General features: G+C 36.3%; 1 protein-coding gene and 1 pseudogene across 2 annotated transcripts; one reads left to right on the top strand and one right to left on the bottom strand.

Moving 5' to 3' along the window:
• Window positions 1–58,425: 58,425 nt before the first annotated feature.
• Window positions 58,426–256,219, bottom strand: LOC149792503 (calcineurin-binding protein cabin-1-like). 2 transcript variants are annotated; one of them, XM_089971114.1, is made up of 41 exons: window positions 256,071–256,219; window positions 245,830–245,916; window positions 242,169–242,282; window positions 238,824–238,958; window positions 231,633–231,734; window positions 228,475–228,553; window positions 226,051–226,180; window positions 215,710–215,758; window positions 214,583–214,680; window positions 213,914–213,980; window positions 211,540–213,015; window positions 209,038–209,120; window positions 208,319–208,398; window positions 200,347–200,515; window positions 195,572–195,649; window positions 187,090–187,129; window positions 186,027–186,112; window positions 183,818–183,951; window positions 181,702–181,772; window positions 169,652–169,745; window positions 168,908–169,050; window positions 160,838–160,924; window positions 160,249–160,373; window positions 157,282–157,455; window positions 153,918–154,034; window positions 146,181–146,472; window positions 140,639–140,693; window positions 131,308–131,395; window positions 124,997–125,062; window positions 121,872–121,983; window positions 116,398–116,559; window positions 115,173–115,382; window positions 114,743–114,835; window positions 111,073–111,221; window positions 106,494–107,776; window positions 97,827–98,074; window positions 77,091–77,201; window positions 75,116–75,279; window positions 71,517–71,754; window positions 64,272–64,358; window positions 58,426–60,435 (listed from the first exon to the last, which is right to left on the bottom strand). In XM_089971114.1, exons 1-41 carry the CDS (start codon window positions 256,071–256,073, stop codon window positions 58,996–58,998), a joined length of 8,619 nt encoding a protein of 2,872 aa, XP_089827240.1. In that variant the 5' UTR covers window positions 256,074–256,219; the 3' UTR covers window positions 58,426–58,995. The 2 variants fall into 2 exon arrangements, with proteins under 2 accessions (XP_089827240.1, XP_089827241.1); XM_089971115.1 differs by having other exon boundaries at window positions 97,827–98,041.
• Window positions 137,826–138,658, top strand: LOC149792504 (uncharacterized; annotated as a pseudogene).
• Window positions 256,220–256,694: the final 475 nt, after the last annotated feature.

Here is a 256,694-nt window from a genome sequence, read left to right as displayed (position 1 = left end):
TGGTCGCACCCTCCCTGCTGCTGTAATGTGTGAGCAATTAAACCATTATTATATCAATAACGGAATATCGCACAGTAGATTAGCTCGAGAGCGATTAGAGACGATTAAAAATATATTCCAGTCCGTGATTCTGTCAGACGAAAATTACAAGTGCGTCAGGAGTCTCAGGTGGAATTTGCAGAAGGTACAGAACAATTATTTAAACCTGTTACGAAGGCTACCGAAGGAGTGACAGAGGCTACCAAGGGTATACTCCCTACGTTGGAGCAAACTGCTAAAGCAACTGGAAAAATATAGAAAGAATTTAAAAAAAAAAAAGATTCTACAAGAACCTCCAGCTGAAATAGCTGCGGCTCAACCATAATTACAAGAAGAAATACAACAAGTAATTGAGAATATTGACAAAGTCCACGAGGAGGTCGGTGAAATAAAGGATCTTGTTACGCCAAAACCAAAATCAGGATCAAAACCACCAGCCCGATTGACCGAAGGTCTTAGACAACTTCATGAAAACGCTGTACAGGTTGCCTCACAGTATGCAGATCCTGTTAAATTATTAGATCCAAACACTGCCAGTGTTCCAGAAAAATTGGATTCCTTTTGTACTTTGAAAGTCCCGTAATATACCTAAAATCACTTTAAAAAAAATAAGGCTAATTTTGCATAATTTCAGAAACAAGTTGAACAATTTAAAAGAAAGTCCTTCTTCGGAGTTTTGCCATTCAGCCCACCTCGTATTGAGGAAGAAGAAGCAATTGGAAGTGGTACTGGTTCAGGTACCAGGGGGAGTGGCCTTGTTACTCCATGTTCAAGGAACGTTCTTGACAATGTTGAAAGACTTGAAATCATCACTGGAGGAAAGCTGAGCTGGTAATAATTCCCCAGAAATCATTAATGAAGCAGCTGATATTTGTCAACGATTATTTACAGGCGGTATCATGGACATTAATGTTTTTCGGTCTCTTATCGATGAAATCGTTGAAGATTATCACAGTGATTGAGGGTAATTAGATAAGTGACAATAAAATAAGATGATTATACATAATGCTCAACGTGGACCTGTAATGGTCAGGGTGATAAATTCGCAATTACCAACGTACAAAGCAATCTACAGTGATGGATTCGGTGATGTTTTTCAGGGTCTATTCAGAAGGGTAACTCCAGAAGTGTTAAAACGGGGGAGAACTGTCCCTCCGAAATTTGGTTTTCGTTATCTAGGGGTTGACCGCCCTCGATGTTATTGCCCGGTTCGAGTAATTGTAAATATAAGTGGTGAAACTTATAGGTGAAATAGATAGAGATCTGAGCAGGTATATAGAACAAACCAACACGAGCCCCGTACATGTAAACAAACAATTTAATCAATTACATACAAACACTGTGAAAATTCATTACATCAGGAACGTACTCTGCTTTTAGGAATTTAAACTTTCACCGAAATACAAAGAAAATGCAAATAGATTTAAATAAAATAGTCCATCTGTTTACTGATAGATTAAGTTCATCATAGGATCGAGTGGACAATCGAAGTCAACGTCTTGTACGATTTCATAACCTGCTCGTCCTCAGTTTGGCTTGCTCCCTCTGTAGCTGTTCAGACTCTTGGATCTCAGGATGATACTTTCTACCATCCGTCTCAGGATATTCTCAGAATACGTCTTCAGGAATTAATACGTCGCAGGATTGCGTCACAGGATAATACGTCTCATACGTCTCAGAATAACATCACATCATACGTCCCAGCATATTGCGTCTCAGGATAATACGTCTCATACGTCTCAGGAGCTATTTTCTCCCTCTGCTTTCAACGTTCCTCCCTCTAATCGGCAAATTAGTTCGTCGGTTCCTTTCGACAATAGTCCCCTTTTGGACAAGTTCCTTTTTTACGAGAATTTCTTGCAAATCCTCGGAGTCCTAGTTTTTTGGTCTCCTCTTGCAGGGAAAGCTTAGACTGATTAAAATTCGATGCGGGCGATATTAAAACCTATGAAATTTTGTGTTGGAACACGCCACCTCATTTAACGTAACCAATCAGAATCAAATATCTCTGCCGCCTTTTTCCAGAGGCGCCAAAGTCAGCGTCAGCTTGACCTGGTAGTTTGAGTAACAGAGTTTCTGCGTTCTCTCAATTTGTGACAACTTTACCATGAAAATGAAGTTTTCCTTGTCCTAAATTGTCCGCCTGGCTGCTGTGTAAACAAATGTTTAATTAGGAACAGAATTCTCCCTCTAAAGGACATTACCGTACGCGGTAGTATGGCGATATGATACGCGCTTGTCTCCATAAATCTAATTAATGGTTCTCTGGTCTCAGCTAATGTATTGATGTTAGATCGACATAAAATTTGCCACTTCACAAGAAGCAATACCGATTGCAAAGCGACTGGGAATGAAAGCTATTGACGTTGTTCGTGATAAAGGTATTGGTGCTGTTGGTGATGCTGCTAGTAAAGCATTCTCGGCAATCAAAGAAAGACTAGCACGATTTGCTAAAACTTGTAATACCAGTACAATCCACTGACGAACTAAAAAAATCAGTTAACGATCTTAATATTGAAAACTTTCTAAAAATTGTTGAGTCATGGAGAAAAATAGCCCCATCAGCAGGTATTCTCAAGCATAACAATGATCCTTACGGTGGCGGCCGACATATTTCACCGGGAATTGTTAAAATAATTTCAATAACTGCAGTCACTCTTGTATGTGATGCAATTGATGGCAGCTATCAAATCGATCTCGAAAAATCCAATCCAGCACAACAAGGATATATTTTATATACATTTACACCTCGTGTACCTCCTGGATATTTGATCGTACAAGAACCGATTAATCCGGTCTATTTGCGATGTCATAATCCGCTAATATCAAGGATACCTTTCAAACTTACTGACCAATCTTGATATTTACTTGATTTACAAAATCAAACCCTGAATATAAATCTGTATGTAAGATCATAGATCTTCATTCGTGATTGATTTGCAATCCTAATTCATAATCAGGGGAAATAAAATATATAAAACAAAATTTATTTTTTACTGATTCTCGTTCAAGGTATATAATATTCAAACTAAGAAAAATCAGGGGGTAAAATGATACTCAAAAAAAACAAAAATGTTACATTTTGTAATTTGACGGGTAAATTACCCGATTAAATCAGATTATCAAACAATTTCATCAAATCGATGGGTATATTACCCACAATTTGTCAGATTAGTCAATTTCATCAAAATTTTCAGATTAATAGTCAATTTCATTAACAAGTTTATCTTCAATAATTTTATTAATGATTTTATCGTTATTAATATTATTTTAGATTATCAAACAATTTCATCAAATTGATGGTACATTACCCATAATTGTTCAGAGTATTGAACAATTTCGTCAAATTGATGGGGATATTACCCGATTAGATCAGATTATCAAGCAATTTCATCAAATTAATGAGATAAATAATATTTAAAAAATCTCATCGAAAACAGATTTTTCAATTACATAATAATAATAATAATAATAATAATAATAATAATAATAATAATTTCATCCTTGAATTTGTAAAGGAACAAATAAAAATATATAACAGATTTTTTAAAAACTGTTTATCGTCCAGATTTGAGGCAATTGTTATTTAAAGTCATGAAAATCAATCAGATTCTATCATTTGATGTAGTGAATGTACTTAAAAAAATAAAAATCTCATCGAAAACAGAGCATTACATAAAATATTACTTTCAGAATAAATATTATTATCAGGATAAATATTATTATCAGAATAAATATTATAATCTTGTTCTTCACTGATTCTCAAATTTGACAGGGTGAATAGTACTTAAAATCATAAAAATCAGTCAGATTATAATTTGTAGGGTGAATGTTACTTGTCATTGTTTCAATCCTAATAAACCATAAAAGTACATCATATATATATATATATATATATATATATATATATATATATATATATATATATATATATATATATATATATATATATATATATATATTATCAGTATAAATATTATATCATATTATTATTATTATTATTATTATTATTATTATTATAGAATAGTCTTTGCAAATCCACTAAATTACCGATTGTCGAAGGGTCAAACCTAAAACACTTTTCTAATTGATATTGATGATTTTTTAAAATAAACTGTCATGAAACACAGTCTGAAGTAGCGTTTTTTCAATAAAAAAAATCTGATTCTAATTAAATTTATACTAAAAAAAGTGAACAAAATTATTAAGATTATCAACAAACCATAAAATCACTTAGAGAACTGTGTTAGGTTTGACCATTTGTGAATCAGTAATTTGACGGATTTTCTACTAACAAATCGACATAAAGTAATGGAAAGAAAGAGAGAAATATTTACTGAACTTCATCATAAACTCAGATTTTATAAGAAAATCAGCCTCATTAATAAATATTATTATCAGAATTAAAAAAATATTATTTTCAGAATCAGAATAAATATTATAATACGAATAAATATTATTGTCAGAATAAAAATCAAAATCTTATTCTTCACCGATTTTATAATTTGATTGGGTTATATGGTACTTAAAGTAATAATTATAGGACTGATTTTATAATTTGTTAGGATAAATGATACGTAAAGATTTTATAACTAAGGGGTTAATAATTATAGGGCTCAATGAGAATAAAGATTGTTATCATAAATAAATCTGAATAAGAATAAATATTAATATCAAAAATAAATCCGAATGAGAAGAAATATTATTATCAGAAATAAATCTGAATGTCATTTCACAATCCATTACACCAAAGTTGAAACGCTCGTTGCCATAACTTTCATTTTAAAAATTAGTGGCACTGCTTTCATTTTCAGGATCACACATAATCTTTCTCAATTGCTTCACACGTGTGTTAATAATTTTTGTTTCGTATTCGTCAGCTAATTCTGATCTAATTTTTTAAATTGCTCATGAAAGTGAGACGAATCGTTCAACTTCTTATCTTTGACCGTAGGCAAGGATTGGAACATAGCTTGTTGGATGAGCTTAATGAACCTATGTTTTGCTGGTAGTGTACATCTTGAAATTTTCGCTGTTGTAATGATTCAAAATCGCAAACAATTTTTTCCGGATTTAGTTCATCAGATATTTGTGTATTTTCACGCTTTAATTTTTTAATTGCAGAAATAATAGCATTATTATTTTCTTACTTCATTATATTATAAATATATACATTTAAAATAAAAGATTATTATATTTTACTATATTATTATCTATTGCTATTATATATTATCATTACATTTACAGAATTATCTTAACTACTCAAATAGTAGCATATTATTATAATCTTAGGACGGTACAACATATATCAAGCTATTTACAACATTATATTATATACATTCTTAGTTCTAAGAGCGGCATAACTTTCATATGAACCCTAGATTGCCAAACGACATTCTATAATCAGAGGATACATATACAATCCTAGTTCTAAGGACGGCACAACAATTACTTAATTAACTCAATTCTATGGACGGCACAAACATTAACTTAATTCTAAGGACGGTACAATACATATACGGGGGCCTTCTCTACGTTCAACTGATTTCTGCACACCCTTCCCCATAATCAACTTCGGGAGAGTGCAAATGATCATTCACCACGTGGTGACATGGTGGGAAGGTCTACTTTTTTGTTGAATTTCGAGCAATTAAGGGTGGACCCAATGGCAAAACGGGTCCTGTGCCATAAAAGTTAACCAATACTTTTGAAATCCAAAAGTAGCTCACGCAATGGGCTGGCTTTTTTGCCGTTTGTTTTTCTTCATTATTATCGATGACAAAATGCAGAGGAAGCAAGCATGAAACCTGACAGATTCAGAAAAATAAGGATAATGTTTGTTTAAAAAAAACCCAATAAACATTATTCAACAATAAATAAGTTATTTATAAGATTACAGGCCCTACCTTTATCTGTCAGAGTTATATCCCCTGAATTTACCAAGACGTTGTCAAGGACCGTATCAGACCTTTTGTCATCGACGAAGTTATAAAAGGTTAAATTACAGTGTACTCTGTCTTACGATACGAGTGTTTCCCATTTTACTTCAGGACTGAAATACTGAAATATTCGTTGTTTATAATGCCGATTTGGTTTGTTGTACAGAAGAAGAGAAAACCAACCAATCCCCCCAAAAATATTATTAAGAGATTATTGTAAAATACGGGCAAGGTTACTCTTTAACCGCTCTATCTTTTACCTGACATAGTTATCTCGCTTCACAATACTGATTTTTTTTAATACGCCGATTTATATATTTCATTCGTGACGCGCAGAACCGAAGGCAAATACTAAAATGTCTGCCAGCAGCATTTATCGATTTAAATATTACTTCTCACCCAGTCTCTGTATTTACAGATTTAACCGCCCTTTTTGCATTTGTTTTACCTCTTCTAGTATTTCCAAATTTGCCAATCTGACTTTGTGTAATAGCTCTTAAATTAATTAAATAATTATTTTTTCGGATTTGAATCAATATGATCGATCAGAAGACCGTCTTTGATGACTCAGTGATAACACTAGTAAATAAATTTATGAGAGTAATACGTTTTCTTCCATCAACGCCAAAGATTAGATAACCCGAAGTACTATTAACAAAACCAACTGGTCATTTTATTCGACAGTTTCTGATAATACGATCACGAGATGCTTTATAACTCTTGATGAAAGGGTGTTTTTACAAATTCATTTTCGCTCCATTTGGTTTTTACAATATTATTTGTCTAAATAGTTATTTTGATAATCTGCGAGATAATCTTCAGCAATTTTTATGACCTTTTCATTATTGTCTGTATTATTTTTTATCATAATATCTTTTCAACTCTCTGTATTTTTTTACCACCACTTTACACATACAACTGCGTTTTTCCTCTAACCCCCAACACCATACTTCAAACACGGTTTTGGTCCTACACGTCTTTTTCGTACACTTTGTGTGTGTGTATATATATATATATATATATATATATATATATATATATATATATATATATATATATATATATATAGAGAGAGAGAGAGAGAGAGAGAGAGAGATAGATAGATAGATAGATAGATAGTCTTAATTATAATAAGGAAGAACGTGAGAGATTATCTGTAACTGAACCTTCTAAATTTAGATTAGATCTTGAAAGAAGAACCCCTGACATGCGGAGGCGAGCTCTGATTGATCGGACGGAAACTCTGATCAAAAGTATTCGTGACGTTAAGAAAGAATTTAGCAAAGATGGCGCATCTCATGTGTGGTCAACATTCAGAATTATTGACAAGAACGAAGTCATCGATGCTACAACGAACGACCAACGCGCGGTGACGATTATTAATTATCTCGACAATCAAAGATATTTTTCAGAGAGAAGTTTATTAAGGAAGTAGACGATACTTTGTTTATCAGTGACAAAGATGACCCTGTTCGATTACACCACGGCGTTAGAGATACTGTAGAATTAAATAAAAATTCCAAACCAGGAATGTTGACTGGAATTATCAGACCGTATTATGAAAGAGCGTATCCTGTAACCACGATTATTTATGCAATATATCCGCTGAATGATAAACCCAGCGTTCATGATCTCAATCCAGTGAAATAATCGAAAATAAATTGTGTAGCAGAACTAGTAATGGAACATTTTACAAACGCGATAAGTGGAAATGGTTTAACGAATCTACAACGTAAAAAAAAAAAAAATTGGCTGAATCAGTCAAGGATAAAGGAGCTATAATAAATGATGTTGCTGAATTTGGAAAGAAATTAAAATTCCCAATAACAGTAAAAACAATAACAGGATAGATTTTGTATTAATCGACATATAAATCGAAAGGAGCTCCGATAAATATTATTTATTATAATGAGCATACTTTGACATCGCCTATAGCAATATTTCCACGAGATCGAACGGTTCAATTTTACCAAGGAGATATATTTAGTTTTATTAACGAAATAAGTAAACGTGATTCTGTATCAGCGTGGATATTTCTGAGTTCTGAAGAAAATCAGACCGAATTAATAAAACCTGATGGAAGTATCTGTATCGAAGAAAATAAGTTTGATCATTTTATAAGACCTAATGGTGAGATTTATCGAACAGAATCTCTCCATGGAAAAAATGAAAAATCTTGCGCTGAAATATACCAACGATTATGAAAAGTTGCTCAGTAATTGTTTTACGATTCCATCAATCGCGGATCGTCTTGCTAGAGAGTAAAATTCGTGGAAGCCTACGAGGTTTGATTTTCTCGATGATATAATAACAAGTGGTGTCGAATTCGGACACGATGGATTATGGAATATTAGATACGATTATAAAGATGTTATCTCGGTTGATATGGTTGCGTGTTATCCAGGAAGTTTTCTTGGAATGGGAGAGTGTTCTAAGTATTTTGATAAACGGACCATTACAAGATTTTGACCTGACTGGATTTGCTTGTATCGAGCCATTTAAGCTTGCCAAAGATCTTCATCCAATTTGTTATGCCTGGTTTGGCAAACAATTTTAGAAAAAATGTGGGCACCAACAATGTTATTACGATATATGCTCGATGTAAAAATATTAATATCGTTGGTTGTAAGTTAAGCAATTATATCATATGTTCGCAGAAACATGTTTAGTTGCCACAACAAAATAAATATTCTGATGATCAAAATCCTGATATATCTGATTTTGAGAATAAAAGCACAAAAGATCTTGGCAGAAAAATAATTGGTAAATTTACCCAAGGAGAATCATATGATCATAAACGACGTTGTGCAAGATTAGTCATCGATGACGCTGAACTAGATTTTATAATTGCTGATGCAACGAAGAGAAACATATTTATAAGTCGAGAAACCGTTTTGTTGTCAAATGGAACTAAATTAGGTACAATTGTGAGTTATATTGATGGTGAGTCACTGCAGTTTACTCATTTAAGATCTTCAATGCTTGCGTATGTTTCGATAGATTTATTATCGATGATAAACAGTTTTCCTGATACTGAGGTTAGAATTGCTACGGATTCATTGTATATCAATAACAAAACATGCAGTATTGTTAGAACAATTACATATAGGTGCTTATACATCATGGGGAGAATGGAGAATAAAACAAGAAAAGATACTTAGTTACTCCGCATCTGCCGGCTGTGACGTTCTGTCGTATTGGGTTGGGGTTCTCCCAATATAATTTAATTAAATTAAATTGAAAGTTCCACCCTGGCTCGTTAGGTTAGAAAGTTAAATTAGTGATGATGTAGATTTACAGCTCTGAGCCCCCAGTCAGCAATGCCGACGGATAAATTATAGAGAACACGAAGATGAAATTCAATCAATAACAATTTAATAAATGTGATAATTTAAAACGATAACTTCCAATCACTCGTCTTTCCCTCGACCAAGTGACAGCCTAATTCATCCCGTGATTTACAGTGTGAGTTCGATTTTCCCCCTGTCCTTGCATCTACTCATCTATTTCTTCCCGCTGATTCTTCCTTCTTTCCGTTCCTCTAACTCCTTCTTTGTCTCTGGTTCCTCTCTACTATCTCCTCCAGCTTCGCTCCAGACTTCAACTTCTCCTTTCCCTCTCTATTATCTTCTCCTCCAATTCCGCTCCCAGACTTCAACTCCAACCTCTTCTCCTTCCCTCCTTTCCTCCGTCTCTCTATCCGAGACAACGGGACCAAACTTTAACTGGTCTGTCCCTCAAAGCTTTCCTGTGAAAAACCACAAGGCGTTAACAAATGTTTTATCGAACCTCACCTCACACTATAACGACAATTAACCATCAGATAGCTGTCACTGTTTCGGCCACGCATGCATACACATCGAAATTCCCACACACATCTTGCAGGGTAAACAATGGCGTAATAACACAGTATCAGCGAATTGTTATACAGACATCAATACATTGCGTCACGTCAGTATATACACATATATATTTAATCTCATCGTACTACAATCTGACAAAATCAGACGCATGTCTGTACATTACAAATATTCAACAATGGCAAAATCTATAATCATATGAACATATGTGTTAGTCTACTATAAAATACCCACATAGTAAAGTACAATATTAACTCTTACGACGGCTAGCAAGTTATATAATTCTTTACAAATATCAACTCATTTCTTCAAAATATGCAAACATATTAACAAAACAAAGTAATTCTTCGTACTATGATTCTAGTACTAATAAAGTATACATACGACCTACAATTAAAATGCAGTCGCATTCCACAAAGACCGAACAAATATCTACTGACCTTTAGAAGCTTTCTACTTAGAATTTCCCGCTCTAAGATTTTCCCGCCAATAACGAATGGCTATTCGGAGTTACGCTAACCTCTTCTCTGGGTAATTTCTCTCAGCGAACTAAAGTTTGCCGGAAAACGCAGGGATATCATTCTACCCAAATCAAGGTCTCCCCCTATCTCGATTCTGATTGGGTGGCGCTGTGCCCCTGTCCAATCGTCTTAGCGGCCAGTTCAACCTGTCTGTCTGTTTGCTGGGGAAAGAAGTTAGGATAATCCCACTTCTTCATGCAATTTCTTTTGATCTTGGAAACATTTCGACACCTATGTGATAACTGGCTATCGGGCGCCTCGCAACTCCGATGTCCGGTTTTTCGATTCTAGCCACAACAGTCTTACGTAACGGATTAGTGATAGCCTTCGGCAATGTTCGACATCAAACAATGACCCGTCAGAATTACCTTGATTATACATGTTTCAAACTGGGCTACTCTGGGTCGGGGTAAACATGACACCCCCCCCACGCTTGAGAATAAAATCGGGATTTTATTCCCTCAAAAGTACTTCAAATGCAATGGCATTAATACACGAAATAAAGAACAAAATTATCGCGACACTACACACTGAGTGCGAACATATATATATATATATATATATATATATATATATATATATATATATATATATATATATATATATATATATATATATATATATATATAGAGCGATCTATACCATTCCAGCGCTCCTGCTCATGAAATCGGCGCCTACGTTCTCAGTTCCTTTCACGGACCTGACCTGCATCTGGTATTGCTGTAAGAACAGCGACCATCGCATCAATCGTCCATTCGACAATTTCGCCTGCGCGAGATACGCGAGTGGTTGGTGGTCAGTCTCCAAGATGAACTTCCGCCCGTATAAGTACCGCTCGAACCGTGATATACCGAACACGATTCCGAGGCATTCTCTCTCCGATACGGAGTAGTTCAGCAGCAGAGGGGGCGAATCGGACAACTTTTTCGACAAAATTTGATTGAGGTCTTAAAACGACAAATAGAGCCTTCCTTCGAAATCTCACTTTTCAAACAAAAAAAAATAAAGTCTCCGTTTGGCAAATGGAGCCTTAGTGTTTTTTGCTCGAAAACGCTATATTTCGCGACAACATCCCGTTGGTGTTTTCCCGTGGTAATCATCGGGCGTCCCGCGTCGATGTCATCGCCCCCCCCTGCTGCTATGATCTTACAAACAGAGTGATCACTAACTCCTCCTCTTGCAGATCAATTAGGTTATTTGACTGATCGGTAAGTCTGAAATTAATTCTCGTTAAAAACCGATCATGGCATCGCATATAGACCGGATTAATCGGACTCTCAATGATCAAAAATCCCGGAGGGGCTGTTGGTGAAAACGAATAAAGGATATACCCCTGTTGAGCTTGATTTGATTGCTTGGTATCCACCTGATAACTCCCTTCGATAACATCACACACTAGATTGATCGCTATCACTGATGCGATATTTACGTTGTACGGGGCAATATGCCTACCACCATCTCCGTTATCGTGTCTGAGGATAGTTGATGGGGGGGTGTCCGCGGGTGGATTCTTAGGCCATCCTAGTATGGTTCTTATTGAACTGTTATAAATATCAACCATATACCCCGGTGTGCTTATTTCAATCGTCGACGATAACGTCGGTTCATGAACCGTAATAGCGATTTTTGATTCTTTTCCTGTGATCGATTTTATCCTGCGTTGAAATTCTTTATTGATTTGCTCTATTTGGTATGACCCAGTTGGTATTGTAACCTCCTCCCAGTTTGGGGTCCCATCGGGTTTATTTGTCCGTGCAAAAACCAGCGAGTTATTAGGTTGTTGTCCGTTAAATGCGTCCGCTCGGATATTAGGCCAACTGTGATATATTCGCAATTTTGCCAGCGCTATTTCCTTTACTGGAACCGGTGATGGGAAGTTCACACTGAATTCGGGTTTCGTTGACGTTATCGATATCATATTTGTTTGTACCGGAGTGGTATTCTCCGCGATCCGCTGAAGTAATTGAGACCCTTCGGGGTTCAGCGACATTATTATTATTCGTTGTTTTTAGTGTCTAATTTTAACAACCAGGTGGTTTCGGCTTCCAGTTGAAAATCCTCGATTTTTGACATCGCGGAGCTATATAACTGGACCATCGTGGAGAATTCAACATCGGATACGAACAAATTATCAATCGATAACGAGATCAAGCCGGATAATTTCGAGTATGCGTCGGATACTATTTGATGTTTTACTGTATACTCGTTGAGTTTTTTCTGAAAACACGATGATATCTTCCTAGTGATTGCGTTGGCAACTCCAGCAACTGTTGTCATCGCGGAGATAGCGATTGGAACAGCGATCGGGGTTATCGTGGTCACCGTGGATAAAATAACACCGGCGCCAGCTACTATACCCGATACCGAGTACACGATCGCGTCGATGGCGGTTATTTTTCGGCGGTATTTTTTTATTTTTGCACGGTATTGTTCGGAAAGCGTTTTCAAATTCGCGGAAAATTCTTTTGCGGTATCGAATCGATATTGATGTGACGTCGGTGATACCTCTGATTCAATTTCCTTGGTGGTCATTTTTATTTTAAAAGAGCTAGTGTTTTTAATTACTTAGATTCGCTACAAATTCCACATACCATGTGATGTTTGCCCGGGCTAAATTTCCATCAACGGCATAAATTGTAAATTGTTCAGTTGCGTTCTTGTCTATAATTGTTGATATTGTATTGTTAAACCCGGATGAACTCGACGATAATATATTAAACTGCATCATTGAAACCAGTGTCAGTCGATAAATACCCTTAACAGTTGCGGTGATATTTACTGTATTCTGTGTAGGAGTCCAATCGAATGATCCATGCCGAATTGTGTATACTGTGTTGATGATGTTCTCATGAGGGGTTTTTATTTTTTCGAATTGCTCTGCTACTCTCGGTAGCCCGTCTTTAATCGCTTCAACATCAGTTCTGATTATTTCTACTTCCTGCCAATGCGCGTCTATATTATTCTTGTTCGCTGCAACATTAGTTTTGATTGTTTCTATTTCCCGTGTATTCTCGGTCATACTTTTTTTGTTCGCTGCAACATCAAGTTTGATTGTTCCTATTTCATATGTATGTACGTCTATGCCTTTTTTGTTCGCTGCAACATCAGTTTTGATTATTCCTATTCCCCGCCAATACGCGTCTACATTTTTTTTGTTCGCTTCAACATCAGTTTTGATTGTTCCTATTTCCTGTGTATGCGCGTCCACACTCTTTTTGCTCGCTTCAATATCAGTTTTGATTGTTCCTATTTCTTGTGTATGCGTGTCCATATTATTTATGATCGTTGTAACATCAGTTTTGATTGTTTCTATTTTCCGTCCATGCGAGTCTACATTATTTATGATCGTTGCAACATTAGCGCCGATTATTTCTATTTCCCGTTCATGCGCGTCTACACTCCTTTTGTTTGTTGCAACATCAGTTTTGATTGTTTTTATTTCCTGTCCATACGCAGTGATATCATTTATAGTTATTGTAATCTCATCCGGCTTGGTATTTTTTTTACCAAAGAATTTATCAAAGTTGTCATCGATCCTGTTAACATTTTTTCGCAACGGTTGTAAATTGGCCGACAGTGCCATAAGTTCCGAAATAGTATTTGTTATTGTTGCAAGATTTGGTTCGGTTGCCGTCGGGGGTCCCCGAAAAAAACTATCGACAATGTGTTTCACATCGTCGAAATGCGTTCTTATCGACATTAACTGTTCTCTATGAAAGTTAAATTCACCACGTAAACCCTTTAACGAATTCGACATGGTTATATAACTGTTGCCAAGTATACTTATTCTTCCATCTATCATCGATATATCTTCACCCGGTTTGAGTCGTCCGTCGCTGGTATACAGCGCGATAGCGTTCTCGGCGGCATCACGCTGTCGTATTAAAACGTCATTCAGTGACACATTACCGGATTTCAATTTACCCTGGCGGTCTTGAAATACAACTATTTCGCCCGGGTCAACACTGGTTAAATTCAACGTATCAGCGATTTCATCCTCAATTAGTTTTTTTATGTCATCGGTGGCGGTCGTTTCCGTGGGTTTTTTCAGCGCCGAAACCGATCGTCCCCAAATATCAATCATTATTATTGTAAATGTTATTCTCTAAAATCCGTTGAGCTTCTACGACCCCACTAGTGTATTCGTTTACAACCACATGAGGTGGTTTTCGCGATGATGAAATCGCCGCGAGTACGTTCAATACCTCACGGCCACATATCGGTGGGTCGCTTAATCGCTGTGTTGGCAGCGTGGAATAAAAAACCCGGGCTGAACACGCTCGGGCTGAACACTCCCGGATATACCGCATGAACTCTTTCGGCGGGGCTAACCCGTATGAATCAAAATAGACGATCGCACGCGGATCAATCGCGTACGCAACCCAATGAGTTCCCGCTCCGGAGGACCCATCGAGGTTAATTATGCCGGTTTCAATATTTCCTGGTGCCGCCGGTAATTGATCCCTCATAAAAACACCTCTGAAGTTTTTTATCGCTAACGCGTTTGCGGCGTCTATTAAATCAAAATTAGACATAGGAGTCATAGACTCAGGAGTCATTGACTCCCGAGTCAATAAACGGTTCCTGGTAGTCTTAGACCCTTTCCCGAGTACCATGAATACGGGGTTCCCGGTAGTCTTAGACCCTTTCCGGCCACGGGTCGTTTTTTTTTGTAGCCTTTCCCGGTTGCCTTCTTCAATGCCATCCCCGCCGCGGTACCAACGGCTCCTAACGCCGCCGCCTTAGCCACTGCTGGTGCGGCCGCGGCAATCAATGCCGGAATCGCAGCTAACAGCGGAAATATCCCACCGGTCTTTTCCATGTTTTTAATTGCTGCGGCTGAAAAATCTATTTGAACACCCTTTTTATTCTTCATCGCATCATTGAAATGTTTTATTTGACGCGCCGTCAACGATATCTTATGATTACCACCTGCCATCTGTGACGGCTTCAGCGTTATTGTGGTCCCGCATTGTTTAGCCGACTTTGATCGTAATTTCTTGACTTGACCATCAGTCAACTCTACACTGACGACACTATACGACATTTTATTGTAAACGCGTTTTGTGCTTTCAATTACATGTTTTCCACTGGCGCATCAACGATTCTCATTCGTCCACCAACGCCTTCTAGCAGCATTGATTTATCGCTGAGAATGACAGCAACCGCTCTATAATTAACACCACCCGGGGCTATACGAGCTCGAAAGTGTATATCAACGACGGATTGTCTCGTTAAATCAAGATGTTCCAACGAAAAGTAATAAATCGGATACAGGTTTTTAAAATCAAGTTGTGATATTTGCAAACCGGTGTCGACGTTTTGATCACGGCTCATATACGACAGCAATCGATGGTATACACGTGCAATATGGTTATCACCGTAATTAAGCTGTATATCCTCGGATGGTTCCTGTTGTCCGTTTATTCTCAGCGAAACATCCCTGACTCCTAATTGATCAAATATCATATGGCTGCGTTCTTGACTACCCAATCGTTCCCTATTCTGTAGCGCTATGAATATATGACGCGGGGCTGAAACACCCTGTTTTGATGCTAGGTGCCATGTAAACGTATCGGCGACGTTATCCTCTTTAGCATCAGTTGTTACCGCTAGCCAACTCAACAACGATTTCCCTCCCTGTTCCATAAATGCTAACAATCGTGCTTCCGTGGTAACTGATGGAGTCAGCACCGGCATCCACAATGCCATTTTAGTTAAAACGACTTTACCGGCAGCGACGCCAGCAGCATGCCATATTGCATTGTTATCATCGCCCCTTCGCGTCAGCGCGATTGTATGCTTAGCCCCATAGACAACTTTTCTGACATTTCTGCAGAATCCAAATATGTGATGGAGTGGAATCGCGCATGAAAACTGTCGGCGTGGTCCTTGCAACATTCCTACTCGTGCTGCGAATCCTAGATTGTAATCATTGTTGGTGCTTTTTATAATATTGAAATTAGCGCCTGGTCTTGCTCTGCGGTCTGGATTGGCTGCTTCAGCCTGTGGGTCAACTGCGGTATCTCTTTCCGCCAGCACGTTAACGTACTGAAGATGGTCAGCGTTATTGGTGGTGTCCTTCGAAAACATCATAGATGGGCCCGCCGATCTTGTATAATCATCCGAGTATCTCGCCAACCCAATTATCGTTGTTGCAACATCAACCTCGCGTTCTATTGATTCAATTTCTCGCCCGTCAATAAGATATCTGGCGCTCTCAAATAACGCCATGATACCGTTGTTGACGAAGCCAACTCGAACACGATGGTCATCTGCGTATGGTGCATTATCGGCGGCATTTGTCACGAGTTCTCCCTCGATTTCGATAAACGCTTCACACGGCAAAAAATATTTACTGGTATCTTGGACTTGAAGTTCAATTCGCGATCGTAGGTCGGGTTGCGCTGCATAATAAGAATAAAATTGATAATCACGGACAGAATCATCCCTGCGCACTGGGGCATCCATATCAAACGCGGGATCAGCGGTTCGCGCAAACATTCTATTATTTATCATGTTGATGTTTTCAATTGAAATCCATCAACGTCGTTTTCGTCGTAAATTCAAAAAATTTAAACCACTCCCCGCTATCGCGTTCATGAGCGCGTTGGTTGCCGCATCGGCGGATGGCGAAGTCGCCAACGACGGAGTCGTCGCCAACGACTGAGTCGTCGCCAACGACTCTAGTTTTTCTTCCACGGCGTTATTTATTACTTTACTGACATTTGCAGGCATCACTGTCGTTGATGGCATTACCGGTGGTTTCTGTTTTCTTTTTGAAAATCTCTTGGATTTCACCAACGACATTAGTTTGTCCCGCGCGGCTGAAAGCGCCTTTCCGGCAACATCTCCAATGGCACTAATACCCTTATCACGAATAACATCAATAGCCTTCATTCCTAATTGTTTGGCTAACGGCGCTACTTTTGGAGCCATTCTTGTAAATAACCCCGCAATGGTGCTACCGAGACCATCTCCATAGTACGCGCGGTAAACAGGCAATCGCGAGTTTACCACGTAGACGAGTACTGGTTTATCATGGTTGTAGTGTATGATCATCCTTATTAAAACACCAGTTTTCCAATTAATCATCCACGAGCTCGTCTATGAGCGTTCGATATGCATTAATGTCCATAATACCGCCTGCAAATAACCGCTTGCAAATATCAGCGGCCTCATTGATTATTTCCGGAGAGTTATTTCCGGCTCGTTTTCCTCCGATTAGTACTTCCAGCCGTGATATATCACTGAGAACACTACCAGGACAGGTAACGCCGTAGGATTCTTTACCAACAGAGTATCCTTTTCCTTTTTTTGGTGTTATACTCTTAACTTCCTTGTGGAATTCATCGTAATCGGGATCACCACGATGTGGTAATGCTTCTTTATGTTTACTCGCTAAATACACTATTCTTGCCCAGTCCTTTAACGACTTTATATTTTTCTCGTAACCGCTATTGATATGCTTCTTATCTCGTATGCTCTTAGCAAAATTGTTGGCAGCAAAATTAATTAATTCTTCCCTGTTGCTGAAGCCTCTAATTTCATCTATTGTGCTCTTCTTGAGTACAATACGGGGTATATTCCCCTCTTTTTCTTCCGGTATTTCTTCTTCTGGTGTTTCTTCGGGTATTTCTTCTTCTGGTTCTCTTGCGGTGGCGCCTAGTTCTTCCTCGTCGGCCATTGTAACATAAGGTTCTTGTGGTTCGGTTATAGCGAGTGGTGGTGGCCTCCGTGTTGTAGCAGCCGCTATTTTTGCAGGGAGTGTTTCTAAAGACCTTTTTGTTTGTTTTGTCTCTGCCGCTATCTTTTCAAGCGCACCAAGAACGGGTACAGTTACCGCCGTAACATCCTTAGTCGCTTTGGTTACCGGGGCAAATAACTGTTCACTTCCAACAGCAAAATCAGTTTGCATTTGTTGTCGCGTTTGAAGTTTCTCTCTCACCCTGTCTCGTAACGGTATGAACTTTCTAAGCGCTGCTAGCCGCTCTCTGGCTAGCCGAGTAGTAAGTGATTCACCTACCATTATTGTAAATTGATCCGCAATTTTCTAATTTTCCGCCGAGTGTACCATCGGGGGCTCCACGGAGTTTTCGTCTATAATCCTTCTAATGTTTTTGATCTTACTAGAAATCTCCCGGCGTCGTTCATAAACACGCCCGAGTTTTTTTCGTATTATTTCAACGGCAGTGAATAGTCCAATGAATGCATTTGCGTCATTGTGGTACAGGTTCTCATTAATCGTATGTTGTAATCGTTTTATAAAAAAATACTCGCGGGCCAGGGTAAAACGCCCCCGTTTCGACTGTTCGTTAATAATCTCATAATCGGATAATATTTTTTCACTGTCAAGACCATCAGATAATTCAATTCCTTGATTTTTTAATTTTGAAATCTCGGCTAATATATTATTGATGTCTTCGATATTCATTATTCTTATAAAACATCTTGTTTTTAAATAAAAAAAAAATGAAAACCCGTGTATCAATTCCGAAGGTGTGTTAAGTATTAAACAGACAATTTGTCACGGTGACCTTGTCAGCGCCATAGGCGCTGGTGACCTTGTCACTCATTGATTTCTGTTATATATGAAAATCGAATTCTGTGATCCGTCTTTTTTGAAATCGCTGAATTCTGTATTCCTTCTGCTACTCTTCGTATTGAGGCCTTACAAATGTCAAAGTATTTTCCTGCCGCATACATGGAGTGAAATGTTTTTTCCTCGTGCGTTGATGTATTAAACGATTTGACACCTTTTGCTTTCTTTGGGTATTTACCGGTTTGGCCTTTTTTAATATTTTCGCTCTGAGAGATGGCTTGCAAGTTTATAAGAGAATTATCAGTCTTATTATTATTAATATGATCAATCACAAGTCCATTTTCGATTAATCCGTTGAATACCTCAAATACCGCCCTATGAACATAATACTTCTTCTTTCCGGCACCAAACATTAAATACCCCCGATTATTCACGGTACCAACCGGCTTCTTCAGTTTGCGGTTTCTAACAATACCGTCGCGAGATGCCTCGTAATTAACGAGCACGGGATGCGGCTGAAATTCTTGGTCCATTTGTATAATAATACTACTTGTCTAATTTATTATTTGGTTTAATTATGAATCTTTCAACGTAGTCTTGGGGGGTTTTGATGACGAAGTCTGCGGTGGGATCAATGACGGCGTTTTTAATTCGCTTGTCATAATAGCGTTTTAGTTCCCTGTATCGCTTTCCGCCACAATTAATACACAACTGCGATTTTCCTCTTACACCGACGTGACAAACCAAGCACGGGAGGGGGCCAAGAGAACCATTACGAACGCTTTGTAAATGATATCCGCAGAATTCACCTCTACATGATTTATTGCACGGGGTTATCGACCCAATCATCAACCATTTGCAGTGATTCATTATACTATATTCTTTCATTTAAATACTTGTTTTAATTATATGGATGAGTTTGAGAGATTGGCAGCAATTAAGCCCCGGAAAAATATTAAATTCAATCTCGATAGAGTCCTCAAGGACACACCAAAAGCGTTAATAAACGATAAAACCCTGTTGAATAAAATACGCGATTGTATCAATGAATTCAAGCGTGATGGCGCATCTCACAGTTGGTCAACATTTCGAATTGATGGTGTTGTTGATGCTATCATGAACGACAACCGCGCAGCAACGATAATATCACAACTTGACGGTAAAAGATATTTCTTCAGAGTAAAATTCATTGTCCGGGTGAAATCAGGCGATTGGATCATACGTGATAAATTTGAACCGGTTCTCAGCGACAAGAAAACAGTCATTGTCAGCCGCGACTCCAAGCCGGGGTTGTTAACCGGAATTGACAGACCATACTATGAACGAGCGTATCCTGAAACAGCAGTTGTTTATGGAATATACCCGTTAAATAAGAAACCTGATATCGGAAAACTGAAACCGATGAAACAGTCAACCGGGATAAATTGTGTAGCAGAACGAATAATAGAGCATTTTACAAATGCGTGTCGAGGAAACAAATTGACTGATTTACGACGCAGCAAAATCAACCAGTGGGAACTAACCGTAAAAGAGCGTGGAGCAACCATCAGCGACATAGCGAGATTAGAAACATCGCTGAGATTTCCAATAACCGTTACAACGATAACCGGTGAAGTATTATACGAATCGAAGTACAAATCGAAGGGAGCCCCAATCAAAATTATTGATCATAACGAACACGCGTGGACGCCCGCGATCACAATATTTCCACGGGATAGAACAGTAAAGTATATCCCGGGGGAATTCCTGGGAGAACAATTCTCCAAGGACGGTTTTCTCGCGGAGAGGAAACTATTTGATGCTATTGCCTACTTGTGTAAAAACGACCCTGTATCAATGTGGTTACTTTGCAGCGCTGAAAACGATGCGGATACCTTTGATCAGTTTGTAAGACCAAACGGTGAATTATATCGCACTGAAGCATTTCACAACAGGATGAAAAAAACCGCCATAGAATTTGAGGAGCATGATGAACAACTGCTAACAAATTGTTTTACGATTCCATCGGTTGTAGCTCATGTTGCAGCAAGGAAAAATGCGTGGAGACCAACGCGCAGGGAATTTCTACCGGATGTACAATCCAGTTGTTTGGAATACTATCACGGTGGACTATGGAACACTGAATACAACCGCGACGCTATGATCTCGGTTGATATGGTTGCCTGTTATCCAGCGAGTTTTCTCGGGTATGGATCCGCCGCTGAGTACTTTAGACGATTTGGACACCCCAGTCATGAAATGACTCGTGTTGCTATTAATGGACCACTGCCTGATTTTGATTTAACCGGATTCGCTCGCATAGTATCATTTGAATTCGCGGCAGGACTCCATCGCTGTTGCTATATTTGGATCGGTAGACACATGGCTGAAAAGAGATGGCTGCCAATAGCGCTGCTACGGTATATGATTGATTGTAGCATGCTAGTTTCGTTGATTGTCAGTGACGCGATTATATCATACCGGGCGCAGACTGAAGTCTGGTTACCAGAACCGGAGCGTCTAGACAGTATAATTGACGAGTCCAGAAAAAACATTGATGCCGACGAGGAATATATCATCGAATGGTCCAAAAAGATATTCAACCAACGAAACCACGAGGCAAAAGATCTCGGTAGAAGAATAATTGGTAAGTTTACACAAGGTGGAAAAAACTGCGATTACAAACGATATTGCTCACGGCTGATTATAGATGACGCAGAATATGATTTCGTAATCAAGGACGCAGTGGCAAAAAATAGATACGTGAACTGCAAAACAGCTTTCTTGTCCAATGGAACAAAGTTGGGTACAGTTGTTTCCTACAGCGATGGAGACAGCCCCGCGTATCCGCATTTGAGGGCGTCTATGCTGGGTTACGCCGCTATCAATTTATTCTCGATGATAAATAGATTTCCTGACACCGCGGTTAGAGTAGCCGTTGATTCATTTTATATTGACGTAAAGTACAAGAAAAACATAGCCGAGTTTACTAGTCCGGACGAGAGTTGGGGTACATGGAGAATTAAAAATGAAATACGACGCGATTATTCCCCGTCAGCAGATGTCACCGTTGATAACAATTACCTACGCGGTGATAAATTGTCAGAATGGTCTAATGCACCACCGTGTTCTGATCCAATTTGTAGACACAAGACGGTTTATTTAAGCGGCTGTGGCGGGTCAGGAAAGACGACTCGGGCAATTGAATTATTTCGAACGCGGGCAAGTATAATCGTGCTTACACCGACTCATAGACTAGCGCGAGAGATAAAACAACGAAATGTTGACGCCGTTACTTATCACAGCTTCTTTCGATACAGCGGCGGTGAGTGGACTCCTGATCGAATGGGTGAAAAATTTATTCCCGACATTATCATCTGGGATGAGATATGTACTGTTTCGTTAGATACTTTACAAATGTTTCTTGAGTGGTTGCTGCGCGCGAATACAGCGGTAATCATGTGTGGGGACCATGGCCAACCACCACCATTTGTCGGCGAGGGTCCACATGATTGGTTAAGGGGTTTTGTGGACTATTATGAAGAAACCGATACTGATTACCGAGCACTTGATGAACAACTGCGCGAGGTTAAAAAACTAATCAGATTACAGCCGGATAGAGTTCAGTGTGAAATAATCCGCGAGGTGATTCCGGAAACGCCGTTAAATGAATTCTGGGAAACATGGAGACCAAACGATTTGATTGTAGCGAGTAGAAAGATAGTCAGAGACACACTTCAGCGGAAGTTGTTTACGTTGCATAAGGAAAAGTTTCCAACGCGCCCAGTGCCGTTGTGTTATAGACCCGCGGACACACGGCGGCAGAACATTGAAGTTGAAATTCCAGCCCCGACAGCGTCGGGGACAAAAAAACAAATTCTCGTGCTGAATGATATCGTGCTCGTTGATATCAGCGTCGTCGAGGACGCGCTACGTGCTGATAAATCCCCGTGGACGCTAGGATACGCAACAACAATACATTCCTCGCAGGGACTAACCATCACGGACACAATTGTTTGGATAGTTGATAATCGCATCGAATGGTCGAATCTAGTCTATCTTGCAGTGTCCCGAGTACGGAGGATAAATCAGCTTCGAAGAATTGTTATTGACGGAGCCGGTGACGGAGTCACTGACGAAGCCGGCGACAAAGTCACCATCGATGCAAGCGTCATTGATAGAAAACTCTCGGGTTACCGCCAACAGGATAAAAAAAAACAGCGGCGTTTTGATATTGATGCCGAATTAATAATTGCGTTACGACAACAACAGAATAATCACTGCGCGAGTTGTAATTGTGTAATGCGCTGGCGTTATTCGGATAAAGACGCTCGCCAATTTACCGTGGACAGGATCGATAACAGTCTCGGTCATGTCAAAAACAATGTGAGGTTGACCTGTCTTGAGTGCAATAGACGCAACGGCGCTAGTTAAGACCACGCGGGGGTAATTGAGTATCGTCAGGTATCACTTGTAGTTGCTCGCGTGTAAATCCGCGCTGAGGAGCAGTTGAATCCAGTCTATAGATCGGTGGTCTACCAGTTGATCGTGTTATCGTTGATATGTTATGTGTGGTAACACTCCAAATAGGATCAGTAGCTCTTTTTTTACCGCCTTCAAGCTCTCCTGGTTCATACAGATATCTAACAGTGACATCGCCAAGAATCGGCTTGGAAACGCTATCTATTTTTGATCTTCCGGGTATATACTCGTATTTAATCGCGTCGCTGGGCTTCATGTTGATTGCTCGGGTAATCTCGTTATTTAACGCGGCAATTACGCCTGGCAACCTTTTGACCCATTCACGAGATCGTTTTTCTTGGATGAATTCCTTCGCGTATTGATATCCAAATAACCGTTCAGCGAGAGTCCGATTGAATCGTTCAACAATTGCCTGATCACGATGTAGCGCAGTATGACCTCGTCGTATCGCGACGCTATGATGTTTCAGCGTTGATAAAACAGCGCCGCGAAATTCACTACCAGGATCAACTTGTAATAGATTTGGCCAGCGCAGAGGGCCTCTTCGATAAATTCTTTCAAACGCACCGGCTACTTCAGTTGCTGACTTTGTTTTTAACGGCTCCGCTTGTTTGTATCGACTCGCAACATCAACTACGGTTAGCGCGTATTTGTAACCGTTGTCATGCGGCAGAAATAGTATATCAGCCTGATGAACTTCATTAGGCACGCCGACATCAAAGCGCGAGAAGTTGATTTGTTTAGGCGGTGGTAGATAGATTTGCCATATAGCCTGTTTGGATAACCAATTAGCCGCAGTGGTCTTTGTTACCTTTGCAGCGCTTGCAAGCTTACCAATTGCGGCCTTCCCCTTCCAGTATCCTCTCGGAGAATAATAGATGGATTCCATGTTGTTATTATAAACGCTATCGTTTTCAATTACCAGCGCCAGAAGCTCCGCTTCCAATCATTAATTTACCTTTCATAGCCGATTTTACCAACCATGAGGCCAATTTTTCTTTGACGGATTTATCAGGAATAGCATTTAGCGCGTGAATTAATTTTACATCCGCGATATGACGCTGTTGCAGATCGCTACTTTTGTAAGCAACATCATGAGCATGACACGCTTTATCGATAGCGTTTATTGGATACTCACCGGGTTTGGGCTGATTTTGATCATCGAGTCTAATATCTAATCGTGTTCCGGGGCCACAGTAGTTATATCCTGGGAGGTGTTTTTCTCCTGGATACTTTGCCCACGGTGTTCCGGGGAGTTTTGCCAATTTGGCTGCGATGTCACCTCCTCGCTTTTTTTTAAAACATCTCCGGGTCTAATAGAAATAAATCTAAATTTCTTTGTACCGCATTGTACACACTTGCCAGTAAGGGCCGATCTGTTATTTCTTGTTGTAGCGGTTGTCATATCATTTGTGCCAGTACGCACTCTACACTTCACACAATATAGATCCATAATTTATGTATAGAGATATGAATATAATTGATTTTTCGGCGACTAAAACAAGAGAACCAGTTAAGCATGTTGCAGCGTTACCAAACTCGATCCGGATGATTATCATCGGACCATCTGGATCCGGCAAGACGCAATTGTTACTCAATTTAATAATGAGATGGATGAAGTGGGATAAGTTGTATTTGGTTGCTCCTAGCGTAGATGATCAACGATGCTACGAGGTGTTGAAAGATTTCAACGAGAATGCATCAGCGATCGCTAAAAAAAATGTTATTGAGTTTATTACAGATATCAATGATGCACCAGGTATTGATGATATTGATGGCGACGTTAACAATCTAATCGTGTACGATGATGTTATGTTAGACAATCAAAAAAACCCAGCTAGGATATTTTCCAGAGGCAGGCATAAAAACACTGACGTGATATATGTCACTCAACGATACACTCAGATTCCAAAAGTAATTAGAGACAACTGTAATATTCTTGCTGTGTTCAACGGCGTTGATACACACACGCTACGAAATATTTGGCAGACATGGTGCGGCGGTGACATGGACTTTAATGTTTTTCGAAACTTTTTTAGTCATGCTCAGTCGACCCCACATGGATTCGTAACGATAAATTTACATGATCCTCGGACACGATATCGTATCGGACTTGACCAAATATTCGGTTAGTTGTAAATAACCACTTAGCAGCAGAGGGGGCGATGACATCGACGCGGGACGCCCGATGATTACCACGGGAAAACACCAACGGGATGTTGTCGCGAAATATAGCGTTTTCGAGCAAAAAACACTAAGGCTCCATTTGCCAAACGGAGACTTTATTTTTTTTTGTTTGAAAAGTGAGATTTCGAAGGAAGGCTCTATTTGTCGTTTTAAGACCTCAATCAAATTTTGTCGAAAAAGTTGTCCGATTCGCCCCCTCTGCTGCTAGTTCTTCTCGGCAGCTGACAACTTCCGACTGCCGTACGCGACATATAACGATTCCCGTGCGACGACGCGGGTTTTATCGGTCCGATTAAATCCATCCCGACGCATCGAAATGGTTCATCGATAACGGGTTTACTCCCCAAGGGGACGGGTCGATGAGCCGTTTCCGGTGCCATTCTCTGGCACTTGTCACAGGCGAGACAGAACGTCTCCCTGGACCCCTGGCCAGTAGAATCCTTTGACAAGACGGTCACGCGTCTTGGCAATTCCCATGTGTCCACCCATGAGACTCTCGTGCGCGAGTTTCAACACTTCCCCTCGCTTCTCTTTTGATACGATGACTTGCTTAAAGTGTTCGTTACCATTCCTGGCGTAGCGATACAAGATCCCCTTCTTGTATGCGATCTTCACCCCGCCATTCGGAGTTTCTCTCTCCGTCCCTGCTGCAGCGTGTTGGTGCAACTGCGCCAGAGTTGCGTCTTCCTGTTGCAGCTTCCTCAGCTCGGCCTGAAGAACGTTACTCACCGGTGTCGATGTAACTTTCATCGGCTTCGCTTCCGTCTGTCGACTCTTGGACCTGGTTTCCACAGCACTCACCGGCATCGGTGTGCAGGTTTCGGGGTTCGGTTGTGGCAACACATAACGACATCCCAGTATGACGTCATGCGACAAACCATCCAAGCATGCAGCTTCAATTTTCCCCTTCACGTACGGTGAATCGAGGTCAATGACAGCCACTGGCAATGAGTCACGCGCGCTGTTCGCGTACTGAACTTCGATTACCTCCCCTGTGTAATCCTCAGGCTTAACGTACTTCTTGTCGACAAGGGCTGGGACGCTACACCCAGTGTCATATAAGATGGTGGCACCTTCTCCGTTGACAGTAGCAGACGCGAGGTTGGCTGGGTTACAGCTTGCCTCCGGCTCGCGCTCCTTCCTAGCGACGGCATTCACCTGGGTCTGCCTGCCCTTGGGACAGTCCCTGGCAATATGCCCCGGGCGCTTGCAGTTGTAACACGTCGGCGGCCCTCGCCGACCTGCAAGTCCCGCTTTCGTGGGTGAGGCCTGTCCAGGTCTATGGTTGGCATCCTTACCTGTAGATCCCCCTCCGACCCTCCCCTCGCCCTGACGGTTACGGACAGCCGGCTCTACCTCAACCACACGGCGCGACTCAGTGGGTCGGGGACGGTCCGCACCCCCGGAACCTCCACTTTTCGAGTGTGCCTGCTTGTATCGCTCCGCCATGCTAGCGATCTCTTCGAGCGTCCGGTGCTCTCTCTCTGCTAGAAAGACTGTCAACTCGCGACGGTAAGTACTCAGGACATGTTCCTTGAGTATAACCTCGCGTAGCCCGTCGTACGATCGTTCGACTTCGGCCATCTTCATCCACTTCTCAAATAACCCTCGAACACGGGTGTGGAATTGAGAGTGGGTCTCCGTTGCCTTTTTCGCCGAGTCCCGAAAAAGTTTGCGATATGTTTCGGCGGTCAGCCGATAATGGCAGAGAAGGGCCTTTTTGAGCGCATTGTAGTCGTCAGCTTCGTCTGCAGCTAAGCCGTGGTAGACTTCACGAGCTGCACCTTGCAAAAAAGCTGAGACATTAATCGCCCAATGTTGTTCAGGAATTTTATGAGCGTGAGCGAGTTTCTCAAACTGAACAAGAAAATCGTCGATAGATTCCTCCTTATCGCTGAACCGCGGCATACTTATCTGGACCATTCGGTGGTCGATGAAAGGTCGTCCAGTCCCTCCAGAACTTGTGCTGGTGTCGTCCCGATCGGTGTCCCTAGCCGCTAACCTGACCTTCTCCATTTAGAGAGTGTGAGCCAGTCTGGCCAGCTCTAGCTCTTTCTGTGTTTCTCTTTCGCCGGTTATCCTGGCCAGCTCCAGCTCTTTCTGGGTTTCTCTGTCCGCGGATATCTTGGCCAACTCCAGCTCTCTGTCCGCTGCTATCTTGGCCAGCTCTCGGTCCGCTGCTATCTTGGCCAGCTCCTTCTCCGCTGCTTTTTCTGCCTTCCATTCCTTGATTCTTTCTTCAATAAATGCTGCCAGGCGATCTCCCTCGTAGCCGAGATCTTCCAAACCCATGGCACGGTACTCCCTGATCATTTGCCTTTCTGTAGTCATATTGTTATACTAATAGGAAGTGATACCTTGTCTCGACCTTACTAACAATGGACAGATATTACAAGTTCCCAGCCAAATACTTACCTGTCGACAACAACTAATTTCGTTCAGGTAAGATATTTGCTCGATATTTGCTTCACAATTACTGCAAGTAATTAAAGATCTACCAAACATGCAAATATCAAATATAACAAACACAAGATAAGAAAATCATAAAAATTCAAAATACATAGGATGGAAAATATCTCACACTGTTCACTAATACTTCCTAACAAATAAACTTTTAGGTCGTAAAATAATATTTATGTCTAATTCAAATCCCGGACGAAGCGCCCACTGTTGCGTTCTGTCGTATTGGGGTGGGGTTCTCCCAATATAATTTAATTAAATTAAATTGAAAGTTCCACCCTGGCTCGTTAGGTTAGAAAGTTAAATTAGTGATGATGTAGATTTACAGCTCTGAGCCCCCAGTCAGCAATGCCGACGGTTAAATTATAGAGAACACGAAGATGAAATTCAATCAATAACAATTTAATAAATGTGATAATTTAAAATGATAACTTCCAATCACTCGTCTTTCCCTCGACCAAGTGACAGCCAATTCATCCCGTGATTTACAGTGTGAGTTCGATTTTCCCCCTGTCCTTGCATCTACTCATCTATTTCTTCCCGCTGATTCTTCCTTCTTTCCGTTCCTCTAACTCCTTCTTTGTCTCTGGTTCCTCTCTACTATCTCCTCCAGCTTCGCTCCAGACTTCAACTTCTCCTTTCTTCTCCTTTCCCTCTCTATTATCTCCTCCTCCAATTCCGCTCCCAGACTTCAACTCCACCCTCTTCTCCTTCCCTCCTTTCCTCCGTCTCTCTATCCGAGACAACGGGACCAAACTTTAACTGGTCTGTCCCTCAAAGCTTCCTGTGAAAAACCACAAGGCGTTAACAAATGTTTTATCGAACCTCACCTCACACTATAACGACAATTAACCATCAGATAGCTGTCACTGTTTCGGCCACGCATGCATACACATCGAAATTCCCACACACATCTTGCAGGGTAAACAATGGCGTAATAACACAGTATCAGCGAATTGTTATACAGACATCAATACATTGCGTCACGTCAGTATATACACATATATATTTAATCTCATCGTACTACAATCTGACAAAATCAGACGCATGTCTGTACATTACAAATATTCAACAATGGCAAAATCTATAATCATATGAACATATGTGTTAGTCTACTATAAAATACCCACATAGTAAAGTACAATATTAACTCTTACGACGGCTAGCAAGTTATATAATTCTTTACAAATATCAACTCATTTCTTCAAAATATGCAAACATATTAACAAAACAAAGTAATTCTTCGTACTACGATTCTAGTACTAATAAAGTATACATACGACCTACAATTAAAATGCAGTCGCATTCCACAAAGACCGAACAAATATCTACTGACCTTTAGAAGCTTTCTACTTAGAATTTCCCGCTCTAAGATTTTCCCGCCAATAACGAATGGCTATTTGGAGTTACGCTAACCTCTTCTCTGGGTAATTTCTCTCAGCGAACTAACTTTTGCCGGAAAACGCAGGGATATCATTCTACCCAAATCAAGGTCTCCCCCTATCTCGATTCTGATTGGGTGGCGCTGTGCCCCTGTCCAATCGTCTTAGCGGCCAGTTCAACCTGTCTGTCTGTTTGCAGGGGAAAGAAGTTAGAACACTCCCACTTCTTCATGCAATTTCTTTTGATCTTGGAAACATTTCGACACCCATGTGATAACTGGCTATCGGGCGCCTCGCAACTCCGATGTCCGGTTTTTCGATTCTAGCCACAATAGTCTTACGTAACGGATTAGTGATAGCCTTCGGCAATGTTCGACATCAAACAATGACCCGTCAGAATTACCTTGATTATACATGTTTCAAACTGGGCTACTCTGGGTCGGGGTAAACATGACACCGACGTTGAAATCAAAAATATTTATTACAACAATAATAAAATATCAAAATTATCGTCAGCTCCATCGGTATATGTTCCTGTCGCCAGACATAAGACTGTCAATCTTAATGGACCGGGAGATTCTGGTAAAACAACACGTGTGATCGAATTATTTCGTAAGAGTTCTTCAAACTATGTTGATATGGTTGTTTTAACACCTACACATAGACTCGCCAGATAAATGAACGAACGAGGAGTTAAATCTCAGAATTATCACAGCTTCTTTCGGTGGAAGGGTGATACATGGACTCCTGAACGAATGGGTGAAAAATATTTTCGAAAGATTATTAACCGGGATGAAATATGTACAGTGCCGCTAAAAACACTAACAATATTTCTTTATTTGGTTGTTGGCACAAAATACTGTAGTAATAATGTGCGGCGATCATGGTCAACCGCCATCTTTTGCTGGATTGTCTCCACATAAATGGCTGAGGAATTTTGTACATTATTATGAGAAAATAAATGATGATAATAGAGGACTTGATTAACAATTTTTGGAATTTATGGAGACCAGATGACTTGATAGTTGCAAGTAGAAAGATAGTTTGTGATACACTTCAACAACAATTATTTATGTTACATAAAGAAATTTTTTCAAATCTACCCGTACCATTGTTATCGACCAGCAGATACGCGATGTCAGAATGTTGAAGATGACAGACCAGGATCATCAGAGAAACAAAATCTTGTAGTAAATGATACAGTTTTAGTTCCTGTCAGTGCTGTTGAGAGCGCGTTAACGATGGATAAAACTCCATGGACTCTGGGATATGCAAGAACGATTCATTCATCTCAAGGATTAGCTATTTTTGATAATAATGTTTGGATTGTTGATGATTGTACCGAAAGGTCAAATTTAGTTTATCTCGCAGTGTCTCGAATCAGAAGAATATATCAGCTGCGGAGGTTTATTATTGAGTTTACAGAAACTGCCGCTAATAGCAATAATTTTATTGATAATGATGTACTAAGAAAAAAATTAGTTTTAACAATGTCACAAAAAAGTGCGACTTTGATCTCGACGCTGAAACAACAGCAAAATAATCATTGTGCAAGCTGCAACACAGCAATTTTGTGGCAATATTCAAATAATAATCCAAGACAGTTTACCGTAGACAGAATTAATAGTAATTTTGGTCACACACGCGACCTGTCTTGAGTGTAATCGTAATGCTGAAGATTATAGTAAGCCTTTCACCCTCAGAGACTTAAATACTCTCTTAATCCAGCCCATGACACATTAGTACTACATGTAAGACTTCGACGCTGTTAATTATGTTTTGTGCGTCTTCTGTCTTGCAGCCTAACTAACGGCGCTGTGTAGCGTGTTTTTTTTTTTTATGTCGACTAACATCGTAACGAAAGTGAAATTTTCAGGAATATCTGACACAACTGGCAACCAATAACGAAGTAAAGTCATAATGTCTTAGTCAGGCTTACTTACTCTGACGTCTTTTCTCTAATAAATTTAAATTCTCACAAAAGAAATGGACCTGTTTTCAAGTTTCGTAGGCCTACATTTCAGCTGGCTGGAAGGCCGGGAATGGCGAAATCTAGTTAAGTGGAAAGATTATTCTTTCACGAAACGAATCAAAATGAATTATGCCTATTGGAACTGTAAGAAAAGTTTCGTTTCGTTCAAGAAACATATCCCTCACATGAACCTACTTGAACATACTTCGGCATACCTCGACTACCGTCGCATTTCAACATTCTGATGTGTGTCAATGGAACATGAAAATGCGTCCATTTGCTAGTGTCAGATTTTGATTCCGCCAGGATAAAACAGGACAGCAAGTATATTAATTACATATCAGTTTGTGAACATATGGCTACCAAGTGTGTGAGATATTCCTGAAACTTTGACAACTCGTTCCGATGTCAACCGACATCGGGATACGCTATACAAGGCCGATATTTAGATAGTAGGACGTAGCACTAAAACATAAATAGCATGTGATACGTCTTACATTGTAGAACTATAGTGTCTAAAGCTGGTTCAGTCGGAACGTTCAAAGTTTTTATGTTGAAAGTTCCATTTTATGTGTTGAGGATTTAGATTTCATCTGTTGAATTGCACAGCGCTGGTTGAAAATTCTATGTCCAATGTCGAGTTTTAAGATTGTATCTTCCGAATTACACGGCGGTTGTTGAAATTGTAATGTCATATGTCGAGAGTTTCAATTTAACATGTTGAATCACATTGATTATGCTGAAAGTTCCATTTCGTATGCTGAGTATTTAGATTGTATCGGTTGCATCACAGCAGTGGTTGGACATTTTACTGTGCTCGTCAGATTCGTTATTTTTGTATGGTGAAATGATGTGTTAGTGTTAAAAGTAACATTACACAATGTCCACTTTAACAATTCAAAATAATATCGAGTATTAAGATACATCATTCGTGGATTCAATTATGAGGAGCCATTACATTTCGTGCATTTACAGTTTAAAAGTTACCATTCACAGGTCGAGATTTACTATGAATTTCTTTGCTAGAGGTCGCTCTCGTGAACGGACCGCGTTATTTTTAAACAAGGAGGCTGCTTCTCTTTGCTGTGAAATTCAACAGATGAAATCTAAATACTCGCCATATGAAATGGAACTTTCATCAAACACAGTTGCATACAACGTGTGAAATGGGGATTCTCGACATATAATATTGAAATTTCAACCACCGCTGTGTAATTCAGAATATACACTATAAAACGTCGACATAGGAAATAGAACTTTAAACCACTACTGTATAATTCAACATATAAAATCTAAAATCACGATCTAGAAAATGGAACTTTAAGGACAGGCAGTTTGATCCAACACGTGATATTAAATTTCTCGACATACGATATCGAAATTTCCACTGCAACTTTCTCATTGGACCAGCTTTTGTCCGCTACGGCGCCTCATAACTTTCTAATCGGACAAGCTTTCGACCGCTACGGCGCCTCATAGCAGACGACTGAACTACGGATAAGCATAAACAAGTTCAGAAACGGGCAAAAGAAAATGGGTACAAATTATCCAATTCAAACACTCGATGAATTTCAATCGTATAATGCTTTCAATGAGCTATGGTAAATAGTTGTAGAATTATACCCCAAAAATAAGTATGTTAAGATTTGATGTGTGGAATGGACAGACGGATATCAAAGGTATATCACAAACACACATCAAGCATCACAGGGATATCATGTGCGGTTGTGAAGTTTGACTTGAGAAACAAAATTTGAATAGTGGGTTTATATACAGACATATAGTTTAGAAAGCCAAAAATAGTGGAATTGAAGAACTAGTAAGGTTAGAAGGCATTTTTTCTTCTTTTTTCTAACTGTTCATCTAATATGTCTAGAGAGTTTTAACATTATATCGTAGACCATCTTTAAGCTATTTGCCGGGAAAAAAATCTCGTGCATGACTGACGAAAGAATAAAAACATCGACGGAAACAATGTGATGTGATTTGGATTTTTAACGTAGCTTTAACAATTTTTCAGTCATATCGCTACGATGTCTGCAATGTGGCAGTTTATAGTGATGTCTAGCGCTGGGGCATCATGCCGCAGACATGTAGTATGATGTCCCACCAAGTCACATTATCCTGACACCGGGCCGATCAGTCCTAACACTAACCTCTTAATGCTGAGCGCCAAGCGAGGCAGCTGTTAGTACCATATTTTGTAAGTCTTTGGTATGACTCGGACGGGGATCGAACCCACGACCTCCCGCATCCGAGGAAGACGCTCTAACCACTAGGCCACCGGAGCGGTACGAAAACAATGACGTTAAGAACTGTGAATAGTAATAGCGGCACGTGTGCCATTATTTTAATATGTAAGCCAGGTTTTACAGAGATATCTTGAACGGTATTTGGAGTTATGCTCCAAAAATGAAATTGTTTATGATGAATGAATGGATGGATGGATGGATGGATGGATGGCTATACAAATATAAGAAAACGTAAAAATAAATGAAATTTTTTTTACCTGTATTGAAAATGATGAAACGTGACTAGCAAAATTGACATGTGAACAGTCGTATGTATACCAATTTTCATTTTGGCGATTTGAACAGTTTTGTATAAAAAGCAGGCTAACGGACATAACCCCTGTAAATGGCATCATTACTCTTTCAACATTATTTTTAATTGGAATGGAGTGCAAATTTAAAAGTTTAATTTCGTTCATTAAAATTACGCAAACAAAAAAGGAGAGAAGAATTCATTTCCATGTTCAGCTTCTATATCACGATCATCGTCATGTTTTTCCAGAAGCGAGACATAATAGTCACTTTTCCGTCGTCGTCGTCGTCAATATTTTGACTAAAATGTGTCAGCAATAAATTTTCATCGTGGGATTCGCATGCAGGTTATGACCTTTCATTTTTGTTCATATCAGTGACCTCCTGTAGACATTTAGGTTCAAAATTATAAACTGATGAAAGCAATAACAATGTTTTGTGCATTTCATTTATATCCTTGAAGATTTTCGCTTTTGAAATTGGTGTATGTGTATGGGGTGGTAGGGGTTTACAAACAAACGGGAGGGTGCGCGAATATTGAAGTTCAAGTTTGCTGCTATTTAAAGGCGTAAATGTCTTGGGCGGTAAGTGGTGGTGTTCGACAACTGATCGAGTCTAGATGCGGCAAAAGTCATAAATCTGTCTCTGGCGTAACATTAAATATTCATATTATTTGCAAGTATTAATGCATGACGTATTGGAAATGTTTTTCATAGCGGTACGTTTACATACATTCCCAGTGAAGTGTTTTTAAGTTGAATATTACATATTTTGGGATGATTTTTTTTAACATGCAGTGGCGGATATAGAATTATGGTTTGGGGTTAGGTGGGTGCTCAACAAGTTGACGAGGGGTCTAAAAATCAGAACCGCCGTGGGGACCTGGGGTCGAAGCCCCTATAAGCTCCTTATTTTTAAGCGTTTCTCTAGTATACATGTACCATCCAGCTGTAAAGAAAACGTACTGAGAAACATTCCAGTTGTTTCACGCTTTCGCCAGCTTACCACCTCAACCCAACCCGTTCCATTCTTAACTTAACAGTGAATAAGTCTCATGACAAAAATTATTCATTACAAACGTTACCAACATTTTACTCGTCTTTCTTCGTTCTTTCTCGTAATGAACATGCGCAAATCACTGGAAGAGTCTCCCGAAAAGCTATAGGCACTTCCGGTGCCATTGTTGTTAAAATTGCAAATGGTATATAGTTCACACATTTTTTATTTACATAAACACATCATTTTAAGAGCTCGCCATCCAGACTACATTCGCTATTAAAGCTGGATGAACGAGAAGACCTCATTAACCAAACATTTTCATTAACCACAAACAAGGGTCTACAATCTATGTAAAAATAAATATCGAAAAGGGGCACCTATGCACAGAGGCAAGAATGAACAGAATGCAGACAAAGGCGAGTAGACAATATTCCACCACCTGCCTTCCCGTCTCTGCACCCAAGCGGAATATCAGTATTATGAACATAAAGCTGATGTCAACATGACGAAAATAACATTGTTGAATGCGAGGGAAAAAATAATTCCTCATTCATGTTGATTTGATATGCAAGTCATCATCCAGAAATGTTGATATAGTTTCCGCCTACGCCCCCCCCCCCTCCGGCAGCTTGTACATCCGATTTTAAAATTTTTAAAAAAAATCAAGATTACAAAAAATGCACAGACTTAGTGATTTAATTCAATAATCTATCATTTCTAACCCGACTGTCACCAAAGCGGTCAATAACACTGTCATCTTCTTGGTTTTTCAAACCAAAGGGAGGTTTTCCCTTTTCAAACCAAAGGGAGGTTTTCCCTTTTCAAACCAAAGGGAGGTTTTCCATGTAAACGAAGAGCCTACTCACTGTCATTTTCATGTTGCTGCTGTATAGTAGATTTCTTATTGGAGGTAAAGACTGCGTATTCTGCATTTAATATATAAAATGCCTAATTCTAATATTCCCCAAAACAAAAACTGAAAAACGATTTTTTTTTTAACGTTATCGAAATTGACTACATCATCTCGAAGATCAGGGAAGATTATGAACTTGACTATGTTGTGTGAAAAAGATACTCGCCCACGCAACTATAGACGTCGTGTTAGTGAGCAGCAGGGGGGGCGAATCCGACATTTTGTCCAAACGTCATTTGGCTTAATTAGTACTTTCTGCACTCAGCGGATCCGGTGTAGTCAGCGCTGGTAAAAAAAAAACGACGTCGTCGTCGTTGTCATCGTCGAGGGGCCAAATCGACAATTGTCCGGAACGTCATTTGGTTTAATTAATACCTTCTGCGCGCCGATCCCAGCGTCGTCAGCGTCCGGTAAGCACATCGACGACCGCGTCGATGTCATCGCCCCCCTGCTGCTAAGTGGTTATTTACAATGAAAATTATTTACAACTAACCGAATATTTGGTCAAGTCCGATACGATATCGTGTCCGAGGATCATGTAAATTTATCGTTACAAATCCATGTGGGGTCGACTGAGCATGACTAAAAAAGTTTCGAAAAACATTAAAGTCCATGTCACCGCCGCACCATGTCTGCCAAATATTTCGTAGCGTGTGTGTATCAACGCCGTTGAATACAGCAAGAATATTACAGTTGTCTCTGATTACTTTTGGAATCTGAGTGTATCGTTGAGTGACATATATCACGTCAGTGTTTTTATGCCTGCCTCTGGAAAATATCCTAGCTGGGTTTTTTTGATTGTCTAACATAACATCATCGTACACGACTAGATTGTTAACATCGCCATCAATATCATCGATACCTGGTGCATCATTGATATCTGTAATAAACTCGATGACATTTTTTTTAGCGATCGCTGATGCATTCTCGTTGAAATCTTTCAACACCTCGTAGCATCGTTGATCATCTACGCTAGGGGCGATTAAATACAACGTATCCCACTTCATCCATCTCATTATTAAATTGAGTAACAATTGCGTCTTGCCGGATCCAGATGGTCCGATGATAATCATCCGGATCGAGTTTGGTAACGCTGCAACATGCTTAACTGGTTCTCTTGTTTTAGTCGCTGAAAAGTCAATTATATTCATGTCTCTATACATAAATTATGGATCTATATTGTGTAAAATGTAGAGTGCGTACTGGCACAAATGATATGACAACCGTTACAACAAGAAATAACAGATCGGCGCTTACTGGCAAGTGTGTACAATGCGGTACAAAGAAATTTAGATTTATTTCTATTAAACCCGGGGGTGTTTTAAAAAAAAGCGAGGAGGTGATATTGCAGCTGGGTTATCAAAACTCCCCGGAACACCGTGGGCAAAGTATCCAGGAGAAAAGCACCTCCCAGGATATAGCTACTGTGGCCCCGGAACACGATTAGATATCAGACTCGATGATCAAAATCAGCCCAAACCCGGTGAGTATCCAATAAATGCTATCGATAAGGCGTGTCATGCTCATGATGTTGCTTACAAAAGTAGCGATCTGCAACAGCGTCATATCGCGGACGTAAAATTAATTCACGCGTTAAATGCTATTCCCGATAAATCCGTCAAAGAAAAATTGGCCTCATGGTTGGTAAAATCGGCTATGAAAGGTAAATTAATGGTGGGCGCTGGTAATTAATAACAACATGGAATCCATCTATTATTCTCCGAGAGGATACTGGAAGGGGAAGGCCGCAATTGGTAAGCTTGCAAGCGCTGCAAAAGTAACAAAGGCCACTGCGGCTAATTGGTTATCCAAACAGGCTATATGGCAAAATCTATCTACCACCGCCTAAACAAATCAACTTCTCGCGCTTTGATGTCAGCGTACCTAATGAAGTTCATTAGGCTGATATACTATTTTTGCCGCATGACAACGGTTACAAATACGCGCTAACCGTAGTTGATGTTGCGAGTCGATACAAACAAGCGGAGCCGTTAAAAACAAAGTCAGCAACTGAAGTAGCCGCTGCGTTTGAAAGAATTTATCAAAGAGGCCCTCTGCGCTGGCCAAATCTATTACAAGTTGATCCCGGTAGTGAATTTCGCGGCGCTGTTCTATCAACGCTGAAACATCATAGCGTTGCGATACGACGAGGTCATACTGCGCTACATCGTGATCAGGCAATTGTTGAACGATTCAATCGGACTCTTGCTGAACGGTTATTTGGATATCAATACGCGAAGGAATTCATCCAAGAAAAACAATCTCGTGAATGGGTCAAATGTTGCCAGGTGTAATTGCAGCGTTAAATAACGAGATTACCCGAGCAATCAACATGAAGCCCAGCGACGCGATTAAATACGAGTATATACCCGGAAAATCAAAAATAAATAGCGTTTCCGAGCCGATTCTCGGCAATGTCACCGTGAGATATCTATATGAACCAGGAGAGCTTGAAGGCGGTAAAAAAAGAGCTACTGATCCTATCTGGAGTGTTACCACACATAACATATCAACGATAACACGATCAACTGGTAGACCACCGATCTACAGACTGGATTCAACTGCTCCTCAGCGCGGATTTACACGCGAGCAACTACAAGTGATACCTGACGATACTCAATTACCCCCGCGTGGTCTTAACTAGCGCCGTTGCGTCTATTGCACTCAAGACAGGTCAACCTCACATTGTTTTTAACATGACCGAGACTGTTATCGATTCTGTCCACGGTAAATTGGCGAGCGTCTTTATCCAAATAACGCCAGCGCATTACACAATTACAACTTGCGCAGTGATTATTCTGTTGTTGTCGTAACGCAATTATTAATTCGGCATCAATATCAAAACGCCGCTGTTTTTTTTATCCTGTTGGCGGTAACCCGAGAGTTTTCTATCAATGACGCTTGCATCGATGGTGACTCCGTCACTGACTCCGTCACTGGCTTCGTCAATAACAATTCTTCGAAGCTGATTTATCCTTCGTACTCTGGACACTGCAAGATAGACTAGATTTGACCATTCGATGCGATTATCAACCATCCAAACAATTGTGTCCGTGATGGTTAGTCCCTGCGAGGAATGTATTGTTGTTGCGTATCCTAGCGTCCACGGGGATTTATCAGCACGTAGCGCGTCCTCGACGACGCTGATATCAACGAGCACAATATCATTCAGCACGAGAATTTGTTTTTTTGTCCCCGACGCTGTCAGGCCTGGAATTTCAACTTCAATGTTCTGTCGCCGTGTATCCGCGGGTCTATAACATAACGGCACTGGACGCGTTGGAAACTTTTCCTTATGCAACGCAAACAACTTCCGCTGAAGTGTGTCCCTGACTATCTTTCTACTCGCTACAATCAAATCGTTTGGTCTCCATGTTTCCCAGAATTCATTTAACGGCGTTTCCGGAATCACCTCGCGGATTATTTCACATTGAATTCTATCCGGCTGTAATCTGATTAATTTTTTAACCCCGCGCAGTTGTTCATCAAGTGCCCGGTAATCAGTATCGGTTTCTTCATAATAGTCCACGAACCCGCTCAACCAATCATGTGGACCCTCGCCGACAAATGGTGGTGGTTGGCCATGGTCGCCACACATGATCACCGCTGTATTCGCGCGCAGCAACCAATCAAGAAACATTTGTAAAACGTCTAACGAAACAGTACATATCTCATCCCAGATGATAACTTCAGGAATAAATTTTTCACCCATTCGATCAGGAGTCCACTCGCCACCGCTGTATCGAAAAAAGCTGTGATAAGTAACGGCGTCAACATTTCGTTGTTTTATCTCTCGCGCTAGTCTATGGGTCGGTGTAAGCACGATTATACTTGCCCGCGTTCGAAATAATTCAATTGCCCGAGTCGTCTTTCCTGACCCGCCACAGCCGCTTAAATAAACCGTCTTGTGTCTACAAATTGGATCAGAACACGATGGTGCATTAGACCATTCTGACAATTTATCACCGCGTAGGTAATTGTTCTCAACGGTGACATCTGCTGACGGGGAATAATCGCGTCGTATTTCATTTTTAATTCTCCATGTACCCCAACTCTCGTCCGGACTAGTAAACTCGGCTACGTTTTCCTTATACGCTACGTCAACATAAAACGAATCAACGGCTACTCTAACCGCGGTGTCGGGGAATCTATTTATCATCGAGAATAAATTGATAGCGGCGTAACCCAGCATAGACGCCCTCAAATGCGGGTATGCCGGGCTGTCTCCGTCGCTGTAGGTAACAACTGTACCCAACCTTGTTTCATTGGACAAGAAAGCTGTTTCGCAGTTCACGTATCTATTTTTCGCCACTGCGTCCTTGATTACGAAATCATATTCTGCGTCATCTATAATCAGCCGTGAGCAATATCGTTTGTAATCGCAGTTTTTTCCACCTTGTGTGAACTTACCGATTATTCTTCTACCGAGATCTTTTGCCTCGCGGTTTCGTTGGTTGAATATCCTCCTGGACCATTCGATGATATATTCCTCGTCGGCATCGATGTGTTTTTTGGACTCGTCAATTATGCTATCTAGACGCTCCGGTTCTGGTAACCAGACTTCAGTCTGCGCTCGGTATGATATAATCGCGTCACTGACAATCAACGATACAAGCATGCTACAATCAATCATGTACCGTAGCAGCGCTATTGGCAACCACTTCTTTTCAGCCATGTGTCTACCGATCCAAATATAGCAACAGCGATGAAGTCCTGCCGCGAACTCAAATGATACTATGCGAGCGAATCCGGTTAAATCAAAATCAGGCAGTGGTCCATTAATAGCAACACGAGTCATTTCATGTCTGGGGTGTCCAAATCGTTTGAAATACTCAGCGGCGGATCCATACCCGAGAAAACTCGCTGGATAACAGGCAACCATATCAACGGAAATCATAGCGTCGCGGTTGTATTCAGTGTTCCATAGTCCACCGTGATAGTATTCCAAACAACTGGATTGTACATCCGGTAGAAATTCCTTGCGTGTTGGACTCCACGCATTTTTCCTCGCTGCAACATGAGCCGCAACCGATGGAATCGTAAAACAATTTGTTAGCAGTTGTTCATCATGCTCTTCAAATTCTATGGCGGTTTTTTTCATCCTGTTGTGAAACGCTTCAGTGCGATATAATTCGCCGTTTGGTCTTACAAACTGATCAAAGGTATCAGCGCTGCGAAGTAACCACACTGATACAGGGTCGTTTTTACACAAATAAGCGATAGCATCAAATAGTTTCCTCTCCGCGAGAAACCCGTTCTCTTCCAGGAATTCCCCCGGGATATACTTTACCGTTCTATCCCGTGGAAACACTGTGATCGCGGGCGTCCACGCGTGTTCGTTATGATCAATAATTTTGATTGGGGATCCATTTGATTGGTACTTCGATTCGTATAATACTTCACCGGTTATCGTTGTAACGGTTATTGGAAATCTCAACGACGTTTCTAATCTCGCTATGTCGCTGATGGTTGCTCCACGCTCGCGCACTGTCTCCTCCCACCGGTTGATTTTGCTACGTCGTAAATCAGTCAATTTGTTTCCTCGACATGCATTTGTAAAATGCTCTGTTACTCGTTCTGCTACACAATTTATCCCCGTTGACTGTTTCATCGGCGCTAGTTTTCCGATATCAGGTTTCTTATTTAACGGGTATATTCCATAAACAACTGCTGTTTCAGGATACGCTCGTTCATAGTATGGTCTGTCAATTCCGGTTAACAACCCCGGCTTGGAGTCGCGGCTAACAATGACTGTTTTCTTTTCGCTGAGAACTGGTTCAAATTTATCACGTATGATCCAATCACCTGATTCCACCCGGACAATGAATTTTACTCTGAAGAAATACCTTTTACCGTCAAGTTGTGATATTATCGTTGCTGCGCGGTTGTCGTTCATGGTAGCATCAACAATGTCATCAATTCGAAATGTTGACCAACTATGAGATGCACCATCACGCTTGAATTCATCGATACAATCGCGTATTTTACTCAACAGGGTTCTATCGTTTATTAACGCTTTTGGTGTGTCCTTGAGGACTCTATCGAAATTGAACTTAATATTTTTCCGGGGCTTAATTGCTGCTAATCTCTCGAACTCATCCATATAATTAAAACAAGTATTTAAATGAAAGAATATAGTATAATGAATCACTGCAAATGGTTGATGATTGGGTCGACAACCCCGTGCAATAAATCATGTAGAGGTGAATTCTGCGGGTACCATTTACAAAGCGTTCGTAATGGTTCTCTTGGTCCCCTCCCGTGCTTGGTTTGCCACGTCGGTGTACGAGGAAAATCGCAGTTGTGTATCAATTGTGGCGGAAAGCGATACAGGGAACTAAAACGCTATTATGACAAGCGAATTAAAAACGCCGTCATTGACCCCACCGCCGACTTCGTCATCAAAACCCCCCAAGACTACGTTGAAAGATTTATAATTAAACCAAATAATAAATTAGACAAATAGTATTATTATACAAATGGACCAAGAATTTCAGCCGCATCCTGTGCTCGTCAATTACGAGGCATCTCGCGACGGCATTGTTAGAAACCGCAAACTGAAGAAGCCGGTTGGTACCGTAAGTAATCAGGGGTATCTGGTGTTTGGTGCCGGAAAGAAGAAGTACCATGTTCATAGGGCGGTATTTGAGGTATTCAACGGATTAATCGAAAATGGACTTGTGATTGATCATATTAATAATAATAAGACTGATAATTCTCTTATAAACTTGCAAGCTGTCTCGCAGAGTCAAAATACCAAAAAAGGCCAAACCGGTAAATACCCAAAGAAAGCAAAACCCGTAAAGTCATTTGATACAACAACTCACGAGGAAAAAATATTTCAGTCGATGAATGAAGCCAGTAGATACTTTGACATTTGTATCGCCTCAATACGAAAAGTAGCAGAACGAGTATATCAAACAGCAATCTCAAAAAAGACCGGGCATAGAATTCGATTTTCATATGTAGATACGAAGTCACCGGCGCCTATGGCGCTGACGAAGTCGCCATGACAATAAATTGTCCATTCCGGAAGAAAACGAATTATTAAACACCTTCGAATTGATACGCGGGGTTTTCATTTTTTTTAATTTAAAAACAAGATGTTTTATAGGAATAATGAATATCGAAGACATCAATAATATATTAGCCGAGATTTCAAAATTAAAAAATCAAGGAATTGAATTATCTGATGGTCTCGACAGTGAAAAAATATTATCCGATTATGAAATTATTAACGAGCAATCAAAACGGGGACGTTTTACCCTGGCCCGCGAGTACTTTTTTGTAAAACGATTACAACATACGATTAATGAAAACTTGTACCACAATGACGCAAATGCATTCATTGGACTATTTACTGCCGTTGAAATAATACGAAAAAAACTCGGACGTGTTTATGAACGACGCCGGGAGATTTCTAGCAAGATCAAAAACATTAGAAGGATTATAGACGAAAACTCCGGCGTGAAATTAGAAATTGCTTCGCAATTGCAATAATGGTAGGCGAATCACTTACTACTCGGCTAGCCAGAGAGCGGCTAGCGGCGCTTAAAAAGTTCATACCGTTACGAGACAGGGTCCGAGAGCAACTTCAAACGCGGCAGCAACTACAAACCGATTTTACTGTTGGAAGCGAACAACTCTTTGCCCCGGTAACTAAAGCGACCAAAGATGTTACGGCGGCAACTGTACCCGTCCTCGATGCGCTTGAAAAGATAGCGGCTCAGACCGAACAAACAAAAAGGTCTTTAGAAACACTCCCTGCAACACGGAGGCCACCACCACTCGCTATAACCGAACCACAAGAACCTTATGTTACAATGGCCGACGAGGAAGAACTAGGCGCCACCGCAAGAGAACCAGAAGAAGAAATACCAGAAGAAGAAATACCGGAAGAAGAAATACCAGAAGAAGAAAAAGAGAAGAGTATACCCCGTAATGTACTTAAGAAGAGCACAAGGGATCAAATTAGAGGCTTCAGCAAGGGGGAGGAAGAATTAATTGATTTTACTGCCTCCAATTTTGCTAAGAGCATACGAGATAAGGAGCATATCAATGACGGTTACGAGAAAAATATAAAGTCGTTAAAGGATTGGACAAGAATGGTGCATTTAGCGAGGATACACAGGGACGAAATACCACGTGGTGGTGGTCCCGATTACGACGCATTCCACAAGAAAGTTGAAAAAAGGGTAAAACAAAAAAAAGGAAAAGGATACTCTGTTGGCAAAGAATCCTACGGCGTTACCTGTCCTAACAGTGTTCTCAGTGATATATCACGGCTAGAGGTACTAATCGGAGGAAAACGAGCCGGAAATAACTCTCCGGAAATAATCAATGAGGCCGCTGATATTTGCAAGCGGTTATTTACGGGCGGTATCATGGACGTTAGTGCGTATCGAACGCTCATAGACGAACTCGTGGATGATTAAAAAAATTATCGTTTTTGTTAATTCTGACCGTTTTTGGTCGTTTTTGGTCGTTTTTTGCCATTTTTGGTTGGTTTTTGAGGGCAAAAACCCCAGGAAATCATTTAGAGAAAATCGATGTTTTTGCTGAAAAATCGAAAAAAAAAACGACTATAGGCAACAAAAAATGACTAAAAATCAAGAAAAAACCGGAAAAAAACCGGATTTTTATCGAGGGCAAAAACCCCAGGAAATTTTGATAAAATTTATTCCGGTTTTCCACACGGCGGTGGGGAAGGGGGGGATCAATCACTGGTGATCACAATCACTAATTGAAAAACCGGTGTTTTTATAATAAAGATGATCATACACTACAACCACGATAAACCAGTACTCGTCTACGTGGTAAACTCGCGATTGCCTGTTTACCGCGCGTACTATGGAGATGGTCTCGGTAGCACCATTGCGGGGTTATTTACAAGAATGGCCCCAAAAGTAGCGCCGTTAGCCAAACAATTAGGAATGAAGGCTATTGATGTTATTCGTGAGAAGGGTATTAGTGCTATTGGAGATGTTGCCGGAAAGGCGCTTTCAGCCGCGCGGGATAAACTAATGTCATTGGTGAGAAAAAGAAAACAGAAACCACCGGTGATGCCATCAACGACAGTGATGCCTGCAAATGTCAGTAAAGTAATAAATAACGCCGTGGAAGAAAAACTAGAGTCGTTGGCGACGACTTCGCCAATGGCGACTTCGCCATCCGCCGATGCGGCAACCAACGCGCTCATGAACGCGATAGCGGGAAGTGGTCTACGACGAAAACGACGTTGATGGATTTCAATTGAAAACATCAACATGAATAATAATAGAATGTTTGCGCGAACCGCTGATCCCGCGTTTGATATGGATGCCCCAGTGCGCAGGGATGATTCTGTCCGTGATTATCAATATTATTCTTATTATGCAGCGCAACCTGACCTACGATCGCGAATTGAACTTCAAGTCCAAGATACCAGTAAATACTTTCTGCCGTGTGAAGCGTTTATCGAAATTGAGGGAGAACTCGTGACAAATGCCGCCGATAATGCACCATACGCAGATGACCATCGTGTTCGAGTTGGCTTCGTTAACAACGGTATCATGGCGTTATTTGAGAGCGCCAGATATCTTATTGACGGGCGAGAAATTGAATCAATAGAACGCGAGGTTGATGTTGCAACGACGATAATTGGGTTAGCGAGATACTCGGATGATTATACAAGATCGGCGGGCCCATCTATGATGTTTGCGAAGGACACCGCTAATAGCGCTGATCATCTTCAGTACATCAACGTGCTGGCGAAAAAAGATATCGCAGGTGATCAGGCTGAAGCAGCCAATCCAGACCGCAGAGCAAAACCGGACGCTGATTTCACTGTTACAAAAAGTCTTAACGATAATTACAATATGGGATTCGCAGCACGAGTAGGAATGTTGCAAGGACCACGCCGAAAGTTTTCATGCGCGATTCCACTCCATCACATATTTGGATTCTGCAGAAATGTTAGAAAAGTCATCTATGGGGCTAAGCATACAATTGCCCTGACGCGAAGGGGCGATGATAACAATGCAATATGGCATGCTGCTGACGTCGCTGCCGGTAAAGTCATTTTAACTAAAATGGCATTGTGGATGCCGGTGCTGACTCCATCAGTTACCACGGAAGCACGATTGTTAGCATTTATGGAACAGGGAGGAAAATCGTTGTTGAGTTGGCTAGCGGTAACAACTGATGCTAAAGAGGATAACGTCGCCGATACGTTTACATGGCACCTAGCATCAAAACAGGGTGTTTCAGCCCCGCGTCATATATTCATAGCGCTACAGAATAGGGAACGATTGGGCAGTCAAGAACGCAGCCATATGATATTTGATCAATTAGGAGTCAGGGATGTTTCGCTGAGAATAAACGGACAACAGGAACCATCCGAGGATATACAGCTTAATTACGGCGACAACCATATCGCACGTGTGTATCATCGATTGCTGTCGTATATGGGTCGTGATCAAAACGTCGACACTGGTTTGCAAATATCACAACTTGATTTTAAAAACCTGTATCCGATTTATTATTTTTCGCTGGAACATCTTGATTTAACGAGACAATCCATCGTTGATATACACTTCCGAGCTCATATAGCCCCGGGTAATGTTAATTATAGAGCGGTTGCTGTCATTCTCAGCGATAAATCAATGCTGCTAGAAGGTGTTGGTGGACGAATGAGAATCGTTGATGCGCCAGTGGAAAACATGTAATTGAAAACACAAACGCGTTTACAATAAAATGTCGTATAGTGTCGTCAGTGTAGAGTTGACTGATGGTCAAGTCAAGAAATTACGATCAAAGTCGGCTAAACAATGCGGAACCACAATAACGCTGAAGCCGTCGCAGATGGCGGGTGGTAATCATAAGATATCGTTGACGGCGCGTCAAATAAAACATTTCAATGATGCGATGAAGAATAAAAAGGGTGTTCAAATAGATTTTTCAGCCGCAGCAATTAAAAACATGGAAAAGACCGGTGGGATATTTCCGCTGTTAGCTGCGATTCCAGCGTTGATTGCCGCGGCCGCACCAGCAGTGGCTAAGGCGGCGGCGTTGGGGGCCGTTGGTACCGCGGCGGGAATGGCATTAAAGAAGGCAACCGGGAAAGGCTACAAAAAAAAAAAGACCCGTGGCCGGAAAGGGTCTAAGACTACCGGGAACCCCGTATTCATGGTATTCGGGAAAGGGTCTAAGACTACCGGGGACCGTTTAATGACCCCCATGTCTAATTTTGATTTAATAGACGCCGCAAACGCGCTAGCGATAAAAAACTTCAGAGGTGTTTTTATGAGGGATCAATTACCGGCGGCACCAAGGAATATTGAAACAGGCATAATTAACCTCGATGGGTCCTCCGGAGCGGGAACTCATTGGGTTGCATACGCGATTGATCCGCGTGCAATCGTCTATTTTGATTCATACGGGTTAGCCCCGCCAAACGAGTTCATGCGGTATATCCGGGCGTGTTCAGCCCGGGCGTTTTATTCCACGTTGCCAACACAGCGATTAAGTGACCCACCGATATGTGGCCGTGAGGCATTGAACGTACTCGCGGCGATTTCATCATCGCGAAAATCACCTCATGTAGTTGTAAACGAATACACTAGTGGGGTCGTAGAGGCCCGGCGGGTTAATTAGAAACGCCGTTTTTTTTTACAATAACGATGATTGATATTTGGGGACGACCGGTTTCGGCGCTGAAGGAATCCACGGAAACGCTCGCCACCGATGACATAAAAAAACTAATCGAGGATGAAATCGCCGATACGTTGAATTTAACCAGTGTTGACCCAGGTGAAATAGTCGTATTTCAAGACCGCCAGGGTAAATTGAAATCCAGTAATGTGTCGCTGGATGATGTTTTAACACGACAGCGTGATGCCGCCGAGGACACTATCGCGTTGTATACCGGCGACGGACGACTCAAACCGGGTGAACATATATCGGCGGTAACATTAGTCAAAGACGGTTTTATAAGGTTGGATAGATCGGTGACCGAACTCGACGCGCAGGTGAAAAAATCTGCCACCGAGGTGAAAAAATCTATCACCGATATACAGCTCACTACCGCTAGTTTTTTCGGGACCCCGACGGTAACCGAACCGAATATTACAACAATAAGGAATACTATTTTGGATTTTGCAACGCTGTCGGGCCAATTTTACACGTTGCGAAAAAATGTTAACAGGATCGATGACAACTTTGATAAATTCTTTGGTAAAAAAAATACCAAGCTGGATGAGATTACAACAACTATAAATGATATCACTGCGTATGGACAGGAAATAAAAACAATCAAAACTGATGTTGCAACAAACAAAAGGAGTGTAGACGCGCATGAACGGGAAATAGAAATAATCGGCGCTAATGTTGCAACGATCATAAATAATGTAGACTCGCATGGACGGAAAATAGAAACAATCAAAACTGATGTTACAATGATCATAAATAATATGAGCGCGCATACACAGGAAATAGGAACAATCAAAACTGATATTGAAGCGAACAAAAAGGGTGTAGACGCGCATACACAGGAAATAGGAACAATCAAAACTGATATTGAAGCGAACAAAAAAAATGTAGACGCGTATTGGCGGGGAATAGGATTAATTAAAACTGATGTTGCAGCGAATAAAAAAGGTATAGACGTGCATACATATGAAATAGGAACAATCAAACTTGATGTTGCAGCGAACAAAAAAAGTATGACCGAGACTACACGGGAAATAGAAACAATCAAAACTAATGTTGCAGCAAACAAAAAAAATGTAGACGCGTATGGAGGGGAAATAAAAACAATCAAAACTGATGTTGAAGCGATTAAGGACAGACTACCTAGAATGACAGAGCAACTCGAAAAAATGAAAACACCTCATGGGATCATCGGCAGTGGCGTATACACGGTTCAATACGGATCATTCGATTGGACTCCTACGCGTAATGCAATAGATGTCACCGCAATTGTTAAGGGTATTTATCGATTGACATTGATTTCGGCGATGCAGTTCAGTATATCATCGCCGAGTTCATCTGGGTTTAACAATACAATATCAACAATCATCGACAAGGATACAATCGAACGGTTTATAATTAAAGCCGTTGATAGCAGTCTATTTAGGGCAAACATCACATGGTATGCGGAATTTGTAGTGGATCTAAGTAATTAAAAACACTAGCTCTTTTAAAATAAAAATGACCACCGGGGTAATTAAATCAGAGGTATCACCGACTTCACATCAATATCGATTCGATACCGCAAAAGAATTCTCCGCGAACTTAAAAACACTTTCCGAACAATACCGTGCAAAAATAAAAAAATACCGTCGTAAAATAACCGCCATCGACGCGGTCGTGTACTCGGTGTCGGGTATAGTAGCTGGCACCGGTGTTATTTTATCCACGGTGACCACGATAGCCCCGATCGCTGTTCCAATCGCTGTCTCCGCGATGACAACAGTTGCTGAAGTCGCCAACGCAATCACTAGAAAGATATCATCGTGTTTTCAGAAAAAACTCAACGAGTATACAGTAAAACATCAAATAGTATCCGACGCATACTCGAAATTATCCGGGTTGATCTCATTATCGATTGATAATTTGTTCGTATCCGATGTTGAATTCTCCACGATGGTCCAGTTGTATAGCTCCGCGATGTCAAAAATCGAGGATTTTTAACTGGAAGCCGGAACCACCTGGTTGCTGAAATTAGACACTAAAGACAACGAATAATAATAATGTCGCTGAACCCCGAAGGGTTTCAGTTGCTTCAACGGATCGCGGAGAACACCACTCCGGTACAAACAAATATGATATCGATAACGTCAACGAAACCCGAATTCATTGTGAACTTCCCGTCGCCGGTTCCAGTGAAGGAAATAGCGCTGGCAAAATTGCGAATATATCACAGTTGGCCTAATATTCGAGCGAACGCATTTAACGGACAACAACCTAATAACTCGCTGGTTTTTGCACGGACAAATAAACCCGATGGGACCCCAAACTGGGAGGAGGTTACAATACCAACTGGGTCATACCAAATAGAGCAAATCAATAAAGAATTTCAACGCAGGATAAAATCGATCACAGGAAAAGAATCAAAAATCGCTATTACGGTTCATGAACCGACGTTATCGTCGACGATTGAAATAAGCACACCGGGGTATATGGTTGATATTTATAACAGTTCAATAAGAACCATACTAGGATGGCCTAAGAATCCACCCGCGGACGCCCCCCCATCAACTTATATCCTCAGACACGATAACGGAGATGATGGTAGGCATATTGCCCCGTACAACGTAAATATCGCATCGGTGATAGCAATCAATCTAGTATGTGATGTTATCGAAGGGAGTTACCAGGTGGATACCAAGCAATCAAATCAGGCTCAACAGGGATATATCCTTTATTCATTTTCACCAACAGCCCCTCCGGGATTTTTAATCGTTGAGAGTCCGATTAATCCGGTCTATATGCGATGCCATGATCGGTTTTTAACGAGAATTAATTTTAGAATTACCGATCAGTTAAATAACCTAATTGATCTACAAGAGGAGGAGTTAGTGATCACTCTGTTTGTAAGATCATAAAGATTTTCATTGTAAATAACCACTTAGCAGCAGGGGGGCGATGACATCGACGCGGTCGTCGATGTGCTTACCGGACGCTGACGACGCTGGGATCGGCGCGCAGAAGGTATTAATTAAACCAAATGACGTTCCGGACAATTGTCGATTTGGCCCCTCGACGATGACAACGACGACGACGTCGTTTTTTTTTTACCAGCGCTGACTACACCGGATCCGCTGAGTGCAGAAAGTACTAATTAAGCCAAATGACGTTTGGACAAAATGTCGGATTCGCCCCCCCTGCTGCTTAGTGTTCAAGTTCCGTTTAGGTTTGAACCACAACGAAGATGCACATAACTACAGCATATATACATTTTCCAAATACTTTTATACCTGACATATGGCCACAGAGAGAGAGAGAGAGAGAGAGAGAGAGAGAGAGAAAGATAAATGCGAATATATATATATATATATATATATATATATATATATATATATATATATATATATATATATATATATCCGTGATTTCTCAAGGTTTTGAGATCTGCGGGTTGTAAAGAATCTACTCGTAATGACCAGATGACCTCCGGTCAAGCGTGTAACAGACCAATGAAAGGAGAAACAGCACAACAATCACAAGGGAAGCTGCTGTCTGTATCCGGGCGACAAACAAAAAACTGGCGCGTACTTGCTAAACGTACTGATCAGGCTTCCATTTCCGACGGTTGGCTAAAGCATTACCATTTAGGCATACAGGTAAACGGATGCATGAATAAGTGCGGTGTTGGTATATTAATTAAAACCCCCCAGCTGAAACAAAGATTGTTGAATCTTTGGTCTGAATGAAAGAATAGATAGATAAATGGATGGACGTATAGAAAAGTATAATCTGTTGTAGATTGACACAGGAAGAAAAAGACTTTATAATACTCCGTCTTGTTCCTCACAGGATTCCAAATATTTCACTTGGAGACACCTACAAAATCAAAAATATTTTCTCTCTCATCCAGACATGAATATCTATATTATATCTGCATTTATTTTGAGGACGCAATTACGGTTGTCTTTTCGTGGCCGAGTGGTCTAAAGCGCTCTCCGTTACGGGTCACTGCCATCTCACCTCTGTCTGCGCGGGTTCGAGTCGAGGATTCGGCCAATGTGGGTATGTGAGAAAGTTTGCCAGTAGCTTCTCGTGGGTCGATGGTTCTTCCCGGGGTTTTTCCAGGGTTTTTCCTCCACCATTAATACTGGCCGCCATGCATAGCCTATCGTGTGCTGAAAAATGGCGTTAAACCCAACAACAACACCAACGTTTGTCTTTTCAATAGATTTCTTTTTCTGGTTTTCGAGTAGCATATACGGCTCATATTAGGTTATATACAATATAGCAAGTCACGTGGTTTTCAGTATTTGTAGATGTTTCGTGTATGTCCTGATCAACAGTACCAAATACTTAATTTTTGAAATATACAAGTATTTGTGGATATTTTGTTTATTGTTTTACTGAATTTTCAAAACAGGCAACAAAAGAGTGAAATTACTTGAAATTAATTTTTGGCATTGGAATATAACACATTTAGAAAACAAGGCAGCCAGGACTTGCATATCGAGCCCATGATCACTCTTTTAAAATACGTGACCTTTCTTCATAATGATTCATCCAAAGTGTGAATACAATCCAAGAAAGGGTTTAGAAAATATAAGCAAATGAAAAAAGAAACAAAAACAAAACAAAACAAAACAAACAAAACCAACCAAACGAACGAAAACCCCTAAACACACAAACAAAAAAACAAATCAACAACCCCCCCAAAAAAACAAACACCATACAAAAAAACCAACAAAACAAAACAAAAATAAAAACAACGAAAAGCCTAACACTAAAACCATAACAATATTTATATGTGACCCTTGCCCCAATACTAAAGCGCACGTAACAATTATTTTGGCTTCATTACGAGTTATCCCGTGGGTAAAGAAAATAGATAATGGGTTAGACAAATTAACTGTATTAGCCACATATGCAGAAAACCCATAGAGAGAATCAGAAAATAAAAACAAATGAAAATAATGATGTGAACCAAAGCATTTTCTGAATGGGACCTTGACTCTGAACCCAAGGTAAACGAGGCGAGTGAGCATGCTGCAGAATGAATTCGTTCAACTCCATAATGATTCATATCAAGCTTAAATAATGATTCATGTCAAGCATAATTAATTATTCATGTCAAAGCTAATTAATGATTCATGTCAAGCATAATTAATGATTCATATCAAGCATAATTAATGATCTGTTAAGCATAATTAATGATTCATGTCAAAGCTAATTAATGATTCATGTCAAGAATAATTAATGATTCATGTCTAAGCTAATTAATGATTCATGCCAAGCATAATTAATTATTCATGTCTAAGCTAATTATTGATTCATGTCAAGAATAATTAATGATCTATGTTAAGCATAATTAATGATTCATGTCAATCATAACGTGATTTCTACTGAGATTATGAAATTAATGCTAACGAAACACTTTTAAAAAAACTTTAAACTGTTGACACAGACACTAAAACGGTCTCTCCAGTAAATGACATTTAATTATGCAGAAATATGACATTACAACATGAAAAATATCTATTCAAACTAATAATGCTTTTATTGACTTGCATCTAATTTTGCACACTATTAACTTGTGTTATAATTACCACCGAGTTAATCCACTGAATACCGAGTTAGTGATGAATCAGTCTGTTAATGGGATTGAGCTTGAATTCATTTTAAGCTAAACCACTGAAGACTGATTTAGTGTTGAATCTGTCATTGGGATTGCTCTTGGAGTCCATTTAAGTAGCTATATATGTCTATCTGCAACCCGCAGATATAATGTATTCTCGGGGAAAGAAAAAAAAAAAACCAACCATCTCGTTAACCACGCCCTTTGCTTTCAGCAATAAAAATGCAGAACGTCATTTGCTTACCGAGACGGATATCAGACGAATTATCTTCCACTGGATAGAGGAACTGATGCCAAATCCCATCATTCGTCGGTACTGATGCCAAATCCCATCATTCGTCGGTTACTACAGGAGCAGAAGCGCTCATATTATGAAGAAACATTATTTACTCCAAATATTCGGTCACTGTCAAATACATTACACAATACTTTTGTAGAATCAATAAAAGATGCAATGAGTTACGTTCCTTACCTTGGAGTTGGTTTCGACCGTTATCCTAACGTATACGAAGCACCTATGAGTCTCGTGTGAGATACCGACAAAGGATAAAATAGATAAATGATGAAAAAGTGTCTTCAAGAAACAATTTTTCTCCTGTAAATCCTGAAGTAGATTAACGAGGCCTGCAGAGTGACATGGGAATCTGTTGATACAAGGCCTACAGGTGTAACTGAGCTTTTCGAGATGAACGATCTCTCAGGCAGAAGCTTAAGATTGTCCGACATATTCCAAATCTTTTGGATAATGCCAGAGAGCATCCAAATACTTGACCTCTATCATCTAATTAGCTGATTTGTGTAAGTGCTGAAGTGATTGAATCAAGTCATTTACATATAAATATAACCAAACTTATCAAGGATGAAGAGGACTAAGTAGAAATATGATTCTTTGCTTCACTGAGTTGTAAGACAAGACATGGGCGCGGTACGTTTCAGGATTCATTTCTGAAAATATCTTTTGGAAAAATGGTTCTTTATAAACCAAGGTTTCGCAACAAAGTGTCGATTTCTAATCAATAGAATCCTGATCTTGGCATCGAAAGCCGGGACTATCATGAGAGAAACGAAACTATCGTTTCGGGAGTATAAGTAGTTTGGAATGACGAGGCACGAATTTAAATGACTGTGTCTAACAGGGTTAGGATCACTTGGGGACAAATAAGAGACGCGAGTCAGCGAATCTTTAAACAGTGGTTCCACATTTAACCATGGCAAAACACAAGAGATGTACCAAGATCTTTTGTTGAGACAAGCCTGTTCTGCTTTGTGTCTTCCATGGAAAATTACCTCAAATATGACCTAGAGGAGGACTGCTCAACTAAAGTTCCTAACTGGGGTTATTCCTATTTATATGGCATCTGCTGGGAAATGAATGAGTGACTGGGTTTTCTGGCCCTGTACAAGGGTTGCCTTCTTGGAATAATGTTTCGTGAGTTTGTTTACGTGACCAAGTAAGAGAGCGAGTTTGAGTCCTAATGGCTGCCTTTGATATTTCATAATCAACGTGGACATTGAAGTGTATCTTTCTTCTATAGCTGGAGGTTAACGGAAGCAGCTAAGGAATTGTAAAGTGGGTGTTGAGCAACCACGATTAGTACAAACACCATGCGCTAGATAGACTTTCAGGAGTGTCTTTGGGAGGTTTCAATGGTGGGATCAAGGCGATGTTCGCCATGCCAATAGATAATATGAAGACCAGATCGTTGTTGTAGGGTTTAACGCCATTTTTCAGCACAAGATAGGCTATACATGGCGGCCAGTATAACTGGTGGAGGAAGAACCCTGGAAAACCCAGGAAAGAACCACCGACCCACGAGAAGCTACTGGCAGGCTTTCCCACGTACCCATGTTAGCCGAGCCTTGGACTCGAACCCACGCAGACAGAGGTGAGATGGCAGTGATCCGGAACGGTGAGCGCTTTAGACCACTCAGCCACTCGGGGCCCCTAAAGACCAGATCGAACTTATAACCAATTGTTATAACACTATGAAGCAGCTGATTAACACTATGAACAAGTTGTTCCAACCCATACATATGCAAGACAGTTTCGACATTTCTAGATCTGCAATGTTTCATCAAGGGTGGGTACATCAGTAGGAAAAACACGTGTGTAAGCTTCGTAGAAAGCTGACATGAAGTTGGATGAGAGTCATCATTGTGACAAGAAAAGTCTGTTGGTACAAGGGTCTTGTTGTTTCTTCTGAAAGCAATACAGCATAACAGCAACTAGACTTTGGTAACTATTTCAAGGAAGAATGGTGTTTCTTCGTTCAAATCTTCCCAGATGCAGGATCCAGTAGGTGGCCATTGAATGAGCATGACATATCTTCAAGTACTGTAGTGAGGTGACTTCTTCTGTGAGAAGCATGGAATCAGTGGACAGTGTCCGACTGGGTCAAGAAGTGGCTGGGATTGTCTACTTTCGAATGTTAAGAGTTGTAGGGTGACCCAAAAACCTCCGGCGATGGTAGCAAGGACTGATTGTGGGAAGCATGTTATTGGTGCTGGTAAATGAGGATGGAACGGTTCTCTCAATGTGTTAACTTTCAGCATTGCTGAAATCTGGGACAGGTACTAGGCATTATGGAAATGAAATTCAACATACACGTACTGTGCACGAGTTGTGATGGAGACAGGACCAGTGATGGAACAGTTCAGTGCCAGTTCACATTACCTTCAGTGGTCTAATAAAGAGCTTTGTGCGAGATTCAATCCAGTGTCAAGGAGACTATGCATCCATAAAAAGCTGGATGGTTCAATGTTGTATGCCACCGACTTCATTATACTAGAATTGGCCATATAGGAAAAGCTGATAACCAGAGCTAGTTATAATGAATGTGCCAAGATGGTGCTGGAACCTAAGTGGATGAGGTACAAGGCCAATTTACATTAGGTCCCAAGGTCAGATGCCAAGGAACCAATAACCAAAACCTGTATTAAGATTTATGTTGGATATAGGGGTCTCCAGGGCTGGTCCATTCAGGTCGTTGTACTGTGGAAGACAGGTGGAAACGTGGGTAACGGTGACGCTGGAGTTGTGTTGGGGACAAAGAATGCCTGGTCTTTTTCATCTTTTCCTTTTGATTTTGAGGAATGTCAACAAAAAGAAACTTACTAGCGGCAAGGCTCATGGCTTCCCATGTCTTCAATGACCATTTCAGGTTCTTTTGCCAGCCTGTGACAGTTGTTTGGATGAAATCAGAGCCCATTTAACCACACTGCAGATGCCACAGGTATGGTCTCGAATATATGCACGATTATTTTCAAACAGCTTAAACCTTTCACATATCTCACTTATAATCCGGTCCTTTGTAACCGCAATCACAGTGACACAATGGAACGAAGTGGGAAAATTAATCAAGCATTGCACCAAGCTTACAGTAGAGTAAACACTAATACATATATGCAAGAGAAATTTACAAAAGTGATCAAATCAGTGAGAATAAATCAAGTTTTATGATGATTTACTTTCGATATAATGGATCAAATACTGGCATAAAGATCATTAAGATCGTGTCATTATTGAATGTTGAAATAGACAATTGAAATACAAAATATTTGTCTACTCTCAATTGTAACAAGAATACTAAGATTTTAGAAAAAGCACAAAATGGAAGGTATCTCCGAGCGCTCTTGACTGCTGACTATACAGAATGATGGGATTAAGCACGAATCTTCCCATCCACGTGGAGACCAATTTTATCTAACTTCTTTCAAAGTAAACAGACGTTTTAGCACTTTTATTGTTGAAACAAGCCAAAAACATGGTGAGAGTCTTTGTTTCTCACTTGGGAGGACCAGATATGTAAGGTAGTGGAAGGTTGTTCTTGTTGTAGGGTTTAACGCCATTTTTCAGCACACGATAGGCTATACATGGCGGCCAGTATCAATGGTGGAGGAAGAACCTGGGAAAATCCTTGAAAGAACCACCAACCCACAAGAAGCTACTGGCAAGCTTCTGCACGTATCCACATTGGCTGATCCCAAGACTCGAAACCACGCAGACAGATGCGATGGCAGTAATCCGTAGCGGTGAGCAATTTGGGCCCCAGTAGTGGAAGGAATCCTACATAGTGGGTATGTAACTAAAAAATAAATGTATATGCAGCATTATCATATGCTTGCATGCAGTTTCAAACTCATGCAATTCATCAGGATTCTTACTGCATTTGGCCTTGTTCTTTTAATAGTGACTAGTTGTTCTTTAGTATATAGTGTACAGTTATTGACTGCTAAGTTGCAAGTGTGTATCACTGTAATGAGTGTACAAGTAAAAGCCCAGAAATTCGCTGGGAAAAAACTAGTTGAGTGGCTGTGAAAGGCCTATTTCAGAAACAGGAATTGTAAATGTGTGCAAGATCATATTTGTGATGGACACTGGCTAAGATATGACCTGGTATCAGTGGCTGTCATAAATGTTGACACTATGGCCATTGGACCGGTGCAAGTGGGACTTTTTCCAGTTTAGTCCCTGAAACTTCACTGGGGATGAATATCCTTGGCAAGAGTGGCTGATGTGATGAAGAAGAAACGAATGACATTGTCAAAAACTGCATAAAAATAGCAGATATGTCTTTTTATTTGAAATTGTTTCTATTAGTTTGTTTTTAGTTTTTCTTTATTTTATTATTTCATGACATGCTATGGATAATTTTATTTTGTACCTGACCTTGTCCAAAATCAAGTTCATTTTCTACCTGATTTTGGTTTGTAAACATGTTTTTCTCAGAGTCAAGAACATTGGAAATTCCCCATGAAATGATGCATATACATGTACCTGTTGTTTCCATATTCTATTTTTAGTAACAGACCTTCTAATTATAACTAAGATTTTATCTTGTAAACATTTAAAACCTTCCATAATGAAATTTTCCAGTAGGTGTTTATTATAGAAAATACTAATTGTGACCTGATGTCAAGCAGAGGACTATATCATCTTGTTTACAATGAAAATATTCATTTGTGCTGTAAGATTTGAGCAGAATCAGAAGTTCTTTGCAGGCAGAGCATAGTTGTCCTGTCATTACAACATTCTAATGCTGATACAAAGAAGCCATCTCCATTCTTTGCAAAATAGTGATCCAGGGCAGAATCTGGAGAACTATTGAGAGCCTATTAAGAGTGGTTTAATAACCATTGTGAATGTTATCAGTGGTCACCAGACAGCAATATTGTGGAAGAAACTAAAAATGTGATTGGATGCTGCTTAAAAAATCCTTGCAGAAAATAGCTCTTCTTTTTTAATTAACCTAAAATATACTGACTTATATTAATTATTTATTATTGTAACATCAGAATTGAAATCCAATTTATGTTCGAAACCTGCTGTTTTATTATGCTATGTAGAGAATACATATTATGGCAACAAAATGCACTTATTTTTGTTTTCAATCCCCTTCATGAACAAAAATTTATACCAATAGCAAATCTACAGATCCAATTTTTTATTAGATGGTTCTGCCACATGTATGACTTTGTACTAACCATGAACTTGTATCTGTGTTGTTATCAGATGTGCTTCACCATCATACATCTGCTGGAAAATGAATGATACTTATCACTGAAAATATACAGTAAAGTCAACCCTAGCTGTCTGTCAGCTACTTTAGAACTCATTTTCAAGAATAATTTCTAAAGAAAGAATTTTCCCAAAACTTGGTAGATGTAACAAACAATGCCAAATAAAGAAATTTTCATGCTCCTAACTTTTGTTTCCATTTTCATTACCCATTTTGAAGCACAAGACACGGTACACATTTCAAGCTGCTTTTAAGAATTAGCAAGACATTTTGCCAGCTTCAAGTGAAGTATGATCCATTTCTGTGCCTGCAGATGGATGCACCTCAGGCAAATGGCCATCATAATTATGTCATATGTATTACTTTTTATATTTATCCATTTGCTTAGACAGTTCCAGAACCTTACTGACAGCAGTTCCAGTAACATTGATGCCTTGCCTGACTTGTGCACCTGCTTCAGGTGATGAGCTTATCATAATCACATCATCATCATCATCATCGTCTCCTGACTCTGCACTCATACCCTGTTCCACCACAGGCAAAGACGGCACATTCTTTGATTCACCTTGCGAGTCAGGAGAGTTGATTAGCTCATGAGTCACTTGAGTTTTACTGGACAGGTCAGCGCCAGCAATTGACATCCCAGCACCCATCTGAAATCTGGAAGTGTCTGCTTGCACAGACTTAATAAACTGAGATTGATACGACTGGGAGATGATGGCCTTTAAGAACTGGTCTTGAAAGCTCTTTGGTTGTAGCTGTGGTCGAGGCAGTGTTGCCATTGTATTTTTCACTAAATGTACAGGAAATGCACTGGTTACAGCTGTCCTGGGACCAGTTTGTGGTGTACTTCGAACCAATTGTGAATTTTCAAGATCACTGAAGGACGAGTCTGAGCTTGACTCAGTGTCCATGTCATCTGATACTGCATAATCTTCATCCGAAGAGTTGTCTGGTGTTCCACTTGATGATTCAGAGCTTAGGTCATCTTGTTCCTCATTAGATTCAGAAGGTTCATCACCTGCTGTGCTTGACTGGGAACTATCATCATCATCATCCATACTGGACTGAGATGCGTCATCTGCTACACTGGACTGGTTCATGCTTTCCCCAACATTTGACTGGGACACATCCTCTTCATCATCAGACTGGGACAGGTCATCTGACATGCTAGACCGTGACACATCATCTGCAGTACTATTCAAGTCCCCTGCTACACTGGATTGGGAGACCTCTTTTGAGGAGTCATCCATGACACTAGATTGTGACATATCAATTGATTCCTGGTGCTGTTTTCCAGCTGATGGAATTTTCCTAGGTGATGTGGTTGGTTCAGATGAGTCTGACAAATAGATCACACTTTTTTCAGGTTCAACTCCAGATGTCTGAGTGGAGATTACTGGTTCTGTCTTGATAGTGTTGTTTTCAGAATTAATGTTCTTATTGTTACTCTCTGCTCCAGAAGCTTGTGATGCTAAAACTGACCTTTGTATATGCTCAGACTCCTTTACAATATTTCCATCATCGTGAGGTTCCTCCGTTTTATCAGTCTTGGATTCTGACTGAATAGTAGTCATGTTGGTTGTTGATGGAGCACCTGCCTCTATACTAACAGTCTGTGTAGGAAAGTCAGTAGCTGCTATGGGGTCAGAAGAGAATTTGTTTGCAATTTGTGGATCAGATGCCATTTTGGCAGCACATGTTTCTGCAGGTGAAGTGGATAAAGGCATGTCATTCTTCTCTACAGAAACTGGTGTGGGTGATTTTACATCCTCAGAATTTGCGCCATCCGAAGAGCTCTGAAAAAGAAATTTAAATATAGTCCACTCCTGTCCATCTAAAAATAATCTGTTTTGTCCTATCAGCAAAAAACATACATGACAGGTGGTTGTTGTTGTTGTTGTTGTGGGGTTTAATGCCATTTTTCAGCACATGATAGGCTATACATGGTGGCCAGTATTAATGGTGGAGGAAGAACCCAGGAAATCCCCAGAAAGAACCACCGACCCTCGAGAAACAACTGGCAAGCTTTCTCACATACCCACATTGGCCGAATCCGAGACTCGCACCCACGCAGAGGTGAGATGGCAGTGATTCATAACGGAGAGTACATGACAGGTAGAAGAGCAAGTATAAACCATTATCATACAATTTCAACACTAATAGTTAGCTCACTTACCATTAATAAGGCATCACAGAAGCCCTATAAGTTATGAAATAAAATGTATGTCTCTTTAAACCAAAAGTGTCATTCATTTTATAATGTAATAACTTAGCAAGTCCCATAACCTGGGCTGGCAAAAGCACTAGGAGATAATAAATGCACAGTGCATGTAGTTCATATCAAGAAAAGAACCAATCCTGTGGCCATTTAATGTATTTTTCAGTGTTACTCTTGTGTACATGTACTCCTCTAATGCTGTGATACCAAAATTACTTCTCTAACTTTTTCCTAACTTAGTGTCATGAATTTTGAAACATTACACATATTAGCATATTCTTTTGAGAGGTATGTTTCCATGATGAGAATGCACTGAAAAGGTCATGTAAAAATCTGTTTTTTAATCATCTGTCAACCACTTTCAGGTAGTTTCCAAAGTCTTACAGCCAATCAAATCACAATAATAAAAGTGTTTTCCAAACAAATTCTGATGGGAGAAAAGAGGAGACTCCCTCCCTTAAATGGGACTTGGCATTAAATCTCTACCTCATTATAATGCAGTAGTTGAAGTCCATTCCCACATTATAACATCTAAGTTGAGGTCCATTTCTTCATTAAAACATCAGAGCTGAGGTCCATTCCCTCATTATAATGTGGTAGTTGAGGTCCATTCCCTCATTACAGTGTGGTAGTTGAGGTCCATTCCCTCATTATAATGTGGTAGTTGATGTCCATTCCCTAACTGTGTGGTAGTTGAGGACCATAATCACTTACTGTATTATGTATCAAATGGCATTATAGTAAGAACAGATGCACGATATTCGTAAGAACGGCTTTAGATACTGAACTGCAGTACAGCTGAAATGATCAAAGATCTTCAAACAATAGCGTTTTAAAGAGGCAAAAAAGATACATGATTACAACTCATCTTCTTTCAACCGTAATTATTATTCATTGGTATAACTCGGTCATGGGGTTGATAACGGTACAGCCTTATAGGTGGTACAGTATAATATCAAAGAATCCTACTTCAGACAATTGTCTACACTACATTAAAAAGATAAATCTTTGGAATAAATTAAAAACATTCAGCAATAAATTTCAATATAATAATGCCACAACTGAGGATAGTCATCGTCCAATGAAAAACACCTCACAACAAATACAAGGATCTTATTTTTTGAAGAAAAATATCAGAATAAAACTAGTAAGCACATGTCAGTTTCAACAAAAATACATTAATACTTAAAGAGATAGGGAATATTTCTTCTAATGTTTCTCTTACATGTTTATGTATACAATACAGTACATAACAAAACATATCACTACAGACCTGCTAACCTTGACGAGTCTGTCTCAATAAGGCAGTTTATTTTTTCCCTGTAAGATTGACCAGTTCTCAGTAATGTGTAACAAAATATCAATAACTGCTATTGTAAAGCTGGAAAACGTAATTAAAAGTTCAAGCATAATTGTGTCCTTTCCAGCTCACAAGAATCTGAATACTACTCTTTATTCTTCTGTGTTGATTATTAACACTTTTCTAGAAGCTTATTTTCCCTTTAACATGCACTGCTTTCTGGACACCATTTTTAAAAATTCTACAATCAATGGTTCGATCACAAAGATGCTTTGCATGAACAAATAGGTGCAGTTTAAAGTATCTAGGTGCTGCTGTAAAGTTAGTCTTGTTCCCTGACTAAGTTCACTAATTCTAAGATGAAACCTGTATCCAAATAAAACATGGATGAACCTATTATCTGGATTTTTTGGCAACGATCATTTTTCTGTAGTTTTTGCTAGTATGTCATAAGTCCGTATTTTAAGGGTAATTTTCGTTAAGACTTACGGCAAAATTGTAAGAGCTGGCAGGTCTGTCACTAATGTATGGAACACTAATGTAAATCATTGTCTGTTTTCAGCTATATATGACATCATTATCTTGCATTAAAACATAGCAAGGACTAATACATATTTTGAAACTGTTCTATGAAATACTGATATAATTTATTTATTATAGGGCCAATTTTAGCCAAAAGTGATAGCAGTTTTAGAATAGGGCCGATTTTCGTAAAAAGTGATAGCAGATTTAGAACAGGGCTGATTTTAGCCAAAAGTGATAGCAGATTTAGAACAGGGCTGATTTTAGTCAAAAGTGAGAGCAGATTTAGAACAGGGCTGATTTTAGTCAGAAGTGATAGCAGATTTAGAATAGGGCTGATTTTAGTCAAAAGTGATAGCAGATTTAGAAGAGGGCTGATTTTAGCCAAAAGTGATAGCAGATTTAGAAGAGGGCTGATTTTAGTCAAAAGTGATAGCAGATTTAGAATAGGGCTGATTTATCAAAAGTGATAGCAGATTTAGAACAGGGCTGATTTTAGCAAAAAGTGATAGCAGATTTAGAATAGGGCTGATTTTAGTCAAAAGTGATAGCAGATTTAGAATAGGGCTGATTTTAGTCAAAAGTGATAGCAGATTTAGAACAGGGCTGGTTTTAGCCAAAAGTGATAGCAGATTTAGAATAGGGCTGATTTTAGTCAAAAGTGATAGCAGATTTAGAATAGGGCTGATTTTAGCCAAAAGTGATAGCAGAACAGGGCTGATTTTAGCCAAAAGTGATATCAGATTTAGAATAGGGCCGATTTTAGCCAAAAGTGATAGCAGATTTAGAATAGGGCTGCTTTTAGCCATTAGCCAAAAGTAACAATAGATTCAGAACAGGGTGATTTCAGTTAAAAATGATAGCAGATTTAGTACAAGGCCGATTTTAGCCAAAAGTGTGTGTGTGTGATTTGGATTTTTAACTTAGCTTTAAAAAAAATTCTGTCATATTGCAACAATGTCTGCAGTGTGGCAGTTTATAGTGATGTCTAGCACTGTGGCATCATGTCACAGACATGTATGGCAGTTTATAGTGATGTCTAGCACTGTGGCATCATGTCACAGACATGTAGCATGATGTCCCACCCAGTCACATTATCCCGACACCAGGCCGACCAGTCATAACACTAACCTCTTAATGCTGAGCGTGAAGCAAGGCAGCTGTTAGTATCATTTTTGTAAGTCTTTGGTAAGACTTGGCTGGGGATCGAACCCACGACTTCTCGCATCCAAGGCGGACGCTCTAACCACTAGGCCACTGGAACGGTCTTAGCCAAAAGTGATTGCAGATTTAGTATAAGGCTGATTTTAGTCAAAAGAGGTAGTAGATTTAGAATGAGGCAGATTTTGGTCAATAGAGAACCTCAATACCTATGGTGGTTAATGTTTTTGCTAAAAATGTTTTCAAAAAAATGCTAAAGCCAGAATAGTTTCAGTGGTTTTGCCTAATTGTCTAATAAGCTATATTGGGGCATACGGACAGACAGGCAGGACTCAAGATGCCCCAGAAATAAACAACTGATGCATAAATATTAGTTCTCATAAAGTTCCAGGTCCCCCCACAAAAAAAGCTGATTACACATATCTTAATACCTGATTGGCTTTCCTCATGGCTTGTTCATACTGTTGCTGTCGGCAGAACCTGATTGCTTGCTCTATCAGAACATTAGTGGCCTGAAGCTGACAAGAAATTAATGAAATAAATTACCCATTAGACACATACAAATGTGACTTGAATCAGAACATTATGCAATAAGGAACGTTAGCTTGCTGGAACTGTTTTACCGACTGTAAATGATAATATAACAATTTCAAATATAAGACATACATACAATCATAGAAATATATTACATACAATCATAGAAATATATTACATATTATCATAGAAATATATTACATACAATCATAGAAATATATTTGCTAATTATAAAAAATGTTTCTCTGTGAAAAACTCCCTCACATTGTTTGTACATTACTTATTCAAGAAAACATTTTCTTGTATGATTTATAACAATATATGAGGATTCTGCAGAAAGTCAAAAGCTTGCTGAAAACTCTCCCCTATCACAGAGAAATTTTAACCAAAAAAAATTGTCCACTGACTTTAAGAAGATAAGTCATTCAAATATAAATACATACACAATCAGTTCATGTACTGTATTTACTATATATGTTGGGACACTTAAATTTTTTTGTGCACTGTATGTTCTGGGACAGATCATTTTTTGGTGCTGTATGTTGTGGGACACTTATTAAATCATTCGAAAATTACATGGCGAAATAAATATTCCAACTGAAATTTTGTTTAAAAAAATATAAAGCTGTGTACTTGAGATAAAACTCTTTAATCCACTGAGCATTATCTCATGAATACAACCCTTCTCCTGCACATATACGATCCATTCTTTTGGTGCATGAATGTATTTTTTGAGCTTTCTCATACGTTGAAGAATTATCATTAGAGGCAACACATCACCTGAAGCAGAAACTGCAATGACTGAAGTCAGATTATTTTCTTCAAATCTGCACCAGTCATGTTAATTCTCACACTTTTGACCCATATCTTTCCATCCTGGAATGAGATCAAAGTACACTAGAATATCATCCATGTCAATGATCATACTGTTTGCTTCTCTTTTGCCCCTCGTGAATTCATGAAATGATTTTATTTTCTCCAAATCTTCTGGGCGACACCGGGTCCTCGATGTCTGTGCACGTAGCACTATTTTGTGCCACTTTGAAAACTGTTCCATTGTTTCAATTTATTTTCAAACTTCCCATGAATACCAGTGAAAAATTAGCTTCCACATCTCAGCCATCTTTGTACATTAAAAAATAATATCAGCACACCTAAAAGAATCCAAACTCGGTTTCCGAGGTCGGCTTACTTTGTAATTAAAAAAAAACTTTGTTTTTAATGTCCTGTTGGTAAGTTCAATTCACCACCTGGGCTTCTTCACCTGGCTTGGCATCTGTGTGTGTGTGATTAGGATTTTTAATGTAGCTTTTAGCAATTTTTCAGCCATATCACTATGATGTCTGCAGTGTGGCAGTTTATAGTGATGTCTAGCATTGGGGCATTATGCCACAGACACATAGCATGATGTCCCACCCAGTCACATTAACTTGACACCTAGCCAACCAGTCCCAACACTAACCTCTAAATGCTGAGCACCAAGCGAGGTAGCTGTTAGTACCAATTTTGTAAGTCTTTGGTATGACTCAGCCGGGGTTCAAACCCACAACCTCCCCATTCTGAGACAGATGCTCTAACCACTAGACCACCCAAGTGGTCATCTGGCTTGGCATCTGTAGATATAATTAATAAAAACGAGCATTGATTTCTGCAGGTAAATAATATACAAAGCAATAACTTGCTTTAATGATACTTTTGTAACTCGTGGTATTGAAAAGATTGTCACTTTCACTCAAGTGAATGTGTTTTCAAATAATGATTTTTATTTGTAAGATACTGTCATATAGTTGACCTGGATACAATTCAATCTTGGTTATTTTGCATCGTGTCATATATGAATGACAGTTGTCTTCAGGATATCAGTTGTTTATTGTTTGTGAAATCATCTGCTCTCTTATGGCCTTCATGAATTCATCAAATGATTTTATTTTTCTCCAAATCTTTGGGGCAATGATGGGTCATCCATGTCCGTGCATGAAGCACTATAACATTTGTTCCACTGCTTCAATTTATTTTAAAAATTCACCTGAATACCAGTGAAAAGGTTGGCTTCCACATCTCGGTCGTCTTTGTATATTCAAAAAATAAATAAAAATCTGCACACTTAAAAGAACCCAAAGTTGGCTTCCAAGGTCAACTTGCTTTGCAATAAAATAACCTTTGTATTGATATCTTTAAAAAAAAAAAGACAAACTGGCTTCAAAGCATCTAAAAGTCACCTTCCGAGGTCAGCTTGCTTTTGTGTGTGTGTGTGTGATTAGGATTTTTAACGTAGCTTTAAAAAATTTTAAGTCATATCGCTACGATGTCTGCAGTGTGGCAGTTTATAGTGATGTCTAGCACTGGGGCATCATGCCGCAGACATGTAGCATGATGTCCCACCCAGTCACATTATCCTGACACCAGGCCGACCAGTCCTAACACTAACCTCTTAATGCTGAGCGCCTAGCAAGGCAGCTGTTAGTACCATTTTTGTAAGTATCTGGTATGACTCAGTTGGGGATTGAACCCACAACATCAGCTTGCTTTGTAGTATAAAAAACCTTTGATGTCCTGTCGGTAAGTTCAAAGAATGAGTTTACTGCTCTTTGCCAGTTTTGTTTATTCACCACCTGGGCTTCTATCTGGTTGGCATCTGTAGTTATAATTAATACAAATAGGCACTGATGTCCATGGGTAAATAGTATACACAGCAATAACTTGCTTTAATGATACTTTCGTAACCCATGCTAGCAAAAAGATTGTCACTTGCACTCAAGTGAATGTGTTTTCAAATAATGATTTTTATTTGCAAGATACTGTCATATAGTTGACCTGGATATAATTCAATCTTGGTTATTTTGCACCTAACACCGTGTCATGCGTGAATGACAGTTGTCTTCAAGATATCGATTGATTATTTCCCTCTCTTTTGCGATTTTGTTGGATCCAGTTTTCAGTCGGATAACATATTCAAACCTTTGAGCACACCCAAACATGATTTGTTTCTCAACGTTCTTGTCAATGAACGTGTCATATGTTATTGGACATAAGCGATACATGCTACAGTATGGAAGCCTACGCTACATATAAGGAGTTTGTGGATATATTTTATTATTTAATGCTCACGATGAAAGAAAAGGAATAAATGATAACAATATAAGGTTAGTTCTTCCTTTTTATTATCAAATGAGCATTTTATTTATTTTGTAACGTGTAGTGGGGGGGGGCGCCACAAATTAAATACAAATTAACTTCATTTCTTAAGTCTCGGGACATATGACCTATGTGAAAAAAGTTTCACCTTAAGTTCTGGGACAGGAATAAAAATTATTATTTTATCATGTCCCAATATATACGGTAAATATGGTATATGTAATTACTTCAGAGATCATATATTACTGGTAGTAAGATTGAATAGACTTGTGTTGGAACCTGTGTATTAATTTTAAAAATAATTTGATAATTTTATCATGGTTTGCACTGGCACAAATATTTGTGTATCAGTTCCATCAAAGAACATTGGAATGCCAGATAATAATGTCTTAATTTTAAGTTGGAATCGTAATGTGAAAAGAACAAAATGTTTCAGAGTTGTATGCTTTTGACATTCTAAAAGAAGGTGCTCAAATGTGTCTGCTTGCCTGCTGGTGCAGTACTTATTATTAGGAATCTGACCCTTGAGGTCCTGTGGTCTGACCTGATAGAGTCTATACCACTTCTGAGCAGAGGGTTCTTCTGGCTTCAAAGTGAAGGGAACTCAGTGGTATACTATTTAAGACACTAAGTCATTTTGGGAAACTATTTTTTTCTATCTAAGTACACATATACTAAAGTTCTGGCCACCTCTCTAAGTTCTATACTACAGTTTAGCTACATGGTTTCTTGATACTGTTGTCCACTCTCATAATATGACTCCATTAGGTATTCTACCTCTTCTATTAAGTCTCCATCTTGTATATCTCTGTTAGTCTCTTTTTTCTGTCTGCCCATGTTCTTCTCATATATATATATATATATATATATATATATATATATATATATATATATATATATATATATATGGATTAGGTGTATTGGACATCTAGACAAATACATATTTGGCTCTTTCCTTGGCACAAAGGTAAACATTTCTTTCTTGTACCCAGCCATAACATTAGATATTAAAACTGTCACAGCCTAAAGAAATAACACACTATATGTCAATCAAAATATGTCCCTCAGTATTTACCATATATGTTGGGACATTCTAAAATTTGGGACACCATTAATTATTTTTAAAAATAACTTATTACTGCAATTAAGTTTTTAGATATCTCAGTTTATTTTTTTTCAAGACAAAAGTTCTGGAACACATGTAATGAACTCATTGCTTTATTTGATAGGCTTGGATTTTTTTTGCTCAACTTTTCAGGGCTAGTAGTTAATTAACCCTTTTAAGACTCTTAATCCCAAATCAGTTTGACTGAACAAAGCAGGATTTTGTCTGAAAAGATACAATTATCTTTAGAGTAAAGAGCTGTGTTTCCAGTTCAGTGAAACACATATCTGACATAATGACAACATATGCATACAAACATAAACTATCCTATTAGAGGCATTACCCAATTATTTTTTCCAAATGTGACTGAGCGAGGAAACAAGCTATGAAAGTGAATTTTACGTTCCATTCTTATATACTGTGAGTAAACAAGGCCACTTATGTCAAAGAAACTGACCATTCAGCAATTATAAAAAAAACACTGATGGCCAGCAGATTAGTTGCTGTCATGATGTGAAAATCAAGTACTAAACCACTTTTTAATTTGCAACAAGACCCATTATTTTAAATAATCACTTCATGAGTAATGTTTTTCAATCATGACAGCTACAACATCAGCTACTGTTATGTCAGCATAGGTGTGTGAGTGTGTGCATGTGATTTGAATTTTTAACGTAGCTTTAACAATTTTTAAGTCATATTGCTACAATGTCTGTAGTGTGGCAGTATATAGTGATGCCTAGCACTGCGGCATCATGCTGCAGACATATAGCATCATGACCCACCCAGTCACATTATCCTGACACAAGGCAAACAAGCACTAACACTAACCTCTTAATGCTGAGTGTGAGCGCCTAGTGAGGCAGCTGTTAGTACCATTTTTATAAGTTTTTGGTATGACTCAGCCAGGGTTCAAAACCTGTGACCTCCCACATCCAAGGCGTCTGCACAGGTGAGAGTAAGACTTCTGTTTCCGTTGTCTCTTGTCTCTTTGAGTCTTTTGATTTATTTGTACACAAACAAAGAGAATAAATTATCAGAAAAAGAAAAATGCAGCCATTTATAACATTCTGATCAAAGATTGAAGAATTATTTCAGCATTTAAGTGTAGTGTTATGCAGGGGGTAGGATGGGGTGTGAATTTCTCATTTTTGAAGGTTCTGGGACATATTTTTGATGTCAATAATTTAGTTTCTAACCTGTCTCATTATTTATTTCCTGTTCCAAGACATTACAGGACATGAATTATTTGAAACATACAGAACTATTATCTTTAAAGAAACAGAAAACATATTTCCACAAGAATCTCTGACAAAACAATGATAAAGAAACTTTACTGGTATCACTGATGAGCAAGATACAATTTAAAACAGCCCTATTTACAACGAGTTCATCACAGTTTTTATTTACAGATCCAAACAGAATAATTTACATAATATTATTTCTTCATTGTCTCCAAAAACAACCACCATTAATATGTCTCACACTCCAAGTTTTTTGTTCAATTACATGCTGCACATTGCCTACGACAAGATGAAAATGTACCAAATTTCTAGAATATGATCACTTTGCTTTAATTTTCAATGGCTGTATGGAACATTGTTTTGAGTCACAAATATATTTTCATCTAATATTATAATGGTAGACTGAAAAGGACCCTTAGAAGATTTTCGCTTGGATGATTTAAATGCACCAACCAAATTCAGTGAATCCAGAATTCAGGAAAAATTCATTGAAAAAGACTTATCTGGACACATTTCTCTGTCGGATTTAATGAGGCATTTCTGGATGATATTCATTGTTTTTTCATTGCTCACATTTTCATTACAATGATGTCACTTGTCCTTGTTGGCAATATTAGACTCTTATACCAAATAGCTGACAGAACAAGTGAGAAAGCACCTTTACCTTTAAGTAATTATTCCCCTGTTGTGTAATCAATATCAACCTTGATTATGATATTTATGATTTTGTACTGTTATCAGTGTGACTCCTCATAATGTATTTACTTGTACATTATTTGAAAGTTTCAACATATATATTCCCCTCATTGATCGGGAAGCTTTATTTTTCACATTTTACCATCTTATCATTTTAATTTCAATCTATCTGGTCGATGTGAGACTTTTTATAATTTTTAAAAGATTATACATATAACATGTTGCATGGCACTAAATAGCCTAACAGTGCTGATGCGCTGTTAAAATACAATCAATCAATCAACATATATACTCCTATATTCCCATAAAACGTCATATTCAATGAAAGAGAGGTTTATAATTATCTTATTAGAATCAGAAAATCAAGACCTGCATGCCAAGTGGGACATATATGTCAACGAACAACTGGCAATACACAACTAGGTAAAACAAAAGTTGAAGTATAAGTATACTTATTTATGAATCAAATACATGAATTGATAAAATGATATAAGAAAATGAGTTACTGTGTGGTTTATTTATCCCAAAAAGAAGGCTAGATTTTACTTAAACCGATTTGTCAGTCATTCAGGAGGATTTTTTAAACCAAAGAGAAATAAATGCTATAACCTGCATCAAATCAACCATGAAAAAGCAACAATGGTAGATAGGTGATCTTATGTCTTATTCTTTCAACAAAGAAATGAATGTATGGTGTATCAGGTGGTACAAAGAAATTAATGTATGGTGTATTAGGTAATACATTCATAATATGTTAGCTTATCAAGGTGTATGGAATGTTATGACCTTTCTGAGCCATGCCTTTGACCCAATGTGTGTTGGTTTCAAGATGGTAAAATTTACCATATCCACCATAAAAATGTAGCCCATAATATTACACACTCACCAGATTTAATTTAAACCCAAAAGAGAACAGGAAATTTTGTCAAAGTAACTTGCACAATCCATGTAAAATAACTTACATTTGTTTTCTTAATGGCTTTATATGCCTGTGCTAGAATATCATTGATCCTGTCTCCAAGAATTGCTGTCTTAGGTGCAGCATACTCCCACACCTTGTATGCATCCATTATGAACTTTATTTTCTTCTCTTCATCTGAAACTGTTTTTAACTTCTGAGTCTCCGTGTCAATTACATCCAGGGCTGTTGTGTAAGCAAGCTTTGCCAGGTAAACCCTCTCAGCATCACGTAGATATTTCCTGTAAGCAACTCAAATATCACAGTTACGGTTGAAATTGTAAACATGCATATTGTTTACTTGTTGATCACCAGTTGGCAAGACATGGAAAAAACACATGTACATTGTATAGAGTATTCTGAATTGAGTATTCTGATTTGGAAATATATACCCCAATTTAATACCTTTCAATCTTTGACCCATCATTCAGAAAATACAGTTAAACATTAATGAGGTTTTAGTATAAACTGATAGCATTTTAACTTTCACTTTGGTTACAATTTCCAAATTTAAGTCATCTACATGGTTCAACACCAGCCCCCCCCCAACCCCCGATAAAACCAGCAAAAAATGATTTTATTTAATTTATTTACATATACTTTCTTGTAAGTTAAAATAAGATGTTTAAACACACGAATTGCCACTGTCCAGAAGGATGAATATTTTGCCAAATGCAAGGATCCTATGAAAAATACACAACTGGCTGATGGGCTGATTATAATAATATAGAACCCTGCCTGAAAGCTGTATGGATGTTCAACAAAACTTTGACATTTGCAAAATGACTGATGTGGTACAATACAGATGTGATATTTTTGTTCTATTTGAATTAGAAAAGGGGGAGAAAAATAATTACCACATAAGCTGGCAATAAGACAAGGAAATCCCAATCTTGTGGTTCGCTTATTTGTCTTCTTCTTGGTACTGACTCTTTGAAAATGAATATGGTTATACCCAGCAGGAACTTTCTTGTTTCAATGCCACTCTATTGAGCAGATTCCAGACATACAATCATAACTCCAATGTAAGAATATAATTTTGTAGGGATCATAATAGAATTGTTCAGTATACCTGGTTCAAACAAATGTGATCACTGTGTTCCTATGTGAACAATCCCTTAACAGAAATTTCTAGTTCAGTACCCATGAATGTAGTCCCAGTTGATTTTTAGAGAATTTTTTCTCGTCTAATTTTGGTGTTGATACAAGAGTTTGATTTAGGCATTCTTGGTAATGATTTAAATGTTAACTGTTTATTCTTTAGAGCATCATGGTGTGGTTGTCTGTGTGTATTTCAGTGACAGTGCACAGTGAATAATGAGGCACGATGCTGATCTGGAAGTGAAATCTGTGACCCATTGTATGATGCTTTGTTTAGAGTCAGATAACCTACCATAAAAATGATCAATGAATGATGACAAAGGGACATATCACCTATGTGAATGCTGATGGATATTCAATGAATGATGACAAAGGGACATATCACCTATGTGAATGCTGATGGATATTCAATGAATGATGACAAAGGGACATATCACCTATGTGAATGCTGATGGATATTCAATGAATGATGACAAAGGGACATATCACCTATATGAATGCTGATGGATATTCAATGAATGATGACAAAGGGACATATCACCTATGTGAATGCTGATGGATATTCAATGAATGATGACAAAGGGACATATCACCTATGTGAATGCTGATGGATATTCAATGAATGATGACAAAGGGACATATCACCTATGTGAATGCTGATGGATATTCAATGAATGATGACAAATTATATATTACAAACATATTTAACCTTGTGATTGGCGTATGAGACTCGAAATTCTCTCCACACAACCTCTCTTATGCACAGACTTAAGAAATTCACAAAATAAAATTAGTTTTCTCTTCATTTTCACTTAATTATGCTGAATTTAATGGAATTTCACACTCTGAATTATGGGCCCCAGTGGAATTTTGTGCAGGAGAATGTTACAACCTCCAGGCAAAAGAAATATCAGAAATCTTTTAGCCATACTTATACTAATTTTCACAATTATGAGGTTCAGACAACACAATACAAAACTGAATGCCTCTTTATACCTATTTAGTTTACCATGTAGGCATATGTAGAGTATATGTAGGTATGTAGGTACATGTAGAGTATGTGTATGGATATGTAGAGTATATGTAGGTATGTAGGTACATGTAGAGTATGTGTATGGATATGTAGAGTATATGTAGGTATGTAGGTACATGTAGAGTATGTGTATGGATATGTAGAGTATATGCAGGTATGTAGGTATATGTAGAGTATGTGTATGGATATGTAGAGTATATGCAGGTATGTAGGTACATGTAGAGTATGTGTATGGATATGTAGAGTATGCATATGGATATGTAGAGTATATGTAGGTATGTAGGTATATGTAGAGTATGTGTATGGATATGTAGAGTATATGTAGGTATGTAGGTACATGTAGAGTATGTGTATGGATATGTAGAGTATATGCAGGTATGTAGGTATATGTAGAGTATGTGTATGGATATGTAGAGTATAGGCAGGTATGTAGGTACATGTAGAGTATGTGTATGGATATGTAGAGTATGCATATGGATATGTAGAGTATATGTAGGTATGTAGGTATATGTAGGTATGTAGGTACATGTAGAGTATGTGTATGGATATGTAGAGTATATGCAGGTATGTAGGTATATGTAGAGTATGTGTATGGATATGTAGAGTATATGTAGGTATGTAGGTACATGTAGAGTATGTGTATGGATATGTAGGTATATGTAGGTATGTAGGTACATGTAGAGTATGTGTATGGATATGTAGAGTATGTGTATGGATATGTAGAGTATATGTAGGTATGTAGGTACATGTAGAGTATGTGTATGGATATGTAGGTATATGTAGGTATGTATGTACATGTAGAGTATGTGTATGGATATGTAGAGTATATGCAGGTATGTAGGTACATGTAGAGTATGTGTATGGATATGTAGAGTATATGCAGGTATGTAGGTACATGTAGAGTATGTGTATGGATATGTAGAGTATATGTAGATATGTAGGTACATGTAGAGTATGTGTATGGATATGTAGAGTATATGTAGGTATGTAGGTACATGTAGGTATGTAGGTACATGTAGAGTATGTGTATGGATATGTAGAGTATATGTAGGTATGTAGGTACATGTAGAGTATGTGTATGGATATGTAGAGTATATGTAGGTATGTAGGTACATGTAGAGTATGTGTATGGATATGTAGGTATATGTAGGTATGTATGTACATGTAGAGTATGTGTATGGATATGTAGAGTATATGCAGGTATGTAGGTACATGTAGAGTATGTGTATGGATATGTAGACTATATGCAGGTATGTAGGTACATGTAGAGTATGTGTATGGATATGTAGAGTATATGTAGGTATGTATGTACATGTAGAGTATGTGTATGGATATGTAGAGTATATGCAGGTATGTAGGTATATGCAGAACATATGTAGGTATAAGTAGGTATATGTAGAGCATATGTATATATATGTAGAGAATATGTAGAGTATATGTAGAGCATATGTAGGTGATCTTGTGCTTACTTTCCACTGTCTGGAGACCTTAACAGCTGCATGTGGACTTTGTTGAGCATTAGAAAATCTCCCTGCTCCTTCAATAACTGCAAGAGGAGTGTCACCGATCTGTTCAAGTGAGTTGGAAAGCTCCCAGACCGGTCAATCTCCTCAATTGGTATCTTCCATATTCCCTAAAGAGAGCAGAGATCTATAATTTATGTAGATTACTTTTATACTTAAGATATTTCATGTGTACAGGTTATACTGTAATATATTAACCTTGTCTGTTCAGTTTAATACATTACAGTTGCCAAGGCTATACCAGTGGTTTTAAAAGTACTAGCTAATTCAACATTGTAATTGCAAGGTAACGAGAATAAAATTATATATAAATGCTGGAACAGGTTGGCATCACTATCACACAGATGCTGTGATGTCTATAACACAATGCTATCATGTCTATAACACAATGCCGTCATGTCTATAACACAATGATATCATGTCTATAACACAATGATATCATGTCTATAACACAATGCTATAATGTCTATAACACAATGCTATCAGGTCTATAACACAATGTTATCAGGTCTATAACACAATGCTATCAGGTCTATAACACAATGCTATCATGTCACAGTCCATGATCGATGACATTTGTTTCACACATAATGTTGTACAGTGGCAAAGAAATAATATAAAAGTTAAATGGGTAACTTATTTTGAATACACAGCTTTCCCATATTATCTTATTAATACATATATGACTAAATATGTGACTATATATATATAAAATGTATGCATTACATAATAAAAATTAGTTTTACCTATGATAAACTAGATTTTAATAGAAGTAATACATTACCTACAACTATTGCATTGCTGATTTGCCAGCTGATGGGACAAGACAAAAAACAGTGTAAGAACAAAACGTACTTGCCCTTATGGTAGGAGAGTTTACTACTGCAAGCTTAGAGACTAGTTGGCCACATTCTGTGCTGTCATGATTGGATACAACAAGTAAATGCCTTTACTCTAATGTGCCAAATATCAAAGGTAAAAGAATGAAAAGTAAATGTGAGACTGCCAGAAGGCTGTTCTCCTGATTTCATCCAAGTGGATTGATTCAAGTGGGCCCAAGATGCAGCAATAGCCCTAACCTCATAGGCTTCATTTCTCATGAAAGAAAGGTCCCTCTCAGATAGAAACTGATAAGCGTTCTTATTAGTGAGAGCAATATACCTGGATATAATGGTCACCTAAATATCAGAGGAACTAGAAGAGGTAGAAGGAATTGAGGCTTTTGTTAATGTCCAAATAACACATGGGCGATTGTTAATACCCAAATAACACATGAGCTTTTGTTAATATCCAAATAACACACGAAAGGATCCATCTAAATATTAATGAGCAAGATACAGTGGTCACCCTCTTATATGGCCAACCTTTCTGCACCAGGAAAGGGGCCACATAAGACAGGTGGCCTTCTCAGAGGGGGACAATATTTGTGAAAAGTATGTATATATACGAGGTTGTCATCACGATATAACAACTTATCAAATTTAATGAATCTTGGTATACAAGGTGCTAAAAACACCAATCTTGGTATACAAGGTGCTAAAAACACCAACCTTGGTATACAAGGTGCTAAAAGCACCAATCTTAGTATACAAGGTGCTACAAACACCAATCTGGTTTTCAGCTAAATTCAAAAACTTAACCTAAGACAGTAAGATGTGAAATGAAGATCATAGCAACATTCTTTTGTGGCAAGGTTGTGGTAATAACAGAGACACATAAAATCATCCAGTTTGATAATGAAGTTTGAGAAGTAAATGATAACAGACCCATTTTTAATGAAAGAAAATAGGTCAAGTTTGTGAGATAGAGGGGAGCAGGGCTTAAGGCAGTTTTGCCAAATACAAGACGTTTGGGATGGGAAAACACATTTTACTTCTAAAAAGTGCAATCAAGATGTAAAAATTAACACCAAGTTCAATACCTGGAAGAAGTTGTTTTGTTTCCTATCAGTAAAGAGACCCTGAGTTGGCATATGACTGAGGTTTTGCCACTGTGTGTTGCCTAGCAACAGATCTCTTGCATACTCCAAGTTCTGAAAAAGGAAAGAAAAAATTGCAAAATTATGCATTTTTCCTTCAATAATGAGGTTAGAAGTTCTTATTTTTTAACACTATAATAATCACTGCACTAATTGACAGAATGGGTTCAAAACAATTTATACATTAACAAACTACAAACCACAAATTTAGAGATGCAATTAAAAACATAAATAACATGAATAGCACACTGTATGTCCACCACATTTTTAAAAAAGTCCTCTATGTCGGCGTTGATTGGTATGGTTGGCAGATTTGTCATTGCTTTGGCCTTGATCTTAAACTAAACATAAAACAGAAACCATGACTATTTTATCCCACTTACCATGAATAGACTTTTAGACCCTAGAATTAATAGTTCTATTTTTAATTACTTGAAGTGCATGTGGTCCACAAAGATTGGTTAAGGAAGTCACTCTAGAACAAAAGTTATTCAGCAAAACCCATTTTCTCTGAGCCACTATGACCCTGACCGTTGACCTCATAATCAGGAAACCTCTTTCCATACCTAAAATGCAAGCCCTCCACAAACTTTGGTCAAGGTATGTGGTCTAGAAGCAAAGCCATCATGCAAAAAACTAGTTCCTTCCTTCCTTCAAAATGACTTTGACCACTGACTTCAAAGTCATTAAAGCTTCGTTCTCACCATATCTGTAGGTCACTATCTAACTTTGGTAATGGCAAATGGTTGATCACAGAAAGATTTTTGAAAAAACATTTCTTTTCCAATACCACCAAAGTCAACAAGCTTTTTGCTTACCAAAAGTACAGGTCATCTGCAAACTTTGGTGACCTTGACCTCTGACATAATTGGTAATAAACATTATTGTCCAGAAACTATTTTTCTTCTTTCTGTAACAATGAGCTTAATTTTTAACATATGGATCCTTAAGATCAATAGACTTCTTCTCAACCAAAAGTGCAAGCCATCCATGTAGATTGGTAAACATCTGTAATGTAGTACTAATCTTATTATGTAAGAGTATTTGTCTTCTTTCAGTCAGTGACCTTAGCCTTTGACCTTGAAATTGAAATGATTTGTCACAACCCAAAGTGCAAGCCATCCACAAAGTTTGGAAATTGTCTATTGTGGAAAACTCATTGTGCAGTCTTATTCAAGTTAGTGGCCTTGACCACTGATCTTTTAATCCTGACTCAATAGAGGTCTTCCTTACCCCAAGAGCAAGCCATCCAAAAAGTTTGCTAGCTGTACAGAGGCACAAAAAAAGGGACCTGGACCCAATGGTCCAGAACTAGTGTGTTACTGGCAAGTCCTGGACTTTCTGTAGCAGGTCTAAAACTGTGATGCAACTGTATTTATTCTTTTATGTAACTGCACAGAAATAATCAGAAATTTTTTACAATCATATAATGAACATTCATGTTAAGTAAAAATGAAAGGACCCTATGTATCTAATTTATTTCTCTGACAACATTTACAAACTGGGTAAATTATTGACGTGATTATTTTTGTAAAATGTAAACAAAATTTGGAATCATTACGGAATAACGGGAAGGTGAATGCCCCCAAAATGGAAATATCACTTTAAGTCCAGGCATCAATAATACAGATGATCAACAGAGATAACCGTGCTCTGGGTAGACAGAACATATATGTCAGTGTTACCAAGACAACAACCACCACCACCACCTTAATCATCATCACTATTATGAATTCATGATATACATCAAAACAATTCTCTTGTTAGCCTCTGTCAACTGTTGTTCTCTAAAGTGTGTTGGGGGCCCCGAGTGACTGAGTGGTCTAAAGCGCTCACCGTTACAGATCACTGCCATCTCACCTCTGTCTGCATGAGTTCGAGTCTCAGGCTCAGCTAACGTGGGTACGTGAGAAAGCCTGCCAGTAGCTTCTCGTGGGTCAGTGGTTCTTCCCGGGGTTTTCCAGGATTCTTCCTCCACCAATTATACTGGCCGCCATGTATAGCGTATCTTGTGCTGAAAAATGGCGTTAAACCATACAACAACAACAACAACTCTAAAGTGTAAACTCTCACAATAGGCATACCTGTCAACTCTCCCAGAGAGAGAGAAAAAATCCAGATTTTTGGGGCCATTCCATGCCTATCTCCCGATTTTTGCATAGAAGTCCTGATTAATTACATTTTTCTCCAATAAATGGAATGTTAAGTTTAAACATTATTCAAGCTACTTTATGAATGTTTCTAACCTTACAACAATACTAAAATCAGACAAACCACAACAAACAATAAACCATAACAATAAAATTGTCAGCAATTAGTTTCGATCCCAGGAATGATCACTGTTATGCTGGAGCATCTCCATTCACAACAAAGAAACTTACACGAGTGAACACCTGGCACTACAAACATTAATTACCATCATTAAATTAAAAGGAATTGAAAAACGTACCATGCAGCTTATGTGCCCTCAAACAATTATTCAGAATAAATATATTAAGTAAACAATGTTAAATAACGTTCAAGTTGAGAATAAAAAAGGGATATAAAATGTGGGAAAATAAGTTGCACCTGTTGCTTGAGATTGCATATTTAGGTACCACTAGTTAAAACAAAACTGGGCATCGTTTATTTGCCAATCAATTGCTTTTGAAAAATTGCTTATGTATGCATAGGTCAACCAGTGCCAAAGAAAATATTAAAAACTAAATTCATTGATGGGTTATCTATGTGTGGGCTAATCCTCTAGTGAAACAATAGATATTTATATTATGGCAAATTACTGGAGTATTACTGCTTAGAATCGGCCTTGGAAATTTTAAATATAAACAGTGTTCTTCTTTAGAAAGAAATGAAAGAGACAGAATTTCACGGCAGCTATTGACAGATGACACTTTACAGCAACTATTATACTGATAGATGGCATTTCATGCAGCTACTGACATGGCATTCCATGACAGCTATTGTACTGACATATGGCATTTCATAGCAACTACCAACAGTTGTCATTTTATAGCAGCTATCGACAGATAGAATTTCACTGCAGCTATTGACAGATGGCATTTCAGAGCAGCTATTGACAGATGGCATTTCATAGCAGCTATTGACAGATGGCATTTCATAGCAGCTATTGTGATCTGAGCATCAGAAGAAAAGAATGTTGATAAGATATACAATAATTTTTTCTATGCCTTTTTCAGTACTGCTGGGTGTGTTGAAAAGCTGTTTACATTTACCGAAGGTCTTATAAACAAGACAAAAAATTGAAAACCTGTGATATGAATCATTAAAGAAGACCTTGCTCATTTGTAATATACAGACATTTACAGTTACGATAAATCACTGTAGTATTGTTTACTTTTGGGGGCTCATTTTCATGGATTTAATAAAATAAGACATTTTTGATGGGTACTAAAAGGTGTGGTTTTGCCTGTTTAAGTCAGTGTATTAGCAGGTATTTAATTTCATGGTTAAACCTCTGCTGACACCCAAAAAAAAGCATGTGAATGAATATGCCGATGCAAACTGCTGGTCACTTCACTGTTTAAATAATATTACCACATGTATAAGCAAAATCAAAGACCTGACAAGTTCAATACTTTAATGGACCATGTTTTCATCTGAGTGAATAACATCAGTGGAAGCCAACACAGCCAAATAACGGAAACTATACAACCACTTCTATGAGCGTAAATAAAATGCCTATGAAGTAAACCTTGCAACCTCATTAATAAAGCCAATTCATGCAAAATGAATGATGCAGCTCATGTAACAAGTGAAAGAAAGGGACTAATTATCAGTGGTATTGAGAAAGCTAGACTTGTTTAATTGTGAAATTTGGTGATATTTTACCTGACCAGCATTTGTGCCTACCAAGAGACTTGACTGACATGATGCTGATTGAGTGACTTTGTCTGAAAATCAGTTAAGTGTTGGCTTTATTAATACTCTCCTTCAATTAGTGTATGTACATAGTGTTTCATTAATAATACTGCTTCAATTAGTGTATATACATAGTATTTCATTAATAATACTGCTTCAATTAGTGTATATACATAGTGTTTCATTAATAATACTGCTTCAGTTAGTGTATGAACATAGTGTTTCATTAATACTATTGCTTCAATTAGTGTATATACATAGTATTTCATTAATAATACTCCTTCAATTAGTGTATATACATAGTGTTTCATTAATAATACTGCTTCAATTAGTGTATGAACATAGTGTTTCATTAATAATACTCCTTCAATTAGTGTATGAACATAGTGTTTCATTAATAATACTCCTTCAATTAGTGTATATACTTAGTGTTTCATTAATAATACTCCTTCAATTAGTGTATATACATAGTGTTTCATTAATAATACTCCTTCAATTAGTGTATATAGTGTTTCATTAATAATACTCCTTCAATTAGTGTATATACATAGTGTTTCATTAATAATACTCCTTCAATTAGTGTATATAGTGTTTCATTAATAACTCCTTCAATTAGTGTATATACATAGTGTTTCATTAATAATACTCCTTCAATTAGTGTATATACATAGTGTTTCATTAATAATACTCCTTCAATTAGTGTATATACTTAGTGTTTCATTAATAATACTCCTTCAATTAGTGTATGAACATAGTGTTTCATTAATACTATTGCTTCAATTAGTGTATATACATAGTGTTTCATTAATAATACTCCTTCAATTAGTGTATATACTTAGTGTTTCATTAATAATACTCCTTCAATTAGTGTATATACAGTGTTTCATTAATAATACTCCTTCAATTAGTGTATATACATAGTGTTTCATTAATAATACTCCTTCAATTAGTGTATGAACATAGTGTTTCATTAATAATACTCCTTCAATTAGTGTATATACATAGTGTTTCATTAATAATACTCCTTCAATTAGTGTATATACATAGTGTTTCATTAATAATACTCCTTCAATTAGTGTATATACTTAGTGTTTCATTAATAATACTCCTTCAATTAGTGTATGAACATAGTGTTTCATTAATACTATTGCTTCAATTAGTGTATATACATAGTGTTTCATTAATAATACTCCTTCAATTAGTGTATGAACATAGTGTTTCATTAATACTATTGCTTCAATTAGTGTATATACATAGTGTTTCATTAATAATGTTGCTTCAATTAGTGTATGTACATAGTGTTTCATTAATAATGCTGCTTCAATTAGTGTATGAACATAGTGTTTCATTAATAATGTTGCTTCAATTAGTGTATATACATAGTGTTTCATTAATAATACTCCTTCAATTAGTGTATGAACATAGTGTTTCATTAATAATACTCCTTCAATTAGTGTATATACTTAGTGTTTCATTAATAATGCTGCTTCAATTAGTGTATATACATAGTGTTTCATTAATAATACTGCTTCAATTAGTGTATATACTCAGTGTTTCATTAATAATACTGCTTCAATTAGTGTATATACATAGTGTTTCATTAATAATACTCCTTCAATTAGTGTATATACTTAGTGTTTCATTAATAATACTCCTTCAATTAGTGTATGAACATAGCGTTTCATTAATAATACTCCTTCAATTAGTGTATATACTTAGTGTTTCATTAATAATACTCCTTCAATTAGTGTATATACATAGTGTTTCATTAATAATACTCCTTCAATTAGTGCATATACATAGTGTTTCATTAATAATACTCCTTCAATTAGTGTATATACTTAGTGTTTCATTAATAATACTCCTTCAATTAGTGTATATACATAGTGTTTCATTAATAATACTCCTTCAATTAGTGTATATACATAGTGTTTCATTAATAATACTCCTTCATTTAGTGTATATACTTAGTGTTTCATTAATAATACTCCTTCAATTAGTGTATATACATAGTGTTTCATTAATAATACTCATTCAATTAGTGTATATACATAGTGTTTCATTAATAATACTCCTTCAATTAGTGTATATACATAGTGTTTCATTAATAATACTCCTTCAATTAGTGTATGAACATAGTGTTTCATTAATAATACTCCTTCAATTAGTGTATGAACATAGTGTTTCATTAATAATACTCCTTCAATTAGTGTATATACATAGTGTTTCATTAATAATACTGCTTCAATTAGTGTATATACTTAGTGTTTCATTAATAATACTGCTTCAATTAGTGTATATACATAGTGTTTCATTAATAATACTCCTTCAATTAGTGTATGAACATAGTGTTTCATTAATAATACTCCTTCAATTAGTGTATATACTTAGTGTTTCATTAATAATACTCCTTCAATTAGTGTATATACAGTGTTTCATTAATAATAGTCCTTCAATTAGTGTATATACATAGTGTTTCATTAATAATACTCCTTCAATTAGTGTATGAACATAGTGTTTCATTAATAATACTCCTTCAATTAGTGTATATACTTAGTGTTTCATTAATAATACTCCTTCAATTAGTGTATATACATAGTGTTTCATTAATAATACTCCTTCAATTAGTGTATATACATAGTGTTTCATTAATAATACTCCTTCAATTAGTGTATATACTTAGTGTTTCATTAATAATACTCCTTCAATTAGTGTATGAACATAGTGTTTCATTAATACTATTGCTTCAATTAGTGTATATACATAGTTTCATTAATAATACTGCTTCAATTAGTGTATATACATAGTGTTTCATTAATAATGTTGCTTCAATTAGTGTATATACATAGTGTTTCATTAATAATACTGCTTCAATTAGTGTATATACTTAGTGTTTCATTAATAATACTGCTTCAATTAGTGTATATACTTAGTGTTTCATTAATAATACTGCTTCAATTAGTGTATATACATAGTGTTTCATTAATAATACTCCTTCAATTAGTGTATATACATAGTGTTTCATTAATAATACTCCTTCAATTAGTGTATATACATAGTGTTTCATTAATAATGTTGCTTCAATTAGTGTATATACATAGTGTTTCATTAATAATACTGCTTCAATTAGTGTATATACATAGTGTTTCATTAATAATGTTGCTTCAATTAGTGTATATACATAGTGTTTCATTAATAATACTGCTTCAATTAGTGTATATACATAGTGTTTCATTAATAATACTCCTTCAATTAGTGTATATACATAGTGTTTCATTAATAATACTCCTTCAATTAGTGTATATACATAGTGTTTCATTAATAATGTTGCTTCAATTAGTGTATATACATAGTGTTTCATTAATAATACTGCTTCAATTAGTGTATATACATAGTGTTTCATTAATAATGTTGCTTCAATTAGTGTATATACATAGTGTTTCATTAATAATACTGCTTCAATTAGTGTATATACATAGTGTTTCATTAATAATACTGCTTCAATTAGTGTATATACTTAGTGTTTCATTAATAATACTGCTTCAATTAGTGTATATACATAGTGTTTCATTAATAATACTCCTTCAATTAGTGTATGAACATAGTGTTTCATTAATAATACTGCTTCAATTAGTGTATATATATATAGCGTTTCATTAATAATACTCCTTCAATTAGTGTATATACTCAGTGTTTCATTAATAATGCTGCTTCAATTAGTGTATGAACATACTGTTTCATTAATAATGCTGCTTCAATTAGTGTATGAACATAGTGTTTTATTAATAATGCTGCTTCAATTAGTGTATGAACATACTGTTTCATTAATAATGCTGCTTCAATTAGTGTATGAACATAGTGTTTCATTAATAATGCTGCTTCAATTAGTGTATGAACATAGTGTTTCATTAATAATGCTGCTTCAGTTAGTGTATGAACATAGTGTTTCATTAATAATACTGCTTCAATTAGTGTATATACTCAGTGTTTCATTAATAATACTGCTTCAATTAGTGTATATACTCAGTGTTTCATTAATAATACTGCTTCAATTAGTGTATATACTCAGTGTTTCATTAATAATACTGCTTCAATTAGTGTATGTACATAGTGTTTCATTAATAATACTGCATCAATTAGTGTATATACTCAGTGTTTCATTAATAATACTGCTTCAATTAGTGTATATACTCAGTGTTTCATTAATAATACTGCTTCAATTAGTGTATGTACATAGTGTTTCATTAATAATACTGCATCAATTAGTGTATATACTCAGTGTTTCATTAATAATACTGCTTCAATTAGTGTATATACTCAGTGTTTCATTAATAATACTGCTTCAATTAGTGTATGTACATAGTGTTTCATTAATAATACTGCATCAATTAGTGTATATACTCAGTGTTTCATTAATAATACTGCTTCAATTAGTGTATATACTCAGTGTTTCATTAATAATACTGCTTCAATTAGTGTATGTACATAGTGTTTCATTAATAATACTGCATCAATTAGTGTATATACTCAGTGTTTCATTAATAATACTGCTTCAATTAGTGTATATACTCAGTGTTTCATTAATAATACTGCTTCAATTAGTGTATATACTCAGTGTTTCATTAATAATACTGCTTCAATTAGTGTATGTACATAGTGTTTCATTAATAATACTGCATCAATTAGTGTATATACTCAGTGTTTCATTAATAATACTGCTTCAATTAGTGTATATACTCAGTGTTTCATTAATAATACTGCTTCAATTAGTGTATATACATAGTGTTTCATTAATAATACTGCATCAATTAGTATATGTACATAGTGTTTCATTAATAATACTGCATCAATTAGTATATGTACATAGTGTTTCATTAATAATACTGCTTCAATTAGTATATGAACATAGTGTTTCATTAATAATACTGCATCAATTAGTATATGTACATAGTGTTTCATTAATAATACTGCTTCAATTAGTATATGAACATAGTGTTTAATTAATAATACTGCTTCAATTAGTGTATGAACATAGTGTTTCATTAATAATACTGCTTCAATTAGTGTATATACTCAGTGTTTCATTAATAATACTGCTTCAATTAGTGTATGTACATAGTGTTTCATTAATAATACTGCTTCAATTAGTATATGAACATAGTGTTCCATTAATAATACTGTTTCAGTTAGTGTATATACTCAGTGTTTCATTAATAATACTGCTTCAATTAGTGTATATACTCAGTGTTTCATTAATAATACTGCATCAATTAGTATATGTACATAGTGTTTCATTAATAATACTGCTTCAATTAGTATATGAACATAGTGTTTAATTAATAATACTGCTTCAATTAGTGTATGAACATAGTGTTTCATTAATAATACTGCTTCAATTAGTGTATATACTCAGTGTTTCATTAATAATACTGCTTCAATTAGTGTATGTACATAGTGTTTCATTAATAATACTGCTTCAATTAGTATATGAACATAGTGTTCCATTAATAATACTGTTTCAGTTAGTGTATATACTCAGTGTTTCATTAATAATACTGCTTCAATTAGTGTATATACTCAGTGTTTCATTAATAATACTGCTTCAATTAGTGTATATACATAGTGTTTCATTAATAATACTGCTTCAATTAGTATATGAACATAGTGTTTCATTAATAATACTGCTTCAATTAGTGTATGAACATAGTGTTTCATTAATAATACTGCTTCAATTAGTGTATATACATAGTGTTTCATTAATAATACTGCTTCAATTAGTGTATGAACATAGTGTTTCATTAATAATACTGCTTCAATTAGTGTATATACATAGTGTTTCATTAATAATACTGCTTCAATTAGTGTATATACTCAGTGTTTCATTAATAATACTGCTTCAATTAGTGTATATACATAGTGTTTCATTAATAATACTGCTTCAATTAGTATATGAACATAGTGTTTCATTAATAATACTGCTTCAATTAGTATATGAACATAGTGTTCCATTAATAATACTGTTTCAGTTAGTGTATATACTCAGGGTTTCATTAATGATACTGCTTCAATTAGTGCATATACATAGTGTTTTATTAATAATACTGCTTCAATTAGTGTATGAACATAGTGTTTCATTAATAATACTGCTTCAATTAGTGTATGAACATAGTGTTTCATTAATAATGCTGCTTCAATTAGTGTATGAACATAGTGTTTCATTAATAATACTGCTTCAATTAGTGTATGAACATAGTGTTTCATTAATAATACTGCTTCAATTAGTGTATATACTCAGTGTTTCATTAATAATACTCCTTCAATTAGTGTATATAGTGTTTCATTAATAATACTCCTTCAATTAATGTATATACTTAGTGTTTCATTAATAATACTGCTTCAATTAGTGTATATACTCAGGGTTTCATTAATGATACTGCTTCAGTTAGTGTATATATACTCAGTGTTTCACTAACAATACTGCTTCAATTAGTGTATGTACATAGTGTTTCATTAATACTATTGCTTCAATTAGTGTATATACATAGTGTTTCATTAATAATACTGCTTCAATTAGTGTATATATATATAGCGTTTCATTAATAATACTCCTTCAATTAGTGTATATACTTAGTGTTTCATTAATAATACTCCTTCAATTAGTGTATATATATGGTGTTTCATTAATAATACTGCTTCAATTAGTGTAGATACAATGTTTAATTAATAATACTCCTTCAATTAGTGTATATACATAGTGTTTAATTAATAATACTCCTTCAATTAGTGTATATACATAGTGTTTCATTAATAATACTCCTTCAATTAGTGTATATACTTAGTGTTTCATTAATAATACTCCTTCAATTAGTGTATGAACATAGTGTTTCATTAATAATACTGCTTCATCAATAGTTCAAGTATTTTACAGGTGTTATGTTCTTTGGGATTAAAAATGCATGGATAAAAAGAAATGAGCTCCTAAGAGAATATAAACAACAGTTGTACTCAAATGAAGGATTGGTTTGAATATGTTGTTTTCATTTACTTATATTTTTATTATTCTTTATTTCATTTTCAGTATTAAACTATGCTTTTTATAATTTCTCTCTATCACTACTTACATCACATAATGATTTAAGGCAGTGACTGGAAATTACAGCTACCAGATACCTTATACATATTGATGTAAGGCAGTGAGAGGAAATTACAGCTACCAGATACCTTATACATATTGATTGAAGGCAGTGAGTGGAAATTAGTGCTACCAGATACCTTATACATATTAATGTAAGGCAGTGATTGGAAATTACAGCTACCAGATACCTTATAAATATTGATGTAAGGCAGTGATTGGAAATTACAGCTACCAGATACCTTATACATATTGATTTAAGGCAGTGAGTGGAAATTAGTGCTACCAGATACCTTATACATATTGATGTAAGGCAGGGATTGGAAATTACAGCTACCAGATACCTTATAAATATTGATTTAAGGCAGTGAGTGGAAATTACAGCTACCAGATACCTTATACATATTGATGTAAGGCAGTGATTGGAAATTACAGCTACCAGATACCTTATACATATTGATGTAAGGCAGTGAGTGGAAATTACAGCTACCAGATACCTTATACATATTGATGTAAGGCAGGGATTGGAAATTACAGCTACCAGATGCCTTATAAATATTGATGTAAGGCAGTGATTGGAAATTACAGCTACCAGATACCTTATACATATTGATTTAAGGCAGTGAGTGGAAATTAGTGCTACCAGATACCTTATACATATTGATGTAAGGCAGGGATTGGAAATTACAGCTACCAGATACCTTATAAATATTGATTTAAGGCAGTGAGTGGAAATTACAGCTACCAGATACCTTATACATATTGATGTAAGGCAGTGATTGGAAATTACAGCTACCAGATACCTTATACATATTGATGTAAGGCAGTGAGTGGAAATTAGTGCTACCAGATACCTTATACATATTGATGTAAGGCAGGGATTGGAAATTACAGCTACCAGATACCTTATAAATATTGATTTAAGGCAGTGAGTGGAAATTACAGCTACCAGATACCTTATACATATTGATGTAAGGCAGTGATTGGAAATTACAGCTACCAGATACCTTATACATATTGATGTAAGGCAGTGAGTGGAAATTACAGCTACCAGATACCTTATACATATTGATGTAAGGCAGGGATTGGAAATTACAGCTACCAGATGCCTTATAAATATTGATGTAAGGCAGTGATTGGAAATTACAGCTACCAGATGCCTTATAAATATTGATTTAAGGCAGTGAGTGGAAATTACAGCTACCAGATACCTTATACATATTGATGTAAGGCAGTGATTGGAAATTACAGCTACCAGATACCTTATACATATTGATGTAAGGCAGTGAGTGGAAATTACAGCTACCAGATACCTTATACATATTGATGTAAGGCAGTGATTGGAAATTACAGCTACCAGATACCTTATACATATTGATGTAAGGCAGTGAGTGGAAATTACAGCTACCAGATACCTTATACATATTGATGTAAGGCAGTGATTGGAAATTACAGCTACCAGATACCTTATACATATTGATGTAAGGCAGTGAGTGGAAATTACAGCTACCAGATACCTTATACATATTGATGTAAGGCAGTGATTGGAAATTACTGCTACCAGATACCTTATACATATTGATTTAAGGCAGTGAGTGGAAATTACAGCTACCAGATACCTTATACATATTGATGTAAGGCAGTGATTGGAAATTACAGCTACCAGATACCTTATACATATTGATGTAAGGCAGTGAGTGGAAATTACAGCTACCAGATACCTTATACATATTGATGTAAGGCAGTGAGTGGAAATTACAGCTACCAGATACCTCATACATATTGATGTAAGGCAGTGAGTGGAAATTACAGCTACCAGATACCTTATACATATTGATGTAAGGCAGTGAGTGGAAATTACAGCTACCAGATACCTTATACATATTGATGTAAGGCAGTGATTGGAAATTACAGCTACCAGATACCTTATACATATTGATGTAAGGCAGTGAGTGGAAATTACAGCTACCAGATACCTTATAAATATTGATTTAAGGCAGTGATTGGAAATTACAGCTACCAGATACCTTATACATATTGATGTAAGGCAGTGAGTGGAAATTACAGCTACCAGATACCTTATACATATTGATGTAAGGCAGTGAGTGGAAATTACAGCTACCAGATACCTTATAAATATTGATTTAAGGCAGTGAGTGGAAATTACAGCTACCAGATACCTTATACATATTGATGTAAGGCAGTGAGTGGAAATTACAGCTACCAGATACCTTATAAATATTGATTTAAGGCAGTGATTGGAAATTACAGCTACCAGATACCTTATACATATTGATTTAAGGCAGTGATTGGAAATTACAGCTACCAGATTCCTTATACATATTGATTTAAGGCAGTGAGTGGAAATTACAGCTACCAAGTACCTTGTACATATTGATGTAAGGCAGTGAGTGGAAATTACAGCTACCAGATTCCTTATACATATTGATTTAAGGCAGGGATTGGAAATTACAGCTACCAGATACCTTATACATATTGATTTAAGGCAGTGATTGGAAATTACAGCTACCAGATACCTTATACATATTGATGTAAGGCAGTGATTGGAAATTACAGCTACCAGATACCTTATACATATTGATGTAAGGCAGTGATTGGAAATTACAGCTACCAGATTCCTTATACATATTGATTTAAGGCAGTGAGTGGAAATTACAGCTACCAAGTACCTTGTACATAATTATGTAAGGCAGTGAGTGGAAATTACAGCTACCAGATACCTTATACATATTGATTTAAGGCAGTGAGTGGAAATTACAGCTACCAAGTACCTTGTACATAATTATGTAAGGCAGTGAGTGGAAATTACAGCTACCAGATACCTTATACATATTGATGTAAGGCAGTGATTGGAAATTACTGCTACCAGATACCTTATACATATTGATTTAAGGCAGTGAGTGGAAATTACAGCTACCAGATACCTTATACATATTGATGTAAGGCAGTGTTTGGAAATTACAGCTACCAGATACCTTATACATATTGATGTAAGGCAGTGAGTGGAAATTACAGCTACCAGATACCTTATACATATTGATGTAAGGCAGTGATTGGAAATTACAGCTACCAGATACCTTATACATATTGATGTAAGGCAGTGAGTGGAAATTACAGCTACCAGATACCTTATACATATTGATGTAAGGCAGTGATTGGAAATTACAGCTACCAGATACCTTATACATATTGATGTAAGGCAGTGAGTGGAAATTACAGCTACCAGATACCTTATACATATTGATGTAAGGCAGTGATTGGAAATTACAGCTACCAGATACCTTATACATATTGATGTAAGGCAGTGAGTGGAAATTACAGCTACCAGATACCTTATACATATTGATGTAAGGCAGTGAGTGGAAATTACAGCTACCAGATACCTTATACATATTGATTTAAGGCAGTGATTGGAAATTACAGCTACCAGATACCTTATACATATTGATGTAAGGCAGTGAGTGGAAATTACAGCTACCAGATACCTTATACATATTGATGTAAGGCAGTGAGTGGAAATTACAGCTACCAGATACCTTATAAATATTGATTTAAGGCAGTGAGTGGAAATTACAGCTACCAGATACCTTATACATATTGATGTAAGGCAGTGAGTGGAAATTACAGCTACCAGATACCTTATAAATATTGATTTAAGGCAGTGATTGGAAATTACAGCTACCAGATACCTTATACATATTGATTTAAGGCAGTGATTGGAAATTACAGCTACCAGATTCCTTATACATATTGATTTAAGGAAGTGAGTGGAAATTACAGCTACCAAGTACCTTGTACATATTGATGTAAGGCAGTGAGTGGAAATTACAGCTACCAGATTCCTTATACATATTGATTTAAGGCAGGGATTGGAAATTACAGCTACCAGATACCTTATACATATTGATTTAAGGCAGTGATTGGAAATTACAGCTACCAGATACCTTATACATATTGATGTAAGGCAGTGATTGGAAATTACAGCTACCAGATACCTTATACATATTGATGTAAGGCAGTGATTGGAAATTACAGCTACCAGATTCCTTATACATATTGATTTAAGGCAGTGAGTGGAAATTACAGCTACCAAGTACCTTGTACATAATTATGTAAGGCAGTGAGTGGAAATTACAGCTACCAGATACCTTATACATATTGATGTAAGGCAGTGATTGGAAATTACAGCTACCAGATACCTTATACATATTGATGTAAGGCAGTGAGTGGAAATTACAGCTACCAGATACCTTATACATATTGATGTAAGGCAGTGAGTGGAAATTACAGCTACCAGATACCTTATACATATTGATGTAAGGCAGTGATTGGAAATTACAGCTACCAGATACCTTATACATATTGATGTAAGGCAGTGATTGGAAATTACAGCTACCAGATACCTTATACATATTGATGTAAGGCAGTGAGTGGAAATTACAGCTACCAGATACCTTATACATATTGATGTAAGGCAGTGAGTGGAAATTACAGCTACCAGATACCTTATAAATATTGTTTAAGGCAGTGATTGGAAATTACAGCTACCAGATACCTTATACATATTGATGTAAGGCAGTGAGTGGAAATTACAGCTACCAGATACCTTATACATATTGATGTAAGGCAGTGAGTGGAAATTACAGCTACCAGATACCTTATAAATATTGATTTAAGGCAGTGAGTGGAAATTACAGCTACCAGATACCTTATACATATTGATGTAAGGCAGTGAGTGGAAATTACAGCTACCAGATACCTTATAAATATTGATTTAAGGCAGTGATTGGAAATTACAGCTACCAGATACCTTATACATATTGATTTAAGGCAGTGATTGGAAATTACAGCTACCAGATTCCTTATACATATTGATTTAAGGCAGTGAGTGGAAATTACAGCTACCAAGTACCTTGTACATATTGATGTAAGGCAGTGAGTGGAAATTACAGCTACCAGATTCCTTATACATATTGATTTAAGGCAGGGATTGGAAATTACAGCTACCAGATACCTTATACATATTGATTTAAGGCAGTGATTGGAAATTACAGCTACCAGATACCTTATACATATTGATGTAAGGCAGTGATTGGAAATTACAGCTACCAGATACCTTATACATATTGATGTAAGGCAGTGATTGGAAATTACAGCTACCAGATTCCTTATACATATTGATTTAAGGCAGTGAGTGGAAATTACAGCTACCAAGTACCTTATACATATTGATGTAAGGCAGTGATTGGAAATTACAGCTACCAGATACCTTATACATATTGATGTAAGGCAGTGATTGGAAATTACAGCTACCAGATACCTTATACATATTGATGTAAGGCAGTGAGTGGAAATTACAGCTACCAGATACCTTATACATATTGATGTAAGGCAGTGATTGGAAATTACAGCTACCAGATACCTTATACATATTGATGTAAGGCAGTGATTGGAAATTACAGCTACCAGATACCTTATACATATTGATGTAAGGCAGTGATTGGAAATTACAGCTACCAGATACCTTATACATATTGATGTAAGGCAGTGAGTGGAAATTACAGCTACCAGATACCTTATACATATTGATGTAAGGCAGTGAGTGGAAATTACAGCTACCAGATACCTTATAAATATTGTTTAAGGCAGTGATTGGAAATTACAGCTACCAGATACCTTATACATATTGATGTAAGGCAGTGAGTGGAAATTACAGCTACCAGATACCTTATACATATTGATTTAAGGCAGTGAGTGGAAATTACAGCTACCAGATACCTTATAAATATTGATTTAAGGCAGTGAGTGGAAATTACAGCTACCAGATACCTTATACATATTGATGTAAGGCAGTGAGTGGAAATTACAGCTACCAGATACCTTATAAATATTGATTTAAGGCAGTGAGTGGAAATTACAGCTACCAGATACCTTATACATATTGATTTAAGGCAGTGATTGGAAATTACAGCTACCAGATTCCTTATACATATTGATTTAAGGCAGTGAGTGGAAATTACAGCTACCAAGTACCTTGTACATATTGATGTAAGGCAGTGAGTGGAAATTACAGCTACCAGATTCCTTATACATATTGATTTAAGGCAGGGATTGGAAATTACAGCTACCAGATACCTTATACATATTGATTTAAGGCAGTGATTGGAAATTACAGCTACCAGATACCTTATACATATTGATGTAAGGCAGTGATTGGAAATTACAGCTACCAGATACCTTATACATATTGATGTAAGGCAGTGATTGGAAATTACAGCTACCAGATTCCTTATACATATTGATTTAAGGCAGTGAGTGGAAATTACAGCTACCAAGTACCTTGTACATAATTATGTAAGGCAGTGAGTGGAAATTACAGCTACCAGATACCTTATACATATTGATTTAAAGCAGTGAGTGGAAATTACAGCTACCAAGTACCTTGTACATAATTATGTAAGGCAGTGAGTGGAAATTACAGCTACCAGATACCTTATACATATTGATTTAAGGCAGTGAGTGGGAATTACAGCTACCAAATACCTTATACATATTGATTTAAGGCAGTGAGTGGAAATTACAGCTACCAGATACCTTATACATATTGATGTAAGGCAGTGAGTGGAAATTACAGCTACCAGATACCTTATACATATTGATGTAAGGCAGTGAGTGGAAATTACAGCTACCAGATACCTTATACATATTGATGTAAGGCAGTGAGTGGAAATTACAGCTACCAGATACCTTATACATATTGATTTAAGGCAGTGAGTGGAAATTACAGCTACCAGATACCTTATACATATTGATTTAAGGCAGTGAGTGGAAATTACAGCTACCAGATACCTTATACATATTGATGTAAGGCAGTGATTGGAAATTACAGCTACCAGATTCCTTATACATATTGATTTAAGGCAGTGAGTGGAAATTACAGCTACCAAGTACCTTGTACATATTGATGTAAGGCAGTGAGTGGAAATTACAGCTACCAGATACCTTATAAATATTGATTTAAGGCCTTGATGGGAAATTACAGCTACCAGATACCTTATACATATTGATGTAAGGCAGTGAGTGGAAATTACAGCTACCAGATACCTTATACATATTGATGTAAGGCAGTGATTGGAAATTACAGCTACCAGATACCTTATACATATTGATTTAAGGCAGTGATTGGAAATTACAGCTACCAGATTCCTTATACATATTGATTTAAGGCAGTGATTGGAAATTACAGCTACCAGATACCTTATAAATATTGATTTAAGGCAGTGAGTGGAAATTACAGCTACCAGATACCTTATACATATTGATTTAAGGCAGTGAGTGGAAATTACAGCTACCAGATACCTTATACATATTGATGTAAGGCAGTGATTGGAAATTACAGCTACCAGATTCCTTATACATATTGATTTAAGGCAGTGAGTGGAAATTACAGCTACCAAGTACCTTGTACATAATTATGTAAGGCAGTGAGTGGAAATTACAGCTACCAGATACCTTATACATATTGATTTAAGGCAGTGAGTGGAAATTACAGCTACCAGATACCTTATACATATTGATTTAAGGCAGTGATTGGAAATTACAGCTACCCGATACCTTATACATATTGATTTAAGGCAGTGAGTGGAAATTACAGCTACCAGATACCTTATACATATTGATGTAAGGCAGTGATTGGAAATTACAGCTACCAGATACCTTATACATATTGATTTAAGGCAGTGAGTAGAAATTACAGCTTTGTTGTTGTTGTTGTTGTAGGGTTTAACGCCAATTTTCAAGACATGATAGGCTGTACATGGCGGCCAGTATTAATGGTGGAGGAAGAACCCAGGAAAACCCCGGAAAGAACCACCGACCCACGAGAAGCTACTGGCAAGCTTTCTCACGTACCCACGTTGGCTGAATCCAAGACTCAAACCCATGCAGACAGAGGTGAGATGGCAGTGATCCGTAACGGACAGCGCTTTAGACCACTCAGCCACTTGAGGCCACGAAATTACAGCTACCAGATACCTTATACATACTGACGTAAGGCAGTGAGTGGAAATTACAGCTACCTGATACCTTATACATATTGATTTAAGGCAGTGAGTGGAAATTACAGCTACCAGATACCTTATACATATTGATTTAAGGCAGGGATTGGAAATTACAGCTAGCATATTCCTTATACATATTGATTTAAGGCAGTGAGTGGAAATTACAGCTACCAGATTCCTTATACATATTGATTTAAGGCAGTGAGTGGAAATTACAGCTACCAAGTACCTTGTACATAGTTATGTAAGGCAGTGATTGGAAATTACTGCTACCAGATACCTTATAAATATTGATTTAAGGCAGTGATTGGAAATTACAGCTACCAGACACCTTATACATATTGATTTAAGGCAGTGAGTGGAAATTACAGCTACCAGATACCTTATACATATTGATTTAAGGCAGGGATTGGAAATTACAGCTACCAGATACCTTACACATATTGATTTAAGGCAGTGATTGGAAATTACAGCAACTAGATTCCTTACTGATAAGTGGACTTTGAAGCAATATAAATGCTTTATAATTCTTTTTTCAAAAGGTTAAAATAAAGCATGTAAAAGCTAGCATTTGATTACCAATTTAGAATATATATTGATTTGTCAAATAATAGCTGCTTTGTTAACCTGTTGGTCTTTAATTGCATGGCTTGGGCAACAATGAAATCCATAAAAATTGCTCTCCAATGAAAAATGTGTGATACTAAAGAATATGCCTTTAATGATGCTAAAAATGCACAAAAAATTTGCTTTTAAAAATTTCAAAAGTTTATGAATCAAAAATGGGTGGATTAATATAAAATCTCTATTACAAAAACCACTGAAACTAACATATATTGATTGTACTCTGATGATTAATAAAATTAACTGGTTTTGTTTGCCTGTAACCTTGAGTCTTAAATTTTCAGAAGACCACTGTTCATTTCATCAATCAATCACAAATTCCTGACAAGATAATCTCCACATTAGCAAGTTTCTTGATCCAGCAACATGTCACTTTTGCATACATATAAGGGGGGTGGGGGCCGAGTGGCCAAGTGGTCTAAAGCACTCTCCGTTATGGATCACTGCCATCTCACCTCTGTCTGCGTGGGTTCGAGTCTAGGATTCGGCTAATGTGGGTATGTGAGAAAGCTTGCCAGTAGCTTCTCGTGGGTCGGTGGTTCTTTCCGGGGTTTTCCCGGGTTCTTCCTCCACCATTAATACTGGCCGCCATCTATAGCCTATCGTGTGCTGAAAAATGGCGTTAAACCCTACAGCAACAACAATACATATAAGGGGCATGTAATAAATGCCCCAACTTCTGTTAGGGTCACACTTTCTTAAATTAGTAAAACCATGCAATAAATTATAGAAACAATGAACATGAGGTTTGCAGACATGTAATATCCAAAAATAACCTTAAAACAGAGACCTCCATATTTGGACTTGATAAAACTGAAATTTCTTGATAACCAAAAAAAATAAATGCCCATGAAAAATAAACTCAATCCAGAGGATATGTTTACAACAACAAAAAAATGAGAATCTGCAACCTTTTTGAATACACAACACATGAATCAAGATCGGATGGCTGAATTTACAAACCTTGTGCTGCGGAGAGTACATGTACATATGGGCCAGACGATACAGAGATTTGTAATGGGTTGGAAATCTCTGCAGACATAGTTCTAATGCTGCTCTACATCTGTCAATTATCATCCTCTTTAACTCTTCTTCACTCTCCATCCTTCTGTCTGTCCTAGGTTCTGGAGTACTGATCTTCTCCTCCTTTGGCTCTGCCTTTTCTATGCTTTTTGTTTCTAAAGTGACCATATCTTCACTTATTGACACATCTAATCAAAACATTATGATAAAAAAACAACTTAAGAAATGAATTATCTAAAAAGCATAACTTGTGTAAATGATTAAAATTTCTTACTTAAAACTGTGACAATATGTAACACATATCTAACGGAATAATTGTTACGAATCATTAATGTACATGAAAAAATATGCCAATTCTGTTTGCTATTTCAAAAGGACAGACATCTTATAATTTTTTCTAAACATTTCCATTTATCATGCACTACACACCATTTGCTGATGGAAAGGCAGTAGAGTGAATACATGAGGTTTAGATGTGGATTCAAGAGTCCTAACAATAAGACCTGAAGTACTTCAATTTACTCTAATCATAATATACTGATTATATTTTTTATTTCTCCTTCATAGGAAGTACAATTTTAAGTTTTCATTTTAATTATATTCTGGGCATGTTTAGTGTTGAAAATCAATTCTATCTGCCTTAACCTGCCTAATGTCATTTTACTGATAAAGTGAAAAATAATATATCCAACCATAAGTGAGCTTTTCTCTTCAACTTGTCTAACAAACTAACTAAAAGGATAACACCCAATGTATAATACAACAACCTACTCAATGTTTAACACTCCTACAATACACATCCACCGAATGTTTAATGCTTCTATCCACCTAATATTTGATACCCTACATTATACACCCACCCAATGTTTAATGCTCCTACCCACCTAATATTTAATATCCTACATTATACACCACCCAATGTTTAATGCTCCTACCCATCCAATATTTAATACTCTACATTATACACCCACCCAATGTTTAATTCTCCAACCCACCCAATATTTAATACCCTACATTATACACCACCCAGCATTTAATGCTCCTTCCCACCCAATATTTAATACCCTACATTATACACCACCCAGCGTTTAATGCTCCTTCCCACCCAATATTTAATACTCTACATTATACACCCACCCAATGTTTGATTCTCCAACCCACCTACTATTTAATACCCTACATTATACACCACCCAGTGTTTAATGCTCCTACCCACCCAATACTTAATACCCTACATTATACACCACCCAATGTTTAACACTCCTACCATCCCAATATTAAATACCCTACATTATGCACCCACACAATGTTTAATACTCTCACATTATACACCCACCCAATGTTTAATACTCACACATTATACACCCAACCAATGTTTAACACTCTCACATTATACACCCACCAAATGTTTAACACTCTCACATTATAAACCCACTCAATGTTTAATATTCCCATTATTCACCTGCAAAATGTTTAACACTTTCACATTATACAACCACCCAATGTTTAACACTCTCACATTACACACCCACCAAATGTTTCACACTTTCACATTATAAACCCACTCAATGTTTAACACTCTCACATTATACACCCACCCAATGTTTAATAGTCCCACATTATACAACCACCCAATGTTTAACACTCTCACATTATACACCCACCCAATGTTTAACACTCTCACATTATACAACCACCCAATGTTTAACACTCTCACATTATACACCCACTCAATGTTTAACACTTTCACATTATACACCCACTCAGTGTTTAACACTCTCACATTATACACCCACCCAATGTTTAATAGTCCCACATTATACACCCACCCAATGTTTAATAGTCCCACATTATACAACCACCCAATGTTTAACATTCTCACATTATACACCCACCCAATGTTTAACACTCTCACATTATACACCCACTCAATGTTTAACACTCTCACATTATACACCCACCCAATGTTTAACACTCTCACATTATACACCCACTCAATGTTTAACATTCTCACATTATACACCTTCCCAATGTTTAACACTCTCACATTATATACCCACCCAATGTTTATCACTCTCACATTATACAACCACCCAATGTTTATCACTCTCACATTATACACCCACCCAATCTTTAACACTCTCACATTATACACCCACCCAATGTTTAACACTCTCACATTATACACCCACCCAATGTTTAACACTCTCACATTATACACCCACTCAACGTTTAACACTCTCACATTATACACCTACCCAATGCTTAACACTCTCACATTATACACCCACTCAATGTTTAACACTCTCACGTTATACACCCACTCAATGTTTAACACTCTCACTTTATACACCTGCAAAATGTTTTAACACTTTCACATTATACAACCACCCAAATGTTTAACACTCTCACATTATGCACCCACTCAATGTTTAACACTCTCACATTATACACCCACTCAATGTTTAACACTCTCACATTATACACCTGCAAAATGTTTTAACACTTTCACATTATACAACCACCCAATGTTTAACACTCTCACATTATACACCCACTCAATGTTTAACACTCTCACATTATACACCTGCAAAATGTTTTAACACTTTCACATTATACAACCACCCAATGTTTAACACTCTCACATTAAACACCCACGCAATGTTTAACACTCACATTATATACCCACCCAATGTTTAATAGTCCCACATTATACAATCACCCAATGTTTATCACTCTCACATTATACACCCACCCAATATTTAACACTCTCACATTATACACCCACCCAATGTTCAACACTCTCACATTATACACCCACCCAATGTTTAACACTCTCACATTATACACCCACCCAATGTTTAACACTCTCACATTATACACCCACTCAATGTTTAACACTCTCACATTATACACCCACTCAATGTTTAACACTCTCACATTATACACCTGCAAAATGTTTTAACACTTTCACATTATACAACCACCCTATGTTTAACACTCTCACATTAAACACCCACTCAATGTTTAACACTCTCACATTATATACCCACCCAATGTTTAATAGTCCCACATTATACAACCACCCAATGTTTATCACTCTCACATTAAACACCCACTCAATGTTTAACACTCTCACATTATACACCCACCCAATGTTTATCACTCTCACATTATTATACACCCACCCAATGTTTAACACTCTCACATTATACACCCACTCAATGTTTAACACTCTCACATTATACACCCACTCAATGTTTAACACTCTCACATTATGCACCCACTCAATGTTTAACACTCTCACATTATACACCCACTCAATGTTTAACACTCTCACATTATACACCCACTCAATGTTTAACACTCTCACATTATGCACCCACTCAATGTTTATCACTCTCACATTATACACCCAACCAATGTTTAACACTCTCACATTATACACCCACCCAATGCTTAACACTCTCACATTATGCACCCACTCAATGTTTAACACTCTCACATTATACACCCATTCAATGTTTAACACTCTCACATTATAAACCCATTCAATGTTTAACACTCCCACATTATACACTCACTCAATGTTTAACATTCTCACATTATACACCCACTCAATGTTTAACACTCTCACATTATAAACCCATTCAATGTTTAACACTGTCACATTATACACCCACCCAATGTTTAACACTCTTACATTATACACCCACTCAATGTTTAACACTCCCACATTATACACCCACCCAATGTTTAACACTCTCACATTATACACCCACCCAATGTTTAACACTCCCACATTATACACCCACCCAATGTTTAACACTCTCACATTATACACCCACTCAATGTTTAACACTCCCACATTATACACCCACTCAATGTTTAACACTCCCACATTATACACCCACCCAATGTTTAACACTCTCACATTATACACCCACTCAATGTTTAACACTCTCACATTATACACCCACTCAATGTTTAACACTCTCACATTATACACCCACCCAATGTTTAACACTCCCACATTATACAACCACCCAATGTTTAACACTCTCACATTATTCACCCACTCAATGTTTAACACTCCCACATTATACACCCACCCAATGTTTAACACTCTCACATTATACACCTGCAAAATGTTTTAACACTTTCACATTATACAACCACTCAATGTTTAACACTCTCACATTATACACCCACTCAATGTTTAACACTCTCACATTAAACACCCACTCAATGTTTAACACTCCCACATTATACACCCACCCAATGTTTAACACTCTCACATTATACACCTGCAAAATGTTTTAACACTTTCACATTATACACCCACCCAATGTTTAACACTCCCACATTATTCACCCACTCAGTGTTTAACACTCCCACATTATACACCCACCCAATGTTTAACACTCTCACATTATTCACCCACTCAATGTTTAACACTCCCACATTATACACCCACCCAATGTTTAACACTCTCACATTATACACCCACTCAATGTTTAACACTCTCACATTATACACCCACTCAATGTTTAACACTCTCACATTATACACCCACTCAATGTTTAACACTCCCACATTATACACCCACTCAATGTTTAACACTCCCACATTATACACCCACTCAATGTTTAACACTCCCACATTATACACCCACCCAATGTTTAACACTCTCACATTATTCACCCACTCAATGTTTAACACTCCCACACTATACACCCACCCAATGTTTAACACTCTCACATTATACACCCACCCAATGTTTAACACTCTCACATTATACACCCACCCAATGTTTAACACTCTCACATTATACACCCACCCAATGTTTAACACTCTCACATTATACACCTGCAAAATGTTTTAACACTTTCACATTATACACCCACCCAATGTTTAACACTCCCACATTATACACCCACCCAATGTTTAACACTCTCACATTATACACCCACCCAATGTTTAACACTCTCACATTATACACCCACCCAATGTTTAACACTCTCACATTATACACCCACCCAATGTTTAACACTCTCACATTATTCACCCACTCAATGTTTAACACTCCCACATTATACACCCACCCAATGTTTAACACTCTCACATTATACACCTGCAAAATGTTTTAACACTTTCACATTATACAACCACTCAATGTTTAACACTCTCACATTATACACCCACTCAATGTTTAACACTCTCACATTAAACACCCACTCAATGTTTAACACTCCCACATTATACACCCACCCAATGTTTAACACTCTCACATTATACACCTGCAAAATGTTTTAACACTTTCACATTATACACCCACCCAATGTTTAACACTCCCACATTATTCACCCACTCAGTGTTTAACACTCCCACATTATACACCCACCCAATGTTTAACACTCTCACATTATTCACCCACTCAATGTTTAACACTCCCACATTATACACCCACCCAATGTTTAACACTCTCACATTATACACCCACTCAATGTTTAACACTCTCACATTATACACCCACCCAATGTTTAACACTCTCACATTATACACCCACTCAATGTTTAACACTCCCACATTATACACCCACTCAATGTTTAACACTCCCACATTATACACCCACCCAATGTTTAACACTCTCACATTATTCACCCACTCAATGTTTAACACTCCCACATTATACACCCACCCAATGTTTAACACTCTCACATTATACACCCACTCAATGTTTAACACTCTCACATTATGCACCCACCCAATGTTTAACACTCTCACATTATACACCCACCCAATGTTTAACACTCTCACATTATACACCCACCCAATGTACAACACTCTCACATTATACACCCACTCAATGTTTAACACTCTCACATTATGCACCCACTCAATGTTTAACACTCTCACATTATACACCCACCCAATGTTTAACACTCCCACATTATACACCCACTCAATGTTTAACACTCCCACATTATACACCCACTCAATGTTTAACACTCCCACATTATACACCCACCCAATGTTTAACACTCTCACATTATTCACCCACTCAATGTTTAACACTCCCACATTATACACCCACCCAATGTTTAACACTCTCACATTATACACCCACTCAATGTTTAACACTCCCACATTATACACCCACCCAATGTTTAACACTCTCACATTATACACCCACTCAATGTTTAACACTCCCACATTATACACCCACTCAATGTTTAACACTCCCACATTATACACCCACCCAATGTTTAACACTCTCACATTATTCACCCACCCAATGTTTAACACTCCCACATTATACACCCACCCAATGTTTAACACTCTCACATTATACACCCACTCAATGTTTAACACTCTCACATTATGCACCCACCCAATGTTTAACACTCTCACATTATACACCCACCCAATGTTTAACACTCTCACATTATACACCCACTCAATGTTTAACACTCCCACATTATACACCCACCCAATGTTTAACACTCTCACATTATTCACCCACTCAATGTTTAACACTCCCACATTATACACCCACCCAATGTTTAACACTCTCACATTATACACCCACTCAATGTTTAACACTCTCACATTATGCACCCACCCAATGTTTAACACTCTCACATTATACACCCACCCAATGTTTAACACTCTCACATTATACACCCACTCAATGTTTAACACTCTCACATTATACACCCACTCAATGTTTAACACTCTCACATTATGCACCCACTCAATGTTTAACACTCCCACATTATACACCCACCCAATGTTTAACACTCTCACATTATTCACCCACTCAATGTTTAACACTCCCACATTATTCACCCACCCAATGTTTAACACTCCCACATTATATACCCACCCAATGTTTATCACTCTCACATTATACAACCACCCAATGTTTAACACTCTCACATTATACACCCACTCAATGTTTAACACTCTCACATTATACACCCACTCAATGTTTAACACTCCCACATTATACACCCACCCAATGTTTAACACTCTCACATTATACACCCACTCAATGTTTAACACTCTCACATTATGCACCCACCCAATGTTTAACACTCTCACATTATACACCCACCCAATGTTTAACACTCCCACATTATACACCCACCCAATGTTTAACACTCTCACATTATACACCCACCCAATGTTTAACACTCTCACATTATTCACCCACTCAATGTTTAACACTCCCACATTATACACCCACCCAATGTTTAACACTCTCACATTATACACCCACTCAATGTTTAACACTCTCACATCATGCACCCACCCAATGTTTAACACTCTCACATTATACACCCACCCAATGTTTAACACTCCCACATTATACACCCACCCAATGTTTAACACTCTCACATTATACACCCACTCAATGTTTAACACTCTCACATTATACACCCACTCAATGTTTAAGACTCCCACATTATACACCCACCCAATGTTTAACACTCTCACATTATTCACCCACTCAATGTTTAACACTCCCACATTATACACCCACTCAATGTTTAACACTCTCACATTATACACCCACCCAATGTTTAACACTCTCACATTATACACCCACCCAATGTTTAACACTCCCACATTATACACCCACCCAATGTTTAACACTCTCACATTATTCACCCACTCAATGTTTAACACTTCCACATTATACACCCACCCAATGTTTAACACTCTCACATTATACACCCACTCAATGTTTAACACTCTCACATTATGCACCCACCCAATGTTTAACACTCTCACATTATACACCCACCCAATGTTTAACACTCTCACATTATACACCCACTCAATGTTTAACACTCTCACATTATGCACCCACCCAATGTTTAACACTCTCACATTATACACCCACCCAATGTTTAACACTCTCACATTATACACCCACCCAATGTTTAACATTCTCACATTATACACCCACCCAATGTTTAACACTCTCACATTATACACCCACCCAATGTTTAACACTCTCACATTATACACCTGCAAAATGTTTTAACACTTTCACATTATACAACCACTCAATGTTTAACACTCTCACATTATACACCCACTCAATGTTTAACACTCTCACATTAAACACCCATGCAATCCTATTAAATAAAATTTGACAGTGACTTAGACTGTCAGGACATTTATTTTTCCAATTTATGAAATATTTTGCAGCAGTCAACTGCATACTGGCCATCACAGATAGTTTCCAACATCATCCATTAAAAACCCATAGTTAAACAAATCATGAACAAATTTATATCAACAAAAACTCAGCAGTTTTTGGTAAAGATGTTGCAATGAAAGTGATTCATAATGCACACCAGATTTAGGCTTGAATGTATTTGGTCGCATGAGGTAAATACAAAACATTCCCAACAAAATGACATGGTGAACTAACCCCTCCCCCCCCGAAAAATCCATATAAAACTAAAATCTATTACACTGTTACCAAAAAAATAAAACATGTGGTTTAACTAGTCTGTAAAACATATTTAATTTTACTCAACAATAAACTGAACATTACCACTGCAACCTTATAGACAAAAAATTATGTACCTGATTTAATTTGTGCAGTATCCCTAGTTTTCTCTTTCATCAGCACTTTATCCTGGTCGTATTCATCATCCCTGGCTGAATCCATGGCAACCTCCGTTCTGTCATCCCTGGCTTGATCTGTTTCTTTGGAAACAACCTCATTTTCCTCTTTCTTCACTTCTTCAGGTGTTTCATTTGGATCCATTTTTTCTCCAGCATTATTCTTTTTAACATCTGTAACTGAACCAACAGAGTTGGCATGATAATTCTTTTCTTCTAAAGAGGCAGTTAATCCCATTTTTAGTTCTGGTTGATCTATTTCCATTTTAACTGTCCAATTACTTTCATCCTCAGCCGTTGGCTGCTCCATTCTGTCAGATGATTTTCCATCTGCCTCTCTGCTTGTAACTGGTTTCTCCTTTTTGGCCTCTAGTTCAGGTGATACTTCCAACGAGGGAAGACCCTCTTCACTGTCTTCACTAAGATCATGAATACTGGATACTGAAAATGCCTGTGAACTTGGATATCGAACTGGACCTGGCCTATTTTCTATGGAATCATGTGGTGATTCATCACCTACTTGATTTGGTTTGTCTTCTACTATTGCTTCAATGGTAGGCCCAACCAGGTCTGGTTTTAGGTGTGATACCTTTGCAACACTTTCGGATAAAGCTATCTCATCTTCTGATTTTGGAAGAGAAACAGATCCTGATTGTCCATCCTTTGAAACATTTATATCCACTGAAATTTTCTTATCAGAATCTGTCTGCATATTAGTGGATTCCATTGCATCAGTTTTATGCATACCTTGTTGCAAGATGTTTTCATCTAGTTTTGACACTGTTGTTCGTTGGGAATCAAACCTCTGCACCACTGGAATGTCTAAAACTGGATCCTGTGGAATTTCTGAAGCAATGGCTTTGCTAAAGTTTTCACCGGCTATTGCCTTGCTATTTTCTTCTGTTCTTGAAGGAGACACCCAATCGATGTGATCCTTGAGAGACTCTACCTGTGACATTGAATTGGCAGTACAAACTTCAATACCTTTCTGTGGTTCAGGATACTGCATAGATACTCCTAGCTGAACATCTTTTGGTGCCTCTGCTGAAGATGTTGCCATGGTGGCTGGTACAGTTTCTGTAGCAACAAAAGAATCCTCAGACATGTATTTGTCTACACTGCTTGAATTACTCTTCTGCCTGACATAGGTGTGGTCAGAGGAAGGTACCTGGTAAGTTTTTGACTTGCGATGTGGAGTAGTGACAATTGGCATTGAGTTTTCATCATGTGATGCTGAATCTCTTCTGAAAGAATGAAAAATTATAAATAACTTCTTTTTCTTGAGAAAGTTAAATACATAAATATTTACTGTCTTCTTTAGTTACTTAAAAAAAACTGTGGCTGGGGTGGGATGGATGGTGAGAAGGAATAAAATTTACATAATAAATGTATGACTGTAACTAGTTAGCACTGTTCTTATTTAATCAACATATTTTTTTTACATCACTAAAATGTGTTTTGGTACAAAGCAAAATGTCGACATGATATACATGTCAACATGTTATACATGTCAACATGATATACGTGTCAACATGATATACATGTCAACATGACATACATGTCAACATGATATACATGTCAACATGGTGTAAGTGTCAACATGATATACATGTCAACATGACATACATGTCAACAGGATATATGTGTCAACATGATATACATGTCAACACAATATACATGTCAACAGGATATACATGTCAACATATGTGTCAACATGATATACATGTCAGCATGATATACATGTCAAAATGGTATATGTGTCAACATGATATTCATGTCAACATGATATACATGTCATTACCCTATGGTGGATGTCACTGTAGTGTTCTATTATTGGAAGTAACTTTGTGTCTCACATGAGCTATGAGCTAGGATTAGCCTAGATCAATCATCAAGCATATTGTAGAGAAAAGCATTCGCTCTTCCACAAATCCAGTGGATATAGAGTAACCAGTATCACTGCAAAGCTTCTGAACAACCTGGGAATGTAGACTGCTACACTGCTGATATAGAGTAACCAGTATCACTGCAAAGCTTCTGAACAACCTGGGAATGTAGACTGCTACACTGCTGATATAGAGTAACCAGTATCACTGCAAAGCTTCTGAACAACCTGGGAATGTAGACTGCTACACTGCTGATATAGAACCAGGTCAAATTAAGTCCTCTATAACCTCCAAACCATAACCAGGATGATGCCACTGAAAGAGCAGTTGTGTTATGAAGCTATGCAACTGGCAACTGCCTTAACCTTGTGAGCTCATATGTATTAAACAAATTCTGGTCTTGGGTAAGTTCTTTGAAGGCCAGGCAGATAATCCAACATATCCATGACAACTGATCCTAAATGGAACTATCTTCCCTTCTTTCTTTGATTCATAAAAGCAAGCATTGTCTCCTTCTTCAAGGTTTCAGACTTTCCATCAAACCTTTTTAAAAAACAATTCAGGGTAAAACAGACATATTTCATAATGAAAAACAGCTTGAAATGTATGTAAATTGCAGAAAATATAAAACCTTAACTAATCTACCTTTGTAAACATGAACAAAAGCATGCTTTAATTCACATACTAGCTGTCTCTTTAGTCCAGGTTGTTTCTGTCCTCTAACACCACAATTTTGCACCACTTACACAATGTCTGAATTTGCTTCACTACGACCATTCATGATGTGTGTAATCAATTTTCAACATAAAATTGAAAAACGGAAGGATAGAAGGACGCTTTCTGATAAACTAGAAAAAAATAGAGGTCTGACCCCCCCCAAAAAAAAGTAGCAAACATTAGTGCTGTTAAAAATTTTTAAATTTCCTTCAGTTTCTAATTCAGAGCCCCAGTGGGGTCATCTATTTGCTGTTTGCATCAACAGTCCAGCCCTGTTAGTAGAAAGCATAGGTCAAGGCTGTGCTGAATCTGGAATGGACATAGTCTGGTGCTGAAGTCCAGAACTAGCTATCCCAGGAATGATCGTAGCCAGTACTAGGGTATGCATTTGGCGATGGAATGTCCAGGAGTAGTCCAGGTGGACTTAAGGTGTACCATGTCAGCAATGACCCAGTGATTTGTGCCATGATGGTTTGCTGTGGTTGTGGCAATGGGCAAAGGCAGGGCTGGCACTGTGGGTGAAGGCAGGGCTGGCACAGTGGGCAAAGGCAGGTCTGGTAATGTAAGCACAGGCAGGGCTAGCACTGTGGGCAAAAGCAGCGCTGGTACTGAGGGTGATGGCAGGGCTGGCACTGAGCCAAGGCAGGGCTGGCACTGTGGGTGATGGCAAAGATGTGACTGTGATAAACATATGATAACAAATATGGCCAAATCTTTTCTGAATGGGCCAATGTTTCAACTCCAGTGATTCTACTGCTAGAAAAATGGTGACTGATGCAGCAATGGCAGCAATACAGATGGCATCTGTCTCTTTGTGTCTACTTTTTATTGGTTCTATTATTAGCCTGGGTCAACTGCTTAGCCAAGATAATAGCCTATCTTTATTCAGACCAGTGGAAGAAAACATCAACAGTATGATCTGAACTGCACCACCATACAATTTATACAGGTGGGATAATTATCCACAGCTTGCTTAATTTGCTTACACTCAGCATATTTAATCCTGCCCGCTGTTGTCAATACCTGTGACCAGAGAAAGCAAACTAATAGGATATACAGGTAAAATCAAGAAACTTGCATAATGAGCTTAGTTTGACATGAATGCTATTATGATCAATGCCAAAAAAAATCCAACCACACAGGTCTTTTTAGTTAGAATAATCATCCACTTGACTGAAGAAGCCCCTGGGTGACTGAATGGTCAAAGGCGCTGACCTTAAACAATCATTGACATCTCACCTCTTTCTCCATGGGTTTGAGTCTCAGCTTGGAAAATTGGGTATGTGAGAGAGCATGCCAGTAGCTTTCCATGGGTCAGTGGTTATTTCTGAGGTTTTCATGGGTCATACCAAAGACAAATGTGCAGGCAATTAGGATTGTACTAATTAGCTTATCACATGATAAAGTTCGACAACTCAAGTGCAAAATAATCATTTATGATAACGACAGAGTAAAATTTAGATGGAAAATCAAATGGAGTACTCTTCTTTTAGGTAAAAATAACTCAAACTGGTGAAAAAGTCATGGAGTTTGGTATTTGTGAGGTCCTGAGACTAGGCATGAGTAACAGCAGTAACTGGTGACCGACAATCACTTGATCTAAGGGAAGACCACACTCTACAGAGTTCCTCATCACAAGCAGACAACTTTTAATGCAAGAGCAAGTAAAAAGACATGTTGAACATCTTTGAACTTGGGAGGACTGGATCTGCATGGTAGTGGATGTACTGCTGATATATTATGATCAGGTAATGTATTTGAAGAAGATATACTTTCCTCTAATGTTAATCAAATTCGGACATATGTAGTGTATTGACTAGTACTGGTATCTTATTGATTGGGCATCGGATGACTCACAAATGGATTTACTTTTTCTGAGACACTTATTGAATAACCTATAGATTCACATCAATAGATTTCAATTTCTGGTACTTCACCCGTCTTTCTTTTCGTGTCTTTTCTCCGTTCCTCTGGCAAATGGACTGTTAGCTGCCTCTTCAACATATTTCAAATACAGGGGGTAATCCTGAGTGTCAGAGGATTTCAGAATATATTTCAGTATGGCCACATGGAGTCGATAGTACATCTGAAATAGAAATCATCAAAACTGCTTGTGCATAATGCAAGCTAAACTGTGAATCATGCAGATGCCAATACATTTCACCTAGAAATTACAAACCTCCAGCCTTGAGTCTGAGACTATGTTTCTACAATCAGCCAATCAGAAATGAGCTTTTAAAAGGAGCACTGTCAGTGACTGGTCAAAAATATATCTCTTGATCCAGAGTTTTCTAAATTTCATGTACGATAACATGACATGCAATGTTCATCCATGCATAACAACAGAACATGCAATGTTTATTCATGAATGACAACAGAATCTGTAATGTTCATCCATGCATGATAACATGACCTGCAATGTTTATTCATGCCTGACAAAAGAATCTGTAATGTTCATCCATGCATGACAAGATATTGTGCAATGTTTATTCATGGATGACAAAGAATCTGTAATGTTTGTCCATGCATGACAACAGGACCTATCATGTTCATCCATGCATGACAACAGAATCTATTATGGTGTCCAGCCACAAAACAAGAACACCATACTTCTTTTTGAAATTAATTTTTAGCAACCACTTCTTTGATAGAAAGGAAAACAAGTCAAAGAAAAGCAAACAGAGGGTAATTATTCATCAACTGAACTTTAGATGAGGTGATGGGGACTGAAACATCTTAATGAGTTTAAAATACCAGATGATGGAGACACAAGTAGAAGCAAATATATTCATATGTACAGTCACACCTTTACTCAGCTGTCACCTGTTCACAATGGCCTGTCAGTCAAAAAAAATTCCCCCCCCCCCACTCCCCCCCGGTCAATTTCCTACATAAACGTCCTGTATGTAATGGCCACCTGCCATCTGTGATCAGTGGTCATGTGTTTCCTTAGTCTGAGTTTCCTCTGACCCTTGCATGGACTGAATGGTCAATGTTATACACTCCAGTGACCTTAAGGCATGGAGAAACCATTTTTTGCTTAAAACACTAAACCAAGTTTTCTCAGACCCTTGCCACCCCATTTTTGATATTTGGATATTTATGTTGTCCATTCCCTATCGAAAAGTTTCAATTCGGTGACACCCTTTGGTGTCGGCATGGGGTAGCCACTTACTAGCCGGCCCAGCAAATTTGAGCGACCTTTCATGAAATTTATAGGAATACGATTTTCTCAGAAATCATGAGCATACCATTCGTCATGTCTTTAATCTGCTGACAGATGAGAAGAAAGTAAATTGCTGCTGAAATCTGACCTAGGTCTGACCATTTGCATCCAGAGTCACATGACTATACAAATCTCGCAACCAACATGTCAATGACATCGGAGGTCATAAAGTAACATGTTACTGGCTTTGACTTAAAATAATTGAAGTGATGCGATTTTCTGTAAATTCATGTGATAGCAAAACTTAAAAATTTGTCCTTGAGACAAATAATGACAGTATGCAACTAAAGTTTCATTACCTCATTAGACTGGTTTGTGATTTCCTTGGAATGACTGATGTGATTTCAGTATTGTTTTTTTGAAGTCAAAAGTTTCATTTAAAGACAGCATTATGAAAATATTGATGAATATTAACTCAAATAACTATTTTACTATGGTATTTCTAGGTATCTGGCAGACATTCATCAGAAAAATAAATGATTCACTCTTGTTATATATTTCAAAGTCGCTTTTAATTTTTCGGTCTTCTGTATGGAATCTACCACAGAAAATTAGAACATTATGTGGGACAAAATTTGCTCTGATAAGGACAGCATAAAAAGTTCTATTATGTTTGTTAATCTGCTTGTTGTTATATTGAAAACATATTCAAAATTCAATAACAATTTTGATAAATGTACAACTTTGTTTCACTTAACATTTCAGCTATATTTTTGTCTTGATTATCATATGCTGCTTTTTATATGTTCTGATAATTTCAGTCTCTACAGCTTAAATCCTGATCATAGAAGGACAGAGATTCCCATAAAAATTTGGGAACCCAGCTTTAAGCCTTCACATTTTGTGTGACTGAGATCCGTGAAGACAAATAATGTAACCAAACTCACAAATGAATGGTAAAAAAATTAGACCTTAGTCATACATGTCTGGTTTAAGTATGCTCAATCATTCAGGACTTGTGTTTGGAAGTTGATATCCTTGTTGAAAATTCAACCAAATGGACTGATTTCATCAAAATATGTGCCAGACAGCACCTGCTATGAACTGTATATAGACAACTGTTCAAAAGTTTGCCTGCTATTATGTGGAAAATGTACACTTACTTATTTTTCTACTTTTGCAGGTACATGGTATTGTATATTTAAAAAAAAATAAAATAAAAAATTCACTTGATGTAAAAACTCTGTTTGTTTTTCAGAATTTTTTGATTACCTAACTTGAGTGCAAGTTGACACTTTCTATTCCTAAACATTACAGACTTGCTATCTATATGTATATATCTATGTGTATATACCTAGGTGGATATATCTATGTGTGTGTATATATATATATATATATATATATATATATATATATAAACTTCCAGTCATCACATTTTGATTATCTGGTGTTTTTTTCCTAAATATCACTGGGTGCAAATTCAACATTTTTACATGGTCACAATGAAGTCATGTCAATATTACCATGAGAAGGCTATTTCCAGTTACACACAGGAGATGGATAAAAACGGCAGATGATGCCATATTGTCAAATTAAAACAGACAACCTCTCTTTATACTACAACATTTGAAAGCTCTAATAATGTGATTTGACCTCATTATCCAATCTTGCATGTTGTCTCTAAAATAACTTTTAAATAAAGTTTTGTTGATATTTCTCATGAAGTTAACTGCTATGTGACAGAATTTGCACAGGTTCCAGTTATTTATATATATATATATATATATATATATATATATATATATATATATATATATATATATATATACACACACACACTTCTCCCTTGAAATATGCATGCACAACAGGGTCCAAGAAAGCACATACAGTCTAAGTGAGGGCATGAGTTACCAAAGTACCAAGGAACCTCAGACAATTGCAGAATGGAATGGTGATTAAAGCTTTCCATCAACAATGAGAAGTTGGAAGGCAGGGCTATAAAATGGTTTGATACACATTTTATGTTCACATTTGGATTAATTGTCAATAAATACTGTTTAGAACAAATGAAAGCAAGGACAATATCTTTTCATATATTCTGGTTATCAATATCATTATATTCAACAGTTTAGAAAATTTCTGTCTGGAAGATGGAAATTTTTGAAGGCATTTAAAGAAATTAATAATTTTCCTCACATATAGGACATCTTTTAGACCTGCAATTAACGTTTATTACTTGGCAGCACTTAAGCTAGATTTCATAGAATTCAAAAATTCTTTTAAGCTGTATTTCACCTGAACTACGTCCTGTAATACAATATTATTCATTTCCTTATGTGTTGTGTGCAGAAAGGTAGCTACACTATTTATGCATCAAAAATAAAATAAACTTCTTAAAAAGACTAAGAATGCATAAGCAGTACAGGGAAGAATATACCAACCTCAAGTGCTTCCACTGCCAATCTTGGAGTGGTGTAGGCAAACGTGATTCTCTTGGGATAGAATGCATTCTCTTCATGGATATATTTTGCTGCCTACAGACAAAACATTTACACATCAATAATGCTTGCTTCAAATGTTACTAATAAATATGATGAATACATAATTACAGATGAACACATTTTTAAAAAATAATGTTTTAGGAAAATGCAAATAAGGAAATGTGATAATTCTTTTGAACTTTTTTTTAACTGCTTCTGTCTTGTTCTTAGTTCTAATTATATAATAATTACATCTTTCATGCTTTAAAATTGACATCCATCAGTGATCAAGACGAAATTTAAAAAAGCTAAAAGGGGGTGCATAGGTCAAGGGTATCTTGCAAAAAAATGATGGTACATATGACTCTAAAATGGGTCTGAGTTTCATTACTTTGACAAAATGATAGAGATATTCTTTGGGAGGCTTCCTCATTTTCTCCAAACATTTTCCTCTCATGTAATTGGTCAGCCATTTTTCCTCTGTGCCATCAGCCTCACCCTCACCGGCCTTATTGTAACAGTTGTAAGAAATCTGTAACATCTCCTGCCGACTGTCCTGGGCTATCTGATGAAGCTCATCCCCGACAGGAAACCACTTTTCCTGATAATTGACATAAGAATGTTTACCATTTAAAGCAACAATAATAGGTATAAGTGATTTATTAGTAATCATGTCATTCCTCAGATATTACATGCTTACAGTTCAATATATAGACAATGTTACACCTAGGCTCTAGTGAGCTAGGGACGATATGTTACATGACTACAAATCAATGTGTAGACAGTGGTACACCTAGACTAAAGTGAGCTAGGGACAATACGTTACATGTTTACAAGTCAATGTGTAGACAGTGTTACACCTAGGACCCAATGAGACAGGGATAATATGTTACATGTTTACAAGTCAATGTGTAGACAGTGTTACACCTATGCTCTAGTGAGTTAGGGACAATATGTTACATGTTTACAAAACAATGTGTAGTCAGTGTTACACCTAGGACCCAGTGAGCTAGGGACAATATGTTACATGCTTACAGGTCAATGTGTAGTCAGTGTTGCACCTAGGCTCTAGTGAGCTAGGAACAATATGTTACATGCTTACAAGTCAATGTGTAGACAGTGGTACACCTAGGCTCTATTGAGTTAGGGACAATATTTTGCATGCTTACAAGTCAATGTGTAGTCGGTATTCCACCTAGGCTCTAGTGAGTTAGGGACAATATGTTACATGCTTACAAGTCAATGTGCAGACAGTGTAACAACTAGTATCCAGTGAGCCAGGGACAATATATATTACATGCTTATGGGTCAACACTATCATCATTATATACGCCATAAAGTTTCCTGACTGAAGTTTATTTCTATTTTTGGGGATGTTCTTAATTTACATGAATTCCTTTCCTTTATTAAAGACTAACCCTTCATTATGTCAACAGATCGCATAACTCAGAAAATCAAACTGCAGTCACCACATCATATATCGAATTCTTTTCTGAAAAGTATTTGAGATTTTTCTGGAGAAATCTGGATGTGAAATGACCAACAGGCCAATCAACTCACAAGAAAACAAAATGACATGCAGCAACATATTTCATTTATCTTTCTATATTACCTACCCATCTAAGCTGCCTGGAGGAGTGAGCATGAAGCTGGTAGGCAAGGGAACCATACTCTATCCACAGCTTCCGGTTGGTAGCATCTACCTCCACTGCTCTCTTGAAACATCTCAGGGCTGCGATAGATTTTTTGTATATCGGAACATCCATTCTTAAGTCTATCTGTCATGGAAAATGTCAGAATCATATGAATTTATAACCAATGATATGGATCAATTTATTACAAATGATGTGGGTGAATTTATTACCCTTGATGTGGATCATTTTATTACCAATAATGTGGGTGAATTTATTACCATTGATGTGGATCATTTTATTACCAATGATGTGGGTGAATTTATTACCATTGATGTGGATCATTTTATTACCAATAATGTGGATGAATTTATTACCAATGATGTGGATGAATTTATTACCAATGATGTGGATGAATTAATTACAAATGATATGGATCAATGTATTACCATGATAAGGATCTATTTATTACCAATAATATGGAACAATTTATTATATACAATTTTATTAATGGCACTAGTCCCCGGTTAAAGGTGAATATTCCTGGCGTTAGTCCCCAGTCCAAGGTGAATATTCCTGGCATTAGTCCCCAGTCCAAGGTGAATATTTCTGGCATTAGTCCCCAGTCCAAGGTGAATATTTCTGGCATTAGTCCCCAGCCCAAAGTGAATATTCCTGGCATTAGTCCCCAATCCAAGGTGAATATTCCTTGGAACAAAATCAACATGACCTTAGTCTGCTTCCTGTTCCATTATTTGTTGCTGCTGATCTAGTGCAACAAGGATTGTGTGGTGAGACCATCAGAAGGTGGCTTTCATGACATCATCTTGGGAAGAATGATTAGCAAAGGCCTTAATTGCAAGGAGGAATGATTAGGAAAGGCCTAAGTGCAAGGAAGAATGATTAGGAATGGCCTAGGTGCAAGGAAGAATGATCAGGAATGGCCTAAGTGCAAGGAAGAATGATGGGGAATGGCCTAGGTGCAAGGAAGAATGACGAGGAAAAGCCTTAGGTGAAAGGAAGAATGATTAGGAATGGCCTAGGTGCAAGGAAGAATGATTAGGAATGGCCTAGGTGCAAGGAAGAATGATTAGGAATGGCCTAAGGGCAAGGAATAATGATGGGGAAAGGCCTAGGTGCAGGAAAGAATGACGAGGAAAGGCCTTAGGTGCAAGGAAGAATGATGAGGAAAGGCCTTAGGTGCAAGAAAGAATGATGAGGAAAGGCCTTAGGTGCAATAAAGAATGATGAGGAAAGGCCTTGGGTACAAGGAAGAATGATGAGGAAAGGCCCTATCTGCAAGAAAGAATGACGAGGAAAGGCCTAAGGTGCAAGGAAGAATGACTAGGAATGGCCTAGGTGCAAGGAAGAATGATTAGGAATGGCCTAAGTGCAAGGAAGAATGATGGGGAATGGCCTAGGTGCAAGGAAGAATGACGAGGAAAAGCCTTAGGTGAAAGGAAGAATGATTAGGAATGGCCTAGGTGCAAGGAAGAATGATTAGGAATGGCCTAAGGGCAAGGAATAATGATGAGGAAAGGCCTTAGGTGCAAGGAAGAATGATGAGGAAAGGCCTTAGGTGCAAGGAAGAATGATGAGGAAAGGCCGTATCTGCAAGAAAGAATGATGAGGAAAGGCCTTAGGTGCAAGGAAGAATGATTAGGAATGGCCTAGGTGCAAGGAAGAATGAGGAAAGGCCTAGGTTTAGGGAAGAATGATGAGGAAAGGCCTTAAGTGCAGCAACAGTGCTAATCTTATGGCCTTTGATTATCATGAAAGATCTCTTTCAGTGTGAGTTTAACAAGTTTTTATTATACTAAGAATAATCCACCTCAAGATGGTGGCTGCCAAAATATCCGAGGTACCTTTTACCTTATGAAGGTGAAATAGATGCTTTTGACTATTTCATATCTCTTAGATTCAGCCACATAAGGACATAATAACTGAGACTGGGAATTTAATAGTATTGGGGCAACCACAGAGAAATAATTCTATGCCTGAAGCCCATTTAGGCAAAGAAAAGAAACAAAATCATAGTTACCAATTAATAATAAGATGTCTTTCTGACTGATATCGCATAAACGGCACTCCTTACCTAAGCCAGGGAGAGAGAAGATGTTTTAAATGAAAGTGTCTCAACGGAAGCATAACTTGAGTTCAAAAGGAAGTATAATGTCCAAAGAACATAAGAAAGGCTTAATATAGAATAGACATTAAGGAGTGACAGATGGGTCTCCAAGCTCAAAGTACCTAATCAGTTATGATAGCTGAGGGTGCGACCCAATGGCAGACCACCAATTACAGAATTAATGAATTCGAAAGTACAAGACAGAGCTGCCCTACAGCCTTTAATAGTGGATAGTATGCCATACTTTATCCTCAAAAAAAAGAGATGCCTGGTGATGCAATGGCAAACTTGCTTGAATAACAACAACAGCTAGATTATTTTACTCAAGCCAGGCAAGAATGTGTGATTTATTGTGTGGGACACCAGTTACTAAGTGAGGAATCAAAACTGAAGATCCACTTCACTAAGCAAGATGCTCACAACAGTAAAATTAAATGTAAAGGGAGATACAAATAAAATTTTCTCAAGGACTTGGGTTAAATATCAATTACAACAAAAACAACAAAGTACCAGACTGACACTGATACACCAAAAATGTAATAATTGTACAAAAATCAAAGTGTGCCAGAAGGCATGTGAGAACAATCCAAGTTTAAAGAAAAGACAGACAATATTTCAGTTACAGAATTCATGAAGGAATCATAATGGGATCATGTTGTTGTTTGTTCTAGACCTCCAATTACAAACTGGAGGGAATATTCACCTTGGGCTGGTAAAAATTCCAGGAACTAGAGACAGCAACATAATGATAGCAAATTATATATTATTGTTATTAAAATGCAATTTCTGTATCCTGACATATATTCAAATTTATTATAAAATTTTTTATAGATCTGTTAACCTTTTATTTATATCCTTCTGTTTTGTCTAGGGGACTGTCCACTGTTACTGATGAATACTGATTCATTATGTCAATGAGTGATTCAGCAATTCCTGAATGGGTACAATTGGTCATATGCAAGTCAAGCTGAGCTTTGAATCTTTCTGACAGAATGTTATGGAGTCAAGTTTCTTCAGTGGAAACTAAAGTAGCCTAGAAAAGACTTGGCTGTCTGATGACTGTGTGGACTTCAACCAATGACTTTAGTTTGATTCTGCAGTATTGTGCTGACATTAGATTCTTAAACTATGCAACTATGCTATCAAGAAATGTTGTGGACATTTCTTGCACATCTGAAATTACAGTACTTGAAGACAATGATAATGCTCAAATATAGCCATATAATTAAATGCATTCTGATCTAGTCTGGGTCACTATACAATTGTACACATTCAAAACTCAGTCTGGTATCATAAGACTGTTCCATGGTGTTCACAAAATACCACCTAAAAAATTTTTAAATGTAATTATCCAAAAACCAGGGAGTAAAATAACCAGATCATTAAAATCTTATCTAGAGCTGTTTTTTGTTTTGCCAGTCATTACTGTACATATAATACAGCTCTTCCTCATTATAATGCCTTTCTCTATAATGTGAGTCTGGATATAACATAGTAGCACCATGGACCCTAAAATCAAATATATAAAAATTATAATGTAAAAAAAAAAATTGAAATATTTTTGGCGTCTATCAGCTGAAAACCTTTACATAAAAATTCCTATACTTTATTGGACAGAACATGTTTTACAGTCACAATTTAACTCTAATTAGTCCCTGCTGTATTCAGGCAAGGTAAGATATTGTATTCCTAGCAGGCTAGTGAATGCCTGGAATTATCCAGGTCTCTAATTAGCTGTAAGTGACATTGTTTTGTATCAACTACTGTATTTGGCTAAAGGAAACATGACTTTTGATTTTTCTTTAGCACTAAAGCAGATCAGAGACTTCTCTGTAATCATAGCAGACTGATTATGCAGAGGACAGCTTATTAGCAATGATGGTTTACCGATACCTGGATGACAACAAATCACAGAAATGATTATTGGCAGCATGTTCCTTTGAAGGAGCTGCAACTTTCTGCACTCTGGTGCAGCCCAGTAAATGTTCATAGGTAAAGAACAAATAAGATCAATTCAAACAATAAACTGTCACTTTCAAGTGAATTCCGATTTAAAAGTGAATTTAGTCATCTCAGTGAATTAGGACATTTAACCTCACAATTGAGATTTCTACGATAATGAAAGCTTATTTTGTGAATAGGATTGTGATTTTAAGAGATTTACAGAGGAGGATGTTGAAATGGCTACGGTTGCTCTGTGTAGATATTTTTACTCATTTGATGATGTTCAGCACTAAATCATACTTGATGAGGACTGCCCCACTGTCGAAAGTAAGACTGATGCTGTCATCATCCAGTTCTACCTAGGCAACCCCACCAAAAATTTACCCTCCAATCATCAGGATCTACTAACAGCTTTGATCAGGAAAACTTGCCAGAAACAACCCATGCCATTTTTTAAGCTTGAATGCCAACAAATTGAGCCCTTGAAAATTATGAAGCTGAGAATTAGCATAGACTTTGCTTAAAACAACAAGCAAAGAAAAAAAAAAAAAAAGGACGATCCAGTCTCAAACAACCTAAAACCATGAAATACTAACAGTAGGAAACACACGTGTAATTTGTTTGTTTCAAACATCATTGGATTTTAAATGGATTACATACATGCAAGTTTGTCATTTTTTCTGTTATTCCATGCTCTGGAATTGCTAAAAGCTGCACATAATGTGACATCAGTCAGCTGATAATCATTGTATGTAACTTATATTTTGAACTGAAAACAAGATATTTTATTGATTTAAAAAAATGAGTTGGCATTGCTCATTACACTTGTTACACATGTTCATGTTTTTATTTACAAAATCAGTTCCTAATTAAAAATGAAGCTTTTAATGTCAGGCCGCATTGGCCTCAAGAGCAAACCAAATTTAATCTTTTTTTTCTTCAAGTGATTGCAACATTTGTAATCACTTTGAACTTGATGCAGCTGTAGATGGAAATTATAAGTGGCAAGTATATTTAGTAAAATGAGATGTTTATTTATACCTTTGTGTTTAATGTTATATATGAGTTGTTCTATCATATGTATGACAAAATGGATTGAAAGAAAGAAATCTAAAGTATGGTATACTTGTATTAACTTTTTAAATGTTATAATGAAATGTATAAATACCATGCAGTGAAAACAAACAACTTCTATAACTAAGAGTATTACTTACTATATACTTGACTGGCAATGTCCACCCCACCCCCCAAAACATAAGTACCCTCAACATGATTAATTTCACTATACCACTGTTAGGTACATAACCAGACTAACGCATTATAATGGGGGAGAGCTGTATCTCTCATCTGATTTAATTCAAGCTTGAATCTGCCCAAGGTAACTTACTGAGCTGAGCTTTTGTTCCAGCTGACTCATCCTGGCCAATGCCATCCCCGCCCAGGAGTCCAGACGTGTCGGGTTCACACAAAGGTCATGCAGGTAAAACTTTATGGCCTTCCTGTAATTATAATTATCAGCCAAAATTTGGAACTTGCACAATAAATAAAATGAAATGAGATAATCTTTTTTGTCAACTTAATGTTACAACATTGGCCAGTATCATCAAATTAATATACCATAATAATGTAGCACCATTTGTGGAAATAATGATTAAAGCATTCTCTCCTACTCTATCTGCATAATGATTGCTTTGTGCTGATGTAAAGGAAAAAAAGATAAATTGAAGACTTAAATCAATTATTCAGTGTATTACCTGTTAAACTAATTCCCTGGAAATTGCTTTCATGAGCAACAATTAAGTCGTAAATAGGACGGGAGATAAGTTGGAAGATTTCTGGGGGATATTTATAGACTGAAAGGATTAATTAAAATGTACCTAAATCGTTAAAATGTGCAACAATGAAAACAGTGCCTTTGACTAACATTCATTATTTATGGCCAGAAAAGAGAGAGGGGGTATCATTTCTTGTCAATCTCAAACCAACAGAGAATGTAAAACCAGTCAATATAATGGGGTATCTACATTGCTTATAATATAAAGCCGATATCAGGGTTTAAACAGTAAAACTGAAAATAAAAGCAAATCAATCAAATGTAATCGAAGAGCGATGCCCAAACAACAGCTTGTTAAGAAAGAATACAGGTAGTCAAAACTAAACTTTTAACCTATATTATGGGCATTCTTTAGTGAATATATTACAGTATTGTGAATACAAGATAATTATGTGCTTAATCTATGGTATTTTATAAATAATCATCAAAGATTTGAATCGTTAATATGGAGTACATACCTTGGTAGGATCAAATACATCAATAAAAAATATGTTCTGATTAGCACTTGAGTGCATCAAATCAAATACTGGTAAATCAAATAAATTACTGGTAAATCAAATAAAATACTGGTAAATCAAATATCAATGGATGTATGGCTACAATATGATATGGAACAATGGAGTATGGTAAAACAAAAAACCAGAGCAAAATCCATTCATATTTGTTTTAGGGAGAAATGATATGTCTGCCATAAAAATGGTATCCTGAAGAGCACAGATCCCACACAGCCTGTAAATTGTGAATTCTTTCTCTTCTTTTATTTCATATTGGACATATTAGAAAATACAAGCATGTACAATGCATACAAATTAATGATAAAAATTGTAATATAAAAACAGTCATATTCATTTTTAAAAATGTATTGATATGGTAATTGAACAAAAATTTGTACAGCTATGTTACACATTTTTTACTTTGCCAATAATATCTTAAAATCATGGTAATACAAGCAATTAAAGAAATTTCAATGACATGATCTATATACAAGTTGATTTAGAGTACAAGATAAAGCTATGACTTCCAGGTCAAAATGTATTGACTTATACGACAAAACATACGGAATCTTTCTCACATGACTGCAAGCACAATAGTATCTGAGAAACTTCGATAAACACACAAACCATACCTGGCACTAAGCAAAGGTAAGTACAGATGACTAAATCAAAAAATATGGGTCAGAGTGACCTAGTTTTGAACTGAAAGATGTATTACTCCTCATGAAACATTTGTATATCAAGTCATATGACTTTTTTTTTAAACAAAAAACTAATGGATCAATGGATGGACAGATATCATACAATTTTGTGCCCAATACTAAGGGCGTAGCAGAATGCTGAGTATGGGATGAAATCATATATGCCAACCCCTGGAAAGGTATAAGTGTAATTATTACTAATATAAGTGGCAAATAGCTTAATCTGAGAATAAAAAAGTGTAATCTATATATTACATGACACAATTACAGGAAACTGTATGAAAAACGTATATTCATTTTGCTACTAACCTGGATCTGCACCTATTTAAAATTTGTGCCACAAAATGGGCAAAATCCGCTTGGATTAGTACCAGAATACAAACACATAAAATGAAGTCAAACCCACAATAAGCATGTCGATGTGTTGAACCAGGGTGTTGTGAATCACTCTCATATTCTTCTTTTTCAAATTTGAAAAGGACTATTTAGTTGTTCTTTTTCTGATCTGACATGTTTTGAAGTTTAACAATCCCTCTACATGTTTCAGTCATATAAATGGGTCACTTCAATAAACCTGTTTTGCATAAGATCGAGCACCATTTTCTATACATACAGACTGGTCTGCTACCGAAGTCATTTTATATAAGTACAGACTGGTCTGCTACATGAGTCATAAGTACAGACTGGTCTGCTACCAAAGTTTTTATATTGAAGAAACCTATGGGGTTGTCTTGGAAATGTGTCATATGCAGCTGCTAAAAATTGAAAATAAGGAAAGTACATGTAGGTCTATTATGGACATTTGTACTCACACTATTCACACACAACAGTCTTCTTTTTCAGAATATTCTCCAGTTTATATGATGTGTGGAGATGATAATAAAAATGATCAACACAACATTTTATTTCTTTATTCTTATTTTATTTTTATGTACAAAAAAAGCATAAGACATGCTCAGGTGAAAAAATGTATAATGATGATGCCAAAACCATAATGGTGATGCCAAAAGCATAATGATGATGCCAAAAGCATAATGATGATGCCAGCGTAATGATGATGCCAAAAGCATAATGGTTAGCATGTATGTGATATATATCAAATTCAACTTGCCAAATGGGCAACAACATAATATTCTGACTTGTCCACTGCTCTCTACACATAACTAAGGTTTTTTTTAAAAAAAAGCAGAATGATAATTGATAACTCAGAACAAGGAAAAAAAGAAAGTTTTAAAGGTAACACTGCTTTCTGTGGGCTAATATCTAATTTATATTTTGGATACTACCATTAAGACCTTAATCCACTCTGAATTGTGCGTGATTTCAATTATTTATATGACTGGCAAGTTAGATAAATCAGACGAGTAAGTCTTCTGCCATTTTCTTCTATGAAAATGCTTCTTTTCATGAGATGATTTATTCACAATGCAATAAATGTATTTTATTTTCAATTTTACTAACAGGTCAGAATATTTGCACTTACCCAGCTTCTTTGTTGACTTTCAGGTAGTAATCAGCAAGAAGGTAATACAATTCCTTTAATATTGGCCTGTGGACAGACAATAAATAATATTCTAAAAAGAGCAAGCAATTTTGATAACAGCATGTAATAATGACGATGATGCAAGAAGCAAAAACAAAAGTGTCTTAACAAAAATTATTAGAGTACACAAGGCAAGATACATATATGAATGACTTTTCACATACACACACACACACACAAGTCTGAAGCTTTTATTTTATTCCAGCAAACTGAATGTCTCCATTAAGTCCAACTGTTACATTTTGTGAAACTGTACACAACAAGAGTTCCTTAAATGGACTCACACTCCAGTGGTAGAAAAGAAGTTCTAGGAATCCATGACAAGTCCATTTCTTTCTGTTGTTTTTTACTTTTTAACTGCTCGGTATTGTAGGGTTCCCAAACTTTTTGAAAAAGAAACATTTCCAGGTCTTTTACAAGTGTTTGCTGAATGAATTAGGGAAAACGTATGACCATTACTGAATGGAGAGTCAGCAACATTTTGGTTTAGAAGATGCTAATTTTTAAAATCAAAACTGTTTTTTGTATTTTGAGATCTTCCTGTAATATCTTAATCAGAAATATGATCATTTACTAAACAACAGGATTTATTGCTAGAAACAAGCATAACCTTTTTTTTTTAAATCCATATAAATATGAGTGTAACTCATTTAAATGTACAGAACAAACTTGTTAACTTCGTTCCCATTAACTGCATATATTGTTTTAGAATTGGGCTATTTTAAATTTTCACAATTAGCCCTTTAAAATAATATGCCTTCATATAAAAAAAGGACTGAACTTTTTTTTTTAACAAAAGTCCACTTGCATCTGGTTGGTGCACTCACATCTACTTCAATGTAATACAAATATGGACAGTATATTTAATGAAAACATTGTCAATTACACCCAGTGCATGAGATTCTGCATTGAAAATTGTCCTAGCAACTGGTCCATTTCTATGCATTTATTAAAGATCTGATTATGCACCAGAAAGTCAAGCTGCTGATGGGATTTGTGGCTAAGGTTACTATGTCAAATGGTCCATTTTCAAATTATGACAAATTAGACATTATAAGAAGTAACTGGGTGAAACTCGTGTTGTTACAGCTGTGCATTCAGGTGAAGTACCAACAACAAGATTTTCAAGATGGTTACATGGCAATCATGCTGAATATCAGATTGGCACCGTTTCACTTAGTAACAAGTAGGCATGAACCATGTTAGTGAAACCTCCATGTCAATATGACCAGAAAGAGTAGCAATAATAAGATTCACAATATAGTCACATTAGATGTACTATTTTCATGTATGGCTAATTATGCTTTAGGTAACTATGTTTTGCTAAAGTTTTATTATATGCAATCTTTACAGCAGTTTTGGAGATGTGACAAACTAAAGAGGTTAGACAGGCCATAACCTGAGCTCTTCTAGTCATGGACCTGTAGAGCAAAAAAAAAAAAAATTTAAGTTTGGACAGACTGCTAGGCAGCGAAATTCAATGCAAATTGTCTGGTAAACCGTTTCTCTAAAAATACTTCCTCAATCACATTAACATATGGAATAAACTTTGCTAAATCTCAAATCCAGCCCTTCAGAAAACATGAACAAATGAATTTTTGTCTATATCATCATTCAGCCTAATGGGAAAATTGTTTACCTCCCTTTAACACTGCTAGGTGGCACCAGTTTTAATCTGAGTGAAACTACAATGCTGACATTCATTAGTATGCATGGGAGGATTAATAGAAATGTGTTCTGGTAAGTATTCTCAGCGAAATATAATTTACTAAAACATTTATTTTCTCTTTGAATCCATTCTCTGTTCACATTAACACTAGAAGAATAGGAGGAAATGATAAGCATCTTACTACTATGGCAGGCACCCTTCATGGGAAGAATATCATGATTTCCCTATAAGGATAACCCACTATCCTATCCATGGAGCAGCACAACTGACAGTCATGTGACCTGTGATGACTATAAGCAACTATGAAGAAATAATGAACTCTAGTTTAGTGATAAAATTTCAGGGCGTATCCAGTGCTAAACTCATGCTCATGAAGAGTTGTGCTGGCATCAAATGGGGCTGGTGATCATCTTGGCAGATGCCACTGGACCTTGTGCTGATGTCAAATGGGGCTGGTAATCATCTGGGCAGATGCCACTGGACCTTGTGCTGACGTCAAATGGGGCTGGTGATCATCTGGGCATATGCCACTGGACCTTGTGCTGACGTCAAATGGGGCTGGTGATCATCTCGGCAGATGCCACTGGACCCACCAGATCAAATTCTTGTCTATGATAGTGGAATAACAACTTGAGAAGGTTGAATATGCATGCCATCAAAGAGCTTCTATTCTGTCTTGGATCACAACATTACATTTGAACATGAGGGTCACAGGAATTGCTAATCTTATCAGCTGAAATCTTCATGAGACAATTTTGATCATTAACATGTTCAAGATATGCTGAGTGTGTCATGGCTTGATTTGTTATGATCTCTTTCGTGGCCTTCACCAGAAGAAAGAGATTATTTGTGTCCCATGACCTTTCTCTTAGCGCTTCAATTATAATGCATATGGCATGGACAGGTCTTGCATGGTTGCCTCACTCAATGTATCTATCAGAGAGACAGAGTGTATAACAACTCTGAATAATGACAACCTATTCTTAGCTACAAAGCTTGGTTACATCAGTAGGACCATGGAACCATCTAATATGAACTGTAGATAGTTTAGGTCAACTGAACGGGTACGTAACTCACTCACCATGCAAGTTGAAGTTAAGGCTATCATAAAACATGTTAGGTCCCTCTTGCAGGTTCTCGCTAAACTGATCTGAACTGAGCCATGTCAAAATCTCCACCACCTGTATGTTGTGCAATGACCTGATCTCCTGCATAACTTCAGTTTTTTCCCCAAATCTGATGGCAGATCCATCATGAATAGGGGAGACAACAGGATAAATGAGATACAAAACCACTCCAAAAAAACTTGGATTGCCATTTGTAATGCCAACTGGTAAGAAATCTGGCAGGTCAGTGGCGGCTTTTGGGACAGTTGGACTAAGAGAAACCTTGTTTATTATCCCTTTACTAATGTGCTTTGTTAAGTGAGGGGCCTGTTGTCATCTGAAATTTAAGTCAAAACTGATGATGGGCAATATTCCGCATCTAATTTCTTTGCTGATTACCATCTCTCTGTTGAGAGTGATTCAGCCTAACCACCGGAGCATGTGTCAAGGCTAGTTAGAGGGGCAGTTCTTGTGCTGTCTCCCCACTTCATTTATCCTACTGCTAAACAGAGACAGTAACTCAAAGGGTGCAGCATGGAGATGAAGACAGGCATCTCATCCCACTAAATCTAAGTTAGCTAAAGACATCTGGGTGTCAGCCATAGAGCTGTGCATAGCCCTGCTATTGACCTTGGAAATCTTATCCATAGATTCCCAGGTAAAATTGCCACCTGATTTTTTGGCAAGCCCCCAAAAATGGCAAGAGATGCCAAGTCCAACACTGAGGATGTGTCCACACTGTTATGCACAATCTTCAAAATGGCATGAAAAATATTATTGTAGAATTGGGGAGACAATTATATCAGCAAAATGTCAATTTCTGACCAATGAGAAACCCACTACACCATCAATCAGGTGAAGGCTCAAGATGTCCCACTGATCCAGTCTAATACCCCATACCTCACTTGCACAGGAGAAAAGATATTTTCTGACCATAAGTCACATACATGGCATGTTGAGGACTATGTGCAAGCAAGACATGTCACTTCTGCATTTCATTGCCATTGGTTAACTGAAATGACAAGAATGAAACAACAAAAATATTGGAAATGACCAACCTGAAAGTGTTCTCAAATTATAATATAAATATTCATTACTTATAAAACCGAAAATATCCATGTAGTGAGTGCATATGAACATGCTCTGAAGATACTGTGTTGGAGCACATGAACCGAACTGTCAAAAAATTCACATAAATACTTATCAAAATTTGACAACAAAAAATATTTTTAATACATGCAGCAAATACCTCACCACACACCAATATATATATATATATATATATATATATATATAAGGAAAAGAAATATTTTTTCACCCTTTTGTGAGGGTTCTATTCAGGAGGTTGCAAATATCATTCCTAATTTTAATGTAACTGGGAAATGTATATTCAAAGAAGAAACACAAAACTGTCTATATGACAGCTGAGGTGGCTCAGTGGTCAAGGCACTGGACATGTGATTAGAAAAGTGGAAGTGTGATCCAAGCTGATCAGACTGACTACTGTGGTTTGTCTGCAGACATTGAGAAAACTGGGGGGGGGGTTTGGATCTGGGCTGTTTAATGACTGAATCCTCGTTTTACATTCATGAAAATAAATATTGTTAATAACGTGCTTTTCTAATGAAGTTGTTTGTATTCTGAATATAAATTAAATCTATTTTCAAAATGTCCAACATGTAAAAGGTCGTTAACATTGGTCCAAATGGTTTCAACAACCATCACGTGTATGCGAAAACATTTGTGTATTATTTCACTGCATTTTATTTGGTTGATTAGCCTGGTTCCCGGAGTGGTATTTAATAGTATAATCCCAAGTCACTATAGCAGGTAACAAAACAAACTGTTGGTAAACGACCAAATAAGATTCCATTTTTTCTAAAACTAGCAACATTTCGTGAGACAATTGTTTACATCAAAACTCAATTTTTGTATTGTTCAATTTGTATAATATTGATGTCATGATTTCACTAGAAGTAATAGTGAAACTTCTTATCATCCTTGAGGATATCTCTAAGTACCAGTTCAGGAAATCTCTGAAACTCATTTGCCCATAATGATCCGTATCTATGAAAACAAGGTCTTTATTTTATGAAGTATTAGTTTCGCTTGGTCACCTTGCTATCTTTGATCACAGACATGAATGAACTGGTTATTTTAAGTTAGTTTAACTAGATTACATACACGATAACATTTTTAATAGTGTCTGATTGATCAACTGATATGAGTTCACCCGACATACGACCAGGGACACTAGACCTTAGGCATGTAGGATTTGCATGATTTTTTACTTTTTTTCACCACCTCCTTTATTTGATTCAAACAACTAAGTAACATGATAATACAAAGGAGACCAGCTTTTAATTCTTTGCAACAATACAACAAATACCTCTGCAAGTCAGTTATCAAAACACAGTCGGCAACTGAATTAGGTTCTCAGAGAAACACTTGTGGACTTAGCTGTTACAGTAGATTGACACATTTTACATTTAAATACACATTGCGTTTATGCTGGTTACACTTAAGAGAAACTAAAAGATAGAAATGTAAAACAAATGTCACTTAATACAGATTATTTAATTGGCATTTAAATATTAATCTAATGCCTACACTAGGCATAAGTGACATTTTCATTGATCAGACTTTCCTTGAATATCTTCAACTATGTTGTACTAAGAATGTCGTTTGAAAAGTGTGTGTGTGTGTGTATGATTTGGATTTTTAACGTAGCTTTAACAATTTTTCAGTCATATCACTACGATGTCTGCAGTGTGGCAGCTTATAGTGATGTCTAGCACTGGGGCATCATGCTGCAGACATGTAGCATGATGTCCCACCCAGTCACATTATCCTGTCACCAGGCTGACCAGTCCTAACACTAACCTCTTAATGCTAAGCACCAAGCAAGGCAGCTCTAAGTACCATTTTTGTAAGTCTTTGGTATGACTCGGCCGGAGATCAAACCCACGACCCCAGTATCCAAGGCAGAAGCTCTAACCACTAGACCACTGAAGCAGTCAGTTTGGAAAGACAATGCAAAAAATTATAGGACTTTATATTAAAAGTTGATTATTTCATAATGTTGATTAGAATTTCCAAGTCCTATCTACCATTTTTGACCACAAAAGAAGCAATATATCAGTGTTTTAGTTATCAATTTTTACTGCGATTTTCTTCACGTTCAACAAATAAGGATCAATTTTTGGGTATTTTCTGGTTTAAAAAAATAATGGGATCCACACCTCACCCTTCATTCGAGTTATCAAGCGAATGGTGTATTTATCATTCTTTCTTTCTTTCCTTTTTTCCTTTTATTATTTCTAACTAACCTGAATGCTAAAATAGTTTTGATGATAGCGTGTGAAAAATAAAAAATCAACCACTGATTAGGACAAATGTTCGTGCTTTGTTTGCCATTTTTAAGGACTGGGGAATGACAAAATAAGTATAGAAGCTTTAGGAAGAAAGCTACATACAGTTTGAGTTGTCGTTCTGATGGCATCATGGGTGGAAAGTTAGTCTGTCCCTCAATGTAGTTGTGCAAGTCCTCTAGTGAAACACCAACTGGAAAATAAATTAGTTAAAAAAATTATATATACATATTTAAATCCAGATTATTTTCAGATTTTATCAAATAAAGTTCTTTATACAAAATAAACAAATAATGGTTTACACGTTCCAATATAATGACAAAAACAAAACATGAATTACCTATTTTACATAAGGGACCAATTTTAATGGATTTTCTGGTTGCTCTGAATTTAAAGAGTGACATAATGAAAGTATCCATCAACAATGAAAGCTGCAATGTCTGTATTATTTGCAAGATCTGGACTGAAAGCTGCTACGCATCCTATTTCACATGCATAAATGTCCTTTCATATATTTTCATTAACATTGGTTAACTAATACAGGTGTTTTAAGCAGGTAGTTAAAGATTTCTCAATCATTTCAGTCTATTAATGGATTTCTAAGTATGCAAATTGTCCAACTAGGCTTGCTGTCTGTGTAATTCTACTCAAGGCCAGACTGAAGACAAGATTTTCCAATAAAAGATCATATTAGGAAAATGAGGCTATCAATAAAGAAATGAAAATATGTCAATGTGCTGTAAAGGCTTTCAAAACAGAAGATTTGTAATGACAAGCGTCACAGACATCACCTGTTCTATGTTCTCACCAGTAAAGATAACAATAGAAGGGTTGATGAAAGAATACTTGTTGATGTTGTTGTTGTTGTTTTGGGTTTAATGCAATTTTTCAGCAAATGATATGCAACACATGATAGCCAATATATCTATTGTCAGAACAACTCAAAATGTCCTGGAAGAACCATCTACCCATTGGAAGCATCTGGAATGCATTCTCATGTACTCATGCTGTAAAAGCCTGAAACTTCAGCCACTGCAGACAGAGAAGAGATGATGGTGATCTGTAAAGGCAAGTGCCCAAAGCACTCATTCACCCGTGGCCTCAATGAAAAATTGAGTCTCCATAAAATGTAAATTTGAGAAGAAAACATCAAAAGCTTCCAATCTCAAAATGCATGAGCTGTACTGTAGTGGTTTATGACAGTGATAGGATAGTGCATTATTGATACTGCTTAAGGACTGAAACAAAAACAGAGTTGTCACAGAATTTGCCCTCCAGGTAATTTAAGTCTAGGCCAATTTGATATACAAGGACCATAGATGGGATCAGATAAGTGATGCTAGTAGGGAAATTAAAATGGTAACAGCTGTTGGTTGAAAAATGTCATTTTTGCCATTCAAAACAAATATAAATGGTAAATATGTTAAATAGTCTATATCTAGATAATAATAAAACAATGAAGACACATATATGCAAAAGTATTTATATACATTTTATAAACACAAAATGTTTTTATAAACAAGCAAATACAATGAGATTCAATAAGATAGAATAAATAAATGCTAATGCAAGAAAAACCGATGTCAAATAAATACACAATACCCATGTATGCCAAAGCAATAAAAACATGTCAAATAACTACACAATTCCCATATATACCAATACAATAAAAACCATGTCAAATAACTACACAATTCCCATGCATGCCAATGCAATAAAAACCATGTCAAATAACTACACAATTCCCATATATGCCAATCCAATAAAAACCATGTCAAATAACTACACAATTCCCATATATGCCAATGTAATAAAAACATGTCAAATAACTACAAAATACCCATGTATACCAATGCAATAAAAACCATGTCAAATAACTAAACAATTCCCATACATGCCAATGCAATAAAAACGTCACATAACTATACAATTACATATATGTCAATGCAATACAAACCATGTCAAATAACTACACAATTCCCAAATACGCCAATGCAATAAAAACCATGTCAAATAACTACACAATCCCATGTATGCAATGCAATAAAAACCATGTCAAATAACTATACAATTGCCACATATACCAATGCAGTAAAAGACCACATCAAATAACTATACAATTCCCATATATATCAATGCAATAAAAGACCACATCAAATAACTACATGAATATTCTGGACATTAAACATCAAAAATCCTACATATTCAAGATTTCTAGAATGCCTAGCACAAATCTCCCAGATCAAAGTTCTCAAACCATTCACCACTGTCAACCCTAGGAAGACTTTCCGGTGGAGTTGCATTATCATTCCTATAGGTGCTCCTCCTGGTCATTAATTGCATTTGAAAGACCAGTCACCTTGAAGCCGCTTTTAACAATATATTTTTCCTTCTTTAAATTTTCCAAAATCCAGTCAATCATCTGGTGCTTTGAAAAGGATGCAATTTGTTATTTGTCTACCACAGCTGCAACAAGTTTGGATGTCTGACCCTTTGTGTAATCTGACCATCTTTTTAAAAACAGTCCCTTGAATTACTTATTCAGATACAAGTCCAGTTACTGCAGTTTACATCCACTGGATATTAAATGTAATTATCATTTCATTTATCAGTTGCATTCAGTCAAACCACCTCAGAATGAATCTAAAACCAAGTGAGAAGGAAAATGCTTTGTCTGTCCAACTTGCTTTCCACACTTTATGAAAAATATTATCCAACTTGAGGAGTTTGGCCTTTCATGATATTTGCTTCATCTTCACTGAGACTACCTTGGGGACATTAATATTCTTTAAGTCACTTGATAATGGGTGGGAACAAGTCATCAGATGCCAGGCAATACTAGCCAAACAGCACATCAGTCATTCTACAAATCTAAATCATACATTGGTTACACAGAAAAAAAGAAAAAGTTAAATTCACTAATTTTGTCAATTTTCCATCCTTCATCCATATATAAGTCAATTCGGAGTATAAGATGAGGCCAGGTCAATAACTTGGCTTCGTATTCATGAATATTAATGGTATCACTGTATGATATTCCATATTACCGGTAAGCGTGAAATTGCATCACCGATGCTAACATGCTTGTGATTTTACTTTTGTACAAGCCATTGCTTTATTCCGTTATCAATTGACACAGCTGAATAAACAGTCGATGCTTGTTTTAATTATGATACCCATTGCAACAACAGCCACATGGCTGTGCATGCTTAGTACATGTTAATCAAAGGTCTAAAGCTTTAACCTGATTATTCCAGTTGAAACCAGTCTTGAGTGCAAGATTCAACAGATGGGATAAACTCAGTAAAGCTAACAATAGGGAAATGAGGCTATCCATAGAGAAATCAGAAATGTAAAGAACATTAAGAGACAGAAAACAGAAAATTTACAAACGAAAAATAAATAATAAATACTTTTTATTATACTTTAACATATCTGTGAAATGCAGTATCAAATTTACACAAATGAACAGTTTTTACATATGTATTATTTAACATGTCAATTATAATTGAAAGTGCATTGATGTTGTAAAATTCATTTTATTACCAGTAGTAGAACTGTTCCACATTCTAATTAAGAAAACACAAAAACAAAACAAAAAGTCTGACTTTGCAGGTGCCACACTAGCTTGGCCTTTTGCAATGATACTTAATACGCATATATATTTGGCAGAAAATGACATTAGCACATGCTGAGTTTAGTTTCCAAAAACTGAATGATGCTAATATTTTTGTCTTGAGTGGACCATATCAAAAATTGATAATTGGAATATACATGTACCTATAAGGGCACTTGGAGAGAAAAAAAACAAGCTGCGATGGTCTTAAATAAAGAGACCCTCTTGATTTCTAACCTCACAATAATAAATGTGTTTCTAAATTATTTTAGTGTATATAATCAATGTGTAGTGAATATTTAAATGAACGGCAAAAATAACAAGAAAAACAATTATTTTTTCTTAGTTTTGGGAATTAAGCATTTCCTGTAATTAATTATACAAGGCATGTTTCTTTTGGAAATGGGGACTTGTATATTTTTCAGTTTATTTATGTATGCAACACCATCATGATATATATTGTATCCAGGTGAATTACCATGATACAATTCATGATATATATTGTATCCCGGTCAATTACCATGATACATATCATGATATATATTGTATCCAGGTCAATTACCATGATACATATGATATATATATATTGTATCCAGGTCAATAACCATGATACATATCATGATATATATTGTATCCAGGTCAATTACCATGATACATATCATAATATATATTGTATCCAGGTCAATTACCATGACACATACCATAAGACAAAATGGCTCGCAATATCCAGCTCTCTATGCTATCACTAAAATTTGTGGACTTCAAAGTAGGGCTGTACCAAATAGTGGTTTTAACTATTCGGCCGAATACGAATATATACCCATAGCAATTCGGCCAAATATGAATACGAATAGTGAGTGGATGCCCCAAAATAATATATTTTTATCTGCAGGTCTAATGACATTTTAATTAATTATAAAGTAACTAACAATGAACACGTGAAGTTCAAAGTAACTAAGGCATAACCAAAATATCAAAGTGCTACAGTTAAATGTCTTGATAATGCTTTACACTTTAATTAATGAATAGCAAGACTAAAATTGCTGCATGAAGAATACTGCCACCATGACACTAGATGAATATCCCTCAGGATACAGGGCTAATTGAGAGATTTTTTCAAATGGTTGTCAATAAGAATTGAGGTACTCGTTTCTGATTACAACAAGTATGCTCTTCACGAAGGTTGTCCTAATTTTACTATTCATATTTAGTTGCATCATACTTCTTGGGCAAATACGAATACCTGATTTAATAAACTATCTGGGGCTGAAGTGAATACAAAGCAAATATTCAGTACAGGCCTACTTCTAAGGTATTGTGTAAATCTTAGCAAGAAATATACGAACAAAAAGTAAAGACTTCACAGTTTTGAGGTACCATTTAATAGATTACTGGCAAAATTCTTGTCAGGTGAAGAAAGAATTCCTTAAAGGTCACTGGTCATACTCTTACATTTTTCTTTTTACCTCAGATTTGCATTTTATGATTAAAAGAATAAAACAATTATCAAGTGTAAAGAAGAAATAATAATTCAATTACTTTAAATAGAAGTATACAGTGCTGTTACTTCCCCTTAGCTATGATTTCCCACCTATAGTGGATGCCAACTGGAAATGACGAACATTTATTCCCACAAGATGAAGTACATGCTTCTTGTTGCCGAAAAATAAAACACTATAAACTATGGGTAGGAACATTTAGATGAAACTACTGAAACTAATTTACTGTTCAGCCTTAAATCGACATGCATGCACGACGCACTAGATTGTGTCGCTTTCAAAACTGTTCCATTGTTTCAATAAATTTTCAAAATACAGGTGAAAAGGAATCAATGATGGCTTCCCTAAGTCAGCCAAAGTAAATGTATTTTCAAATAATGAATTTTATTTGTGAGATACCATCCTATAGTTAACATTGATACAATAAATCTTGGTCATTTTGTACCTTATAATGTGTAATGCATGAATGGCAGGTGCCTTCAAGCAAGTGGGTGATATTCCCGCCTCATTTGCAATTTTTTTATCTGACATAAGTGATACACACAACAGTAAGGATACATATGCCAGTTGGCATCTGCTACATATATGGAGTTCATGGATATATTTTTTTCTTTAATAAATTTCGCATAATGAAAAAAGAAGGAATAAATGATAACAATGCAAGGTTCATTTCTTTCATTTTATTTTCAAATAATTAAGTGTTTTGTTTATCTATTTTATTGCACATGTGGGGGGTGGGCAAAAATTCAACAGTTATTTCATTTTTTAAGTCTTGTGACATATACCTTGATAAAAAAAAGTATCACCATAATTTCTGGGACAAGAAAAATAATTACTTATTTTATCATATCCTGATATATACAGTAAATAAGGTGTATATATCATAAATGCCAAGTCTCCCAAATTGTCTGGGAGTCTTTTGATTTTCGACCCCATCTTTTGATCTACTGAATTGCCGACAAGATCTCCCGAAAATAAAAAACTGCCAAGCATAGGTATTTCCAGCTAAAACAACATTCAATACACTGTTCATGACTACCGTAATCCATCAATCAAGTTATTACAATCAGAATGTTCTCTGCCTTTTCAGTCAATTCAAGAAATAAACCTCGGATATAATTCGTCCCCACTGAGAATTATGTTCTGAACTACTTTTGTTCACATGAAGCAATATGTCAGTGGAAGGAGACACATCACAATCAGAATATCATTGGCCTTTCCTGTACAGTACACAATGCACCCCACTACTTCCGGAGTTTTTAAAAAAATTCTGGTACCATGTCAAAATGTCCATTAACGGATTCAATAGAAAATATGCCTTTGAAAAAAAAAAAGAAATATGTTTGCAACTTCAACAATACTTAGATAGGTGAATTTAAATGTGTGAAGTGTAGTGAAAAGGGGGAAAGCTCTGTGTACTGTACAGATTGCAACACACATTTTAATGCATCATACATTTTAACATTTCTAGTGGGGAAAAAAATGATCTTACAAGGCACTTGCAAAGAATGAAACACACTGCAAATGAGAAACTGTCATATAATGTGCCTAAAGTAACGCAAATGTTTGCATCGACATCAGTAGACAGTGTCAATAAAGCAGAGGTTCTGTTTGCTAACTTTATGGCAGAGCATAATTTACCATTCTTGGTTGCTGACCATTTTAGTGAGCTGTGTAAGGTTATGTTTCCTGACTTGCAAATTGTTCAGAAATTTCGCTGCAAAAGAACTAAGGTAACAAACATTGTTACCAATGCACTGGGTCCAATGTATGACAATCAAGTAACTTTACTATGTAAGGAAAACCCTTTCTCAGTGATGATGGATGAGTCTAATGACAGTGGTGATGAAAGTGTGTAGCAATTCTTGTAAGAGTGTTTGACAGTGACATTCACAAAGTGACAACCAAATTCCTGGCTATGTCCATTTGCGATATTGGAACTGGTGAAAACCTTTTCAACTGTCTTCAAGAAGTTTTAACAAACAGACATATTCCATGGAAGAACCTTGTAGGATTTAGTAGCGACAATGCAAATGTAATGGTTGGAAAGAAAACTTCCGTCCTCTCCAGAGATCGTGAACATCAACCAAATGTAATCGACTTTGAGTATATCTGCTATTTGGCCAGTACCTGTACACAATATGGTTTGAAGAAATTGGCTGTCCCAGTTTAAGAACTTCTGGTTGACCCCTACTATCACTTCACTTACAGTTCCAAGCAAAGAGAGATATATAAAGAATTCCTACAGTTTACCAACACTGAGGAGTACAAACTGATCAAGAATTGTAGCAAAAAGTGGCCGTCACTCCAGAAATGCATTGCACGCTTCCTTCAACAGTAGCCAGCTCTTCAGTCATATTTCTAGAGCCATGAAGATGCTGTGAAGGTGGGACTAGAGTGAGCAGATCTGTGGAGAACCTTAAAAACCCAGAGATGAAACTGACATATCACTTTCTTCTACACATCATGGAACCACTGAATGACTTTAACACCATGTTCCAGGTTGGTGATCCAATGGTGGGATACCTCCATGTGAAGATGGAACGAATTCTACAGAAATTCATGGGAAAGTTTGTGAAGACAAGTGTTATCACTGCATCAGCCAGCATTATGGAGATCAACTTAATGTCGCCAGAAAACCGGCATGACAACTCTTTATTAGCAGTGGGTATAGAAGCCAGATGTTTCGTTCACGACAACTCAGACGACATTTCTCCAACACAGCTGAGCTCCTTCTTTAGGAGTGTGAGGAACTTCTATGAGGAAGTTACAGCAAAGATGCTAGCCAAGTTTCCATTTAATGACCAGACCCTGAAGGCCCTTGGTTACATGAATTTTGAGAGGAGATTGGAGATTTCAGCAGAAGCTGTGCTTCAGCTGAGTGACAGACTGGTTACAGCAACTAGCAGTGTCAACTTGAAGATGAGTTCAGGGACTTCCAGCTCTCCCCAGCCTCAGACCTGCCCAGTTTCACTCAGGGAGAAACACCATTGGATGTCTTCTGGGTAGACATGAGCAGAATTTCCACACCCTTGAAGAAATCCAGATTCCCAAATCTAGTGATGCTCTCTATGGCAGCACTCAGCTTGCCACACAGTAATGCAGACCCTGAGTGCTGTGTCAGCATGCTGAGGAAGATTCAGACAGACCACTGTGGAAATTTATGTGGAAAAACTGTGTCGTCACTAATATCGTGTAAGATAAATTTAAAGTGTGACTGTTTTGAGTTCAATCCTTCAAATGATTTGTGTATCGCTGCAAAAGAAGCTTCTCTACAACACTGAAAGACAACTAACACATTGAAAAAAAACTAAGTCTGTTTCAGTATTTAAGGTTCCAGTGTCTTTTTTTTTTAACCACAGTGATACTTGTGAAGATTCTTAAATTATTTTTTGTGAGATTAAGAAAATAACATATAACAAAATTAATAATGTTCAGTAACTATTATTCATTATAATTATTTTACTTAGTTGTGGTACAATCTGCACTTTCGCACTTAAACTTATGAGAAAAATAGTCGTTACGCTCATCTCCCTGATTTGGACCCAATCTCCCCTGATTTGGTTCCAGAAAACTTGGCATGTATGGTATATATATACACACACACACACACACACAAATGACTGATTCTACAGACTTGTACACCAATAAATGACAAACATCCCTGAGTAATACCTTGTATTTCTTTTTTTTTTAAAAATCCTTTTGAGTTCATATTGGTTATAATAATGTTAAATAAAGAGTTTGATCAAAGTCTACATTCTGCCCATTCAAAACTTTTATGATTATTTTAAACATTAATATTTTACATCTGCAGTAACATTACTGTAATCTTTATTTGATATATTCTACTTACACTCTTTCTATCACCTCTTCTACAGGATTTAGGACTTTCCTCACCCTATTCAATCCCACAGCTTCAATTCCATTTTTGTGGTAAACAGGGTCTTTTGGAAAAGAATGAACCCTTTTGTCCCATCACCACTCTTTTGGTTACATCCAAATGCAACACAGTGCACCATATTTGCTGTACAAAAGCAGGATCGTAATATCCGTTTTTGGCATGCAGAAAATACTGATGTTTACAGAGATTGCTGAATAATTTTTTCTTTAAAAAAGAGGATTTTTATGTCTAGTTAAACATTTTTATGGTGTGCATACATAACAAATGCTTTTTTTAGGACTATAATAATATCACACATTTGTACAACATAGATGGCCAGTGACCTTTAAAGTAAGCCACCAACATACATACAGGTGAGAAATTGCTGACCTGAATCTTATAGATGTAAATATCACTCAACTTTATGCATAATATTACCTGCTTTCTCATCCTCTGGAACAAGCTGTGATATTTTCTTCAAGAGATGCTCCACCTACAATAATAAACAATAAACATCGCATTATTTGGCCACCCGGTGCTTAATAGTCCTGCATGCTGATGCTAGTAGTAAATGATTGTCTCTGGAGAACAATGCGTCTTAAGTTAAACTTATTGTAGAGAAATCAGTATTTTCTTATTAGACTTAACATGACCCTGACCTTTAGACATCAATGGATTTCTATCTTACTATAAGTGCAAGCCATCCACAAAGATTGGTCAAGGAGATTAATCTAGAGCAAAAGTTCTTGTGCAAAACCCATTTTTCTTAGAGTCAAAATGACCTTGACCCTTCAAACCTAAAATCAAACAGCCTCTATCTTATCATAAGTGCAAGCCCTACAGAAACATTTGTTAACATGTATGGTCAGGTACTTAAATTTTTGTGTAAGAATAAGTTTCATTTCTAAGCTAATGACATACTGACCACACAATTAACAGGTATCTTTGTCTCTGTTTGGTCATGGTTTGTGGCACATGACTTGCACTAGTTTGTGGAAACCATTTTACAACTTGGTCAAATCTAGCGATAATGAATTCAAGATATTGTATGGAAATAGTTATTCTTCTTACAGTAACATTGATGTTGACCTTTCACCTTCAGGGCCCATGACACATGCAAGTCGTTTACAAAGTTTGGTCAAGGAATCTGGTTGAGTTATTGTCTGGATAGTTTTCTTTCTTGACCTTCTGAGACCTTGACCTTTGATCTTTTCAGCTCAAAATCTTTAGGTTTCTTCCCTGCCACAAATGCAAGGCACTTGTAAAGTATGGTAATAGTAGATGCTGGTAAACTATTGTGCAAATAGGAAAAAGCAGTGAATGGGCATAAAGAAACTAGCAGAGAAAAGCAAAACAAACATGTTACATAAAATTCAACAAATAATTCTCTAATTTATAAATTGAAAATTTAAGAGGAACTTACTGTACTTTGAATTAGATCACAATCCTGAAAGTTCTATCAAAAGTATAGTGTTCTAAATTAATTCCAATCTTGAATGTGCTGATGTACTAATAGCCTAGAATGGCTTGATGTACTGACAATCTTGATGTATCACTATAATATAATCAAGAATGTCCTTGAATGAACTTACAACAAAAAGTGATTTTATTCCAAAAGTCAATGAACACTTTGTAATTCCCATGATTAATTTACATAAATGATTCCTCTCCTATTAACACTAATATTAAGATGGGAGTGAATACTTTTGATGCAGGCAACCTTATGTAAAAAATAAGACACAACATGATGACCTGGACATGAGTAATTTTCAATGGAAATTTCCATCAAATTTGTAAACAAGGTCAGGTCTTTTTCCATAAATTTCAGCAACCTATCTGAGAGAAATTAGATAGACCAAAGAATTTGGGGGGTGGGGAGGAGGGCACCAATATGCTGAACTCAAATCCAAGTATTTGTGTTTATAAATATTATCTTAAAGTTCTACTCTACAATGATGGACTAAAGTTACCTATGTAATATTTTGCTTACAAATGACCATACAATCTACAATCATGGACAAAAGTTTAACACAATATAACAATAGACATAGGTATGGACAGACAGAAAGACATGGACATCATGACATATTTTGCCTTATTGCAGGCGTATCTAAATCCAATTCATTCAAATGAAAAACACTGATACTTGACTTTCACAGGGCCAAAATTTGATGCCAATATGTTAATAAAATCATTTAAAGTAGCAGGTTTACATTTAACCTGCAACACTCACCACCTGAATACTTGAGAAACCTCACTGGCTTACCATAAAAAATTCCAATGATGTTTACTGCATATTCAATCACCACCCCATCCCCTGAGTAATCTGGACATCATTAATATAAATCAGTTGCATCTTCCAGCTATAATTTTGTGTTTATAAGGTTTGGTCAGACAATGCTTGAAAACATCACTGTAATTTAATTTTTTTAACATCTGACCTCTGATCCCAGCAACCCAAGGGGGGGGGGGGAGGCAATAAGGACACCACCTCTTGTGGATGTTTATATGACAAGAAAACTACAAAGTTTTGTAACTTTCTAACCAGCTGTTCAGGAGATGTGGTAGAGACAGACAGATGGACAGAAGGTATCCTCAAATTCCTCCCTATAGAAAGGAAATAATAACAACCAACTGTGTATTAAAGTAAATTAATAGTTTCTGTTCTTATTCATACTGACATGTCCATGTGGACAACATGATTCTCTACTAAGATCCTAAATGGTCATAATGAAGATGTTTGTATTTCAAACTGGATCTTATGTAAATGATACATAGCTAAAATATCAAGAACAACTGTCAGCATGGGACAGTATGTGACAGTATGGGATAGTACAGGATAGTATGGGATAGTGTGGGATAGTATGGGATAGTGTGGGATGGTATGGGTGGGATAGCATGGCATAGTGTGAGACAGTATGGGATAGTATGTGATAGTGTGGGATAGTATGGCACAGTGTGGAATAGTGTGGGATAGTATAGGATAGTGTCTGGTAGTGTGTGATAGTATGGAATAGTGTGGGATAGTATGGGATATTGTGAGATAGTGTGGAATAGTGTGGGACAGTATGGGATAGTGTGGGACAGTGCATCATAGAATTGTTTCAAACCAATAAATAAATACAGTCTACTGGAAGCTCGCACACAGTTAATTTTTCATCACACTTTCAGGACAAAATTATATGTAAAATAATGAAATTCACTTTTAGCAATAATTCAGTATCCTTTAACATATTATTCAGCATTTGCACACAACCTATTTTAATTTCACATGTCCATCAATATACATGTACATATCAATATATTCATGTCCATTAATATACATGTAGTTATCAATATATTCATTTCCATTAATATACATGTAGTTATCAATATATTCATGTCCATTAATATACATGTAGTTATCAATATATTCATGTCCATTAATATACATGTAGTTATCAATATATTCATGTCCATTTATATACATGTAGTTATCAATATATTCATGTCCATTAACATACATGTAGTTATCAATATATTCACAAATAATGGTACTTCAAGACTAAAGTGTCTGCTTCAGACAGACATGTTTACCAAAACATCTTTATTGCGAGAACCATGTTTTCCAAAGAGAATTTTACAGGGCTTCATGTAGGCCTAATGTATTGGTTGCAGAATGGCTACCAACTTAAAAATAAAGTCACCATTTTCAAACATTTGGTCAACAAATTGTGCAGCACAAAATTCAGCTCGAAATCTCAGTACTGATTCTTAAATAAGTCAAGTGAGAATTGTCCTCCATTGAAGTTATTTTTATAGTACATGTCTGACTGAGAGGTAAATTGTAAGCAATGATACAAGCCCCTGTGATCGATATCAATGATACAAGCCCTGTGATTGATATCAATGATACAAGCCCCTGTGATTGATATCAATGATACAAGCCCTTGTGATTGATATCAATGATACAAGCCCCTGTGATCAATATCAATGATACAAGCCCCTGTGATCGATATCAATGATACAAGCCCCTGTGATTGATATCAATGATACATGCCCGTGATCGATATCAATGATACAAGCCCCTGTGATTGATATCAATGATACATGCCCCTGTGATCGATATCAATGATACAAGCCCTTGTGATTGATATCAATGATACAAGCCCCTGTGATTGATATCAATGATACAAGCCCCTGTGATTGATATCAATGATACAAGCCCCTGTGATTGATATCAATGATACAAGCCCCTGTGATTGATATCAATGATACAAGCCCCTGTGATCGATATCAATGATACAAGCCCCTGTGATTGATATCAATGATACAAGCCCCTGTTATCGATATCAATGAGCTTGAGCTATGGGTTTATTGTTGTTTTTTATGTCACCAGCAGGTAACTGTTCTGCAAAATTTACTTGCCAATTAGAACTTCTGAACAAACTTTTGAGTAATTTGCTTACAACTTGGATCCCACTTTGAAAGCATTCCTTGTAACAGAATAACTATACTGGATATAACATCGGCAGCATTTTCATTAAGGACCAACCAGACATCATTAGAGGTCTTTTGTTGAAAATCCCATGTCAATATGACCAACCATTCAGAAGGAGTAGCAATGACATAAGAAGTCTCAAGATGGTCACTATGGTAACTATATTGGATGTCAGATTCATGTTACTTTCATTTAGGCCAAGCAAGACACCACAATCAAGTCTTCTGGTGAAATAAAACTTTCTATGTAGGATAAGCAGCTATAACAAAACTCCCAAGATGGTCATATTCTTTCTGGAGAAGTAGCAGTAACAAGGGTTTCAAGATGGGTGCCATGATAGCCATACAGGAATCAGATTGGCACAGTTTTCATGTGGGACCACACTGTAATCATATGTTCAGATGGAGTAGAATAAAAAGATTTTTAAGATGGCTGTAATGGTGGACATAGTGATGTCTAATAGACACCATATTCATCTAAACCAAACTAAGCATCATAAGAATTTTTTTCGTGAAAACCCCATGTTCATATGAACATCTTTTAAGGAGGAAGAGTAATGATAACAATACTGTCAAGATGGCTACTGTGACAGCTATACCTTATGTCCTACAAGCACCATTTTTATTTAGAATTGATGAAACCATGGGATTTTTTAAACAAAAAAGTGTGCAAAAAATAAAGTGTGAAATAAATATCATGGATCTAAGTTTAATAGTTTATGTGCTGTCATGTTTAAATGGATGTGCTGTCATGCTTAAATGCAAGTGCTGTCATGCTCAAATGCATGTGCTGTCATGTTTAAATGCATGTTCTGTCATGTTTAAATGCAAGTGCTGTCATGTTTAAATGCATGTTCAATCAAGTTTAAATGCATGTGCTGTCATGCTTAAATGGATGTGCTGTCATGCTTAAATGCAAGTGCTGTCATGCTTAAATGCATGTTCTGTCATGTTTAAATGCATGTGCTGTCATGTTTAAATGCATGTTCAATCATGTTTAAATGCATGTGCTGTCATGCTTAAATGCATGTGCTATCATGTTTAAATGGACATGCTATCATGCATCAATTGATGTGCTTATTTTGATTAAAGTGTGGAAAACATGTCATGGCTTGAAGTTTAATAGTTTATGTGCTGTCAAGCTTAAATGGATGTGATATCATGCTTAAATGGATTTGCTATCATGCTTATATTGATTTACAACATGTTTAAATGGATGTGCTATCATGCTAAAATGGATGTGCTGTCATGCTTAAATGGATTTCCAATGATCTACAACCATACATATATATGATCAGTCAGTAGTGAAACAATATTCCTTTTTAAGTATCACAGTGGGTCATAATAAATTATCATTTTAAAAATCTTATAATTTAATATTTAAGCATACTTTCATAAATGCTACTTGTCTACAAAGTATATGGTATCCTTTAGCACTTTAAGACTGATTTACCATCCCTGCTTGTAATTCTAAAGTCTGCTGTAATGTGCCAAGTCTTACCTCTCCTGATATAGTATCAGACTTGAAGCTGTCAAATTCTGGCAGTGTCTTCGGTTTGAAGTATTCAAACAAGTCAACAGCCCTGTCCCATGTGAGATGAATCTGTGGTACCATGTGATCAGTCAGCTGCCGCACACGACCCCGTTTGTTTGGATGTCCATACAAGCAATATACACACTGCTCAAAAGCCTGGTTGATTTCCTTGTCGTACTGGTTGGAGGCCATCTTTTCCTTCAAGACATCCATGAAACAGAGGAGGAATGCTCCATCTGACTTTGTGCACCAGGATCGACTGCAACAAGAAGATACACTTGTTTTAAATCCCATCAGCAAACCACTGCCCCTCTCACGCTGACATCCAATATGGACACCATGGAGAACATTTTTATATCTGTCACTGCTATTTAATTTATTTCAATAAAGTCCTTGAGTGATGATGGGCAATTACAAAATGATTTTACATCATTAAATACACTTTTATGTGGGGGTTTTTAAGTCACTATTATGACACAGACCTGCAGGAAAATTGCTTATTACATTGGGATTGAACACAAACTGCCAAGATTAGCTCCAGTGATCTTGATGATCTCCTGGCCCAAGAATCAATACGGAGGTGCATGTCTCTAAATGCAGACAACATATGAAGTTTCATAAAAACTGATTTAGGAAAGTTGACACAAGGTTCATACAGGTATATCATCAGGTAATTCAACACTTTCAAGGACAAAAAGTTATTTTTTCAATCACTATAATTAACAGTGTATAAACTTGGGAAGAATGTTGATTATGGGATGTAGTGTTCACAAATTATCAGAATTAGGTATTTAATTTTTAAACAAGCACTAAACAATATTTTTTGTTAAACTAGGTCATTTTTGCTGCTTGGGGATGGCATCTCTTCCTCGAAAGCTGAATTCAGTCTGCTCCATAGTTGGATCTGAATAAGATGGGTTTGCCAATGTGTCATCACAATCACTGTCTGCTGGGTCATCATCTGGGATGGTTTGTAGCGCTGCAATAGTCATACCAGGTGGCATTGATGACTCCAGCTGGCTGTATTAGGCAATGTCACTAGCTCTCCCTTAAGGCTAGGCATTGAGCAATTGCAAGTCCAACATAGACGGCACTGCTGGCTGGTGGGAAGAGTGTGCGGTTGGCCCTGCTGTTGGTGGTATATAAGATGTTCTGACAATCACTGTTACCGATCCCTGAAAACCACCACTTTTCGCATAAGCCATTAAAGTGGAAGGCGTTCATGTTTGTGATATTCGCCCATAGTAGTGATTAAAGACAAACATGAAGGAGAAACCTGTCTGGGCATGGATGCAACACCTGTGATCAAGACTGTCATGGTTGGGCATCACAGGGATTGTTCTGGGGATGTCTATCTTTAGATTAAGCCGATTGTAATCCCACTTTGCATTTCTGACCTCTTATTTTTTACTCTATTATCCTCAATACCAGATGAGTGGGTTTGGTTTATTTTAGTGGGTTTAACACCCTTTTTTAACACATGATACATGGCAGTCAGTATATTTTTTGGAGGAAGAAACCAGGAAGAACTTCAGATCGATGCAAAGCTACAGGCATCCTTTCTCAAATACTAACGATGCCCAAGCCATGACTGACCCCAAGCAGATAGAACTGAGATGTGAGTGTACTGTAAATATGAGTTCCTAAGACCACTCAGCCACCCAGGGCCCTCAGACAAGTGAGAAGGTTTGTGAAGCTCCTGAACTCCTCCCCCAACTGACTGAAAGCACATCCATGGACCTGGCTTCTGGATCCAAGAATGGCCAGACAAACAAGGGCAGTTTTGTAATTCCACCTCATTGCAAAAAAGGTCTATCACTTGATGTGCCCAGAGTTCACAAATCCTATTAAGATGGACAACTCAGTGTGAAGAGTCTGGCCCTTGTCAACAGTGAGTCCAAGACAATGAACCTGTCTTGGATATGTCTGATTTGGACCTCTATAAAGTCCAAAACACATAGGTTGGGTGATTTGGTCACCACCTGTTTGAATAGGTGGGCCACCAACATTGAGTTGTCCAACATAATGAAAACTGTCTTCCTGTAAAGTTCATCCTTCCCAAAAATGAAAAGCATTTAGCATGACCTTCATATCCAGAAGTTGAAGAGGTAGCTCCTCTGTTCCCACACTTGCCACTAACCATGATCAAGATGGTCAACAAATGGGCTCTCCCACTGTATGAACTGGCATTATTGCAGATCATGATTTCTGGTTGTAATTTTTCCAGTGGTATTCCTGTCATGATTCACTGTATTGTTTGCACCAATGACACTAATTTGGTCTAGCTGAAAAGGGGTGCCACTGGTCTTGCAGAGCCATCTGCAATGGGCACATGAAAGATGGCAGAGAAGGATCAAGTCCACTACCACACTGAGCAGACCAAGAAGTCGTAGAAATTTACTGAAATCCACTCTCTTGTGGAAACTGACTCTGCAACTTGATAATCTGCTTGAGTATGCGAGGGTGGCACACAAGGTTGAAATTTGTCAAAATGCCCATGCCATGGTATGTCATATGACATTAGGAACCCTAAATGACACAAGACAGAAAGAAAATTTATTTATTCCCTTCACCAAGGATGAATGTGCCAAGTTTTTGGAGGATATTGTCAAGACAAGGTAGTTTCTGTCGATGTTGAGCAGAAGAAAATGATAATATAGGTGATAACTGCCAAGTATGTCCATCAACTGATGTTCAGACCAAATGGGAATACACGAAATAGGTATGTTGCTCCTTCGAATCCAGAATCAAAGGAAACTGGGTTGTGCATAAGGACCTGATAATAATTGCTGATTAAACTGATTGCAAATTCATCCCCCTTTAAGCCTGACTGACAGTGCCTTTTCCATTGTCAACCTCAGTGCAGTTATGTACCTGTTGAGCCAGTTGAGGTCTATAACTGGCCTGAGTTTCCCATTGGTTTTGGGCACTAGAAAAAGCCTGGAGTAAAACCAAAGACAGTAGTCTGGCTTGTGGACTTTCTCCACTGCCCACTTGTCGTGTAATGACCAGATCTCCTGGTGTGTTTGACACTGGCTTGGATGTAGTCTGGACAGCATTACTATCCACCTTGTAAAATAGTGGTGCTGTCATATTGACCCCAATGATGTCCAAGGTAGGAAGCACAGTTGACGAATACATCTGAGATCAGATGGATGATGGGATTGCTTGGATTCCAGATCTTGCCTTGTTCCCAAATGTCATCAAACAGATGGTCCCTAATCTCTTTTATTTTCACCAACTGCAGCAACAAATGGAAGGAGAAGTGATCGTCTTCTTCATCATTCAAGTAAACTGAAGCTTTCAATTCATGGGCTTACAGATGTTGGTCATGGGAACCTGGAAATGTACAAAACACAATAATTTCCTTCATGGCTGATTTGAAACTAAATTACATCTGCTCCAGTGCAGAGTCTGAGTATGTTGAGGTTATCCCCACACTAACTGTGGGGGTTGTCCACTTCAGGCATTGCATTCATTTGAATGGCACAGCACCTCTCCAATGGATACATCACTAAATACTGCTCCACATGCTGGACTGGCAGTCAGGCAAGTTCTACAGCTTTTCTTGCTGCATGGATGGTCAGGGAGTCAGCCAGATTGTGGTCTCATGGTTTCTTGCTGCATGGATGGTCAGGGAGTCAGCCAGATTGTGGTCTCATGGTTTCTTGCTGCATGGATGGTCAGGGAGTCAGCCAGATTGTGGTCTCCTAGTTTCTTGCTGCATGGATGGTCAGGGAGTCAGCCAGATTGTGGTCTCATGGTTTCTTGCTGCATGGATGGTCAGGGAGTCAGCCAGATTGTGGTCTCATGGTTTCTTGCTGCATGGATGGTCAGGGAGTCAGCCAGATTGTGGTCGCATGGTTCATTACATTGACAGTGAAATTAAAATATTCTGTACCATTTATCTCAAGACCATCAGACTCGGAATCATCCTAAATTCAGCAGCTTAAGTGAAAAAGGTCTTAAAATCTGCTTTTTGAACATCCATTATCTTTTACTAGATGAAATCAAATTACTTCAATTCATTAATCAATATTTTTAAATTATGTGAATCCTTCCAACATAAACTTTTTCATGATAATGAATTTAAAGATCCTATCGACAGTTTTCAAAGAGAGAATTTAAAAAATATGGGCTTATGGTTTACAATGGAGACTGAATTCTTATCAAACAGTGATATGATCTGAATTATAATGGAATGGAATTGATTTGGTTCCAAAAAAAAAAACATTATGTCCAAAAACCATTTGTTGTGTGTATAGATCCCTACATCTCAACATCAGCTTAAAACTTTTTTTTTTTTTTTACAAAACAAGGAAATCTGTTAAGTAGGTGACTCTACAATTTGCTGTATGACAACAATCAAAGCTGGTTTAAAACTACAAATTCCCTGAAATATAAACAGCTCATGCATGTAATGTACCACAAGAGTAACAGATATTGTACTGTACCAACTAGGGTAAGAGGTTGTACTGTACAAACTAGGTTAACAGAAGTTGTACTGTACCCACCAGAGTAAGAGGTTGTACTGTACCCACTAAATTAACAGAGGTTGTACTGTATCCACTTGAGTAAGAGGCTGTAATGTACCCACTAGAGTAAAAGGCTGTACTGTACCCACTAGAGCAAGAGGTTGTACTGTACCTACTTGAGTAAGAGGCTGTACTGTACCTACTTGAGTTAGAGGTTGTACTGTACCCACTAGAGTAAGAGGCTGTACTGTACCCACTAGAGTAAGAGGTTGTACTGTACTTACTATATTAACAGAGGCTGTACTGTACCCACTAGAGTAAGAGGCTGTACTGTACCCACTAGATTAACAGATTGTACTGTCCCAACTAGAGTAAGATGTTGTACTGTACCCACTAGAGTAAGAGGCTGTACTGTACCCACTAGAGTAAAAGCTGTACTGTACCCACTAGAGTAAAAGCTGTACTGTACTCACTAGAGTAAGAGGATGTACTGTACCCACTAGAGTAAGAGGCTGTACTGTACCCACTAGAGTAAGAGCTGTACTGTACCCACTAAAGAGAGCTGTACTGTACCCACTAGATTAAGAGGTTGTACTGTGCCCACTAGAATAAAAGAGGTTGTACTGTACCCACTAGAGTAAGAGGCTGTACTGTACCAACTAGATTAACAGAGGTTGTACTGTAACAAGTTGAGAATGAGGTTGTACTGTAACAAGTTGAGAATGAGGTTGTACTGTACCCACACGAGTAAGAGGTTGTACTGCATGAACTAGAATAACAGAGGTATCTAAAACACTAACATATCTATACTAACAACACTGACAAGATTATGGAAGTTGTGGCACCCCAATCATCTGTACAAGCAAATTAAGTTAAAAAAGTAAACCTTATCATAATAAAAATATCAATGTATCAATAGTCAAAAAATTCAATTCAAACCTATTCCTAAAAGAAATGAAAGATATCCATTGGTAAATGAATCTCTTTAGATGACCCATCTGATTATCTTGACATTTGTTTAATGACACCCTGAACAGTCATGCTCAAATTAGAGTGAACAAATCAACCCATCTCAGTCATTTTATGAATGCTATTAAGACGTGGGACAGATTTCATAAATGAAATGATACCAACCACTACAGGTTATAAAGAATCAAAGCCATATCAATGATTCAAAAAGCAACATACTACAGAAATACCAAACAGTATTACAAAAAAGAACCTTAATAACTTGGGACAACCTTCAATGACTTCAGAGGCAAATCTATAAATAAAACCTGCCACTGAGATATATCAGCGATGAAATGGTGTCATTCATCAAGAACCTAATGAAATTGCTATTGCCCTAAGTGATTACACGAAAAACTTGCGGGTTTCACAGCTCGTAAAAAGATTCTCAAGTGATGAATTGAAAGAGCATATGTTTCCTAAAATTTAAGTAAGTTAAAACAGCTACAGGTCAGAATAAGAGCAGAGCTAAATTCCAAAATCTTTCATCTCATGTGAGTGCACCTTCGCCTAGATATATTTACGTTCTAAATATTTATAAAAGTATTTATCCAAATTATGTAAAACTGTCAAAAATACATAGCAGAGGTATAATGAAGTATCACAAAATTTCCTGACATACTAAAGTTTGTGGACTCCATTGCTGCCCTAAGACCCAATGAAACATTATTCCCATATGATAAAGAAGCACCCCCCATTTCTTTTACTGTGTTTGATACCTGGAGATCAACAAAGCTATTTGATAAATCAATGCAATTTCTGTAATCTGGTTAAAAAGATCAGCTTTCAGATGTATGTTTTATTTTCATCCTTTTGGAAAAAGAATCATAAAGCAATTGATATTTTTCTAATGTACACAGATCTATATGGTATCAGGTAGCAAGCTAACTAATGAGAGAGAGAAATGAGAATAAAGCAGAAGGTATTCATACACTTTTATTCCCAAAAATGAAGAAAGAATAAGAAATGATACTATAAATGAAACTTTGATCAAATACTTATTCAAATCTCTTCCTCATTCAAGTGAAACTTGTTGATAAATTTGAATCCTCAAGAAAGCATGTCTCATTTTATCAATGCATGCTGAATCCCAATAAACAGCATGATTCTAAAATACGAGAACTATTGCCTGAGGCAAAATTACTAATGCAACATTATCTATGTATACTAATTGCTAATAAAGCACTGCGTATGTACACTAATTACTAATAAACACCATGTATATTCACCAATTACTAATAAAACTGTATTAAATATACACAATTATTAATGAATCAGTGTAGATACACTAATTACCACAGAACACTAAACTCACACTTAACTGAGTTTTGGATAAACTAATGAATGAATATCACATAATAAGGACAAGATCATACACATATACTTTAAGAACCAGTTAGTAGTGTTGTGTTGTTGGCTGCATTGCCTCCCTTTGATGCTGAGTGCAAGTGATTTATCTTGATACGTGTTATATTTGCGATCGAATTGAGCATTTAAGCAATCATTATTTAGCTTCAGTATTTTAAAATCATGCTGTGTATTGTTGTGTTCTTTTGCATTCTTTATTTGGGGTATTCTGCTGTGTTCTTTTGTATTCTTTATTTGGGGTATTCATTGTAACATTTCTTTATTTGGGGTATTCTGCTGTGTTCTTTTGTATTCTTTATTTGGGGTATTCTGCTATGTTCTTTTGTATTCTTTATCTGGGGTATTCATTGTAACATTTGTTCATTTGGGGTATTCTGCTGTATTCTTTTGTATTCTTTATTTGGGGTATTCATTCACTGTACTGTAGGTAAATCTATTCCCTTCAGCTGACGCATCTAATGGTTTTAAAAAGCATACTAATCAACATCAACAGAAACAATCATTTGCATGATTGTAATTCATTACTACTCTTCTTTATAACAATGTACTTTGATGTACTCATTTGTAACGCCTTTAACAAAATCACTAATATTTGCATTATTGGTACCGTATTATACACAAATTTGTGAAGTCTTGTTCATCTTTGATAGTAGCAGTTGATCCACTATCAAGTTTAACAGCACGGTTCTATAAATACACCCTAAACTTAAAAACATTTACATCAAGTACACGTAACCATAGAAGGCGTTATGAACCAAATGAGCCTGATCTTTTAAATTATAAATCATTATTAATAATAACAATATTATTATGATTATTATTATTCCATTAATAACTGTTAAAAAGTGTTTACCTTCCCAAATATTCATGAGCAATATTCAACAACATCAAAGACGATGGAATTCCTTCATCAAAGGCATGTTCACTGGCAGATTCTTTTATCTGCATTGCCTTAAGTTTATCTTCCTCACTGAAATAAAGATCTGTATGTAAGAAGCTGTCATTTGTACATGTGCACTTAAATAACCTTACAGAATTTACCTAAATGTAGGTTTATTTACAGTACAGAGCATATATGTTGAATATGATATCTTTCTTCAGGACAATAGAATGGTTCCCTGATCAACAACTACATATGTTGAATATGATGTCTTTCTTCAGGACAATATAATGGTTCCCTGTTCAACAACTACATATGTTGAATATGACGTCTTTCTTCAGGACAATAGAATGGTTCCCTGATCAACAACTACATATGTTGAATATGATGTCTTTCTTCAGGACAATAGAATGGTTCGATGATCAACAACTACATATGCTGAATATGATATATTTCTACAGGACAATAGAATGGTTCCCTGATCAACAACTACATATGTTGAATATGATGTCTTTCGTCAGGACAATAGAATGGTTCCCTGATCAACAACTACATATGTTGAATATGATATCTTTCTTCAGGACAATAGAATGGTTCCCTGATCAACAACTACATATGTTGAATATGATATATTTCTTCAGGACAATAGAATGGTTCCCTGATCAACAACTACATATTCATAAATCTTAAAAAAAATAATCTCAAAAAAATATGTTCAGGATACAGTCTAAATAAAGAATACCTAGACACATTTATTCTGCATAAAATTATTACATAAGGGATGTTAACAGAATCATAGTTCTAGTTTTCATTTTAACATTAAAGGACAAGTTCAATTTTTTAATGCTCGAACACATAACTAGGAAACATCACCTTTTAAGATAAAAATAAATGGCAATTACAGAGTTCAGGTTCTTCCTTAACATGTGATGAAATTTTTAAAAAAGTAAGACTTTCAAAACTTGGAATCTGGTGAGCAATTTGGAAAAGTAAATATAGCCCCACCACTCCAGCAGATGAATATAGTCAAAAAGTGCTTAACTCTTCAAAAAATAGTTTCAGTGTACAATGACTGGTCAATTTTTCTGAGGATGACTATATAAGTTTGATAACAATCCAATGAAAACTGCAAGAGTAGATTCATATAATTCTGTCATATATTGTGTCCAGCCATCAGTAAAAAAAGAACTAGCTTGTATGAAAAATCACACTGCAGAAACATTTGTAAACGTGCACATCTTTGACTATGATATACAGAAGATTCACAATGAACACAAAAATTACAAAACAAGATTCTGTCCAAAATACTTTCAGCTGCAAAACAAAGGACAATAACTCTAAAGAAAATGGCAAAAGCATAATGATTAGTCAAACCTATCCAAAGTTTAATGTCAATTCATTAAAAACTAGTTGCATTCACAATATTCATTCATAAGCTACATCAATCTCGAAGTAAAAACGGGTAATAGCTCTGAAGAAAAAAACAACAGTGCACTGCGATTTGTCGACAAGCACATCATCAGCTGATGACCATAATCTGTACCAAATTTCAAAGCAAAAACTGTAAAGCTAGCTCCATTTGCAAGATTTTGTCATGCACTGCATTCAGCAGCAGCATATAAAAAGGGCAATAACTCTAACAAATACTGCCAGGGGGTAGTAATTTGTTATGATGTACATCTTCAAATAATGTCAGTAGGATGTACAAAGTTTCATGATGGTCCACAAGATTCTATCCTATACTACAACAGGCTCCTAGTCAAAAACAATATTATTCAAATAACAAACAAACATGCACATCTTCAGATGATGGCTGTAACATGTACCAACAGTGATTCATTGAAAGCTGGGACTATTTAGTGTTCACAAGATTGACCATTTGACTCAAAGACAAAAATGACTACCACTCAAATAAAAATTGCCAGAGCAAAGCGATTTGTCAGTATGCATATTTTCAGATGATGGGCATAACATTTTTCACCAAGTTTTGTAGAAATCTGTTGAATTTTTAAAAAAGGGCATGAAAGGCACATTATTCACCTGGCCAATGGTTATGTTGATCATCAACTTCTGCACTTAAATCAGTTTTATTCTTTCTAATGAGCGACCTTGAACATTTATCTTTTCACCCCTAAGTCAGTAGACTTCTTCCTTACCAAAAATGCAAGTCATCCAAGAAGCCAAAACCATTTGTCTTCTTTCAGTCAGTAACCATGGCCTTCGATTTTCAGATCCCAAAATCAACTGCCTTCTTCCTTATACCAAGTGCAAACAATATATAAAGCTTGGTTGAGGTATGTCACGTAGAACTAATACTGCGCAGAAACATTTTTCTTCCTTCATTCATGGTAGTTTTTACCTTCGATTTTCTGACTCAAAAATCAAATGTGTTCTTTTTACATCAAGGGCAACCTATCTACAAGTTTGGCAACTGTAGATAATGGAAAACTCAAAGTACTGTGTAGAAACCATAATTCTTTTTTCAGTCACTGTAATGTTGACCTTGGACGTATTGACCCTGACATTGGTAAGGTTTGTCTCGACTTTAGGTGCAAACTATCCAAAATGTTTTGCGACTGTAGATGGTCAAGAACTCCAAGCTACTGTGCTGAAACCAATTTTTGCTTTTTCAATCACAGAAATCTTCAGCTCTAAGTTTGTAAATCTGAAAATTATAAGGTTCCTCCTTTACCCTATCCCCACATGTAAACCATCCACAAAATTTAGATCAAGAGACAAAAGAATTCATAATACAATCCACGTTATGAAAGACATACAAAAACTTGGGGAGCAAAGAGTTTTGATTACATGCAGATCTTCATGTGATGACAACTAATATTTACCAAGTTTCATGGCAATATATCATACACTGTAGAACCATTTATCCTGACAAGATTGTGTACCAGCTGACTAGACACAAGAATTCCTATTTAAAAATGTAAAACTTTCTGTTTTTAAGAAAAATATTAATGATTTCATTAAAATAAGACCACAACTTATTTATAATGCACTCAAGAAAAGGTACAGAGACAAATTTTCTTTGAGAATACTATGATTATTTTGGGAGAAAATGAAATAATCTTTACAAATTATTAAAATGTGAAGGTAGTGTAAAGAAGAACATCCTTGTCTATACCAGATAAGTGACATTTGTCCATACCAGACAAGTGACATTTAGAAAGGATACAAATCATAGCTATTCTCATGGTGGGTTCTTGTAAGAATGATCCACGATCAGTTGTCTTTTGCATAAAAGTGTTCTTTGTAAAGACATTTCATATAAAATGCAGGTTTATTGTAAGCAACAATTCAAGTTGTTCTAAAATCAATACTTTACTGTTTGATAAGCTTGTACAACAGTATCCATGGCACCACAGTTCCAAGTGGCATTTCTGTCACTGACTCTGGCACAGACATCGTTATTTCCACCACTTTCACCAGATTTTGAGCAAAACGGACCAGCTTGGCTGATGGCAAGGATCTTATGCAGGACACATTTTTGTCAAACAATCTGAAATACATTTACATTGAAAAGTTATAATTTGTACTTGCAAATCTACTATACCAGCATTTAAAACAGGAGTCATTAGAAGGGACTGATCCGAATTCTCTGAAAAGAATTTCCAGGAATTTCAAGATAGGACCATTGTTCATCTTTTAATCCGTTGAGTGCTGGTATCGCTTCTGATCTTCTCGAGTAGTAAAATTTTCAAATCAGTCCCTGTGGCAGTGATATTTGATGTGTGACCAGCACCATTTTCATTTAGGTCGGACTAAACATCTTTCGAAGACTTGGTGAAAACCATGTTAATATGAACATTAATTCAGATGTAAGATTTTCAATATTTCAATGTGGCAACCATAACTGTGGTCAGATCTGCATGATTTTTATTCAATACCAACTAGATATCAGCATTAGTCTTCTGGCGAAAATCCCATCTAAAAGCGACTTTCCATCTTATGACATATCAATAAGGTTTTCAAGATAGCTGCCAATGATGATCACACCCAATTCTGATAAGCACTATTTTCGTTCAGTATATCATAAGAAGCCTTCCGGTCAAAAATCAATGTTGATATGACCTTTCATCTAAAAGTAGTGTGGTGGTAATACTGGATGTCAGATTTACAGTTTTATTTGAGACCAGCTAGAGACCACAAAACATTTTCCATGACTGCTTTAGTGACCATATTGGGCATCCGATTTCATTTAGGACCAAACACACATCATTATAAGTCTTTTAGTGAAAACCCCATTTTGAAATGACATTCCATTCAGGTAGAGTAGCAATAACAAGATTTTCAGGATAACCTGTGTACTAGCCATACTGGATGTATGGACAGCATCATTTTCAGGAAAGACTAACTTGATCTCATAAGTCTTCTGGTGAAAACCCCATGTCAATATGACCATCAATTCATGAGGAGTGAAACTAACAAAGATATTCAGGAAGTCAAATAAACACCATTTTCATTTAGGACCAACAAGACTTCATAAAAAGTAATTTAGTGAAAACCCAATATCGATATGACCATCCAATCATGAAAAGCAATAACAAGATTTTCATGAGGGTCACTGTGGTGGCCAAAATAAATATCTGAACCGAACCAAAAGCCTTCTGGTGAAAACCCATTGCTGATGTAATGTTTCATAGAGGAGGTGATAACAAGATTTTCAAGGGGGAAACTATGGTCATCATACTAGATGTCTGAGCAGCACCCATTTTATTTTGGATCAGCATGGCTTTTGAAATAATATGTGAAAAGTTTCATGGCAAACCACCAAGTAGTTTAGAAGGAACATCAATAACAAATTTGTGTTAATGGACTAACGAAGATCAGATGACTGACCAACTGTCCTATAAGCTCTTCCGGTCTATGACCAGTAGAACTAATAATCAATTAGTGTAAACTATGACCAGTAGAGATAATAATCAATTAGTGTAAACTATGACCAGTAGAACTAATAATCAATTAGTGTAAACTATGACCAGTAGAACTAATAATCAATTAGTGTAAACTATGACCAGTAGAACTAATAATAATCAATTAGTGTAAACTATGACCAGTAGAACTAATAATCAATTAGTGTAAACTATGACCAGTAGAACTAATAATCAATTAGTGTAAACTATGACCAGCATAACTAATAATCAATTAGTGTAAACTATGACCAGTAGAACTAATAATCAATTAGTGTAAACTATGACCAGTAGAACTAATAATCAATTAGTGTAAACTATGACCAGTAGAACTAATAATCAATTAGTGTAAACTATGACCAGTAGAACTAATAATAATCAATTAGTGTAAACTATGACCAGTAGAACTAATAATCAATTAGTGTAAACTATGACCAGTAGAACTAATAATCAATTAGTGTAAACTATGACCAGCATAACTAATAATCAATTAGTGTAAACTATGACCAGTAGAACTAATAATCAATTAGTGTAAACTATGACCAGTAGAACTAATAATCAATTAGTGTAAACTATGACCAGTAGAACTAATAATCAATTAGTGTAAACTATGACCAGTAGAGCTAATAAAATAATCAATTAGTGTAAACTATGACCAGTAGAACTAATAATCAATTAGTGTAAACTATGACCAGTATAACTAATAATCAATTAGTGTAAACTATGACCAGTATAACTAATAATCAATTAGTGTAAACTATGACCAGTATAACTAATAATTTGTGTAAACTATGACCAGTAGAACTAATAATCAATTAGTGTAAACTATGACCAGTACAACTAATAATCAATTAGTGTAAACTATGACCAGTATAACTAATAATTTGTGTAAACTATGACCAGTAGAACTAATAATCAATTAGTGTAAACTATGACCAGTATAAGTAATAATTTGTGTAAACTATGACCAGTATAACTAATAATTAGTGTAAACTATGACCAGTATAACTAATAATCAATTAGTGTAAACTATGACCAGTATAACTAATAATCAATTAGTGTAAACTATGACCAGTAGAACTAATAATCAATTAGTGTAAATTCTTGTTGCTATTGTATCATTTTCTTTTTCTAATGAGTAAAAGACACAGATTGTAATACCAGTCCAGTCTCATCCCAATCTACCTTCTATAATAATGTTGGAGTTAATTAAATATTCTGGTCTTATCATCATAAAATTCCTAACCAGCCTACAGTCTACTTGGATTATGGTTGGAGTCAACTCGGTGACTGGTGTAAAGTATCTTATAATGGCAAAAAAAATGTTTGGAAAGCCAAGTCAAAGTATTAGTAATTCATGAATGGTTTATCGTATTTCTTACTTTTGCAGAGCTTTAATTATATGGACCATGGTGTCAGTCCACTCTTTCTTGGACTGCTCATTTTTAGCCATTCTGTATTGCTGATAGGCCTCATTGAAGGATTCCTCTCCCCATAGTAAACAGTTCTGGAAATATAGAACAGGAAATACTGCACTGATTGAATAGATTAAAGGTATCAAACAGACAGTTCTTTACAAAATCTCTACCCAAACAGTTGAAAATAATACATTATCAAAACTGATCATTGGAGCCTAAAAGTGTTGTTATAGCTGTTCTGAGTTAAATGTTATTTTTCAGCACATGATAGGCTATACATGGCTGCCAGTATATCTAGTGGAATAACAGGGTCAAATGTCTGGATCATAATGTAATTTAATTTAATTCAATTCAATTTAGTTCAGTTCTGTTCAGTTCAGTTCAGTTCAGTTCAGTTTAGTTTAGTTTAGTAAAGTTTAGTTTAGTTTAGTTCAGTATAGTTTAGCTTAATTTAATTTAATTTAATTTAATTTAATTTAATTTAGTTTAGTTTAGTTTAATTTAATTTAATTTCATTTCATTTAACCTAATTTTACATTTTGGATCAACTTACCTCATAGTTTCCAATCTTGAACAGGGAGTCTTGAAGCAGAATCAACTGAGAATGTCGCTCAGGCAAGGCAGTTGCTATTCCAGTCAACTGCAATATATACGACATCAGAATTAATTTAAACTCAACATCATCAACACAAAAGTTTGTTTATGTATCCAATTTGTGGATAAAACATGCATTTGGACCTATCACACAGCATTATTACCAGATGACATTTCTGTTAATCACGGCTAAGCATCATACCACAAAGATGGAGATTAAACAAAATCCAGTCAATATGAACTCAACCCAATTTCAAAATTTGTTTGAGCTATTCAAAGTTTGCAATAAATGAAACTGGAAATAAGGGCAATAATAGTTTAGGCCCTAGACTTGATGCATACATACATTCCTGGGGTTCCAAATCCAGGCAAAATTACAAGTCCAGCATTTTCAAATTTTGCCTGGGAGCAAAACAGCAATGCTGGACAGATCCCTAAAATGTACTTCTAATAACCACTTCTGATTCCAACTGTCAAGTTCTCAATAGTATTTGACAAGTGGGTTGCATCCAGGTTTTGACAGAATTTGGACATGTACCACCTCACCTCCAAAAAAAGGTGGGGATGTGGTGGGCAACTGACTGAGAGAAAAAGCACAGTGTTCGCTAAACCTATCAGAAGTTTTACAATTCTAAAGAGGAAGAAAAAAGGTCATTAGACTAGCAGATATATAAAATGCACATTAACGACCTATCAGGTGTTATTCCACCATCCTATATTATGCATGGCCAAAACAAACCAACATGAGGTTTCTCAGCACAAACATCATGGCATTATATTATCCAGTGATGCCACTTGGCATACACACATTAAATACATTTCTGACAAACCCTGGGAGAAATTAAATTGCTTAAAAAGTCTCAAATTCAAACTAGATCAATTATCCTTGGAAAATATGTACAAATCTTATATTCTTCCAATTTCTGATTATGCTGATCACATTTGGGATGATTGTACAATAAGTGATAAAAAAAACTTATAGAAAAAATAAATGCTGAGGCAATGATAATAATAATGAACACAACCAAAAGTGCATCTCCTTCACAATTGTACCATGAAACTAACCTAAACTCTCGCCGCTAATAAGTATAAACTACTTCAGTTATTTAAAATTTACCAAGGACTAGCTCCCCCATATCTTCAAGACCTGATCTGACCATTATTTACAGAACATAAGACCTACTTCATTTGATCTACAAATAATCTTCGACCCCCTGCCATGTGTAGAACAAACTTGTTCTACAATTCATTTCTACCTTCTACAATTCCAATATGGAACTTGTTACCTGCTGATGTGAGAAACAACCCTTCAATAATAACTTTAAAGCCTTCTTCAATCGCGATAAAGAAACCATGTTACTACTATGCTGGAGATAGACTGTCTCAGATCATTCATGCTATACTTAAAACAAACTGTAGCAACTTAAATTACGATTTATATACCAATCATGTATGTAATAATAAGCACTGCTCCAGCGGCGAAATTTTGAGAATGCAAAACACTTTCTTCTAGTCTGTTCCAAATATTCAAATCTTTAGAGATTAAATTCAATAATCACTCCCTCTTACTATTGATAGATTATTATTCAGCAACCCTATATAAACTGTAGAAAACAAATATTTTTAGCTGTGCAACATTATATTAGGATGACTAAAAGACTAAACTGAATTTTGTAGTCCAATCAGAACCAAATTATAAGTCAAATGACGTATCAAAGTCCAGCACTAATACAATTAACCATTGTATCCAATATTTCATCTAACAGGAATACCAAGTCCAGCACTAATAAAATTAATCATTGTTTCCAATATTTCATCTAACAGGAATATCAAGTCCAGCACTAATAAAATTAATCATTGTATCCAATATTTCATTTAACAGGAATATCAAGTCCAGCACTAATAAAATTAATCATAGTATCCAATATTTCATTTAACAGGAATATCAAGTCCAGCACTAATAAAATTAATCATTGTTTCCAATATTTCATTTAACAGGAATACCAAGTCCAGCACTAATAAAATTAATCATTGTATCCAATATTTCATCCATTGTTTCCAATATTTCATCCACTGTTTCCAATATTTCATCTAACAGGAATACCAAAATAGGGCTTCAACTATTGCAACTGTTGCTGATTTTACAATGCAACCTATTATCAAGGTTGTCATTTTGCTATACAACAAATGTAATAAAGCAAAAGTTTTTATACGTAAAGTTTTAATTTCATCAGTATTTGAAACATCTAACATTAAACTGTATAAAAACAAAAATTTCAACTCTTTTGATTATTATAAATTTTGAACTTCCTACACCCACTTCTCCTTAATTACAATTCACCATTATGGCTGGAGAGAAAATTCATTCAGCAGAAAGGTTAGAACACAACACGGACCCTGCACACGTATGTGCATGCGCACACACACGCACTTCTTGTGCCTATAGTTATTGCATTAGATTTGTTATTCAGAGTAGATTACAATGTGTGAACTTCCAACGTAAGTGATCCGAAGCCAGTGTATGTAAATTATTGTATTAGTACCTGAATACCCTTTAGTTTCTATAATTAACAAAAACAGAAATAGAGAACAACTGTCAAATATTAGTAGTTGAATACCATTTAGTTTCTATAATGAACAGAAAACAGAAACAGTGAACAGCTATCAAATATTAGCACTTGAATACCCTATAGTTTCTATAATGAATAGAAAACAGAAATAGAGAACAACTGTCAAATATTAGTATTTGAATACCCTTTAGTTTTTGTAATGAACAGAAGAAATAGTGAACAATGGTCAAATGTTAGTATTTGCATACCCTTAAAGTTTCTATAATGAACAGAAAAAAGAAATAGTGAACAATGGTCAAACATTAGTACCTGAATATCCTTTAGTTTCTGTAATGAACAGAAAACAGAAATATTGAACAATGGTCAAACAATGAACTACAACCAACTCCTTTAAAGTCCTAACCTTGAGCAAGAAATGATGTGCATACAATAAATTTTTTAACAGTTTTCAATAAATGTAATAGTTTTTAATAAATGTAATAGTTTTCAATAAATGTTTAATAGTTGTCAAGAAACATTTGCCTCGGGCTGAATGTATTGCTACCTTGCAAGCAATTTACCTTCATGCCATCATCAACAGTTTTTATTACTGTACCAAAAATGATGATTATATCTGAGACAATGGGATCTGAAATTGTGCCTTCATTCTGAGAAATTCAGTCTTAGTCTTCTTTGGATCAAGCAATAATATAAATTGCGTAGGAGTTCGTCTAAAACTTGTACATAGACCCATGGACTAATCTCACTGGCACATCCAAATTACTTTCATCATGCCCAACAAATGTATATATGGTTGTGAAAGTTTCAATAGTTTACAAGCTATGACCCTGAAGAGCGGGGGTAAAGACAGACCTAAGACACAATCTTAATACCACATCTGCATTCGTCTTTCATGTCCAAGAATTTTGTGTGTGTGTGTGTGTGTGTGTATATATATATATATATATATATATTCAAACCTGTCAGTAGCAGTAGCAGCCACCCATAAGAAAGGCAAAAATTGGCCTTTGTACATATGTAACCTTTCTAAACAGTTTTCTTTTTTTTTAAAGCTGTTTTAAAACAAATGCCATACACTAAATTTCATTATCATTATAAATACCATTATCATTATTATTATTACTGTTATTATTATTATTATTATTACTGTTATTATTATTACTGTTGTTATTATTATTATTACTGTTATTATTACTGTTATTATTATTATTATTATTATTACTGTTATTATTATTATTATTACTGTTATTATTATTATTATTATTATTACTGTTATTATTATTATTATTATTATTATTATTATTATTGTTATTATTATTACTGTTATTACTATTATTATTATTATTACTACTGTTATTATTATTATTATTACTGTTATTATTACTGTTATTATTATTATTATTAATAATATAAAGCTTTATGTGCACTATACAACAACAACGGGTTGGATTACCAGGATTACCAGGTTACTAAGTTACCAGGTGAAGTGGGCAACTAAGTTGCCTGAAAAATGTAAACTTCACCTTCTTCTGTTATGAAAGTGAAAATGACTTTGTCCCGTGATTTTTTTTAGATGTAAAATGACTGACAGTATTTAATGACTTTTGAGATACTCTCTCGCTGTAGCCAAGACGTTCTGACTGTTGTGTTGTAGCCCAAGGAAAAATGTATTTATGCACTGTTGATATCAATTACACCAACAAATAAACTCTTGCACATTCATAGGCATGTTTTAACGGACTATTAACCATTTCATGAGCAAGATATCGATGCTCGAATTCCAGATGTTAGACCGATTGTACTATTTGATGATGAAAATATACCAACTTCTGTTTTTGAAATTCAAACATCAATATGTAAATAGGAAGTTGTTTTTTTTAAAGTATATTTGAAATTCAAACATCAGTATGTAAATAGGAAGTTGCTTTTTTAAAAGTATATTTGAAATTCAAACATCAGTATGTTGTTGTTGTTGTTGTTGTTGTTGTAGGGTTTAACGCCATTTTTCAGCACGCGATAAGCTATACATGGCGGCCAGTATTAATGGTGGAGGAAGAAACCGGGAAATCCCCGGAAAGAACCACCGACCCTCGAGAAGCTACTGGCAAGCTTTCTCACATATCCACATTGGCCGAATCCGAGACTCGAACCCACGCAGACAGAGGTGAGATGGCAGTGATCCGTAACGGTGAGCGCTTTAGACCACTCGGCCACTCGGGGCCCCAAACATCAGTATGTAAATAGGAAGTTGATTTTTTAAAAGTATAATCTGTAAAAAGCACTTTCTAATTTTATTTTTTTAAATGGCGATTTAACTGACGTGTTTGTTATTTTCTTTTTAAATCAGTTTGAAACTGTAACTGAACCAGCAATGGCAGACATCACTGTGTCTATGCAATACCACTTCATTAGACTGCCTGTTTTAGTAAATAATTGGGCAAACAGACTCAGGAAAATATATAATTCAATGAAAATAAAGCCAAAATACTGAATGATCATGGTCAGAAACATGTGGTAAAATGCTATGTTGTGGAATTCGAAGAAAACAAAAATTGTAATGACAAGGTTCTTTTCTGAGATCATTTATTTCTGTCAAAATATGAAAAAAATCCCTTTCTAATCATGTATGCACTCACATTGTGCAATACATGTTCAAAGATGTGTCAATTCAGTTGGAAAGAAGGGTCTTTTTCAGTCAATTATCGATTTTAATTCTTCAGCATGTTGGCTATGAATAGTTACAGCAATGTTTGATTGGCAACAATGAAATTATGATGAACAGTGTGGTATGAAGTCACTTGTGTATTTGCCCCTATGTACATGTTACAGGGATTGAAACAAAGTGGATTAAACAATTTTTGACTGCAATTATACAAAACTTTCAACAACAAAAAATAACCAATTTAAGTAGCAGATTATTAATCATTTTTACTGACTTGCAATTACAAGACCCTATTAATTACAATGTATAGTTTCTGCTGTTTCTTTTAAAATCATATGGCCAAAATACACTGTATCTCATTCTAATCATACATGTATGAATACAATGGGTATGAATATACTAATTTTTATACCTGTACAAAATGTGTTGTATTGCTTAAAACTAATGTTAAATGCTTATTGAGAAATAGAGGACATAAATTGAAACCAAGAGAACACACACACATAAAATGTACTGCATCACTCCCACTTCTCCCTGTTAGCTCCCACTTCTCCCTGTTCTGTCCAAAAGGAGAAGTCATTTCTCCCCGAAATTCAAGCCTTGCTTGACCCCAGACAAATCATAAAATATCCATATACAGTAGTCCCCCTCTTATAAGGCCACCCCTAATGCAGCAGGGAAGTGGCCTTATAATGCGGGTGGCCTTTCTAGATGGGGATGACAAATGTAAATAGTAAATACATGTGAAAAAAGTCACAAGTACATTTAATTTTAAATATTAAATATTTTAATTAAAAGATCACATGCATGATGTGAAATAAATGTAAAACAAACTTTGTCATAATTTGCAAAAGAATGCTATGAATAACCATTGATACAGTTTTAAAACTGTCTTTATAATTATGTTACAGTTCACATCACGTCACTTTGTTGGTAAGTCTAAAAAACAAACCAGTCTCATCACATTAAAAATATCCTCGCTGTCATATCCCCTGCATATATCGTTTAGTCTTTTGTTCCAATCTTCGACAATTTCATTATTAACTTGAGCTGATTCGCCGCTAATGACAGAACACTTATTATTGTGTCGCACTTGAAATCTGTGCAACCAACCGTTACTTGTGGTAAAGTCGTCATATCCCAGTTCAACTGACAAATTTTTTGCTTTTTCTTGTCTTTCGAATCAGGATACAAACGTCTCCTGGCTCAAACAATCTTCCTTTCTGCGTCCATTTCACTTTTCCACTTCTGCAGAATTGTTTAATTATCTTTCACGATATTGTTTATCTGAGTCTTCCCGACATTAGTTTTCTGCAAGGATCCTCGATGTCCGCCCCCCCTCCCCGCCGTCAGTTGAATTACTTTCACGTTCTCCTCTAAACTGAGAATTTTTATTTTCCTTGATGACATGTTGATCTTTTTGCAGTAAGTTATTCATGTTGCCAACTAAAATACTGATAAAACAATTTTGTATGCATCTAAACAAATTGCCATGTGTTTTTAAAGGAAGTGATCTTGTCACGTGATTCGTTAGTCGCAGTCTGGTACCCTATTGTTTTTATACATTTCTTGAAACTAGGTGAGAGAAGCCAAAATGGCTTCGATATGTACCATTAACATCACGCAGATTTGTCCTCGCGGCCACTAGGATTCGTAATTTGGACAATTATTGTCAGTAGTAATGGCCACTGATTACCAAAGTGAAAAAGCTCAACATCTTACTATGGGAAGCCATAAAGGCTATTAAACCATTTTCCTGCTGACTTGGGTATTGTACATCGATACGGCCACTTCTCGGCTGTTACTACTGTTAAATAATTGTATTCTTAAAAATTATCAGAGTGACTAAACCGGACATCTTATGATAACACAGCAGTAAGGCTAATTGGATTACATGTACGTACCCTTTTGTATGGATTAAAATTTGAGTCTTTCTCGGTTTTTATGGAATAAATTTGGCTTCTCGTGAGGCGTAAATGATATAATATTAACCTTAGTGGCAAATGTACTTTACTCAACACTTCTTTCAGTAACGAAAACCTGACATCGGGAAACAAGAAATTGGATTATTTAACACACGTTATGAATACAATACTGGTTCTGGATACATATTCAAATAAAATGCGGCCGCTTGTGAGGGGTAAATTTTATGATTTTGCACTAATATGCTGGCCGCTGGTCGCGTTACCCGGGTGGCCTTTCGCGAGGGGTACTTTTGAACACAAACTCGTCAGTGCCAACGGATTCTGGCCGTAAGGAGCGGGTGGCCGCTGGTCAGGGGGGCCGTTCAAGAGGGGGACTACTGTATGTTGTTCTCTCTGAAATTTATGTTACACAAAAGATTACTGTAGCTTGCCCACTTTAATCAATCCTGTACATTAAATCCTAACAGATTTAAATAATTACCTATCTTAGTTTGTAAACCATGACAAAATAATAATTTTACTACTGATCAGAAAACCGACTCTGGTTGGCCATCTTGTACAAGTTAGACTTGAAAACAGCTGTTCATGCTTTGAAAATAATATCTGAATTAGCAAGTTGCTGAGGTCATCAAGATCAAATGGGAGAAGCTTGTGACGGATGTTACACTAGGTTTTGCTTAAAAATATCGAAGTAGATAGCATCAGATGGACAATGGATGGACAAATGTAGGCAATCACCATATCTTCAACACTTTTTAAAAGCTGCATGGGTTTAACTACCTTTACCACATGCATAAATTACCATTCAAATAAAATAATCTTGGAATGTAATAACAATGATTGCATTACAGGTCATTAATAATGATGCTAACCTTGCCCTTTTGCCCTGCAGTACTTTTAAAGGTCTGAAGCAGCAGGTCTACCACTCTGTGATAGTTTCCTGACTCGTAGAGCTTCTGAGTCTCCTCAAGGGACTGACATCTCTGTAGAGATTCCTGCAGAGTTCTCACCTGATCTGAAAAAGTAAAACAAGCAAATTCTGTTAAGTATACAAACATGAAATCAAACTGTAACAATTTTTGTCAGCATGCTAAACTATGATGGTTAAAGTACAGAAAAGGGGACAAATTTATCAGCTGCCTATATATATATATATATATATATATATATATATATATATATATATATATATATATATATATATATATATATAAATATATATATATATATATATAACCTGAGTCTACACCGATGCTCTATTTGGAGACTATTTGTCTGGGAAACAAGCGAACAATCGAGCTAATTTTAAACAATGCTCATTTCAGAGGCGGTTTTCTTGAGTCCAGTTTCTAAACAGACTGACTGTGCAACCAGGCAACTGTCTAGACAATTGGTGTATCATATCCTGACAATGGGTGATTAATATCCTGACAATGGGTGTATCATATCCTAACAATGGGTGTATCATATTGGTTAAGTTATCTAAAAAACACTTTAATTATTAATAAATTCTGATATCTGAAAACATCTCAATCACAAAATCATACCAATAAGCTGAAACTTGATTGAAATTAAATTTTTTTCTTTAACATGTGATGCATTTTTTAATGACTTACCTCTTGATATGACATTGTCCAGATTACAGTTGGGTAATACCAATTGTTTCAGCTCTTCCCCTTCCTCCTCAGAGAAGTTAAAGTACTCTAAGATCTTAAAAGATGTCAACAAAATTATCAGTCAACACTGAGGACTCAGTATAGTAAATTTTCAAATACACAAGGAAACACAAATCTATCTTGTGAATAACCTTCTTGTAAAAAGCCTTCCGAATTTAGAGTTTCCTGGTGTGAAAAAGAACAGGAATTCCTAGGTACAACGATTTAACATCATTCTAAATGAATGTTAATGACAAATAATTAGTGCAGTGTACACTTAATATTAAATGCTCTGCTACACAATATTGACTTATTTTTAAAACTCAATACTAGTCATCCAGTAATTATAGTCAATAATACTTTGGTTCTCTCCTTGTGTCCTTTCATCGCCAATTTTAAAACAATTAAACAATTATTTAATAACTCAATTAATGCTCAATTACTCCCAGTTCATTAGTTTTGCAGAATACTGGGTTTTGAGAATTTAGTTGTTTCTACAAACCATAAATTCTTAGATGCAGCAAACAACAATCTTCCTGTGGAGACAAAAGGATGAATTTTCTGTTGTACAAAATAAAGTATTGAAAAAAATAGAATAATAAAAAGAGACTCAAATTGGCCACATATCAATCACCAAACTAGCGTCTACATAACCAAACAAAAATGTCCAAGGAATCTGGGTCAGTCTGATGCTTTCTGTTGAAATTTACTTCAATGCAGATGACTACAAATGTTATGAAAACAACTGTTTAAAGATTTCTCAAGTTGTTGTAACAACATCTATATTTGACAGCACATCTGTATGCCAGGATTCTTTCTGTCAAACTATTCAAATTATACAGGGCAGTGTTTTTATAAATCTAAGTTGTGTGAAGGTATTGCTGTTGTAGTAACTGTGGCAATATTTCAAGGTGGCTCGATATCATTTGTATAAGTAAAAAGGCCTTCAATCTAGGTCAATTTCTGTCAAATGTTATGAATTTAAAACCCTTCATGCCAATGTGCTTTTCAGACAAATTTGGTCAAACTGTTCTGTGCAATTTTGGAAAATCATTTAAAGGTTTTCTAGTTTAAGTCATGTTGGCCATATCTGATGGTAGATATGCATCAATTATGCAAAAAAGTGAAAGCCCTCTACAGAATGATGCTTTCTGCAAAATTTGAATCAAACTTTGTTCATCAATATGGGCTATTCCAGTAAAACATACATGGGACCCAGGGAAGGCACTTTTAATGTGGGGTATTCATCCATAGATACAATTTAGAATTTTCTTACCATTTTAATAGGAACTCTGTGAAATCAAAGTGCCCTGGCATATAGTTTTTAAAAAACTGCCTTCCCTGGACACCATGTATGTTTAAATGGAATAGCCCTTACTAAGAAGATGTTCAAACACATTTCCATTTTTAGTAATGGTGGCCATATTTGATGAAGAATCTCTATCATTTGTGAAGAAGAAAAAAAAGCCCTTATGCCTTCAGTCATATTTAATAAAAATCTATTGAGCAGTTTTTATGAGAAGGCATGATTGGTCAACAGATACATTTTTTATGATGACCATAATATTGGTCAACATTGGTCAACATTATTTTGTGATGACCATAGTATCAAGTTTCGCAGCAATCCACAGAAAACTCAAATAAGTAGCAGCATTCTGAAAATTCAAAAAAGTTGAAAAGTGCAACTCCTGTATAAATTATGGGAAAGCAAAGATGTCCATATGCACATCCTTAGATGCTGACTATAAAAGGTACCAAGGTTTACGGTAAATCATCAAACAGTGGAACTAAGTGCACTGACACACACTGCATTCAACTGCAAGAAAAAGGTAAGAACAACAAAACTGTGAGAACAGTAAGTTGTCAATCTGCACATCTCCATTTGATAACATGTACAAGATTGTATGGCAATGCATTAAAACTGTAAGAACAGTAAGTTGTCAATCTGCACATCTCCATTTGATAACATGTACAAGGTTGTATGGCAATGCATTAAAACTGAAAGAACAGTAAGTTGTCAATCTGCACATCTCCATTTGATAACATGTACAAGATTGTATGGCAATGCATTAAAACTGTAAGAACAGTAAGTTGTCAATCTGCACATCTCCATTTGATAACATGTACAAGGTTGTATGGCAATGCATTAAAACTGTAAGAACAGTAAGTTGTCAATCTGCACATCTCCATTTGATAACATGTACAAGGTTGTATGGCAATGCATTAAAACTGTAAGAACAGTAAGTTGTCAATATACACATCTCCATTTGATAACATGTACAAGGTTGTATGGCAATGAATTAAAACTGTAAGAACAGTAAGTTGTCAATCTGCACATCTCCATTTGATAACATGTACAAGGTTGTATGGCGATGCATTAAAACTGTAAGAACAGTAAGTTGTCAATCTGCACATCTCCATTTGATGCTGATAACATGTACAAGGTTGAAGGGCAATGCATTAAAACTGTAAGAACTGTAAGTTGTCAATCTACACATCTCCATTTGATAACATGTACAAGGTTGTATGGCAATGAATTAAAACTGTAAGAACAGTAAGTTGTCAATCTGCACATCTCCATTTGATAACATGTACAAGGTTGTATGGCAATGCATTAAAACTGTAAGAACAGTAAGTTGTCAATCTGCACATCTCCATTTGATGCTGATAACATGTACAAGGTTGTATGGCAATGCATTAAAACTGTAAGAACAGTAAGTTGTCAATCTACACATTTCCATTTGATAACATGTACAAGGTTGTATGGCATTGCATTAAAACTGTAAGAACAGTAAGTTGTCAATCTGCACATCTCCATTTGATAACATGTACAAGGTTGTATGGTAATGCATTAAAACTCAAAGAACAGTAAGTTGTCAATCTGCACATCTCCATTTGATAACATGTACAAGGTTGTATGGCAATGAATTAAAACTGAAAGAACAGTAAGTTGTCAATCTGCACATCTCCATTTGATAACATGTACAAGGTTGTATGGCAATGCATTAAAACTGAAAGAACAGTAAGTTGTCAATCTGCACATCTCCATTTGATAACATGTACAAGGTTGTATGGCAATGCATTAAAACTGAAAGAACAGTAAGTTGTCAATCTGCACATCTCCATTTGATAACATGTACAAGGTTGTATGGAAATGCATTAAAACTGAAAGAACAGTAAGTTGTCAATCTGCACATCTCCATTTGATAACATGTACAAGGTAGTATGGCAAAGAATTAAAACTGAAAGAACAGTAAGTTGTCAATCTGCACATCTCCATTTGATAACATGTACAAGGTTGTATGGTAATGCATTAAAACTGAAAGAACAGTAAGTTGTCAATCTGCACATCTCCATTTGATAACATGTACAAGGTTGTATGGTAATGCATTAAAACTCAAAGAACAGTAAGTTGTCAATCTGCACATCTCCATTTGATAACATGTACAAGATTGTATGCTAATGCATTAAAACTGAAAGAACAGTAAGTTGTCAATCTGCACATCTCCATTTGATAACATGTACAAGGTTGTATGGCAATGAATTAAAACTGAAAGAACAGTAAGTTGTCAATCTACACATCTCCATTTGATAACATGTACAAGGTTGTATGGCAATGCATTAAAACTGTGAGAACAGTAAGTTGTCAATCTGCACATCTCCATTTGATAACATGTACAAGGTTGTATGGCAATGCATTAAAACTGTAAGAACAGTAAGTTGTCAATCTGCACATCTCCATTTGATAACATGTACAAGGTTGTATGGCAATGAATTAAAACTGTAAGAACAGTAAGTTGTCAATCTACACATCTCCATTTGATAACATGTACAAGGTTGTATGGCAATGAATTAAAACTGTAAGAACAGTAAGTTGTCAATCTGCACATCTCCATTTGATAACATGTACAAGGTTGTATGGCAATGCATTAAAACTGTAAGAACAGTAAGTTGTTAATCTGCACATCTCCATCTGATGCTGATAACATGTACAAGGTTGTATGGCAATGCATTAAAACTGTAAGAACAGTAAGTTGTCAATCTACACATTTCCATTTGATAACATGTACAAGGTTGTATGGCATTGCATTAAAACTGTAAGAACAGTAAGTTGTCAATCTGCACATCTCCATTTGATAACATGTACAAGGTTGTATGGTAATGCATTAAAACTCAAAGAACAGTAAGTTGTCAATCTGCACATCTCCATTTGATAACATGTACAAGGTTGTATGGCAATGCATTAAAACTGAAAGAACAGTAAGTTGTCAATCTGCACATCTCCATTTGATAACATGTACAAGGTTGTATGGCAATGCATTAAAACTGAAAGAACAGTAAGTTGTCAATCTGCACATCTCCATTTGATAACATGTACAAGGTAATATGGCAAAGAATTAAAACTGAAAGAACAGTAAGTTGTCAATCTGCACATCTCCATTTGATAACATGTACAAGGTTGTATGGTAATGCATTAAAACTGAAATAACAGTAAGTTGTCAATCTGCACATCTCCATTTGATAACATGTACAAGGTTGTATGGCAATGAATTAAAACTGAAAGAACAGTAAGTTGTCAATCTGCACATCTCCATTTGATAACATGTACAAGATTGTATGCTAATGCATTAAAACTGAAAGAACAGTAAGTTGTCAATCTGCACATCTCCATTTGATAACATGTACAAGGTTGTATGGCAATGAATTAAAACTGAAAGAACAGTAAGTTGTCAATCTACACATCTCCATTTGATAACATGTACAAGGTTGTATGGCATGCATTAAAACTGTGAGAACAGTAAGTTGTCAATCTGCACATCTCCATTTGATAACATGTACAAGGTTGTATGGCAATGCATTAAAACTGTAAGAACAGTAAGTTGTCAATCTGCACATCTCCATTTGATAACATGTACAAGGTTGTATGGCAATGAATTAAAACTGTAAGAACAGAAACTTGTCAATCTGCACATCTCCATTTCATACCATGTACAAGGTTGTATGGCAATGAATTAAAACTGAAAGAACAGTAAGTTGTCAATCTGCACATCTCCATTTGATAACATGCACAAGATTGTATGGCAATGCATTAAAACTGAAAGAACAGTAAGTTGTCAATCTGCACATCTCCATTTGATAACATGTACAAGGTTGTATGGCAATGCATTAAAACTGTAAGAACAGTAAGTTGTCAATCTGCACATCTCCATTTCATAACATGTACAAGGTTGTATGGCAATGAATTAAAACTGAAAGAAGAGTAAGTTGTCAATCTGCACATCTCCATTTGATAACATGTACAAGATTCTATGGCAATGCATTAAAACTGAAAGAACAGTAAGTTGTCAATCTGCACATCTCCATTTGATGCTGATAACATGTACAAGGTTGTATGGCAATGAATTAAAACTGAAAAAACAGTAAGTTGTCAATCTGCACATCTCCATTTGATAACATGAACAAGATTGTATGGCAATGCATTAAAACTGAAAGAACAGTAAGTTGTCAATCTGCACATCTCCATTTGATAACATGTACAAGGTTGTATGGCAATGCATTAAAACTGTAAGAACAGTAAGTTGTCAATCTGCACATCTCCATTTGATAACATGTACAAGGTTGTATGGCAAGGCATTAAAACTGTAAGAACAGTAAGTTGTCAATCTGCACATCTCCATTTGATAACATGTACAAGGTTGTATGGCAATGCATTAAAACTGTAAAAACAGTAAGTTCTCAATCTGCACATCTCCATTTGATAACATGTACAAGGTTGTATGGCAAGGCATTAAAACTGTAAGAACAGTAAGTTGTCAATCTGCACATCTCCATTTGATAACATGTACAAGGTTGTATGGCAATGCATTAAAACTGTAAGAACAGTAAGTTCTCAATCTGCACATCTCCATTTGATAACATGTACAAGGTTGTATGGCAATGAATTAAAACTGAAAGAACAGTAAGTTGTCAATCTGCACATCTCCATTTGATAACATGTACAAGGTTGTATGGCAATGCATTAAAACTGTAAGAACAGTAAGTTGTCAATCTGCACATCTCCATTTGATAACATGTACAAGGTTGTATGACAATGCATTAAAGCTGTAAGAACAGTAAGTTGTCAATCTGCACATCTCCATTTGATGCTGATAACATGTACAAGGTTGTATGGCAATGCATTAAAACTGTAAGAACAGTAAGTTGTCAATCTGCACATCTCCATTTGATAACATGTACAAGGTTGTATGGCAATGCATTAAAACTGTAAGAACAGTAAGTTGTCAATCTGCACATCTCCATTTGATAACATGTACAAGGTTGTATGGCAATGCATTAAAACTGTAAGAACAGTAAGTTGTCAATCTGCACATCTCCATTTGATAACATGTACAAGGTTGTATGGCAATGAATTAAAACTGTAAGAACAGTAAGTTGTCAATCTACACATCTCCATTTGATAACATGTACAAGGTTGTATGGCAATGCATTAAAACTGTAAGAACAGTAAGTTGTCAATCTACACATCTCCATTTGATAACATGTACAAGGTTGTATGGCAATGAATTAAAACTAAGAACAGTAAGTTGTCAATCTACACATCTCCATTTGATAACATGTACAAGGTTGTATGGCAATGCATTAAAACTGAAAGAACAGTAAGTTGTCAATCTACACATCTCCATTTGATAACATGTACAAGGTTGTATGTCAAGGCATTAAAACTGTAAGAACAGTAAGTTGTCAATCTGCACATCTCCATTTGATAACATGTACAAGGTTGTATGGTAAGGCATTAAAACTGTAAGAACAGTAAGTTATCAATCTGCACATCTCCATTTGATAACATGTACAAGGTTGTATGGCAATGCATTAAAACTGTAAGAACAGTAAGTTGTCAATCTGCACATCTCCATTTGATAACATGTACAAGGCTGTATGGCAATGCATTAAAACTGTAAGAACAGTAAGTTGTCAATCTGCACATCTCCATTTCATAACATGTACAAGGTTGTATGGCAATGAATTAAAACTGAAAGAAGAGTAAGTTGTCAATCTGCACATCTCCATTTGATAACATGTACAAGATTCTATGGCAATGCATTAAAACTGAAAGAACAGTAAGTTGTCAATCTGCACATCTCCATTTGATGCTGATAACATGTACAAGGTTGTATGGCAATGAATTAAAACTGAAAAAACAGTAAGTTGTCAATCTGCACATCTCCATTTGATAACATGAACAAGATTGTATGGCAATGCATTAAAACTGAAAGAACAGTAAGTTGTCAATCTGCACATCTCCATTTGATAACATGTACAAGGTTGTATGGCAATGCATTAAAACTGTAAGAACAGTAAGTTGTCAATCTGCACATCTCCATTTGATAACATGTACAAGGTTGTATGGCAAGGCATTAAAACTGTAAGAACAGTAAGTTGTCAATCTGCACATCTCCATTTGCTAACATGTACAAGGTTGTATGGCAATGCATTAAAACTGTAAAAACAGTAAGTTCTCAATCTGCACATCTCCATTTGATAACATGTACAAGGTTGTATGGCAAGGCATTAAAACTGTAAGAACAGTAAGTTGTCAATCTGCACATCTCCATTTGATAACATGTACAAGGTTGTATGGCAATGCATTAAAACTGTAAGAACAGTAAGTTCTCAATCTGCACATCTCCATTTGATAACATGTACAAGGTTGTATGGCAATGAATTAAAACTGAAAGAACAGTAAGTTGTCAATCTGCACATCTCCATTTGATAACATGTACAAGGTTGTATGGCAATGCATTAAAACTGTAAGAACAGTAAGTTGTCAATCTGCACATCTCCATTTGATAACATGTACAAGGTTGTATGACAATGCATTAAAGCTGTAAGAACAGTAAGTTGTCAATCTGCACATCTCCATTTGATGCTGATAACATGTACAAGGTTGTATGGCAATGCATTAAAACTGTAAGAACAGTAAGTTGTCAATCTGCACATCTCCATTTGATAACATGTACAAGGTTGTATGGCAATGCATTAAAACTGTAAGAACAGTAAGTTGTCAATCTGCACATCTCCATTTGATAACATGTACAAGGTTGTATGGCAATGCATTAAAACTGTAAGAACAGTAAGTTGTCAATCTGCACATCTCCATTTGATAACATGTACAAGGTTGTATGGCAATGAATTAAAACTGTAAGAACAGTAAGTTGTCAATCTGCACATCTCCATTTGATAACATGTACAAGGTTGTATGGCAATGCATTAAAACTGTAAGAACAGTAAGTTGTCAATCTGCACATCTCCATTTGATAACATGTACAAGGTTGTATGGTAAGGCATTAAAACTGTAAGAACAGTAAGTTGTCAATCTGCACATCTCCATTTGATAAAATGTACAAGGTTGTATGGCAATGCATTAAAACTATAAGAACAGTAAGTTGTCAATCTACACATCTCCATTTGATAACATGTACAAGGTTGTATGGCAATGCATTAAAACTGTAAGAACAGTAAGTTGTCAATCTACACATCTCCATTTGATAACATGTACAAGGTTGTATGGCAATGCATTAAAACTGTAAGAACAGTAAGTTGTCAATCTACACATCTCCATTTGATAACATGTACAAGGTTGTATGGCAATGCATTAAAACTGTAAGAACAGTAAGTTGTCAATCTGCACATCTCCATTTGATAGCATGTACAAGGTTGTATGGCAATGCATTAAAACTGTAAGAACAGTAAGTTGTCAATCTGCACATCTCCATTTGATAACATGTACAAGGTTGTATGGCAATGCATTAAAACTGTAAGAACAGTAAGTTGTCAATCTGCACATCTCCATTTGATAACATGTACAAGGTTGTATGGCAATGCATTAAAACTGTAAGAACAGTAAGTTGTCAATCTGCACATCTCCATTTGATAACATGTACAAGGTTGTATGGCAATGCATTAAAACTGTAAGAACAGTAAGTTGTCAATCTGCACATCTCCATTTGATAACATGTACAAGGTTGTATGGCAATGCATTAAAACTGTAAGAACAGTAAGTTGTCAATCTGCACATCTCCATTTGATAACATGTACAAGGTTGTATGGCAATGCATTAAAACTGTAAGAACAGTAAGTTGTCAATCTGCACATCTCCATTTGATAACATGTACAAGGCTGTATGGCAATGCATTAAAACTGTAAGAACAGTAAGTTGTCAATCTGCACATCTCCATTTCATAACATGTACAAGGTTGCATGGCAATGCATTAAAACTGTAAGAACAGTAAGTTGTCAATCTGCACATCTCCATTTGATAACATGTACAAGGTTGTATGGCAATGCATTAAAACTGTGAGAACAGTAAGTTGTCAATCTGCACATCTCCATTTGATAACATGTACAAGGTTGTATGGCAATGAATTAAAACTGAAAGAACAGTAAGTTGTCAATCTGCACATCTCCATTTGATAACATGTACAAGGTTGTATGGCAATGCATTAAAACTGTAAGAACAGTAAGTTGTCAATCTGCACATCTCCATTTGATAACATGTACAAGGTTGTATGGCAATGCATTAAAACTGTAAGAACAGTAAGTTGTCAATCTGCACATCTCCATTTGATAACATGTACAAGGTTGTATGGCAAAACTGTAAGAACAGTAAGTTGTCAATCTGCACATCTCCATTTGATAACATGTAAAGATTGTATGGCAATGAATTAAAACTGAAAGAACAGTAAGTTGTCAATCTGCACATATCCATTTGATAACATGTACAAGGTTGTATGGCAATGAATTAAAACTGTAAGAACAGTAAGTTGTCAATCTGCACATCTCCATTTGATAACATGTACAAGGTTGTATGGCAAAACTGTAAGAACAGTAAGTTGTCAATCTGCACATCTCCATTTGATAACATGTAAAGATTGTATGCCAATGAATTAAAACTGAAAGAACAGTAAGTTGTCAATCTGCACATCTCCATTTGATAACATGTACAAGGTTGTATGGCAATGCATTAAAACTGTAAGAACAGTAAGTTGTCAATCTGCACATCTCCATTTGATAACATGTACAAGGTTGTATGGCAATGAATTAAAACTGTAAGAACAGTAAGTTGTCAATCTGCACATCTCCATTTGATAACATGTACAAGGTTGTATGGCAATGCATTAAAACTGTAAGAACAGTAAGTTGTCAATCTGCACATCTCCATTTGATAACATGTACAAGGTTGTATGGCAATGCATTAAAACTGTAAGAACAGTAAGTTGTCAATCTGCACATCTCCATTTGATAACATGTACAAGGTTGTATGGCAATGAATTAAAACTGAAAGAACAGTAAGTTGTCAATCTGCACATCTCCATTTGATAACATGTACAAGGTTGTATGGCAATGCATTAAAACTGTAAGAACAGTAAGTTGTCAATCTGCACATCTCCATTTGATAACATGTACAAGGTTGTATGGCAATGAATTAAAACTGTAAGAACAGTAAGTTGTCAATCTGCACATCTCCATTTGATAACATGTACAAGGTTGTATGGCAATGAATTAAAACTGTAAGAACAGTAAGTTGTCAATCTGCACATCTCCATTTGATAACAAGTACAAGGTTGTATGGCAATGAATTAAAACTGAAAGAACAGTAAGTTGTCAATCTGCACATCTCCATTTGATAACATGTACAAGGTTGTATGGCAATGCATTAAAACTGTAAGATCAGTAAGTTGTCAATCTGCACATCTCCATTTGATAACATGTACAAGGTTGTATGGCAATGCATTAAAACTGAGTAAGTTGTCAATCTGCACATCTCCATTTGATAACATGTACAAGATTGTATGGCAATGCATTAAAACTGTAAGAACAGTAAGTTGTCAATCTGCACATCTCCATTTGATAACATGTACAAGGTTGTATGGCAATGCATTAAAACTGTAAGAACAGTAAGTTGTCAATCTGCACATCTCCATTTGATAACATGTACAAGGTTGTATGGCAATGCATTAAAACTGTAAGAACAGTTATGATGAGAATATTCTTCCATACATGGTACCAGACTCCAAGTCAATGATGGCAATAACTTCATCAAAAATCAAAGGAGTGTTGTGACTTGTTGAAATTTGCATATTCTGGTCATGAATGTTGTTGTTGTTGTGGGGTTTGACGCCATATTTAAATGGTGGAGGAAGAACCCGGGAAAACCCCAGGAAGAACCACCGACTGTAATATACATCACACCAATCATATCATCTGAAACTAGATGCCATGCACTGCATTTAATTGCAAGACAAAACAGGCAATATCTCTAAAACAAATTCTTCTGGTGGTGCCAAAAATATTTACCAAGTTCCATGGCAATCCATCAAAAAGTGCGTGTAGTTGAGTTGACAAGAATGAGTGATGGAAGGAAGGATGGGGGAGGAAAATAAATATTTACATGTATTCTGTATTCAAATTTTGATATTCCTGTAGGATTTTAATACAGCTATCACTTCACAGATGTTACCTCTAAATCTGAAAGCTGGAATTAAAGCTGAGCAGGATTAGTGACAATCTCTAACAAACCATTTCTATATCAAAGTCAAGCAAAATAACTTCTGTTGACTCAATTGAAAATATGCAATCATCTTTCTCGACTAAGTTCGATGATGCTGAATTTCTGAATATTGTTGGATCAATGTAATACTGATCATGCCAGCATAATACCATACAACTTTCATTACCCTCATTATGACGAGATTTTGAATTTTGTGACATTCATGACGCTGGTTTGTTGATGTACTCAATAGCCTTTGAATATGATTGACTGCAAAAAATGATGTAATAACACCACTCTCTAAGATCTGCATAAATTATAACAAGAGAGCTAGATGTTCAAGATGATGCCACTACCAGAAAAGTAATATGTCTGTCTCGCTGTTTTGTAAATAAAGGCATTACAAAAACTGGGAATATAACACTGTGCAGCCAATTTCTAGTTTCCAATGTGCTTTACTTACTTTGTTGAAACAAAACAGGGCCTCTTCAATCTTCCCTTGTAGCATATTGAATCTGGCCTTCATCCAGTATGCTAAAATTAAAGTGCTAAGACAGGTTAGCAATAGAACATGGCACCCACTAACAACACTACTTATTATTCCATACACTATTCATTCCTCCATGGCAACCGTATAAGAGATAACAAAAAATGTACTATTTTACATCTGTTTGAGAAGTATTTCACTAGTTTTAGAATGAAATCCCTGGTGCAGACAACTATTTTACAGGAAATCCCTGATGCAGAATAATATTTTGTAGGAAATCAATGGTATAGACCAATATTTTATAGGAAATAGTTAATGATGACCATTATTACTTTGGAAATCCTTGATGCATGCCAAATATTTTTGTGTGAAGTCGTTGATGATGACCAACATTTCATGGGAAATCCTTAATGATGACCAACATTTCATGGGAAATCCTTAATGATGACCAACATTTCATGGGAAATCCTTAATGATGACAAACATTTTGTGGGAAATCCTTAATGATGACCAACATTTCATGGGAAATCCTTAATGATGACCAGCATTTCATGGGAAATTCTTAATGATGACCAACATTTCATGGGAAATTCTTAATGATGACCAACACTTCTGAACTTTGATTAGTTTAATAAAATTAAAAAATTTTTGGTTACCTTTGTTTAAACATTGTATATACATCAATAGGTAACACTGGGTCTTTAACTGTATCAGTAACATTAAAAAATAATTAAATATTTAAATATACCAGAAATCGATGTGTATGATTCTGTCAACACAAGCTGAAGTATAAAAGTGGTTGGTCAAAACCCAGTACATGAGCAATCATTGTCATGCTAATAACTGAGTAATCAGTCATCCTCATGCTAATAATTGAGTTATCAGTAATCTTCATGATGATAACTAAGTAATCAGCAATCATCATGCTATTAACTGAGTAATCAGTACTCCTAATGCTGATAACTGGGTAATCAGTAATCATCATGCTAATAACTGAGTACTAAGTCTTCCTCATTCTAATAACAGTAATCAGTCATCCTCATGCTAACAACTAAGTAATCTAATCAGCCTTCCTCATACTGATAACTGAATAATCAGTCATCCCCATGCTAATAACTAAGTAATCAGTCATCCTCATACTGATAACTGTAATCAGTCATCCTCATGCTAATAACTGAGTAATCTATCATCATCTTGCTAATAACTGAGTAACTGGTCATCCACATGATGATACCTGAGTAATCAGTCATCGACATGATGATACCCGAGTAATTGGTCATCCTAATGCTAATAACTAAGTAATCAGTCACCCTCTTGCTAATAACTGAGTAATTGGTCATCCTAATGCTAATAACTAAGTAATCAGTCACCCTCTTACTAATAACTGAGTAATTGGTCATCCTAATGCTAATAACTGAGTAATCAGTCATCCACATGCTGATAACTGAGTAATCAGTAATAATAACTTCTTCAATATAAACAGTTACAAAGTACCACACTGTTCACATTGCTGATAATTATTAAGGTGACACATTATAGACCAACCATGATGATACAAAGTTATAATTCATGGCTCAAATCTTAATTTCAATAATAACCATCTTAAGGGATCATAAATCCAATTCCTTTTTTATATCTCAAATTATATAAAAATTCCTAATTTGCAGGCTTGATATACATCAGTAGTGTCCTAAACCACAGTTCCAAAAAAGTTTGAATTATTTGGCAAACTTGCCATTTCAAGCACCTTAGTGAAGGGTTTAATTACATCAAATTAGATGCATGTCATTTATTTTATTCAAAGACTTGCAACCACAATGTGAAGCACATTTTTTTAATAGAATTTCTGTATCCAAACATAGGTATAATCAGTTTGTCTATTTTAATCTTCACTACATGTACACTAGCTATCCACTGTCCCTACAACAAATAATGTTGGCACCTGATATAATAAAGGCAGTATTATATTTTTTTCTGAGGGTGATCATTACTGATCAGTTGAAAATATTTTTTTTCACAACATGACATTACACATTGTCGCTCACTAAGAAATGATTAATACAATATTCATATAAATTTCAATAGATGTCACCTCTGACACAGTGCTGTAACCATTCTCCCTGTAACAAATTAGACCAGGCCGACAGCTCCATGATAAACCCCATGTCATCTTGACAAAACTCTGGCAGCTTCTTGTTTGGAAGAATGTGGGAAGTGGGACTTTGACTGAAAACATGAAGGATTCGACAAAATATTATAAGAAGCCTAAGTGGTTCAGAAAAATTACAATTTTTAAAAAAAGTTGAATATATCAACTAAACATTCAATAAGTGTCTCTGCTGAGCATCGACAACCAAAACAAAGACTGATGTACATATACAGAAAAAGTAATTATTTATGTTTTCAAATATAGACTATACAAGGATATATGTACCATAACATCATAAAAGTACTCTGTTAGTCTCATTAAAATGACTTGTACATTATCAAAAGTATGTGTAAAGTAAATGCACAAGTGTTTTCTTACTTAAAAACATCCTTCTGTAGTATAATGAATAAGAACCCGAAGATATTCAATTACCAGTTGTTTTTATCATGACGGTAACATTCCAAAGGACACCACTAACTGTAATACCCAATAATATGAATCCCAAATACAAGTAGTGATCCTTTAAGCAAAACAAACATTTCAGTAAAATTTTTAACCTGTTACAGGATTTGGAAGAACTTGAAAACATTTATTCTAACAAATTCCATTTACATGGTTTTATAATTTCCAAAATAACTTGTGTGTTCCAAAAATGACAGTTCTTGCCATTCCTCTCATTTGTGTAATACATACAACAAAACAACATACAAGAAAATGGCTCATTCAGTTTTACTCACTTCATCATTTGCGCATTAATCCAAACGAACAAAGTTACTCATTGAAAGACATACATGCAAGAAACTGATACCCTGAACCATATGAACGAGACTGATACACTGAACCAATATGAACGGGACTAATACCCTGAACCATATGAACGTGACTGATACTCTGAACCAATATGAATGGGACTAATACCCCGAACCAATATGAACGGGACTGATACCCTGAACCAATATGAACGGGACTGATACCCTGAACCAATATGAACGGGACTAATACCCTGAACCATATGAACGTGACTGATACTCTGAACCAATATGAATGGGACTAATACCCCGAACCAATATGAACGGGACTGATACCCTGAACCAATATGAACGGGACTGATACCCTGAACCAATATGAATGGGACTAATACCCCGAACCAATATGAACGGGACTGATACACTGAACCAATATGAATGGGACTAATACCCCGAACCAATATGAACGGGACTGATACCCTGAACCAATATGAATGGGACTAATACCCCGAACCAATATGAATGGGACTGATACTCTGAACCAATATGAATGGGACTAATACCCCGAACCAATATGAACAGGACTGATACCCTGAACCAATATGAACGGGACTGATACACTGAACCAATATGAACGGGACTAATACCCTGAACCATATGAACGTGACTGATACTCTGAACCAATATGAATGGGACTAATACCCCGAACCAATATGAACGGGACTGATACCCTGAACCAATATGAACGGGACTGATACCCTGAACCAATATGAATGGGACTAATACCCCGAACCAATATGAACGGGACTGATACCCTGAACCAATATGAACGGGACTGATACCCTGAACCAATATGAACGGGACTAATACCCTGAACCATATGAACGTGACTGATACTCTGAACCAATATGAATGGGACTAATACCCCGAACCAATATGAACGGGACTGATACCCTGAACCAATATGAACGGGACTGATACCCTGAACCAATATGAATGGGACTAATACCCCGAACCAATATGAACGGGACTGATACACTGAACCAATATGAATGGGACTAATACCCCGAACCAATATGAACGGGACTGATACCCTGAACCAATATGAATGGGACTAATACCCCGAACCAATATGAACGGGACTGATACCCTGAACCAATATGAACGGGACTGATACCCTGAACCAATATGAATGGGACTAATACCCCGAACCAATATGAACGGGACTGATACTCTGAACCAATATGAATGGGACTAATACCCCGAACCAATATGAACGGGACTGATACCCTGAACCAATATGAACGGGACTGATACCCTGAACCAATATGAATGGGACTAATACCCCGAACCAATATGAATGAAACAATCTTTTATTTCTTCCTTAACTTAAAATAAACACCTACTTCCTGGGTGATGTAATAGGAGAAGTTAAGCTCTTGGATTGGTTGATCCATTGGTCCAGCTGTAGCTCTGCCCAAACTAAGCATATCTGAAAGAGGAACAAGTCAAATTTCCAGAAAGTATTCTTGTTACTAATTCTTACAGTCAATAAATATATATTGTCAATATGACTTGAGATTTTATAGTTACTAGGTGTAATAGGTGCAAAAGTAAGAATCAAACTTAAAGAGAAAAATGGAATTAATAACAGTATTTTCTCCAGCTTACCAAGAAAAGGGGCATTAGAACACTGTGAATCAAATTTTATGTGGCCCTTCCCACTTTCCAAGGCATTGCCCATTATTTCATCATCTCCTATGAACATTTCTTGCTTCTTACATTACCACAACCATGAATCTTTATAGTAAAGTCCTTTCAAATACTGCCTTAAATTCATACTAATATTTTTTCTTTCATGCTAAATTACTGTAAAATTGTTTGCATTATTTAAGATAAGAATTTCTATGTGTACGAACTGAAATAATGTGTGGCAGCACTTCACTCCATCATGTGCTGTTAGTTTAAAAAATGCCTCACATTTGAAAAGAAATGAAATCACATTTTTCAAATGAGTTGAAGTCCAGACCTGAGATATCTGATTGGTCAATTTAATTTCAGCCAATCCGATTGCTGAATTCTATTTATGTTACGTTCAGACTTAAATTCTGTTGGTGAAATTCAGAATGTTGTAAGAAAATATGGCACAAAAGTCTTTCCACTATAGTCAATCTTAATCAATGCAGAATTTCTGAAATTTTTAAACAGAAATGAAAACCAGGATACATATTGCAAAAGACACAAGAATAAAACTATATCACCCACTTCTGAAAGTATACAGGAATGAAATAAATATGTTTAAGTGACATTGGCATTATTTTCCCCAAAATATCAGTAAAAATAAAAATGGCTGCTGACTTCTTCCATCCATAAGAGGACATTTGGAGATCATTCCCTTGTAATGTCCATGCAAACTTAATTACACAGAAAGATATTTACATCAGTAAAAATTTCTTTTGCATAGTTTACCTTTCCCATGTCTTGATAAGTGCCTTCTGTGTCCTCTTCACTGAAATACAATTGCCCATCATCAGTAAACAAATAATGATCATCAATGATGTTCTCATTATTAAATAATTACATACAGGTAAAATATGACACAATTCAAGGACTTTTCATGCACTTTTCAAGGACGGTATTTTGATTTCAAGGAATCTTGTATCTGAACTCACCAAAGATATTTGCATTTGGATCAACCTTCAGACTGACCTGTGGCTCATGTAACTGCATTTTCCTCTCCCAATTAAGTTCACAAACATAGGTGCAATATAAAAAAAATCCAACTTGCAAAATGTTTATTTACAAGTTCTTCTGATCTACTTAATTTCTCTTAAGTTCCAATCTGGAACATTAATACCACCATTACTTTACCAGAATGTGATTCTGGCTTAGAGATGTCAGTGTCTCTGGCACATGTCTTGGTTATGTCTGCTTTTATTTCAAAATAATTTAAACTTATTGCTGGCACTGATGCTTAAATTTTCTGGCATTCTGCACACTTACAGTGTGATTGAAGGGAACTCTCTTGAATATCTATAAATTTGTTACATACAGAACACAAAGCTTTATGTCTGTCCTGGGTCTCCTTAACCAACTTATAGCAGCCTATCCATTCACAATGAAAACCACACTTCCCCCGCAGCATTTTAATGTAGGAATCAGCCGCCATTCAATTCCATCATATGGTTTTCTTCAAAACAAGACCAACTGATGCAAGGTAAGAAAGAGAAGGTTGCCATATTGCCATTCCCAGAAAGCCGATACAAGGAAATATTGAGTAATCTCCCTTTCTTTAGTTACTAACCAAGCCACAGAAGCAACAGTCATATAGAAGATCAGACATTTTCTTCAATTTTTCCAACAAGGTTTCTTTTTTTACAATTCTTTTTTTCTTTTACTGTCTTTAAACTTCAAGTACGTTTTAAGGATTTTTGCTCATTCTGAAGCACACTGTAGGCACTCCCCCCCCCCCCGACTTTTAAAAATAGCACTATTCAAGAAGATTTGAAAAAATGTGCACTTTTTATGCTGCAGTTGAAAACTCAAGCAATTTTTAAATCTGTGTGAACCCTAATTATGTGATTTTTCTGCAACCACTGTTTGACTGTAACATCCATTCTGTATTTTTTCTTTTGTTCCCTTTCTAGCCATATCATATCGGGAGCATTTGCGAAAATCGTAAGGGTTTCTTATAAGAGCTGCAAAAGAGTTATTTTATTTAGTTCAAGTTGTTTGAGAATATTTCCAGGTAAACTGACCTGTAAGAACACTACACCTTCCATACAATTTTATGCGATGTGGCACTTAAGGTAAAATATTTTTTGTAAATGAACACAAAGAATACTAGCAGTACACTGCATAATGGAAATGCAAGTTAAAAAAATAAATCATTTGGCACTAGTAGTTTTCACTAACTGTCATGAGGCACTGCTTTTTATCTATTTTGTGGTTGCTCCAAACCACGAAATTGATGACCCAATGACAAAATGAGCCAAATGTGATGTAAAGAGCCCCTTCCCATGTTTTCACTGATACATTCCTGGTGATAAACAAATGCCAGTTATCTGATAATTCAACTTCATTAATGTAATAAAATATTAAGCTTTAAAAGTTTTATTTTAATACATTTTGATAAAAATAATAATAAAGCAGTGCATATTGTTTCAGTTCACATGCATGTATACAGTATCTGTTAGTTGTCTTTTCCACCCACTGCCTTAAATCTATGTGGCATTAGATCAGTAAGGAAGGACATTAATAACATAATTTAAGTACATTATTACTGAAAATAAAAGAATAATTTGACAGAGTACTTACTGTATTTACCATATGTTTTCGGACACTGTTTGTTTTCAGACACCATTTGTGTGTGTGGGGGGGAATATGATATTTAAATGCCTTGTAAGCTGCTCTGCTATACTTTTTCTACAACTTATATTTTCAGACACATTCTAAGAAGATCTGCTGCATCTTTTTAAGGTAAAATTCACAGCGTGTTTGCTGTTAATTTAACTGATACAAAGTTCACTTCATTTGGCTGGCAATTATTTAATGTGATCATGAACTTCCATGAATATAATTTAAAATTCTTAATCGTATGTATGTATGTATGTATGTATGTATGTATGTACGCATGTATGTAAACAGATAGATTGATAGATAGATAAACATTTTTATATTAAGCCATACACAATAAATAGCAATATCAAAGAATGAAAAGAAATATGATTTAATGCTGTTAGACAAAATACTTGTTTTACTTCATGGCAGCACATCATCATGTGAGCTAACAGTAACTTCGTTACGGAAATGGGGAGGGGATAAATCTATCTTCACCTGTATGTTTTTGGACACCTAATTAAAGAATTTAATATGTATTCGGACAAAAAAAAGTAATTTTTTGTTGCAGTTCGAAAACATATGGTAAATACGGTATTGACAGAAATCCTTCATTCAAGTAAAACTGCTGTCAAAAATACTGCAAAATACAGTAATGACAAAACTGCCCTTTATTTTCTACAATTCCATGATCATCTGAATGGCTAATCTACAAAAAACATAAATAAATGCAAAGATGTATGCATCTATTTACATGTATCAAACTTTGCTACTAAAATTTAAACCAAACTCCCACCAAGCACATCTCATTTAATCCACACGTTCTAATCTAAAGGAAAAACTAGGCTGAAAAATACTAAAATTATTGCTTGAAGCACAAGTACAAAATAAATGCCTTGAATATACACTAATTACAAAACTGCACTTATTAAACACTAAAAATATACACTAATTACAAAACAGTGCTTATTAAACACTATAAATATACACTAATTACAAAACAGTGCTTATTAAACACTATAAATATACACTAATTACAAAACAGTGCTTATTAAACACTATAAATATACACTAATTACAAAACAGTGCTTATTAAACACTATAAATATACACTAATTAAAGACCAGTGCTTATTAAATACTATAAATATACACTAATTACAAAACAGTGCTTATTAAACACTATAAATATACACTAATTACAAAACAGTGCTTATTAAACACTATAAATATACACTAATTACAAAACAGTGCTTAATAAACACTATAAATATACACTAATTACAAAACAGTGCTTAATAAACGCTATAAATATACACTAATTACAAAACAGTGCTGGGGCCCCGAGTGGCCGAGTGGTCTAAAGCGTTCGCCGTTACGGATCACTGCCATCTCACCTCTGTCTGCGCCGGTTCGAGTCTCAGATTCAGCCAATGTAGATATGTGAGAAAGCATGCCAGTAGCTTCTCGTGGGTCGGTGGTTCTTTCCGGGGTTTTCCCGGGTTCTTCCTCCACCATTAATACTGGCCGCCATATATGGCCTATCGTGTGCTGAAAAATGGCGTTAAACCCCACAACAACCAACCAACCAAAACAGTGCTTATTAAACACTATAAATATACACTAATTACAAAACAGTGCTTATTAAACACTATAAATATACACTAATTACAAAACAGTACTTATTAAACACTATAAATATACACTAATTAAAGAACAGTAATAAAGCTTACACTTCAGACTTTTGGGGGGCAAACCCACTAATTAAGCATCATGTCCATCAAGCCTTACAGTACACACAAACATTTGTCACATAATCCCAAAACTGCAAAAATTACACAGGTCATGTTTTCTCAAAGATATTGATAATTAAGATGTCTCAAACATTTTTTCGGGAGCCACTTTCCCATTTTTTCGGGAGCCACTTTCCTTCACTAAACAAAAAAGGCTGTCAAAGCCTGCTGATTACAAGGAACAAGCAACAGTTGGTCATGTGTTCAGTTCACATATAGTATGATGATGATATCCACATATAGTATGAAGATGATATCCACATATAGTATGAAGATGATATCTACATATAGCATGAGGATGATATCCACATATAGTATGATATTTGCATATAGTATGATGATGATATCCACATATAGTATGATAATGATATCCACATATAGTATGATGATGATATCCACATATAGTATGAAGATGATATCCACATATAGTATGAAGATGATATCTACATATAGCATGAGGATGATATCCACATATAGTATGATATTTGCATATAGTATGATGATGATATCCACATATAGTATGATAATGATATCCACATATAGTATGATGATGATATCCAGTTTGATAAGATTCATCTGCTCTTAACTTTTCCATCATATAACATCCACAATTTATTCTTTAATGCATTTGACTTAACATCTGGTGCCATTTACTTTAAAGACTTAGACTTGTTTGCTAACTAACTAGCTTATCAATAAAATTAATCTGTTAGGCAAAGTTCACATTTGAAGAAACCTGTCTGTTTTCTGGAAATGTTCATATACACCATAGCTATAAATAGCAAATAAGGACAGTATTCTTAAGCTATTCTAATGCAGCAGTCACCTTTTTAAGAATATTCTCAAATTTATGAGTGGAATTAGAGAGATGATAATAAAAATGACAAAAACAATTTTATTGCTTTATTTTTATTTTGCTTTTTAATGTACCAAATAGCGTAATCCATATACAGCCTAGTGGAAAATGTAATTTGGTTAAAAAAAAGGTTATGGCAAGAGCATAATGGTTAGCATGTATGCTATCAATATGAAAACTGACAGGATCCATGTATGCTATCAATATGCAAACTCTGACAGGCAAATCTATGTATGACATCAATATGCAAACTCTGACAAGGGCAAATCTATGTATGATATCAATATGCAAACTCTGACGGGCAAATCCATGATATCAATATGCAAACTCTGACAGGGGCAAATCCATGTATGCTATCAATATGCAAACTCTGACAGGCAAATCCATGTATGCTATCAATATGCAAACTCTGACAGGCAAATCCATGTATGATATCAAAATGCAAACTCTGACGGACAAATCCATGATATCAATATGCAAACTCTGACAGGGGCAAATCCATGTATGTTATCAATATGCAAACTCTGACAGGGGCAAATCCATGTATGTTATCAATATACAAACTCTGACAGGGGCAAAACCATGTATGCTATCAATATGCAAACTGACAGGGGCAAATCCATGTATGCTATCAATATGCAAACTCTGACAGGGGCAAATCCATGTATTTAAGCACCTGCCAAAATGTCACTTTTTACAAAACCACAGAAACTGATAACCACAAAAATAAATGAAACCATAGTATTGGCATCAGTATTGTTATTACTACAATCTTGTTATTATTATCATTATTTAAAAAAATGACACCTTTGTATTGGCTGGTCGATGGACAAGATGAAAATATATTCATTTTTGTATCAATGTAATGTTTATGATAAAAAATATATGAATTAATTCTCATAATTTCTCCAAAGTTCTATTCTTTTTAGGAATATTAAATCATGATGTGGATTTATAAATACTAGACAATATAGGTGATAGATTTTACCAAGTTTGAAACCATACAAACTCAGACATGTCCAATTATTTGGTTTACCTTAAAAGGGATTCATTATGGAGATTTACATCTTATGCTAGTGTAGACAAGGCTTAGTGTAGACTTGTGACTTTAGACTTTACCCTTCAAAACTGCATGTGTAGACAAGGCTTAGACTTGTGACTTTAGACTTTACCCTTCAACACTGCATGTGTAGACAAGGCTTAGTGAAGACTTGTAACTTTAGATTTTACCCTTCAACACTGTATGTGTAGACAAGGCTTAGTGTAGACTTGTAACTTTAGACTTTACCCTTCAACACTGCATGTGTAGACAAGGCTTAGTGTAGACTTGTAACTTTGGACTTACCCTTGAACACTACATATGCAGACAATGCTTAGTGTAGACTTGTAACTTGAGACTTTACCCTTCAACACTACATATGCAGACAAGGCTAAGTGTAGACTTGTGACTTTAGACCAGGGGTGTCAAACTCAATCGCTCAGCGGGCCAAAACTCAAATCACACGTAAGGTTGCGGGCCAAACAGGATAAACATTCAATAAGCGGAAAATTAAACCTTTTTTAAACATTAATATAAATTAAAACAGAAAAAAGTTTTAATAATAAAAAATCATTGGCATAACCATTTTCGCTCTTATGCCAATTTGTCAGAGCTGGATGTTTGGCATCTTTTCTTGGCTACAAGTTCGTTTATGTTGGGAGTAATGTTCTGTGTCATTGAGATTCTCATGATGGACTGCAAGTGTTCATCAGTGAGACGACTCCTGTGTGATGTTTTGTTAATCTTCATCACAGAAAACAGCTGCTCACACAGATATGTGCTACCAAACATGCTCAAGGTTCGAGCCGCATGTAGACGAAGCTGGGGCATCTCTTCAGGAATGAAATGAGTGAACTGTGCAGGCCCCACAGTGTCATACTTTGCCTTTAGTGTCCCATTACACTGCAGCTCTATTAGCTCCATCTGCAAATTTACAGGTGCAGTTTCCACATCTATGGCACATGGGTTACGAAACAGCTCGAAATTACTTTTCTGTGCTTCAAAGTCATTAAAGCGCCGTGCGAACTTGGTGTGAAGTAAACTAAGTTTTTCAGCAAATTGTGCATTGGGAAACACCGTAGCAGGAAAAGGTGATGTAATATCCAGGCACTACACTACTTTCATTTCTTATGCGCCAATCCAAAACGAGCAACTGAACGTTGCTAGGTTACTGTAACAACGAACATCCACTCACTACACAACTTTTATTTTTGCTTATTCTGATTGAAGTGAGAATGCTCTCAGATAGCCTATCATTCGGCAAAGCTACTAATTAGGGAATTTGATTTGCACTTTATATCGCAGGGCCATTAAAAAATATTTTTGCCTAAAATTCTCTCTCGGGCCAGATATAATTGTACGCCGGTCAAGACCTCTTGGGCCTGATATAATTGTACGCCGGGCCTGATGTGGCCCGCGGGCCTTGAGTTTGACACATAAGCTTTAGACTTTACCCTTCAACATTGCATGTGTAGACAAGGCTTAGTGTAGACTTTAGACTTTACCCTTCAACACTACATGTGTAGACAAGGCTTAGTGTAGACTTTAGACTTTAATCTTCAACACTACATGCATGTGTAGACAAGGCTTAGTGTAGACTTTAGACTTTACCCTTCAACACTACATGTGCAGTCAAGGCTTAGTGTAGACTTTAGACTTTACCCTTCAACACTACATGTAGACAATGCTTAGTGTAGACTTGTGACTTTAGACTTTACCCTTCAACATTGCATGTGTAGACAAGGCTTAGTGTAGACTTTAGACTTTACCCTTCAACACTACATGTGTAGACAAGGCTTAGTGTAGACTTTAGACTTTACCCTTCAACACTACATGCATGTGTAGACAAGGCTTAGTGTAGACTTTAGACTTTACCCTTCAACACTACATGTGCAGTCAAGGCTTAGTGTAGACTTTAGACTTTACCCTTCAACACTACATGTAGACAATGCTTAGTGTAGACTTGTGACTTTAGACTTTACCCTTCAACATTGCATGTGTAGACAAGGCTTAGTGTAGACTTTAGACTTTACCCTTCAACACTACATGTGCAGGATGAATGTAAGTACAAATCTTTTCATCTTGAATGAGAAGCAATAAGCTGTATGTACTGATGTAACTACTTGGGTTATTTCTCCTTTAAAAATGGCCATCACATTAAAATGATTTTCAGATTAAAATGGCCTTCACAATAGAATGGTTTTCATATTAAAATGGCCTTCACATTAGAATGATTTTCAGATTAAAATGGCCTTCACATTAAAATGGCCTTCACATTAGAATGGTTTTCATATTAAAATGGCCTTCACATTAGAATGGTCTTCACATCAGAATTGCTTTCACATTAAAATGGCCTTCACATTAAAATGGTCTTCACATTAGAATGGCTTTTGCATTAAAATTGCCTTCACATTAGAATGGCCTTCACATTAGAATGACTTTCACATTAAAATGGCTTTCACAGAAAAATAGCCTTCACATTAAAATGGCCTTCACATTAAAATGGTCTTCATACTGAATGGTTTTCACATCAAAATGGCCGTCACATTAGAATGGCTTTTGCACTAAAATGAACTTCACATCAGAATGGGCTTCACATTAGAATGGCTTTCACAGAAGAATGGCCTTCACATTAAAATGGCTTTAACATTGTCCGTGACAAGATGATATATTTATGTCTTTTAAACACATATCCAGTTTTGAAGAGTATGGGACCTCAGACTTGAAGAAAGTTCAACCCAATCATTGGTATCACCAGAGTTGAAATAAATTGCAAAACCAGATACCGGAGTTTCAAATGGAGTTATAACACACATATGCATGTGCGCACACACATGTATGCACACATACACTCACACACACATATTCTACAACATTTTCAGTATCAGTTTTTGTGAACACACATGTGCATAAAAGATGTACGTACCTCATAAACTGTGGGAATGAAATGTGCTTTCTGACACGCATGTACACTTTAATGTATATATCTGCAAGTCCTACTGGCCTGAAATAAGATTAAATCAACATCAACGTATATATCTGGAAGTCCTACTGGCCTGAAATAAGATTAAATCAACATCAATGTATATATCTGCAAGACCTACTGACCTGAAAAAAGATTAAATCAACATCAATGTATATATCTGCAAGTCCTACTGGCCTGAAAAAAGATTAAATCAACATCAATGTATATATCTGGATGTCCTACTGGCCTGAAATAAGATTAAATCAACATCAGTGTATATATCTGGACTTCCTACTGGCCTGAAATAAGATTAAATCAACATCAATGTATATATCTGGATGTCCTACTGGCCTGAAATAAGATTAAATCAACATCAATGTATATATCTGCAAGTCCTACTGGCCTGAAAAAAGATTAAATCAACATCAATGTATATATCTGGATGTCCTACTGGCCTGAAATAAGATTAAATCAACATCAATGTATATATCTGGATGTCCTACTGGCCTGAAATAAGATTAAATCAACATCAATGTATATATCTGGAAGTCCTACTGGCCTGAAACAACCAAAAAAAGATTAAATCAACATCTTAATCCAGTCCAATTTTAAAAATCCTTATAATGTTAAAACAATTTGCCAAAATTTTCTGATGCTTTTTCCAATGAACCCATTGGGGATAAAATGAGAAGTCTAAGAATGACTTCCATAAAAAGAATATTACAGGCTTAGAATAACAAGTGTTCCATGGAATACAATGTCTCATCTGGTTCTTTGGAAAACAGTATCTCTTCTGATTCCATGGAACAGTGTTGTGTTGTTGTTGTGGGGTTTAACGCCATTTTTCAGCACGATAGGCTATACATGGCGGCCAGTATTAATGGTGGAGGAAGAACCCGGAAAACCCCGGAAAGAACCACCGACCCACGAGAAGCTACTGGCAAGCTTTCTCACATGACCACATTGGCTGAATCTTAGACTCGAACCGCCGCAGACAGAGGTGAGATGGCAGTGATCCGTAACGAAGAGCGCTTTAGACCACTCGGCCACTCGGGGCCCCTCCATGGAACAGAGTATTTCATCTGGTTCCATGGAATACAGTGTCTCATCTGGTTCCATGCAATAACATATCCACTGCCATAAAAGATGACCTACCTTAGAAGACCTCATTTTTAATGCACTCGTTATCAATAACAGTGTTCAAACCTGTAATGAGATCACCAGCCTAGAGAAAACAGTTTTTGTTTGTAGAATTCTGTGTCTGAAAAACACTTATTCCCATGCTTTGGCATTCAAGTCTTATATCTAAGTTCCAGCCTCATGGGTAGGTCCTCAGGATAAGACCTGCCCAAGGAGCCAATGTTAGTTGAGCATTTTGCATTTGTCCCATTATACCCAGTAAGGACCCTAACCACCCAAGCTATGGCCCAGGGGCTAAACCTCTACAATATATGGACCCCTGGGTCGATACAGTTGCATGTATAATTTCATCGTTTCATGCAATGACAGTATATATATGCTTAAATGATGGAGGTCTCAAAGTTTTTCATTTTGCGACTTGGAGATAAGTTCCCGGAGTGTTGGGAAAGACCACAGGATATGAGGTCAAACTTGAAATTTGTTGGGTCAATGGTCACACAAGCCAAATATTAGATATTTGTGAGAAACAACATTAGCTATCACTGAAATGTATTCAAAATCACTCCAAATCCCCACATCAAATCCCCAGTAGTGGATCAAAATTCAAAATATGCTGGCACAATCTACATCCATAGGACCATCACTGGCCCAAGTTTCATGAGTTTCGCACATATGGACAATATAACAATATCAGCACACTTCTGTGAAGGTTCTCAGATAATTAGAAATGAATGGCTAAACCAGTATAGTGATACTGTAATAACAGTATTAACAAATGTTTCTCCTAGCTTATTTAGCCATGTCATTTGCAAATTTATCTAGGATTATTACAGGGTTCATACAGATCTGGAGAGCTGAAATTCAATGACTTTTCAATGACCAGTTTTAATTTTTCAAGGACTACTCAAGAAATCAAGTGTTCTGCTTCACCTACTAATTTAAATACAATAAACAAATACAAAACAATACAGAAATAAATAAATGTAATACGAAAGAGAAATTATATTTAAAAAGAAAGTCACTGTAACCCAGATGTTAACCACTGCCCTTTAGCTTCTATAATTTCATCTCCAGTGCATTCACTTCAGAGATGCTGCCAGGATTTTATCTAATGGGGGCAGGGGTCCATACTTGCTATGAAATTAAGGGGGAAGTAGTACAAAAAGGAGGGAGAGGAGTAAATAGTTCACTATATACCTAACACTTTAATATCCATCTACCTTCCAGATAAACTCTTGTCCTATTTAAATCAGATTTTTTAAAAAGATGTTGCCTCTAGTTGTATACACATTAATCTGTTGATTTTTCTGGGCTTAATCTGTTCCTTACCAGTGTATGAACATTGTTCTGTGCTGAGACGCCTCTGCTGATGTGGTATGTACATACCTAGCTGGGGCCCCGAGTGGCCGAGTGGTCTAAAGCGCTCTTCGTTACGGATCACTGCCATCTCACCTGTCTGTGGCGGTTCGAGTCTAAGATTCAGCCAATGTGGGCATGTGAGAAAGCTTGCCAGTAGCTTCTTGTGGGTCGGTGGTTCTTTCCGGGGTTTTCTGGGTTCTTCCTCCACCATTAATACTGGCCACCATGTATAGCCTATCGTGCTGAAAAATGGCGTTAAACCCCACAACAACAACAACAACAACATACCTAGCTTAGCCAACTCTTTCAAGTTTGGAAACTGATTCTTATGTTAATTATTTTTTCACTGCTTATAGGTAATGTCTTATGGATACTTTGGCTCCAAAATAAGATTTTTCACTGACAAGCTTCGCACAAGTTTCAATTTCTTGAATCAGTGCCTGACCACTGTGCCAGATTTCCCATCTGTTTAATAATGCTGTATTACGATTTTAAGTCCATTAATGTCATAGTCTGCTTGTTCAGACAGTGGTGTTTTGATCAAATAAATATATGTACTTCCTAATTTTATTTATTAAATTTATCTCAACCCTTATAAGGTTATATGTAGCTATGCTAAAGGTATTTTGAGTAATGCGTTTTTAAGAAGAACTGCTAACTTTTTGTAATTTACCCATATTATTACATATTTGTTGGGTTTTTTTCCAATCATAAAGTCATAAACCTTAAGATATTATGCCAAAAGCCGATTAACAAATGAAATCTATAAATAGCATGCAGTCACAATTTTCCGGATTTGGTGAATTTGCAAACATGTCAAAAATATAAATACTTTTTATAGTACCCTAAATTAAATATATGTGTGATATCCTAACATTTCTTCAAGTGAATTAAGAAGCCAGTGAAAACATATATCCCATGTTTTTCTTATCAAGGATAATTTGGTGGTAAATCATCTCTGATTGTACATTAGAATTCACCATGTAATTATTTACTCCGAAAAAGAAAAATAAACCTGGAGAATCAAAGAATATAAATCTGTGTTACTACTCCTTGTTTCAATAGCACCTGTTCTTGTACCTGAAGACTGAGTAGTAAATAAAATATCCAGACAATACTTTAAAACACTCCTCATGAATAAGGAGGAGTTAATTCGTGATAACAAATCCACAGATTGGCGATAACAATCGCCAAATGATTAGTCCAGAAGTTTACACCTCTTACATTGGTGATCAGACCTATCAAAATTACATATCTAGTTTGAAAAGTTATGAATCTGTTATATGGTGTACTGAGATTGGTAAAAAATTGACATACATGTGCAGTGTAACATATTTCCGAGCTTTCCAAATTTCGGTTCAGATTACATGCACAACCCACTCAATTCAAAGCTCAATTTCAATCAAGCCACATTAGCTAAAATTCTCACTTTTAACACTTTTATAGCTCCAATAATCTGATATAATTCATAGCTTTAAAATAAATTACCATTTAGGATTATTTGCCAAACTGAATCATCTGCCCTGGGATTAAATCCTTTTGGACTGTCTAGGTAGCCTATATTTTATAAATGCATTTGTAAAACTTTCTCGATACAAGGTTCAAACTATGACAGAAGGTGACAATTAAACTTAATGAAGTCAAAGAGTGTTAATGACATCATGTCAAAAGGGCTATGCATCATATCCAATTACTTCATGTGGATTACAATAATAGTGGAATTGTTAACATATGGTAGGAAATCAAACTGTACTTCCAGTCATTATACAACATAAAAAAATGACATGAAAGTAACAATTTCAATTGCATTTTATTTTTTAAGTAAGATCTCTACAATTTAATGACTTTCAATGACCTAGGTAAAAAAAATCAATGACTTTCAAGGTCTTCAATCGAGGTGTTCATTTTTCAATGACTTTCAATGATCTTTTTAATGACCATGCAAACACTATATTAGATCCTTTCTTTGATATGTGCTCTGCACCCAGCCTCTCTATCATCCCCCTAACCCCACCCACAAAAAAATTTAAATAACTAAAAACTAAAACTAATATCAGCTATTAATACTGTATTTAGCTAATTTAGCTAATAACAGAGCATAATGCCAATTAAAATGGTGCACTGTGAAAATAACTGACCAGGCACAAAAAGTACAGTTTAAATACTATTCACGTAAAATATAAACTAACAACAATGCAACCACTTTGCCAAAGACATAGTAACTCAAGCAAAATTACCATTTCCTATGGCTCCTTTTGGCTAGGTGTGACACAAAGATTAACATCAGGCTGATGAGTCCAGAGTTCTCTACTGAATTCTTCAGAAATTCTTTAACTTCCTTCTCTTCCTCACTAAGAGACTGGGCAGCAACCGTTCCCTCAGTTACCTCCCCTTGTCTTTTCACACCTGAAAATTAACAATCACCAATGCCAACTTTCTATTGGTGTTTTGTTCTTTGTTCATCAAAGTAAAGGAGGGAAACCTGTGCCATGTATCGATACTTATCATGATACACAACCTAAAAGCCTTTTCAATAAGTTACTTACTTCCCTTAAATAGGGGGCGCTGTCAACTTCCAGGAGCTATGTTTATTGATTTTGATTACTCACTACAATGAGCTATTTAAACGATGACGCTTTGGAAAGGTGTAAAATCCCGGAACTTAAATCTTACCTGAGACAGCATGGGCAGTAGTGGAAGAAAAGAAGAATTAGTCAGGCGTGCGATGGGGATCAAAGCATTTGGCCTACAAGCTATAAACTGTGTTTTGTTAAACGATCAGCAGAGACACAATTCAAGGACAACTGAGAAACTGGTCACTCATCTTGGTGAGAAAATGCCATTGCCATCTTCACTGAATAATTGGAAAAAAGATCTGTGTAACATTCCTAATTTTACAGACAATGACATTTACAATTATTTAGTTTTGGCAATGAAGGCAAAGCGACAGTTGAAGAGTGAAGTGTTTTTTCAAGACCGGCACGTTGACAATGTTGAATTTAACAATGTTTCAGAGGAATGTTCACATTGTTACGTGAGATGTCAAGTGATACCATCACTACTTAACAGTGATGAGAAGGATTATACTGCATGGGTCAGTCTGTCCAAAGTCACAAGTCACTGAAAATGTGAATTTTCAGCAGATTGTAATTGTACAGCTGGGTAACTATTTCCTTTTTATATATTTTGTATTGTGATACTTGCTTTATTAACAGTTAATGTCAAGCCCAGATGCCAGATGCCCAGATGTTAAAGAAAAAAAGACATACATTTTCCTATTTTCTCAAATTGGCTTAAAATATGAGTCTGCATATCCTGGTCTTTTTGGTTGAGTTATTTAAATATCCATGTTCCAGGTTTAAAAAATACCCAATTATATTGTAAAAAAATCTAAAATGTATATCATACTTCATAAATTGGAATAATAGAATAAAATATATAGCTATGCATTTACAACATACCCCCACCCTACCCTACCCCTAGTTAAATTTAATCACTTATTACAATATGTATTTAATTATACATATATAACAGTGAGGGACCTTGTACACGAGTTTTTTTTCTTGACTTTGTTTATTTTTTTCAGTCTGGGTGAAGACTGCAATCATATCGAGCCAATGTTATATGCACTGGTGGGTATATCTGAAAAGAATGAAGATGGAATTAATGCTTCGACTTCTGCCAAATCAAAATGGAATAATCCCAGGAAACAACATTAGTCCTAAGAAATCAAAGCATCTTTCCTTTCGCCGCTCACTATATAATATTGAGGAACCACCATTAAAACCAACTGTTAATGTTGAAAGGTTCGACAAAAGTTTTTAAAGCTAAACTCCAAATCTGGATGGTTATCCAATTTTGAGAAGATCAACGATGAAGAAGATGGCATACCAGCTCTCAACGACAACACTGACTTCATGTTTTCTGATAAAACAAGTTATCTTCTGAAAGCACCACAATTTATTTCCATAATCACTTCAGAAACATATACTATTCTAAAGAACAATGTGTCAAAATAGAACTTGGAACAAGAGGTCAGCATACTAATTACAAGTTCAAAGTTTGGCCAAGTGGACAAAAAGAGTCATTCGAGCAGAAAAAGAGTAATCCACATATAACATGATAAAAATTCAATGAGCATATGTACAAAATGATTTATTTATCCCTATGAACTTTTAACACCAATTACTGCTTCAAGTTTTCGTATACAACACTTTAAGCTTTAAAAAGCAACAGACTCTCATGCTGCATTTCAAGACACTTTGTACCAGCTGAGACTATGAATGTTTTGCACACCAGTAGAGCACTAAGTGCTGGGTTACAGAGCCTGGATCTGAATTCAGTTTTACTTTTGTTAACAATACTGAATAGTCTCTCTTAGTCAGCATTAGAATGGTAAAGAACCAATATTCCTTTCATAACCTGACAAAGAAGAGGAAATTTATATCTTCCAGTTATTGGGTCTTATAGCTGGGAAATAAGATGAAAAATATCAACTCTGCATGAAGTACATTGTCAGGTAGAATGCCAACTTGATACTTCAGGAGTTTCTCCTAATTTATCAGCAGCCTTTCATGCAGCATGGTGCATAATATGGCAGAGACAACCTGATATGTACAATGACAGAGAAATTTTTTAAAATATAGAATGCAACTCCTTTATGAATTCCAGACATCACAGATGCAGTATCAGCTGAAAACCTCATACAGTTCTGTAAACTTATATTTATTCAATGCATTATCAAGAAAATAAAAAAATGTTTTCTCCAGTGGAATCTGCTGTTAATTCTGGTAATGAAAGAAGAGCACTCTGACTTTGCCCTTTTCATTGTCAAAGTCTCTTATACAGACTGGGTACAACTTTTTGTCATCATAATCACTACTCCTGTCTGTTGCAATAATAAACAGCCATATTTTCATGGCTTCTTCAATTTTAAGTGAAGTATCTTCTGCTAAACACCCAACAATATTAGACGATTGTTCTTGCACATGCATATTTTCTGCAATTTTGGAATCGGGAAACATCTGTTTGAACAAAGGATCAATGCAGTCCGAATTCTACCGCTAGAGGTAGTCCGTGTTCTATTAAGAACTTGGTACATAATGCCTCTGCATTTATAAAATTTTTGTCACAATTTAGTTCTGCTGTAAAAAAGAAGTTACCTTAGTATTGGAGTTAGATAAATGAGCTAATTCAAGGTTTCTTTGTTTTACCACCATGACCAATATTAAAATCCTTTCCACACACCCTGCAAGGGGCGTGAAGCTGCTCTAGAATGGAATGCTGTATTGTGCAATTCATGTATTCATCTCTGAATCATTTTTCATCTTTTCCTAATCCATCTGTGAAATTATTTGAAAAACATTTTTGCTCTAACACACCCATCGACCAGAATAAATGTGACTTGACTTTTAGAGCCAAATACCTACAGACCAGTTCTGTACCAGCTATGAATTTGAACAAAGAATCTGCAAGCAAAGATTAAAAGTTAGAAAACCAGTCTTCTCTCCTAACTAAGCTATACAGCTGCTATAAATAGAAACTGAGGTCAAAAGTTTGAAAATAGAACCAGCATGTTTCTTGGAAATAGGGCAACTGTTATAAATAGAACATAATACTGTTAGGAAAGTGCATGCAAGTCTAGGATACTCTTATGTTGTAGTTACATAGAAGCCGTCTTTTCCAGAATACAGTCTGTGGGATTAATGGGATGTTAATAAAAATGAGAAAACAAATATTATATTTTTTTGGGAGTAGGATATACCAAAAACGCACAGTCCAAATACATTTACATGTAAGGCATAATTTATTGAAAAAAAGCGTAATGATTATGCCAAAAGTGTAATGGTTGGCATGTATGGATTAGGTGTCTTTTTATTCCATCAGTCTACATGCAGTGCAGCTATAATACGCCAGTCATTATTAAAGGAAAACAAAATATATAAAGAACAAATGCATGGTTCAAATTGTTAAGATGTCAGAGTATTTCACTGGACAAATATGTGCTGTAACGTTATGCATTGCAGAACGAATGGCATTTAGAAAAATAAATTTAAAAAAATTAGAAATGATGCCAATATTATATTGCATTATTTGTGTCTTATGTAAGACAGTTCTTTCAACTACAGTCAGGGGTTTTATTATGAATTTATCTCTCAATGCAGAAAATGGAATGGCAAATAAATTTTATAAACCTAAAACAGCTCAAGTGATTTGGTAATAAACTCTTTCAAATTACATCCCCTTACCACTGCTGGGTTGCTTCCCTTATACCAGATATCTCTCAAGTTGTATGGAAAAATGGGAACCAACCTGGAAATGGGTGAACATAAAATAGAGTATATTTGGGTTTCGGTGGCCAGGACTGGTTGATAATGTTGTTATTTTTTGTAGGAAAAAGAATCTTTTGAGAGCTTATCCTAGTTGGAACTGAAAAAAATTGAGACATTGTTTTCTTTATGGAATTTTAGTTCTTTAACAGTCTTGAGCTTGGAACACTTAATATTAAATTTGCACCTGACACTTTGGTGCGGAAGTGAAAGCATGTTTCAAACACATGTAGGTCCAGAAAATGTAGTGGCTCATATCCTTTTCTCTATACAGAAGCTGTCATCCGGGTTTCATCTATACTGATAAATATAGGTTTGATCATGAGCACTCAGAAATTTAAAGTTATTGAAGTTTTAATATCATGGTGTTTGCATAGGTTTACTATGAGAACAGTTAACTGAATTAGTACCGTTGAGTCCTATAAGCCTCTGCAAAACCAACAATGATGCTCTTCTTTGTGTGGAGGTGTGAAAGGGCCTTTTTTTTATGTAATATGATTGGGTATATATTCTTGGAGCAAAATTTACTAAAATCAGACATGATTTTAGTCTTCCATAAAAAAGAGCTGACAAAATTTAATAGGGGATTTGTGTTTCCTCCCCCAGCGGGATCTCAAGGTGCAATGCCCCAGATCCAGAGTCCAAAAATGCATATAAGCTCCTGGTACAACTGATGATCATAAAATAAACCAAAATAATCATCTGAAAAATTAATAAACTTACCAAAAAATTTCAACCTGTCTTCAATAATTTCATAATATTTATAGTCACATGAATTTGTTCTCCAATGCAATTGATTCTGAAGTTATTTCATGTGCATGTCAGTGTTCACACTGTAATTAAGTAACAATAATTTCTCAATTTTTGCAGCAAATATATTATACTTCTCTTTTCATAACAAATCTGTAACAACTATACAAATAATCCCATACATTCACTTGTCTTTTTCTCCAATGGACACATACTGCTGATATGCCAGTCGAGCTCTTTTTACAGCTTTGGCAAAGATTTCTTCAGCCTTCCTTTTTGTCACCACTGACTTTTTTGGCTCAATGTGCAATTGTTTCTTTTCCTTCTCAATGAAAGCCTTTTTCCTTTCAAGCTGGTGCTTGTACTGGTGACATGCAGTGCGCATATTCTGACAAAGGGCTACATCTGTTCTTTCATGCAAGAAATATTTCTTCTTATAGTAATTAATTGCACTTTTTCCAGATGCCTTCTGGACTTCGATTTTTTTGCATGCAGTTTCTTTTGTAGGTGCTGTTCCACACCCTGCCAACTGCAATTGCTGTAGAGCAGTGGTCACAAAATGCCAGTCCTCTAGCATTCAGTTTTCTTATAAACTGACCAACTAAATTTCCGTCAACTTTTTGCTCCAGCCATTTCCATCTCCATACATTTTCTCTCTCAACAACTTGGGATGCCATGTTTTCAAGCATGCTTCTTCTTTCCATTGCCATCAGTTTCCATTACACAAAGATTCACTGGATGAATTTAAACCTTTGACCAATCAGAATACTATTTATGAGTTGTGTGCTAAGGTCGTTGCGGAATGGGAGCAGACAGACTGTTTTTAAAAAACCGGATTGGAGATGATACAAAAAACGGACTATATCAAGAAAAATCTGATTAAAGTCAGGAGAAAAGCAGAATTCCACTTTAAAATGGAGAAAAATCATGTAATTTACTATTTCAGCTTAACACACTAACACACTAACATTAACATTTGTAAACTAGGTAATAGAAGTAGGAAATGCATAAGCATCCAAAATTACCATGGAAACCTTATGAGGGAAATGTGGCTGAAGTCCACATATGAAGGATAAACCATTCCTCTAACCTAATGGCAACACAACCAACAGTCACATGACAAGAGATCTCAGTCAATACATGGCAGTGAAAATCTAATAAAGTTTTCTTACCAAGACAAATTCTTTAAACCCACACGTGAGGAGGTTGTGCTGTCATTACCTGCATCTGGTGGTCATCTGGGCCAGTCAATGGTCCTACCAGGGGCTTGAATTAGTCTTCAGCTGAGTCATGTCAGAACCAATGATAGATTCCACATGGAAATAATGGTATTGTGCAGAAACTATTTTTCCTTTTCTTCCTTCATTCACAATGACCTTGATGTTTATCCCTTTGTTAAATTTCAAGAGGACTCTTCCCTACACCAAGTTATCCAAAAAGACTGGTGAAGGCACATGATCTTGAACTAACGTTATTGTGCAGAAACCATTTTACACTCGGTCAGTCAGTGACTTTGCCCTGTGACCCTTAACCCTTAACCTGAAATTGATAGGCTTTTTTCTCACCACAAGTAAAAGCCATCCCCAAAGTTTGGTAACTGTGGATAATGGAAAAATGAAGTAATTCTCTGGAAACCATTTTTTTTTCTTTCAGTCAGTGACCTTGACCTTTGGCCTCTTGACTGCAAAATCAGTAGAGTTCACAATTTAGTAGATGTAGATAGTGGAGAACTCAAGTTATTGTGCAGAAACCATTTTTCTTTCTATTGTGCAGAAACCATTTTTTTCCTTTCAGTCTGGGACCTTGACTTTTGGACTATTGATCCCCAAATTGATAGAGTTCAGAGTTTGTTAACTGTAGATTTTAGACAACTCGAGTTTTTGTGCAAAACAAAATTGGTAACAGATGGAAAACGTCCTAACAAAATACACTTCACCTTATTGCTGGGCATATAAAAACTGATTAAAAAGCATATGAATTGAGAACTATCTCTAATATTTCTTTGTACAACTGTTCTCAATAAACTCATCGGATATAAAGATGACAAAAGCCAATTTACTAACTATGATGAAAATCAAATCAAAAATATTCAGTAAAGTTTCAACAAGGCTCAGCCAGTCTGAAGCAAGGTCACCTCATCAACGTGCACTGACCTTGCTCAAGACAATTTAAGAATATTTACCAAGTTTACTCACAATCAAAACATAGTATCAAGAGTGGTAACATCTTCAATCAGATGCAAGATTACCTCATTAATAAGGGTGCACCTTGCTCATAATACAAGAACTCGTACAAGAACATCATCATCATATTCCAACTTTGATCAACATCAGATCAGAATTATGGCTTTCAAAATGGTAACAAGCAAAAATATCTTATTAGTGTGTAAACTTTTCTTATTAGTGAAATAGAGACCTTGATGATGTAAGTCTGTATTCCATGTTTGATCAAAATCAGATCCAAAAGTTGGCCACAGAGTGTTAACAAGTTCAGCCAATCAGATGCAAGATCACCTCATTAATATGCATAAATCTTGCTTACATTCCAATGTTTCTGACCTATATAAAATTTCGATCAAGAATGTGACTTCCAGGATGGTAACAAGCAAACGCTGAAAGATATAAGATGGACCAATGGACACATGGCCATATCAGCGCTCACTTAATCTTATAGCCAGGTAAGCTATAATTTACCCTATAGACCAAGGAATCCAGTCCATTTATCTTTGATTTATTTTATGACACAAACCAATCAATGAATCTAGAACTACAGCTGCTATGATGGGTGAAATGAAGCCCATCCCTACTCCTAACTCCCTACATGATATAACACAAAATAAACAAATAACTGTATTTATTCTATCATATTTATCTTTTCAAGTTCCTCTAAGAATTTTTACAGGGTCTAGAAAAAGCATATAACAGAGATAATCATGAGAAATAAACCTCTACTAATGCTATGGCGTATCCAGACTCAATGGACTGAACATTTGATAAAAACAATTACTGGATAATTTCTGTTTATCATTTCAAATTATGTTCAAATAAGTATTAGGGCTAAGTAAATATCACAGAGGAAGATAGTCAGGTCAAGGCCCTACTATCGATGATTTTACTTCTTCTGGTTTTACCTGGGATGGATGTTTCAGCAGCCTGTGGTTGTTCTTCGTCCATGGGATCTGTTTCCATGGAATCTGCATCTTGCACTTGCCTGCAAGAATTTCATCCAAAAGTACAATAAAACATGTCAAACAAGGGTGGCCAAGGGACAAGACAAAATGTGAGAAGTGTCATCAAGAAATTTCATGCTTTTACTCCTTTTTCTTGACACAATTACTCGTAAACTTTTGATATCTATCTTCCAAGATGAATTTATTCAAAGTGCAAACATTTTTGAAAAAGAAATTCACTTCCAATCATTATTAAGGCTAAATCAAGTCTTTTATATGCAGGAAGAATGGACATATGGATCAAACATGAGTGTCCTCTGTCCATATTATAACAGGAATCCCTCATATAAAGTGCAAGCATGTGTGGATTTTCAAAAGGGATTCTTCTTCATGAAGTTTGACTGCATTCTGACTGAAATTCACTTGAAGGTGTACCCTGAAATTTCAATCCCAGTCATCAAGGCTTATGGCAGAATCCATCATAATGTAAAATTAAACCTTTTTCTTATGTTCCATCCAAGCAGCTATCCTCTGTAAATTTGTATATTAAAAAAACTATGTCATTTTTCTACGTCATACAAATCGAGGTGACTGATACCTTGTGATACTTCTTGCATACTAATTTCTGGTCATCGCTGATGAAAAAAATGGGACATGAATGTACTCAAAACTAAACTCACTTCAGACTGGATGGGAGGAAAGCCTGAAGCAGCTCATAGAAGTTGATAGATTCCTCTTCCTTCTTTTTGGTTGTGCTTCTTACCTGTAATTTATAATATGTATTATATACAATCAAACCTGTCTAAAAGGTATGTATACATAAGGTTTAACAGCATGTCAGCACAATCCTGGCTATATACTGCCAAGTAAGTTTAGAGATAAAACAAGGTATATACAACATAAAGGCAAACCTGAATGTAATCAATACTTACAGCTTGCCCCATTTATACTAGTTGCCAGTAGTCAATGTAAGCATTATCATGCAGAAAATAAATTGACCTCTGCCTCTCGTAACTTTATAATTTTTTGACTATTTTTCTTCTTCTTTATATTAGAACTTCTGATCATTTTAAAATGTAATATTTGAACTTTTTATTGGCACCATATAACAAGTATTGTGCAAACATATTGTGCAACCTTCTACCTATCCACCCACCCACTCATGCAACTACCAGGGACCCAATGTGGCTTAGTGGTCTAAGGTGCTTGCCTTTACAGATCACTCACAACTGTGTGTCGGTTTGAGTCTTGGCTTAACCAGCTTGGGTACTGGATAAAGCTTGCCTCTACAGATCACTCACAACTGTGTGTCGGTATGAGTCTTGACATAACCAGCTTGGGTATTGGATAAAGCTTGCCTTTACAGATCACTCACAACTGTGTGTCGGTTTGAGTCTTGGCTTAACCAGCTTAGGTATTGGATAAAGCTTGCCTTTACAGATCACTCACAACTGTGTGTCAGTTTGAGTCTTGGCTTAACCAGCTTGGGTAAAGCCAGTAAAAGATGAAACAGGGGACGTAAGGAGACTGTTATGTTGCAGGGGTATGGTGGTAACAGAAATGAATATCATTACAAATTTTGTGTTTCTAGCATAAACAGTACCTGAGAAATCAACATCCAACAAAATTTAGCCAAAGTCAGTGAAGCTACATAGGGAAAAAGGGACATAATGACCTACTGATGAAATGAGAGAGTAGTGCTCATCAAGATGCATACCAAAGTTTCATGGTCCTATATAGAATGGAATGTACATATCATGCCGAGGGTGTAGTACTCATCAAGATGCATACCAAAGTTTCATGGTCCTAGATTGTATGGTATGTACACAGCATGCCAAGGGTACAGTACTCATCAAGATGCATACCAAAGTTTCATGGTCCTATATTGTATGGTATGTACACAGCCTGCCGAGAGTGCAGTACTCAAGATGCATACCCAAGTTTCATGGTTCTATATTGTATGGTATGTACACAGCATGCTGAGTGTGGTACTCATCAAGATGCATACCAAAGTTTCATGGTCCTATATTGTATGATATGTACACAGCATGCCGAGTGTGGTACTCATCAAGATGCATACCAAAGTTTCATGGTCCTATATTGTATGATATGTACATAGCATGCTGAGGGTGTAGTACTCATCAAGATGCATACCAAAGTTTCATGGTCCTATATTGTATGATATGTACACAGCATGCCGAGTGTGGTACTCATCAAGATGCATACCAAAGTTTCATGGTCCTATATTGTATGATATGTACAAAGCATGCTGAGGGTGTAGTACTCATCAAGATGCATACCAAAGTTTCATGGTCCTATACTGTAAATATATAATAATAGACACCGTTTGCAACTAAAGAAATTGCTGTTTCAGACATAGCCCTCTACTTTCTAATGGACTTTAGAATTTACAGTAACATGGTTTGGTAATCATTTTAATGTGGGGACTTTCAACCATTAGCTTTCAGTCTTTGGTATGTAGGATTTTTTTGCAATTTTAAGTTTTTCAAATGTGATACATTTTTCGGCCATGGTATTATGAAATCAATGTTTTTGAAATTTTTTGAATTTTTTAAGCCTAAACGAAGCCTTAGAGTATATACCTCTTTTTACATTGATATTGGATTAAATTTATGGGGGGGAGGGGCCCCGAGTGGCCGAGTGGTCTAAAGCGCTCACCGTTACGGATCACTGCCATCTCACCTCTGTCTGCGTGAGTTCGAGTCTCGGATTCGGCCAATGTGGTTATGTGAGAAAGCTTGCCAGTAGCTTCTCGTGGGTCGGTGGTTCTTTCCGGGGATTTCCCGGGTTCTTCCTCCACCATTTATACTGGCCGCCATGAATAGCCTATCTTGTGCTGAAAAATGGCGTTAAACCATACAACAACAAATTTATGGGATGTGTCAGATACGAAGTTGACAGTATGTAAGTGAAGTTTAAAAACAACACCTGGTGGTAGCAAGGGGAGGTTACAGGAATGATTTATTGACCTTTATCTATGTGAGATAAAAAATATGACCTTTAGTAGGGTTGGATTTGAAAGGTAGCAGGTTTATATCCCTAATGTTAACGTGATCAGGAATGCATTTGAAGGAGGTAATTTATTTTATAATTCATAACTGATTTGGTAAATTATTTTCATGCTATGATCAGGTAATATAATGAAAAAGTAACTGACTTACTCTTGCTGAACGCCTTTTTGAACCTAAATCCTCCAATATCTGGACTTCTCTTTTCCTTTTTTGTCCTTTTCTGCTCCCAATGGGGCTTTTCTCTTCTAGCTCTTGTGGCAGGGAGATCTGTACTGATGGTTGTTCCTCTGCAGCTGGTGCCTGGACTTTGGGTTGGATTGGGCCTGCCTGAGAATATGTTGGCATTGGTACAGGAATACTAAGCGGGGTGAGGGCTTTAGTCACAGCAGACAAGATGGCACTAATCGAACTTGACACCGAGTTTAGACTAGTTCCAACGCCTGGAGCTCCTGGAGGAGAAGACATTGGAATAAACATGACTCTGTGAGGTAAAGAATCAGCCTGTTGTAAACCAGACTGTGACATCATTGTTAGAGTGAGACCAGGCTGCATCAATCTTGAAGCACTTATACCAGGCTGTGCTGCTGACACTAAACTTAATCCTGACAGAGTAACAGACATTAAACTTGGATCAGACTGTGCCAGATTCAAACCTGTCTGTGCTCCTGAAACAAGACTCAAACCAGACTGCCCAGCTAAATTAGACTGTGATACAGAGGACAAATCCAAATTTGAATGTGCATGTGATGGTAAACCTATTCCAGACTGTGCTGATTGTGAGAAATTAAGACCCGATGCCAAACTGTACTGTGCTAATGATGATATAATATTCAAGCCAGACTGTGTCAGAGATGACTTCATTAATGATGGTACAGCATTTGTGGAAGACATCTGCAAACCAGTCAGTGAAGAATGAATGATACCTGGAGCCAATGGGTGTGACCTATGTGGAAACTGGGCTTGCTGTTGATTCAAAACATCTGATGATGACTCTTTTAACAGAGATGCTATCAATTTGTTGTGGGTCACTGTTGATGAACCATCCTGTGAAATATTTGATAAAGCACCTGTTGGTAAAGTGTGTACATCGGATATACTTGGCAAATTTCCTGGTCTTCTTTGGCCACCGTCTGATGAAGACTGGACAATCAAGTCAGAAACTGCATTAATCCTTTCAGTCTGAACAGCATCTGGAATTTGTGATGAATAAGCACTATACTCATGTTCTTTAGTTACTGCAAAGGAGGATTCAAATTTTTCTTCAAGAATTTCTGGGACTCTTGTTTGTGTGGTAGAATCCATTGGTTCCAACATTACATTTGATTTCTTAACCCCAACATCTGAAGTATCACCACCACCAAGCTGGACAGAATTCGTTTTGTCCCCGAGTTCAGGTGGCTCAGTTATGGGATGTTCAATCTCCATAGGAGGATGCTTGATTTCACTAATCTGTAATCCACCTTCATTCAACTTTGTCCTGTGTGTGTCTAATTTGTGAGGATTCACTTCATCCTTTGGCTCTAAAGTCCCATTGCTAACTTTCTCATTAGCCTCTTTTATGTTGTTTGGGGAAATGTCTTCATCAATAGCTTTGAATTCTGACATGTCGACTCGTAAACCCAAACTCTTTAAGAGAAAAAAAGAAAATTGCTAAGTTCAAAATTCTATGTGCCTGTAAACAAATTAATCACATAAAACAACATTTTTTGTGTCAGTAAATCTTTTGTAAGTTTAGTAAATTTGCATTTTTCTGGCATAAAATGTTTCAAAAGTGATAACTGGTAATTGGTTCAATGTATATCATTGCTGTCTTGCTAGATAAAAAAAAAACATTCTTAAAACTTCAGACATTAACATAACAAGACAGATGAAGTCAAAAAGACAAGAATGTTCATCAGGAGTAAGCTTTCTGAAGGTGATAACTGGTTTACTTCACAACAACTCTACACACTGTATATGTGTGGTCCCAAATTTTTTGGATGGGAATCAAATTCACATTTTATGATACAGTTATTTTAAGCTGAAAATGCAGTAATAGATTTTCATCTAAATTGGAAAAGCAGTTTTGGGAAATCATGTTAAAAAATTTTTTTAATCGCCAATGGCAAATCACATTTTGTAAACAGTGTAAGATCCTAATGCCAGGACGTTATGTGGACTTCATCAAAAGTACTAATCAAAAGTACTATCCAGTTCTAGGGACAGGACTGTTTAAAGGTTTCTTCTATTTTTAGTAATCACGACAGCCTGGTTGGTAGTCAATTGGCAACATTTGTACCAGTTAACAGTCCTGATGCCAGATGACTGATGTCTAATTTGGTTGAAATTTAAAACAAAACATTAATTTAAAAAACTGAACATGGCAAATATTTATAGATCGACAAAGCAAAACACATGGCAAGGGATGGTCACAAAGCACAACACATGGCAAGGGATGGTCACAAAGCCGTAACCTCACATAGTCAAGTAAGTAAATTACAAAATCCACAGTACTGTCCAGAAAGAGTACAAATCAAGCTCTTACCAACGGTGGGTTAGAAGATGTGGCCAGGTCGTACATCTCTATCAAACTCTCCCCAACACATTTCCATCTGAAATTCAGTATCACATAATCATTAAAATGAAATCTGCAAGATATGAATAAGTTAAAATATGAACATTGCAATGGAATTGGAGGGCAAATTTTATGTGAAATAGGTATTAACTCTATCAAACTTTACCAACCGTTAAAAATCATATCTGAGTTAGGTCATTTTTTATATAGATAAAGACCTATGCCAAATCTGTTTCCATTCATTAAATCTTTCCAAAAAGTAATGAGCAGAAATTGAGGGGAAAAATTCCAAGTCAAACTGGGGCCAAAACTCTGTAAAATGTTACTGCAAAAATGGTGAAAATCAAATTTGACTTAGATCTTGTTTAAGTACAATGGTAGCTCCTTAACCCTCTCCATATGGAATAAGAGCTACAGAAACCACTCCAAACTGTTACCATAGGAACAGGAAAATTATCAAAATGAAGTGAGCAGTACATATGCTGCATGCTGATGGCAACATTGACTTTGACACCACAGGTTGTGAAATTAATCTTATGTACTTCAATAAGGAAAGCTAAAAACTGAATTCTTTTTAATTGCAATGCATTCAATTAGCTAAACAAATGTAAAAAGAACTCTTCAACAACAAAAACTCACGTAAGGGACTTCAGTGGCTTTAGTTTTAGTCTGGGAGGATCTGGAGCCTTGGCTAGTTCTCTTCTTCTTGTCCTAATTGCCTCGGCCTCATCAATGAACTAAAATTTAAAAAATTTAAAAAACATCTCGCAGAACAATTACAAAATATATAGTTTATCCTTAAGAAAATAAGGTCAAACAAAACCAGCTTCAGGAACTATTTATTCTACAAACAGATATGTCCATTGCCAACCAGGAAAATTACTGACAAGAGGAAACATTTTGTGGTTCTATTGAAAAATTCAGGACACTTACGGCAGCAAAGAAAAATTCAACATGGAAGCCAGAAGAATAAAAAAATCATTTAAAAACATTACAAAACATGTCTATGTACATTTATATGTCAATATTTAAATACACAGCTCTTTGTATACTTTTCATTGTCCTCCAAAATACTGCTGGCTCTTTTCAGCTTTGCCAAAAGGTCGATTTCCAATATCATTTCATGGCAATCCAGATTGGCTTACAATCATTGTCCGACATTTTAAAGTCAAGGCACACATAAAAGTTTTAAAGAAACGCTGCTGATTATAGTTCACAAATAAATGCAATCAAGTGACCTGAAGCCTTCCGAATACTGGCACAAACTGATTATATGACACGAATTACTGAAAAAACTGGTTAAGGACCAAAACAATGTGGTTTTTTATTATAACAGTACATTATATGCTGGAAACTGGTCTGATGTCACAAATTACCAGATATTCAGGAAACGTCAGAAAACACTCAAGTTATATGCTGGAAACTGAGAATTTGTTATAAATTAGCAGAAAAGACATGAAAGGCCCAAAATAATCATATGGCTTCAACTTCCACCAATCTGGTTTATTCTTTTGGGAAAAAATGTGATTTTTGTTAAGGCCAAATTCGGGACAATGGGCATCTCTGCTACAAGTGAAAAAGAAGGAAATTCCCTTCCCTTCCTACAAGTTAAAAAACAAATTTACATTTATATCCATGAAATAACAACCTGTCTTTAACAGATTCTTTTAAACGATTGTTTTAATTTTAAAATTTCAAGAAAAGAAAAGAAATATGACAGAAAAAAAAACACTTGAATGTTTGCAAAATAATTTTTTTTCTCTAACCTCTTTTGCCTCTTCAGGGTCCACTTGCCTGTCCATCACCTCAGAATCACTGTAAAAAGTAATTGTTAAAAATAAAACGGTCATATCCACTGCAAAGTGAAGTGTCCATCATTGCTGTTTACCAGTGGTGTTTAATAGCAAGTATGTTGCTTCCATTTTCATTCAAGTCATAACAACATGTATTTGTATTAATATTTGTGTTTTGCTGTACAAACTCACAAATTTGATAAAATAAATATTTTGATTAAAGTTTTATTTTTCTTTTCCATAAGTTAAATTTAATTCTAAAGTGATATTTCCCAAGTTTTCTGCCTGGATACTCACTTTATTTCAAGTTGACAGTGCTTTTGATCAAGCCACAAATTGAATACATGTACTTTTTGTTCAGTGTCAAGTAGAGTTCTTCCAATGAATGTTTGACCTAAATCCCTTAGGTTGTTGTACGATATGACAACCCTTTTATCAAGCTGTAATTTTACTGAATGCCTAGTAAAAAAGGGTGGTTATATGAACTCAGTTGTCTTGACACACAATGAACACATGTCCAATTGCAGCCTTTAAAAGATTTCACACAATGTATGATCAAAGTGTTATTTAAAGATCCCAAGCTCAGTTGCTACATCAGCACCCACATGATACTGAAGTTGAGGAAACTGAGTTGAATGATATTTACAATGACTAGACAACAATGTATGATTTCAGAACTTTATCAAACAATGAAGAGTCTTGGACTTTGTACCAGATGACGTTAGTTCTGGTATAGGATATTGTGGATTACAAAATTTGGACTTAAATTTGTTTATTTGCAAGACCATCAGAGCTGCCAACCCTCCAGACTCGCAATTAGTGAAAAGTGGGATAAAAATTAGTGAATTTAAAACACAATTAGTGAAAAATTAAATTAAATCATGACACTAACTCCATCCACTTCGCTGGTCAGCAGTGCATTACATGAAAATCCCAAAATAAAACTAAAACATTATTTACATTGATTACATGCACTACATTATTTGCAGCCAAATTTACTGATACACACAAACTTCATGTTATTTGTCATGATATGATGCAGCGGCAGTCTCGAACTTCCTCAATCAAGCAATGGTAAATTTGTTTTCAAAACAGTTTAGGCTTCTTGCCTTCTAGTTAATCTTGGTGACCTAAAATTGCTGCAATTTTTCAGCACCTAAGGAGGCAATTAAAGTTTGTCTTATTTTTCCTCACAATAGGAAATAATCTTTCACGTCACTGTTGCTGACCTCCAACTGAGAAAGGCAGGTTATGCTCAACAAGAAAGCTCACAAACAATGCTTCAGCATTGGTAGCATCCAGGACTTGAGTAGCTGGCTTAAAGTACTACAATACGGAAATCTGCTGGGGGTGCTACAGCAGTGTGCTTTTTCACATCATTCTGCCACTTGCCTCCAATGGCTCGTTTCGTTGCTTACAATTTATCTTTCATACATATACTTATAATAATATTCCTACATGGTACATATATGACAGGTAAATTATAAGCAACAATACCAGCCCTTGTGCACATTCCCAACTGTAAAATTCTTGGCACACTATTATGCGAAAATCATAATGTACATTAATGTTTGATGGCTGAAAGCTAGGCTAAATTTTTGGTGTACTCCAATCTATACTTCACTTTTTGTGGAATATAAATCTTTTTCCTTGGAGCTGAAAACATTTTAACTGCAGTGTAGCTTAATTACTAAACGGTATTAATCCAGAAGACAAAATGTTGAACAATGACTGATTAGTGGTGTTGGCGCATGCGTGGAAAACTGAACTCAAGCAAATTACGATATATGCTAAATATGCAAAAACAACGCCCTGAATGGAATACTACTTTCTCATTGGCCAACTGAAAATAAGTTAAAAATAAATACAGGACGTCATTTTCTTTTAACCAATGAGAGATCAGGGTCATGTTGAGAGGTAGCGTGGGAAAATGATTTGGCATTCCTTAAAGGTATGATATTAAGTCAAACTTGTGATAGGGATACACAGTTGAATGCCTGAGCTAAATATCGGTAACAAATTTATTAAGCTACGCAAAGCGTAGCTTGAAATATCAGCATTTATTCGTAAAGAGGTCGCACGAGCAAGGAGCCAAGTGTCCTCCCTTGTGGTTATTATATAGTACATGTATGACAGGTCAATTTTAGCAAAGATACGAGCCCCTGTGATGCCAAACAGTAATTCCAATCAGTGTTGGCAGCACATGCTCAGAAAAAAATTCCGGTTAGGCCCCAGTTTCTTTCAAAAGCATTGGTAAAACTACTCTTATACATATAGATTAAAATACGCTAAAATGCTTGCTACCGGGCCAACGGTACCAATCAGCTATAGTTCTACTAATATCGTGATTAGCAGTGCTGAAATATTTCGGCAACAGCCAATATCATGACTAGCACTTAACGGGAAACTTTAAAATAATTGAGAATTGGGGAATTCATGAATTTTTGGCATGCGGCATGAATCTGTGAATCCTGTAGAAAGTTGTGAAATTCACGCCAAAATCATGAGGTTTGGCAGCTATGGACCATCCATCCTGGAGGAGTAGCAATAACAAGATTTCCAAGATGGGCATTGTGTGTTGGCCATATCTGGATGTCATATCAATGCTATTTTCATTTAAAACCTACTCGACATCACAAGAAGTCTTTTTGTGAAAACTCCACATTAATATCACTGTCTCTGTTCAGGAAGGGTTGAAATAATATTATTTTCAAAATGATTACTATGGTGGCCATATTGGATTTCAGATTAACAACATATGTTTAATGTGCCAACTAGGTATCATTCATAAAAAATTAAAACCCCATTTTGATATGACCATCCATTCAGGAGTAGCAATGACATGGTTTTCAAGATGGCCATTATCCAGTGGTGGCCATATTAGTTGTCAGATCAGCACCATTTTCATTTAGACCACCTAGACATGATAAAAAGCTTTTAGCAACAAAAAAAAAACATGCTGACATGACCATCATGCATGGAGAAGAAGTAGTCATTGTTTTTATGGTTGCTACAAACCATGGAGTTAACCATCCAACACAAAATGATCAACCTGTGAAAAGAAAACAATCCCACCAATTCAACTATTGATCACAAAATGACCAATGAGAATAAACGAATTAATCCTTAACAGGGTATCAACTCCTACAATGATCAATAACAACATATAAAGCTACTTTCACACTTGTGGAAGCAAAAGTAACCATTGGCTAATTATTTTTTCAAAGAAAACAAAATTGTAGTATAATTTTTTTTAGATCAAAGTATATTTTTTTCCACTGCAGAAGGGACTGGTCTCGTGTTCTGGGTTTAATGCCATATTTTAACCCAAGATAAGCTATACATGGCAGCCAGTATATTTGGTGGAGGAAAATCACAGGGAATAGCAACCATTCATGGGAAGCTACTGGCAAGCTTTCTCACATACCCATGTTGGCCAAGCCAAGACCTAAACACACAAAGACCAGTGAGATGTCAAGTTATCTGTAAAGGCGAGTGCCTTAGACCATTCTGGGCCAGTGAGATGTCAAGTGATCTGTACAGGCGAGTGCCTTAGACCATTCTGGGCCAATGAGATGTCAAGTGATCTGTACAGGCGAGTGCCTTAGACCATTCTGGGCCAGTGAGATGTCAAGTGATCTGTAAAGGCAAGTGCCTTAGACCATCCAGGGCCAGTGAGATGTCAAGTGATTTGTAAAGGCAAGTGCCTTAGACCATCCAGGGCCAGTGAGATGTCAAGTGATTTGTAAAGGCAAGTGCCTTAGACCATCCAGGGCCAGTGAGATGTCAAGTGATTTGGAAAGGTGAGTGCCTTAGATAATCCAGGGTCAGTGAGATGTCAAGTGATTTGTAAAGGCAAGTGCCTTAGACCATTCTGGGCCAGTGAGATGTCAAGTGATTTGTAAAGGCAAGTGCCTTAGACCATCCAGAGCCAGTGAGATGTCAAGTGATTTGTAAAGGTGAGTGCCTTAGAACATTCAGGGCCAGTGAGATGTCAAGTGATTTATAAAGGCGAGTGCCTTAGACCATTCTAGGCCAGTGAGGTGTCAAGTGATCTGTAAAGGCTAGTGCCTTAGACCATTCTGGGCCAGTGAGGTGTCAAATTACACTGGACAACAAATTTTTACAAAAGTCATGTTACTGAAATAAAATTAGTCAATTCTTATCAATTTGTATGTGCTGAACACGAATATGACAGTCAAATTGCAAAATTGGCTCTAGTTTTTTTGTAATCTGCAAGAAATTAATGTTTACATAACGAAATGCATTCCAATAGTAAAAGGTCAACTGTAATAGCCTACCTATAAAAAATCAAGTCATTGACTACATCTTAGATTTCTTCGCCTGTCTCTTGTACAGCTGTTCGGGAGCATCTCTGAGGAGTGTCCAGCAGTAGTCAGCCAGCATTGTAGTGGACCATTTTCCCTGGTATCTTTGTTCCATTGTTGCGATATCTTGATGAAAACGTTCGCCGTGTTCATCACGAACAATACCACAGTTGCTAGGAAAGAAATCCAAATGGGAATGAAGGAAGTGAATCTTTAGAGACATATTGCAGCCAAGTTTCTTATACTTCATCAACATGTCTTCTACTAGTTCCTTATAGTTTTCTGCCCTAACATTTCCGAGGAAGTTTGTAGAAACTAGGCGAAAAGCATTCCATGCTTGTTTCGCGTCACCTTCCAGCAAGTTGTTGAACCGGTCATCTTTGAAAAGCTCTCGAATCTGAGGACCCACAAAAACTCCCTCTTTAATCTTTGCTTCGCTGAGTCAAGGGAATTTTTCATGCAGGTATCGGAATGCTGGCAAAGTCCGGTCAATGGCTTTCACGAAATTCTTCATCAAACCTAGTTTGATGTGAAGGGGTGGTAGCAAGATTTTCTGAGCCTCAACCAGAGCTGGGTGTTGGATATTCTTCTCTCCAATGGCTACATTCTGCCTGTGAGTCCATTCCTTCCTCATGTAGTGCATTTCCCTTGCTCGGCTATCCCACTCGCATAAGAAACACATGTATTTTGTATATCCTTGCTGCAGTCCCATTAAAAGGGCAACTACCTTCAAATCACCACAGAGGTGCCAGCTGTACTTGTTATACTCAATGGAATTCAGTAGCTGCCTTAAGTTATCGTATGTCTCTTTCATGTGGACAGCATACGCTACTGGAATAGATGGAAGAATGTTTCCATTGTGCAAAAGCACAGCCTTGAGACTCAGTTTCTAAGAGTCCACAAATAGTCTCCATTCTTGTGGGTCATGAGTGATTTTTAAAGCATTCATGAGGCCCTCAATATCGGAACAGAATATCAGATTACTTTCCTTTCTGAAGAAAGGCTCCAATTGCTGGTGGCGCTTTCGATATGCAGTAATTGTGACATCTTCTTCTAGAAGATTCCATTGTTGGAGTCTTGATCCTAGCAATTCTGCCTTGTTCTTTGATAAGTCCAAATCACGAATCAGGTCATTTAGTTCTTCCTGTGTTATTCTGTGTGGGGTTGATGATGCACCACAGTGAAAATCTGGATCACTGCATGCTGATGGACCAGGAGAAGAACAGGTCGACTCACCTTTGTCTTCGTCAGATGAATCAAGAGAATATTCTGCTGGAGGTTCTGGAATAGGAAGTCCCTCACCATGTGGAACTGGTCTCAATGCAGACGGAATGTTTGGGTAGACTATTCTCGACTTCTTTCGCTTCGTTATTCCGCCGGAAAGAGGAGGAACCAAGCAAAAGTAACAGTCATTTAGGTGGTTGCTTGGCTCTCTCCACACCATTGGGACTGCAAACGGCATTGATGACCTTTTGCAATTCAACCACTGTGAAAGCTGTGTTGTACATGTAGCACAGCATATATGCGGAGCCCAAGGCTTGTCTTGGTCACCAACCTTGCATCCGAAGTAAAGATGATATGCCTTCTTCACTTGAGAATTGATACTTTTCTTCTGGTTGGCAAATGTCACTTCCCCACAAATATAGCAAAAATTGTCCGCGGTATTAACACACTTTCGAGGCATTACTGTTCTTTATTGTACGTAAATGGATAAAATAATAAGTTTTATGTAACAGTAGCTTGAACTGTCTCGCACAACGTCTAAAATATTTTAAATGCTGAACCTATCTGATTGGGCTTTATATAGTACACTGCTTACGTCAGCTTCAGCAGCCGCCTGGCATTAGTATAATAGGCCTACACATGTATAGTACACTGCTGACGTCAACTTACTTCAGCAGCCGCATGGCATTAGTATTGCATTGCATCAGAAAATGATGCAATCAACTGTGGATGATGTGAGCATGATGGTATTATGCAATGTTACATCATTATTCCGGATGTTGCTGCAGTCCTACTGGAGAAATTTACACAGTGAAACATAGAAAATGAGGTATATGAATATCTTCAAAACGAGAGCCAATACAAATTTTTCACGGTTATATTCGTGTTCGGCACACCAAAATACTACAGATTAGGGCCTTTTCAAGTCAGTAATGATTTCACTGTTGACCAGTGTTATCTGTAAAGGTGAGTGCCTTAGACCATCCAGGGCCAGTGAGATGTCAAGTGATTTGGAAAGGCAAGTGCCTTAGAAAATTCAGGGCCAGTGAGGTGTCGAGTGATCTGTAAAGGCTAGTGCCTTAGACCATCCAGGTCCAGTGAGATGTCAAGTGATTTGTAAAGGCGAGTGCCTTAGACCATCCAGGGCCAGTGAGATGTCAAGTGATTTGTAAAGGTGAGTGCCTTAGAACATTCAGGGCCAGTGAGATGTCAAGTTATTTATAAAGGCAAGTGCCTTAGACCATTCTGGGCCAGTGTGATGTCAAGTGATTTGTCAAGGTGAGTGCCTTAGACCATCCAGGGCCAGTGTGATGTCAAGTGATTTGTAAAGGCGAGTGCCTGAGACCATCCAGGGCCAGTGAAATGTCAAGTGATTTGTAAAGGCGAGTGACTTAGACCATCCAGGGCCAGTGAGATGTCAAGTGATTTGTAAAGGTGAGTGCCTTAGAACATTCAGGGCCAGTGAGATGTCAAGTGATTTATAAAGGCAAGTGCCTTAGACCATTCTAGGCCAGTGAGGTGTCAAGTGATCTGTAAAGGCGAGTGCCTTAGACCATTCTAGGTCAATGAGATGTCAAGTGATTTGTAAAGGCAAGTGCCTTAGACCATTCTGGGCCAGTGAGATGTCAAGTGATTTGTAAAGGCAAGTGCCTTAGACCATTCTAGGCCAGTGAGATGTCAAGTGATCTGTAAAGGCTAGTACCTTAGACCATTCTGGACCAGTGAGATGTCAAGTGATTTGTAAAGGCAAGTGCCTTAGACCATTCTGGGCCAGTGAGATGTCAAGTGATTTGTAAAGGCAAGTGCCTTAGAACATTCAGGGCCCCTGCAAGAGGGACATACATACTATTATTAACAAACAAAGTTAGATTATTTCATGTTTTAGGTACTTTTGATATTTTTCAATAGCAACCCAGGCAAGGCTCACATCAAATTGCTATTTTTACTTCTTTTTTTTTAAAAATACAGATCTTAATCAAAGTGACTAAATAGAAACCAGTAAAACATATCCATCAAACAATAAATGACCAGCCATGTATGATATAGTGGTTTTTAATTCCAGTAAGAAAAATGGATGACAATTTCTATTATAAAACAGGCATAACGATCAGAAACCAAATACAAGGTCTTCTGGATACTAGGTCTTGCCTGCCAATATTGAAAAACTGTATCCTTCCTGTATATAACTTGTGAATTTTTTTTAATATTAAATTCACTGCCACTGTTACTGCTGGAATGTGATAACCGTGCTACACTATATGTTAAGGGCCGTTCCAGTAAAACATACCTGGGACCCAGGCAAGGCACTTTTATTGTGGGGTACCCATTTCGCTTCACTGCCATCTAATGAAAGCAAGATATTAAATGACTGTCCGGGGCTATTTTGTTGTATGCAGAAAAGTACATTTTTGGTATAAAAAAAATCTCCAAGAAAACCTAACCAAACACATAAATATCAGGAAATATACTGTTACCTTTAAAATACAGCCATGTTGGAAAGACACACCAGAGTGTGATCGGGGAATACCTAGTGCTTCTCTGTTTTTGCTAATCTTAAGTTGCCACTGTAAACATTATCATTCAGAAAATATATTCAGTCTAAGTGGACATTTTTCTTTTGCAATCTTCTATTGTTATGTCAGAACTTAGGTGCTAAGAAACTCACTCCAAACTGTTGCCTAGGAGTTTTGAAAGATGACTGACATTCAGAGAGGGTGTGAATATGTATATGCGTCTATCTGTAGGGACGCCATTGTCAGGAGTAGTGCAATAGCTTACCTCTACCTTGAAGAGCTGAGCCAAGAATGTTCCTTTCCCATCTACACAGCATGTACAAAAAGGGACAAACCTCTTTCAATTTACTTCCCCTTCCATAGCTGCCAACCTTCCAGGCTCACAATTAGTGAAAATAGGGATAAAAAGTCGTGAATTTGGACACGAATTCGTGAATAATACTATGACAATAACTCCGTCCACTCTGACTACTCCGACCGTCAATACTACACTATATCAAGTTCGCAAAATAAAAATAAAACACTACATATATGCAGAAATATTTATTTATCAAGACATGATACTGTGGCAGACTTGAACTTCCTCAACTGCTTGATCGTAAATTTGTTTTCTAAACAGTTCCGACTTCTTGCCTGCTGGTTGATCTTGGGGACTAAAATTGCTGACAAATTTTCTGCAGCTAAGGAGGCCTTAAAGTCTGTCTTATTTTTCCTCACTAAAGAAAATACTCTTTCGCTGTCACTGTTGCTGTGAGGAATGCACAGGAGCTGCAGCATTTTTGGTTCTTCCACAGGAAAATTTGGAAGCGATTTTCGAGTCCGGGAACATATGTCAGAACAAATGTTTAGCATGGTCTCAAGCTGATAAAGGTAGATTGTGTTCGACACAAGAAAACTCACAAATAATGCTTAAGCGTTGGTAGCCTGCGGGTCTTCCACCAATGGTTTAAAATATTCCAGAGATGAAATCTGTGAATTCTTAATTTTCCCAACTTCTACGTGTTTTTTGCAACCGACATTCTTCCTCACATCGTCTCTGCGATGGCACACCGAGTGCAAAAAGCATGAATGAATATCAATGTTTAATGGCAGAATGCACGGCCAATTTTTGATATATTCCAAATTAAACTTCACTTTTTGAGTAATACATTTCTTTTTCCTTGGCGGGGAAGACATTTTCAAAATCTTACATGCGATGCTGAACGTTAACTCGAATCGGTGTTTTGACGCATGCGCAGAGCAAATTTCCGGTTAGGCCCCAGTTTCTCTCAAAAGCATTTGTAAAACTACTCTTATACATATAGATTAAAATAGGCCAAAATGCTTGCGACCGGGCCAACTGTACTAATCGGCTGTAGATCTACTAATATCGTGACCAGCGTACCGGACCGTTTCGGCAACTGCGAATGTCACGACTACCGCTTAACGGGAAATCGGTTATTTTATTAGATTTAAAATAATTGAGGATCGGAAAATTCGTGAATTTTTGTCTTACGGCGTGAATTCGTGAATCGCTGAAAAAGTCGTGAAATTCACACCAATTTCGTGAGGGTTGGCAGCTATGCCCTTCCACCAATTAGGTGGGTACCCATATACTTTGTTATATATTTAAAGCTTTCACTGGGGGTACAAATAACATTACCTCTCAGCATGTGTCAAAATCATCTACTCTATCAATCTGAATATAAAGACAGTTTTGTTAATTAGGTTACTGCAAAATACCAGTAACTTTATTCATTTTCATTGATAACTGTGTATAAATATAAATATAAATAAATAAATAAATATATATATATATATATATATATATATATATATATATATATATATATATATATATATATATATATATATATATATATATATCAAAGTTTGTGTTTTTCTGACCTTGTAATAGCACATGGTATTGGCTTTATTTTCTAACAATAATATACATGGGAAATGTACTTGATGGAGAACTGGTAATTTTCAGTCTTAAGTAGTAATTCAAATTGCTATTTACTTATTTATCCAATTCTGTATGTACTAAAATTAAATTAAAATTTCTTCCCATCCAAAATGCTTAAGGATCAAGAAAATTAATTTAAGGGAAAAATGTAAAGTTTTATAAAGTAAAGTTTATAACCTTAAGAGTCATCAGCGTAGACAGGTTGGTGTTAAATATATTATGTGAGCACAAGGTTCTGGATACAGTTTACTTTCTCACAGAATAGTATCACATGGTTTTCTAGAGCAAAACAATCTGTTACCACAATGTCCAGAGATGCTGGCTCTCTCGTCTAAATGATGGTATTTCTTTGAAAATCTGATTCCTCAGGGCAAGGCCTTTGCTGTAATTCCCATCCATTTCCAGTCCTTTGGATATGTAGTATAAACAGGCTGAAAGAAAATATACAGTGCCATAAAGGAGTTCTATGAATGTCCATCATTATTTGGTATTCTCTCTCTCTTTCTCTCTCTCTCACAGCGACACACATACCACTGGACCTTGACAAAAAAATCAGTTCTGATTATCATTGTAGCATATCTAGTGTTATATTTAGTGTGAAGGCCCATCAACAGGGGCGGAGATCCCTTTCACAACCCCTGAGTTAGATCTAACAAAAATAAAACCAATGAAAGCACTGGGAGTACTGATGGCATGGAATGAAGTGATACTAATTTATACAAGTTGAAATGCAAGATACAACTCCAGCGATATTGTTATTTCTCAGGTTTGCTTCCTTATTATGTTTGAAACATAAATTTAGGAATAACAGAGTTTTTGTGGAGATTTGTTTCTAAAAGCATATCTACTATTTTACCATTAGGGGAGCAATAACCAGTGTAGATACGATCAGGTCCCATCATTGACTTAATTCTGACTTGCTTCCTTTGACAAAACAAATGTATTTTCAAGAACATTGGAGCAACAACTTGTAACCAGTTTTAGTAAGGCCCTAAAATTAGTTTACTTTTATTAGTAATAACAACTATATTATGTACAAGAGAATGAATACTCTGCCATAGACATATAAGGTTTCATCCCATCAAGTCGAAAATGAAGAATGACCTTTCTTGTAACATGAAAGGAATTTTTCTATCTTCAATATGTGTAAGACACTGATAGCAACCTTCCCCAATAATTGCACAGGGCAAACAGAATAGTGATTAGACTGTCCAAGATATAATAGTGATCAGGTTGTCCAAGACATATATAGCAACTTACCACAGTAAATGTACAGAGCAGAACAGTGATCAGGTTGTCCAAGACATATATAGCAACTTACCACAGTAAATGTACAGAGTAGAATAGTGATCAGGTTCTCCAAGACATATATAGCAACTTACCACAGTAAATGTACAGAGCAGAATAGTGATCAGGTTGTCCAAGACATAATAGTGATCAGGTTGTCCAAGACATATATAGCAACTTACCACAGTAAATGTACAGAGTAGAATAGTGATCAGGTTGTCCAAGACATATATAGCAACTTATCACAGTAAATGTACAGAGCAGAATAGTGATCAGGTTGTCCAAGACATATATAGCAACTTACCACAGTAAATGTACAGAGTAGAATAGTGATCAGGTTCTCCAAGACATATATAGCAACTTACCACAGTAAATGTACAGAGCAGAATAGTGATCAGGTTGTCCAAGACATATATAGTGATCAGGTTGTCCAAGACATAATAGTGATCAGATTGTCCAAGACATAATAGTGATCAGGTTGTCCAAGACATATATAGCAACTTACCACAGTAAATGTACAGAGCAGAATAGTGATCAAATTGTCCAAGACATATATAGCAACTTACCACAGTAAATGTACAGAGCAGAATAGTGATCAAATTGTCCAAGACATATATAGCAACTTACCACAGTAAATGTACAGAGCAAAATAGTGATTAGGTTGTCCAAGATATATACAGCAACTTACATTGGTAATTACACAGAGCATAATAGTGATCAGGTTCTCCAAGACATATATAGCAACTTACCACAGTAAATGTACAGAGCAGAATAGTGATCAGGTTGTCCAAGACATATATAGCAACTTACCACACTAAATGTACAGAGCAGAATAGTGATCAGGTTGTCAAAGATAAATGTAGGAACTTACCACAGTAAATGTACAGAGCAGAATAGTGATTAGGTTGTCCAAGATACATAAAGCAACTTACCACAGTAATTGCACAGAGCAGATCAGATTGTTAAAGATATATAGAGCAACTTACCACAGTAACTGCACAGAGCAGAATAGTGATCAGGTTGTCCAATACATATATAGGAACATACCACAGCAATTGCACAGAGCAAACAGAATAGTGATCAGGTTGTCCAAGACATATATAGCAACTTACCACAGTAATTGCACAGAGCAGAATAGTGATCAGGTTGTCCAATACATATATAGGAACATACCACAGTAACTGCACATATCAAACAGAACAGTGATCAGATTATCCAAAAACATTGGAGCTATAAGTTGTAAGACCCTAAAGTTAGTTTACTTTTATTAGTAATACTAACTATATCTTTGAAGAAAAGAATGGATACTATGTCATAGGCATACAGGATTTAATCCCATCAAGTCAAAAATAAAGAATGACCTTTCTTGTAACATGAAAGGAATTTGTACAAATATTCTTGTTATCTTCATGTACTAAAGACAATGACAGCAACTTACCCCAGTAATTGCACAGGGCAAAGAGTATAGTGATCAGATTGTCCAAACATGGCCAATGCTTTGGGTTGCATTCTAGTCCCTGAAATAATATTTTAAAAAATACAGTTACCTCTGGAAAATTTCATGCAGAAATACAATATATTCATATTTAGCAAAGAAAAACTTCTCATGCATCTAAATGGAGGTTTTCCCAATCCATTTTCTACACAACTGTGCAGTGGCTAGTGAATTTGAATTTGTGCTATGCTGACAATGTTTGACAGGAAGTTCAGTTTATTCATTTAAAGACACTGGGGAATTTCAAAGGGGGGGAGGCATTTCATGACGGGTGTTTCTGACACTATTTTGTATCCATCGTAGAACTTGAAATAGTGATAGACGAAATAGAATTTAAATTTAACATCATTTTCAAATACTTCTAAAAAGCCTTAATAAAATTAAAAAGAGAAAAAACACATAAAACCATGAGTTTGGTTTCCCTGTTTTTTCATAATCAATAATACTAAGTAACCACTACTTCCTTCTAAAACTCTTTCTTTGCATACATGAAAGCCTACAAGATAGAAAGTAATTTTTTATCATAAATTAAGGTTCTGCATGATTAATTACCTAATCCCATTCATGTCTAGACGTAACTTTTGCTACCTCCGGAATCCAGCCCTCCAAGGAAGGCACAAAAATGTGTCTTTCCCATCAATATACCATATGAACTACATATAAAGTATCTATGAGAATAAATTCTTCCCAAATAAAATAACAATTACATATCTTTGCCACTACAGGAGATAGGTCTACTTGTACACCAGGCATTCTTCTTCTTAGCTTGAGCAACACATCAACCAGAAGGCTTGAATTTGCGGTGATTGTTCTTGTTCTAGGGTTTAACGCCACTTTTCAGCACAAGATAGGCTATACATGGCACCCAGTATAACTGGTGGAGGAAGAACCCTGGAAAACCCAGGGAAGAACCACCAACCCACGAGAAGCTACCGGCAGGCTTTCCCACATACCAACGATAGCCGAGCCTTGGACTCGAACCCACGCAGACAGAGGTGAGATGGCAGTGATCTGTAACGGAGAGCGCTTTAGACCACTCTGCCACTCAGGGCTCCAATTTGCGGTGATGTGAGAGGCTTAATTGTGATGTGATCAGGAAAACATTATCTGAGAACCATAATTTACAATAGAAATTCCCTTTCCTTATCAAATGCATTACCAGATTACATTAACATTAGTAAAATTGATGACAGTAGGAAATGCATGAGCGTCCAAACTCTACATTCCCCTGCTGAACAACCAATTGGAGAAGGTCCATTTAAGCATCCCCATGAAATGGATAAAACTATTCCCTTGTTAAGTTACAGAACAACCAATTGGAGAAAGTTTATATACGAGTCCCCATGTAATGGATAATACCATTCCCCTGCTAAAATGCTAAACAACCAAGGAGTAACTATTAGCAACATAATTTTCATGAGTAAGTCTTTCATTTGGGATTCTAGCAGCAAATGAAAAGATGGCAACATGTTCAAATCCATGGTTTCCTGTTTTTCCTGTCCCATTTGCAAGGAAATAGTGGTAGCAGGGAATGTTTAGGAGAAATTCAAAAGGAGCATACTCCATTAAGATGCCTACATACTCAATTTTGGGGTGAAGGCTCAGGAATTCAACACCAGAAGACTTTGATCTAGTGAATTTTTCCCTGCTTTTCTTCAAGGCAAAAATCTGACAAAGTACATTTAGTACACCAAAGGACTGTTTCATAAATGTCCTCTGATACCTTAAATTTCTTGTACTTGGTGCATCTAGTTGCCACTATCTACCTATAATGACAATGAAACATGACTAATAAAAGAAACTAAATGTGCAAACTTGATTCAAAATAAACTAGCTCAAAAATATACAAAATACTAAAATCCAATGAAATTCAACAGTATTTGCTATAATGAATACATAAAAAAGCTGTACAAACAGCATGATAAGAAGTCCACAACACTGGAAGACTAGGAAAATTGCTGAGGGCTGTTCCATTTAAACAAACATGGTACCCAGGAAAGGCAGTTTTTACAAAATGTATACCTTGGTACTTTGATTTCACAGACTTCAAATTAAAATGATAAGAGAATTCTAAATTGCATCTATGGGTTAGTACCCCACTTTAAAAGTGACTTTCCTGCATCCCATTTATGTTTTAATGGAACAGCCCTGATAAAAACTATAAAAATCAGTTGACAATGCATGAAGTAAAGAAATATCTACAAAACAATACCAGCTCTGCAGGAATTATATATATATATATATATATATATATATATATATATATATATATATATATATATATATATATATATATATATATTTCCAGTATCAGCAACAAGCTGAAATTAGTTGAAACATAATGAAGTTAAAAGGTTTAATTCCTGTAGCAACAGCCATGTAAAGTTTCGCAAACATACCATTTTTCTGTTTTATTTCTTTGTCTTGTCTATGTTTTGTATTTGCCTTTGAAAAAGACTCATTAAAGAGTTGAAAGTGCTCAAGCTAGTTAGATACTAGTTTCGCACTGTTCATTGTCAGTTTATTGCATTTATCTTAATCAATCCCTGACACACATGATCCCTTGCTGGATCCAGTGCACTTGCAAGGATTGTTATTCACCATATGATTTGTATTCTTTATATATATATATATATATATATACATATTATAACTATCTTGCCTGTGCTGAGTGAAAGCTTAAAACTTATGAACTTTAAGTATACTTACAGCCACCTAGCAGTTGGCAGGGGAGGTCATTAAAATGGTATCTTGGAAGAGTTTATTTCCAAAGATAATATTTCTATAGTCTATATCAGAGTGGTCCAACCTCTACAAGCCTGCAGTTCATTCTTTGCTCATAAAAAGGTAAGTTCTACATTTATAGTATCATTAATATGTATCATGTACAGCCCACAAACTTTACATATTGGATCCCTGTGGTCCAGTGTTAAAGATCATGGGCCACCCTGGTCTGTATGGTATAAAGACAGGAGCGATGAATTTGTCATTTGAAGTGGGCTTGGTTTGGGAGGTATATGCCTAATGTTAATGTAATAGGGCACTATATTCAACAGATTTTTTATTTTAAATTCTAATAATTTAATTATGTTGGCTGTTACCTGTTGAAAGCCAAATTTGGCAAGCTGGTAATTTTCAGTCTTAACAGCCAAGGTGCCAATCTTGAACCAGACAGTAACTTCACTGGTATCAATTTTGATGGCCTGCAAATAAATGCAACTGAAATGATGTGAACAATAAATATCAAGTGTGCATAAATATATATTTCACATATAATGATATTTTCTGATCTAGCAGGAGGATATTGTAATTTCCTCCATCCACCTGTATGTCTGTCCATACCTTTAGCTCCTCCTGAACTGCTTGATAAAAATTCATCAAACACTGTGCATATTATACCCAAGATGTAGCCGTCTGTCACAGAAATAAAGTATTGGAGACCCCGTTCCTTTAATCCCTTGGAGTCAAAAGCCAAATTTTGAGTATTTTCCATTCCAAACTTTAAATATGTGGTCACTGCAGGAGAACATGATCCATGGAGTAACATATCCTGGGACATGGTAAAGAAAGGAGAATGGATAAGGGGACAAAAAATGTAGGCCATGCTGACCTTCCTGTATTGTTTGGGTGGGGTACAAATAGAGATACATATATCTTTATCTCGTTTCATGATTTTACTATGTACAGTGCCTGAGAACTTGAAGCATAAACATGGCCATATCAATGAAGCACAAAATATGATTCACTGAGACCTACTTTTGTGACAAGGTTCTAGTATTTGCACCCCCTCACTACATTCAATGAATACAAGTATACCATTATGTATATATAGCACAAAAAGTCTAAAGTATTACCTAAGCCAATACAATGTGAATTGTAGTAACCGAATTTTTCTATCATGGTGCATCCCTGCACCAGGTTTCATTATTGCAGGTATAACTGTATGTATACTGGGTGAAAACACTGGAGTTAAATGCAAAAAAAACTTGATCATGAATGTACAATTAATGTACATGTATGTACAACGTTACTTCCCTTAGTGACCTGTCCAGTGGGTAGGTTCTATGAAACTCACTTCAAACTGCAACCAATGACAAAGGAAAAAAGAATGGCTGAGATGCCTACTTTTTCACAGAGATGAGATAAAAGTTGCAACAATAGTGACATGTTTACTATTTTTTATGTAACTTTGCAACCATACCTTAAAGGCTGCATAATTTACTCAAAGGTTCAAGCTTGGAGGGGGGGGGGGGTTGTGGGGTGGAAGGAACAGGTATAAAAAGGTATGGAAATTTACCATAGCAAACATTGGAATTAGCGCAAGTTTACAAATCAAAGATTCAGCAATCTGATACCAAAATGTCCAAACAAGAGTCCCTTGAAGGAGCTGATGCTTACCTGGCCCAACTCTGTTTATTCTGTCCTTTAATTTTATTTATCATTGCTGAGTATTGCACCCATCTCTAAATTTCAACTCATCTCAGTCCTTATTATACTCAACACATTACACTTCTCCATCGCACTGCTCCTGATTTTACTCGAGGTCCAGCCGTATGTGATTCAAGCCAAAATCATGAAAATATTGTGTTCTAATACATGGCTCCTTTGCTCCTTTGTCCAGCGGTATGTAATTCAAGCCAAAATCATGAAAATATTGTGTTCTAATACATGGCTCCTTTGCAAAGTATATAATAAGACACAATGTTTGAACTAAAAAAATTACAGTTACACATAGAGCCCTTTATTTCTTAGTGAAGTCATGTTTATGGTGGATCCTTTTAATATTCTAGGTGTCATAATTTTGTTTCAATGAGCTATCACAAATCTTTGAGTTTTATATGTGAGAAGTTAAGAGAGAGAGAATGTAAGAATGTAAGTAAAGATGCCAGCATATATCAGTATGTAATCACTTTTCACAAGACATCTGAAAAAAGAATTCCAACCATCTCAATTTCCACCAAGGTTTGGACTAAACAACCCATTTAGGTCAAACCTCCAATCTAGAGATTTACAGATGGCCCCCATAAAAAGGAAGATTGCTGATTGGTCAAAAGAACTGGTATATTTCTAGGTCATTAGACAAAACAGATTTTGATCAATTGGCTATCTTGACATTACCTGCTTTATAAATACAATAGAACAGCATACATTGTGTGAAAGTTGGTGAGAATTGGCTTAGACATTTGACATACTCATAGTGAATGTAAGTTGGCAAGATTTGTCTTGTGAAAAGTAATGATAGGCATACAGAAATATATGCTGAAATCTTCATATGGGCATAACAATGTATTTAAAAGCTTTAGCCTTTATAATACTAGTGACCTGCTGCAACTGTAACATTATTTGTCCAGATGAAAAATCACATGTTTTGACATTCTCTATATCTTTTCTCAAGGTCTGACTAATAACGATGTTTAAAAGCTCAATGACAGCGAATCTCTATCTATATCAAAATGAAGTCTAAATTACTAAAGTGCATCACTGTAATTGCAAACACCATTAAGAAATCAATGGCTCAGTTTGAAATATTGACCTAACATTTTCACATTATTTCCCTAATTTAGTATCAAGTTTACAACAGGTACCTGTGTAAAAAAAAAAGTCATTTTCTTTGCAATATGTTCCAGACTGACATATTAGACTTAAATTGCATGATGCACACCAAGCGATGCTGAACTTTGGCACTTGTTAAGGGTAGAAAATGCACTCAGATTTATGCTCAAGGTACAATTGTGCATATACTCGGGATGGACAAGCCAATTTTTACCTGGACTGAATGAGTGGACGAATGCTTATCCTGCATCCAGCTTAAAAAATCTATTAACAAAATGATGCTCTTTGACTTGCAACTTGATGTGATGAACAGAAAATCAAACGTTTCCTAAACAATGACAATATATCATCAAGAAATATAACCACAGTTGTTGTTGTTGTAAGGAGAGTGCTTTAGACCACTCAGCCACTCAAGGCCCCTATAACCACAGTACTTATTTGTTGGAATGCAACTAAACACTGTCTGGCCAACACTCACTTGAGTCGGTTCAGACAAGAGTTGTTGTTGTTGTAGGGTTTAATGCCATTTTTCAGCACATGATAGGCTATACATGGCAGCCAGTATTAATGGTGGAGGGAGAACTCGGGAAAACCGTGGAAAGAACCATCGACCCACGAGAAGCTACTGACAAGCTTTCTCACATACCCACATTGGCTTAATCCAAGACTCGAACCTACGCAGACAGAGGTGAGATGGCAGTGATCTGTAATGGAGAGCACTTTAGACCACTTGGCCAATCAAGGCCCCTCAGACAACAGTCAAGGTTTTTTTTATTTTTATTAATAAAAATCTAATGGCAGATCATCATTATTTGTAAGAACTTGAAACAACTTCATGCCAGGAAGCCTGGCAACAAAATTTTGGCAAAAATTGTTTTTGTAGTTTTTTGTCATAAGTTTAAAAATGTAAATGTTGATGGATGCACACTGGTTTATAACAAAACAGGACTGATCAAGATTTGTTTTCATCCACTTGACTTAGTCTGAAAATTCATTTGCCCCACCTAATTTTTCACTTGTCCTAAATTGTTCAATCCTGAATTTGTCCTTCCACTGACAAATACACCGGTTGAGTTTCCAACCCATGCCAGTATGGGATACTGTTTACAATAAATGCAAAACATATTTCCTTTAAAGTCAATATATTCAGGTCAGGGATGACAATTAATCCAATGCTGCTGATAACAGATGTCTTTTAGTTAGGTCATATTTGACACGTTTTTCTGCCAAAGATTCTGGCTTATGTCTCTTGGAAGAAATAGTTACATCATACCCAGTTGTAGTTTTGCATTTTATCCCTCTCTTTCACATGATATTGTAATGGGTTTTAATGCCATTTTTCAGCATACGATAGGCCTTACATGGCGGCCAGTATTAATGGTGGAGGAAGAACTCAGGAAAACCCGGGAAAGAACCACCGACCTATGAGAAGCTACCGGCAAGCTTTCTCACATACCCACATTAGCCGAGCCTGAGACTCGAACACATGCAGACATATGTGAGATGGCAGTGATCCATAACTGAGAGTGCTTTAGACCATTCAGCCAATCGGGACCCCTTACATGATATCAAGGAAACCAATACCAATGTCTGTAAAGTTCCTTTCTCTGCTTTAATTACACTAACCTACTGGATTAAAATGGGAGCAAGATGTTTGTTTGGAGCTGGTTAAGCAAGCATAAAACACTGAATGAATCATGAATGCTAATGAATCATACTCACTTCTGTTTTATTTGGAATGTTTTGATTCGTCAATAATTTGTTCACTAAGCCAAAATGCACCCAAGTGGTAACAGAAAGTGTGCACAGGGAATAGCTATCAATGACCACTAGAAGGTGTGATACAGGACAATTAAAGGTAGATAATTGTTGTAACAGAAAGTGCTTTAGACCACTCGGCCACTCGGGGTCCCCTAAGGTGGATAAAGAGATTAAAACAAGAAAATACAAATTTTCCTGACCTTTTTAAAACAGGACAAAAGCACTTGTCCCAGATTAGCAACCTGGAAAATTTTACTTGCTTGACTTCAAAAATGAATAGTGCAGGATGTCAGGCTACGGGATTTGATCAGCCCTGCATAAGCTCAACAGCCATGTGGAGGTGGGACAAGCAAAACTGCACACCATGTCTACCGTATTTACCGCATATGTTGGGACACGATAAAATAATTATTTTTTTTCCTGTCCCAGAACTTATGGTGAAACATTTTTTCACTTTGGTCATATGTCCCAAGACTTAAGAACGAAATAAATTGGTATTGCATTTGTGCTCTACCCCCCCACCCCCAACTGCACGTCGCAATAAAATAGATAAATAAAACACTTAATTGACAACAAAAAGAAAGAAACTAACCTTTTGTTGTTATCATTTATTCCTTTTTTTCAACATGAGCATTAAAGAATAAAACACTTCCACGAAATCCGTACAAGTAGCGTAGGCTTCCATACTGTAGCGTGTATCAGTTATGTCCGATACCACACACCATGTTGTTCATTGACATGAACACTGAGAAACAATTGTGTGTGGTTGTGCTCAAAGGTTTGAACATGTTATCCGACTGAAAACTGGAGCCAACAAAATCGCATACAAGAGGGGAATAGTCAACTGATATCTTGAATAAGCCATTCACGCATGACACGGTGTTGGGTGCAAAATAATCAAGACTGAATTATATCCAGGTCTACTGTATGACAATATCTCGCAAAAAAAAAATCATTTGAAAACACATTCACTTGAGTACAAGTGAGTCTTTTCACCAGCTAGGGTTACATAATTTTCCTTACTATAACAAGCACACATAAGCCCTGGTGGTGAATAAACACGACTGGCAGCAAGCAGTTAACTCCTTCTTTGAACCTACCAACAGGACATCAAAGACAAAAGGTTATTTTTATTACAAAGCAGGCGATCTCAGAAGCCGACCCCGGTTACTTTATTTTGTAAAGGATATCAATACAAAGGTTATTTTATTGCAAAGCAAGCCGACATCGGAAGTTGACTATGGATTCTGTGAAGTGAGCCGATTTTTTTTTTTTTTTTGAATATACAAAGACGGCCAAGATATGGAAGCATACTTTGGGTTCCTTTTCAACTGTATTCACGGGAATTTTGAAAATAAATTTAAACAATGGAACAAATTTTAAAGTGACACAATATAGTGCTTTGTGCACAGATGTCGATGACCCAGCGTCACCCAGAATATTTGGAGAAAATAAAATCATGTGATGAATTCGTTAAGGCCAGAAGAGAACTATACTGTATGCCAGTATCTCGTAAATAAAAATCATTATTTTAAAACACATTCACTTGAGTGCAAATGAAAATCTTTTTGCCAGCGTGGGTTACATAAGTATCATTAATATTTACCCGCAGACATCAGTACACCTTTGTATTAATTATTACTAAAGATGCCAAGCACATATAAGCCCTGGCGGTAAATAAACACAACTGGCAGCCAGCAGTAAACTTCTTTGAACTTGCCGACAGGACATCAAAGACAAAGGTTATTTTTATTACAAAACAAGCAGACGTTGGAAGGCGACTTTGGACTCAGAAGCCGATTTCTTTTTTTAAAGGATATCAATACATAGGTTATTTTATTGCAAAGCAAGCTGACCTCAGATGCCGACTACTGGATTCTTTTAAGTGTGCCGATTTATTTTTTTAGCTTTGAATATACAAAGACGACCGAGATATGGAAGCTAACTTTGGTTCCTTTTCAACAGTATTCACAAAAAGTTTGACAATAAAGTAAAACAATGGAACAGTTTTTAAAGTTGCACAATATAGTGCTTCGTTCGCGAACATCGATGACCCAGCACCATCCAGAAGATTTGGAGAAAATAAAATCACGTGATGAATTCGTGATGGCCAGAAGAGAAACAGATCATTTCGCCGACAATATGATCATTAACATGGATGAAACTCTGGTGTACTTTGATCGCATTCCTGGATTGACTGACGATAAGATGGGCATCAAAAGTGTGAGAATTAGCAAGACTAGTGCAGATTTGAAAAAAATCTTCCTTTTGTTCTTGCAGTTTCCACTTCAGGTGGTGTGTTGCCTCCAACAATTTTTCACGGTATGAGAAAGTTAAAAAAATATTCATGTACCAAAATAATAGACCGTACATGTGCAGGAGAAGGGTTGTGTTGATGAGATGCTGCTGCATTGGATTAAAGTTTTATCTCAAGTACAGTTTTATATTTAAAAAATAAAATTTCAGTTGGATTGCAATTTCCGACATGTAATTTTTGAATAATTTAAAAGGTGTCCCACAACTCACGACTCGAAAAAACGATGTGTCCCAGAACATACAGTGCACAAAAAAATTATTTTTAAAATTAATTTATGGTGTCCCAACAAATACGGTGTCCCAACATATGCGGTAAGTACGGTAAGTTGATTTATAAACAAGTATATTTAATCTTTCTAATTAGTCATGCAGAACAAAATGGCTGACAATTCCCTTGACAAGTAACCCCAAGAAGTAAAACTCAAATTTGGTCAAGTGAATTTATGAATTTTTATGCATGTAGCCCAATTTTTGAAGAGAAAAAGAACAACATTTCCAATTTCAAGATTATTTTCCATGCACCTTTCTTGCTGAGCTAGCAAAATTGGAACTGCTGCCTCCTTATGCACCTGAAAAAACATTCTTTAAATTCTCAGCTTAGTTTTACTTTATCCATTTAACAGTCACATTTTTTACAATACATCTTATGAAATACAACACACCTCAAGGTACGATTCCACAGCAGCTACGTAGTCTCCACGCTGTGTGGCCAGTGCAGCCATGTTCTTGTGGACAGAGTACAGAAGATGTAAACCAGGATGTACATGGTCCCGACTGTCCACAAGGCTTTCTTTGGCCTTGAAGTGGAAAAAGAAGTCATGTACAATTTATACACTTTTATATAATTAAATTATACATCAAATTATCAACCAACAGGAAAAATGAAATAATGGGAAAATATAAGGTCTCTATATACATCAAAACATTATGAAAATTTAATAAAACTTTGAATACAGCTATGAAGAGATGAAATGGAAATTTCTAGGGCAGAGGAATTAGCCTAAATGGAAATAGTTTTTGTTTTGCAGTTATATATTATTGGATGAATCATGTGAGCGAAACTGGAGTTAAGTGGCTTTCTAGAGGAAACAATTTACACAGCTAACAGGTATCAACTCCATGACCTTTGAATTACAAACCCAATGCTTTACCGACTAAACTACTACCAACAGAAATTCAGAAAAAAAATCATTTAAGAATCTTTTTCCATAAATCGTTAAATGACTGTGTAGTAATGGATGAAACTCCCGTTGTTTCAAGGGTTTTGACAATGTTTCATCCCCAAGTGAAAGAAAAATTGTATGCCTGATAATGGGAAATAATAAAGAAAAATTGTATGCCTGATAATGGGAAATAATAAAGAAAAACTGTATGCCTGATAATGGGAAATAATAAAGAAAAATTGTGTGCCTGATAATGGGAAATAATAAAGAAAAATTGTATGCCTGATAATGGGAAATAATAAAGAAAAATTGTATGCCTGATAATGGGAAATAATAAAGAAAAATTGTGTGCCTGATAATGGGAAATAATAAAGAAAAATTGTGTGCCTGATAATGGGAAATAATAAAGAAAAATTGTATGCCTGATAATGGGAAATAATAAAGAAAGATTGTATGCCTGATAATGGGAAATAATAAAGAAAAATTGTATGCCTGATAATGGGAAATAATAAAGAAAAACTGTATGCCTGATAATGGGAAATAATAAAGAAAAATTGTATGCCTGATAATGGGAAATAATAAAGAAAAATTGTATGCCTGATAATGGGAAATAATAAAGAAAAATTGTATGCCTGATAATGGGAAATAATAAAGAAAGATTGTATGCCTGATAATGGGAAATAATAAAGAAAGAAAATAATATTCATACCAAGTCTGGCTGATGTGGGACCAGTGATTGAACAGAAAAAAATCCAAAGAATTTTGTTCAATGAGTAAAAAACTATCTAAAAAAGGAAATTCTCAATTTGAGCTTGAAGACAGAAATAAATGTAGGATGTTTCATAAGGATGTGTGCAGGTTAGGATGAATCAATCTGTGTATTTGACATTCACAGCTCTTAAGCATACATATGAAGATAACATTACATACATATTACACACTATAAATGACAATGTTCATGTACACGAAGGGCTGTAATGTATTCACTACATCTCAACTCAACATACATATAGTTGTTTAACCATAAGAAGACCTTTACATTTAGCAGTATATAATCAAATGATGGAAAACAAATTTTTAAGTAAATTACGTTTCTCTGAGAATACTTACCCAATCATATTACATTAGGAATATTAACCTGCTATCAACTCCCCTTGCCACCGCCAGGTGTCACTAGTTTTTAGCTGAGTGATATACTAACAAGTGAAGCTCACATGGCAGGGTGATTAGCATGGTTTTTAAGTAATGTGAAATCAAAAATGATTCTTTATATTCCTGCACATTTGAAATGATAATACACGTCAATTGTGAGAACAATCACACACATAAAGCTATATAATCAAGCACATCGTAAGTGAGTCATGGTATCTAAGCTACCTGATGCACTGAATCAAGCGTATTTCAAGTCAGTACTGGTATCTAAGCTACATGATGCAATGAATCAAGCACATGATGTGTCAGTCATGGTGTCGAAGCTACTTCATGCAATGAATCAAGAGCATCCCAAAGTCATGGAATCTGAGCTACATGATGCATTTAATCAAGCACATCCTAAGTCAGTCATCAAGCTCATCCCAAGTCAGTGATGATATCTAAGTTACTTGATGCATTGAATCAAGTGCATCCCAAGTCCGTCATGGTATGTAAGTTACTTCATGCTCATCCCATGTCAGTCCTGGTATCCAAGCTACCTGATGCACTGAATCAAGTGCATCTCAAGTCAGTAATGGTATCTAAAGTGGCACTCTACAGTTTCACATTTCTCATAGGGTTAGAATTTTAAAGAAAAAGAATTTCCCCGGCTTTCCTCACTGGTTATACTGGCTATTTAAAAAAAGACCTTATATATCTTAGGTATAATTCAAAGAACCTTTAATTCCCTTAATTTTGGTGTATGATTGATGGGTGTAATATGGGTTATAGAGTATACAGCTTGGCCTTACTCCAGATGTGCACCTTTCAAAAAAAGTGCTAGCTCCACTTGGTCATTTTCACCTCCTGAACTTCAGAGGTAAATTGTAATAAAAAGAGCTGATAACTTTTTTTTTACATTTTATATATTTGGTAACTCATTCATTGCACTTCCAGAAGCTGGTATTGTCTAGTCTGACAAAATTCATTTTCCCTATTTTAATAGCTGCCATGGATAGTGTACTTTAGACTAATTCAAGCTGATTTTTTAGCACAAGGGAGCAGTCATTTTAGTTAGTGTGCTTAGACCATGTACAATTTCCAAAAGTACAATATCCAAAGAAATATCATCCACATGACATCAATGTAGCATAGAGGTATGCCAACATTCTCTCCACTGTGCATGTTTTAAATGCAAACAACTTCACCTTACATACGTCACTCTCTCAAAAGTACATAATAACTGGTAAGTGCCCCCTAAGCTACTTGATGCAATGAATCAAGCACATCCTAAGTTAGTCTTGGTATCTAAGCTACTTCATGCATGGAATCAAGTGCATCCCAAGTCAGTCATGATATCTAAACTACTTCATGCACCGAATCAATGCAGTGACAACAGCATAACAAACCATCTTATTAACTAAGAGATTTAAGTTTGTGTGATGCAATGTTAACAAAATATTCTACTGACATTTCAAAAAACACAATTAGTTTCAAATCAGCAAGAAAAATGGCAATTTATTTAAAATCTTATCTAGAACTATACAATATTTCAACATAGCAGAAGATGAAAAATTACGGAATATCAAAGTTACTATTGAGTATCTATGCAAAAATAAGGCTGTCAGTTCTAAACAAAAGCCTTATCTAAGATTATGTAATGTTACACATACAAGTTTTCATGCTTCCTTAGTCTCTATAGAAAAAAGTTACCTCATGCAGGAATGGATGTTGGATAAGTTCCCTAAAGACGTCCTCAGCCTTGGTCACTTCTCCATGTCTCAGATAGCTCAAAGCCTTGTTGTACAGAACAAATGCCTCTGATTCCTGAAATGCGATTGGGATTATAGAAAAGTACACCCTGTGTGCAATACAATAATTAATCCCACAATATGGATCATTTAATTTTCTTAACACCATGATTCAATTATTAATAATTTTAAGAAAATGTTTTTTTTTAAGCCTATAGAATAAAAAATAAAGATTGAGTTAGACGGTCAAGTAACATTTTACACATGATGAAGAACGATGACCGTGCTAAACACAATCATCAAGCAATGACCATGCTAAACACAACCATCAAACAAGTTTACTGAGCAACTATTCTACCTGGAGTTTGTATAATTTTATCATATTTGTTACTATCGATAATTGTTTGATTGAAGCTTGCAGATCAAGGCCATGATAAATCTTTGTTGTTGTTGTTGTTGTTGTTGTTGGGTTTAACGCCATTTTTCAGCACACGATAGGCTATGCATGGCGGCCAGTATTAATGGTGGAGAAAGAACCCGGGAAAACCCCGGGAAGAACCACCGACCCACGAGAAGCTACTGGCAAGCTTTCTCACATACCCACATTGGCCGAATCCTAGACTCGAACCCACGCAGACAGAGGTGAGATGGCAGTGATCCGTAACAGAGAGCGCTTTAGACCACTCGGCATAAATCTTTGTACATCCTGTTTGTCATAAGAAAAATAAAACCCAGGCTTCAAATACTGCACATTACAGTCACATCGGGATGTTAATGGTTAATGTAAGTGAAGAAAATTATAAAAATAATAAAATATGTTACAAAAGTATTTAAAAGTCTACAAAACCCCATATGCATGCATGCATTTAGGGCTATGAAAGACTAAAACAAATGGATAGAGTGCAGATAGTCATAATCGTGCATACCAGAATTAAATTATCCAGTTTTGTTTACTTGAGAATGTTTACAGACATCTTCGGACATTTAATCCTTAAGCCAGTAAATTTAATCCAAAAGCTAATGGACCAACAGAATAGTCACTATTCCATTAAAGATATTCTTTTGGTTAAGTAATTTAATGCCAAACCTTGAAAGAATACAAAACTAAAACCAAAACTCATGGACAAGTGATAACGAGTACATGATAAGAATGATCTTTCCAGTATGGGCAATGTGAAAGGCATCATATCTCTAAACTAGGGGGAACTCTCAAACATATTTTTTTTACTTTCGGAAGTATACCAGTTTACGCAGTATTTTTCTCCTGTAGTACAAACCATGATACTATTTCACTGAACGCAAACTTCGGTAGTTTCCATTAGTAAAATATGCACGGAGAATACAGAGAAATCTTGTTACAAAATTAATAATATTTACAGCGTGTTGTTATTTTACATGACAATATAATTCAAAAACTTAATTACTTCCTTTTACAAAACAGTTGTATTCATCAAACATTAATTTTAAATATTACAAATATAGTAATATGCATGATCCTTTAATCACATACTTGACACTTGCCACATTGACCAACATGTTAGCCAAAATGGAATTTGTGAAAGTTATTCGGTTTAAATCCAATTCAGATTAAAAAAACAGAAATAAATGTCATCTTCTTGCCATTTTCTAGCACAGGTTAAAGTGTTAAGAACATGTATTCCTATGAAAGACTGCAAAGAACCCAAAGATTTTCAGGAGAGGCGTTTTCTGTTTGCATTTCTTAAGTCCATTCAATATTATCTTATTTGTTGAGTCAGTGTGTTTTATATCTACTGGCTTTCTCTGACAAATATCTTGCACTGGGTGTAGATCCCAAAAGTTTTTCTGCCTCTTGTATCAATAGTACAGGCATTAATCGTAGGTTTTGGTGTCAACACCTCCTATTTTTATCAAGAAGTTCTCTAATGCCAGCACAACAACTTTTACGGGTGCCAGCTATATTGTACACTTAATCAACTCAGTTTCGTGACAGTTTTTATGATAAAACTCGTACAAAAATTAACATAGCAATTCACATACTATACAGTATTGTCCACTCCATTTTTGTTGTTGTTGTTGTTGTTGTTGTAGGGTTTAACGCCATTTTTCAGCACGCAATAGGCTATACATGGCGGCCAGTATTAATGGTGGAGGAAGAAACCGGGAAATCCCCGAAAAGAACCACCGACCCTCGAGAAGCTACTGGCAAGCTTTCTCACATATCCACATTGGCCGAATCCGTCCATTTTTGAAGTGGACAGCTGTGATTTTCTTCAGAGCAGATGTTTCATTTTCTTTTATCTCTAGGTAATTTTCTTTTTTTCAGTTAATCTAATGGATATAGTGTCATTTTGTCTAAATAATATAATGGATATAATATAGTGTTATTTTGCTATAAATCATGCTATAATTTCCAGATATTGATAAAAGGAATCTTTCTTTAAAATAGTGTCAGACCCATCTCATAACATTAAATAGTTAGTCCCTAATATAACTGCAGTATACTGTGGTACATCTAACAGTACATTCAGAAATATTGCAGTATACTGTGGTACATATCACAGTACATTCAGAAATACCGCAGTATACTGTGGTACATATCATAGTACATTCAGAAATACCGCAGTATACTGTGGTACATATCATAGTACATTCAGAAGTACTGCAGTATAATGTGGCACATATCACAGTACATTCAGAAATACTGCAGTATACAGAGCTACAAAATTTTCAATGATGCGCAATTCTAGTATGTAACGATGCATGTCAGGATATCTGTATATCATGCACTATTTGTACAGTGTACAGATACATGTCAGGTTGTCTCCATATCATGTACTATAGGTATGTAAAGCTGCAAGTCAGGCTGTCTGTACACCTTGTAATATAGTGTTACGCATATTTAATTTGTATTGTTTGCTAGTTTTTCTCCATCATTATGTTATGTATATACTTGACCATGTCCAAAAATCAAGTTCATTGTGTACCTGACCAGTAACACTGATTTTTATAAACAACTGAATACATAACGTGATATTTCTCTATGATTGTGGGTTAGATATTTAGATTATTATTAATGTAAATATGTTTATCTTAATCTGAGTTTAGGACATTTGAATACTCCCATGGAAAAACCTGGTCAACCTGATGTTTCCCATGATCTTTATTATAAGTTTTGTAATAAACCATATGTTCAAGATATGGGCTTTTGACCATCATCCTGGTTCTATTTTTGTGTCTTAGTTTTTTATAAGTTTTTTCCCCTGAGAAATTACTCATTCTTGCATTAACATCTATAGCAGAATCAGTCTTATTGTTGTGTTCCGGTTTAAAGTTGGGTGAATTATTTATTCAAATTATCTTTCACTGGAAATACATAGTGCTCATCACAAATAATCTTCGACTGGAACATCAGTTTGGAATTACAGCGATTTCAGACAAGAACTTTTTAGATTATATTAAATTACTGTGATACATGTAAAGACTGTAAGCACAGTGCCACACAATGGCACATTTGCATATCAGAGATAACAGGCATATCAATACATTCAATATTGGAACTTATTTTGGAATACCACTGGAATTCAGTTGAAACTTTATACATTTGGACCTGTGATAGAACTATTTGGGATTTAATTATATACCTTTGCCTCCTTTGTGGCAGAACTTATAGGAAGTCTACTCTTGCTTCCATCACTACTGAGGCTTTCATTTAGGGCTGCAATCCGAAACTGAAAATAGAAATGGAATCTAGATTAAAAAGTTACAAGGTATCGCAATACTGCAGTCTCTGTGAAACCAAACATAACTGGTTCAGAAAATAATGCAATGTAAGACACAGTAGGATTTCTGTCCTACAATATTCTCAACATAATTGAAAATATTAAGCTGATCTTGGGACTGTGTGATGAGAAACATTAAAAAACCACTCTTATTTAATTTAATGTACTGAATATTAAGATCAATACATGGAAAATATACTCAGTAATTGGCTGGAGTTGTACCAAATCTCATTTTTGCCTTATCATCAGAGATCATAAAACACATTTTACAACTCTCCAAATGAATAATCAACTTCAAAAACTGATGTCAAAATAATCTTTTTACATACTTTTTAGAAATGTTACTGGGTTAATAACTTAATATTCTTAATTTAGGTCATTTAAATTTTCATGTCTTTTGTTACATCCATAAAAAGATTTTTCTTTTACATTTTATATTTTGGAATCACTCAAAGTCTAATTATATTATCTAATACAAATAAATGTATTGTATGATGTGTCCTTTCCCTTCTTTTTCTGTTGATGTTACTGGTAAGTCATTATCCTTCATATTTTTTCTCTTCCTTTAAATACAATGTCAAACCTGAATGCCTAAGTCTGCTCTCTTACAGACTAGCTGAGTATCACGATGTCATTACTCATGTCACTCAATGTGTGTATCATGATGGCATTACCCATGTCACTCAATGTGTCTATCATGATGGCATTACTCATGACTCAATGTGTATATCATGATGGCATTACTCATGACTCAATGTGTATCATGAGGGCATTATTCATGCCACAGTTAATGTGTTTATCATGATGGCATTACTCATGCCACAATTAATGCATGTATCATAGTGGCTTTACTCATGCCACACTCAATGTGTATCATGATGACATCACTCATGCCACAATTAATGTGTATCATAACGGCATTACTCATGCCACACCCAATGTGTATTATGATGGAATTACTCATGACACTCAAGGTGTGTATAATGATAGCATCATTCATGCCACACAATGTGTGTATCATGATGGCATCACTCATATCACTCAATGTGTGCATCATGATGGCATTACTCATGTCACTCAATGTATCATGATAGCATTACCCATGTCACACAATGTGTGTATCATGATGGCATCACTCATGTCACTCAGTGTGTGTATTATGATGGCATTACTCATGTCACGCAATGTGTGTATCATGATGGCATTACTCATGCTATAATTAATGCATTATCATGTCATTACTCATGCCACACTCAATGTGTATTATGTCATTACTCATGCCACTCAATGTGTATCATGATGGCATTACTCATATCACTCAATGTGTGTATCATGATGGCATTACTCATGCCCCACTTAATGTGTGTATCATGCTGGCATTACTGATACCACAGTTAATGTGTGTATCATGATGGCATTACTCATGCCACACTCAATGTGTATTATGATGGCATTACCATGCCACTCAATGTATCATGCTGGCATTACTGATACCACTCAATGTGTGTATTATCATGGCATTACTCATGCCATCCTTAATTTATTATGATAGCATTACTCATGCCACACTTAATGTGTATTATAATGGCATTACTCACGCCACTCAATGTGTGTATCATGATGGCATTGATCATGCCATCCTTAATTTATTATGATAGCATTACTCAAGCCACATTTAATGTGTGTATTATGATGGCATTATGCATGCCACACTCAATGTGTGTATTATGATGGCATTATTCATGCCACTCAATGTGTCTATCACGAAGGCATTACTCATGCCATCCTTAATTTATTATGATAACATTACTCATGCCATAATTAATGTGTGTATTATGATGGCATTACTTATGCCAAGCTTAATGTATGTATTATGATGGCAATTTTCATGCCACACTTAATGTGTATTATGATGGCATTACTCAAGCAACACTTAATGCGTGTATTATGATGGCATTACTCATGACACACTCAATGTGTATTATAATGGCATTATTCATGCCAACCTTAATGTGTACATTATATCATTAATCATGCCACCCTTAATGTGTATTATAATGGAATTTACTCATGCCACCCTTAATGTGTATTATAATGGCATTCACTCATGCCACCTTTAATGTGCCTTATGATAGCATTACTCATGCCACCCTTAATGTGTGTATTATGATGGCATTTACTCATGCCACACTCAATGTGTGTATTATTATGGCATTTACTCATGCCAACCCCATTGTGTTTATTATGAAGACATTACTCATACCAACCTGAATGTATTATGATGGCATTAACTCGTGCTACACTCAGTTGTGTATATTATGATGGCATTACTCATGCCATATTCAATAGAAATGCAAATGACGAGTACCAGGACAAATTTCATCAATGCTGAAGTTTCATCTCAACAGACAGCAGGTTAAATACATAATGATTATAATACTCCCAATTTCTTAGAAAATATATCATTATCCTATCAATTTAATGTTTGTATGACTCATTGCAACATGATTTAAGTTTGACAGACCCGCTAGTAGGCAGATAGCATATGCTGCCACCACATGATGGAGGCAAATAGGCAATTGACTCTAACATTACACAACAACATAAATGTTGAGTATCAAAATGCAATGGGAAGGGTCAGAGAAAACTCAGACTAACAGTGTAGGTGCTATCAACAATAGCCCAAGGAAGCTTTTTCTCATTAACAAATCATCATAGGTCACAAACAAAAGCTGACTGCCTCTTGACCTCTGTGACCTGGAGCAACTGCTTAATCAATGAACTGTTTAATATATGAAAACCTGTTTTCATGCCTAATTATACCAGCCACCCCAACCAAAAAGTCAGTTGTGCGTTTCACAATTAAAAGTGAACCATCAACTAGTATATTATTTGGAAGACGTTTCTACTGATAATGAGACAAAAGTGCGTGAGAGAGATATGATTAAAAACAAGTGCAGGTACACTGTGTTCTTGATTTGGTTAGGTGTATCTAAAATATCAGATTTGTTTTGAAACATAAAATGACGAGCAAATGAGTTGGGTACTGATAAATGCAGTTATTTCTCTGCAGGAACTGGATTAAATTGAAGTATGTTTCTTTTACGAAACCAAAAATATATTAATATTGAGGAATACCAATTAATTTTGGTCAGGATACTTATCTTTTTAACAGTTTTGGCAATCCTGGCTTCCACAGCATTCCAGCCAACTGAAACGTAGGCCAACGGACCATGAAAACAAGTCCATATTAGGGTCGATGTCGTAAATTGTATTTATTTATTACCAATTTTAAAAACGATACTTAAAAGAACTTGGCCTATATACATGATCAAGTTACACAGAATCACATGGACTCACTGCCACAATAAAATGTGCATGATTGATTGTGAGGTGATAAATGGACCCTTCCAGTCACCACCAAGATTTTTCTTTTATCTATACCATCATATAGTACAAAATGAATCTCAAATGAAAATAATAGTCCTACAGTGTAAAATGCCTACCCATATATTTGTTTTTCAGGTTGCAGTCTTACTGCCTAAATAACGATGTTGTGTAGCATGTTCCAATGTTGACTAACATTGGAATAAATGTCAAATTTTCAGGAATATCTCACACACTTGGCAACCCATATACCAGTCGATGCTTTTCTATAAACCAAAGTCCTATTGGACTTTACTCACTCTGATTCTGGTGGCCTAATGGTTAGAGCATATGCCTCGGATATGGGAGGTTGTGGGTTCGATCCCTGGCCAAGTCATACCAAAGACATAAAAATTGTACGAACAGCTGCATCACTTGGCACTCAGCATTAAGAGGTTAGTGTTAGGACTGGTCGGCCCAGTGTCAGGATAATGTGACTGGGTGGGACATGATGGTACATGTCTGCAGCATGATGCCCCAGTGCAAGGCATCGGTACAATAAAGATCATTACAAGACACTATGCAAATTTAATTTTATAAGGTATAAGTGCAAACCACATTAGATGTCAACTGACATCAAAATCATTCGTAATTATGGCAACTGCTCCGGTGGCCTAGTGGTTAGAGCGTCCGCCTCGGATGCGGAAGGTCGTGGGTTCGATCCCCGGCCGAGTCATACCAAAGACTTACAAAAATGGTACAAACAGCTGCCTCGCTTGGCGCTCAGCATTAAGAGGTTAGTGTTAGGACTGGTCGGCCCGGTGTCAGGATAATATGACTGGGTGGGACATGATGATACATGTCTGCAGCATGATGCCCCAGTGCAAGGCATCACCATAAACTGCCACACTGCAGACATTGTAGTGATATGACTGAAATTTTTTTACAGCTACATTAAAAATCCAAATAACATCACAACATTTATTTCTGATGGCTTTGGCTGGAATGTGATGGAAGCCAGGAATGCCAAAATTGGTTAAAGGATTATATGTATCTTGAACACAATGAAGATTAAAGATGCCAACGGGTACCTTGGTACTCAAATACCCGCCCATTAATAATAACCCTGGTAATAAAATGAACAACCTGACACAAGCTGAAAAACAAAGTATTCCAAGTTCGAATCAAGACACAGAATAACGATTACAGTTCGAGGCTCATGTCAAGTGTACATTCATTCATCATCACAGGTGCTCATATGGTTGCTTACAATATACATGTCATACATGTACTATATAATAATACAACAGAGCATACTTCTCTCCTTTCTCATGCGACCTATTTTAGAATCAACGCTGATATTTTAAGTTAGACCATCCATGGTGCCATTTTTCTCACAACTTAAACACTTGTTATGAGATCCTGATGACATTAACTAGGGCAATACCTTTTGTCGACAACAATAGTAAGAACTGATTAAGAAATATTCAACGAAATAAAATTTAAACATGTACTACAATTCAAATAAAAGAAAGTACAATACAAATATCCAGTTTAATTAATGCCATTTTTGTCTCAAGTTTGTGGCCCTGGAGCAAGTATTAGCTGTTCAGGTCAGGGTCACTGTTCACATCACATGCACTTGATTAAGGGGTGGGTGGAACAAATGTGTACACTCACCAATCAATTGGTGAGTGTACACATAGTTTCCCCCTGAATCAAGTGCATGTGGTTCACATGTTTATTTACTGGACCTTTTTATTAGCGTGAAACCCAAGACAGATATTTTTGTCATGGCAAAGGCAACACAAATATGTGGTTACCATAACATGCATTGCTTATACTATGTTAGGAAAAAATGAACGAAATGGACAACTATACAGAATGAAATGTTTCATTTACGTATTTGAATATAAGGGAAATCTTTGTTCTTTAATAACACTGAAAAAATATCTAATAAAAATTGACCACATCTGTAAAAATGGTCATTTATGCATTGATATTATGTGAAATAGTTCTAACAGATGGGATTCTTTAATGTGATACCACTTGTCATAGATTCATTCTACTTTGATACTACATACATAGCAGACCAGTCTAAAATTAAAATAAATGATGCCAGATATCATTTAAAAAAAGTGGACTTTATCGATGTGAAATGGGATTTTGTTAAACTTAAAAAATATGTTGCACTGGACTGTCGTTAAGGGACAAATCATGGCAGGTCAAGGATACTACAATGGTCATCATTTGTGGACTTTATGACTATTCATGAAAGTTACTGAAACATGTAGACCAGTTAAAGTGAGTGTTATGCATAAATAATTTATCAATTTCTTTTGTGTCCATTCTCTTGTATTAACTACTAATCCACATGGATTTAGCCAACCTGTGACAAATTTTAACTGCAGATCCTGGTAAGTAGCAAAACTAAATGTACTTTATGTACTTTATAAATAAAATAAATATGTACATTTTTCATAGTTTTCTGTAATTATGGATGTAACATGTAGATTGCTCTTTTTATGCTCAGATTATGCTTTTTTCCACTTATATTAGTAATAAATTATGCTTATACCTCTCTTGGGGGTTGGCATGTGTGAACCTACTACAAAGCAGTTTAGTTTTACATTTAAGATAATTTCCCTTTGATCGGGTACCTGCATAACCGATCATTAGGATTTATGGGTACCCAGAAGAAATTTCCCAAATTTTTTACATCTCTAATGAAGCTATTTGAACACTTTAGTTAATCTTAGTAAATTTTTATTCATTTGATTATAGAAACCACAAGAGTCTGATGTTTTATCAATAAAGTACAGTGAAATCTCTGTCAGGGCTGAGCAAATCCCATAGCCCGACGTCCCGGACTAGTCATTTTTGAAGTCAGTAAAGTAAAATTTTCCAAGTCGCTAGTCCGGGACAAGTGCTTTTTAAAAAATGTTGGGCTTGTCCTTATTTTCATTCTTTAATCACTATATCTGCCTTTATTTGGCCAATCATGCCCTCTGGGCGTACTGAATACTTGATTCTACCCCTCTTCATGTATACATTTACATCCTGTTACTGCATATTGGGCTAAGCGACCAAATTATCAGCAAATCAAAACACGTCAAACAAAAGAAAGCCAGTATGATCAATTAGCAGTGTTGTAAGCGGTTTTGTTGCAATGAGTTTACTCAGTCTAGATCATAACAAGCGGCTCACTATGATTTTAATCTAGCGAGTCAGTGGAATTAAATTAATGAAAGGTACTTTACCGACATCAGTGTTGGTTTCCTTTATGAACTGATTAAATGACAGTAATGATTGTCTAATTTATAACTGAATATACAGATGATTAACTTCCACGTGTGATATTGTGTTTGAAACTAAACAATTACACTAATTAATGAGCTGTTTTAGTTCGTATTTAAAAGAGAAAATTGATGCTATGATCACTTTAGAAAGTAGTTGTCAAGCAAGCTGATACTTACTCTGTGGATAAAATGAGTTTGCTAAATTATTTTCACAAGGAAGGTAATAACGGTGATTCGGCGAAGGTAAATTTGTTTGAAAATGGAGGAACAGAACGTAAGATGGATACTGAGTATGCGGTAACTATTTCTGAGTGTGAACGAGGATTTAGTTCAATGAACTTAGTCAAGACTTCTTTAAGGAATTCCTTAAACCAAAAGAGTTTACAAATGCTAATGAACATTTCTGCAAATGGACCAGAGCTTGAGGACTTCAACCCAGACACAGCTATCAACTGCTGGCTTAGTGCTGGTGCAGGTGGCAGACATATACATGGAAATATTTTCAAATCCATCAGCTAAAATATATATACATGAACCTGAAGAAGCCAAATGTATAACAACCAATGTTTTTGAAAAATTAAATTCTTTTAAGAAATAATTATGTTGGATATTATTTTTTTTTTCTTCTATGGATTAAGTACATACGTCTCATCAAATCTTGGCAAGTGATTACCATTTTGGGACCAGTGAAAAGTAAGGTGGGACTAGTGAAGAGTAAGGTGGGACTAATGAAGAGAAAGGTGGGACTAGTGAATTTTCTGAAACCACTTGTCCTGGACTAGTGGCTAAAAAAAAATTTGCTCAGCCCTGTCTGTCAACATGAAATCACAATATTGATAAAATCAATGAACACAAGGAATGCAAGCGTGACCACAACACTCCACTTAATTCAACTTTTCTCAAGCGTCGTCTTTTATCACGTCTAATAACACCACAAAGCCCAGCAAACATGTTGGCGGCTTTTGTTTTTTTATGTTTATTAAATTGTGAGAATCTTTTATCAACCACTGCATTGTCTGCTGCTTGATTGTGTATGCAGTTAAAGAAGAAACACATGTTGGCTATTGTTTGAGCAATGATTGTATACAGAATTAATCGAAGACAATCACAAAAACGACTTACTGGCTTTATTCATCAACCAGTAATAAGGAACATTTCCGATAATGTTTGTTTTGGCATAACACTTCAAGAACCTGGTGATATTGTTAAATTTTAGAAGCTATGCCACAATCATATAAAATTATAATAAACATTTTACACACTATTTCTCATACTTAAAAAGAAATATTTTTTCCTGGTACGAGAAATATACACATGTATTTAATATTTCAGGAACCATGCCACGATCATATTAAATTCAAATTCATATGTGATCTCTTCCCCATAATGATAATAAATTTTGTATTCATTATTTCATGTACTTTGAACAAAAACTATTTTCTCATGTGCGAACAAATATACAAAATTTCGGGAGCAATGCCACGACCACGTTATATCCAAATTCGCGTTATAACGGGGTTGCATTCTACATAGATACATACACACATACACTGAAATTGGAATTTAAGTTGCTGATAGCGTTTGAATTGTCTTCGCATTGTATACACATTAATCCTGATAATTTTAGTATTTTGTGTTACCTGCCTCATTTTTCTCTCTCTATCTTTATCTAGAAAGTCGATAAAACACGTTTTTGAATCTACCTGGTCCATCATCCATTCCATCTTCAATATCTGAAGTGTGATGACATCATCAACCGTTATTTCTACTATCCAAACTACATATTTCTGGTCTTGAAATTAATCTAACATGATAAAATGATACAATCTGAAATAAAAAGCAAGTTAAACATTTTATCTTGTGAAATTACTTTCATCACATTAATCAGCCCATGGTAGAATGAGCTACTTCTGTCTGGTGGATTCAAATAGAAAGGGTTTGTGACCATAATGGTGAAAATAAAGGTTAATTCACTGGATTGGATTCATGCGATGGTCGTCTGAGAGTTATGCGTTGGTACATCACTTTCTTTTGAATGTATATGTGTAGTTTTTCAGTCTTCTTGCGATTCTGAAGCGATAAAAGACGCATGAGAAAAGCTGAATCGAGCAGAGGGTTGTGGTCATGCTTGCACTACTTGTGTTCATTTATATTACCAATAAGGTGATTTCATGTTGTCAGAGATTTCACCGTACTTTACTGATCAAATGTCAGACTCCTGTGATAGAAACATACATCAACTTAATCCGATTTTGGCATTCCCTGCTTGAATCATATTCCAGCCAACTGAATTGTATGTCAACAAAACCTGAAAACACATTTCTTTGCTTCTGTCAGAAATTTAATTTATTAGAAAAAAGGCATCTGAGAAAGTAAAATTGAACTAAAGCAATACAGCTTTAGTTTGTAGAAAAGTGTCGATATGTGCTGCCAATAGTCCTACAATGTAAGACATAGCATTTGTTGGTTTTGTTTTAGTGCTATGTCTTACTATCCAAATAACGGCCTTGTATAGCATGTTCCAATGTCGTTGACATCGGAATGAGTAATCAAAGTTTCAGGAACATCGCACACACTTGGCAGCCTATATCGACACTCTTCCACTAGTTTATGTGTAATTAATATACTTACTGTGCTGTTTTTATACTGGCGGAACGAAAATATGATACTAGCAAATGTACGCATTTTCATGTTCCGTTGACATGCATTTGAATTTGTTGCAATGCTATGGTAGTCGAGGTATGCCAAAGTAAGTTCAAGTAGGTTCATGTTGGGGATATGTTTCTTGAATGAAACGAACCATTGCTTAGAGTTCTAATAGGCATAATATATTTTTATTTGTTTCGTTAAAGAATAATATTTCAACTTAACCCGATTTCGGCATTTCCCGCTTTTATCGCTTTCTAGCCAACTGAAATGTAGGCCAACAAAACTTGAAAACATGTCCATTTCTTTTGTGGAAATTTGAATTTATTAGAGAAAAGACATCACAGTAAGTAAAGTCTGACTAAAACATTATGACTTTACTTTGTAGAAAAGCGTCATTATTTTAGTTGTTAGTTGTGTGAAATATTCCTGAAAATTTGACTTTCGTAAGGATGTTAGTCGACATAAAAACACGCTACACAGCGCCATTAGTTAGGCTGTAAGACCTTGACGCCCACAACAAAAATATCAGCGTCAAGGTCTTATATGTAGGACTAGGGCTGCCAAGTGTGAGATATTCCTGAAAAATTTAGACTTCTCGTTCCGATCTTATTCTTAGTCAACCTCGAAACACGCTACACATCGCCGTTATTTAAGGCAGTAAAACGGCGAGCTAAAAAAAGACAAATTTCAGGCACCGAGTCAAGGGAAATGTTACAGTATAGGACTAACGAAAATAGGTGACTAGATCGTTTAGTTTTAGCATGGCGTATATGCAAGCACAAAAGTTACCATGTCGTTCTCAAACGGCGACCCTCATTTTTAAAACTTGTCGTCTTTGAGCGAATCTGGCTTCATTCAAGGTGACAATTCTAAAAAGGATATTAAATATCACACGCTATCACATATGTTCTGTTGTTCTATTTTGCCGCCATTTTCCAGACTGGTTTCTCCCATTCATATTTATTTTATTTTTTACACGCAATTACAACGGTTGCGGAAAATTACAATACTTAAACATTACTTGTATACATAAATTATGACATCCCTGATTAAAACTGACGACGATACTGTGTAAGTATATTTTTTTCAGGAATTATTCAGTTACACTGCAGAAAAAGATGACAGCATTTTTAAATAAATCAAAATACAAAATATGGGAAAGTACAATAAGTGATCAAGTTCAATACCGCGGACAGAGTTGGACAAAAATTCCGGGTGCCGACAACGGTCAGTGGGTCCAATGCTGTCGCAATTTACAATTCATAGGGGCCTACTGGAGAATTTTTCCTAGGGCCCAAAAGGCCTTTCGGCGGCCCTGGTCAAGTCTGTCAAATGTCAGATAATTTAAATAAGAATTTTGTTCAAGAATCATCGCAATAATCATTGAAAATACGAGCGTAAAAAGAAAGAAAG

The sequence above is a fragment of the Sinohyriopsis cumingii genome, chromosome 9, assembly GCF_028554795.1.
Source record: "Sinohyriopsis cumingii isolate HCF-2022 chromosome 9, ASM2855479v2, whole genome shotgun sequence".
Classification (NCBI taxonomy): domain Eukaryota; kingdom Metazoa; phylum Mollusca; class Bivalvia; order Unionida; family Unionidae; genus Sinohyriopsis; species Sinohyriopsis cumingii.
This window is presented reverse-complemented; position numbering and strand designations above follow the sequence as displayed.

What these genes read in the sequence shown, in the direction of transcription:
- LOC149792503 (XM_089971114.1), bottom strand. An exon ending in AAAAGGAGCCATAGGAAATG is followed by an intron (nt 195,650 to 200,346) that starts GTAATTTTGCTT and finishes ATCTTATTTCAG; the next exon opens with GCCAGTAGGACTTGCAGATA. An exon ending in ATCTCTATCATTTTGTCAAA is followed by an intron (nt 114,836 to 115,172) that starts GTAATGAAACTC and finishes TTTTGTCTGTAG; the next exon opens with GCAGCAAAATATATCCATGA.